The sequence below is a fragment of the Hippopotamus amphibius genome, chromosome X (genome assembly GCF_030028045.1).
Source record: "Hippopotamus amphibius kiboko isolate mHipAmp2 chromosome X, mHipAmp2.hap2, whole genome shotgun sequence".
NCBI lineage: Eukaryota > Metazoa > Chordata > Mammalia > Artiodactyla > Hippopotamidae > Hippopotamus > Hippopotamus amphibius.
In genome coordinates, this window is record NC_080203.1 from 32,614,894 (window position 1) to 32,862,383 (window position 247,490).

Here is a 247,490-nt window from a genome sequence, read left to right on the forward strand (position 1 = left end):
GCAGGGCAAACTCCTGTGATATTTGGCCACTGGTCCCATTTCCAGGGAAGAACACTGCTGCTGCCCAGTGCCATGCTGAAAACATAGACAAGGCAGAGGACTAGAAATGTCTTGGAAAGATTAGCTGGGTCCTAGCCACCTGCAGATGGTGTGGCTCCAAGCTAAAACAGGTCTGAATGTCCAGTCTGGAGACCACTGGAGAAAAGAGCCAGACCTAGTCCAGCTTAGGTTAGATAGAGCCAGCATGCACTCAGGTGCTCTCGCCCATTCTCTGCTTCGTAATCCCTTTCACCTGGACTAGATTACAGAGTATCATTTACCCTCTCCTCCCAGGCCACCGCATGAAACAGTGGCATACATTAATAGATTGTTTCTCCAGTGCCAGAGGAAGGAAGAGGCAAATTAATCTGTAGCTTATGCTTCACACTATGAGGAGCTTAAAAAACCTGGGAGGGACATGTACTTCCACCTACGATAGTTATAGATCTTTCTTTGCAGTCTTCAATTTTGTTTAACTGTCCATGTCAGAAAGCAATATGGACAAGCACCTGAACTAAGATGGTGTAGACATGGATGAAGAGGTGGGACAGATTCGGACAGCATTTAGGAAGTGAGCTCTGTTGGACTTGCCCGATTAGATGTGCGAAGGAAGGAGAGTGAGGATTCTAGAGCAACAAAATCCAGCCCACTTATTTGTGTACAACCCATGACCTAAGAATGGATTTTACATTTTTAAGTAGTTGGCAGAAATCAAAAGAAGACTATCTTGTAACATATGAACATTATGTGCACCTAACCGAAGAGTTATTGGAATGCAGTTCCACCCATTTGCTACATACTTGCTGTCTACGGCTGCTTCCATTCTGCAACTGCAGGCTTGAGTAGTTGGGAAAGAGAGACCATGATGGCCTGCAAAGCCTCAAATATTTCCTATTTGGTCCTTTATGGAAAAAGTACGCCAACCTAGATGATTTGTGGGTTTCTGGCCTGGGTCACTGGATGGGAGATATTGTCATCACTGAGAGGGGGAACACAGGAAGAGGAGAAGTTTTGCAGGGAAGAGGAGGAGGTCCTGTGGGGGCATGGTGATCCTGAGGTGCCCATGGGCCCCCAAGGGGAGAAGCCCAGCAAGCAACTGGGTATAAGGCTCTAGAACTTAGGAGAGAGGCCGGGACTGGACACTGAGCTGGTGAATATTGGCGCCCTTCACCTTCTCCAGGAGTAAATGCCCCAAATCCCATAGTCTCTTCCCACTATTTTGGTAGGGGCCTTAGTGTTCCAAGTTTTTCCTCAATTTCAGGATTTGCTTTAGCCATAAAGCTGTGATTTTTTTTAAAAACCCTAAAGATGTGGCATGGTGCAGGTGAAGACTAGAGGGCTTTTAAGAATTTATTTGAGAATTGGAATTATCTTCAGTTTAGTCTCCAGTCTTCCTCGGATGTAAGGCTTTTTCTTGTTTAAATTACAGCTAAATGGTGAGGGGAGGGGACATAAGTAGATCTTTTGATTGTGTTACTCTAGGTTGTGCTTTGACAGAGGGGAGAAAAACAAAACTAAAAGGCAGCATTTTTGTATTCCTGAATTCACATGGATTCCTTCTGAAAACAATCGTTTTTCACAATAGAAAAATAACATTAGAATATTACTCATCCATAAAAAAGAACAAAATGATGCCATTTGCAGTGACATAGATGGACCTAGAGATTATCACACTAAATGAAGTAAGTCAGACAGAAACAAATATCATATGATATCGCTTATGTGTGGAATCTAAAAAAATGATACAAATGCACTTATTTACAAAACAGAAATAGAGTCACAGATATAGAAACAAACTTATGGTTACGGGGGCGGGGGGGTGGGGGGTGGGATAAATTGGGAGATTGGGATTGAAATATATACATTACTATGCATAAAATAGATAACTAATAAGGACCTACTGTAGAGCACAGGGAACTCTACTCAATATTCTGTAATGACCTACGTGGGAAAAGAATCTAAAAAAGAGTGGATATATGTATATGTATAACTGATTCACTTTGATGTACACCTGAACTAACACAACATTGTAATCAAGTATACTCCAATAAACATTTTTTAAAAATGAAAAAAAATGGGGCTTCCCTGGTAGCATAGTGGTTGAGTCCGCCTGCCAATGCAGGGGACACGGGTTCGATCTCTGCTCCAGGAAGATCCCACATGCCGCGGAGCAGCTAAGCCCGTGCCCCACAACTACTGAGCCTGCGCTCTGCAGCCTGCTAGCCACAACTAATGAGCCCATGCTCTGCAACTACTGAAGCCCACATGCCTAGAGCCCTACTCCACAACAAGAGAAGCCACCACAATGAGAAGCCCATGCACCGCAATGAAGAGTAGCCCCTGCTCTCCACAACTACAGAAAGCCTGTGCGCAGCAACGAAGACCCAGCACAGCCAATAAATAAAAAATAAATAAATTCATTAAAAATAATAATAAAAAAATAAAATAAAAATAACACCGATTCCTCTGGACACCATTTATTTCATTGGTTTGAACTCTTGCCCAAATCAAATGAACTTAGGCAGCTTAGGTAATAGAGACAGAGGCGGGGGTTGCAAGGGCCTGGAGAAGGAGGCTGGGTACCATCTAGCAACCACCTTCCAGTGTCAAGAGACTGAGTCTTTCCTCCTCCTTCCTTCCTTCCTTCCTTCCCTCCTCATCTTTTTATGCTCCTGCCTCTCTCTTCTTTTTCCTTTGATTCATCTCAGTGTGGTGGCTCAGAGTGAGAATTTCGACACCAAATTCCCTGGGTTCAAACTCCAGCTCTGCCACTTATTGATTGTGTGATCTCAAACAACTTATCTAGCTTCACAGTGCCTCAGTTTCTCCAGTTGTAAGACGGTGGGTAATATTAGTAATTGCCTCCCAGAGTTGCAGTGAGCATGAAATGAGTTCATGTGTGCAAAGCACTAACAGTGCCAGGCACATATTTAAGTGCTGAGTTATTATTAATGTCATCATTCCCTTCCATATCCTTTTTTCTCCTTTCCTCATTGTTTACTGTCCTGCAATGATCTTATTTGGATTACTGCCCAGGCGCAAGTTTTTTTGTTTCTTTTTATGAGTCCTGCAGTTGTTGTGTTTTTCTAGGATGTGGACCCTCACAGAGGTGAGTCCTCACCTGAATCAGTCAATTCCAGGTGTCAGTCACCTTGCTAAGAGGCCTGTCTCTCAAATCAAAAACAAACAACCGACTTGAACTGGGCAGGAGAAACTTCTTTGGCAGCTCTCTTGGGACACTGACTCTCCATCTTCACCAAGAAGATGTCACAGTATCTAGGAGGGAGCTTCTGAGGTGAGAAGTAGGCTGTGGGTGGTGAGAAGCAGGGAGAAAAAGTGAGGACCTCAGGTTAAGGCGTCTCTGAAGTTGTGCTAGTCTTTTTTAAGGCTAGATGTCTCAGATGTTTACTTCCTTTTTGTTCCTTCTTAGAATTTAATAAAGATATCCCTTCCTCCTCCTTTGACTATCATTGTTTTAATTTACATTTCTTTAATAAGAAAGTTGAACATTTGTTCATATATTTATCAACCATTTGCATTTTCTCTCTGCAAATTGCCTATTCATGTTCTTTATCCACTTTCCTATTGGGAAATTCATCTTATTGATTTATAAGAATGCTTTTTACATTAAGGATATTTACCTATAACCTATCATTGAGCTACAAATATTTTACTCAGTTATTTTTCTTTTGATTTTACTTATAATGTTTTTAATTTAAAATTTTGGGAGGACTTCCCTGGCAGTCCAGTGGTTAAGACTCCTTGCTTCCACTGCACAGAACATGGATTTGATCTCTAATTGGGAAGCAAAGATCCTGCATACTGTGCAGTGCAGCCAAAAAAATAAAATGAAAAAATAAATAAATAAAATTTGGGGGATCAAATGTATTAGTTACTTATCCTTTTCAGCTTCTGAATTCTGAGTCTTCCTTGGGAAGACCTTCCCAACCTCAAGACTGTGCACCTAGTAATACATGTTCAATTCTAGCTCTTTAAGGGTCTTGTTTTTTTTGACATTTAAATCTATGATCAATTTGAAATTGATTTTTGTGTAAATAGTAAGGTAGAGATCCCTTACATTTTGTGCAGATTCTTAACTGAGTATTCCAATACTATTTATTGAAGAATCCCAACACCATTTATTGATTTATTTTTTGAAATTAAAGATTTGTCATATAGATTTTTACATATATTATTCTGTTACAGCCTTCTACCTGCCTATTTCCATATTAGTAAGTTCCCAGTTTTAAAAAAAATTATTAAGATTTTTTGGGGGGAGCAGTTTGAGGTTCACAGCAAAATTGAGAAGACACAGAGATTTCTCACAGACCCCTGTGCCCCCACACATGCGCAGCCTCGCCCGTTGTCAACATCCCCCACCAGAGTGGTACATTTGTTACAACTGATGAACCTACACTGACACATCATAGTCACCCAAAGTCCATAGCTTAGGGACTTCCCTGGTGTCACAGTGGTTAAGAATCTGCCTGCCAATGCAGGGGACACGGGTTTGATCCCTGGTCCGGGAAGATCCCACATGCCGTGGAGCAACTAAGCCTGTGCGCCACAACTATTGAGCTTGCGTGCCCCACCTACTGAAGCCTGCGTGCCTGGAGCCTGTGCTCCGCAACAAGGGAAGCTGCCACATTGAGAAGCCCGTGCACCACAACAAAGAGTCGCCCCTGATTGCCACAACTAGAGAAAGCCCCCACGCAGCAATGAAGACCCAATACAGCCAATAAATAAATAAACTAACTAACTAACTAAATAAATTTGTTTTAAAAAAGGTCCATAGCTTAGATTACAGTTCACTCTTGGTATTGTACATTCTATGGGTTTGGACAAATGTATCCATCATTATAATATCAGACAGAGTATTTTCTCTTCCCTAAAAATCCTCTGTGTTCTGCCTATTCATCTCCCTCCACCCACCTCCTGAACAACAACCACTGATGTTTTTATTTTCTTCATAGCTTTGCCTTTTCTAGAATGTCATATAGTTGGAGTCATACAGTATGTAGCGTTTTCAGATTGGCTTCTTTCACTTCGTAATATGCATTTATGGTTCCTCCATGTCTTTTTAGGGCTTGATAGCTCATTTCTTTTTAGGGCTGAATAATATTCCATTGTTTGGTTGTACCTCAGTTTATTTATCCACTCAGCTACCAAGAAGGACATCTTGGTGGGTTCCAAGTTTTGGCAATGATGAATAAGGCTGCCATACATGTTCCTGTGCAAGTTTTTGTGTGGACATAAAATTTCATTTCCTTTGGGTGAATTGCTGGATCATATGGTAAGAGTAAGTCCAGTTTGTAGAAATCTATCTTCCCAAGTGACTGTATCATTTTGCGTCCCCATTAGCAACGAATGGAATTCCTGCTGCTCCATACCCTTGCCAGAATTTGGTGTTGTCAGATTTTGGTCCAGTCTAATAGATGTGCAGTGATATCTCATTGTTTTAATGTGCCTTTTCTTGATGAGACAAAATGTGGAACATTTTTGTAAATACTTCTTTTTTTTTTGCAAATATGTTCTCCCAGTTTGTGGCTTGTCTTCTCATTCTCTTGACATTGTCCTTCACAGAGAAGTTTTTAATTTTAATGTAGTCCAGCTTATCGATTGGTTCTTTCACGGATCTGTCTTTGGTGTTTTATCTAAAAAGGCATCACTATACCCAAGGTCATCTAGGTTTTCTGCTATGTTATCTTCCGGGAGTTTTATAGTTTTGCATTTTACATTTAGATCTATGATCCATTTTCAGTTCATCTTTGTGGAGGATGTAAGGTCTGGGTCTAGATTTGCTTTTTTGCCTGTGGCTGTCCAGTTGTTCCAGCACCATGTGTTGAAAAGGCTACATTTGCTCCCTCATGTTGCCTTTGCTCCTTTGTCAGAGATCAATTGCCTATATTTATGAGGGTCTGTTTCTGGGGTCTCTCTTCCGTCCCATTGATCCTTTTGTCTATTCTTTCACTAATAGCACACTGTCTTGATTATTGTAGCTTCGTAGAAAGTCTGGAAGTCAGGTAGTTAGTCCTCCAACTTTGTTCTTCTGTAAACGCCCAGTTTTAGGTAGGTATATTATACATTTTAATGTCTGATAGGGCAAGCCTTTGTTTCTTATTCCTCTTTTTGGGGGTATTTTCTTAGCTATTTTTCTATCTTTATTCTCTCTGATAAACTTTAGAATCATTTTTTCTTTGTTTTTTAAATAAGCAATTGTCAGTATTTATTTATTTTTATAAATTTATTTTTATAAATTTACTTACTTTATTTATTTATTAGCTGCGTTGGGTCTTAGTTGCTGCACACGGGCTTTCTCTAGTTGCGGCGAGCAGGGGCTACTCTTCATTGTGGTGCCCGGGCTCTTCACTGTGGCTTCTCTTGTTGTGGAGCACAGGCTCTAGGCATTCAGGCTTCAGTAGTTGTGGCACACATGCTCAGTAATTGTGGCTCACAGGCTCTAGAGCGCAGGCTCAATAGTTGCGGCACACGGGCTTAGTTGCTCTGCAGCATGTGGGATCTTCCTGGAGCAGGGATGGAACCCGTGTCCCCTGCATTGGCAGGCAGATTCTTAACCACTGCACCACCAGGGAAGTCCGAGAATCATTTTTTCAAGTTAAAAAAATCCTTTTGGGGGAGGGGGCGGGGGGTGAAGGGGAAACTGAGACGAAGCGAGAGAGTAGCACAGACATATATATACTACCAACTGTAAAATAGTCCAGTGGGAAGTTGTTGTATAACAAAGGGAGTCCAACTCGAGGGTGGAAGGTGCCATAGAGGACTGGGGCAGGGAGGGTGGGGGGGACTCGAGGGGGGGGAGTCAAGGAAGGGAGGGAATACGGGGATATGTGTATAAAAACAGATGATTGAACCTGGTGTACCCCCCAAAAAAAAAATAAAAAATAAAATAAAAAATAAAATAAAAAAATAAAAAATAAAAAAATAAAAATAAAAATAAAAAAAAATCCTTTTGGGATTTTGATTAGGGTGGCATTGAACTTAATTATTTAGGAGAGAAGCCACATCTTTGTAATTTTGACAAGGTATGCATCTCCATTGATTCAGGACTTTATTTTTATGTCCTTCAGTAGATAGTCTTCTTGACCCAATGCTTTTTTCCTCCAGGGCTAATATCTTAGAAGCGTTGGGTTTTGTTTTATTAGAGGAATTAAACTGCTTTATAGGTGGCAGCAGCAATAGAATTGGAATCGTTTGGCCAAGTTGGCAAGTTGGAGTGCTGCTCGTAGTGAGAAAGACTTCACCAGAAAGTGGAAGGGACAGTTAGAGAGATGGTGTAGACCTTGAGCATCCTTAGGTTCTTGAGCATAGCCCACCTGCAGACCAAGTGCAGAGCCAGAAATGAAGGTCGGGCGGACCCCTCCTGCTCGTGGTATGCAGGTACACATGCTGGCAGATAGTTGCAGTTAAGGGTAAAAAACAGTCGTTAGTAGGAAAGAGAGATCTCCCAGTGGACTTCTTGGTAGGATGACCAGCAAAAGGGTCCTTGAGGACAAACCAGCTGGTGGAGTAGCCTTCAGGGAGTCCAGTGAGGCAGGCAATAGTGCAATTTCTGCACTCCTGACATTAGGGGCCGGTAGATTTTTGTTGTGGGGCTGCCTGTGCACAGTAGGATGTTAGCAGCATCCTTGGTCTCTACCCACTAGGTTCCAGTAGCCACCCCACTTCCCAAAGTGTCTCCACACGTTGCCAAATGTCTTCCGGGGGGGAGCGGCAGGGGGAATCACTCCCAATTAAGAACCACCATTCTAAGATCTAAGGGACCAGGGTGCAAAGGAATAAAGAAAGAAGTGAGCATGTGAGGTCAGTCGGCAGGGTGCTGGTGGTGAAGGTTAGGATCTAGGCAATTCAGTCTCAGCCAGCTGGCCTCCTGGAAAGGGGAATGCAAGATAACCATCCCCACTCTGCCACATCCTGGTAGAGGGGGTGGGATGGTAGGGTAGCTGACTTCCGAGGGATGTCCCAAAATCAGAGCCGTAGGAGGAAGCAGAGTAGGGGCAGGGATTGATTTGCTCACAGCCATTTGAAGGAAGAAATCCTTGCTGGGGACTACCTGGCAGGGAGGGAGACTGAGGGTAGAGAGGTAGCAATCTCCGAGAAAAACTTCAGATTTGGGGTGGAGAGAGGGAAATTATAGCCAGTTCTACCTCAAGACTTTTCCCTAGTGCAGGCTTGTCAGATCCTGACTAAATGTCAGTTTCTCCAAGTTGCAGCAACTGCAGAACCTTGCTGAAATGCCCTTAGGTGAGATGAGCTGGAGTTATGGGTCATGGTTGTGGAGATTGATTCATTCAGACCGTGAGCACTGAGAAGCTAGTGAGGAGAGCACACAGCATAAGAGTGTGGGGAGCTCTTGGAGACATGAAGGAGGAGGAGGACTGGGTCTAGGAGGGGATGGGGAGGGAGGGACCAGCGCTTCTCTGCAATGCGCAGAGACAGTAGACCTCAACCCCAAGCCCCATCACCTAAAGTGAGGATGAAATGTCTTTAAACAAGATTGGTTAGGCAAATTTTCCCCTAAAGGATTTCTATAGCTACAGAGAAATGGGTAGGAAATGGGGAAGGGAAACTCTGAAAACTTCTCTGATCTTTTTCAAGAGAGCTGGTTATCTGTGAATGTTGACAGCGGAAATCCAAATGAGAAATATAAATTAAACTCAACTGAAGGAGGCTGTGTATTTAGACACTCTCTATAGAGGGAATACTGAGGGAGTAAATCCCACCAGTCCAATCGCAACTCCCAAACCACTTCTGCATAATTCTGATAGTGGAAGGAAGCCAGAGGAGGCAAGCAGAGGGGCCCTAGAGTTCAGGGGCATAAGGGACAGCTTGTCAGTGCTCAGATGTGTATGGAAGCTATAAATAACTGGCTTCTGTTCAGGAAGATAGACACAGGGGCAGGGCTGATGTTCAGCCAGGATGCACCAGTATGGCAGTGTTCGTTGCTAACAGCCAGCATCTGTGTATATTTGTCAGTGCCCATACCACACAGGAAATAACACCCCTGCATGGGGGCACAGCTCTCCATCACATGGCGAGATCTAGTGACGCCAGCGCTGATCTGTGGAATACCAAGTGGTAAAAATGGCCTGATCTTGACCCACCCATTGTTCCTACCCCACTTCCACCTGGAATGGAGAGATGGGTCCAGAGACATAGAGGGTGTGGTGACTGGCAAAATTCTGCTATGCTTTGGGGTAAAGGTTACAGTTCTTAGCTAACACACATATAGGTGTAACAATCAAATAGATGTGCCAGCCATCGTTCTCTGTGCTTTATATACCTTACTTCATTCAAGTTTCACAATAATGTTACGAAGTAGGTAAAACTAATACCTCCATTTTACAGATGAGAAAATGAAGGCATAGAGGGATCAAGTAACATGCCCAAGGTCCCACAGCTTGGTAAATGACAGAGCTGGGATTCTGACCCAGCCAGTTGGGTTTCAGAGTCTGTGCATTTAACCACTCTATGCTATACAGAAGGAATGCCAAACCTCTGAAAATGAGAATAATCATTGGAGGGCAGACAAAACCCCTGGGTAGGCTGGGAGGACCCCTAACTGGTCCATCCCCTGCCAAAGTCTCATCTAGAAGCACAGGGTTATCATGAAACACCCCTGGAGGCCATCACAGTGGTGGCAGTTCAAAGAGAAAGCAGAAAAATCACAAGATGGTTAAACTAACAGGGATAGAGTTGGAATTTTCCCTCCTGAAGATTCTTTCCAGGGCTGGAAATTAAGTTTTGTTTCTGTAACGAGGAGGAGGTGGTGTTATTTTTCAAAAACAAAACATTCTGCGTAAATACCCCAAATTACTTCCCTGAACGTAATTTCTCTTGCATGTGACCTGAATTGTATTCAGCTGACCTTGTACCTACTTGGGGTTGCAGTGGCACAAAGTGCAGCCAAGTTTCCTTCCAGAAGTCTTTCATTTTCACTGCATTTGTTCTGATAGGGATAATTTTGTCAACCCAGCTCTTTCCCCTCACTCAACCTCTTTCATTTTGTGTGTGTTTGTGTCTAGATTTACTCTGGAATGTGGAGGGAGGGCACAGTACTATTATTATGATTTACGGTGGTTCTGGAAGCATCGCAAATCCTGACTATGGCAAGGAAGAATTCCGAAATAATTCACCGTGTGAGTACGGTAGGACCTGGTCAGCTTTGCACTGAACAGAACTCCACACCTATTTCAGCTTTGCTTTTGCTTCTCAACATTAAATGTTCAAATATATCAGTGCTAGGCACTATTATTTACATCCCTCCAAGAGACGTAAGATGTTTCTGTTCAGGGATACAGAATTCACAAGACCCAGTTCAGTTATTGACAGAAAAAGATTACCCTTGGAATAACTACTAGACTATTATTATAATCTCTCATCTGTATGTCTGCCCACTGAATACTGCCTTGATCATTCATATACCTGACTCTCAATGGGAGATCAAAAAATTGTGACAAATGGTCTACCATTCCCGGATTGCAGCCCTGAACTGCTCGTAAGAGAGCATCCATTGGTTTCCTGTCAGAGGCACACACTCAGCATGCAGGACGAGGAGTCCAGACCCTCAACCCTAGGAGATCTACCGAAGCAGTGATGATTACAAAGTGCTACAATACACAAAGAACAAGACTTGTTGGTCAGAACTTGACTGAGGTTGGCCGAGAAAGTTTTCTAACATGGGAATGAAGCAACTAGAGCATAAATTTTCTAGACAAAAAGAAAAAGCTGATTCACTCAGTCTGAATCTAAGACAAAAGGATAAGGGAATCAGAAAAACAAGATAGAGAATGTTACCTGATTTTATATGCACTCATTTTTATTCTTCCTATGCATGTCCCTTGTAATAGTGGTTGATTTTAATGATCAGAGTTCATATAATTAAAATAAAATTATTTTTTTAACTTCCTGTTAAAAACCCTGCCTAAGGTCCTTCCGTAACACACACATGCTAGTTCCTACCCATCCTTCAAGGCTGTGCTCCTCCACGAAGCCTTTTTTGTTATACATCTAGAAAAGCTCTGCCTATTCAAGCACTTGTCATTACCACTGATTTGCTATTATCAGACCTCTTCGTATCTTCTTGTGTGACTATGTCTTATCTGCCTCAACCACAATGTCTCTGAGGGCTGGGATATTGTCCACATTGCCTTGCCCATAATAAAAGCTGTAGAAGTATCTGCTTATCTAAACTGGCTTTATTTCCTTCAGACTACTCAAGTACTTGTTCTGTGGCAGGCACTTTTAGGTTTCAGGAAAACAAAGGTGAAAAATCAGACACAGACTCTACCCCTGTGGAGCTTACCTTCTTAGTAAAAAAGTGGAAGAGAGGAAAATTTTTTGGTCTCTGTAGAAAGTTGCAGGAAGTTGCAGCAGGAGACTATAGGAAATAGTATATAATAGTTGAAAACACTGTGGACTATGAGTTAGGATGCCTTGGTTTCATCTCTCATTTGATGTGTATGTTAAGTACATTTCTTAACCATTTCTCACCTATTTCCCTACATGTCATACGGGGATCATATGATTACTGGGGGAACCGAATCGGAAAACAGATGCAAATCATGTGGAGGGAACTTCCTCAACCTGATAGAAATCATCTATGAAAACCCCACAGCTAAAACCATACTTAAAGGTGAAAGAATGAAAGCTTTATCCCAAAGATCAGTAATTAGACAAGGATGTCTTGCTCTCACCACTGCTATTTAACATTCTACTGGAAGTTCTAGCCAAGTGCCAAGAAGAACATGAATTAAAAAGAATCAAGATTGGAAAGGAAGAAATAAAACTATCTGTATTTTCAGATGACATGATCTTTTATATAGAAAACGCTAAAGAATCCATAAAAAACTATTAAAGCTAATAATAAATGCATTCAGCAAAATTTCAGGATACAAGGTCAATATACAAAATTCAGTTGTATTTCTATAAACCAGCAATGAACGATCAGAAAATGAAATTAAAAAAAAAGAAACTCCCTTTACAATAGTATTAAAAAGAATAAAATACTAAGAAATAAATTTAACAAAAGAAGTGCAAGACTTCTACACTGAAAACCACAAAATACTTTTGAAGGAAATTAAAGACAACCGAAGCAAATAAAAAAACATCCTATTTTCATGGATGGGGACACTTATTATTGTTAAGGTGGCAATACTCCCCAAATTAAATTACAGATTCACAGCAAATTCTACCAAAATCCCAGCTACTTTTTTTTTTTTTGGCAAAAACTGACAATCCAAGTCTAAAATTCATGTGGAAATGCAAGGGACCCAGAACATCCAAAACAGTCTTGAAAAAGAATGAAGTTGGAGGACTCACACTTCCCAATTTAAAAACTTACTACAAAGCTACAGTAATCAAGACAATGTAGTACTGGCATAAGGACAGACATACAGATCAGTGGAACAGAACTGAGAGCCCAGAATAAACCCATACATTTATGGTCAATTGATTTTTGAAAAGGGTGCCAACACAATTCAATGGGGGAACATAGTCTTTTCAGCAAATGGTACAAAGACAAGTGGATATCCACATGCAAGAGAATGAATATGAACCCCTATCTCACACCATATAAAAAAACCAGCTTGAAATGGATCAAAGATCTAAAAGTAAGAGTTAAAACTCCAAAACTTGAAGAAAACGTAGGTATAAATCTCTATGACCTTGGAGTAGGTAATGTCTTCTTAGGTACAGTATCAAAGCACAAGTGACAAGAGAAAACACAGATAAATTGGACTTCATCAAAATTAAAAACTTTTGTTTCAAAGGACACCATTACAAAAGTGAAAAGGCAACTCACAGAAACATATGGAAATCATATATCTGATAAGGAACTTGCATCTAGAACATATAAAGAACTCTTGCAACTCAACAATAAAAAGACAAACCAATGTTTAAAAATGGGTAAAGAATCTGAATAGATATATCTCCAAATAACATATAAAAATAGTCAACAAACACATGGAAGAATGCCCAACTTCATTAGCCATTTGGGAAATGCAAACAAAAACCCCAACGAGATACCACTTCACAGCACTAGGGATGTGATAATCAAAGAGGGAGATAGTAACAAGTGTTGTTGAGAATATTGAGAAATTGGAATACATACTTACTGCTGCTGAGACTGTAAAATGGTGCAGCTGCTGTGGAAAACAGTCTGGCAGTTATTCAAAAGGTTAAACATAGAGTTACCATATAACCCAGTAATTCAACTCCTAGGTATATGCCCAAGACAAATGAAAACATATCCACAGAAAAACTTGTTACACGAGTGTTCATAGCAACATTATCAATAATAGCCAAAACCCCAAAATAACCCAAATGTCCATCAACTGATGAACAGGTAAAATGTGGTATATCCATACAGAAGGAATATTATCCAGCCATAAAAATGAGTGAAATTCTGATACATGCTACAACATGGATGAGCCTTGAAAACATGCTGAGTGAAAGAAGCTAGTCACAAAAGGCCACATACTGTGTGATTCCATTTATATGAAATGTCCAGAATACAAATCTATAGACACAGGAAGTTGATTACTGATTGTCAGGGGCTGGGGCTGGGTGGTGGGCAATGGGGAGTGACCTCTAATGTGTATGGGGTTTCCTTTTGGAGTGATGAAAATATTCTAAAATTAATTGTGGCGATGATTGCACAACTCTGAATATACTAAAAACCATTGACTTGTGCATTTCAAATGGGCAAATTGTATGGTGTGTGAATTGTAGATCAATAAAGTGGAAAACAGAAGAGAAAAAAGCATGTTGGAAAAAGTTTTAAGATGCCATACACAGAGGCAAAATCTTTGAAGAACTGAGTCACAACTTCAATCAGGAGTTGGATACACACACATATACGCTTTTCTCAGAGTAACCATTACGCGGTTAGGGACTAGGGAAAAAGCATTATTGTAACTGGAACCAGATGAACAAAGCACTCTTACCGGCCAGCTTCCCGGATAGGGGAATAGCCTTGTTATATAAACCCACTCCCCATCCCCAACCAACTTTTACTCTGCTCCTGTCCCTTGTGTTTTGATAGATGAAGTAGTGTACTGTTAGAGCAAGACTGAAGGCAGCCCACTGTTTTGTGGATCAGAAGCCTGAAATATGTATCTGATTATTAATATTTTCAAGAGTTTGGAAATTCCTATTATTCTAATATACTGCTCAGGTTCTGCATTTCAGATAAACGAGTATTTATAATCAAAGGCTTAGGTTTTTATTATGCTGACCTATTTAGCTTGTTGACTAACCAGTGAGTGATCTCTAGTTATATGGTACGTTGGTCAAGGTTCCAATGCTGTTGCTATGACCGCTGCTTTCTGTTTCATTTTTAAAAAGATTTTTACAGTACTTATATAGGCAGTCAAGTCATATAAATATGGTAACAATAACAATCCCATCTATAGACATGATACCATTGGTGCACTGGTTACTTGGAAAATCTGCATGGAATTGCTTACTTTCTGAGTTATCACTGTAGTGATAAACTAACACTACTAATAGTGACTTTACTCACATTTTACAATATGTCCAAAGACTATCAAAACAATAGTTTCCAGGGACTCAAGCTTAACTACAAAAATAATCAGTATAGCAGAAATGTATTCTTTGATGTGAATTAATCTGTAGAGGCCAAATCACTTCATGAAATCATTGAACTGTATAAACAGTAGTACTTAATACATGCAGTGTTTCAAAACACATTTAGCTGGCTTTGTCTAGTCTAGCCCACCTTGTTCTCTACATATAGCTTTCTCTCCTCAGTCTGAAAGCTGGTGAAAATAATCTAGGGAAATTGTGCCATGACTTGGAGAACTCATTGGCCACAGGACACAAGATTATCTTTACTTTTTATCTCCTTAGCCATCAGTAAGTCATGTAGTCTTTCCACATAGCATTTCTTATACTTGTCCTTTCTTCTCCATTCTTGTTCACATCTATGGGTTTATGGACTCATAACCAGATCACTGCAGTAACTGTTTCCCGTATGTCCATCTCTCTCTGCCTCAGGTGCATCTGGCAGTGATATAAAGGATTAAATTTCTAAAAGTAACATTTAATCAAGTTCTCTCTCTGTTCAAAAACCTTGACTGGCTCCCCCGTATTTACTGACTACAGTCCAAATACTATTAGCCTGGTATTCAAGGCCTTCCAAAATCTAGGTCTAAATTTTCTAATACTCCCTTGAACAAAACTGGTCTCCTCACCATCCCCTGAACTTCTGCAAATTCTTTTTGCACCTTCACTCACGATGGTCCCCCTGCCTAGAACACCCACTCATCTTTGAAAGCCTGTTCAAGGCTTACTTTTGTCCATGAAACCATCCCTGCACATTACAACTCACAGCGACCTCTCATTCCTTGAATGTGATATGAGTTATGGACAGTGTCCTTCATTTGGCAATGCTCATATACAACTTTTCTTGTCTTATATTGTTAATTCTTGTATTATTTAATTCTGTGTCTATCTTGCCTCCTCAACTAGATTGCAAGTTCCTTGGGGGCCGGGGTCACTTGTTACACGTTAAAAAATTATCCACAGGGCACGATACTGTGCTGGGGGACATGATAGGGACTAACCATTAACAAAAGAGCACTGACATTTCCCCAAGACGCCTCACTCTTTGAAGGCAGCACTCTCTCTAGGTGACGCTTCTTTACATATACATGCCAAATATAATCATTTTAAGGGTGAAACTAGCTCCACAGTTACTCCAAGATATTAAGGAATTACGAACTGCCTCTGAAATTTCTGAATCCCCTATTAAAATACAAAATTAACGTTTCATAAATAATTTCATGCTCCCCTGAAAGCTTAAAAATGACATGCAAAGAAAAATGGCCAAGCCAGGTGCATAATCTCGAAGATTTACTTGATCACAAAGTATTTAAAAGGCCAAGGCTCCATGCAATCTATTTATATATTTATATTCCAGTGCCTGTTTTTTTTTTTTTTTTTGTCTGTAAAATAGGCTAAACTACGTAAGAAAAATATGTCTAGGACTTAAAGTTTACATGAAAGGCAGCCAAAATTATATGAATAATTCAAGCTAAAAAAGTTCTTGGTTTCTCCTGAATTATTTAGGTAGTCTGAGGTTTCTTCATAGTTAGAGATGCAATCCTTAGCTAACAGTTGCTCAATCTGTGGTAGTTACGTATACTGACCCAAGAAACGCTGCAACCATCAAGTCCTATCAAAATGCTTGTTAACCTTGTAAACTGAAGAAAATAATCAGTACAAAGATCCTACCCTCAGACTCTGCTGCTAGAGCTTTGAAGTTGCATAGTATGTACTGACTGCAAATCTCATAGTTGCCTCAGCTGATGAAACTCTGGCAACAAATGCTGCTTGCTAGGCCAACCTATGCCACAAAGGAACCCCTCGTCTTGTATTGTCAGAGAGACCAACTGGAGTACCTAGCATCACTGCATCAAAACTTGAAGGGTCAGTAAGCCTGGTATTTCTATATATATCCTTTCTTTGTGAAATTTTCCTCTTTAAATAATGCTTTTGTTTCCTTTCGCCCAGTCTTGACCATCAGTAGGCAAGACTTCAAATTATCTCCCCAACTGGCGGTATCCATGTTTTATGGAAATGTTATCAATTTTTTTCTCCAAGGATTAGTATGATAATGAATTGAGCTTCCTATCAAGAAGAATGCTAAGTTCAAAGTATTATTTCCTTCACTTCTAATTACAAATAAGTTTTACCTTTTATTGTGTTCCATTATACAATTTTACACAGTACCGTTATTATTTTAAACAATTAAGCAAATCGAATTAATGTTTTTGAACTCTAATTCTCAGTATATAGATTTACCTAAAAAAGTACAAACCAAGCACAGTGGTGCAATTTTCCAGGCACTTTCAAGTTGCTTAAATATTTACAAATATGTAAGCACCCTGTTTGAAAGCATGAAAATTTTGGTGTCAGGAAGAAAACACTCCATGTATATCGAATCTTGAAATTTTAACATTTGCACAGCTCCAAATATTCCTGAGAAAGTTCAGTCTCGTTGTCACTTTACATCTGCATGTCCTCATATTTCAGCAGCGTATCTTGGGGAACCATAACCTCTGTCACTTGACGTACCGCTAATTGCACAAAATACATGTAATGTGTTGCTCATCCAAGGGGAATGCATTGTGTCTTCTTGTAATATCTAAAACGAAAGAAATCTGCATGTTTATCATGAAGCAAAATAGCCACTGCCAAAAAAGTATGTGTATATGAAATCACAGGCATATTTCAATTTATCACTGACACTTAGCTATTTAAAATAACATAAAGCAGAAAGAGCAAAGAAAAACATTACCGACTCAAGTCTTCAAAGCTGTATTACAAAGGCAGCATATTAAAAAAGCAGAAAAGATCTGGTTACTCATTAAGAAAAAACAAAAGGCTGTAAAATGCAAAATTCAATAGAAAGCGAGAGGTAATACAATCTTTAAAAAAATTTTTTTAACAGATGGTCATAACAAGAGCCCTAAACAGTGAACTCTTTGCTAAGAGTTTATAGATCATCTTCTAAGAGTGGTTGTCAGTATCACTGTGGGACTTTTCAAACATGCAGATACCCATGCTCTCCCTGGAGACTTGGGAAATAATATTAAGTGAAGAGAAAATAAGTGAACATTTCTAAACATAACTATAATTATATAAGCTAATTGATACAGAAGACTTTTCTTGGAAATAAACTTCATAAATATAAATTTTATATCCTATAAGCATATAAACACACATATTCATATTAGTATAGATGTTTTAAAAATTATCCATTTTGTGTGCTCAAAAGCAACAGAGATCTCATGCATGGATTAGATGGAAAAAAAGAAGAGCAAACACATCACATCCAACCTCTTTACTGTACAGTCCCAGTTTAGGTCTCAAGCTTTCAATACTGGGTTCTGAAGTTAGCTCTGAAACTTCAGTATTAAGCCTGTAAATTGGTTTATGGTGGCAGTAATGGGTCATAGCATTTGTGTTGTTATAACTCATGTCTTATATAAAGTCCGTAACAGAGAAATTTCCTCTTAAAAAATCGTAACTCATGACACTAATCTGAACGCATAGGAGAGGTCTGAGAGATGACTGACTATCCACACCTCTCAGATGTGACAAGACAATAGAGCATTCATCGTGAACAAAACAGACCAAACAGACACTACAATGGCCACCACCAACTCTACCTAATTAAGATCTGCAATTAATAGTTTTAAGATGAGATAAATCCCTTTTAAAAAGTCTAAAGCTTGAAGAAGTTCTTATTTTATTTTTACTTTTTTTTTTACAGGGCTTGCTATTTTATTTTTATTTATTTTTTAATTTTATTTGTTTTTGGCTGCGTTGGGGCTTCGTTGCTGCACACGGGCTTTCCTTAGTTGTGGCGAGCAGGGGCTACTCTTCATTGTGGTGCGCAGGCTTCTGAGTGCGGTGGCTTCTCCTGTTGCGGAGTATGGGCTCTAGGCACATGGGCTTCAGTAGTTGTGGCACATGGGCTCAGTAGTTGTGGCACATGGGCTTAGTTGCTCCTCAGTATGTGGAATCTTCCCGGACCAGGGCTCGAACCCGTGTCGCCTGCATTGGCAGGTGGATTCTTAACCACTGTGCTACCAGGGAAGTCCTAAAGCTTGAAGAAGTAAAGGACTTTATATTTTGGTACAGTGTAACAGATTACATTGAAAAGGGCCCAGGATATCCAGGCCATATCTCTTTTGTCAAGTAATCATTTATGGAGCTCAACAGATAATTCACATTTCAATGCACAGCTATATTTTACCTTATTTTGTATTATTACATTTTCCTTTGGGAAATATGTCTCAAAGTGTATGACTAAAAAAAGACCCTCTTTTATATGAAAATCTAATATGAAATATTGATTTACAAAAATTCCCTATAAAGTCAACATTTGTCCAAAGTAAGGCACACCTAAATATGATGCATTATGACATTACTGTATGTATAAATATAAACCAATAGAAACTAAGATTTTTCTTGGTTAGCTATCAATATATAGTATCAAAGGTCTAAAATACTGGTCTCTAGAACTAAATAAAATAGCCATGGTTTATGGAAATTAAATGAGACAGGTTGGAAATAGGACAGCAGATTTGTAAAAATCCATACTTGAGGATGTTAAAAAAGAGACAAGAGGCCCAATATGCAGTCACTGTGTTAAGCCCACATCACCTGAAACTTAATGCCTAACCTAATTGCAGTTTCAGCCTTTTTAGGCAGGTAATCTTTTTTCCCCTAGATCTTTATTGGAGTATAATTGCTTTACACTGTTGTGTTAGTTTCTGCTGTACAACAAAGTGAATCAGCTGTATTTATACATGTGTCCCCATCTCCCCTCCCTCTTGAGCCTCCCTCCCACCCTCCCTATCCCATCCCTCTAGGTCATCACCAATCATTGAGTTGATCTCCCTGTGCTATGCAGTTGCTTCCCACTAGCTATCTATTTTACATTTGGTAGTGTATATATGTCAATGCTACTCTCTCACTTTGTCCCAGTTTCTCCTTCCCCCACTCCCTGTGTCCTCAAGTCTGTTCTCTACATCTGTGTCTTTATTCTTCCCCTAGGCAGGTAATTTTTTTTTAATAAATTTATTTATTTATTTATTTATTTATTTATTTTTATTTATTGGCTGCATTGGGTCTTTGTTGCTGCACACGGGCTTTCTCTAGTTGCTGAGAGCGGGGGCTACTCTTCATTGTGGTGTGCAAGCTCCTCATTGTAGTGGCTTCTCTTGTTGTGGAGCACGGGCCCTAGGTGCGTGGGCTTCAATAGTTGTGGCACATGGGCTCAGTAGTTGTGGCTCACGGGCTCTAGAGCACAGGCTCAATAGTTGTGGCGCACGGGCTTAGCTGCTCCGTGGCATGTGGAATCTTCCCAGGGCAGGGCTCGAACCCGTGTCCCCTGCATTGGCAGGCGGATTCTTTACCACTGTGCCACCTAGGAAGTCCTAGGCAAGTAATCTTAACCAGTCAAAAAAGTACATTATTACTTTCAGTCTGGAATTACCTGGTCAGCACTAGTGAAGTACTCCACCTGACAGACCCTTGTTGTGCCCCGAATGAAGGTGACCTTGCCAGAAACAATCAGCTCCTTTCTAGAATACTTTCCTTGTCCTGCCTCTTTCTACATGTAAAAGTCTTCCATTTTGTAAAATTCTTTGGAGCTCCTTTCTATCTGCTAGATGGGATGCTGCCTGACTCATGAATCACTAAATAAGGTCAAGATCTTTAAAATGTACTCAGTTGAGCTTTGTTTTTTAACAACGGGAAAAAGAACTTTATAAAACAACTACTCTAAATATCTTGATCATAGTTAACAGCAGTAAATTGAATAATCTGCTTTCACTTTGAATAATTTAGAGTTCAAGGCTAGGTCATACAGTTGCATGCAAATTATATAACTGTAATATAATACACACTGGCTTAAAATGATGTAATTGTTTTATATCTTTTGTGAAGGAGGAGTTTTTGCTGGTTTTTTCTATGGACTATAAGAACAGAAACCCATAAACTGGACAGTGTCTAGGAATAAATTTTTAGTCTATTTGATTCAAGCATAGCCCAGAACAGTGATGGTGAAGAGAGCCCCCTCTGCACTCAGGGGCTGAGCTTGAGATACAGACAAAAAAGGAAGTGGAATGTTTCCCTATCTTCCTAGTCCTGATCACCTGGCTGCTTTGAGAAGGAGGCAAAAAGGGGCCTCTGAAAACTGAACAGCAAAGGTATGCCTTGGAACAGTTTGTACCCATTCCTAAGTGGGCTAACACAAGTAAAGATGCAGAAAGAAGAAGGACATCACTGATTCCAGACTCCTCAGGCCAATAAGATTCCCAGCCATGAAAACGGGAGAGTAGGAGGTTGCAGTGACTCATCTCATTGAACAGATGGGATGATGAAAGTCTGGCTGACTGGCTTCTCCATACTGAGAAAATGACCATGGTTAGAAAATCAGACTCCCAGTCACTCAGTGCAACCTCAGACTAATTGTAACTAAATTTCCCATAGTCCCTTCTAAGAGAAAGCATACATGATACATTCAGAGGTAGAGCCTGGAGTCAATTAGCTTTTGTTTTCCTTGAAATACCTCTTCTTTCCCCCATCATTACACTGCAGTTCTTTGGGTACTAACCACCGTAGGTCTATGTGAGTGATGGTCTCACACGGGGGGAGTGCCAAGCAATCAATGAAATGCAGATACCAGGACAGATGAGGTTCTCCTTTTTGGAATCAGTGTTAAGAATGCGTTCTCTAAAGTGTTGCAGTTATCCTTGTTTCTTTTTTTTTTTTAAGAACTTTTATTGAGATACAGTTAACATACAATAAACTGCATATATTTAGAGTGTACAATTTGGTATTCCAATCTCCCAATATCCTTGTTTCTTTTAAGGAGTCTTAATTTCTTAAAAAAAATTGAGACTTCGAAGAGCTTCTGAAGCAAATGTTTATCTTACTGGCTGTTTTCCTTGGTAAGGAAATTAAGGAGACTTTATGATAAGCGTCATAGGCTTAGGTACTGAGGGACCAGACCATCATGCTGTGACTTTTACAATTGTGTTGAAGATGTTAAAATACTTGAGTGACAATCCACGTACAGAGTGGTTGTAAATACAGATTTCAGGACCCCAATATAGGAAAGACATTTACCAGGATAATTCTGGAGTACTCTGGTTTTAAGTAAGTAGGTATATAAAAGTCATAACTACTTAATTATGACATAACTTGGCTGTAAGTGGTGAGCAGATCTTTGCTTCTATATTTTTCAGATTGTGTTTTACTAAGTTAGTTGTAATTGTCATTAATACTCAGTCATAAATTAAAGTGCTAGGTTTTATGAAAATAGAGTTTTGCAGGCTGTATGGGTATTAAGACAATTCCTGAACTTTGGAACTCACTCAGGATCTCACCTAAACAATAGTATAGTTGTCCCTTGGTATCCTCGGAGGATTAGTTCCAGGACCACTGCTCCCGCACCCTGCCCCCCCACCCAGATATTAAAATCTGAGGATGCTCAAGTCCCTTATATAAAATGGTGTAGTATTTGCAGATAATCTATGCACATCCTCCCCTATACCTTAAATCATTTCTAGATTATTTATAATACCTAATACAATGTAAATGCTATGTAAATAGTTGCCCACATGCAGCAAATTTAAGTTTTGCTTTTTGGAATTTTCTGGAATTATTTTTTCAAATATTTTCAATCTGCAGTTGGTTGAATCTGTGGATGTGGATCTGCAAATATGGAGGGCCAACTGTACCTAGTTTCTTACAGCTAAGACAGGGATATTCATTTAGGGATTTGGCTACTGAGCCAATCATTTCACTTCTCTAGGACCCTTCTTGAAAGACTCTTATCCATGTTCACAGCAGATCAACTCAGACTTGCTCAGCTACTTGCTTCTAATGGCTCTGGGGCACAAAGAACAAAACAGTTTATTACCTGAAACAACTGCAAAAGCAATTGTCAGTAATTGTTTCAAATTTTGTTTGTATTACATCATTTAAGTGATTAAAGAAAATAGGAGCAAATTTTAAAATAACAGACTGAGTAATTTCAAGGTAACACATTTCAAACTAATAGGTTTGTTAAGTAACACTTTAGAGACCCCAGATCACGTTTTTGTTTTCAATCACCCTAGTACTTGCCTGCTCATGAATAATGTCAGACAATTCTTTTACCATGTCTCTGAAATTTGACTTTAGCCCTTCATGGTACTCAATCTGATCCTCTTTAATTAGCCGCTCATTTAGTTCCAGTGCAATGCTGCACGCTTGGATGAATTTCCTGTGGATGAAGATCAAAGGTAAAATTTTTGTTATTTATTCCTCGAAAGTCTCAATGACAATTTAATACTTACTTTAACCATGGCTTGCGTAGAAGGAAGATTAGAATCCTATATTTTCTCACTGTGCTTTTGCTAATACCATCTCCTAAGTCTGAAATATCTTCTTTCTTTTCCATCTTTTTCTTCTGGTTTCTTACCTCCTTCAAAACCTGGCTCAAAACATATACCCTCTAGGAAGCCAACTTAATCATTTACTTGATATGATACCAGCTAAAGTTGTGCTAACATTAATTTACATCTGTAGATAATGTCATTCATTCAAAAATGATTTATTTGGTGCTGGCTATGCACCCAGTACAGTGCTGGGTGCTACAGGTATGAAGTATCTGCTCTGGGCTGGTAAGAGTGGGGACAGAGAGTTGATGACATATCATAAAGGCATTTCTCTGTCATTTCATGTGTTTATGTTTAATGTCCATAATTACAGTATAGGTCTTAGGGGACAAAGTACCTCACTGCCCATTTGTTTTGTATCCCTGTCATAGCAACTAGAAGAATCTTTTTGTACATGCCAGGCATTCATAAATATTGAATGAATGACTACTGGTTACTCTGTAACCTGAAACAGCTGATAACACAGAGATAAGAAAAGTAAATGAAATAAGTCGGGAGCAAATGCGTGGATAAGTCATCACCTTTCTCCTTTGTCTGTTTTACTCATCTGTCTCTTATTCTGAATGTTAATTCCTTTTATATACGAAACAGATTTTTTTTTCTAATGGTAGACCATTCAGACATGCCTTAGCTCAGAGGGGTGCTCAGCTCAGACAAGATATCACATACCTAGACTGGAAGGATCCAAGTGGAACTAAGGACATGGATAGAAGCAAGCCTATCCAACCCTTCTGACCCTAAATGGTTGAAAAGCTGTAACATGAGGTCAGTCAGGCAAAGGAGGAAATCACATAATGAATATAGGCTTGTGTTTGTCCAAAACAATAAAGTAAGGTGTCATACTTAATGTCTTAGGTCACCAGGATATTGTTTAAGTTCTGCAGCAAGAAAGAAATCACAAATTTCCTTACTACTTAAAGTACCATTAGAAGGTCACTTATACGGGGATATGTGTATAAAAACAGATGATTGAACCTGGTGTACCCCCCAAAAAAAATAAAAAAATAAAAAAATGAGCAAAAAAAAAAAAAAAAAAAAAGCAAGTGTAAGCAAATAACAAAAAAAAAAAAGAAGAAGAAGGTCACTTAAATTATGTTGTAAAAGAAAAAGAGAACAGATGCTGTCCTTTTTTGGAGGGAAATTATTTGGTGGAATATTTTGGTTTCTTTTAAGAAGCAAATGGAGTGAAAGAATAGAGGTCTAATCTGAAAACTACAAAGTACTTACCTAAACATGTCTTTCAACTCATTTACTTTCTTAGGTGGATACTTGCTAGCTTGACTGTCATTTAAGAAAGCCCTTGCATATGCTAATGGGCCTGCATTTACCTAAATTACAAAAGGAGAAAAATGAGTTGTTGGAACGTAATCAAAAAGTAACATTTGCATTTCTTTTTTTAAAAAAAACCCAATATATTAAAAATCCACATCTGAGACACATATTTACTATTCTTACTATAAATTTATTTCAAAATGATTAAAGCAAATCTGCAAAGATGATATTCTAATAAGTTAATGATTTCTGATATGTAAATATAGGGCTTGGCTACAGTCAGAGGAATTTATGTTAAAGTCCTCTGATATAACACAAAATGTATAGAATTGAACATAATTTCTTTATTAATCAAAAATAATGTACAGGTTTTTGCACTCAGTAAGAGTATAACAGACAATTACAATTAACGCTTGCTCTGTGCTCTTATGAAATCAAGAGGAACATCAAGAAACACTTAATACATGTTTAGCAACCAACATACCTGCACTGAAACACAGCCCTGCAATTTAAGTTGGAGCTGAATCATGTCCACGTCAGCAGAAGAGCAAAGCTTTTGCAGCTCTGCAGTTTTATCTTTTATTTCATCAGTAGCAACATCAATTGGCTTTAAATTAATCTGCTGTTCATAGCTTATAGGGATCCTCTTCTTCACATATGGAAACGAGTTTGAAGCTATTAAACGTTAAGATTGAACAAACGAGTTTTTAAGATTGTAAATCAAACAGCCAAATTAAGGAAAAAATCTATTGTGCTTAATTCTCCCCATGCTTTGTCTGGAAAATACCTTAGGGACCAAACAGGCGCCTTACTAATTCAGGATTGAGGGAGCAATTCTCCTTAGGAGATGGCTCAGAGCAATCATGAATTACATATGGGAAAGCACTGGTTTATAGCATAGCCATGTTTGTGCAAGCTAGTGACTGAACAGCAGAAGGATGAATGATTAAAATTTCAGTTACATTTTCCTGCTGGCCAGCTGCTGCTTGTGTGTATCGAAAAAGATCATGTCAAACAAAGAAGTTACACCAAGTCCTACTTACTAGTCAAGATCGTACGGCGTTTGCACTGTTCTTCTATACAACCTTGCTTTTTGCCTGATAATGTATAAGGAGCCTCAAAAACAAATCTGTTGATATTATGGTTTTTTTCAAACTCAGTTTTTCTTTCTGTAAGTTCTTTGTCATCAAAGTAGGGCTTCACATAAGTGACTTGGATATGAGCATATTTGGGATCAAGCTCTTTGACATTTACCTGAAAGGTAAGAAAGTTTTGTTTTTTATTCACTATAAGGGAAAAGGGGGTATAAGTAAGCTACTAACTCCTTTGAAATCAAGTGAGGAACACTGTCATTGAATACACTGTGAGTTGAATACACACCTGGAAGAGGTCTTTGTTCTTTTTTCAAGGACTGTTTCCTTCTGATTATTAAGAAGTTACAGAAATACTGGAGATTATAGAAATGTAGGAAGAAAAAAACTGTAATGCTACCACTCAGCAATGACCATTATTCACATTTTCATATATTTCCTTCCAATCTCTTCTATGTACATGTATTTACAAATATGAAATCATGCAGAACACTGTTTTATAATCTGATTTCCTAAAAACATATTAAAATGGCTAACTGCACATTTGAATTCCACCTCAACAAAATAGATATTGTAGCGAGTATTCTGAGAAGACGGCAGAGCACCAGAAATCTATCTTCCTACAGACACAACATTTACACCAGCAGAATCTATCTGATGTAACTATTTTGGAACTCTGGAGTCTGTTACAGGCTTGCAACTTCCAGGGGAAGACCTGGACAGAAAATTGCCTTAATTTTGACTGTGGTCAATTTTAGGTCTTCACACAATGGCAGCTACCCGTACTTCACCCCTCAAGTACCATGGCAGGCAGCTGTGCACATGTCCCTGGAACAGCTTGTGGGAACCAGGATGAATAAGAAGGATCCTGTCTTCCAAATCTGATTGCTGCTTCTGAATACAAGGGGGCAGTCAAAGAGGCTGTGGCCATTGTTGTAGCACCTCTTCCCAGTGTTGCAAAGCCCTCCCCCTCTGGCTCAAGTGACTTCCAGGGGATTTAAAAGATGGGCACTTTTTCTCCCCCCTTCATTTTCCTCTCTTTCCCCTCTTGGGAGTCAGACATTGAAGACGAGGGCATTCAAAAGCAACTGCATATATGAGGGAAACTAGAAAGTCCCTGGATGCTCAGGGGAAGGCACAGGCTCAGAAGAGACCTGAGAAGACATCAGGTTTACACCTCAGGCTGATCCTTGGCATAGAGACAGCTTACAACAAACAAAAACAAAAATAAAAACCAGCAAACTCTGGGACAGGGACAGAATCTGATTTCCAGAGTGATCATGCTATTAAAATCAAATGTCTTTAACATTTGAATTTTCAACAAAAAAGAATCACAAGGCATACAAAGAAACAGGAAAATATGGCCCATGCAAAGGAGAAAAATAAACCAATAGAATGTGTCCCTGAAAAAGACCTGGTAGCAGATCTCCCAGAAAAAGATTCAAAAAAAAATTTTTTTTTTGGCTGCGTTGGGTCTTCATTGCTGCACGCAGGCTTTCTCTGGTTGTGGCGAACGGGGGCTATTCTTCGTTGCTGTGTGCGGGCTTGTCATTGCAGTGGCTTCTCTTGTGGAGCACGGGCTCTAGGCACGTGGGCTTCAGTAGTTGTGGCACGCAAGGCTCTAAAGCGCAGGCTCAGTAGTTGTGGCACATGGGCTTAGTTGCTCCACAGCATGTGGGATCTTCCCAGACCAGGGCTGGAACCCGTGTCCCCTGCACTGGCAGGCAGATTCTCAACCACTACACCACCAGGGAAGTCCAGAAAAAAATTTTGAAACAACAGTCTTGATGCTCAAAGAACTAAAGTAAGTTATGGAAAAAGTCAAGAAAATGATGTATGAACAAAATGTCACTATCAATAAAGAGGTAGAAAATCTAAAAGGAAACCACAAATTTTCTTCAGAGTGGAAAAATACAATAACTGAAATGAAAATTCACAAGAGGGATTCAAAGGCAAATTTCAGCAGGCAGAAGTAATAGTCAGTCAACTTGAAGATAGGACAATGGAAATCATCAGAGGAACACAAAGGAAAAAAACTTGAAGAAGAGTGACAGAAGCCTTAAGGAACCCATGGAACAACATCCAGCAGATAAACATACACATTGTGGGAGTCCTTGAAGGAGAAAAGAGAGAGAAAAGGACAGAAAGAATATTTGAGGAAATAATGGGTGAAAACTTCCCAAATCTGATGAAAGACAGGAAGCTGACAAACTCCAAGTAGGGTAATCAAAGAGACCCACACTGAGACATATTAAAATCAAAACGTCAAAAGCCAGAGACAAAGAGAGAATTTTGAAAGAAGCAAGAGATAAATGAGTTGTCACATACAAGGGAGCCTCAATAAGATGATCAGATTTCTCAACAGAAACTTTGAAGGTCAGAAGGCAGTGGACTAATATATTCAAAGTGCTAAAGAAAAAAAAAATCTATCGGCCAAGAATCCTATATCTGGGCAAACTGTCCTTAAAAGTGAGGGGGAAATTAAGACATTCCTAGATAAAGAAAAGCTGAGGGAGTTTATCATCACTAGACCTGCCCTATATGAAATGCTAAAGGGAGTCTTCCTGGCTGCAATGAAAGGACACCAGACAGTAATTCAAAGCTGTATGAAGAAATAAGGATCTCAGTAAAGGTAAATACATGGGTAATTACAAAAATTAGTATTATCACAACAATGGTAACATAATTCTGCTTTTTGTTTTCTATATGATTTAAGAGACTAATACATTAAAAATTATTAGTCTAAAAGCTAGTATTATTCTAACTGGTTTGTAACTCCACATAATTTAAGAGACTAATACATTAAAAATTATTAGCTCTTGCTTTTGGATGCACAATGTATAGAGATGTAATTCTATGACATCAACAACTGAAAGGGTTAGAGATGGGACTGTTAAAGGAGCAGAATTTTTGTATGTTATTGAAATTAAACTGGTATAAATTCAAATTAGAGTGTTAAAACTTTAGGATGTTAAATATAATCCCCATGATAACCACAAAGAATATAGCTAAAGAATATACACAAAAGGAAATGGGAAACAAATTTAACCATTTCAAAACCACTAACAAAAAAATCAACTAAACACAAAAGAAGATAGTAATGCAGGAAATGAGAGACAAAAAAGGCTATAAGGCACATAGAAAACAAATAGCACAATGACAGAAATAAAGTCCCTCCTTATCAGTAATTAATTTAAATATAAATGGGTTAAATTCTATAAACAAAAGACAAAGATTGGGAGATTAAAAAAATTCTATAAACAAAAGACAAAGATTGGGAAATTAAAAAAAAACCAAACAAACATGATCCAACTATATGCTGTCTACAAGAGACTCACTTTAGCTCTAAAGACACACAAAGGCTGAACATGAAAGAATGGAAAAAGATATCCCATGCAAATAGTAACCAAAAGAGAGCAGGGGTAGAGATACTAATATTGGACAAAATAGACTTTAAATTTAAAAAGGTTACAAGAGACAAAGGATGACATTATATATTGATAAAAGGTTCAAAACAGCAAGAAGATAAAACAATTATAAATATCTACACACCTAATAACAGATCATCAAAATATATGAAGCAAAAATTGATAGAACTGAAGGGAGAAATAATAAATAGTTTTACAATAACAGTTGAAGACTTTAATACCTCACTCTTCATACTGGCTAGAACAATCACACAGAAGACAAGTAAGGAAATAGATGACTTGAATAACACAATAATCTACCTAGATCTAACAGACATATATAGAAAACTCTACCCAACAACAGAATACACGTTCTTCTCAAGTGCACATGGGACATTTTCCAGGACAGACTATATCATAGATATAGATAGATTTAAAAAGACAGACATCATACAAGGTATCTTCTCTGACCATAATGGGATGAAGTTAGAAATCAGTAACAGAAGTAAAATTGAAAACTTCACAAATTTGTGGAAATTAAACATATTCTTTAAAGAAATCAATGGATCAAAGAAGAAATCACAAGGGAATTTAGAAAATACTTAGATATTAATGAAAATGAAACCACACCATACCAAAACTTGTGGGACACAGCAAAAGCAGTGCTAAGGGGGGGGGGAGGGGATTTATAGCTATAAACATTGAACATTAAAAAACAGGGAAGATCTCAAATCAACAACTTAAGGAACTAGAAAGAGAAGAACAAACTAAACTCAAAGGTAGCAGAAGGAAGGAAATAATAAAGATTAGAGCACAAATAAATGAATAGAGAATAGAAAAATGACAGAGAAAATCGATAAAACCAAAAGTTGGCTTTGGAAAGATCAACAAGATTGACAACCCTTTAATTACATAGACTACCAAAAAAAAGAGAATACTCAAATTACTAAAATCAGACATGAAAATGAGGACATTACTACCAAACCTACAGAAATAAAAAGGATTATAAGAGTACTATGAGGAACTATATGCCAACAAATTAGATAACCTAGATGAAATGCGAAATGAACAAATTCTTAGAAACTCAAAGCCTACCAAGACTAAACCATGAAGAAATATGAAAATCTGAATAGATCTTGAACTAGTAAAGAAATTGAATCAGTAATAAAAAACTCTTGAAAGAGAGAAGCTCTGGACCTGATGTCTTCACTGGTGAAGTCTCCCAAACATTTAAAGGAGGACTAACACCAACTGTTCTCAAAAGTTAAGAGAAAGAAACACTCCCTAACTCATTCTATGAGGTCAGCATTACTCTGATTACCAAAGCCAGACAAAGACAACACAAGAAAACCACAGAATGATATCCCTTATGAACACTGATGCAAAAGTTCTCAACAGAATACTAGCAAACTGAATTTAGCAGCATATCAAAAAGATTATACACAATGACCAAGTGGAATTTATTCTTGTAATGCAAGGATGGTTCAACATATGAAAATTGATCAATGTAACATTGATACACCACATTAACAGAATGAAGGGGGAAAAACACATGATCATCTCAATCGATGAAGGAAAAGCATTTGACAAAATTCAACACCCTTTCATAATAAAAACGTTCAACAAACTAGGAATAGAAGGAAATATCTACAATTTGATCAAGGGCCACTGTGAAAAACACACAGCAAACATCACATTCAATGGTGAAAGGCTGAAAGCTTTTCCTCTAAGATCAGGAACAAGGGAAGGATGCCCAACTCTCACCACTTTACCCAACATGGTGTTGGAAGTACCACTGAATTGTACACTTAAAAATGGTTAACGTAATAAATGTTACGTTATGTGTATTTTACCAAAATAAAAAACATAGTTATCACAGTTCTATATTAGTCATTACCATGACTTTTAATGGATGCATATGGATAAACATGATTTATTAGATCAATCCCTCATTAATAGACTCTTAGGTTGTTCTCCAAAATTTTGCTCTTATAAATAATGCTCCAATGAACATCCTTGTATTGAAAACTGTGTATATTTTTTGTCTGATTTATTCTTTAGGATAAATTTTTAGACGAGAAGTTGCTTAGTTAAAAGATTTACATGGCCTTATGGATTTTGATACATACTACCCAATTACTCTACAGAAAAGCTTACAATTTGTACATCCACAAGCAGTATTTGATGTTGTAAGAGTGGGTACTCTTGATTGCATTAATCCAATTCTATGAGGAAGAGGACCACAGGAAAGCAGAATGGTCCTACTCCAGAGACATAAAATTATAGTAGTTATGGACCATTTCATAAAGAGTCTAAATTCCATGTTAAGAAGCTATGTTGCTGGAAACAAATCCCAGAACTATCTCTGTTGGAGTTTCAACCTGTGGGACCTAATACTCTCCCCTCCAGCAGCCTCTTCATTAACTCCAGATGATTCCCCAGGACCCTCTCAGTGTTCTCCCAACTAAATTTGACTTGTGCCTTGGGTGTTGGTAACTCTGTCAATATCCTTGCAATTTATGACAGTCAGGCCTTTTTGAGTTTAGTGTAGGAAACAAAAAATTAAACAAACCAAAAAAAACAACAAAAACCTCCTAAGAAACAGTCCCTACATCTTTTTTTTCCCTCCACATACACAGGAGCATAGACAAGGGACAGAAAGTTTCTTAGCATCTTTTAAAACTTCTCTGAACCCATTCTTGTTACTACATAAAAATCTAAAAGCCTATATCTAGAAATCCTTTCTTTTCTTTCCCATTAAAAAGCTGGATTTCTCCAGAGAAACCTCAGGAGATAGTTGAGGTTAATTATCTGGCTCAGACAAAACATAGAAGGAAAATAAAAAAGAGGTCAAGACTGATTTTAACCTTATAAAAGTAAACTATGCATATGGTAAACATTCAAACAGTATACAAGGGTATACATGAAAAGTGAAAAAATGTCTTTCTTCCCACATAAGACTCTAGTCTCTCTCCTCAGGGATAACCACGGTTAACAATCTTGTATGTATCATTCCAGAATTTCCTAAGCATACACAAGTGTGTATATGTGAATATCAGTTTTCACAAATGTAATCATCCTATCCAAAATGTCCTGTGCCTCATCTTTTTTCTCTCAAAAATATATCTTGATAGGTTCATATCAATACTTATAAATTTCTTAATGCTTAGGTTACTATATCCATTATATGGGTAGTACCACTTCCTTAACTATATGGATATTAGATTGTTTCCAGGTTTTTGTTATATAATCTTTGCAGCAATAAACACCTTTAAACATACATCTTTATGTGTGCATCTACAAGATAAAATCTTACATGTGAAACTGTCGGGTCCAAGGAAACATACATTTAAAATACTGGAAAATACTGCCCAACTGTTCTTTAAACTGTTTGTGCCCTTAAGCAGACTTTGTTCTTTGGCAGGTAAAAGAGTGTTTTTAATTTTTAATTTCACACATTAAGAAACAAAGAAGGATTTTAAAAGTAGCAACTGCTTATTATATCTGTTGCTCACAAAGAATGACAAATATTGTATACACAAATAACGTCAGGAGTCCAGCTGCCTGATGGTGCTTTGTCATTACTGCTCATTGGCCAGGTTTTCAGAGGCATGAAAACTACATGTTGTTCTGCAAGCCTGGATTTCTATTAACTTTCCATTTATAGTATCAGTAGTTGTGTCAGCAAGCCTAAAAGTTTCTGGCGGCAAGGAGATAAAATTTTATGTTTGTTGTCTTAACTCAATAAAACAACACAAAATAGTGAAACTGATAAGAAGTAGAGAGGTTTTGCCAAATAATGAACTTTGAACCTATCAGCATGTCTATTTTTAAAAGTCTATGGCATATGTTTAAGATAAAATCATCTCCATGAGATATAGGTAAGTTTACAAAGTGAAGAGAGAATTTTCACAGTAGAAAATGTAGTGTCTTTACTATTGCCACAGGATTTTCACTCTGGCAGTGCTGCCTGTTAGCTATTAAATGCTTTGCGTAGCACCATGCACATCACAGTCACTCAGTAAATATTTCTGGGGCATACAGATCTTGCACTGCATAGGTCCTTCCTACCTGAAAAATCAGCTCTCATCCTGGACATACCCATGGTAACTAATGACGGTCAGGCATTCCTATTGTGTTTTCCTGCAGTTCTGTCTATAGGGAACTGTGCATTTCTAGGAAAGAGCCTCTCTTGCTGGAACCTTTCTCATCCTTGCCTTGGCAGGGCCTAGTGGGATGGATAATCTTTAGATCAAGGCCCAAGGCATCTCTCCTAAACCTACATCACTGTGAATGTAACCACTGAACGAAGGATATCTTAGAGTAAAATGTGTGTCCTAAGATGATTTTAATCATGAAGTATGAAACTGACAACCAGGATGCACAACAGCATTCACAATAATAGCTAACCTTTATTGAGCGTGCTAGCTTCTATTAGTATTAGTGAACGCTCTTTTATATACCAGGAACTCTAATCATTTTCCATATATTAACTCATTTAATCCATACAACTCCATGAGGAAGGCACTATTATTAACTTCATTTTACTAATGAGAACGATGAGGCACAGAGAGGTTAAGTAACTTCCCCATGGTCACACAGCAAGCAAGTGGCGAAGAATGGAGATTTGAATCCTTCTTTCTGATTCCAAAGCCCCTGTCCTTTCTTTCACGAATCGGAAAGGCTCTATTTCTCATGCTTCTCCTCCACCAGCTAAAAAAGGAAAAAGTCAGAAGCAATGTAACCATTCCTGGAACTAATAAACAATGATTTCAAAACGCAGGGCACGTGTTACCTTGTCTGAATCCTGAATTATTTTGACGTTCTCTGTACCAAATTTTTCACCATAAAGTTTAACAAGTCTCAGGGAAATCTCCGAGAGGCCAGTGAGCTTTGGCTCCTTATAGATGTACTCCTTTCCATCCTCTTCTTCAAAAAAAGACTATTATAAAGTTAAACATACAAAAATTTATAAATAGTATGAGCAAACACAGAATTTAGAGAATATCTACTGAATAATTAGCAATAATGTATTTGAAATAGATTGTAAATAACAGTACTAAAAGCCACATGCATATATTTTAAATGAAATAAATGAGAATTTTCAAACTCACAGTCATATGAACATATTATTGGCCTGAAGATTTCCACACTTGATTTTTTCATTGCCTGCATGCTTACCTGATTTTTATTTCAAATCTTTCAGTACTAGATATTAAATATACATTTAAGAAGCTTAACAGAAAATGAAACTGAAGGAAAAATTCAAATCTTGTATGTTGTACTCTGACCTAGTGGATTTAGATATGGGAACCAAAGTGAACTTTACACTTACAAAAGAGGCTTCCTGCTGTTGTGACAGGTGCTCTATCTAGACAGAATCCTAGAACCAATAACTGCTGCTCTAGTAATCTAATAATTCAAAGGTGAATGTTTAAAAAGGAAAACAACTTGATGCAAAGTATACTTACTTGGCCATAAAAGGCAACTCTGAAGAAAGTGCCTAAAAGTCTTTTTTTTGTGTGCATAACCTCCAAAATTTTTGTGTAAGCTCCATGAAGAGTTCTATAAACTTGAGTAAGTTTCTGCAAAAATGAGAATAAACAAACTAGCTTTATCTTTTGGTTAGTTACTAAATGTCTAAGATAAAGACACAGAAAAAAAAAAGCAACACTATTTCCTTTTCAAAATGGTTTTGGTGGGGTCATTCACACTCCCCTCCCCCATGGTCACAATTAGACAAAACTCCTTAACTACTTTAGGTCATACGGTAGAGTTTAAAATGGTCAAATAACACTGTATTTCTAAATATCATGCTTCATTTCATTCGTATCTCAATGGTAGTGTATACTTTAAAAATTCTGTGTTATTGGCTACTTTTTTCTTTACGTCTGAATTATTTTAACTGAAAGATAAGAAAAATGCTTTGCTTGAGCTCCTAGGTGGAGAGATGAGAAAACACAATCCATGCAAACACTTTCGGAGAAGAAAATAAAATGCAGATGCAAAATGACTACATAAGCCTGAGTGAGGACTGCTTTTATACAAGTTTACAGACTTTTTCAAAGAATATACTCTTCTACACACCCGGAAAAAGGGAGTATACTGTGCAAAGAACATTAGCAAGAATGTGAAAAGACAACCTACAGAGCGGGAGAAAATATTTGTAAATCACAGATCTGATAAGTTTTCATATCCAGAAAATATAAAGAACTCTCACAATTGAACAACAAAATGACAAATAACCCAATTTAAAAGTGAGCAAAGGACTTGAATAGACATTTCTCCAAAGAATATATATAAACGGCCAACAAAGACATGAGATGTTCAAAATCACTGGTCATTAAGGAAATATAAATCAAAACCAAAATGTGACACCACTTCACATCCACTAGGATGGCTGTAATAAGAAACCAAAAACGAGTGTTGATCAGGATGTGGAATGTGTACACTGCTGATGGGAGTGTAAAAGGGGAAATAATTTGGTGGTTACCCAAAAGTTATATATAGAATTACCCTATGATCCAGCAATTCCTCTCTTAGGTATATATCCAAGGCAAATGAAAATGTACCCATATAGAAACTTATACATAACTGTTTACAACAGCACTATTCATAATAGCCAAAATGTGGAAACCACTCAAATGGATAAACAAATTGTGGTATATCCATACCATGAAATATCATTCAGCCATAAAAAGGAATGAAGTTCTGATATATGCTACAATTTGGATGAATCTTTAAATATTATGCTAAGTGAAAGAAGCCAGACCCAAAAGGTCACATCTTGTATTCATTTTTTTATGACACATCCAGGAAAGGCAAATCCATAGACAGAAAGCAGCTTAGTGGTTACCAGAGAGTGGGGCATTGGGTGGAGAGTGATTACTTAAAGGATACCGAGTTTTTTCCGTGGTGATAAAAATGTCTCTCTCTGCAACTAGAGAGAGGTGGTGGGAGCACAATTTAAAAAAAAAAAAAAAGAATGCACTAAATGCCACTGAATTGCACACTAGGAAGTGGTTAATTGTATGTGAGTGAATTTCACTTCAATAAAAAAAGGGGAGCACAGAAGCAGACGTTCTTTCTCTAAAACTCTTTCCATATTATTTTCTGCAGTTGAGCTCAATTGGAGGGAAGTTTTCCTTACCTTTCTGGCTGCTATCTGACACTTTTCAGCCCATCCCATAAAGATACATTGAAAAATTACTTCATCTCATGCAGAATGCTTGGGGATCTATACAGACCCTTGCACCCCTACAAGGAAATAGGAGTAGTTTCCCTACAGAACATATTGTTTCCTTTAATGTGTAGGGAAGATATATTTTTCTTTTTTCCCTATTAGTCAATTGAGTAGCAACATGTTCCCTGGGTTTCTAATAACCTGATCTTCAACCTAAGAGTAAGACAGTGGATATTTTGAAACTTTTACAAAGGTTCTTAGAATGTAATGCTTTGGTAGAAAGGGCAATGCCAATTCTTGTCTTGTCTCATAGGCTATTCTTTGTCATCTATACAACCTAGATTTAATTATTTAACTCTCAGTTTTTAATATAATCACTTGAACTCCAGTATGATTTTTCAGGGATGCCGCATATATACCAAAAGCATGGCAAACAGAGAAAGACCCAGAACCTCGGAAGAAAAAGTGAGTTTGATCAGAGTCAGTTTGGTACAGAGATTAGAACACTACACAGATGATATTAAATGCATGTTTTCACTCTTGGAAACTTCTTCAACAATGAAAGACTACTTGCTATATTTAAGGATAAACTGCTTTGCTTTAAAAAAAAAATGGCTTGGATCCTAAATCAGCCCTTCCCAGCAGAGTAGGGGTAGAAAATTATGATATGAACTTAGAGACGTGAATATAAAAAAAATTCCTGTTTCGTGTTGGTGGCAACAGCTGCTCATTATACTATTGCTCTTTATTACCTGCCCTTTATCGACAGTTTTATCTGGCAGGTTAAACTGCAAAAACTCCTCACAATAGGCTTATTACTAGTGACATTATCTCCCCCACTGTGATCTGCCAGCACCTTTAGTCTCACCATGAAATTGCAAAGAACAGAATCACACCTATGACTTTTCCCAGGCAACATGGAAATCCAATAGCTTTCTGTTGCTTTTTTTAAGACAAATAAACCAAATTTATTTTATTTTATTTTATTTTTATGATGCAATTTTTTTAATTTACAGTATTTTTGAAGCTCTTTATTGGAATATAATTGCTTTACACTCTTGTACCAGTTTTTGAGGTACAGCAAAGTCAATCAGCTGTATTTATACACATATCCCCATATTCCCTCCCTCCCTTGACTCCCCCCCACCCTCCCCGTTCCAGCTCTCTAACAGCAACTTCCCACAGGCTATCTATTTTACAGTTGGTAGCATATATATGTCTATGCTACTCTCTCACTTGGTCCCAGCTTCCCCTTCACCCCCCGCCCCCGCAACCTCGTGTCCTCCAGTCCATTCTCTGTATCTGCATCCTTATTCTTGCCTTGTCACTGGGTTCATCAGTACCATTTTTCTTTTTTTCTTTAGATTCCGTATATATGAGTTAGCATACAGTATTTGTTTTTCTCTTTCTGGCTTACTTCACTCTGTATGACAGACTCTAGGTCTATCCAACTCATTACATATAGCTCCATTTCATTCCTTTTTATAGCTGAGTAATATTCCATTGTATATATATGCCACATCTTCTGTATCCATTCATTTGTTGATGGGCATTTAGGTTGCTTCCATGTCCTGGCTATTGTAAATAGTGCTGCAATAAACATTATGGTACGTGTTTCTTTGGGGATTATGGTTTTCTTTGGGTATATGCCCAGAAGTGGGATTACTGGATCATATGGTAGTTCTATTTGTAGTTTTTTGAGGAACCTCCAAACTGTTTTCCACAGTGGCTGTACCAACTTACATTCCCACCAACAGTGCAGGAGAGTTCCCTTTTCTCCATACCCTCTCCAACATTTGTTGTTTCCAGATTTTGTGATGATGGCCATTCTGATCGGTGTGAGGTGATACCTCATTGTGGCTTTGACTTGCATTTCTCTGATGATTAGTGATGTTGAGCACCTTTTCATGTGTTTGTTGGCCATCTGTATGTCTTCTTTGGAGAAATGTCTATTTAGGTCTTCCGCCCATTTGTGGATTGGGTTATTTGCTTTTTTGGTATTAAGCTGAATGAGCTGCTTGTATATTTTGGAGATTAATCCTTTGTCCGTTGCTTCGTTGACAAGTATTTTCTCCCATTCTGAGGGTTGCTTTCTTGTCTTGTTTATGGTTTCTTTCGCTATGCAAAAGCTTTTAAGTTTCATTAGGTCCCATTTATTTATTCTTGATTTTATTTCCATTATTCTAGGAGGTGGGTCAAAAAGGATCTTGCTTTGATGTTTGCCAATAGCTTTCTTAAGTGAAGGTTTAATGAACACAACATCATTTGTTTTCTGCCATGAGCAGAGGAGGGAAGACTGCCAGATAAAAATGTTTTGCGAACCACTGGTATAATGTAAATTTCAATTTATATTTTAAATGTTTCGTCCTTAATTTCATTTGGAAAATTTATATGACTATAAGGTAGGATTCCAATTTTAGGACTTCCTAGCATTTTTTAAGGCAAGTAACTTAAGACCAAAATAAAATATATAGGCCAATGATGCAAATGTTTAAATTACCTACCTCGAATTCTCGACGTTTCTCATAAATTGGAATGATCAACTTGGAAATTTCAGAAATTACTTCATAACGTTCTGCTTTCCATAAGCCATCCACACATTGTTCTAGCAATTCCAGCAAAACTTCCTACATTGAGAGAAAAAGGCAGTCAGGAATGAGAGAGACTTTTAGAGCTCTGGGCAAATATATTTTGAACCATTTCAAGTTAATATAGAATGTACCAAATTTAATGAAATGCACATAAGGAATACAGTTGTGTGACTATATTTTGTAAACCACATACTTGAAATATTTGAAATTGAAATCATTCTTACAAGTATGAAATTAATACTGACAATAGTAAACTACTATTTACTTTAATTATCATGTAATGAAGATGTTAACTGTACTTACAAATGATAACATATTGAGAAGCACTATTTTTAAAAGGGGATAAATTGTTCCAAACTGAGGATGTTTAAATGTCTAACAGGGTAAATTCCACTAAGCCTATAAATGTCCATTATTTTTCCTTTATATTGAAATTATATTTATATATAATTAATAGAGTCAAGATAATTTGACAATTTTCAAGTGGTTGCATCAATGACATAGGTGTTTATTAAAATGATGTGATTTTGGTCAACAATGCTTCCTTCCTGACTGCTGGTTCTAAAAATAGTGAGAATGATAGAGATCTCAAGATAGAGATCTCTGACCTTGCTATAACGATAACAGCTGCTATAAAACAACACATCATATCATGTTCTCAACAATAAAAAGATGAAGCCAATTACTTGTGCTCTCCATAAGTCTTAACAGTTTGTTTCTATCTTAAAGAGATGCACTTCAGACCTATAAAACTGACTGCTAAAACTGCCCTTCCTGTATGTCCTCTAGACGATTTTGAATTCATCTCCTTCCTAAACTAGCTCTTTCACTTGTGTTTCCTACCTAGCCAGCGGTCATAGCCTATAAACTCTCAGCTAGAAAACGAAGAGCAGTTTTGACTTTACCCTTTGTTATGGGTTGGTGTCCTTCAAAATGGTAAGTTGAAGCCCTAACTCCCAGTACCTCAGAATGTGACCTTATTTGAAATAGGGTCATTGCAGATATGATTAGTGAAGGTGAAGTCATACTGGAGTAGGGTGAGCCCTTACTCCAATATGACAGAGATGTGCAGGGAGAATACCACGTGACTACACAGGCAGAGACTGGAGTAACATAGCTGTGAGCCAAGGAACGCCAAAGATGGAAAGCTCCCACCAGAAGCCAGGAAGAGGCAAGGACGCCTTCTACCCAGTCTCAGAGGGAACATGGCCCTGCTGATACCTTGGTTTCAGACTTCTGGGCTCTAGAACTGTGAGACAAGAAACGCTGTTGTTTTAAACCATCCAGTTTGTGTATGTTGCTACGGCAACCACAGGAAACGAACACACTCTTTCTTTACTCATCCTCTAATCAGTTCTGTAATCACCAAGTTCTGCCAGTTTTACTTCCTAAATACTTCTCAAATCTGACCCTTCCTCTCCATTTCTACTCTCATTGCTAAGGTTCAAGACCTCATTACTTTTTTCTAACTGATCTTCCTGCCTCCAGCCGTGGCACCTTCAAATCTATCTTCCACAAATCTGCCATAAGGTTCTGATGAAAACGCAAACCAGACCACGACCTTCTTCCCTTCTTAAAATCTCATGATGGCTCCCCACCACTCGCAGAACTAAGGACAAGCTCTTTCATTTGGCACACAAGGCTTGCAGTGATCTGGCTGAATGTTTTATAATATCATCATGCATCATTCTCAGCCTTGTACTTTATGCTCAAACAGCAGTGGACTGCTAGTAGTTTCTCTGAAGCACCACGGTTCTTAATTTTGTGCCTTTGTCCATTCTGTACCCACCCCCCGTCCTTTAATCCCTTTCACTTAGTTAACCCTTTAAGAAAGCTTAGGTATCACCTCTTCTAAGATTCTTCTCCTGATTAACACAGTAGCAAGACACAAGATACCTTTTTTTTCCTACTCTGATAATTCACTGGGTAGATATTTATCACTATACTTGCCCATTAAGCTATGTATCTGATTTTCCAAATAGGCTGTGACTCTTCAAGTGTAGGGACAATATATTATATTGGTTTCTTCAGTCACTAGTATGGTGGCAGTACATAGTAGATGTTCATTAAATGTTGCTACTTGAATAAATAATCTATATATTAACATTTAATAGCCAAATTATAATTTCTATCAACAGTGGGAAGGAGGAACTTTGGGGGAATTAAAAATCTATTACATGCCTATTATATGCCCACTATTGGGCATATACCCTGAGAAAACCATAATCCAAAAAGAAACATGTACCACAATGTTCATCGCAGCACCATTTACAATAGTCAGGACATGGAAGCCACCCAAATGCCCATCAACAGATGAATGGATAAAGAAGATGTGGCACATATATACAATGGAATATTACTCAGCCATAAAAAGGAATGAAATGGAGTTATTTGTAGTGAGGTGGATGGACCTAGAGTCTGTCATACAGAGTGAAGTGAGCCAGAAAGAGAAAAATAAATACCGTATGCTAACTCATATATATGGAATCTAAAAAAATGGTAGTGATGAACCCTGTGACAGGGCAAGAATAAAGATGCAGATGTAGCGAATGGACTTCATGACACTGGGTGGGGGGTGAAGGGGAAGCTGGGACAAAGTGGAAGAGTAGCACTGACATATATACAGCACCAAATGTAAAACAGATAGCTAGTGGGAAGCTGCTGCATAACACAGGGAGATCAACTTGATGATGGGTGATGACTTAGAGGGCTGGGATAGGGAGGGTGGGAGGGAGTCACGGGAGGGAAGGGATAGGGGGATATATGTATAAATACAGCCAATTCACTTTGTTGTCCAGCAAAAACTGGCACAACAGTGTAAAGCAATTCTATTTCAATAAAGAGCTTAAAAAAATCTATTACAAACTAGTAACGTTTGTCCCAGGAATGTAAAGTTGGTTTACAATTAGGAAAAAATCCAATGTAAACAGAATGAACCATGTAAACAGAATAAAAGAGAAAAATGTGATCTCCAGCAATAGATGCAGAAGAAGCATTTGAAAAAACTCAACATCCCTTCGTGATGTTAAAAAAGAATCCCCAGGAAACAGGGAATAGAAGAGACCTTTCTCAATCTGATAAGCAGCATCTGCATCTACTAAAACCCAAAAACCTATAGGATGAACACTCTTTTCCTAAATTTGGGAACAAGTCAAGAAGGTGTACTCTTACCACTTCTATTCAACATTATGCTGAAGGTCCTAGCCACTATAATAAGGCCAGAGAGAGAGAAAGACAGAGAGACAGAAAGAGGGAGGGAGGCAGGGGGAAAGGGGGAGAGAGGGAGAGAGAAGGCACAGAGATTGATCAATGTAAAACTGTCTTTCTCTGCAGATGACATGATTGTGTATGTAGAAAATCCTAAGGAATATACAAACTACTAAAACTAATAAGCAGATTTAGCAAGGTTGCAGATTACAAGATCAAGATACAAAATCACTGCATTTCTATATACTAGCAACAAGAAGTTGAAAAATAAGATTAAAAAACCAAACAATACTATTTCCAGTAGCATCAGAACATCCATTATCTAACAATACACCCAGGAAAAGACTTCTACTCTGAAAAATCACAAAATATTGCGGGGTGAAATTAAAGACAACCTAAATAAAGACTTGATTGAACGACTCGGTATTGTTAATCTCTCCATTCTTCATGTAGTGATATATAAATATAACAAAATCTCTACAAAGCTTCCAGCAGGCTATCTTGAGGAAACAGAAATAACAATTCGAAGTTTTACATGGAAATTCAAAGGATAGAGAATAGCCAAAATGACTCTGAAAAAGAAGAAAGTTGGAGGGCTAACACTACCTGATTCCAAGACTTATAAAGTTATAGTAGTCAAGACAGTGTGATATTGGTATCAAGATAGACAAACAGATCACTGGCACAAAACAGAGTCTAGAAATAGACCACAGACATATAAAGAACTGAAATTTGACTAAGGTGTCAGAGCAATTCAGTGGGGGGGGGGGGTGAAAGAAAAGTTTTATTTTTCCCGAAATGGTGTGTACCATGTAAATTATCTGTTTAGAAAAAAATGAACCTTGACCTCTACCTCATTCCATACCGAAAAATGAATTCCAGATAGATTACTGACCTAAACATAAAACTCAGAAACAAAGTTTAGAGAAGAAAATATAAGGCAATATCTTCACAGTCTTGAAGTCAGCAAAGATTTCTCAGACCAAACACACACACAGAAACAAAACATTAAAAAAATGGTAAATTGAACTTCATCAAAACCAAAACTTTCTGCTAAATAAAAGACTCAATTAAGGAAATAAGTAAATCAAAGACTGGTAAATAAATTTGCAGCACATATATCTGACAACGGACTCCTATCTGGAATATAGAAAGAACTCCCATAAATCAACAACGCCAAAGAAAGAATAATGCAATTTCTAAAAACGGGCAAAAGACTTGAGCAAACATTCCACGAAAGAAGATATAATGAAAGACAAAGGAGCCCGTGAAAAAGTGCTCAACACCACTAGTCATTAGGGAAATACAAATGAAAAACACAGTGAGATACCAAGTCATGTCTGAGAGAATAGTAAAAATATAAAAAGATTAGCAACATCAAATGTTGGTGAGGAAGTGGAGTAGCTAACTCTTATCCATTGCTGGTAGGAATATAAAATGGTCCAACTCTGGCAATTTTATTAAATATGTAACTTCCCTAGGATCCAGTCGTTTCACTCCTAGGTATTTACCCAAGAAAAATGAAAGCATATGTCCACGAAAGGTCATAGATGAGAATGTTTAAAGCAGCCTTACTCATAACAATCCCAAACAGAAAACAATAAAAAATCCATCAACAGGAGAATGGACTGAAAAACCTTATATCGATATAATGGAATATTTAGCAATGAAACAGAACTTTTGATATACTCGACAACGTGGATGTATTGCAAAAACATTATGTTAAACAAAAGAAGGCAGACACGGACGTGTACATTTTGAATAATGCCATTTTTATGACACTAAAATGCTGGCAGAACTAATCTATAATGACGGATATCAGATAGCGGGGGTGGGGAGACTGACTGAAAATGGGCACAACGGAACCTTCTCAGGAAATGGACATGTTCTGCTTCTTGTTTCTGGCAGCACTTTACATGGGTGGACACAACTGTCAAAATTCATCAAGCTGTCCACTTAAGATATGTGCATGTTGATTTTATCTTTAAAAACTATCGCAAACCACAAGTCAGAAATGCAGTTTTAAAGGCAAATTAAATTATTATTGGTTTAACTCACCTATTTAAACAAGGCACTAAATGAACAACAATTTGGATGCTTCATTTCGGTAAAACTTGTAAATCAGTGGCAGTTATTTTCCACTGGCTAGGCCATGAGGAAGAAGCCCTATTATATAAACTGAAACATAAAAGGGCACTATGGAGAACATGATTCTACCTGTATACATCAAATGAAAAGCATGTATAAATGGTTACTGTAGAACAAAAAAGAGTTCCAACAAAGTGTGTTTACATAGAAAACTGATTATAGTTCTTGACTAATAAATATTACCACTCTCCTTGAGAGTATAAAGAAGAGTCAGGCTCAAGGCCATTTTTATGACTAAGCTGAAGCTGCTGTTTGGAAAAAAGGACGTAACTTCAGTTCTGCTAAACCATTTATCTCCTACGAACTCCCCTGAATCTTTCTGCTGCCAGCCCACACAAACTGGAGGTCTTAGATGAAAATCATCTAAGTCCAACTAAAACCCAAAAAGTGAATTAACTTACCCAAGGCTTCACAGTCAAGCAATGAACTGAGATTAAAATTCAAGTATCTTGGGCTTCCCTGGTGGTGCAGTGGTTAAGAATCCACCTGCCAATGCAGGGGACACAGGTTCGGCCCCTGGTCCAGGAAGATTCCACATGCCATGGAGCAACTAAGCCCGTGTGCCACAACTTCTGAGCCTGTGCTCTAGAGCCCGTGAGCCACAACTAATGAGCCTATATGCCGCAACTATTGAAGCCCGTGCGCCTAGAGCCTGTGCTCTGCAACAAGAGAAGCCACCGCAATGAGAAGCCTGCACACCACATCAAAGAGTAGCCCCCGCTCTCCACAACTAGAGAAAGCCCACGCAGCAGCAACGCAGACCCAACACACAGCCAATAAATTAAAAAAAAGACTTATAAAAAAATTTCAAGTATCTTGATTCTGTTATGATTAATTCAGCAAACATGTTTTATTTATTCATTTATTTTTTTAAAAGACTCCTTAGGAGTCTTACTTTTATTATTATTTTTTAACATTTATTTATTTATTTATTTACTTATTGGCTACTTTGGGTCTTCGTTGCTGCACACAGGCTTTCTGCGGTTGCAGCGAGTGGTGGCTACTCTTCATTGTGGTGCATGGGCTTCTCATTGCGGTGGCTTCTCTTGTTGTGGAGCACGGGCTCTAGGCACGTGGGCTTCAGTAGTTGCGGCCCACAGGCTCAACAGTTGTGGCTCACGGGCTCTAGACCGCAGGCTCAATAGTTGTGGCACACAGGCTTAGCTGCTCTGCAGCATGTGGGATCTTCCTGGAGCAGGGATGGAACCCGTGTCCCCTATGCTGGCAGGCGGATTCTTAACCACTGTGCCACCAGGGAAGTCCCAACAAACATGTTTTAAATATCTACTTTTCTAGGTCCTGGGGGTAAAAGGAAGCATTACTATCATGTTGGTCAGTGATAAAGTCTGACATTTATGTAGCACCTAATGACTTAGAAATAGCATTCACATTTATTGTGAAGTGACCAGGATAGTATTATCGTCTTTATTTTACTGATGAGGAGAGAGACCCATATTGCTTATCCTTTAAAAAACACAATTCATAAAGTATAAAATGTGCCTCCGTCACTTTAACCTGGCCGCTTCTTGTGTTTCTTAATACAACCTCAAAAAAATTTGTTTCTCTGGGACTGACGACCCCTTAAATCTCTCTGCTTTTATAATTTTTCTTTCTTTCTTTTTTTGGTCTTTACGCTCCTTAATTGTGAACGTCAACGTGCTTCAGTCCTTGGTTCTCTGATCTTCACTTGCTATATTATCTCCCATTGTCAGGGTGCTTTGCTTCTCAAACAGCTATGACTTGCAGATGTGGCTCTCCAACCCTGAACTCTCTCCTTAGATTCAGTCCTGAATTTCTAATGGCCTGATGTTATTTCCATTTCAGTAACCTTCTACTGCAAATTCAACACCCATCAAAAACGGAGGTCATCATCTTCTCTGTAAAATCATCCACCCATCATTTTTCTATAATATCCAAACCTGCAATCTCAGCGCTGCCTTTGACTCCTCTCCTCCCACAGCCAGCAAGCCTTCCTCTTTTCTTCACAGTGTTCCCTGAACCTGTCACTATCTGGGTTTAGGCCTGGCTGCTTCACACCTGGACTTTCAGGGCAGCCCACACTCTAGCCTCTGCCTCCAGCCCCTATCCATCTACCTCCAATACATTTCCCACATTACCACCCGATTAACCTTTCCTCTTCCTTGCTTTCATCTTGTCACTATTGTGCTCAAAAACCTTTCACAGCAATTCAACATTCTAATCAATAAAGTCTAGACATTTGAAGTTTCTCAAAATCTGACCTCAACTGATACTCTTCTCAATGTGAACCCAATGGCTTAGCCGAAAGGATCCATTCGCTGTGCACCCAGACATGCCTTACGCTTTCCCACCTCCTACCTTTTGTCCGCGCTATTCTCCTCTGCTGCTGAAATGCCTTCAGGGTGTCCTCATTCTTCAAACCTCTCTCTAATCCTAACTGTCCTCTATTCTACCTCAGCTCAAAGGCGTCTCTCACCTTTGACTCTGCATGGAACATACTGTGTTATTCAAATGGCACTGTCTTGCTTTTTCTCCATTTCGTGTAGGTGTATTACGTCTTTAGGTAGACACTGGAGGTCAGGGGTCAGCCATATCTAATTATTTTATAGCTCCTATATCACCAAGTCCAAAGCCTTGTCCCTAAGTCAGTGCTCAACAAATATTTGTTGAGTGACTGACAACTGAAGCTGTTTGCTACCCATATGAAGCTTAGAGCGGGAATTTTCTATCTTTAAAATACTTGTAAGCATCCTCTCCTTAGGTGTTACATTGTTAAGTTATATTTTTTAGGGAGATTTTTCCAAAGTATGTTGACCATGATCTGGTTACTGGGAAGGTGATTTGAGGATGATACATGGTATATTATTTATTTATTTATTTACTTACTTACTTATTTATTTATTTATTTATTTATTTTATTGGCTGTGTTGGGTCTTTTTTGCTGTGCGTGGGCTTTCTTTTAGTTGCAGTGAGTGGGGGCTACTCTTCGTTGTGGTGTGCGGGCTCCTCATTGCCGTGGCTTCTCTTGTTGAGCAGCACGGGCTCTAGGCGCGTGGGCTTCAGTAGTTGCAGCACATGGGCTCAATAGTTGTGGCTCACAGGCTCTAAAGCACAGGTTCAATAGTTGTGGCGCAGGGTCTTAGTTGCTCTGCAGCATGTGGGATCTTCCAGGAGCAGGGATCGAACCCGTGTCCCCTGCACTGGCAGGCAGGTTCTTAACCACTGCGCCACCTAGGAAGCCCCCCATGGTATATTTCTAAAACCAGACAATAATAACAGTTCCAGAGATAGGTTTCCACATTCCAAACAGGGACATCTTTTCCCTGGGCAGTTTCATGCTTACTGTTCATCAACCTTTAGTTACCTTCCAAATTAAGTTAGCTGTAATAATTTTGTAATGTAAATAAATTTTAAGAAGTTAAATTTATATAACTGGCAATGCAGGCCCCGGAGTCTTACTTCACTATAATGGACATCCATCATTCCAGCATCTTCTTTCATTGCTCCTTCTTCATCTATATTGGGAGTAATTTTCTTGAAGGCTGAACATCCATTAGGGAATAGTTCTGTGTGAATAAAAACCAGTGAAATAAATTTATTTTTAAAAAGTGTTTTGTAAATAACAGATAGCTTTACAGGGATTAGTTACCCTTAAACACATATTTTTGTAAGGATCAGTCATAAATGCAATTTTCAGTTACAAAAAAACATTTTACAAATTATTTCTATCTACCGTACAGCCTACCAGTCTTTTTACCAAATGGTGAGCTCAAGTAACTTACAAATAAGTTTCATTCTCTATGCGTCATCTTCAATGGCTACTATAGTAAATGTTTTCCTAATGTGATCTAAAAGGTGTTATTAACACTTTGATCCTGTGTACATTTATGGTCTGTCACCTAAACAAAGAGGGCGTGTACTTTTCAGGTAAACGTTGAATGAGCTTTTGTAATCATCTCTAGTTCCTCATTGCATTGGAGAATTGGAAAAGTGGGTTGTTAGCCTAGCCTAAGACTTGTAAAGAGAGGCAGGATATAAAACAGATGACAGGGACGAAGCATCCTTAGAGAAACAGGATGGGGCACTGGAAGAACCAGAGCTGCTGGAGTTAGTTAGACCCAGCTCTATCATTAATTGTGTGATTTTAGACATGTTTATCTCTCTAGGACTGTAAAAAGTTTCATCATCTGTAAAACAGAAATAATAGCTACCTTATAAGAATTCAATGACACGTAAAGTGTTTAGAACAGAACCTAACATATAACAAGTGTTCAATTAATTATTATTACCAAACAAAGCTACCAATAAATAAACTCGCTTTCTCAAGATAAAATAAAATCACTGCTAGTAGCTGGTACAGTAAGTGACTCTGCAGCTGGACCCCTAGCAAGTAGGAAGTGAGCTCAAGCTGAGAACAGCTGCTGTAGGACTGTGGACCAAATTGTTACTATCAAGCAAGAGTCTGGGTAGAGAAGGCCACATGGTTGCCCTACAAATTCTGGATACAGGAACATGTCCAAACACTCCTGTTGTGGTTGCGTTTACCCCTATCTAACTGGGCTGCCATTTTAGAGTTCAGGACAATTCAACCTCCTTATAACAGAATCTGCTAGTCAGTGGAAAATGGCTGGTCACAGGGGGGACAAACAGCTTTTGCAATCTATTGTTCTACAACCTCTCTAATAGTGATGCTTGGAAATGATGACCCACTTACAACTAAATATTTGGTAAGCTTCCTGGTGTTAGAGGTTGGGGAAGGAAGAAGAAAGGTTTAAGAAAGCCAAACCTCACATTGAGGAGACTTCTCAGCATTCCAATGGAAAAAGGGTCATGTAGTGTGGCTTGGATTTTGCCAACTCTTCTTGTCTAAATGAAAGCTAACAAGACATATTTCTTCTGGTAAGATGCTTGATAGAACATGACTTATCAAGTAAATACCACACTTCTATGAGAGACATGGGATTCTGGTAAGGGAAGACGGGGTTATTCTGAAGCACTTTTTCAAAAATGGAGAAACATAGGGAGTAGTCAATGGATTTCTGTTAAGGAAAAAGGAGAGGCAGAAATTAAAATGAGATTTACTTTGACCCAGTGGACTTTACGGCCATTTTTTTCAAAGAAATTAGGTACTAAAAGGCACTGAAGATAGAGCATGGCACATTTCATTTCTGAAGATAAGCGTGCCTAAAATGGTCTGTTACAGACTTCTAGGGGAATTCTATTCAAAGTGCTGGACCACAACAAGATAAGGAACCGCACCAGAATGTAAATCAATTCATCACTTCCTTCTTCAACAAAGTCTTTCTACGAAAAAAAAAAAAAAAAAAAAAAAGTCAGCTGAACTAACCATCATGCCCAGTGACATAGCTAATTTACATTCAGGTTCATACTCCTTATCTTGCCCTGGACCAGGAACAAACAGTTCTCAGACTGGCAGCTGGTCTATGGGACACTTTGAGCAGTAGCTCCTTAGGAGAACTTTTTGAGATTCAGGAGAAAATGTCCCACTTGATTGCCTCTATGAAGTCAAGAGCTAGGCAATTAAGGAAGAGGGCTCCAAAACTTGAGCGAAGAGATGAAGCATGTAGTCCTTAACAGAAAAAAGGGTCAACCCCTCCCTCAGGCAGCTAGGTCCATGGCTGGGGGGAAAATCCTGTCTACTCTGAGGATATTATTATTTTAAGCGATTCCCAAATCTAGGGTTTCTCTAGTAGGCTGTGATTTAGGGGAGGACAAAAAGGGGCACACTCCTATGCCTGAGATCAGATGAGACGAAAGCATCTTGGGAAAGAGTCTTCCGGTGTGTATCTTAAGTAGAAGGAGGGTAAATTGTGGTTCTTCTCAGAAACAAACAGGTTAATACCTACTTTTGGGCTTTGTTGTCTGTATCATGTGGTGTTAAGACTACTATTATGGATTTTCAGCTTCAGAGTCCACTATTCTTGCTAAGTGTATCATCTTGATTCCTATGCCTGAGGATGCATCTCTAGCTAGAGAAGCCTATGTATTTCCCCTTGTTTGCTTAAGTTATCAACACCCACCAAACTATCCAATGATAAGAGGACTCTCCTCTTGGTTAGGGTCTTTAAAATGCTTGGGGAAAATTCTGTTTCCCTTTAGTCTTGTTTAGTTTGGTCTTGTTTCAGATGAAACAAGTTGCTGAATCGAGGCCAGTGTATATGTCCCAACAGAGGGAGGCATGTGTGTGAGGGCTCTCCCATAGCCCTATTATATACATGGTCTTGGAGGGTCTGTTTTGAATCTTTCTGCTCTGTGACCTGGATTCCTGATTTTGCCCCCCATAGCTGTAGCTTCTCTATTCCTGATGGCTGTCCTAGGGAAAGTAAGATGCAAACTGTCCCAGTAGAGACCCACTACCTTGAGCACAAATTATCCCATGAAAAAAAGTGGGGAGGAGTTTCGAGGATGGGAAAGCAGTTCAACCCTTGATAAAATAAGACTGCTGGTCAGAAGAGGGATAGGACATAAGCACCTTGAGCTGAGAGCAAAAAGGGAAAAAGCTGTGATTCGGAAGGAACTGGGGAAAGAAAAAGCTTTGCAGAACTTAAGCTATCTGATCCTGGGTATAAAGACTTGGGAAAGTGAACAACGTTACCCTATAAGGCATGAAAAGAACAGACTCTATGGGAAAGGACATTCCTTTTCCTGGGGTGATGGAGGAGTTCTACAGGCTCTGCTGAACCTCGGATGCTATGTGGTGGTGGAAGACTGCAAAAGCTTGATTCTTGTCTTCCCTGGGGGAAAACAGCTGTGCACTCTCTCAGGAAGAGAAGAGGAAGAGGTACAGAAGTCTAGTCTCCAGAGAATGAGAGCTAGAACATTTTGAAGTTTTCAGACAAAATAGAAATAAGGAAATTTAGATGTGTTTTTTAGTACATATTTTTGGGAGTGGGAATAACTAACAACCAGTATCACCACTTAGAGGTAACTTAGGAAAAGGGAAGAGGATGATGATCCTTAAGATCTCTGGTACAAAAAGCATGAGCTCTGGCTACCTGAAAGGAGTTTGAGGGTGGGGTGGGGCAGGGAGAATGCACATCTCCCTCCCCTTTCCCTTTCAGTTCAGGACCTGAAACATGAAAAAAAGGATGTAGAAATGGTCCCTCACTGGTGTTCTGTGGTCACCTCTGGAGGCCAGGGGCCCAAGTCCTTGCTCACTTAGGCAACCACTCAATGGGACAAACTATTTTTTTTTTCCTTAAAAACTCTAAACAGGAGAAAATCGGTCTCTAATGTGTCAGCTGTAGCATTTCATTCCATCTTGATTAAAAAGAAAGCTTTATAATGACTTCAAGAGAAATGGCGTAGGACTTTGAGAAAAACAGAAAGATTTTGGCAATTGATATGTCAGATTTTGTCTTCATTATCAAAGGACACTTGGTAGAAAAAGGGTTCTACAATTGCTCAATTATTTTTGTTAAATAAGTTTGTCTGAAGTATAAATAAGACTTTTTTTCAGTCCTGCACGCAAACATACTTTTATTTACTCTGTGAATATCCAGGTCTTATCTAGATCATGGATTTCTCAGACTGAATGACAGCTTAACAGATTAAGGTTTTAACTTGCGTTTTAACATTAGTGGTCTACCTTGGTATAACTATCATAGTTTATTCAGCTAATTGACAACATCAGGTGTTTTGGATCACTGGAATGATTGAAGCCAAGGGGAGAAAACCCTGAGGATTTTACTACTGCCACCATTTGAGAGTAAGATTTACTAGTTTGAGTAGAATTTTCCAGGCTTAAAAATAGATGGCACCTATAAATAAACATGTAAACTTCTCCTAAATTTAACATTATTTTTTGTTTAAAATGCAAAACATCATTTTTTTCCTACTCAGAGAAGGGCTCTTTGATTTCTATGAAGGATTAAACTCTAAAAAAAAAGCCTTGAAGGTATTAGGAAATAAATATTTAAATAACTAGTTAAAAGCACTGTCTCCACTTGTTGAGACATGTCACATTGTTTGGTGTTCAGGCTAGCTGCCTCAAACTAATGTCCAAAAAAAACCCACAGCAATATTTATATATTTTAGCTGCTATTTTCTCCAATTCTGTAGTTATAATTCTAAAGCTAAGAATTGATAATGGAGATAAATAATTCTTGATTTTTGCTCAGTTTTAAGGTCTTTGCACTTGAAAAAAATTCTAAGGAAATATTCTAATATATATAACTATTTTCAATATCTAAAGGATACAGGTTTATACTTAGTAGACATAACGCTTATTTCAGATTCCTATTAAATAAGAAGATAATATTAATCTGATATATCTGAAAGACACACCTAAAACTTTAGTTAGTACCGTGTTAGGGTTCTCATATTTGTTAGTTTATTTGGAACTGCAGGTGTGCAATTTCAATATTTGTTTTTACTGCAATTTCACAGGCATACCAACGATGTAGAAAAAAAAACCCTCAAACAAGGCCTTCTTTTAATAATTAATCCCATTCACCATTTTAAAACCACATATGCACTAAAAAGAAAATACTAGAGTATACCAATTTCAAACATGGATTGTTCAAAAGAAATTCAGAAAGTGTTGAATTTAAAATATAAGTAAAATGAATCCACATTTTAGCCATGCTATCTTGTTTGGGAAGAAAGATATATAGTTAACTGCAGGAATTCTGGAATTAAAAAACAAAAAACGTGGTTGTGTTCTCAGAGTCAAAACCATAGTGTTATGACTCCCACAAGATGGTTTCATTTTGCCCAAATGTTACTCTTTTGACTGCCTTCAAGGAAATAGCTTGGCAATTATGATAGATAGTGGGAGATTTCTTTGCAATATCCATTGCCAATCAAGTTTTAAACCTAACTCAACTGTTTTACTATTTAAGTAGTTGTTTCAATAGTCAACAGTACTAATTTTGGAAAGGGAAGCTTTCAGGCAGATTCCTGAATTAGACCTGCTAGATCTTGAGCCCTTCTCAAGACCATGAGTCCTTTTGGTGGCTGCCTTCCACCCCTGCCACCAGCCCCAGCTCTACTGAGACATAGTTGGTATCTCACACTGTGTAAGTTTAAGGTGTATGTGTTGATTTGATACATGTATATACTGTGAAATGATTACTCAGTAGTGTTAATCACCACACATAATTACCATTTTTGGGGGGAGTGAGAACATTTAAAATCTACACTCTAAGCAACTTTCAAGTATATAACACAATATTGTTAACTTTAATCACTATGTACATTCAATATCCAGAACTTATTCATCTTTTAAGTGGAAGTTGTACGCTTTGACCAAAATCATCCTATTTCCACCACCCCTGGCTACCACCATTCTACTTTGTTTCTACACATTTGACTTTTTAAGGTTCCATGTATAAGTGAGATCATACAGTATTTGACTTTCTCTGACTTATTTCACTTAGCATAATGCCCTCAAGGTCCGTCCATGTTGTCACAAACGGCAGGATTCCCTTCTTTCCATTGAATACATGTGCGATGTCTTCTTTATCCATTCATATGGATCCATTTCATATGTTTTCATGTTACTAATCGGCATCCTTTCATTTCAGCTTGAAGAACTTTTTTCAGCATTTCTCGGAAGACAGGTCTAATGGTGATGGACTCCCTCAGCTTTTGCCTGGGAAAGTCTTCATCTGTCCATTTCTGAAGGACAACTTTGCTGGATGGAGTTTTCTTGGTTGGCAGCTTTTTTTTTTCTTTCAGCACTTTGAAAATATCATCCCACTCTCTCCTGGCCTGTAAGGTTTCTGCTGATAATATCCCATAGATTACATAGGCTTTCTTCACTCTTTTTCATTTTTCTTTTTTCTCCTGTGCCTGGATAATTTCAAAGGTCTGGTCTTCTAATTCAGATTATTTCTTCTGCTCACTCCATTCTGTTGTCAGTACTCTCTATTGCAGTTTTCACCTCATTCATTGTATTCTTCAGGTCCAGAATATACTTGGTCCTTTTTTTGTTGTTGTTGTTGAGATTTCTCTCTCTGTTTTTCTCATTTTGTTAGTGTATTTTCCTGATGTTGTTGAATTTTCTGTTTTGTAGTAGCTCACTGAGCTTCCTTAGAACAGCTACTTCGAATTCTTTATTAGGGAAATTGCAGATCTCCATGTCTTGAGTTTGGTTACTACAAGATTGTTGTGATTCTTCGGTGGTGTCACGTTCCCTTCATTTTTCATGTTCCTTGAAGTCTCCCATTGCTATCTTCACATTTGAAATAGCAGTCACCTCCAACCAACTTTACTGACTGATCTCAGGAGAGAAAAACTTTCCATCTGTCCTGCTAGGGATTCTGCGGCTTTCACAGACTTTCTATGGATACACCTGCTCCACGATTCTTGCTCCCTCTTATGACAATTCTTAAGTGTGTATGTCTTTTCTCCATCATGCAACACACCAGGCCAGGTGCTAACAGCCTCACATTCGATTTCCCAAGGCTGGTGCTAAAGTTCAACCTGCAGTCTCTCCCTGGCCCAGCGATTCTGGTTGGCTTTCTGCACATGCTCACTAACCATCTGCCAAAGCTCGCTCTCACTGCCTTCAGGAGCATGCACAGAGATCCAGCTACAGGATGGGGGAGTATGTGGTTGAGGCACGTGGAGCACCTGGGGTGCTTGTGGGTCAGTTGGGGGGATCCACGGGTTAAATATCTCTAGCAATTTGCTGGTGGGCTTTTTGATGGAGTCTGCAACGTGGTTAGTAGGATGTGTGTCCCTGTAATACCCTCTAAGAGTCCTATCTGCTGCTCTCCTAGCCTCTTCTTGCCCCCCAGTCATTCACTTCGTGACTCAGTACTCTGGAAGGGGCAAGAGGGAAATGGGCCGCTTTGGCAGCATCCTGTACTACTGGGAAAGGCAGTACCCACTCACATGCTCTCACTTTTCCCTGCAGAAGAAATCATGGTGAGAAAGTCTCTCTTGTCACTGAACTGTACCACCTTGGGGAAAGGGTGACACGAGTAAAATCAAACTGCTCCTCTTACCCTCTCCAATGCATTCAAACACGTATAATTTTTGATCCAACAGCATGCTAGAACATCTCCAGTGGACTTCTGGACTTCCCCCAAGGCTCTCTTGTCTGGGATGATTATCTAAAGACAGTGTTCTCTAGGGGATCCTGGACTGCAGCTGAGAGAGGCTGGAGCCAGCTCATAGGCCACTGCAGGGTCCACAGACAGGACACAGATCTGTCTGCCTATTACGTGATGCGTAGGTGGGTAAAATTCCTCCCAGGTCCCTTGGCATGTGGTGCTGGATGCCACAGCTCCCACAAAGGCACTCTCGTCCATGTATGTATGCCAAATTGTTGTTGAGATGGGTATACAATCAAGGGACGTCTTATAGGGCCATCTTGCTGATGTGCCAACTCCCTTTTAATACCAAGATATTGTTGCACTAAAGTGGCTGCAGAGATATAATTCCTGAAGAGTTGTTGGGAAAGTTGAGGCAGATAGGGGAAAATAAGTGATGTGTATTATCCAGAGCTTCTCATAAGCCCTGAGAAGAATTTAATTTGTGGCAGTCTTCCAGGGAGACAGTCTTGGAAAATAAACATTGGGCATCAGGCCTGGCCCTGTACTATTTAACTTATTCTTGTACTCTTAATGAAAGCAGAAGGCAAATGAACAATCCATTTTTCTTTTATAAGAACTTCTGTTTAACAGTGACTGAGGTTAAAGGTGCACGTATTTTTCAGAGCTCAATCATATCACATTCACAGTTGTAAGCTACAAAGATAAAAATTCTTGTGCTAACTGAAGTTCTCCCCATCTCAAAGAACAGAAATATCTTACTTTTTCGATGAAGAAACTCTGCAACCAAAGCTGCTACATGGACATAACACATTGCTGCCTGAAAAAGGATGACAAAGAAAGAACTGTCAGATTGCGCTCTAGGGGTTTTGCAGGTCGTGTTTAGAACAAAGCTGTAAGTAGTCACCTCTGAAAAATCTCCATTTTTTATATGAATCTTGGCCATGCTATCAAGCCAGGTTTTCCTGAGCTCTGGGGTACTTGCATAGGACTTGGCTAAGCTATACTGGAGATCAATTAGCATTTCAGGGTCTTTCTCATGCTCCTTCATTTGAGCAGTGGCCATGAGAACAGTACGGATTCTCTTGGTCAAGTCTTTGACTTCTGTGGGAAAAGCCGTCGCCTAATATCAAAACAAACAAAAAGAACACGTTTATCAATATTATGGATGTGCTCTAAGCCTAGGCAACTTTTACCCCTTGTGAGAGATCTTGGTATTTGGTTCTTGGCATGTGGCATGCCTAAAGAGTTTTAAATTAATGTTTTAAAAAATATCCCACCAGCTCAGGCTTCAAAGGCACTGAGTCTGATGGCAGTATATTCATAATACATAAAAGCATGGACTCTGGAGCCAGACTACCTGGCTTTGAACCCCAGCTCCTCCACTGTGAATTCTATGGTCATGAGTGTAACCTATATTTTGCCTTTATTGTGTAATTTTAGTTACAACAGTAACTAAACATTGACAGCTTACTATGCACCAGGCAGTGGTCTAGGTGCTTTACACGTTTTAAATTTTATAACAACCTTATGAATGAAGTACTATTATAATTCATGTTACCAACGGGAAGAACTGAGGTACACAGCAGCTAAGTACTTCGGCCAAAGTCTTGCGGCTGGTAAGTGGTAGACACAGGATTTACACCCAGGCAGTTTGGCTCCAGAGCTAGTGATCTTAGTCACGCTTCCATACTGACAAGCATACTTATCCCATCTACAAACTACCATTTACACTAAGGTGAAAAGCATACTGCAGAAATTTCCACTTATGCCAATAAGAGTTTATGATCACAGAACACTCTAAAGAGTTTAAAGAGATCATGAACTTCTCTCAAAGTGTTGTTTTTGTCCCCCAAAACATGAAGTTGGAGTTTCCTCTTTATCCTGGGCACTATTAAGAACGTCCCATCGCTTCCTATGAACCCCACTGCAGTAATCACGATTTGTAGGATTCAAAGAAGATGAGTAAGGGACAGGTACAGGGTTTAGGGAGCCTTTCAATGTGAATATAACCAAATGTGGAGAAAATGATTTTTAAAAGTGCCTTCTCTAAACGTGACTTTTAAAAATAATTATATACGTAAAGTCTCTTCTTATACATTAACAGAGATTCCATTTACTGGGAGAAAGCTATACCTTATTGTAACAGAGTTTATGGGTAATGACTGCCTTCCCAGAATAAAATTAAGTCATTTCAGAAATGAGTCACGAAAACGATTTCCTATCAAGGAGGGCTGAAAGAGCCCGCATTTACTTTGAAAAAGTTGCCAATCCAACTTTTATAGAACATGGCATTAAGGATGGTAAAAAGTGGTAAAATAAACTCTTAGGGTATGAGTAAAAAATCCTAAATGACATCAGCTGTTTCTGTGCTCACGGGATTAGTTAGAGCATATACTGATCTCTTGAGGAACCAGTAGAACTGGCTGAAAAGCAAACTTTCCCAGCCTGAGGACGGCTGGCACTACTCAGTAGTTTTTCAGTCTTAGCAACATTCCTATGGGAATATTTTTTGGTACAAAGATTCGACACATCCCAAACATTAAGCGTGCTGTGACTGTGAGCTTTTTTTAATCCAGATTTTACACAGATTGTCAAATTATGCTGAAAGATGACTTTTCCCAAGAACGGGGATGATTCCTCTGGGAGGAAAAGTTCTCTACTGGCAAAGGGTTCTCCTTCCCTTGTACACACGCATCACTGAAGATCAGAACCTGCTCTCCTTGCAACAAAACACCAAATGAATTTTTACAATGTTATAGGTTTTAAGCATACAGGTCAGAAAGAGAAATGGTAGTCATTCAGGGTCTTGGGTTTGGCCTCAGCCAGCTAAGGCCTAAGAATGACAGCCTTGGACTTGGATTTGCCAATAAGTATCTCTGGCAAGCCTCAGTTAACAGATGATTCTTTAAACTCAAAATCATCAAATAATGAATCCCTTCTGCGCCATTCCTCATGTGCTGGCAAAGGATCAGGCAGCTGTTAGCTACCCTGTGAAGTCAGGTTTTGTGGAATTTCAAACTCAGTGCCTACCTAACCAATCTTATAAATGGTAACAGCTGTTAAGAAAGGACCCATTTCTTTTCTGAGCAAGTTTAAAAATCAACCCTGCAAAAAAATTCAAATCCTGTACACACAGTATAGTCATTCATCCATCCATTCAACTAATACTGAATATCCGCTGTGTACCAGGCAGTGTTCTAGGTGCTAGCGGTGCAGTGGTGTACAAGACAGAGCCTTGACTCGTGAAGCTCGCATTCTGTACACTATACTATATGAAAGTTGTGAGTCCAAGGCACAGTTGAACTCGAGAAGTGTACACTTCCCTGACAGTGAGCGCGGTTCTAACTTCCTCCTTGAAGTGAGAACATACCTTCATAGGTCTGTCACTATTTGCAAAATTATTTATAATGAATAAAGACTCCTGAAATCTTGATCCTCCGCTTAGTGCCACATCAGCTATCAGCTGGCTTACAGCAATTATTATCTGTGGGAAGAAGCAAACACCATTTTTCAAATGACTTTTGAACAAATGCTGCTTATTTTCATCATTGTACAAACCCATAAGCACTCATATGAAATGCTTCTTTTAGAGATTCTACATAGTTCCATCAAAATCTATTTTCTTCGTATATGAGGAGTTTAAATTCTTCTATTGAAATAGCAACCTCAGAAGTCCCTAATTACAAATCTTCTTGGGACTTTTCTTGGTTAAAGGTGGAAAACTTTCCATACTCATGGCACAGCTAGATCTAAAACTGTTTTCATAATTAGTGAACTAATACAATGGTGGTCAGGCCTCTACTTTCAACATGCTTGCTAGGTAGTAGCTACGGCTTCTCGTTTCTTTTCACTAGTCTATTTCAGCGTGCTGGACTTCCAACTCCAGTGCCTCAGCTCCCTTCTTTGTTTCTGACTAGGGCCTGTCTAGTTTAGACAGCAGTACATGGTACGGCATATACATTACATAATGATAGCAGTATAATGTAACATAAGGGAGCTTTTTCATCTCTCAGGCTCCTTTGGATGAGTGCCTAAATGATTCAGACTAAGGCGTTAGTGGCTGGAAGCTTTACCCCTGCTCTTGAGAAGCAGGATACCGGAGGAGCTGCGTGCAGGCTCTTGAGTCAGACTGCCCTAGATTCAAATCCTGACTTTATCAATTATTCACTGAGTGGCTTTGAGAAAGTTAACTAACCCTCCTGTGCCTCACTTTCCATATTTGCAATGTAGGGATGATAACAATACCCACTTTACAGAGCTGTTAGGAGGATTAAAGAGGTCAGAATCATACTACTACTACTTAACCACTTTATTGAGCACGTAGAACCTGGTTCTAAGTCTGCACATTTATTAATTCATTTACATCTGAATAAAGGACTTGAGAGAAACTGATGTTTTCCCCCGGGAGAATGGACCCTAATGGGGAATTTCAGATACACCAGCACACTAATTACAAAAATGTTTTGGGGGAAGGTGGTACTCACGGGACACCTCTATGAAAGCAAATATTAGACACCCTAACATATAATGCTGGCCCTAGTATTCAAAAGTAACTATACAGAAAAATTTTACAGGAAACATATAGTTCTATTGGATTTTAACATTACTGATGATGTTTCTAAAAAGCTGCTTATGGTTGTTTCCACATTTATAACCCAGTCTCTAATAAACAACTGCAACAGCACAGACCGTGGCAGTAAAGACAGAAATATGACAAAGCATTTCTCATATTACAAAGAGGGCTACTGAGCCAAGGAGTCCCAATTGTGGTTTAGTTCAGAGCTGTTTCATTAAATAAGCAAAAAAACAAAAACCAAACCAAAACAAAACAAACCATGGAGATGCTGAATAACAACTGCCATGTAGTAAGTGTCTATTATGTGCTAGGCATTTTGTGCCTGGCACCACACACACTTTATTTTTAGCCCTCACGATAACCCTGCAAGGTGAAACATACCTGGCCTCATTTTATAGATGAGGTGAATAGTTAAGACAAAACTGAGTACCTTGCCTAGGGTCACATAGTAAATAAGTAGCTGAGCTATGATTTGAGCCCAGGTAGGTCCAATTCCAAAGTCCATGCTTTCCACTAAACCTTGAGACTTCTCTCATTTTTTTAAATAACTGGGCATGCTGGAACGTGAAAAACACAAGTGCTTTGCTTGTTACTTAATCATCTCGTTTAATCCTCACCTCAACCGTATGAGGCAGGAAGGGATGTTTACCACTGTTTTGCATATAAAGCATCTGAGGCACCGAGAGACTAAAGAAGCCCTTGGCTAAGGTCACACAGTGTGTGATAGTCCTGGAATCTGGAATCTCTGCTCTTAATACCTATGCTCTAGAGGACTGCTGTTCAATAGAAATATGATATGAGTCACATGTATAATTTTAAATTGTCTAGTAGCCACATTAAAAAGTAAAAAGACACAAGTGAATTTTAATTTACTTAACCCAATATATCCAAAATATCATTTCAACATATAGTCAACATAAAACAATTGAGATATTTTACTTCTTTGTACTTAAGTCTTCAAAAGCCAATGTGTATTCTACACTTACAGGACATCTGAATCAGACTAGCCACATTTCAAGTGCTAAATGGCCACCTTTGGCTAACAGCTATTGTATCGGGTTGGGTAGCTCTAGATCTTGATGTAGAGGCTAAAGACTGAATAGAAGAAAGAAGAGGAGCTTTGGTTTTCACTGACCTGCAGATGTGTCCTCAAAAAGGTTTTCCTTTTGGTATACTCAAAGTTGTTTCTCATCAGAAGATACAGAAGTGCAGAGGCTTCATTCCTGGTTGAGCTAATCTTTGACGTACAGCACTTTAAAACCTCATAGCAAAATGCAGCACACATGTTTACCCTTCCTTTGAAAAAGGCCGAGGGAAACTAAAGAACAGGAAAAACATAAATATCTGAAAACCCAACCATAAAAATCAATCAACTATTAAGTGTCAACTGTATTCTCGCCTAAAACTATGCTGGGTACTTTGAAGATACAAAATCAACATAAGGTTAGGGCTCCGCTCTGGAGAACCCAAACTAGTTAAAAACATAAAGACCAGCATGTATTAATGACAAAACGATGCAAGTCAGTATACAAGTCTCTAACCAAATGTGAGTTATCTGACTATAAATGCTACGGATCTAAGAAAGGCTCACGATGGTCTGGAAAAGAAGATAAGTAGGTTCTCCATAATATGTATTAAATTAATGAATGACTGAAATGATGAATGATTGATGGGTCTCAATTTGGGCCTTAAAAATGGGAAGGACAATCTGTATTACTTACTTTTGCTTTATATCTAAACAGTTCCTTATACAAGAGTGAGTCAACAAGTATCTGCACTCTGGTTATAATAAAACTTCAGTTGGCCACACTGTCGTATCAGCACTTTTCGTTCAAGGCTACTGTCTCCCCAGTCACTGCTGTGCAGGTGTGAACGTGTTACACCAGTTCATTTGTAACTGCCGTGCGAGCACAAATGGATGCACCACTTGTGGTCTGCTCAAAAGAAGAGCGGCGTGCAGTGATTCGTTTTTTGTGGTCTGGGGGTGTACCTGGTGCCGTATTTATTGAAGACTTTGTGCGCAGTATGGAGAAAGCGTTTTGTCGCGAAGAAGTGTATATGAATGGACAGAAGAGTTCAAGGAAGGTCGCACAGTGTTAGCCATCCGGAAGGAGCCGCATTCACTTCTGATGAAGAAGTGAAGACAGCAGCGCATTCATGGCTTGCAGCTCAGCCTAAATCATTTTTTCATGAGGGAATATGAAAGCTTGTTGACAGATGGACAAAATGTATTGAAAAGCAAGGAGATTAGGTTGAAAAAGGATGTATTTGTCTTTTCTAAAAGTGAATTAAAATAAATTCTACAGCCAGAATGTGGATAATTTTTGACTCACCCTCGTATTATGAACTTCCAGATGCTGAGATAATTATACCAGGAAGCTATTTAGCACATACAGTTGATCTTTAAACAAAATGAGGTACAGATGAAGTGTACACACACAAACATAAACGTGTGCCCTCTATTCATCAACAGTACTGATTAAAATACATTTTGGCATAGAAAAAGAGTACAAAAGTGACGAATCCTCAAAACAGGCAAGTGGCTGCTACTTTGAGAATGTTTTCACTCTGTTTTGTGGAAAATATACATATAACATAGGCTTATTACAATCTTTCATGTTTACATGTCTAGGCAAACAAGTAGTAAGCTGCTCCAGGGTACACAATGGATGTTTCTCAGGGAGGGTGAAGCTAGAGGGCCACCCTTTGAAAATTATTTCTCGGGAACAATGAATTTAAACCCACATTCTAGGAATCTATCTTCTTTTTATCACCTTAACACCAAGTGCAATGCTAAGTGAATAATGAATGTTTAATGAACGTTTTCTAGTTGGCAATTGAGAGATCTCATCAATAGTCTCACCGGATTAAACCAAATCTTGTTGGGCAAGATCCTGCAGTATGAACATAAAGGAAGGGAAGGCACAGCTGTAGCGTACTTAATCCGCTATGCCTTCTACCTACATCACTTCCCTGAGCGGGCGATAACCAAAATCAACAATGATCTCGTAACTGCCAATTCCAATGGACTCCCTTTCCACCTTATTAGACCACCCTGTACTGCATAATGATGCTGAAACTCTTTTCTCCTTTGGCTTCCATAATATCCTTCTTTCCTGCCTTTCTTCCGACTTCTGTAACTGCTGCCTCTCATCTCTATGGATTCCTCTTCCAACCCCTTCTATGTTGTTTTTCTCCAACACACTGCTCCGGACATTTTTGTTGTTGTTCTTCCTCTACATACTCTCCAGGGAAAAGTAAACCACTCCCACGGTTTCAACTACCGCTGGTATGCGGATGATCTGTCTAGTTCCCTATGTTCCAGCTAAACCGGGCCTTTCAGTTCCCAGAATTTCAAGCTCTATCCCAACTCCAGGCCTTTGCACGTGCTTGTCCTTCTCCCTAGAAGGTTCTTCCTTGAACTTTTCAAACGGCTGGTCCCTTTTCATATTTCAGGTCTCTTTTTAAAAGTGACAAACCTATCTAAAGGATCTCCCACAAATCATTATTCTCTATCTCACCACCTTGGTTCCCTCCTAGAACTTGTTACAATGACTATTTTATTTACTTGTTCATTTTCTCTCCGTCCCTCCCACCCACTGAAAGCTTCAGGAAGGCAGAGACTATGCTTCCATTCTACTTTTTAAAGAGACTCCCCCCACTTGCAACAGTTTTCTTAACAAAAATCTAATTATGTTGCTTTCATGCTCCCTGATGCCTAAAAGATGAACTCTATAACTCATAAGATGAGGACACAATCATCTGCTCCCCATCATTTCCCCATCTGGTCCTCTTCATTTCCTCTTTTGCTGAGTCCATACTATATCCTAACTCCAGTGCTGCAGAGAAACTTTTCCTAAATCAGTGTTTCCCGTCCTTCTCTGGTTCACCCTCAGTTCTCTGTATAGACTTCTTTTATCCTAATGGTATTTGTGGATGTGCATCAATGTGTGGGTGTTTCCCTCTACTGGACAATGAGTCCTCAGACTGTATCTCTGACACAGTGTCTGACACCAGTAAGTACCTCCCAGTAACTTTGTTAAATGAATTATTTCTGAATCTCTTTCCCTTAGTTTCTTGTAACATGCTTGCACTGAATTCAGTTTTCCATTTATTTCTTTACTTACAAAATTGTATTAAAGTGAGAGAGTAGCACTGACATATATACACTACCAAATGTAAAATAGATAGCTAGTGGGAAGTTGCTGCATAATATAGGGAGATAAACTCGGTGATGGGTGATGACTTAGAAGGCCAGGACAGGGAGGGTGGGAAGGAGTCGTGGGAGGATGGGGATATGGGGATATATGTATAAATACAGCTGATTCGCTTTGGTGTACCTCAAAAACTGGCACAACAGTGTAAAGCAATTATATTCCAATAAAGAGCTTTAAGAAAAAACGAACAACAAAAAAAGAATGGCAATTTAAAAACAAACCTTCAAAATCACCTAATTTCTGTATCAATTAAAAACAGTAAACTGCCATACAATTAATGACAAAAAAGTTTTCCATGCTCAGCTATCCTATTACACAAATCAGTTAACTGAATCTGTCTTGTTGGAGTTACACATACCAGAATGGAGGTCTAGCCTGTGCCTTTCCATAATTTTAACTCCATCTTGGTTTCTGATGCTTTTAATTATGTTTAAAAGCTATCAAAACAGACCAGAAATAAATCTTTGCTATCTGTTTCAGTCGTATTTATTCCTAAAACCCTAGTCTGAAGCTTTAGTTTGGATGAGGTAAATGGCCTGAAAATTTAGAGCCCACAGATACAATCGGCACTGAAAGGAAGGATTCATTCATTTGAACGTGTACTGAGTGCCCACCATTTGCAAGATACCATACAAGACCCTCGGGTTATAAAACGGTCTCTGCTTTCAAAGTGCTTACACATGAGTGCACGCACAGCTTACATATCTTCAGCACGATAATACTTTAAAACGAAGCGGAAGAGAAGGAAAACTGGCCACTGAGGAGCCTGCTGAAAAAAGAAAGGAATGACAAGACAAAATACAAAGCATGTGCTGATTTGACGGAATTCCTGGTCAGGCTTTCTGTATTCTGCTGTTCTATATTAATATTTACAAAGGCAGGATTTAATGGCTTCATTATCTGAGGTTTGGAGAGATCATCACAATGATCCCTGTTCCCCTTCCCTTCTTGCCATGAAGCAAGGCCACTCACGGCCACAAAGCTTTGTTGTTCTTACCTTACTAATGAAAGCTCGCAGTGAGGCAAAGACATGCTTCAGCGACACTTCAGACTGCCCATTTTTAAGAAAAGCAAGATGAATATCAAATACTTTTTTCATTAATGGGTTGTGGCCATCATTGTTTAAAAGTTGGCTCTACAAAACATGAAAAAAAATTTGCAGAAATAGTTGATGCCGCTCCCCCTAGAATGAGAGAACAGGCTTTACCAATAACCTGTTTATCGAACCACTGCTTGAAAAATAACCATAAAAAGTGTAACATAATCGAAAATCATCTGTGCCATCTTTCAACTTGGAAATCTCTCAAAATACTATATAAACTACATCTATACTTAATTCCATAATTTTAAACAGATGAAAAAATTCTTTTTCCAGTATAACACAGCAAATACAGAACTAGTATGGGAATAGTATTTTCTGTTAACCTAACCATATTGCTTCTCAATTGAGAAATAAGTAAATTAAAAAATGGATACTTTGTCTCAGAGACAAAGTAATGTAAGAATTAAGGAAAACATCAATTCTATTTTAAAAGTATATTATCTAATCTGCTTTTAAATGTATGTCTGGTATATGTTTAGCCACTAGTAACAAATTAAACCCTCTATGAGTAGAGATAATAACAGGTAACACAACAGACTACGTAAATGCTTACATGTTCCTTGTAAATAGAGATATAAGGAAAACAACAAATTGTAGAGAAGATTTGTTGGTTTGTGAATCTTTAAAAAAAATGCATTGGTTAACACCTCCAGCCCTGCTCTCGTAGCCCTCAAAAAACTAATTACCAGGTTATAACTTGGCCAAAAATAGCACCAAAACACCAAAACAGTATGCAAACTTGTAACAGACTTAATGGTAACGCTGATAGCCAGAATCCCTGAATGGTGTTCAATCTTTCTGGCTCTTTCCTGAGTCTACTTCCAAGCATGGGGTAGTACTTAGAAGCATGGACTCTCGTGGTCACAGGCCTAGATCAGAATCCTGATTCTACTACTAAGCAGCTAGGTGACATTAACTTCCCTGTGAGCCCCAGTTTCCTCATTTTATTTTAGTTTTTTTATTTTTTATTTTTTTTTAATTTATTTATTATTTTTTTGGGGGTACACCAAGTTCAATCATCTGTTCTTCATTTTAATATGGGAAAAATAACAGTATCTATACCACAAAGCTAGTATGAGGATTAAAGGTGAGTTCATATTTATACTTTTAAGTTTATTGACATATAATTTGCATACCACAAAACTTACTTAAGTATATGATTTAATTATTTGTAGTATATTTACAGAGTTGTGCAACCATTACAAACCAATCATTCCCATCATCTTACAAAGATCCTTGGTGCCCATTTACAGTCCCCTTTTCCACCTCCAGCCCCACAATAAAAAAGTGAGTTAATATTTCTAAAGCACTTGGGATAGTGCCTGACATCTACCAAGAGATGTATGTTAAATAAATAAGAAGCATCTGAATAGGAGGAAGGAATAGAATGCAAACCTTGAGACCAAATGTCTTATTTACTGGCACAATAAAAAATGAATTGGGGCTGTATTTTAATCAGAACAAACAATACTTCATAAAGGGATTCTGCAGCCTATTTCTTATTAGTATCTAATTCAGTTTTCCCTGATAAGCCTCTCTGAAAAGCACAGGTCAGGTTTCCATAGTAAATCTGGAGGACTGAAGCAATTAACTGAATTACTTAGAGAAGGGGGGAAGAAAAGAAAAAAAAAATCTGTATAACTCAGATGAAAAGCCAGCAAGAGTTTTCACTTTTGAGTTCTCCCACTACTGTTACCCTACATTATAGCTACATAGTCTTTACTTTTCGAGGCACTCTCGCATCCATTATCTCATTTCACACCTTCGACAACCCTGCAAGATAACTGCCTTTAATTTCTTCTTCTTATTTTTTAAATCCTAGCAATGATGATTTGTACCAAGAGGCAAGCATCTGAGAAAAACCACTAGGCACTTGACAAGGGAAGCCAGCCAACCAGCCTGCCTGGACATCATCTAGCTTAACAAGACATCTCATCACAACGGGTGTTTGGATAAACTGACTCAATCATAATTTGAGCTAAAAATTACTGGATATTTTCATAAAAGTGTGAAAGAAAAGTGTTTTTAAACACAAAAATAAAAGAGAAGGGAAATCACGGGCAAATTAGTCCAATCTTCTCATTTTATGCATGCGACACATGAGTCTCAGTGATTCCCCAAGGTCACACAGGAGCCAAACTAGGTCTGCCATCCAAGTTTCCTGACTGCTCACTGGGGGCTTTTATACAATACTAAGCTTCATCTGACTAGTTAGTTTTTGCATAATATTTTCTTTGCAATGACACCGACTGAATTCTACCTTGAAGCACTGGGTGAAAAATGATATGGTATCTAGTACTGTCAGGGAAACTTCAGTAGCAGTATTGCCTTCAAGAAGTGCCTGATGGAAAATGTCTGCTTCAGTTGTTGCAGAACCTGGGATTTAAAAAAAGAAGGAAATTAAAATTGCCCAACACAGAGATTCACATAACAGTTTTTGAATGATTTTCTCTCCCAAAAACTCAGAGAGAGATAAGCAAAAAGAAAGCAGGCTCTCAATACCTGCAGACTTAATGAGTTTCACTGTATTTACTCCTTAATCAAATATGGTCTGGGTTAATCAAGTCCACTAATTTTTACTTCAGCTCTGTATCAACAGCTCCGCAACAAATAATTAGGTGCCCACTTCTCTGAAGACAAAATTTCCACGATGAACTATGGTGATGTAACTAGGAAATAACGCGGGAGGAATTTTAGGCTGTGCTGTTAATTATGTGTGCAAAAATGAGAAACTCATAGAAATGCAGCTACATTACATACAGTGGTGCCCTATGGCCAGGTGTTTTCAATGATGCCAATGATATGAGAGTTGTTTCTTAATCAGGAGGAAAACAAAACATCTGGGCCAACTGAAAGACAGGTTTATTAGACTGATATTTTTACAAGTGACAAAGAGCAAAGCGCAAGGCTCAGACTTGTATTTTTTTAAAGGTCTTGAGTCTATTAGCTCAGGATCCATCTGCTCAAGACATCTGTTTTTATTATTAGTCCTTATTGCAAAGCCAGTTCTGCTGCTTCCTTTAATGCAACCTCCAAAGGACTGCATGGAAATGAACATTTTCTCACTTTCTTTTTGTTAATACTTGCTTTTCAGAGGATAGCTTCCACTTACATAACCCTCTCTAGCTTCCTCCTTGTCCTATTCGACTTGTCAATACTTCAACCTGTGTGAAACACACCTTTGTCAAAATGGTATTTACAGTTCTTTGATTTCTTCGGTCAGCTCAGCATGGGTAATCCCTTAACATCACTGAATGAACAATAGTAACTCTAAACAAATATTATGCATACTATTATATTAAGATGCCATTATTTGCATTAAAGTAGGGATAAAGGATATTGAATGTAAAATAAGAACAATAATTCAATGGGAAAAATTAACTTCCTACATATTGAATGAAGAAAAAAACCCACCATTTCCTAAAATTACTGAAAAATCCAAGCATATTTTATCATATATTCACATATGATGAAATCACTGTTCATAAACAGATATGCAAATGTATCTATGTATGGGAAATTATTTCCAACTGTATTGGGGATTTATGCCAGTACCTCTTTAAGACTAAACAGTATTAATATCTGTTTCACATGGGTACCCTACCACATTTTTTCACTTACTGTGATTAAGTGTAAATGAACTTTCCAGGCTACTAAGATGCTGAAGCCGGGCCTGCATTATTCCTGATCTATTTCTCAGAGCTGGCATGGTTTGCGATTTTCGGTCTATTCCAAAGTGTTTTGACATCCAGGCATCATGCACCCTAAAATAAATGTTAAAGTTAGGAAATGGAGCACTCTCATAATATAACTCAATGTTAGATTTTTTAAACTAATAAATGACTAGGTTTCCACATAAACACTGTGCTATGTTCAATATTTACTTGGCTTAAATGAGGCATCACTGGACATTGTATGAAGCTTAATGCATATTTAAAATAGCTTATACTATAAGAATTCAAGTAAGGAGTTTAGAGAGAGTTTCTTACTTCCCTTCTTCTCCTCAAGAATGTCAGAATAAAGTGGACAACACTCCAATAAGATTCAGTCTTTTCTCAGGAGGTAAGGAAAGGCAAGAGTCAGAGAAAACAGTGAGAGGGATACTCAGAGTTGACATGAGGCAGGAGAATTCCTGGAGTTAGATGTTTAAGAATGAGTGCCTATCTAATGTTTCTGGACCTGAGTTAAACCTAGATCAGAAATTTTTACTCTATAAACATGTCTATTTGCACATTTTTCTTTGTTTTCCTTCAATTTTAAGGTTCCATTAAAAAATTACAAATGGGTAATACAGGAACTAAGGAAGAAAAAGAGTTTGTCTATCCTCTAGTAAACATAAAGGGTGGGTCGGCAGAATCTTACAGGTTAAGGTTCACGGTGGTAGTTACCATACCACTTCCAGACCAGTTCCCAGTGCTGGCAAGACAGTGGAAACGATCACCTGAATTATCAGGATGTTCCAGAGACTCAGCAATCAACCCCATCCGAGCTGCCTCTTTAGTTTTTGGAAGTGCCATGGAATTTACTTAAAAAAAGAATTCTATTTGAGTTCCTTTAATGACTAACTCTACCCCTGAAAATTCATTAATCTTTTCCTTAGGGTCCCTCAAACATTTTCTTAAGTATTTATTTCACCAAGACTTAAACAACAAAAAGAAGAAATAAATAATATGTAATGCATGTCCCAATCCCTGTTGGGGATTTCTATTTACATCTGTAACTGAGGTGAGTACTGACAGGTTGTAGATAAAAGTACAGACCTTACAGTTGTCCTCACTTTACAATTTCCTGCCTTCTCCTGGATCTAGCCCTTTCTCACATCCTTCAGAAGAGACAAACATCTGTTCTAGGATTAGAAACTCTGTATATCAGTCTAACCATTGCCCTTTGGAAAACTTAAAAAATGTATCAGTTCATATCAGATTAATTTCAACTTTGAGTTGAAACACATGAAATAAATCATGGGTATCAATGTTAACTCAAAATGAATCATTATACATGGCATGATTAAGACTGCCCTCTGTTGGAAGAGAAGAAAAAAAGTGGAAATTGCAGTGCTATGGGAATTACCTTGCTATGTTTCTTTTCCCCATGTACCTAAAGTGAAACAAACATACTCTAGAAAGAAAAACAATAGCATGTTAGTAAGATATTACCAGACTTTGCATTTTAACAATACTTCAAAATTCATGTGTTACAAAGAATGGCCCATTTCAAATCATATTACAATAATATGTTTTGATATATAGATATAAATATACAAATAACTTGCCATGTTATATCTTTCCACATTTACCTGCTACAATTACATCAGCACCAAAAAAGCCCCATGTCTTCATACACAATTCTAATAACAAAGTTTTAAAAAAACCTGTCAATGCAAATCATCCTTTGTGCTTTATAGTGTGTATCACAGCAAAGGTCTCTAGCACAGACATTAACACCTAAAAAGGTTCTTAAGCCCTAAAAATTGGGGCAATTGCTACATTTTTGGTAATGGCATTGACATACTTTCTAGTACGAAAATCTCAAACGCATACAAAAGTAGACAGGAGAGCAAACTAAACCCCACACAACCAGCACCCCACCAGCTTCAACAATTATCAACTCATGGCCATTCTTATTTAACTTCTACCCCAAACAAGTCCCCTGCTCTCCCTCCACACTCCTTACCGCCTTTATTTTTTTAAGTAAATCCCCAACATTTTCATCAGTAAACATTTCAATATAATTAGAGTAGTTTTTTTTTTAAATCTTAACTGTTTGCTGCCATTTTCTGCAAAATTTGGAAAGACAGTTTTTATGCACTGATTACCCTCTTTGTGTGTTTTGGTAGACACATGCACACAAAATCATATATGTGTACTATTTATTTTAAAATTTCTTACATTTCATTCTAATTTTTCTTTTAGCTTTCAATAATGATGTAAAAATAGCTCAGCATAAAATACAGGAACAACTTCCCACTTGCACCTAGGAAAAAAGGCTAGATTTTTTTCCCCTAAGTACCTTGCAATGAAGACACACACACACACACACACACACACACACATTTCTGAAGTGGGTAGAATTACTCAGCTCTACATAAGGGTACAAATTCTAAATTCCAACATTTAAGCTGCTCCATTAAGCCAGCAACTGCTCTAAATGAATGATTTAGGACAGCTGATGCCACTTCCAGTTTTCCAGATCACAGAAAGACTCCTGATGGTCTGCAAAGATGACCTATTATTAGCTAGAATTTTCTATAATATCACAAGTATTTCATCCCCATGTTTTTCCTCTATGTGCGAAGAACTTGTATGTCAGCCTCTAAACTATCAAAATAGTTTAACGTTTCCTACATTATTAACAAATATGTTGTTGAAAACATAAAATGGGTAATATTTTATTATGCATAAAAGCTCCCAAAAATAAGAGGAAATTTTATGAAAATAAGTTAATATAACTTACTCTAGAAGTATGAGAATGTTTATGAGCTCCTGGGGAGATACTTTATTCCAGTAAGTTAAGAGTGCATCTGAAAATGGAATGAATAAAGTATTAGATCTTGAAACAGCATAGGTCTTACAGCAAATAGCATAATGAGCTCCAAAGTACCAATAACTTAGTTTCAACAACCATTAATTCTCAGCCAACTGTCCCACCTATATCCTCCCCTCTTATCTCATCTCACTGCTCAATATCCACGCTGTATACTTTTGAATTAATTCCAAATACACCGTTTAATCTGTAATTATTTCAACTTCAACAATCATTTTTATTGATTTTATAAATGTTCTTTTGGATGGCTTATCATCCCTGAAGACAGAGGAAGGGAAGTAGACCTGGGGTTTGTTATAAGCTTCCTTAAATTTTATGCAAGATGGTGCGTTTATGTACATTTTTTCGAAGGCAGGGTCAAGCACCTTTGCCTGCTACTCCAAGGGCTCTGTGAACCAAAAAGTTTGAGAACTTTAAACTTTAGAGGAAGAGACGGATAACCGCCTTTTTTCCTTTGGATTATAAATCGTGAGGTCCTGGCAATATACAAACATACACACACATTAATAAAAATAGTTATTTCAGATATAAAAGTCCCTTAAACCTATCACACATACTTCTCTTTTGAGCCGTTCCTTTTTTTTAACTTCCAACACACTCAGACTTTTTAAAAAGGAAAAATATTGCCCTCACTTAACCTTCCATTCCTTTTTTATCCTATTCAGATATAGTTAACCCCCTCAGCACATCCACTTCTAAATTTAGAAAACTAGTAGGGATAGCAAAAGTAGGCAACAATGTAACTGCCAGCACAGCGAGAGCCTCTGAACAGAGAGATGGACCACTAGACAATGCTGGCTAAACGGAGGGATGACAGGTAGGGAAGAGTGTGCGGGTTTACTTTATTTCCAGTATACTCAAGACCATGAGTATTGACAGTTTTCAATGATTATAAAATACTGATTGTCAGGAATAAAGATGCTAAGATAGGGTCAAATTAGATTGGATTCAAAAAAAAAGCTAGCGCCGACTCCCGGTCCCACCCCGCCCCCGCCGCGCCGCCGCCCCCCCCCCCCCCCCCCCCGTAACGGTCAGCCGCGCCGCCCCCCCCTGTAACGGTCAGCCGCGCCGCGCCCCCCCCCCCCCCCCGTAACGGTCAGCGGGGTGGGGCTCTCCCAGAAGTCACTGCGTTTCCGGCGTTTCCGGCCTTTCCTGCCGCGGACGGCTCGAAGGCACCATCTTTTTTCTCCCGCTCACTGGCTTTTCCCCGCCAAAAGGAGGCCCAGGTCGCCTTTCGGCCCCCAAACCCAGCCCTTCCGTCCACCCTCAAGCCATCCTGATCCGTCCTCGCACCCGCCCTGTGCCCTGAAGGCTCTTCACAGGTCTGTAGAAGGGGTGAAGCTCTCGTCCCGTTCGCGGCCTTAGCTGTAGCCAGCAGCCCTTCCGCCCTTTTGTCGGCGGCGACTTGTCTCTACTGTTTCCCAGTCCCAGCCAGGGAGACGAGATGCAGGCAGGGAAGGCGGGTGGAGGAGACAAGGGGAGTGGTAAGAGATCTCCCTCAAGAGACGAAATGCAGGTTGGCGGGGGTGATACGTCTTCTGATGATTTCAAAAACACCTGGCTAACGCTCAAAGAGCTCCACGGCAGAGAGCTACAACACCTACACGGGGAACTGAACACTTTGAGGAAACGATTGTCAGATGTAAAGCAGAGGGGCTCCACAGCCAAAATTAAAGAGTTGAAAGAGCAACAGAAAGCCCTGCATGGCACTATCCGTGACCTGCAAGATCAGTTAAATGCGAAAACATGTGACCGCTGTTCAGCGAACGAAACATACAGGAATACGTTACAGCAAGAATTTTATGTTATCCAAGAAAACAGTTTGAAGTTTATTGCTGAGCTCACGGCAGAGAGGAATACATTAAGAGAAGAAAATAAAGAGCTTTTGGCAAGACTAAAAATGCGCCAGCAACAGTTTCGCCCTTCTCCTGATAGTGATGACGACTACGTTCCTGGCACTCAAAAGAGCATGCCAGTTGTTACAGTGAAGGAGCCTGCGCCCCGCTCTCAGGTGCCTCTGCCCATCAAAGTGGTAGAGCAATCAAACCCTGAACAGATGACATCTGGAGGGGAAAAGGAACAGCCAGGGAGTTCGAAGGCTCCAATTCCATTTTATAGTCAGGACCCCTCTGAGGTGGCAGAGGCCCCTCTGGAGAAGACTTCCTCTAAGAGCACTAAGCCTACCACAGGACGCAGTGCCAAGCGGAAGTCACCTGCAGGTTGTCCTTTAACATCTACACTTGGCACTCAAAGGGAGAATGAACTTGATGATGACTTTCAGGCTTCCTAAAACCAAGCGTGCCCGTCCACAAAAGACATCGACCAGCACACAAGAGACCGCCAAGAAGACGACCGCCAAGAAGACGACCTCCAAGAAGACGACCACCACCCAGAAGGCCTCCACCCAGAAGGCCTCCAAGAAGAAGACCTCCAACCCAGAAGACCTCCACCCCAAAGCATGCAGCTCTGATTGACCTCTCTTGGAGCCCTTCTAGTTTTTCTGCAGGAGAAAACCCACAGTATCTGAAACTTCAGAGGAAAATATGCCTAGTTGTAGTAAAAACATATTTAATCCTTTTATACAGAGAAAGGACACAGCCCCTAAAACTCCTTTCAACCCTACTTTAAGCTCTAGTAAGAAATTAGTGACTGGTGTTGCTCAGTGCAACGTTGGATTTTCGCAGAAACAGAGCTGCAGCCAGAAGCCTATCAATGAACAATCGACTGTGAGGAAGGATACTACTGAATCTACAGGTGCAGCAGTGCATGGTTCTGATGAGCCACAAGGTGAGACCAAGACTTTCATTTTGGAGTCTGCAATAAAGAGGAAGACTCAAGGTACAGTTAGAAAGAAGGAAGTAGCTTTCCTTCCTCCTCTCTCTTAAGGAGACTGCTTTTCTTTTCCAAGAGGACAGTCTTCCTGTCAATTCAGACTGTGTAACTAATAACCCCTGACTCTGATACACTTCTCAGAATATAGTATACAAAGTAATAAGACCTAAGTATAAATTGGGCAAATGACTAAGACTTTGAAACAGTGAATTATTGCCAGTTAAAAAAATTCAGGTACAAGCAGAGGAGGAAACTCATTCTTTAGAATCCCTCTACTTCCATATAAACGTGTAGAGGTCTACCATCTTTTTGTTGAAATTAAGTTACTACCGTTTGTGAGCCAATAAAAAGGCCCCCCCCCAAAAAAAGCCAAGAGAAGACCTAAAGGGTGTGGACTGTAAGAGTTCAACATTTAAATGCATATAGAGTAACAAAAGTGAAATATTTACCGGACTTGACTAACTAGAATACATTCATTGAGAAGGACCCAGAAGCAGATATTTTTCAGAATTAAATGAATATGACTTTACAGTTACCATATGACATGACTTTATATTTACAAAAGATAGAGATGTGACTGCATACTTGTTATTAAAAATTTGCTTTTAAAAATCAAAAAGCAAGAACAGAAGAAGGAAAAGCCTAATTAACAAAGATCAAATATTTAGCAAGCAAAGTCAACATTTACAAGAGGAGCAGGAACTATGAAGTTCTCAAGAAACCAAAGCATGGTTTCACCCATGACACACAAAAAAGCAGCCAGTGGCTTGTCACTGGTTATCACGATATGTGGTATGTGGATGTGTGTGTGTGCGCATGTGGATGTGTGTGTGCGCATGTGGATGTGTGTGTGTGTGCGCATGTGCGTGTTTGCACATGTGTACTGGGGTGGAGGAGGGGAGAACTAGTCAGCAATGCATCTCCCTCTCCTCCTTCCTTTCTTCTCTCTCTCCCCCTACCACCCTCATTCTTACTTTCCCTGGGCTGTGGTGGTATTCAGCTACTTTTTTCTTTCCAGTTTTTTTTTTTTTTTCATGTGCCTCTTGGGCCTTTAAAAAAAAAACAAATTTTTTGTGTGAATTCATGTGCCGTAAAACTCACCCATTTAAATAGTGCACAATTCAGTAGTTTATACTATGTTTAAAGAGTTGTAAAACCATCACCATGGTTTTAGAATATTTTCATCACCCTAAAAAAAAAAAAACCCCATACATATTAGCAGTCACTTTCTACATTCCCCTAACTTTTTGCCTTGTGGGGAGACAAAAACAGTGAGCTGTGGCTATAGTTATTAACTGATCCATTATCTCCTGGAATGAAATACCACCAGAGTCAAAAATGATCTCCCTTTACTGATTTCCTTCCCAAAACATGGAAGCTTATCACATAGCCTCAATAATCTTTGATTTTCACCCTAAATTATACATTCTTAGAACTTCAAGATTTTAGTTATTTTAAACTGTTTTATTAATGTACTTTAGAATTAACCATTCATATCTAGCTTTAGATTTGTTTCAGTGTCTCTAGTGAGTTAACTATCAACTTATGTTTTTATATGCTGCATTATTACAAAAAAGATTTAATATTGGGAATAAGATAACCTTCTGATTTTACTTCCAGAGGACATGCAGTTTATGAAAATCCTTTGGTTGTGTTCTATCATATAAGGTAAAGAGGAAATGGTAGTATTAAATAATACAATTATACACCCTGGAAAAAAGAACACAGCCTGGAAAAGAATCTGCCACCATACAAAACTGTGTAATGGTACTGCAACAATAACAGCATTGTGGGGAGACAAAAACAGTGAGCTGGGGCTGTAGTTGTTAACTGATCCATTATCTCCTGGAATGAAATACCACCAGGTTTGAAAATCATTTCCCTTTACTGATTTCTTTCCCAAAACATGGAGGCTTATCACATAGCCTCAATAATCTTTGATTTTTACTCTTAAATTATACATTCTCAGAACTTCAAGATTCTAGTTATTTTAAACTTTTATTAATATATTTTAGAATTGACTATACATATCTAGCTTTTGATTTGTTTCAGTGTCTAGCGAGTTAACTATCAACTTGTTTTATGTTTTAATAGGCTGCATTACAAAAAATTAATATTTACTAAAAACAAAAAATAGAAAATAAGTGAAATTTAACTATTGTAATATGATCAGAACCCAGGTGCTTTTATGTTCTTCATTCCTTCTTACTTTTTTTTTTTTTTTTTTTTTTTTTTTGGGGGGGCACATGGGCTTCGTTGCTCCGTGGCATGTGAGATCTTCCTGGAGCAGGGATCGAACCCATGTCCTCTGCATTGGCAGGTGGATTCTTAACCACCGCGCCACCTAGGAAGCCCCACATTTTTTTTTTTTTTTTGAGCAAAAATAGGAAAGGAAGAAAGGGGAGGAAACTGTGTAAACAAACGTGGTATTGGGAATAAGATAACCTTCTGATTTTACTTCCAGAAGACATGCCATTTATGAAAATTCTTTGGTTATATTCTATCATATAAGGTAAAGATGAAATGGTAATTCTAGTAAATAATACAGTTATACACCCTGGAAAAAAAGAACAGAGCCTGGAAACTGGAAAAGAACCTGACACCATACAAAACTATATAATGGTACTGTGAAGATAACAACAGTGTTCCTTACCCTCAAGAACCCTTCCTGTCTTTTTGTTTGCTTTTGGTTTTCCAAATCCTGGGTCAAATAAAAGCTAAAGTATTAAATATGCCTTCTGGTTATTGTTATTTTCTTCTGTTTACATTGGTCATTTAATGCATTATATGCTCTGCGTGAAAAAAATGTTTAGCATTTCTAAAACTATTGCCTCATGCTAGAAACTAATTTTTAAATTAAAAAAAAAGTTGTTTCAAAGAATCAAACCTGCATGACCAAAATGAGCCTATTTTAAGTTAAAATACAGGAACAGTCTAAGGTCAGAGTCTTCAAAGTTCTGTTTCTAATGTGCATGTGTTCTACATGCAGATGATGGTCAAATATTTGTTGCATGAACTTGTGAACCTGTTAGGATGGGGTACACTCCATGATTAATATGCTGGTAACTCACCTTCAGAAATCATTTTTACTATATACAGATAGCACATCAAGAGGCTTCTGATTTCATACTGATCCAATCGGTTATATTGGGATACACTACTCCTTGTAGAACTCTGCCGAGTCTGTAATACAAAGATAGGACTTCTGTGAAACAATATTGGTACTATAGCTTCCCATAGCCTTTAACTCAATAACTACTTTAATCATTAGTCCTGTTTGGGAAAATTCTAAGCAGAAACCCAAATTTTTATCACATTTGGAAGGTAAATGGGCTAAATCTCTGTTGCTACTATACCTAGCAATATCACTGGAAATTACCTTGCAGTCTTCACCAAGGTATAGCCATGAATATACTGTGTATGTTTCATTCCCATAAGTCCTGTGTTTTAGTAAGAAAACATTTGAAATATTCACATGTGGCTATTCCAGGAAAAATAGCTTTTACGTCAAGGAGAAACTTAACTAAGGTACATCAAAGCATAAGAAACATTTTAAACTCTAACTTGAATCTCTCCTTAGAGTTTATTAAAATCTAACCTCTAAATAATAGGTCAGAAAATCTACCTTAAAAGGGGGCTTAATGACATGACAAGATAATTTTACTAAGGAGGACCCAGTAATACTTCAAAATTAGAGCCTCTACAAAGTAGTGATGTTCCTATTACTTAGTGACTTTTGTTAAAATATCAGTTAAGCATGACAGGATCTGACTTATTTGGGGATTTTGTATGAATACAGTAATGACAATCTCCTAAGGAATTTACCCTTGTTAGAAACCAATATGTTCAGTTGAGCTAACCTGGGCTGCGGATATATATTTACTAATGTAGGATTTAGTAAGAACTTTTACTTGGAGCAAAACATCTAGGTTCTGAATGCTCGCTAGCTGCGCGACTACTAGCAAGTCATTTAACCTCTTTGTCCTTCATGTGCCTTACCTGTGACAGTATCTGTTTTCTTAATTCTAAATAGTGTGAAATAAGAACCCTTGTGATTAAATTACTAACTATACAGCGACTCAAAGGAGTATAGTCCAGTGGTTCTCAAGGGGTGGTTCCCAGGCAGCCCTGGCAGCATCACCTGGGAACTTAGAAATACAAATGAGCAGGCCCCCAAACTGACAGAAACAGATACTCTGAGGATGAGGCTCAGCTGTCTATTTTTGTAAAGTCCCCCAGATGACTGTGATGAACACTAAGAACGTCACGATCTAGGAGAAAAAATGCCGGAATTAGAAAACTTGGGTTCAGGCCTGGCCCTGCCAGTTTTGTGGTTGTCCTAAGTCACAATCCCAGTTTTAGTTTGTAAATTGAAAGTTGGAATTTATTATTTTTATGGACCCTTCTAACTCTAATTTTATATGATTCTATGATTTTACATAGCAGCATGACAAGGCTTTACTGGTCTAAAGTGAGGTTTCTCTGTCTCAAGGCAGACATATCCCAAACTTTAATGTTAGGCTTGAAACAATTTGATGGAAGAGTTAGAGAATATATTGTGAGTAAGTGAATCTGGGATGCTGAGATCATCAGTTTGGGGACCTAATTTTTTTTCTCCCATGTTAATGTTATTACTCTATGACAAAAGGATAAAAAGCTGAATTAATCCTGTTAGGGAGTGATTTAAGTGACAAGGTACATTAGGCATTTTAAACTTGAACCTACGGTCTCTAGAACAGGTTTACAGAGTGCTAGGGTTAAAGGAGGTATTCAAAGTTAGAACTCTTAAAGATGAATGCCTTATCCTCTATAAACGGTTTTAAGATATCCAAGTAGCAGCTGCCAGGATAGGAAGGAACTGCTACAACATCCAAGAATTATGGGATGCTTCTTACAGATCCAGTACAGACTACAGGAGAGTACAGAGCCCCTTCTTGACATAAAAAGAAAGGCTGTTGTAGCTTAACACATCACTAGGGTTATCCTATATATCTGGGTTCTTACGTTTTCACCAGTGCCGCCCTGATCTGGAAATCCTGTTGCTCCTTCTGGGATGAGGGAACCTCTCGAATCTTCCCTCTTAATCCCATGTCCATTTTGGAAAGACCCATAAGCTGGAAAAAAGCCAAGTCCTTGTTAGCAACAGGAGGAACTGTCAAAAATATTTTAAAAAATAAGTACTGGGTTAATTTCAGTAAACATGTTTTAGGAAATAGATGTTGGTCATCTAAAATGTGAAGTTTATATATTATATCAAAACACCATAAGAAGCCAAATAAAGGGTAAGCAATTTTTTCACCTTGAAACACTTCAACATGTATGAAACTACAACAAATTCCTTGGAAGTCATAAAATAAAGCCAAACAACTGGAGAATGTTATAGATAAGGAAACTTTGGCTCAGAAAAAGGAAGCGTCTTTTCCAAGATTAGAGACAGATGAGAGGATTGGAAACCACTGTTTTTCTCATTATCCTTTATTTTCTTAGAATACTAAGCTACATTTTATACAAGCTGAGACAGAAACTTAAGCAAAGAAATGTGGCTGCAAGTGTGAGTCAGATTTTAATTAAACTTTAGTAGAGATCCTGCTATGTTTAGTTTTTATTATGAAGTATTTCAGAAATACAGAGAAGTACAGGGTACATTTCTAAACAGCCATGCCACACGAATAATCTTTAAAGGACTTAATTACCAGTGTCTTTGTCAGTGCTCAGACTTCCTCTACTTGTAGGTGAAGTGAAGCCACATGCAAACTCATCCCTGGATGCCTGTAACACAATGTGATACCTTTATCACTTAAATAAATTTGTACACTAGGGTAAGAAATTGGAATTAACAGAATGAGATGGTACCCTAATTTTAAACAAAGCTCATTGTGAAAGTCTAAATCAGGTTATCAGTATTGGTATTTAGGTGACATCTCTTTTAAAAATTGATCCTAGTACACTGTTATAACCATGACCTCTGGCAAAGTGACACAACTCTAGGTGGCTGGTAAAAGCTGCAACTGGTGTGGTCTAAACATGGTTCCGTTCTCCTCCTTGAACCAAGGGCAATACTAGAAGGAGAGGTGTGACCAGAGGCCCTACATGAACTTGAGCTGCAAAAGAAACAGCAGATAAGTAAAATATTTCCAAATATCACTGTCGAATGTTGTAGAGTGAGCATGAGCATTAGTAACTGTGTTTGTGAAGAAAGGCTTGGTTGACACCCAGGCAGGTGATGCAGCATCCACATTTAGCTGATTCACAGAATTGGGAGCTACAGGCAATCAAGCCATCAGTAAGGCTTAAAAGCAGCTTTCTCAGGAACCCAGCGTAGGCTCGACAAATCTATGGACATTTATTGTGGGGAATTTCCAAGGGAAGCTGTAAAGGACACAGTTTCACCTGCCACCCAACAATGTGATTCAGCTACTGAACATCTTGGCTATGCAGAACATGGAGTGGGGGTGAGGCAGGAGTTATTAGTCCCACTGGGCAGACTATAAAGTATACACCACATTTTAAAATGGCGATTGATAAAAAGGAATGCAATTGAGTTATCTGTAGTGAGGTGGATGGATGGACCTAGAGTCAGTCATACAGAGCGAAGTAAGCCAGAAAGAGAAAAACAAATACTGTATGTTAACTCATACATACGGAATCTAAAAAAAATGGTACTGATGAACCCAGTGACAGGGCAAGAATAACGATGCAGACATAGAGAATGGACTTGAGGACACGGGGTCGGGGTGGGGCGGCGCAAAGGGGAAGCTGGGACAAAGTGAGAGAGCAGCATTGACCTATATACACTACCAAATGTACAAGAGATAGCTAGTGGGAAGCTGCTGCATAACACAGGGAGATCGACTCGATGATGGGTGATGACTTAGAGGTCTGGGATAGGGAGGGTGGGAGGGAGTCACGGGAGGGAGGGGAGATGGGGATATATGTATAAATACAGCTGATTCACTTTGTTGTCCAGCAAAAACTGGCACAACAGTGTAAAGCAATTATATTCCAATAAAGAGCTTAATAAAATAAAATAAAATAAAATAAAATAAAATAAAATAAAATAGCGATTGGTAAAATGGAGCATGTCCAGAAGACTGTAACCAAGAATGTAAAGGGTTTGAAACAACAAATGATGAAGTGGAGACATCTGGCCTGGAGAAAAATTTAGAAGGGACATGTGTGAAGGGGTATCATGTAGAGGTAGAAATGGATGTGTTCTATGTATCTTTAGAAGGCAGAACTAGGACCAGTGGATAGAAAGTCTTGAACAACAGTGAGTCAAAAATTATCCACACTCTGGCTGTAGAATTTACAGAAGTTTTAATATAAACGGAGCACAGATAATTTTTGACTCACCCTCATAGATCTAATGTGAGAAGGAAAGTTTTAATTACTACCATGGCAAAAGGTTGTTTTGCCAAGTGGGAGACTGATCACTTCCGAAGTTCCTTTCAACTCTAAGATTCTAAGGGGAGAAAAAAGCACAGACCAACTGTGATGAGTTAAAAGCCACTCACCAGGAAGTGCTCAAAGGAGGCTGTCAAAGGGAGGGAGAAGCAAAGGAATACAGTTTAATCCCTGGTGCCTAACGTTTTGGAAAATGAATGTTTTGTTCAGTTTTCTGGTTGACTAAATATATGAAGGCATATGACAGCAGCAAATCTTAAAAACAAAATACTGAGCACAAGGGATTCTTGGTGTTCTCTGGGACCTTGTCACTCAAAGTGTGGTCCTTAGATCAGAAAGAGCCAAAAGCCTGTTTGAAACGCATAATCTCAAGCTCTACCCCAGGGCTACTACATTAGAATCTCTGTCTTCATTCCCCAGGTGATCGATAAGCGCGTTAAGATTTGAGAAGCACTGCTCCAGGAAGAAGTATAAATTTAAAATGTTGTAAAAGGTGCACTATAGAGACCATACAGCATATGACCCTAATTCCAAACACAGTCAATAAAACAGGATAAAATGCCAACAGAAACACATCACTACTCACAGAATTAGGCATGGCTGCACAAGAATACAAGGTGTCTCGACCTGCTAATCGCTGTATATTTTCCAAAAGCAGTCCAACAAATGGGAGGTACAATTGTGCTATTTTGGCTTGTTGGTTCTGAAAAACAAGGATCAAAAGCTTAACAGATATATAATAAGTATATATTACAAATTAAGTTGGCTCCCTCTATCCATTTAAAGACTAAAAGCGAGCTAATATCCATAACAAATTAGTGAAGCATGAGTCTATTTATACTCATAGTCTCAAAACTAACTGCCACAGAACTTTGTTGGTATTTGGATTTATATACAATATAGAGTCAAATCGCATCCCTCAAACATCGCCACATAAAAAGCAAAAGTTTATTTTTTTAATAGCAGTTGACCTATGAAGCAGATCATATTAGTCCTGTTCTTTAACTCCAGCGAGGGTTGAGTTTGATGAGAGCAGGGATCATGTCTGTCTTGTTCACTGCTTCATCTCCAGTGCCTGGGCACAGAGGATATGGTCAATAAACATTAGCTGAATGAATGAACAGATGGAAGAAGTAAAAAAAGAACAGTGAATTACTGTATTCATTCAAGAAATATGTCTTTGAGTAAAGCTGCAATTAAAATAGTGTGATCTTGGCCCCCTAAATCAATTATACAACTTGGGAGATTGATATATTTGTAAATATGCATGTAAAGCTGGCCACTGGTCGTCTTAATTAATGTGATCCTCTTATACAAATTGATTTATTGCTTTTCTCAGCTATAGACATTCCTCACCAGATATGTACATACATTTAAATCAGCAGAGACAATGGTTGTGATGGCACAAGAGTTGCCCTCCATATTTTAGGACTTTGGGAGGTTTGTCTGTAGCCTTAGATAAGGCCTCTAGGGTACAATGGTTAACCTATAGAATACAGATCAATAGTATCTCAGAGTTGCTTTAATTTGCATTTATTCTTGAAACTGAACAATTTTTCACATGTTAATTGGCCAGTTGTACTTCTTCTTTTGTGAGTTTCACGAACTCTTAACAGACTTACTTCTAACATATAACCCTAATCAATAATAATCTCTATCACTAGGAGATGCTGGTTCAGTAGGTCTGGGCTGGGTCCCGGGAATCTGCCCCAGACAGTGCACTGAGGTTTGAGAACCACTGATCTAATTCAACTTCCTGCTCAAGGCAGGAACGCCTTTACCTGCATCCTTGACAGACGGTTGGTTTTTAAATTTCTTAAACACTCCAGCTCTTTCAGAGGTTCTGTTAGAAAAGCCCTTCAGCATTTGTAAGTCCTACCTGCTAGGTATAGTTCTGCCTTTTGGATCTACAAAGAGTAAGTGCACTTCCACTTCACATGGCAACCCTTTAAATATTTGGAGACAGTTACCACAACTTGTCTTAATTCACTCTTCATAAGGCTAAATAGCTGTTATTTCTTTTATTCTTCACATGGCTTTGATTTCAAAAGTTTCCACCATCATCATCACCCTTTTTTAGCAGTTCTCTAAGTTTCCAGTGTCCCCCTTAAGATTTGGAGGCAGTATAGTCTAGTGGTTAAGAGCACAGATTTTGAATTTTAGACACACATGAATTCCACCTCTCCTGTTACTAGTTACTTGATTGTGATCAAGTCACTTAACCAGTTCTCTCTTTAGTAAAACGGGGATAACAATAGTGATATTAATTCATGTGAGCTCATATTTAATACAGTGCCTGGCATATAATGAGTCCTCAATAAATTTTAGCTATTATTATTAACATTACAGCTTCTACATGTGAATTCATTTTAGTTCTGATAGTGAGTGATCACTAGGGAAGGAGAAACTACACCTTTCTCAGGTGAACAGGAACACAGGAAAACGTGCAGTCAGGGCAAATATATTAAGTTATGTCTGCACAAAAGACAGAAAACCATCTAAGAATCTATTAACAGAAGACAGGTTAGATAAATAAAATGAGGTATAGCCATATGATGGAATACTATGCAGATTTTTTAAAAATATAGATCTAATCTTCAGGATATATTGTTAAGTGAAAAAGGAAAAATGCATAATGGTTTCTATTATATATTTATACATATACACATACACAGCATAGTGGCTTGTGCATGTATAAAATAGAAGTTTATATAAGAAACTGATAACAGTAGTTGCTTCTGGAGGGATGAATTGAGGCATGGAGGTAAGGAATGGGAGAGAGGCCTTTTGATTTTTTTTACCATGTATGTAGATTACTGTAAAAAAGAAAAAAAGAAAGAAAAAATCATCTGCCCTCAGTCCAAGTAGAAATTGCAGTTCTTAGCTATCAACATCACTTGCAGTGGATACAGGGACTAATACAGACCCCAGAATAAATGTTACATGTTGGACATTCTTGTTCTGAGTAGGAAAGATGTTTCATGGTATTAGGAGAGCTCCCAAAGCAGTTTCTGAGTAGCACATAATAGGGACCAGTGACATCTCCATAATTTCATTAGAGGAGAGGCTGAGGAGTGACAACATGGTTGGAATTGGTGAGTGAGGTGGGCGGGGTGACTAGGAGATCTAGTCTCAAAGCAGCCTTTCCACAGGAAGCAGTTTTTTCTTGACTGTATTTTAATTTGGAGTCACTTTGAGGACCCAATGGAAGTTATGGGGGCTTAAAGCTCCCCTCTCTGCCCTCACCTTGGCGCCATCATTAGTGATGAACATGTTTAAAGTGAATTTCTCAATATTTGACAAATAACCTCTTACTCAGGCCTCCTGTGAACTCCTTGGACCAAACAGAGAAAGGGATTGAAGCTTTGGTTAAGCAGGTCCCTGAAGCAAAGTTTTATTGGAGAGAATCCTATACTCATTTAAAACCTGTCCGAAGATTTTCAACAAAGAAAGGGCTTTAGAAATCACTGAAAGGGTAATGAGGTTGGCATTTCAATATTTCCCATAGTCTAAAACCTCAAACACTCCAACAGGTATAGTGTTATTTACAGATAACAAAAGTGGTGTGTGTGCATGTGAGTACAGGTACTGCTCTCAGAATTTTAAAAAGTAAATAATGTGTAAATATGTGATATAAACTATTTAAACTTCTACCTCTAGGTAAGACACTAGTTGAAATCCCACTTTGCTTCACTTTCGTCTGAACAGGCAGGGGAAAAAATACAACTTCCTGTTTCAAGAACAGGAAGTTCATTTTGCACTTTCCCCACAAATTCTTTGAAATCATGGCTAAAGACATTTTCTTCCGCATTGCATAAGATCCTTTTCCCCATGACTACTAGGCACAGACAGAGCCCGGCGGTAACAGGCATTTTAAAAGGTTTGACAAGCTTGGTTGGAATGGATGACTTTAAGATATATTTTCATTTAGATATATTATACCGGTGAACTTATGTTAAGTCAATATCAACATTCACACACACAAAAAAGTGGCACATAATACAGCAAACCACACTAAATGGGAGCATGTTATTATAATTATAATGTAGAAAAAACAATGCAAACTGCAGAAAGTAATAACATCTTAAAGCTAAGAAATTTAAATCTACTTTAGGATAGAATTACATGAAGAAGGCTAGCAAAATTTGTAAGTAAAACAAATCTTTGTAATTAAAGAAATATAATTGGATTAGCTGGCAGGCATTTTCTGTTTTTTAAGGACAAATGGGAATACTGTAGAAAAAGGATAAAATCCATCTCCAAGTCAGCTTTCCAAAGTAATTACAATAATAAATGACATGATAATTTTATTTAAATTTGAATGTAAAAACAGAGGGACAAATTATTAATTATGAAACAATATGATGTTACCTCGAGCCATCTGATACCAGGTAAGTCAGGTTATTCTAAATCTATACAGTTATTCTAAATCTATACTTTTTGAAGCCCATAGGGTTTAATGTTAATAAGGTTTGAATATACCCTCCATCCCCATATATTAAGTTAAAGGCGCAGCAAAGAGCAACTATAGCTGTGGCCTTCACACATAGACAGTGTGTAAAATATACATTATAAGGCTTACAGCCACACCTACATTTTTTCACTGAGAAGAAAAACTTCATATTACATATTTTATATCTGACATGCTTAACATGTCATTATTAATCACTTAATAATAGCATTTATTTAGGGAGATATATTTAAAGATATATATTAAGGTGTGTATTTGAAAGAGTGCACACGGCTCTAATCGCACATGATTTTTTTTTAATAAATAAATTTATTTATTTATTTATTTATTTATTTATTTATTTATTTATTGGCTGTGCTGGGTCTTTTTTGCTGTGCGCAGGCTTTCTTTAGTTGCGGTGAGTGGGGGCTACTCTTCATTTTGGTGCACGGGCTCCTCATTGCCATGGCTTCTCTTGTTGCAGAGCACGGGCTCTAGGCGCGTGGGCTTCAGTAGTTGCAGCACATGGGCTCAATAGTTGTGGCTCACGGGCTCTAAAGAGCAGGCTCAATAGTTGTGGCGCACGGGCTCTAAAGAGCAGGCTCAATAGTTGTGGCGCAAGGGCTTAGTTGCTCCGCGGCATGTGGTATCTTCCTTGGAGCAGGGATCGAACCCGTGTCCCCTGCATTGGCAGGCGGATTCTTAACCACTGCACCACCTAGGAAGCCCCGTACGTGATTTTTTTTTTTAAAGATTCTAATTAGTTTATGTAACAAATCATGAAGCAGTTGAGTTGTTCTTTAGACATGATTTGAAAAACTCGAGGATGGAAGATGCCTTAGAGGACTGGGACGGGGAGGGTGGGGGGGACTCGAGGGAGGGAGGGGGGGACTCGAGGGAGGAAGGGAATACGGGGATATGTGTATAAAAACAGATGATTGAACTTGGTGTACACCCCCAAAAAAATAAATAAAATAAATTAAAAAAAAAAAAGAAAAACCAGTGTTTTTCTTCAACAGTTAACTGAACAGTATTTTTAAAACCTAATCATTTGAAATGGAAACAAAACGTATTTGTAAAAATAAATTCATCAATCCTCACGTTATGTTCCTTACTGAAAACTTCATCTTGAACGTAAAATCTTATTAGAAATGAACATGACACTGATGATGATATGAACATCCTTACCTTGTGCTGGTATCTAGTGTCAAATGCATGTTTTATCATAAGATTCTTTATGACAGAGATAGCTGTATATCTGATCTCATAATTGTCTTGAAGAGCAATGGAGGTTTCCCTCAGAAGTAGACCAACCAAGAAATGATGCTTGCAATACTCATCTGATAAACTGTATTCAAGATTTGAATCTGCAGTACAATGAAATTTAAAACCCATTTATAACAATGTTCAAAAATTACTTTAACATTAAAGCACTATATTTATTACTTAGTAATATGTGATCATGCTAGCAAGAGCTATATTTTTAACATTAACAAATATGAACAATTCTTTTATCATACAGAATAAGCATGCAAAATTTTACAAGATCCGAGCACTCATCATTGGGGCTGGATGATAGCCTTAAAATGATAATTTCAGTTGCTAAGATAGTCCCTAGAATTCTTTTTTTTTTTTTCTGAGATGCTTTTCAAATCTTAGAAATCTTAGGATAAAACCTAGAATGAAAGAATACTATATTTGGCAATGTTTAAACACATTTCTTCATATCTGAAGAGATTTAGTTACAACTACAAATTGGAATAATTCTATACAACAATGCTTGATTCACTTATGTGTTTATATTTGTAAAGTAGGAAAAGGAAGAGACACTAGACAACTGAATCACTGTAACAGTATTAACTATGGACTGTTTTAGTAAAGGTTACATATTGGCCCTGATACAATGGGGTATAAGAACAATAAGAAAAACAGCCTCACCTCACTCAAATTCATCACACAAATACAAATCTTTTATTTCATAAAATTACCACTTCCAAACTATTTCTTTCACTTCCTTTTAGATCCTCAGTCCACTTTAAATCCCAGCTGCTAATATCGTGGTTGGGATTTGCCTTATAACTACTCAGAAGGGATTGTGACCAAGTTTAGTAATTTCTACAGGAAATTTCTACTATCTTTATTTCCTCTCCCCTACTCTTTAATTTTAGTTAGGCCATCAAGCTGAAGGATATGTTTTCCATTTCTTTTCTGGCCTCTTCAGCACTTAATATAATGCTATATATTCAGTTAGGACTTAAATGCTAAATCAGATTTAATCCTAAATCCTCACCCCTTCCTTTCCCTGAATTCCTCAAGCTATCAATAAATACTGGGGGAAGTATCTGAGTGATACATGCTCAGAGCCTAATAAGGAAACAGTTGAATAGGGGTGCTTGGGTTTTTAAATATTTTTTTCTCCATTTCCACTGGCTGGCATTCAAGCACTAAAACCAGTGCTCAGCAGCTACTCCCTTAGCAACCAAGGCAGCTGACAGTCTTTCTGCCATTGGTCATGCTCTTTTGTGAATCCCAGTCACTTTCTGTGCACAAGGGCCAGTACAGACTAACCCACGTGGCCTTATCTGGGTCGACTTTACAATGGTAGTAAGGTTTTTCACTTCAGGGATTTGAATAAATCCAATCAGGTAGTTTCATCCACACCTTCAAAACTGTGGCCAAGTAGTCATTAAACAGGGTCAGAGAGAAGGCAGGCAAGCCTGGGAGAGATTGACACACACTTAAAGAACAGATACCCTCCAGCCCCCATGCTGACTTGAGCCAAAACTTGTTTTCTGAGGATGGTGTTTTAAAGTTGATTCTTCTAGCAATCAACACTCAAGCTGATCTGAAGAGTTAACAAATACACACCACCTCCTAGGTTTTCTGGGTGCATTAACTAAAGCCTCACCTTGGCTAGGGAGGATTTAAAAAGCAAACAAAGCCCCCATCCATCTTAGCCATTCATGAAATCAATTGTTTTTTAAAAAGACAGCAAACTACTTTAGAGTGAACCGAGTTAAACCTACCTACTGAAGTCAAACGGTCCACCGCAAATGAAAAAAAATCTAATTAATATATGAAAAGAAAAGGGACAAATAAAAAACATAGTAACATAAGAATAGCGCTACACAACAAAGCATTCAATAACACTAGCAATGGAGATTAACTGAAGGCATTTCATCAATTTAATATATACATATCGCTATTTTACTCTGCCTTTACACTTCTCTTTTGATGTTCCATTCAGCAGAAATGCATTTATATGCTATTTTCTTAATTCGGTCTCACGTAAGAGTCCAAACAGTACTAGAGAGAGCAATTTTATTAGTATCTGACATCTGTGTTTAAGCAGCACTCTATGTAACACACCTAATTTCTTCATACTATGAACACTACCACTGACACTACGAAGGAAATGCAGAGTACCATTAACAAACCTATCTTCAGATAGTAACAATTCTGAGGTTACCTTTCGATTCACTGGTTTAACCAGAGAACGTTATACTATACTAGCGCTAACCAAAAAAAGGAAAGCACAATTCCAAAATGATGGCAAACACAAATACACACCTTGAACTCGCTGAAGTTTAGGTTTTGCAAATACCATTGGCAAATTCAGAGGAATGAAATGCTCGTGATTGCAAACTGTCTGCAGAAATTCAAACTTGTATTCAGCCAGAACCTACACACAAAGAAATTATACACGAACTCCTATTGAGTAGGCACTTACTATTTTAATAATTAAATACAGAGCATTAATTTTCAAAACAGAAGTGTTTAGTATGTTTAGGCATACCTTAAAATGTGACCCGTGCAGTAAAGAGTTAACATAGCAGGTTCAAGACTCCTCTCCCTAAAAAGGCCTGCTTTTAAGGTTGGTCATTGGCTGGCACTTGGGAAATTGGATTTTTTAAAATTATGTATGTTTCAGGTATACAACATTATAATCTGACATCTGTATACACCACAGTGATCATCACCACAAATCTAGTTGCCATCCATCACCATACAGTTCACACCCCCTTCACCCTCCTGCCCATCCCCCAACCTCTTCCCCTCTGGTAATCACTAATCTGTTCTCTGTATCTATGAGTCTGTTTTGGGGGTGGGGGGGGTTGTTCATTTCTTTTTTAAGATTCCACACGTGAGTGAAATCATACAGTATTTGTCTCTCCGTCTGACTTATTTCACTTAGCATAATACCTTTAAGGTCTATCCACATTGTAAAATGGCAGAATTTCATTCTTTTTTAATGTCTGAGTAGTATTCCATTAAACACACACACACACACACACACACACACACACACACACACCCCATATCTTCTTTATCCATTCATCATTGATGGACATTTAGGTTATTCCCATATCTCGGCTACTGTAAATAATGCCATAGTGAACATAGGGGTGCATATCATTTTGAATTAGTGTTTTCATGCTCTTTGGATAAATACCTAGAAGTGGAAAGGTTGGGTCATATGGTAGTTCTATTCTTAATTTTTTGAGGAATCTCCATACTGTTTTCCATAGCAGCTACACCAATTTACAGTCCCACAAACAGTGTATGAGGGTTCCCTTTTCTCCACATCCTCTCCAACATTTATTTCTTGTCTTTTCAATAGTAGCCCTTCTAACAGATTATAAGGTGATATCGCAGTGTGGTTCTGATTTGCATTTCCCAATAATCAGTGATGCTGAACATCTTTCCGTGTGCTATTGGCCATCTGTATGCCTTCTTTAGAAAAACGTCTATTCAGATCCTCTGCCCATTTTTAAATCAGCTTGTTTTTGTTGTTGTCAAATTGTATTAGTTCATTATATACTGTGGATATTAACCCCTTGATGTGTATATGATTTGAAAATATCTCCCATTCAGTAGGCAGCTTTTCCATTTTGATAGTTTCCATCACTGTGTAAAAGCTTTTTAGTTTGATGTAGTTCCATTTGCTTATTTTTGCTTTTGTTTCCCTTGCTTTTGGAGTCAGATCCACAAAAACATCACTAAGATGGATGTCAGTAAGATTACTGCCTACATTTTCTTCTAGGAATTTTATGATTTCAGGTCTTACATTCAAGTCCTTATTCCATTTTGAGTTAATTGTTGTGTATGACGTATGATAGTTGTCTAGTTTGATTCTTCTGCATGTGGCTGTCCAGTTTTCCCAACACCATTTAGTGAAGAGACTGTCTTTTCTCTATTGTATGTGCTTTGCTCCTCTGTTGTAAATTAATTGTTCATATATGTATGCGTTTATTTCTGGGCTCTCAGTTTTGTTCTGCTGATCTGTGTATCTGTTTTTACGCCAGTCTCATACTGTTTTGATTACTGTAGCTTTGTAGTAGAGTTTGAAATCAGGGCGCATGATACCTCCAGTTTTGTTCTTTCTCAAATTGTCTTGGCTATTCAGGATCTTTTGTGGTTTCATACAAATTTTAAAATTATTTGTTCTAGTTCTGTGAAATATGCCATTGGAATTTTGATAGGGAATACATTGAATCTGCAGATTGCCATGGGTTGTATGAACATTTTAACAATATTAATTCTTCCAATCCACGAATACAGAATATTTCCATTTATTGTGGCTTCTTTGGTTTCTTTCATCAATGTCTTATAGTTTTCAGTGTACAGGTCTTTCACCTCTTTGGTTAAATTTATTCCTAGGTTTTTTATTCTTTTTGATGCAACTGTAAGTGGAATTGTTTTCTTAATTTCACTGATAGTTTGTTATTAGTATATAGAAAGGACACAGATTTGTGTATGTTGATTTTGTATCATACAACATTACTGAATTAATTTATTAGTTCTAACAGAGTTTTGGTCTAGTCTTTAGGGTTTTCTATATATAGTATCGTCATTTGCAAACAGTGACAGTTTTACTTCTTCCTTTCCAATTTGCATGCCTTTTATTTCTTTTTCTTGCCTAATTTCTGTGGCTAGAACTTCCAATACTATGTTGAATAAAAGTGGCAAGAGTGGGCATCCTTGTCTTGTTCCTGATCTTAGAGGAAAAGCTTCCAGTTTTTCACTGTTGAGTATGATGTTAGCTATGGGTTTGTCACATATGGACTTTATCATGTTAAAGTATGTTCCCTCTATACCCACTGTTAAGAGTTTTTATCATAAATGGATATTGAATTTTATCAAATGCTTTTTCTGCATCTATTGAGATGACCATATGATATTTATCCCTCATTTTATTAATGTGATGAATCAGGTTGATTGATTTGTAGATGTTGACCCATCCTTGTATCCCTGGAATAAATCCCGCTTGATCGTGTTTTATGATACTTTTAACGTATTGTTGAATTCAGTTTGCTAATATCCTGTTGAGGATTTTTGCATCTGTGTTTATCAAGGATATTGGCCTATGATTTTCTTTTTTGTGGTGTAGGAAAGTAGATCTTGAAACAAACATTTCCTACCTGATAAGGTTGTGCCTTCTGTGCCAGCCTGTTCAGCACTGTGCGAACAATGTGATTTATGGTGAACATCTGCTTTACCTGTCCTTTCCAAGGCTCTGGAATTTTGACCAGCCTCCAATATGTAACTAGCCCCCAACAAAAACGCTAAGCTCTGAGTCTCAAATGGGCTTCCCTAAAGAGAAATATTGCACACGTGTGGCTCAATTTTCACTGCTGGAGAGAGGATGTGCTGTGTGTGACCATTCACAGGAAGGCGGGCACTCAGGAAGCCTGCACGTAGATTGCCAAGGACTCCACTTGACGTCTTTTCCCCTTATTGATCCAACTGAGCATCCTTATTGTGTCACTGTAATGAATCTTAGCCATGAGTACAACTATATGCTGAGATCTGTGAGTCATTCCAGTGAACCACCAAACATGAGGTAGTCTTGGGGACCCCCAAAACACTATCCATTATTCCCTGTTTTGAGGTATAATTATACTCAAAGTACCTAAGTGAAAAAAGCAGTTCCAAATTCTCCAGAGGAGAATAAATGTCACCATTGTTCTCACACTCTAATGTCTGACACCCACTACAGTTGTGTCCTCATAACTTACCTTAGGATCTTTGGGGCTGAATCCAGATATATAGTCATTTATCAAATTGAAAACAAATCCTCTATCCATTAGTGTCAGACAGCGCTATAGAAACCAAATGAAAATGAACAGTTAGTAACATAATTCCAAAAGTCTATCAAATTTTTAAAACTCAAAACTTTTAAAATTTTTTCCACATTAAGGGGATGACATTCTCACTTTTATAGATAATAGAAAAACTTTCAGAGATTTAGGTGACCTTAAAAGAGATACAGGGCAAATGACATTGTTGGAATTGGGACTCAACTGTACAATTTTCAAAATAAAATATATACACACATATATATACACACAAATACATGTATACATATACAACACATATATGTATATAAACATATATAGGCATATATATTATATGTAATCTATTTAGCTATACTGCTTCATTTTGGTTAACTCTCAAAGCTCAAAGTGAACTGTAGGGTGGTCAGTTAGCCATTGAAAGTGGGGCTTGCCTATGTGAACATTTCAGGCCAAAAGGGAAGTTTTGCTTTGGGTCCTGTGAAGTCTTGGCCTACAAAACATTCTTCCTCTGTGAGAGCCCTCCTAGTTGTTCATATTTTCCTGCTGTCACTCTCCTAGTTAAGGCTTTCGTTACCTTGCAACTACACAATCGCAGTTATCCTTCAAACCTGTCTTGCTGCCACTAATCTTTCCATCCAACTGCTTCCAGATTAATCTCTAAGTCCTAGCCCTAATTATGTCACCCTTTTCCCCAAAAGCTTTCCATAGTTCCCTATTACCTCTAACATAATTTCAAACTCTGTAGCTTGGCATTCAAGGACACTCACGATCTTGTCCCAACCTACTTTTCCAGGTTTATCTCCTAATACAGCTCATCGGCTTATTATCCCCTCAAGATGCACTATGCATTCCCACCTCTGGGTCTCTGCTCATGCCAGGTCTAGCTAGCAATTCTATCATTACTTCTACATAATCCTGCCCATTCTTCAATGATGAAGCCCATCTTCATTAACCACCCTGGTCTACAGGGCCCTTTAAACACTTTATACTAGCTTGTATTTTACTTATTATTTTCCTGTTTTCACCTAGAGAGGACAATAGGAAGTCTTTTTCTTATGTTCTCCATCATACCTAGAGTATTCCTGTGAAATAGAAGGAACTCAATATTTGATTAATTGGGCTGTTTGCATCTCACTTCTCACCTTTCCTTTCAACTTCCACTGCCTCATCACCTCTCACCTGGATTAATGAGGTAGGCTTACATTTATCCATTCATCCAAAAACATTATGAGGATCTACTGTGTTTGAAACAATGTATTACATTCTAGAGAAATACAAAGGTGAATAAGACATGGTCTTTAGCCTTGTCCAATGGCAAAGACAAATAAACAAACAAATAATTAAAATACAACACAATAAAAAGCTACAGAAGTATGGAAAGGGAGGGTAAACAACAGAAGGGGTGATCAGCCTTGTGTGGGAAGCTTAGGGAAGAGCTGAGCCTAAAAGAGAAACGGAAAACGGACTCTGCCAGGCACACAAGGGGGAAGGACTGGTCTTCTAATTAGTTGCCTTGTCTCTGGTCTTTTCCTCACTTCTTCCAAAATCTTTGGTATATAGCTCCACGGCATTTGGCTCCAAATCGAAATCCCATAGCCTGACATTCGAGGCCTTTCATCATCTGGCATCAGATGGCCTTTCCAGCTCTACCTCCACACATCCTAAACTCTGCACAATCATTTTCTCGCTCATCCCTAAACGATTCTTGAATGCGCATATCTCACCTTTGCTCATGAACCCTCTACCTGAAACACCCTCAACCCTGTCTCGGGGAACTATTTTTCTAGTCTCTGTCCATAATACCTGGTCATAATCCCTCCCTTTCTTGGTTTCCTGTTGTATCTTGTTGTTTGTATTTTCAGTATAACAGCACACTTTATCTTGTATATATATTTGATATAATTACAGAGATAACCTCTCGCATCTTTGGATTCTCACATAGAAGACAGACAAAGGTTTGTTGACTTGAATGAGGTAAATACTGCTATTAAATCAACTATGTTCTATTCCCTTTATATAGCAAACTTCAAATTTAAACTCCATGGAAGAAACGGAGATTTTATATTTCAAATAGTCTCAACTTTACTTTAAAAAGATATGTGGATGTTTGGTTTTTAATACACAAAAGGGTTCATGTAATAGTGTTAAAACTTTAATTCTGGCAAAGAGAGGTCTTATATCAGAAAATCACGCTCTGGAGTCTAAAACCTAGTTGTGAATTTTTAATAAGAAAACAAGGGTGTGTTAGATATTAAAATGCCTTGGGTGGATTCTTGACTGTGAGGTTCTTAAAAATAAGGTTGAGACATGATGAAGGGCTGTGAGAAGATGAGGAGTTGAAAGAAGTAAAAACTAAGTGCATTACAAATCCAAGCTCCTTCTCTGCAACAAATCAAATATTATTATTACCCACATTCTAAAACAATCACATTCCAGCATTGCCACTTACATACTGAGAATAACAACATATAACAAGAAATGTGCCATCTTTCACAAATATAGGAGTTTCTAGTGTCTCTCAAATTAATCTCACTGATCAAAATGAACAATTTTCATTTACATGTATTAGCAACAAGTAGATGGTGATTATACTAGCAACGTGTAGACTGTGCTTTAGTTCAAGAGTTACAAACTCAAAGGCCAACAGGGTCAGAGAAGCTACTTAAATTTATAAAGAGTGTCAGGGGTATATTAAGGAGTGGTGGGGATTGTGGTAGCCTAGAAAGTACATGCCCCATCTAAAGGCATTCAAATTAATATACTTGAAAACACCATGTTAAACAAGCCATCTGTGTGGGACCTCTGGTTTAATTAATCAGCCATTGGGGGGTGGGGGATCAAACATGGCTGTTTAACTGAACTGATGGATTAATTCAGTCAAAAGTTTCTCTAGCAGCCTAAGTGAGTCTCTAGAAAGTGAGTAATTTTTATCTTTGGCTTTAAAGATCATATTGGTGAAGAATAATTCCTTACCATGTTCTGGCTGCCTTTAACTCACCTTCAGGAAGCTAGCCAAACTGTAATTGACATTTCTGGACTCATCAGGAATCTCTGCATAGCGAATCGTCACATGGGGAATTATTGCAAGAAGCAATGAATGTAAGACATGATGATATGCCTCAGAAAATCTCTGGCCTCTGGGAAGCTTAAATTAAATAGGCATAGAAAAAAAGAGGTGCAAAAGGTCTAAATCAGTTGCTGTTTTTATTTTCAAACACATTCTGTATATAAATGTGTGTTTTAACTGGAGTATAATTTTTCTCCCAACTTAAAAATGACATGGCTAGTTCAACGTATACTTTACATTATAGGAACTATCTGGACCTCTAATACCATAACTGACTAAAATCACGAACAAGAGTAGGTCATTTTGACCCAGCTTTGGAATCGTGTTCCTGAGATACAGACACATCCGTTTGTCATTCCATCTTTTTCCTGACACACAAAGTACACATGTATCCATGCATCTCAATTTCAGTAAACCTGTTCTGTGAAAAGTCTGATAAAAGCGATAAGTGTGAGGCGAAACTTTTTTTTACTTTACAAGTCTTAGCCTTCAATTTCTAGAGCTGAGAAAATTTCTTTGTACTTTTGAAAGAGTTTAAAAATATAACTAAATGTATACAGTACATTCCAGGAACACACGTATTACATAAAGTGTTTTTAACTTTGTACATGCCTTCTGCCTTTCTAAGAGAATGGTTCTTTCTTGTTTGGTACTTGTTCTTCTTCCAAATGTATGTTTCGACATAGACATTTTAAAACCACAAGACAAAGGGAAAGCTTCAAAGATAATGCATTTTAACATGGCAAATACCTCCTAGGAAATGATCTACGTGCAAGAGTCTCTGAAAGTTAGACTTTGAAAACATATGAACTGTCAGATTTTTACAATACATCAATTGCTTGGCTTTTGTTTTTTTTTTTTAAGCAAAATTTTAAAAGCTAAGGGCTAAGAACCTTAAAATATAAACGAGGATTTGCACATCATGGCTACCTGTGAATAAGATTAGCCTTCTTTGCCTATGTTAAATATTCTTCTTGAGCCTACTTACCTTAATTTTATTCTCTTCCAACAAGTATGTGGCCATAGACTTTGCAATAATTTCAAAGAAAAACCATGAGTACTAAAATAAACAAATAAAAACAAATCAATCTTTAATAATTACCCAAATCCTTGAAGCTTAGCAAAGGTTGACAAATCACTATGGATTTTGTCTCTGAACTTTAATAACATTTTAAAGTGATTGCAATTGTCTGAGTCCCACAGAATACCTTCAAATTGTATGGGGGGGAAAGGTAATAGTGTACCTCAGGGCCGGCTGGTGATACACAAAGGCTGTTTAGTGGGAATGTTTCACTCAGTGAGGAGGGCTCTTTTATCACTGATACTGCTTTGATTTGCCTACATGTGGTGATAAGAGCATATCAACGTTTAGCTTATTTTCTTATTGCTTTTAAATTCTCTACAGACAATAAATTTTCTATGGCCTGCATCCAGTAGGGGACCCAACCCTGCCCTTGGTACAACACTGGGGTTAGCCCAAGTAGCAGAGGTGTTCGTGGGAGTGTAATTTGAAGGGTAGAGAGAAGCCTCAAGCAGATACATCCTAAAATACCCGACATTGAAATTCTACCACTACTAATAGGAATAGTAAAACTCACGACAATAATAAGAGCCACCATCCGAATGCCTACTATGTGCTAGAAACAACATGTCAAATGCTTTCCTTATACTTTAGAAATGAGGAAGTGGAGGCTCCGAACTGCTAAATAACAGGCTCCAGGTCACAGAACTATTATGTGGTGAATAGAGGATTCTAGCTCAGGTCTATTTCCTCCAAATTTTTTTCTATTACACATTCGACTGTGGGTGGGGGGTGGGGGGGAGGGTGAAGGGAATGAAGGACGTTCTGTGGAGAACCTGGGGGACAAGGATGCATTGGCAAAGTGGTGGGGGAAAGGAGAGTCACGTGAGGAAATGATGAAAGACTAGATGTGAAATGGGAGGGTATCAAACAAGCATGCCTCTGGCTGCTTTCCTGGCCTGCTGCGTCCTGTGTCCTTACCTTTAGCAGTTTGTTTATCGATAAAAAGTCTGCAGACTGTTTCAATATCGCTATCATGGCAGTAGCCAGAGTTTCATGTATCAGCTGGGCCTGAGGAGCACTGGGTTTTTCAGGTCGGAAGCTATACTACAATCAAAGAAAATGAACGGTAAGACAAAATTCTCTCATAAGACAAATCGCTCAGAAAGAAAGTTTACTCCACAAACCTTTATGAAGGATCTTAAATAATTATCCAAGCCTTCTTCATGGCACTTTGATACAATATGTAAGAGAACCCTGAAACAACATTCACAAAAGGCGGCACGTCAGGCTACAATTCACCACTATAGTTTGATGGTTCGATAAAACCATCATGTCTGATTCTAAAAATACCTAATACTGCCTCAATAATTAAAGGTGAGCTGACTGTGTTAAATGTCATCTTAATTTGGGTCTAACAAAGATTTCAGCATCTAACATGCTCGGGGCCTTTAAAATATACTTCCTGGCTCAAAAGAAGGATATTTTATTTTGGCAACCCAGGTATTTCATCTCCTTTCTAAACCACATTTGAAGTATGGTCACAGCTACTGTATAGTAAACAAACAAAAACCTTCAGTAAGGTAAATACTGAAATCCCCTCTAGTGAGAATAAAAGGAAAAGAATAGAAAAAAATGTTAAGCATGTCAACAGATGGGGGAAAGGGAAGGGACAGACAGAGCAGGTATAATGATACGAACTAAAAGTGGAAGTAAATATAAGATTCAAAGAAAGTTTTAAAATGGTGAGACCAGCAGTGGTTCTTCAACTTTAGCGTGCATCAGAACTTACCCGTCTCCCAGAGTTTCTGATATTTTAGGTCTGGGGTGAAGTTCAATGATCAGCATTTTTAATAAGCTCCTAGGTGATATTGATGCTGCTGGTCTGGGAACCACACGTTGAGAACCACTGGACTAGAATAATGCTTCTTAAATTTACAACCAGACTATCCCCGAGAGCAGAGAAGAGCAAACAGTATGCAGGTGTGTGGAACTTGAGCCCTGGGGCTCCAGAGAGGCTGTGACAACAGCAGAAGCAGCAAAGCCAGAAACACCCAGCACTGAGCTCACAATTTTTTAGAAAACTCCTACTTTAATTTCAAAATTCAAGTGTATTTTGCATCCTACTCTACAATATATCTCTTTGTTTTCATATAAAAAGAACGCTCCATGATTCTTTCAAGTAAAATTTGATGGCCTAGGGCCACACTGTCCAATGTGAGAAGCCACTAGTCACCAAGTGGTGATGTAAATGAATTAAAATTAACTACGATTAAAAATTCAGTTCCTCAGTTACACTAGCCACATTTCAAGTGCTCAACAGTTAAATGTGGCTAATGGCTTACCATATTGGACAGCGCAGGTCTAGAACATTTCCATGACTGGAGAAAGTTCTATTGGACACTACTGGTCAAGGGCAATGGTTCTCAAACTCCATTGCATTAGGGAATCATCAGGGAAACTTAAAAAAAAAAATACCAATGCTGAGTTCCACTCTCAGAGATGCTGGTTTAATTGGTATGAAGTATGGTCTGGGAACAGACATTTTTCAAAGCTTCTAACACGCAGTTTTAGAACACCTGGTTGAGGAAAACACACTAAGTTTATCCTATGGTTTCTGGTATCATCTATGCCTGCGGATATGTCTCCCAGTCTGAGAAGTATGAAACTAGAGAAAACTGATATTAGATTTCTGACTTTGAGGTTCTCACTTGGAAGACAAATTTATATTTCAAGTGAAGAAATGCAAAAGGGAACAAAAGGTGCTTCTTCGTATTATAACACTGAAACTCACATGGTGCAGTTGATAGGCACGTCATCTTCATGGGTCATATTTGTGAGAACTCGGAAGAGTTGCATGAGAATTACAGGTAGAAACTGTATCATGACTTGGATCTCCATGGCATGCAAACACTAAAATAAGTCATTATTAGTTATGAAAATAAACCAAAATGTGATATAACTCGCAAAGGTGAAACAAAAAATTACGTAATGAGAAATACATTCACTAGAATATAAGCTTACTTGAAACACCAGCTTCAGGGGACAGGGGACTTTGTCAATTACTTTATCCACATCTCTATTTTGGTACTCAGATTTTATTGGTTCATTTAATATTAAATGCTCTATCGAAGATATCAAGTATAACTGGGATCAACAGGCTTTGGAATAAAGACAACAGACTCTTGGTAAACCAACACTCAATTGGGGCAAGGAGGAGGTGTGTTTGGAGGTAATGGAGACTGGCCTACGGGGCCCCCCCCCCCCACCATTTGTGTGTTTTACAGAGGAATGTGGGCCATCACGTTGTGGTGAGAAGTTACGTGGGATTCAGTAAAGTGTGTTTCTCTATATAATTGGCTTTACACTGGCACCATCTACAAACTGAGGCAGCTTTGCCTTCTAACAGCCTCACATTACATTTCCTCAAAGTGCTAGCTGACACCCTATCTCCACTGATCAGCATGGTGACATCAAAGAGAGGAAATATGTTTGTGTATATGCGGAAATGATACAAGCAGCTAACTGTAACATTTCTTCCTTCTTCCTTCCCTTCTCTCAGCATTCATTCATTCACTTATTCATTCGCTCACTCATTTAGTCAACTGGCCAACCAAAAAAAAACCTCACTGAGCACCATCTACACCAATTCAATATTCAGTGCCATGGGCGATACAGAGATGGGTACGACGGGTCTCTGTACTAAGGAACTCAATATTGATCTTTCACAGTCTCCCTTAATTTTGCTCTGTGTTTCCATCCTCACTCTCACCACCCCTTTCCAGGCCTCTCTCATCTATATCTGAATCATCTCAACATTGACCTCTTAGATTTTCGCGCAGCCTCTCTCCAACCAGATGTACAAGGCAAGAAACTGAGCTCAAGGAACCCATGGTCTATCCTTCAGGTTTCTCCTTCCTTTCGCCCTCTCTCTTCTATCCTTACAGGCATCGCCCCTTTTCAGGACTCTAACCTATAACCAAAAGAGTCTTAATAATTTTCTAGTAGCTCTATGCAGTTTCTCCTCATTCCCAATATGTCTCTCATTTCCACAAATTAATTCTCCTTAAATAGTGGTTACGTCAGGCCACCTTCTGCCACCATCAGGATTTTTTTGATGCTTCTCCATTACCTAGGGCACCGGTTCTCAACCGGAAACCACTTTGCCACTACCCCTGCCCACCCCGCCCCGGACATCCAGCAATGTCTGGAGACTCTGAATTGTCACCATCAGGGTGGTGCTCCCGACATCCAGTGCATACGGCAGAGATGCTTCTAAACACCCTCCAATGTACAGGACAGCCTTTACAACACAGACTTATCCTGCCCCAAATGTCAACAGCGCCAAGTCTGAGAAACTCTGATTCAGGTATTAAGTCTAAGTTACTTAAGACCCAACCTATACTTTTAGCCTTAACACTCATAATTCTTCACAAGGCCAAACTGGTGTCTCGACTGTTCCTTGAATATATCAAATGCATTCCTACCTTTGTTCACATTTTTTAGCCAAATCCTAGCCACGCTTTCCAGTCAAGTTCAAACCCCCACTTCAGTGAAGCCATTCATTCACTCATTCAACAAAGGCATACTGAAATGAGCTTTAAATTGCCAAGCACATCAAAAACACATGGTTCCTACCATCAAGCAGTTCACAGACTATGGAGGAGAAAACACACTGGAACTAAATCACTGCAATAGAAGCAGTACACAGTACAACAGTGGTATATACGAAACACACAGAGGAAGAAGCAACCAAGCCTGCAAGTGAGAAGGGAATGTCATGTGAGGCTTCAGAGAGGAGGCAAGTTCAAGGATAAGTAGGATCACGTCAGTCAGAAAAGAGAGATGGACCTTCCATGCAGAAGGGATATCCCTGCTGTTCCCCTAGAATTTATTCTCCACGCCACAGCCAGAGGGTTCCTTTTGAAAGGCAAATTCGACAATGCCGTTTCCCTCTGTTACAAACAAAACCAAACACCATGAAAAACAAGTTGTGAAGGGCTCCCCATCCCACAGGTACCCTGCCTATCGCCCCCCACTCATCTGAGGCCATCCTCCCACTTTGCTGCTCAATGTGCTCTAGCTATGCTGTCTTTGCTTTTTTTCCTGTGCTTCACACATCTGCCATCCTTTTACACAGCTTTATCACCTATGGCTGTCTTCCTCTCATTAGCTTCTTTTCAGCTTGAAATGGCATCATCTCCTGAGACAGGCCTTCCCTGACAACTCCATCTCGACTGCACTCCTGGTCACGTTAGAGCCCATTAACCTGTTCTGTTTTCCTCACAGTACTCATCCCTATGTCATGTAACTTATTTATAATCTCTCTACCCCAACTAGACCAGGTATGTTGTCTGAATTGTTCCCATTATAGTCCCAGCATCCAATATAACAATCTGGCCCATAGCAGGTGCTCAATAAATATTTGGGGGATGATTGAATAAATGAATAAAACAAAGAACCAAAGGGATAAAGATGGGAACCCTCTAGTCTCAGTGGTTCCTCAGTTTTGTGAACTCTCAGCATTTATAACCTGTATCACACATTTGACATTTAGCTACATATTGCTTTGGACTATCTTTTGTACTGCTGACTTATATTATCATTTGACTTAAGTGGATACCGTCTCTCTGACATTGTAAGATCCCTCTAGACAATGAACCTAAGTTTTCTTCTTTGCAAGCCCCATAGCATCTAGAAAAATACTTAACACATAATAAGAGCTCAACATGTAGATGGTTAAATGAAGTGATGAAACAACGTCATTTACAAGGACAACAGATAGCAAGGTTTGATAGAACACCGGACTATGGATGAGTCAAGAGACACTTCAAGAGACAGGCTCAGCTCAGCTCTACTAACCAGCTGAATGACCACAGGCAAATCACTCTCCTCAGGCCTCAGTTTCCTCATCTGTAAAAAAAAATCGCTAAAGATCCCTTTCAGTACTAACATTCCATACAGGAGTTTGCCTCCTTCTATAATCACATGGCATTTCATTCACTGCCACTAGAGGGTGAGCATAGGTCACATAAGTATCAGAAATTCCACACCCTAAAAAACACAATGTGAGTACTTTTTTTTTTTTCTCCATTCTAATACCAGTATAGGAAAACAGTGTTCTGTTCAATTCTGTTAAAACTTTTACAAAGTTTCCCCACTGGAAAAGCTGATGACCTCAACAGACAAAGCATTCATACATAGAGCACGAGCTCTAGCTACTACCCAAGAAAAGGATTTGAAGTTAGGTGATTACTATACTTCTTAATGATAATTAAGAATAGTAGCCACTGTGCTCACTTCAGCAGCACATATACTAAAATTGGAACGGTACAGAGAAGATTAGCATGGCCCCTGTGCAAGGATGACATGCAAACTCGTGAAGCGTTCCATATTAAAAAAAAGAAGCAAAAAAAAAGAAAAGATTAAAAAAAAAAGAATAGTGGCCACCATTTATCGGCTACCTCCCTGATTCTACCCTTCCAACAATATATTTTCTGTATGGCAGGCAGAATACTTTAAAACCAAAGTCACATCATGTCACTCCTCTGTTCAAGGCTTCCCATCTCATTCAGGGTAGAATTCCAACTCCTCATCATCGTTTATGCTGCCTTACCTGACCAGCAACCCAGCTACCTTTCCAATGTGACAGCCTATCATTCCATGTGCCAGCCACACTGGAACTCCTGCTGTTCCTTGAATGCACCAAGCAAGCTCCTCAGGGCCTTTGCACTTGCTGTTCCCAGCTCTCCCCCAGAATTCCACATAGCTGGCACCCTCCTTTCCTTTAGGTCTCTGTCAAATGTCACTTTATTGGAGAGCTCTTCTTTGACACTTTATCTAAAAGAGGGACTCCTTATCACTGCTATTCCCCTTCACTAAGTTTTGGTTTTCCTTATAGCACTTATTACCACCTGCTGCGACATATGCAGTGGGCCCTCTGTATCCACACGTTCCACGACTGTGGATACAGAGAGCTGACTGCAAGGGGCTTGAGCATCTTTGGACTTTGGTATCTATGGAGGGTTCTGAAACCAATCCCCCGAGAATACAGATGGACCACTGTGTATATACACATATATTCATTCCTGTTTATTGTCCATCTGTCCCCACAACAAAGTAAGCTCCTTGAAAATAGGGATATTGTTTGTTTTTTTTCACTTATCCTCCCAATGTTTAGAATGAAGCCTGGCCTGTAGGATGCACTCAAGAAAAAAGTGTGGAATGAATGAATACTGTACAGCAGACACCTTAGCTCACTAAGGCCTCACGACCACCCTACAAGTGCGTGTTGTTTCTATCTTTATGTGACAGAAGAAGAAACAGAGGCTTGGAGCAGTTAAATAACTTGGTCAAGGTCAATCACAGGACTAATAAGTGACAGACCTGGGACACGAACTCAGTTTGTGATTCCAGAACCCATACGTGTATTATCTCATGGCATACTACTTCTCTGAAAGAAATGAACATTTTCATTTCCTGAGAATATCATTCACTATTAACATATGTCTAAAGCAAAATCCTGTAGAGGCTTCATTTAAAATAAAAATCCCTCAGACTGGCCATGGCTGATCTACTGAAGGAGCAGCCAAAACAAAAGTCACTGTTAGCTGGGTCCCATGACGTGCGCCCTGTCCCACCACCTTAGGGAAAAGAGAGTCCTGGATTCTCATCTCAATACCTTTGATAAAATATGGTGCTATTTATGACTCTCTCCTATGCAACATGCAGAAATTAGGTTCTCTCTTTTTAGCTGCCCCTTTTGATAATCTTTTGCCTATGAACACAGGAATCATTTCACATTTTATTCCAAGCAAAAGTGACTCCGTTTCTCCTGGCCCCTTTCCCCATAGCATTCTCCACCTTTACCAGGCCGTCAGCAACATGAGAAAAGACCTGGAAAAATCAACTTATGGAACGGTAATAAACATTTTCATGAGATTTTCAGAAATATGTTGTCAAATTCTGGCGAAAACATTTTCTTCCTAAGGTAGCAATCCTGCTGTCTGCTTCTAAGCAGCCACTTGATGGAAAAGCACGTAATAGAAAGTGTTCTCTTGAGGATACATAGCCAGAAGTATTTTTAAAGTGTTCGTTTGAATTCTTTTCCCCCATCAAAATATGTGGCAACCGAAAGACATGAAAAACAAACCTTTCACAGAAAGCTGCTGTTCATTTACCTTTAAATACTTAATGAGCGCCCCTGGAACTTCTTTCGAGCCTGACTGAATCAGCTGGCAATGATGGAAGAATTTGTGCACATGTAGATCCTGAAAAACAGATGGACACAGCCATATGAAATGTGATTCATTACCTGCAAAACACAGGGCTCTCTACCTCCGTGTACCACCCTCCCACCGCAGAATCTTGCAAATCTGTTTCCCTGGGTCTTCTAATGGCCCAACTCGGCATATGCAGCTACCAACACGCATGTTCCTAAATGAGTCCCAGAGTCCTCTCAACCATCACACAAAGCAGACAAACCAAGCACACTCAGCGTGTACCTAAGCACACCAGGTAGGTCACCGTTTATGCCCAACTAATCGAACATTTGTTTAATTTCTTTTTTGGCTAGCGTAGTCTCTGAAGTTGGGCTGCTTCCATGTTTTAACAAGAGAAGCAGGAAGAGAGGTCTGAATTGACAGGTGAAGAAAAGACAGCAGCAGGGAGTCACCGGAATAACGGTCTCAGGCATTCAGTGCCCAATGTACCCTGGCCCTGCAACCGGCCAGCGTCCAGCTGTCCTATATGGAATCTACAGACATTGGATTTGTGGACAGCATGGACTGTATCAGGAACCGGAATCATGAAGTTCGGATTTTGACCTGCTTCCCCTAATTACTACCTGTGTGACCTCAGGTAAATCATCTAACCTCAGTTTCTTTTCCGATAAAATGATGAAGTGGGCAGGCGGAACTAAGAGGGACCTCGTAGGCCACACCGAAGAGTGCGGATTTCACCTTCTCCATCTGTTGACTTTTCCAACTGTGCTTGAGTTGTCTCAGAGATATCTGATTCTAATTTCATGGATGCTGCGGCTAAGAGCAAACTGTAGTAGCAAGCCATGATCCACCGACTGCGAATTTCTATGTTCAACTCCAGTCTAACCACGAGAAAAACATCAGACAAATCCCAACAGAGGGGCATCCTACAAGACAGCAGTAGTCCTGAAAACTGACAAGGTGACCAAAAACAATGAAAGTCTTGGAATTTATCACTGCCAAGAAGAGCCTAAGCAGATGTGACAACTAAATGTGACACGCTAACCTGGATAGATTCCTGAAACAGAAAAAGGCCATTAATAGGTAAAAGGATCTGGTAATTTGAGGAGAATTTTTAAATCTGAGCTATTATTAAGAATGCTGTTATTACTAATGAGAAAGTCTTTCAGGCCACAACTTCTCTAAAGCTGTCGAATCGAATATAGTCTATTTTAATCAAGAAATATAACTCAAGTATTAACGTTGACAAAATTCAGGTAATGCAACTTACTTGAGTGTAAATGGTAGACTCCAAGTGGCTCTTAATTTTCAACAAAGGCTTTGCACCATCTACCCACTTAATATCCACATTAGATTGCTGTGAACAGAAAACACACGTGAGTTTCTGTACCACTGCAATCAATAGATGAGCAACATATAATGAACGCCTTTATACGTTTCAACATTTTCTTTCAGAAACAAATAATGTGTTAGTTTCACACATAGGGAATTATTGGAAAAAATAACCCACCTTTAGAATAAATGTATCCTAAATCATTTTGAATTTCCAATCCTTTGCAGGCTGATACTTTTCCAAATGACAATAAAAATTACTAAATAAATGAATTCTTTTAATGATGCACAGAATCAAAGTCCCATTTTAAAAATCATTTAGAATCAACAGACATGAGGTTACTTTGTGAAACTACTATGCAAGCTTCTCAACACTCATTTTCGATACTCATCTTTGCTGTGGACCAGCACCAGCCCTCAAAGCACACTCTGAATAGCTATCAACCAGACCAAACTATCGACTACACCAATGGTATTCTACTTTTTAAACATTTCATCATCTACGTACACCTGAATCACTTTGCTGTACAGCAGAAATTAACACAGTGCTGGAAATCAACTATACTTCAATAAACTTTTTTAAAAAGAGGGGAAAAAACCATTTCCTCATGATTACTTCAACAAATACAGATATTTTCCTACCCTTCTGGATTCTGCATCATTCACGTTCAAGTAGCCTGGGGGAAGATTGGCGGAAACTGGCAGCTGCTGCTCAAATGTGATGATTCTACCATCCTTCAGCAAAGGTACCCAGGCAAAGCCAACTGCCAAGACAATAATCAACCATGAGAAATGAAATGGTGAATGCAATTAGCTACGCAAATGTCTGGTCGCTGGGGAGCAGGGTAGGTCTGTACGTGGGAGTCCAGGTGTTGGGCATCCGAGGGCTGGGGGAGGAACAATGAGTCTGGATCGCTTCCTAATCCTAGCCTGGCCACTAACAGGTTATTCACGCTACCTCCTTGACTATAACAGTGGGAACTACAACCCACAGCTCTTCTATCCAACAGAGTGATTGAGAGACCAAAGGGAGTTAATATGCCAAAACACTTGAAAACTTTTAAAGAGCATCAATTTCCTTATCATGACACATTGGGGGAGAATTTGGGGTAGACTTATTTTTTTTAAAGATTCAGATGTCTCTCGTCCATCCTTACAGAGTCTCATATCTGAGACTATAATCAGACAACAATCACCACGTTCCAAACTTTCTTCCAGCAACCCTAGGGTATGTAAGGGACTATGGAAAATTAAGGTCACAAGTCAAGGTTGCATTCCATATTTATACAAGGCAGTATTTAGCTGGGCAGTTTTCCTGATTACAGAAGGAAGAGGGGTTGGAGGAGAATGCAGCTAGGGCGCAGTGCTTACAACTGGAATCCACTGAGAAATTTTCCTCCCCAGTCTCTATATTTCTTAACAGTTCTACCCCAAAGAGCCTCTTGGCCTCCTATTAGAAAACTCATCATGTTCTAACTAAAAAAGCCAGAGCCATCTGTGTTGCTCAAGTCAAGTGGTGTCAGTAATTCCATTATAGAGATTACTCTGGGCTTCAAGTGTTTACAACTCAGCTGTAAAAAAGCTTGCTCTGGACTGAGTTCTGGCATATGAGAGAGGGTGTTGGCCGGAGAGTACTTTTGAATGCCATTGCTTTCTGATGCTTTAAAATTCTTTGCGTGAGTGTGGTGTGTGTGTCTGCATGTGCACACGCACGTGTTTACACTGTGCGCACAGAAGTCAACACAAATCTGGTTAGAATGTTTTCATTCACGTGTTTAATTTGGCAAATGCTTTAATTCTTCAAGAGACTAACATGTTGCGTTCTCGAAGTAGACTGAATGGCTTTCTCAGATGCTGAAACACGCCTGAAGGGCATCTTACTAGTACAACTTCAGAAATGCTTTACCCAGAGCTCTTCTTTTAGAAAAAGCAGAGGGAAGTAACATGAGCAGGAGAACTGTTCAAAAGGACTCTGTCAAAGTAGTTAAACTGAAAATTAGACAAATGACAAAAGCTTTCCAGTCCAGAAAGTAAGAAAAGGAAAATACATTTCTTCTTCTTAGGCAACAGTTTTTTCATTATAGAAATTTTTATTGAGATATTATTCAGACGCCATACAATTCATCTATTGAATATTTAAAGCATACAACTCAGTGGTTCCTAGCATATCCACAGAGCTGTGCAACTATTGCCACGATCTAATTCCAGAACTATTTCATCACCCCCAAAAGGAACTCCATACCCCTTAGAAGTCACACCCTGTTTCCCCTGATCTACTTTCAGTCTCTATGGAAGTGCTTGGGCAACATTTTTGCACTGTGAATCAATCAGAGCATGGCCAAAGGTGTCTCGCAGTCAAAACTCATCTAGCACACTTGGAAGCTATCAAGGTACAATGTCAAGCACAAGCCATCTGGCTCAAAGATATGAAGCCACTTAAAGGATGGACAGTTAAAAGTGATGAGTGGTGGGGAGGAGGGATAAATTAGGAGTTTGGGATTAAGAGATACACACTACTCTATATAAAATAGATAAACAACTAGGACCTACTGTATAGCACAGGGAACTATATTCAGTATCTTGTAATAGCCTATAATGGAAAAGAATCTGAAAAAGAATAGGTGTGTGCGTGTGTGTGTGTGTATACTGAATCACTGTGTGCTACACCTGAAACACTGTAAATCAACTGTACTTCAAAAACATTTTAAAATATATTCTTCTAAAGTGATGAGTGGCACAGAGAATAACTGTCTCACACTCCACTGAGCATCTCGCCTACTTTTATCTAGGATTTGGATAAGGAAAGAGCCATTTGTTTCTCAGGAGGTGCACTGTCATAGGTTCTTATCATTCTGCCAGATTCCTTCTCAACCTGCAAGGTCCCTACCCTGAATGAACTGCAATTTCTTTGGGGATCTAGAACAGCACCACACTATCCACACTATCACATTCAGTCCTGCCAGGCATCACTCAGATGTCTCACTAGCACCTCAAACTCAACACCAGTCAAAACCTACCATCCCCACCCACAGTTCTGCTACTTGCCAATACCTTCTTTCTAGTTTTGAAACTTCAGTGCTAACTTTGAATTACCTCTCTAGTAGCCAATCTCTTGCCGGGCCCAGTATATTCCTCTGTAATTCTCTTTCTCCATTCCTCCCTGTCCGTTATGGCCACAGTGTGGCCCCCTTTCTCTCTCGTTTCCTCCTTCCTTCCTTCTTCCTGCTCCAACTTACCCATTATATTGCTGCCTGATTGGATTTCCTGCAAAACAGCTCTTACTGGAGTTTACAACCCTCCAGTATTTCCTTATTGGTAACAGAATAAAATCTAACCCACTGCCTGGCATTCAGGGCTCTCTACCATCTGACTGATGCTTCCTTTCCAACCTGGCATCCTATGATTCCCTCCCCAGTACCCTGTGCTTCCATCCTATTGAACTACTCCCTGTCCAGACCCCTCAATACTCTGCCTCTATACCAGCTGTTCCTTCATCCTGGAATCCGCTACCTTCCTGCCATCACTGCGTTATCAAACTCTACCCTGCCCTTTAAGGCCTCACCCAAACACCATCTCCTCCTGGAAGACTTCCCTGATCCCCAGCCACCTGTCCCTCCACCAGCCAAAGTAATAACTCGCTCTTCTCTGCCATCACATAGCACTATTTTCTTGGTAATTACTACTTGCTATCTTGTGTTATAAATGTCTTCATAGGTCTCATTTCCCCTACTAGATCATGTGCTCGCTGATGATGAGATCTACGTTTGGTTCTCCACTGTATTCTCCCTAGTACTTCCTGCAATATCTTGTACATAATACATATGCGGACATATTTGCTGAGTGAATGAACAAATGAACAAATTTAGGATTGGTCCAGGCTAGCTTGGAGCTGAATCCCAGGGCATGCCGACATTGATACAGTGGGTGTGGCGCGGGCCATGTTCTTAGGGTTGTCTATGTTCTCCTAAGGATGCTTCCCATTGGTTTATCTAAAGTTTTGCTGAATGAGACCATGACTGGGGCTTTACTACCAACGCTTATTCAAGTCCTCCTCTCACGAGAACCCTAATTTCCCTCAGGTTCAAAAACACCCATGGCTCTGGGCTCACTTCCCTCTTCTCAGTGAGCAGAACTGGAAAATTCTGATTGCTGGGGCATTCTACATGAAAAAAATAACAAAAACACTGCATCACAATATGGGTTTCTCTCTGAGAAGGGCAATATTACTTTATGTTGCCTATGGTAGTCTAAGCACACCGGCAAGCATTTGGATGTGACATTGGGTAGAAATGAAGATAAAATGGACATATAATTCATCTTTTACCAATGAACTTTTTAACTCAGAAATGTACTTTTTGGTGAGGGGAAGCGGTCTGTAGCTCCACGAAAAGAGGTTATATCCAAGACAACTCCATTTCAAATAGCTCTAGAGAGAGACATTTAAAGAGCACACATACCTGGAGTTTCAACTGTATCCTGCTTTTTGGTTGTTCCCTTTATGTTAATTTCACAACTTACATGATAAAAAGTGAAAAGCAAATGATGTTTTTGATGCAGATGAATGGGAAGCTCAATTTTAATCTGAAATGAAAGCAAAATGACACACAACATTCTGTTTTGTTTTCACTGTCAAGCTGGACTGTCAGACCTTTAGCTCTGTTTCATCATACTTTTCCAATGACATATTTTTCTAAATCACAGGCCAAGTGGTCAAATAATAGATATCATTTAAATATATTCCAAATGCTTTTCTGGTCAGTTTCACTTTGACAACAATATTCTCTTGGGTTTTGACGGCTGATTTATTACTTTTGCTGGAGAGTCTAGTGGATTCTCTTGGATTCAACTTTGCAGCAGGATTTTCTGAAACACTGGATCAAAACCACATCCTTACAGCCCAGGCATACCCTGTAACTCAATCTGAGGCAGTGAATGCAATCCATCTACAATGTGCACTGAATTTGAAAGGCTGCTTTTTTCAAAATCACTGCCCTCCTCTGCATGAAAAAGAAATTAAACCTTTATAAATAAATGTGCAAGTCGTGCTACTATGCGATCCACAAATTACAGTTTATAGCAATTTCTTCAGAAGAAAAACACAACTTTAGTTTTGAATAAATAAAAAGTATCATCCTGACACACGAATTTAATACTAAAAATTAATACTTTAATACAAGCATCACAAATAATTTTCCAATCAGAACCCAACTGAATGTTTGTAATGCCTCCTGGGAAGTATGTGGGAGACAGATTACAGATTTAATTGATTTAACCCACATACCTGGACCTGCACAGGAACACATGCAAACACACACACACTCACACTCACTTTCCTGGTTAACATACAGTGAATGATTGAAAAGTCCACTTCTGGCTTCCTACAGATACTGTGGACTACTTACTACATGAACAAGTTTTCTCTAGTGACTGGCATAGGTTATTGATAGGGATGTATTAAACAGCTCGGTGATGGGACATCTGGCCTAATTATCATTCACACAAGGCACAGTTTTTGTGTTATAACTAATTTCTGTTGTAGGTATATTTCACCACAGAATGTGCCTATTCACAGCATCCAGACCATCTGGGTATCTAATGCTCTGCTGCACATAAATACGGACATCCTCCCTCCCTGGGTGGCAAAAATGCAAAGCCCCACTATCCTCCTCCCCATCCCCCGTGAAAGTAGGGGCACTGGACTGAGAAGCAATGAGCGAGCCTCGGGCTGGGGTTTAAGGCTTCCACACAACAGCAGCTGGGCCTGGGGAAATCGGGACAGCAGGGGGGATGCTTTCAAACCAAGCCAGGGATGGAGATGTGGAGCCTGAGAAGCAGAAACAGCAGAGCTTCTGGCCTGGGATGCACAGCCGGGTTCCATGGAGACAGGTAGCAATCAAAAGCAGTCTGCGGATTTGGATAAGCCGGCTACACACAGACTAGAAGAGGCTGTGACAGAGACACTAAGAGAGACGCTGGAAAGGACACAGAGACGTAGAGATAGAGGAGCGGGAAGAAGGAAAGAGAGGCAGACTGAGGAAGGGTGCTTAGAGGCTGGGAGACCACGCCAGCCTCCTCCGTCTACGTCCCACGGAAGAATTTAGTGCAGCCGATGGGATTCCGGGGGTTCAGCTGTGCTGCTGTATCTCTGAGAGCATTTCACTTACAAAGAGGCTGCCCCTTGCCACAACAGAACCCGGGAGGAAAGAGCAAGAAGGGCCTTCAGAAAATCCCTTCTAAGTTTCTTATTTTCAAGCTTTGGAAATGGAGGCTAAGAAACGGGAAGTGACTTGCTCAAGGTCCTGCAGCCAGCTGTTGTCAAAGCGAGTGCTAGAATCCCCGTTCCAGTCTGGTGTCTGTTTCCTACGTTATCTCACGCCAGAGACCCTTCAATTTGTGGGCCAATCTTCCACTGTCACCAAAGGGCACCAAGCAGGCAGTGGCCCCTCGTTTTGACGTGACATTTTCTGTTTTCATGGGACAAAACATTCAGGGATTGACAGTGCAGATACAATACTGGAAATGATTCAAAGAGAAAAAGAAAAACAACCACTGCATTTTGTAAACGTCAAAACAACATGTTTTACCTCATCATAGAACTCTGGATTCTGGTTGTGATGTGAGACAACAGCATAAGCGTTTGTGGTAAAAACAGACCCTGCAGGTTTTCCATAAATACACTGCAAAAGAAGGAAACAGAGTCACCACTCTCAATGCCACTCTTTAAACATGATGCTAGGGGAACTACAAACAGTTAGAGGCATCTGTGAGCCCAGGGTCACGGCCAAGCCCACCCGGCTCCTACCATGAGCCTGTAAATTCCAAATCATTTACAGTCCCTTCAGACACCACCCCAGACATCGCCTTACTTGGCTGCATGGATGCTTCTGGATTTCCAGCCATCAGAGGAATATAATTCCAACCTAGCTGACAGTAAGAAGCTGAACACTTCTAATCATTTGGAAGGGAAACACTCTCCAGCCAGGCCTGGAAAGCTTACTTCTCTCGTGCTATTGGCACTTTTTTTTATTATTTTTGTAATTAAATATCAATAATATTTATTGATAGTAATAGACTTATTTATGCTCAGAAAACACCAAAAGGTACTTTTATTTCAGATTAGTTAAACAAAATGTCACCTACTGAGGTAGAATGAATAAGTATTATATAATTTGAGAGTCAGTTATAATTAGCAATAAAAAGATACACAAAAATATGGAACGCTTCACGAATTTGCATGTCATCCTTGAGCAGGGGCCATGCTAATTTTCTCTGTATCGTTCCAACTTCAGTATATGTGCTGCTGAAGCGAGCACTGTACTTCATTTTTTTTTTCTTTAAGAACTTTTGACACACAATTGACATACAATAAACTGCATATATTTAAAGTGTACAATTTGATATTTTTTTCTTATCAGTAATGTACATATGGCGATCCCAATCTCCCAATTCATCCCCCCTCAACCACCGCCCCCCAATTTCTACAATTCTTAACATGAGAAGCTCCCCCTTGGTCGGTCAGCAACATTTGCTGAGTGCGCGTTGTGCAGTGGGCAAGGCAAGGACTTAACAAAACAGAACCAACAGCAGATCCATTCCTAGCCTCGAGGAATGAGAAACTGAATGTCCATTAAGCTACAGACCAGCTTACTGTTCTCACACCTTATGAGCCACAGTTTAAGAGTCACCGGCTTGCTGTTACACCAATAAAATTAATGGAAGGCTTTCTACGGTTCCGTGGAGAGATCCGATTTCATTTCTACTGTGAGGTTTTCACTTCCATAGGCCTAATAAGTTCAAGGATGAATATATAGAGTCAGCGTGCCAAGGTCCTAATTGCCTCACTCGGGTACTTCAGAGTCAGCCTCCAGGCCAGCTCAGAAATGAAACTGAGATTCCATGTGAGTGCATCGCCAACTCTCCTTAAATGTGGTTATGAAGGCAATTTGCAGGCACTGCGGAAAGGTAACCTAAGAATCTTTAAGTATACAAAAAGATACTGCATGGGGGCGAAGAAAAAGTTATTCTCCTCTCCACTGGAGAAAGAATCAGAGAACATACACCTAATGTGAGCCAGCTCATTCTTAATTTGACTTTGGTTTCTCTGTGAAAAAAACTCTCTTTTCAAAGGCAGGAGCTATTAAACATTCAATGACTTAATCGGGAATATTCCAGCCTCTTTCCTGACGTGGTTTAAATGGAAGATTCGCCATCCATCTGTCTGATTTAGGCTCAAGCTAGAGAAGTGGGAAGCCAGATAAACACTTTGTGATGGCCAGACATTCTGACTTCTCTCTCAGGCCTCTGATGAATGGGCTAAAAGGCCAAAAGTAAAGAGCTGCTATAAAGAGTGAAAATGTAAGGGCACTGTGAAGGGACAGGTATTAAAGGATTGCGGTATCAGATAATACTAAGATGCTTTTCATAGATCACTAATTCAAGTTTGGAGGCACCATTTGGCCAGCCACGGACTAGAAGTCATATCTCAGATCAAAGCAGTCATGCTGTGCTTCTGTCAGCTTGAAGCCTGTTCAGGTTTCAAGGAGAAAGGAGGTTCAACTCCCCTGATGGTACCGTTATAAGCTGTCAGGTCATAGGAGAAGACAACCTTATGATTGGGCATCGGAGCAATGCAAAATCAAAGTGGAGCAAAGGCAAAAATCTGCCATATGAAGCTTACCCATTTTTAAAGCTATATATGCTCCTAACTCATTTTGTGATTTCTTAATATGCAACTCATTCTTATAGTTAATGTGTAAGAGTAGAGAAGATGATATTACCTTTGTCACATTCATACATTTTCTTTGACATTTAGACACATTAAGCTCAGCATACAAAACTACTGGGTACCAAAATCTCTACCTCTACTAAAAATGCATGCTTATCAATATCACCAACAAACCTTTAGAGCGCTAGCCTCACTTTCATCCGAATCCCGGAATTCCACGCAGACCGCAATGTTCCTTGCCTAAAATGATTCATCATTCAAAATGAGTCACAAAACAATAAGATTATAAATAACACTTTACACCCCAAAATGGATAGTTTACACTGTTTACCTTGGCAAATGTTTTCTGGCTATCATATTTTAATTGCAAGGGGTATACATATAGATGGTTTTTGTAAATAGTAAATGGATAACAATATTTTGTCATTTCTGGAACAAACTCTTCAACTTCCACAGTAATATTTTGACAATTCTTTTCAAAAGGCTTCAGGGGCACATAGGAAGACGTAATACAATCTATAGCAGAAAAAAAAAACAGGCAAAGATATAACAATTATTAACACATTCCTGCATTTATAAAAATACACGTGGACTGTGTTCTCAAAGAGCGGTTTAAGAAACAGAATTCTCAGTGATTGACGAAAAGTCATACAACCCCTTTAAGAACCCAGAAGAACAAGTAGGAGTAAGTAGCCTGATGCTGATTTTAGATTTTAGTGAGACCCTTCAAACCAGACATGGATTGCTATTTCATTCTCAACGTAGAGTGACTTGCCAAATATAACACATCATAATTTTGACAAATTTAAACTCTGCAAAGAAATCCATTACATTTTTCCTCCTGTGACTGCAATTTAGCTTTCACTGCAAATTTTTATTGGTATCAGGGAAGTAACAGTAAATGTATGCCAATTAGCTCATAGCTAGTCACTCTTAAAAAGTTAACTTGGTGCAGGTGCAAATTTTCACTTAAGAAATAATGGCAGCCTTTTGAAACTACAGATCTTATGATGTGTTACCAATAATAAAGTCAATCCTCCCGAACGTGGAAAACAAAAAGCCTCAGAGAGGTGTAGTTGCACATGCTGAGGTAGCCCCTTGTCGTAAAGGTTATTCATACACTTAAGGGGCTCTGAAACTCTAGTCCTTGCTGCAGAGCGATACTGATGAAGGAGGAAGACCTGGGAGAGTCAGACCTGAGGACACAATATTTTTCATTGGGTTTGGTTTGCTATTAGAGCGTTACTTACAATAGACTATCTGGAGGTACAGAGTAAAGGCACACAGAAATAAGTGATCATTTCACTACCCACAGATCACTACTGCTAATATTTTGGCATATTTTCTTCTAGACTTCTTCCTATGCATGTTTTATGTAACAACACAAAAATCCCACTGTATACAGAACTTTATCCTGGTTTTTATTGGCATTTTATCTGATGTCTTACTTCATGAATTCTTTGTAAACATCATTTTTCATAGCTGCATAAAGTTTCATGGTATCAGGATACCATAACTGCCCTAACCGCACTGAGAGTGTTGCACTCTTTGGTTGTTTCCAATTCTCTGCCTCCCCCCCCCCCCATATAAACAACACTGCAAAGAACATCTTTATGCATAAACTCCTGTCTACACTTCAAATTATTTCTTTAGGAAAAAAAAATCCATTGTACTCTTAGATGTTTTAAAATGTCAATTGCCACTCTCCTACTTCAATCCTTTCGTGACTTCTCGTGGTACTTGGAATGAAATTCAGTCTTTTAAGGAGTTACAATGGTCTTTACAATTCTCTACATGATGTGATTCTTCCTACTTCATCTCCTATCTTTCTTGTTCCCGTCATATGCTACACTAGAGCCACATAGGCTGCGTTTCTGTTCATACAAACCAAGCTAGCTCCCACCTCAAGGTCTTTATATATGTGACACCCTCAGAGCAGAATGTACAGTCCCAGCCACCACATGCTGGCTGGGCCACATGGTGAGCCTTCCTTTTTAAAGCAGTCCACCCAATCACAGACTGAAATTATTCACTTATTTGTTTTCTTGTTTAATGTTTGTCATTCCTTCTAGACTGTAATCTCCATACTTTCAAAGCATATGCTAAGTATTCAATACAGTTTACTCAATAAATGCTTATTCGGTGAATAAATGGCTAGATAGACTCTCAAAAATGGAATGTCTTAGTTACAGACATTCGTGGATATCTGTTGCCAAACTGTACTCCTACTCGTGATGGGGGATGATGCCTGGTCAAAACTTAGCCAGCATTAGACAGTTCCACTTCATTTTTGTAAATCTGATAGATGAACAAAAATATCATAATGCTTAAATGTTTAACTTTGTGTTAGTGGCATAATTACTGAGACTGGACATGTTTTAAATATTTACCAGTCACCTTCTTTCCTGCAAATTGTCTTTTATGTCTTCTGTCCATTTTTTTCCTGGGATCATAGATCCTTGTCTTTAGACAAGAAAAGAGAGTCTCCTCCTTTTGGATCCCTTTGCTGATGAAACGTATCCAAGACAAAAGGAGCAGAAACTGACCGGAGCACACGCACAACATCGTATACTATACATGAAACAGCATCTGATAAAATCAACTTAATTCACTTCCTAATCTGGAACTATTCACCATGTGTCCTGGGTTGAACAGTGTCCCATCAAAATTCACATCCACTGGAAGCTCAGAATGTGACCTTATTTGGAAATAGGGTCTTGGCAGATGTAATTAGCTAAGATGAGATCGTAATGGATTAAGGTGGGCCCTAAATCCAATGACTGGTGCGCTTAGTAGAAGGCCATGCGAGGAGAGAGGCAGAGATTAGAGTGATGCAGCTACAAGCCAAAGGATGCCAAGGACAGTCAGCAGCCACTAGAAGCTAGGAAGAGGCGAGGAACGATTCTTCCTTAGAGCATTTAGAGGGAGCATGGCCCTGCTGACGCCTTGATTTTGACGTCTAGCCTCTAGAACCACAAGAGAATAAACTTGTCGTTTTAAGCCACCGAGTTTGTAATACTTTCTTACAGCAGCCCTAGGAAACTAATACACCATGTAAACCTCAAGAAAAATACTGGAAAGATAAAAACCTGAGATACAAACATAGCCCTGTAGGTTTATTTGCAATATGTAAGTTCTTACTTGATAAATCCACAGGAACACATTCTACTGTGATGTTTAGCTGCCCAGGAATAATCTGCAATTTGGTCTTCTCTGGCCTAGATGTAAAATAAGAATATTTTATACTTAAAAAATATGATTACGAAGTATTTTGGTTACCCTTTATCCAAACTTCCAAATGCTTCCAAATCCAAATTCTTCAAAGCATTTTATTTTTCCCATACATGACTCACATTCATCATTTGAAGAAATTATAATTCATCTATTATATTGATTTACTGCAGTAACTCCAAAACACTTACTTCTTGTATTCCGAGAGCAACTTGAGAATGTCTTCATTTGAAAGCTTGCTACTGTCCTGTTTATACAAAGGAGAAAATCTCCCATCCAGGTCCAGAGAGCCTTGAATATCTTTGAAAATGGGTCTAAAACAGCAAAAGAAGGGGTTTTTTAACTTGAAAGTATTGATAAATTAAGATAAAATGGTGGTGGTGGGAGTATAAAATGGTGAAACTCTTTTGGAACATAATTTGGCAGCTTCTCTTGAAGTTCAGCGTAACACCTACCCTCTGATCCTGTAGCTCCATTCATATTTATCTGTTATAGCCCCAAACTGGCAACCACCCAGATAGTCATCAACAAGTGAATGAATAAACAAATCATGGTATATTCTTACAATGGAATACTACTCAAAGGGAACAACTGATACAACATTATGGATGAAACTCAAAAACAGATTGAACACATGAAACCAAATGCAAGAGTACATACTGCATGGAATTTACCTAGTGGCGCAGTGGTTAAGAATCCACCTACCCATGCAGGGGACACGGGCTCGATCCCTGGTCCAGGAAGACCTCACATGCTGCGGAGCAACTAACCCTGTGTGCCACAACTACTGAAGCCAGCGTGCCTAGAGCCCGTGTCCTGCAACAAGAGAAGCCACGGCACTGAGCAGCCCACACACCACAACGAAGAGTAGCCCCAGCTCACCACAACTAGAGGAGAGCCCACGTGCAGCAACGAAGACCCAACGCAGCCAAAAAAATAAAAGAGCACATACTGCATGATTCCATTTATATTCTATTCCATTTATAGAATAGGTAAAAGTCATCTAAGGTCAGTGGTTGCCTGGGTGGGGGTGGGATGGCTGACTGGACCGGGGATGTGAGGAAACTCTTTGAAGTGATAGACATATTCTATATCTTCGATGGGGTGGTAGTTATATGACTGTATACATCTGTGAAAATTCATCAAGTTGGACATACAAAATGTGCACTTTAATCAAAGGTAAATTACATCTCAATAAAGGTGATAAAAATTGAATTAGATCTTTAAGATCAATTTATAGAGTTTACAATATATACGCAAAGTTTCCAATATGAATTGGAATTAGTCCCTTCCCTTGCCCTTCTTCCATTTTTCAAGCAGCTTTTTAAATAAATTTATTTATTTATTTATTTTATTTTTGGCTGAGTTGGGTCTTTGTTGCTGCATACGGGCTTTCTCTAGTTCCGGAGAGCTGGGGCTACTCTTTGATGCGGTGCGTGGGCTTCCTATTGCAGTGGCTTCTCTTGTTGCGGAACACGGGCTCTGGGTGCGCAGGCTTCAGTAGTTGTGGCATATGGGCTCAACAGTTGTGGCTCGCGGGCTTTAGAGTGCAGGCTCAGCAGTTGTGGCACACGGGTTTAGTTGCTCTGCAGCAGGTGCGATCTTTCCGGACCAGGGCTCAAACCTGTGTCCCCTGCGTTGGCAGGCGGATTCTTAACCACTGCCCCACCAGGGAAGCCCCTCAAGCAGCTATGTTACTGCTAAATCAGGAAGTAATGTACAAGCAACCCACACACTGGAAGCAGCTACAGCCAGAAGCACAATTCCCCCTGGCAGAACCTCTGAAAATGTGGTTATAAGCATTAACTATTGTTCCTACTTCTAAGCATACCTCCTTTATTTTCAGTAAACAGGGGTTTATCACACATCTTTTAAATACCCCAACCAAGCCTTTAGAGTGAGTTCCTGCTACTGCTGACAACCAAAATAATTCAGGAAGAAAAAAACAGTGTAATTCCACATTAGAACTGGGGATCAAAGCTTCTAACTTCGGAGATTTTAAAATTAATTTCCTACTGGCAAATCATCATCAAGCAGCTACTGCTATGGCCTGAAGTGGGGGTGGGGGGCAGCGTGCCACAGGGCTCTGGAGCGGGCTCTGAAGTCAGGTGCCGTGCGTTCTGAGTCCTGCTCACACACATGCCACGTGACCTTGGGCAAGGATTTTTTTTTTTTTACTCCTGTGACTCAATTTCGTCACCCCCAAGATGGGGGAGAATAGTACCTACCTACCTACCTACCCATTTATTTATCTATCTATTTATTTATTTAATTTATTCACTTAGCTGTGCCAGGTCTCAGTGGTGGCATGCGGGATTTTCATTGTGGCATTCTCCAAAAAAAGGTCCCACCCCCTGCTTTTTTTTTTTTTTTTTTTTAGTTGTGCCATGCGAGCTCTTAGTTGCGGCATGCAGGATCTAGTTCCCTGACCAGGGATAGAACCCGGGCCCCCTGCATTGGGAGCACCACCAGGGAAGGCCCAGTACCCACCTCTTAAGGACGTATACATTAAGCACTTAGACCTCTGCCTTGTACAGTTAGCACTTAATTAGTATAAACAATAGTAGCAGCAGCTGGAGCATCACTACGTATGCTTCTATTTACAGGCCACATTTCACCTTCTATAACACCCAAATATACCACCCTCTGCTATTCTTTGCCCTTGACCTATTCTTGGCTATCACTCTTACCAGCCTGTAAAATAAGGACAAGGTGCTTTTTCACCTACCAATATACAATGCATTTTGAGACCCTCCCCCAAATGAAATGACTATAGTGACAGAAGAGTTAATTAACTTAGAATCTCCTACCCTTACGCTACTCCCCCGCACCCACTGAACATAACTGATTGAATTATTCCAAACATGGTGCCCTTTCCCCAGAAGTTCCGGTGAGCTGTACAGGCTGTACTACAAACAAGCCAGGGAACTTGTACTTCAACGGGGGAATAAGCAAGAAACACATTTTAAGTCATCACTGTAGGTAGACTTGCAAGATTTGGAGAAAAATCATGTAACCCACCATCAGATATGTGGTATAGATAATACACTTCCTAATATACTACCCTTGAAGGGGTTGCCAAATTTGTCATCAGAAAGCAAGAAAACCTACTAAGTAATTACACATTTGCACTTAACAACTGCATTCTCCGCCGTCTAATTTTTAGCATGTTTTTCAGAATTTCTCTATGATGGCTTTTCAAAGCATAAACCCAGCCAACTCTGAAATAGTGGGCACACTGTACATAATTCACTACAATTTCTGGTTTTCTGGAAAAAAATTCCATCGCTTTAGCAAATAAGCTCTGCTTTAAAATGCAATAAAATTAAGTGGTGTCAGTCGGATGAGTAAGCCAAGCCAAAGAAAATTTGCCTGAAGCAAGAGATTTGAAAAAATGAAAGGGTCTTTGAGGCACAGCAAATTCTAAGAGAAAGAATTCTTCTATCCCCACCCCAGCCCCATGCCCCCAAAGTTCATTTGTGGAAATCTAATCCCCAAAGTGATGATATTCAGAGGTAGGGCCTTTGGGAGGTGATTTGGTCATGATGGAGACCTCATAAAGGGGATTAGTGCCCTTATAAGAGGCCAGAGAGTTAGCCCGCCCTCGTTCCGCCATGTGAGGATACGAGGAGACGTTGGTTATCTGAAACTTGGAAGAGAGTCCTCACCAGAACCCAACCAAGACGGCACGCTGATCTTGGACTTCTAACCTCTGGAAGTGTATGAAATAAATGTCTGTTGTTTAAGCCACCCAGCCTACAGTAATTCGTGACAGCAGTCTGAATGCAGTGAGACACATCCCAAGTGTCCCAAGATATAACTGGCTTGTCAGAAACAGACTTCCGAATGCTACTGGCAAGGACAACAGCCCTCAACTTCACCTATGAGCGTGAATAGATGGGTCAGGGTTATTTTTGTACAAACCTGGCAGCCCAAGCAAAGGGCATTCTGTATTGTCCAAGGCGGCTACACACTTGCTTTGCTGTCCTGTGCACCTTCTGGGCCGTCTAAGGTCAGAAATAAGGAGATAGGATCATATTTGTTCAAACTACCAGGGACTCACCCAGAAAAATAATTGCCCCAGCTTACCCATATAACATATCAAAATCTAGGAAAACAGTATATAGAAATAGCTACAAATAAAACAGAACACACATCAGCCACCCACTTTTCAAGATGAAAGTATTTGCTAAAGGTTCTGTGTCTTCTCATCAACAGAACCCTCATCAAGATATCAGAAGAGAGACCCAGTAGATATAGGGCATGTTTAGTACCAAAGACCACTACTGGGAAAAATTTAAGCAGTTTTAATGTCTATTTCCCTTCACACATGAGCAGACAGATGCTCATCATTCTTGGGAGAAGTTTGTTCTGGGTACCACTGACCTTTTACTCCCAAGATAAAAGCCAAATGACCAAGAATCAATGCAATTAGTGTATCGTGGGCAGGAGCTGCTGTTTGCACAGGCACTGGGAGATGACAAAGGAGATTAACTGCCTATAGAGTCTAAACAGGCTGTGAAAATGCTGGCTGTATGCTCACCCCTAGGGATACAGAATGCTAGAGGCTTTTATCTATATCGTTGAGACTTTTTATTCCCCCTCAAATTAGTCTTACGTCTCTTCAGCATCTCCCACTTAATAAACACTATTTGGATACACAACTAAATGCTACATACAACAGATTGACTCTTATAAATAGTCAGCAGCTGGAGTGCTGCTAAAGAACTGTGCCACGTATGCTTTCTCTCTCTGGGCCTCACTTTTCTCATTTATAAAATGAGAGGAGAGGATTAGATCAATAACTTCCCAAAGTTTGGAACTCATGATCCAGAAATTTGGATGGTTATACATGTCACCGACTTCTAAGGTTGCCATTTAAAGACATTTTCAGACAGTAAAAAAAAAAAAATCAGACGTCTGCCATTTCAGATGCCAGCATTTCAGGAAAGACGAACGGGTGTAATGTTTAAAAAATAGGAAGGGCAAAAATCCCAGAATAAGGGACAGCCCTTCGAATTGAATACACTGAGTTTCATGAATGGTTCACTCTCTTGTCTTTCTTTTCTCATTTCATCACAGACAGGAGTAAATTTCAGTACAGACTGGCATTTGGAAACTGCAGCACTGGGTCATTTTTGCCCTCCCAGCTCTGACGTTCTAGGCCTCTATGCAGGGCTGGGAGTAAAGAAACAGTAGTCATTGCCAAGGATACGTTATCAGTGAACAGATGTTGCCTAAAAGCCTTTAGCTCTTACTTTGATAAACAAGTGAAAAATCAGATCATCATGTAAAAAAGACACAAAGGAAAAGGGGAAAAAGTCATATTCAAGCTCTAGCATGCATACTCACATAGTGTACAATATTTTCAGAAGAGACTGCATGCTGAGAAACTTTTTTGTTTTGTTTTGTTTTTTGCTTTCTTTTTGGAGGAGTCATTGATAATACCATTTAAAATATCAATAAAAGGCAAATTCTACGTTAGCCTGAAATGCTCACATATGATCTTTATAAATACCTTTGCCGGGTCGGAATTTTTGATGTAGGGCTCTGCACAGTGCGTGATGTTCCCCTGGAGCACCTTTTCAATTCTCGCAACCAGGAACATTTCAGGATGTGGATTTGTCACTGAGAAAATTCCCTGGAAAAAAATTCCTTCCATTAGACTTTTCTTTACTGTAACCTCATATATACAGTTGTTTGGTTAGTGATTCCTAGGTGTGTGTTTAGCACAGAATGTTGATATTCAACATAGGATCATGTCCAGGGCCCTGGTAAGAGATAGCACTTCCTTTCATACAGTTTTCCGAGTTCCCCATGTTCCTTTCAAAATGGATCTTCTATTTTTTTTTTCACCAATTTCAAGTCTATTAGTCCCCAAAGCGCAGGTGTCACCCTGGCTGCTTAGCCTCTAGGTACGTCCTCAGGCCTCATCAATGCAACGTGTCTTGTTTGGCTTAAGTGGCATGTGCTAAAATCGCGTGCATTTCTGAAAAAGAACAGGATATTCATTTTTAAACGTAGCTGCATGTAACTCCAGGGCAATTCACTCACACTTAACTACTATCAATACTAATGGTAGCTAAGAAGGAAGAAAATACTGCTCTGCGTAACATAAAAACTAAATCATCTTATAGAAAACATTCTTTTGCTGCAGTTAAAGAGCGCTGGTGCTCTCAATGTAAAGGTAGAGGACAGAGGATCCAAAACTCCTTTTGTTCCCAAACACTTTATTGCAGGTACTAATGTAGATGCAACCCAAGTTCCATGAGTCTTCTGTGAAGGCATGTGGAACAACCATATCATCTCCTGTCCAGTTCGGCTCCTTCCAAATATAATGTCTTCCAAATAGCCTGTGAGTTGGTTATGTCTGTTGCTTAAAGGAGCACCACACAAATGAACTCAAGTGGAAAAATCCATCACTGGGACGCTACCAAGTTTTATTTTTCTGCTTGGTATATTACCAACTGTGTCAAGATAGTGTGTTCCAGTTTTCAAAGCATTTCAGACACATTAGCTCATCTGTTCCAGATAGAACCCTCGGAGGTAGACAGGAAAGAAGAGAAAACTGAGTGCAGGACACTAAGTAGTTCCCCCAAATCCAACGGCTTCTAAGGATCCCAGACAATGGCTGATTCAGTTTTGAATTCCCAAGCAGCAAGCATGGAAGAAAGTGGTTAAAAACTGTTTGGGGAGTCAAATTTCCTGGGTTTCTCAGATTTCCCATCTATGAAATGGGGGATGATGAAAGTAATAGCTATTCTGTAATCTTCTTGAGTGGATTAAATGAAGTAATGCAAATTAGGTACCTCATTATTACCAGAGTAACCCAGAGCATCTCAAGATCACAGAACTTGATTTTTGGTTCTGCCAGGAGGATGCTGCCTGGGCTATGAGATGCAGCTGGCCGACTGCTCGAGCGGCCCCCACACAAGGTATGCTGAGCAGTGCAGCCTGAATGTGCTCTCATGCTCTCCAATTGTCACATAACTGTGCTAGACAGTTTTCGTGCACCGTCTCCCTTAGTCTTCATAAAAACCCTTGAATGCAGGCACTACGATATACACATTTTACAGGTTAAGAAACTGAGGCTTAGAGAGGTTCATGCAGCAAGTGGGTGAAGATTGCAGCCAAGGCTCCCGGACAATACAGCCCAGGCTACACAGCCTCTCAGCCTCTCGACCCAGGCTTCCAACATCTCACGCGACAAAGCTGGACGAGAACACGAACACTGATCACTGCCACGGCTAACATTCACCGGCTAACATTCACCGAGCGTCTATCGTTTCCCATGCCCAGTACTCCAGCCGCTTCCCCACAATGATGCCAGCAGCCAATGTTACCATTTTAAAGGATTTGACAATTGATAAGAGGAAGCTGCTTTCACTTGTTTATCTATGATCACTGTTACTACTGCTCTTACTGGCAGCCACGTCTTACTGAGCAAAGGCAGGGGTCCTGGTACAGGGCCGAGTGCTTTCTGGACACAGCACAAGCTGTCTGAGCCTCACAGATGCCCCGGATGCAGGAACTATGGTTACCTTCAGTTTACAGATGAGGATGCTGAGGCACAGAGATGCTCATTGTTCGACTGACCAGAATTCCATCTAGGGGGATACCCTCTGGGGCTGCTTTGGCTTTTGTCCCATCAGCTTCTAGCTCTACCCCTGTCCCCAGAACACAGAAGGGTAACCAGAGAACACCCAGGAATCCTGTGTGGGCTGGGCGTTTGGCTCTTTAGGACGAGGCCTCTGGCCCTTCCCTCCTGTCCCACCAAGGAGGCGTGGATGTGCCTGTCCCCTCGAGGGTGACTCTCACCCACTTCACAGCCCCCTTTCTCTAAAGCAGCGGTCCCCAACCTTTTTGGCTGCAGGGACTGGTTTCGTGGAAGACAACTTTTTCACGGGGGTGGGGGATGGGTCAGGTGGTAATGTGAGCGATGGGGAGCAGCAGATGAAGCTTTGCTCGCTCGCTCGCTCACTGCTCACCTCTTGCTGTGTGGCCCAGTTCCCAACAGGCCGCCGACCAGCACCGGTACCCGTCTGCTGCCTGGGGGTTGGGGACCCCACCCCTGCTCCAAAGAACGGGTCAGGTCCCCCCATCCCAGTCCCCAGCACTGCGCCCCCAGGGCAAGGCAGGGCATGTGATGGCAGTGGCCGCCTTTCACTAGCCCAACACCCGCCGCCCTCCAGCAGGGAGCCCACAAGCCCCAGGGAGGCAGACTCCTAAGAGTCAGCAGCTCCCCCACAACCCCGACCCCATGTCAGCTTGGGGGCCATGGGGGACTGGACTCTGTCAGGGCATCTGGGAAGGAACTGCCAGGCAGCTGGGAGTGAAGTGTCTGGTCACAGGGGCTGTTTGGTGTCAGGAAGGCAAAACGACTCGGTGGACCCAGCTTCCTCCTTTTCCTGCGGTCACCTTGTTGCCCCTCAGGAAGCTATCGGAGAGAAAGACTCCAATGAGCAGATGGAGAGGACCTAGAGTGGTCCCCAAACCCCCACTGTCTGCCAAGCCCTGGGAGCGACATCTTCCTATAGATCATGTCGCCGCCTGATTAGCCTTGCTGGAGAGGATGGGGTTGCCAGACAGCGCTTTCCAGGAATGCTGGGGAACCAGGCTGTTCCCCTCTCTAGGGTGACAGGGAAGCAGTAGAGGACAGGGGGGAAAGCTGGGCTTTGGAGTCTGCTAGACCCAGGCTCAGGTCCTGTTCCTCATCTTAGTAGCTCTGTGCCTTGAATAAGCCACGTGACTCCTCTGTGCCTCAGTTCCCTCATCTCTAAAATGGGGATAGGAATAGGACTTACCTACTTTGCTGGGGGTGTTGTAAGAATTAAATGACTTTATACAGATAAAGTACCTAGAGAAATACTGAAAAAAATTGCTGAAAAAAAAAATCAATGAGCTGAGATTAGTGTTCAGATCTGCAAACACTCAGTCTCTCCCCACACAGTCCTGCATCCTAGTCCTAAATGGGAGAAAGATGAAGAAAAATGCTTCTTCAAAAGAAAGTGTTTGGGACTTCCCTGGTGGCACAGTGGTTAAGAATCCACCTGCCAATGCAGGGGACATGGGTTCAATCCCTGGTCCAGGAAGATCCCACATGCCACAGAGCAACTAAGCCCAAGTGCCATAACTACTAAGCATGCCCTCTAGAGCCCATGCTCCGCAACAAGAGAAGCCACCACAAAGAGAAGCCCACGCGCCGCAACGAAGAGTAATCCCTGCTTGCCGCAACTAGAGAAAGCCCGCGTGCAGCAACAAAGACCCAATGCTGCTAGTAAATTAATGAATTAATTATTTCAGAAAAAGAAAGAAAATGTTCAACTATTTGAAGCAAATGACCGCTTCCTGATATCTTTAGTTGATCTGGAAAAAAGGGTGCAAAAAGATAAAGCCATTTGAGGCCACTGCCAATCGTTCTCACCTCTCCACCTCTCATCTATTCCTCTGAAGTCTGTCTCACATCCCACATCTTCTGCGCGGTCTCCTAAGTCAAATCCTGACCCCTGACCCCTCCACACGTTCCAAACTCCTCCACTCCCATTGTGTTACACATATCTGCACTTAATTACATTCTGCATAATACTGTTGACTGAGGTCTTTCAAACAGACCTAGGTTCAAATTCCACCTTCACCGCTACTGGCTATGTCATGGTGGGCAGCTTACTTAGCCTCCCTGCTCTGCAGTTTCTTCATCTACAAAACAGCAATAATTATCCTATTTCACAAGACAACGGTGTTTCCATGAGACACCAACGGAAAATTCTGGCACACAAGAGAGATTCAAAAAATGTTGATTTTCCTCCTGACCTAGGTTACAAGCGGGATGACACCTGAAACCACAATTTAAACTTCTTGTATTGAACAGACAGCTGAGCACACTGAAGTCATGCTGCAAATACATCACTGACTTAGAAGGACTTATTTGACATTGTGTGGAAAATTTTAAACATATAATTCAATAGCAGGTTCCCAAATACTTGTAATACTGTCTTGCTCAATCCCTCTTTTAGAAGCACAGGCTGTCATGGTGGAATGTTCACATATGTGACAACCACAGTCTGAATAACAAAGTCAGGGGATATAAGTGAATGAGGCACAACATGGGAAAAAACGACCGCAGATTCACACAGCCCACAGACGGTAGTGACAACACATGTCATGTCCCCTAGCACTGGGCAATCTGTATTGATAAACATCATCTTTGACCCTGAAAACCCCAATGCTTGACATTTATTCTAAGGAGATAATTCAACAAGTGAGTTAAGATATAAGCACGCGGATGCAATAACACGGTGTTATTTATGGTATCCCCAAATTAGAAATATGCTAATGAGCTAAATCAATGGAATAACATATTAGCCTTTAATGAGAATGTGATGGATCAGACAGTGATATAGGATAATAAACATGATGGTGAATAAATACAGTAGGTATAAAACAGCATGACTGTGATACAGTGTGTATAAGAGTATACATAATGTATATGTGTTTATATATACACAACAGACATATCTAGGAAGATGTTCGCCAAAATGTTAATAGTTATTGTCTATGGGTGGTGATTTTTACTTTCTTCTTTATTACTTTTTGTATTGCTTGAATTTTCTACATAATAATGTATTTATATTTATAATCAGAAGAAAAAAGGAACAACATCTTGATTTGGGGTAAAATAAATCTCCTTAAAATGTGAGCTGCTTTGTTCTGCTTCTTCCCACTTTAATTCTCTGCCACACTCCAGTTTCCTTTCAGTTGCAAAAGTCTAGAAGGCAGACCATCAATTCTGCTCTGCCTAACCTCTTATGGCCTCCGGTCTGGCCAGAGGTCAAAATGCCAGGGAATTGTTACGCTGCTTCGAAAGGGAATTCTTTGCATCAGATAGGGCATTACAGCTGTGACACAAGAACTCCTTGTACAAAGAGTGTTTATGCGCCATTAAAACTACCTACTCAGAATGGGGATGGGAATTAGGAAGGGAAGGTTATTGTAGGATCAACTTTTTCTTCAAAGAACCGAGCCTTTCAGGTACTTATTGTCTTGCTCAAAAGTATGCGTGTGGGTACAGGGGTGTGTCTGTGTCATCTGCATTCCATCTCACAGAATACTTCCTTTGAGATTCACATCACTTCACCAGTGTATCATCAGCATACTTGCTGGTTTCCTTTTTTTCCCCTCCCACGTCAGTCACCAGAAAAACATCTATACACAGACCCTACAAAAGATGGAATGCCCATGAAAACATTGGCCGGAAACTGTGAAGGAACCCAAGGCTGTTTCTGTTTCTTATTCTGAATGCGCTACCCAAGGCTAAAAGACCATTCCTTACCTGCTTTATGTAGCGTAACTGAGATTCAGCAATTCCATGAATGAAAGATTCGGGTGAAGAGCCTCTTGGGTTTCCATCACTAGCCAGTTGGGCTGAAGGGCCCCACAGCATTTCACGGACAGATGGGGGATTCAGGTCTACGTGGAAGTCAGCTGAAATCTTACAATTGTTCTTCACATCAAATAAGGCAAGGTTGATAAAAAAGGGTTCAACCTGGGAATGAAAACCATTACATTTTTAAACTATGATGTTTATTTTAGGGGGGATGGGGGGAGGGACACAAATTACAAAATAATTTTTTTTTTTATTCCTCGAGTTTCTGTGATTACGGTTCCTTTCTAAGTTCAACATTTAGCTAAAATTGCATTATGGCTCATTTGCATATAAGAAAGAGCATTCTAAAGAACAGACTATCAAATTTTAACTTTTGTCAGCTATAAATAATTTCACAAGTTATAAATTTTAAAAAATGATGAGAAGAAATCAGAAGTCACATTTAAAGAACATCAATTGCTCTATGAATAAATTTTAATCCTCCATAGGCTTATTGAAATTACCTAAAAATAATGCCGATATTACAGAGTAGAAATAAATCTTCCCTTTTGCTATGGTGCAGCTTTTACTGGATTATACATTTAATAAAAGCTAATATCAGTCAACATCAAATTACTTGACAAAAGCTTTGCCCCATCAGCAGTTTTGGAAGACATGATTCCTCTCTACAGATGGCATTTGAAAGCTGGTCACAAAGAGAAATTCCGTGCCAGATGGCATAAAGATTAACCCTTTACACACCGAAAGTCTGCTAGTACATCTCAGCTACTTTGTAAAAGAATACATCATCCCTGTGGATATTTTTCAAAGACAAAGCAGAACCCCCCAAAAAGATGAACATAACATGCAGTCTCTTTGGTGATTTTACATTCATAGTTTCAAGTATTCCTAAGCAGCTCAAATGATCCGTGATAGCTAATAATTAGAATTTGCTGTGCAGAACACAATGCATTCACTCTATGAGGATCGTGAGTGAGGCGAGCTGACTGCACAGCATCTGTGCCCCTCCATGGCATTGGTGTTTCTTACTCATGGCTATGAGTCAATTTCACAGAAGTCATATTCTCTAGTAGAATTTACAAATTTGAGGATTTTCCAGGTTCTGGAGACATGTCCCTCTTGAATGTCAAGAGCCTACCTACTCTATCTGCTATTTGGAATAGGTAAGACTTTCAGGAATCCTCTCAAGATGAAAACATATTTGTATTCTGACAAAAGAAAGACATGTGTGAAATTCTTCCATGTCAAATTTATTGTAACATGTAGCAATGGAATCTTTATCCAGTAAATTAGTTCTCAGAACAAAATAAAAAACAAAAAATAAAAAAGGAAGAAGTTTCCTTAATGCACTGGTTTAAGGGAGGTAGAAGGAAAAGTCATACATACGTTTGTGGGCGGTCCTTTTGCACTGTCTCCAACTTGACCCAAGATATTAAACATTAAATCATGGCAATTTACCAGGAAACGTTTATTGCACTTTTCCTCAAATGGCTTTATATCAGGTTCAATTCCTGAAAAGTCCAACCTCTACAAAATAGGTAACATGAATCATTTCCCCCCCAAAACAGAATTCATATGAATATAGATTTATACGTAAAAATTGCAAAATCCAACAGTTCTCTTTCCATTTTTCATTTGAACTCTATTTGTTTTATTCAACAAGCCTTTGTAGAGCTCTTATACTAAGGTTCAAACACTGATAGAAAGAAATCCCAACCTTATCCCCCTCATCCCGCTCCTCTGACCTCATCTCCTACCACTCTATCCTCCCCTCCACCTCTGTTACAGCCTGATTGGTCTCCTTGGTTACTTCTCTAGCACACCAAGTATACCCCCACCTCAGGACATCTGCACTTGCTGTTCTGTCAGGAACTCTCTTCCCCCAAGATAGATGCATGGCTTACTCCATTTCATTCAAGTCTCCAATCAACTGGCACTTCCGCAGAGACCTCCCTTAACTCCCTATATAAAACTATATACTCTCTGAAAATCTACACTTCCTGTCTTTAATTTTGTTTTCTAACATGGTTTTTTCTAAACATTTTATTTATTTGTTTGTTTATTTATTTTTGGCTGCATTGGGTCTTCGTTACTGCGCACGGGCTTCCTCTAGTTGTGGTGAGCAGGGGCTACTTTTTGTTGCGGTGCACAGGCTTCTCAGTGTGGTGGCTTCTCTTGTTGCAGAGCACGGGCTCTAGGCATGTGGGCTTCAGTAGTTGTGGCACTCGGACTCAGGAGTTGTGGCACACAGGCTTAGTTGCTCCACAACATGTGGGATCTTCCCGGACCAGGGATTGAACCCATGTCCCCTGCATTGGCAGGCGGATTCTTAACCACTGAGCCACCAGGGAAGCCCCTCTAACATTATTTTTTAGTATTTATTTGGTTGTTTATGTTTCTCCTCCCCATAAAATATTATGTTCCACGATGGTAGTAATTTTGTTTCTTTTATGAGCTGTGCAGAGACAAATCTGACATGATTGGATATGGAAAGCAAGCATAACACAATGGCCTCTAACGTGGAAGAGTCAGTAGCTTGTGATGTTATAAACTTAGTTGTGAAATAAAGATGAATAGCAGATATGGGGGAAGGCGAGTAGAGATGAGTGCAGTTTGAGATCTGTTGAGTTTGAGGCGATGCAAATAAGTGGTTAGAAAAACAGGAGAGGTGTGGGTTGGAGATCTGGATTTGGGAATCAGTGGTAACTAGGGTGAGGAGGACAAGGCTGGAACCCTGGGGACCACCTACACTGAAATGATGAACAGAGAGGCAGAGGCATGTGCTTAGGAAACTGAAAATCACTGAGCTCAGCTTCTAACAGAGCTGGGGGATGAACCCTGGCTGCCACAGAGATATATTTTTAAAAATTATTGGTATTTCAAAATAAAGTTTAAAAAAAGATATTGGGAGTCAAAGAATTCCTCTCATAGAATCCTCCTCCTCAGCTCAGCCAGCTCAGGCAATCTGAGTTCATCTGTTCCTTCCGATGGTCTGAACAGACTCACATTCTGTTCACAAACGGGAGGAAAAGTATAGCCTGTGGGACAACCTACTATACTTTCGATAAGACCAGAGACAGGGTAGATAGGAATTGGTTGGATGAACCCGAGCATAATATACTGCCAGTATGGAAAACTCAAGCCAAGAAACACAAGAATTTTTCTCAACTGCCTGAGTATTTCAAGCCAAAACAGGTATTGGGCCTGAAGAGTCTTGGATAATTATAGCTGTTCTGACCTTGCCTGCATCACTGATAAAATATTCCTTAAAAGGGCCTAAAGTATAATATTCGTACCTGAAAGCACGATTTTTCCCCCAGAGTCTATTTATCTACAAATGTGTGGGACTAGACAGCTCCCTCTTGAACACTATCTGTGAAGCCGGCAGAGGCAAGTCATTGCCATGGAGATCAATTCTAATTTCCGCCCATTTATCTGCTGTCCTTGCTAGCTTACTCAGACAGTGGAATGTGAAGAGAAACTGGACTGAACCACCCCAGCCCCCAAATCCCTTTCCCTTCTGAGGCTTGTGAGTACAAATCTTGGGACATCAGGCCTTCCTCAGTAGTTCAGTCAGTGTTTCTTTACTTTCTTTCTTTTTTTTTTTTTTTTAATTTTATGTCTGCCTCTTCTTTGGGGGATGCCTATTAGGCGTGTATATTTTTTATTTTTTTGCCCACACCGTGAGGAATGTGAGATCTTGGTTCCCCAACCAGGGATCGAACCCACGCCCCCTGCATTGGAAGCGCAGAGTCTTAACCATTGGACCGCCAGGGAATTTCCCAGTGTTTTTTTATTCTCTAAGGTCAGTTGTAGAAAACACGTCTCTAAACGCTGAACTCCGGCCAAAAGGGACAGCCGATATTATAGGATGGTACTGTCTACCTAGAAAAGTACTCAACACACACAACCTGGATTTCTCTGGGGTGACATTGCCTTCCATAATCAACACTGAATTCAATTTTTTGTCATACTTTCATCGCAACTGTGAATTTTTCTCTCACTGTAGCTCACTGATAAACAACTCAAACATAAAATCAGTTCAGTTCCATGACCACAAAAACACTACACCACAAATTTTTTAAAGACACTGGATTGAGTTTCAACCACAGTCAATTGGCTTCTTTGTATGCCATCAAAGAGTCTGACATGACCAATTAGAGCCCAATCATGATGGGGGGGCAGGGGGAGGAATCAAAGGCTCAGACATGCTTGGAACAAGTAAATTTCTGAATGAGTATCTTAGAATTAACATTCCCAAGGCCTGTTGTACCCTTTTTTCAAAAAATCATACAACTTACACAAATAATATAATAGTGCTATGGAAAAAAAGGGAGATGAAACATTTAAAACAAATTTTCCCCAGATGATTTTATTTTCTCGTGTGGTATTTTTATTAAGGAAAAACTTCTGCATTATCTATAGAGTATGTACTTTTTCCATTTCAGACCAAAAACATTTTAGTTAGAAAACTGTATGAAGCAAAAAGAAACAAAAACAGAATCAATCTTCCCAAAATTATTTTATATTGTACGGATATATTTTCACTGAGGAAAAAACTATAATGCATACTTTTCTATTAAAAAAATTCCACAGATTTTAATTAGAAGTCTCACGCAGAAAAACTGAAAACTAAAAAATCCATCTTCCCTCAAATAATTTTATTTTCCTGTGAAATATTTTCCATTAGGAAAAGCACTTGTAATAACTTATACACTGTAGAATTTTTTTTTGTAGAATTTTTTCATTTAAAAAAATTGGCAATTTAATGAGAAAATATCATGGAATTACCTAAATGGGAAAAGAATATGAAAAAGAGTAGATACATGTATATGTATAACTGAATCACTTTGCTATACACCTGAAACTAACACAACATTGTTAATTGACCATACGCCAATATAAAATAAAAAAATTTTTTTAAGTTAAAAAAAAGAAAATATCATGGAATTAAATATTAACACCAAAGGGGCTTCCCTGGTGGTGCAGTGGTTAAGAATCCGCCTGCCAATGCAGGGGACACAGGTTCGATCCCTGCCCCAGGAAGGTATCACATGCCGCGGAGCAACTAAGCCCGTGTGCCACAACTATTGAGCCTGTGCTCTAGAGCCCGTGAACCACAACTATTGAGCGTCTAGAGCCCGTGCTCTGCAACAAGAGAGGCCGCCGCAATGAGAAGCCCACGCACCACAATGAAGAGTAGCCCCCGCTCGCCGCAACTAGAGAAAGCCCATGTGCAGCAACGAAGACCCAACACAGCCAATAAAATTAATTAATTAATTAATTAATTTAAAAAAAAAAGAATCCGCCTGCTAATGCAGGGGTCACAGGTTCGTGCCCTGGGGGGGAGAAGACCCCACATGCCACGGAGCAACTAAGCCTGTGCACCACAACTACTGAGCCTGTGCTCTAGAGACTGCACTCTAGAGCCTGCAAGCCACAACTACTGAGCCCACGCACTGCAACTACTGAAGCTGGCACGCATAGAACCCGTGCTCTGCAACAGAAGCCACAGCAATGAGAAGCCGACGCACTGCAACGAAGAGTAGCCCCTTCTCGCCACAACTAGAGAAAGCCCACGCGCAGCAACAAAGACCCAATGTAGCCAAAAGTAAAATAAATAAATAATAAAATAAATCTTTAAAAAAAATATTAACTACATATATATCTTAGCACAAAAAGTTCCTCACTCTCATGAAAGAGATTAAAATACACACATACACATAAATCTGCACTTCCCTGCACCACTTTCCTTTTAAAGTGAGATCCATGAAAATTATCCCAGTTCTACAGGCCTACATCAAAAGTGGAAAATAAACACGTCTCATATGACTTGGTGTTCCTTATACTGTAGATATTCACTGCTACTGGATCACAATTTTATTTAATGGGTTAAAAGCACAAAAACCATCGTTAAGGATTCTTTAATTTATCCATTTTGAGTAGTAAGATGAAGTGAAAAGAATATAAAGAACTGAGAGAAAAAAACACATACATATATATTCAGTCCCAAACTATTTGTATATATGCTAGTCCTCTTAGTGAAATCAGTTGTTAAGCTACATGTTCAAAGTAAGCAAGACAAATATAAAGCAATAGATATGCTCAGTAGTGCAAAAATCAGTGATTTCAACATTTCAGACACTGTTTATCTGAATAAGCAACAATTCTAGGATTATTTAAAGGAATAGATCATTAATACCTGAACTTCTGAATCAAAAGAAAAGAGATTCTGTCTTCCATCTCCTCTACTGAGTTTGTTTAGCTGTTCAGTTTCTCTTCCATACTAAAATTAAAACAAATATATATACACACATACATATTGAACATCACTTCATTTCCTTCAAAACAGTATTAAGTACCATTTAAATATCTAGTTTATGTGAAACTGGCAATCTGACACAGCTTCAAAAATATACTATTCTCCATTTCCAAGCATGTAAGGTGGATAAAGAACGCTTGGTGGGCAGAGAGTCACAGTCACCATGACCCATAATAAGCTACAGATCAGGTTCTTATTCTTTCTATATGCCTTTTATAACACCAAAAATATTGTTCAACCCATAGTACAAAAAAGAAACACAAGAGACTTTGGATGTAAAAGAGAATTGTTGAAAACACTATCTTTTATATATCCATGGCGCTAGCCATGGAATATTATATACAATTCTGATTCCATCACTTTAGGAAAAACATAATGGGCTCAATGGTCTGGAATGACAAAGACTCAGAGGGGATACATTAAAATCTACAGGGGATCATGAGTGTGTTCCTAAATGTTGGAAAATAGCTTTGAAGCTTAAGAGAACGGTAAATTTAAAACAGAAAAAGGTAACGTCTAAATCTGTCTAACTTAATAGTTCAGGAAGAGAAATAAAGTAATATAAATAGGTTTGGCAAGGATTTAAATGAAGAAATGGGTCATAACCTTATAATCTATTACAGTATAGAGTCCACAGAGTAAAATAAAGTAACCTACTAAGATAGGTATGATAATCACCGCTACACTTTCAAAACTGGCTCACTTCAAACACGAAAGAGCAGACTAATTAACACAAATGATGTCTGTTAACCAAAATCTTTATCTGATGAAATTATTCCTATGCATATACCTAGGCATTCACACACAGAAAAACTATGATTTTCATTTGGAATTAACATATACAAATCATTAGATTGAATATCATGTTCAATCTGCATCAATAGTCCCTTGAATGAAGAATAGTTAGTGTGTGAATGGCCTACAGCAATTCAACTGAATAAGTAGTAGCAGATAAAATTAATAACGTCACAAAATATAGAAGTACTCCTCGGCACCTAGGAAAAAAGATAACCTTTTCCAGACTGATAGTTGGCACTTACAGGTCCACCTTTAGGAGTGTAACTTTTCTTTTACAATCTCTACCTGCTTCACTCATTTGTTGTGGTTTTTAACTTAGAAATGACATTGCCAAATGGAATCCAGCATTAAAACTTTAATAGCTAATCCTGCATTGTCTCGGTTGAAGGCAAGTTGCCATAAGAAAGATGTACCTTCATCAGTTCCGGATGCATGCTCCTTTCCAAACTGGCCATGATGTTCTCGGCTTTTCCTTGGCTGCTAGTTTCATCATCTGCGAATTCATTAAAAGCAGATGTTCTAAACCAGGCAGACCATTACTAATCACCTAAGAGGAATATCCTATCTCTCTCTCCCACCCCAACCTCTCCTACTAAATTTATCGCAAAGAATTTTGATTATGAAAGCACAGGGAAGACTTTAATGGACTTTTGAAAATCTGCCATGAATTCCCTATCTGTTTCAGTCTGGTTATATTTCATATGTCAGAGCCCATGCAGCAACAACTCTTAAAAAAAAAAAAACAACTCTATCAACCTCCATAGTCACTTTCAATGAAGAAGTAGGTCAACCTTCAAGAGTAAGAGTTCTACACAAAGGGTATTCCCATGGATTAAAGACAAGGGCTTTACCTCAATAATGAATCATTTAAAAATTCTGACCTTGTGCTGTCTCTACCGTCTCCTTTTTCTCTTGCACTAAACTGTCGGTATTGATCTGAATAATCTTTTTCAAAGTTATCAACCATTCTTCCATTTCCTGCTCAGTTTCAGCAGCCAGATAATGGCTATACTTATCTAACATCTTGAGCTCGAAAGCATGACGGCGCATTTTGGGGCACTGGAGGGGAAAAAAAAAGGCAGGGGAAAAAAAAGGCACGTGTTCAGTTAGTTTAGTTGCCCTTTTAATATTAGATTTCATTAGCTTATTTATTTTTACCTCAGCTCAGCACACATGTACGTCAATACTTTCATTAAAGAATTGCTTCTTTCAACAAGGAATAGAAATTCCAAGACGATGAACAACCATGTCAAACATCTTTTTTATTCCCCTCAGTACTGAGCACGGCAGTACATGCACAAAGTTGGCATTAAAATACTACATGTTGAGCGAGTATTATCACTGAAGGCCTTCCGACATCCTCTACATTTAGATAATCAAACTACCACCATAAAAATAAGCAAATGTTTTACTATTTCCATCCTGCTTGAAGTTTTCCTGGCATATTTATAGATTTTCAAAATTGGCCTTTAAAAACAAGCTTAAATGTGACCTGAAATAAATCTGGTACTTGCTTTATAGCACACCATAAAATGCAATATTGCTATCTAATTCACTTTGCCATGCAGAAATATTAAATGCATCAGAGTAGCACAAAAGAAGACTGTAGTTGCTTTGTATTAGATCGTGGCTCTCAATAAAAATGATGGAAATGGCCTAGGCTGAATACTAGCACACAAGGAAAATAAAAGCCTCTTCCTTTCCTCAAACATGATGACACCTTCTTTTATATTACCACCTTCTCTGTCATGACAAAAGAAATGACACACTCTCCCCCCCTCCCGATACCTCAGCATTAACTTCAAGAAAGGCTTGTGAATCAATAATTTTCCACTGCGTGGTCATTATTAAAGAAGGAACCAAGAAAATTCCTCCTTCTCATCTTCAAAGTATAGTAAAGGATGAAATTAAACTGCTGTAGCAAGTCATAAAGATTTATATATTTGAAAATATTTGTGAGGAGAGAAGCATAAATAGAGGGGAAAGCAGAGCCTGGGAGCACCAGAAAGGAAGGTCAATCTGGACTAAAGCTAACTGAGAAAATCTGGGAACTGTATGTGCCTTCTTTCTTCTAGTAAGATAAGAAAGCTGTCATACACACTCTCTCTCTCACACACACACACACACACACACACACACACACACACACACACACACACACACGAAGGCAACTTCTATTCAACTTCTATTCAGATCTATACATAGATTTTCATATCTTTTATATTTTATATTTTAAAGTGTCTTTTCATTTGCTCCTCAGGACAATCTCATTTGATAAAGTTAGTAGATATTATTAATCCCACTTTACAGTTCTGAAAACTAAGATTCAGGTGGGTTGAGGGTGTTGATTCCCGCCTCCGAATCAACACAGTGCTCCTTCTGGTCGACCAGGCCACCCTGGCTCTGTAGTAATGGCTCCTATCACTTGATCAATCAACTTCCTACGAAACATCTCTCTGCCCTCTGCTTCCCACCCCATCCATGCTAACCCTAACATCCATGCCTCCTCAGTAACTTGAATCAGCAAACATTTGTTAAGCCCCTACTATACGTACAACTCTGCTGATTATTATAAGGGACCCAAACATGAATATGACATGGTCCCTGTAATCCAAAAGGGAATGTGCAGAACTAAGTACAGTGGAGGCACAGGGGAGGCAGAGCATAATTCCACTTAGTGGGCATGAGGGTGAAGAAGAAAACAAAACATGTTTCATGGCACAAGTCCCATTTGAGCCAAGTCTTAACAGATTCAAACAGGAACAGAAGGGGAAGTATATGCCAATCAGAGAAACAAATGTAAGAAAGGCACATAGGTGTGAAACTCGGTGGAGTGCTTAGCCTGGGGTGACTAGAGCACAGAATGTATTGAGTTGGCCAGAAAGTTCGTTTGGGGTTTTCCATATATTGGCCAATCCAATATATGAGGATGCTGAGGAGATGAAGCTAGTAAGTAGCATAAGGTCAAATCAATACGGGCCTGCAATGCCCTGGTGGGAGATTTAGAGCTCACTTTGCAAGACAATAAATCAAGAGCCAAAAGGTTTTGAATAGACACGCGAAGGACCCCATTTATGTCTTAGGAAGGTGGAGTGGAGCAGGACGACACATCAGAAGGCAGGAGGGCGAGACTCCAGGCAAGAGAGGATAAAAGGGAGAACAGAGGAAGACAGTGAGGATGGAAAGAAGGTAAGAGATTCAGAGGCACTCTGCAGCAGACTCCAGAGGACTGGGTAAACACCTGAATAGTGGCACAGAGGGAGAGTGGGAACTCTGAAGAGGGTTGTGAGTTTCTAGTATGAATGTTTTGGTGGATGGAGATGTCATTAACCAAGGCAGAAAAATACTGAGGTTCTTAATAGTTGATCAATAACCCACTTCAGGAAAGAGAAAGACAGATTACCTCCACAGCCCTACCTGAACAACATCAATGCAGGCATCCAAGTAGATACAACCTTTAGATTCTTTTGAATTTTTCTCATCTTTATAGGAATTGAGAATATACGAACCATCAGGAAGCTGAGTTAAGTAAAAATACCGCCTCTTGAACACCTATGGGGGAAAAACCAACAATGACACATTTGTAACGTATACATTACATTGGAACAAAAAACCTTGAAGGGCTTGCCACAGGCATTATATCAGGACAATTTTCAGACAATCTGGAGAAGTCATTAGGAATAACCATTATCTTCATTTTTTTTTAAGATGGAGAGCTTGAAGTCAAGTGGTTTACTCTCAGTCAAATATCTGGAGAAGTTTTATCACTTTAAAGTTTATAAAGCATTTTTGTATCCGAATCCCAATCGGTTTCACTATAGCCTTCTTTTTCTGTTTAATTGCGAACCATGACTGGATTCTCATAATTTTGTTCACATCACCACAAATCCAAGTGTGCATACACACACACACCACCCCCACCATATATTTACATCTCACCTGCATTCACCTATGCTGCTCCAGTGTCCCCTCGTGAGAGTCCAGCTTGTAACACACTCACAGGCAAACACTGAGAGTCATTAGTTGCCCCCAGTTGCTACTGAGTGTCTCTATGCCGAGATTTGAGTCAAAAGGCCCAATGGGATTGGGCATCCGTTTGAAATTAAGGATTCACAACAGTTGAGGAGTAGCCTGTTGCTGCAACTCACACTGAAACTCACTGGAATGGGGAAAAGGAGGAAGACAGCCTGATTCATTAATTCTGCCCCACTACTCTCCCTTAAAAGAATCTTGGGGGCTTCCGTGGTGGCGCAGTGATTAAGAATCTGCCTGCCAATGCAGGGGACATGGGTTCGAGCCCTGCTCTGGGAAGATTCCACATGCCATGGAGCAACTAGGCCCTTGCACCACAACTACTGAGACTGTCCTCTAGAGCCTGAGAGCCACAACTATTGAGCCCACGTGCCACAACTACTGAAGCCCACGCACCTAGAGCCCGTGCTCTGCAACAAGAGAAGCCACTGCAATGAGAAGCCCACACACCACAACAAAGAGTAGCCTCCACTCTCCGCAACTAGAAAAATCCCGTGCGCAGCAACGAAGACCCAACATAGCCAATAAATAAATAAATTAATTAATTAATTAAAATAAATAAATAAAATGGTTGCTGTTTGGGAAAAAAAAAGTCTTGGACCTGATGAAGGAGGTGGAAAAAGGGTTAAGGTTAGGATTCAGAGCTCTCTGATGAATCTATGCTTCTTCCAGTGAGCCACAGACTGCAAGCTGTGTTCGGCACTTGTTATAGTAAAATTCCCCAGATTAAGAGATCTAAAATCATTTCAGGGTGGGAATAGGAAGACAGACTAGCAAATAGCCTCCTGGTGATCATACTGAAGAAATGTATTCCTATGCATCTTGTCTTACTCACAGAAGTCAGCTTTAAGATTTAAGCCTGCGATTTTCAATCACCCATCTGATAATCCAGTCTGATCTCTATTTTAAGAACTTTAATTATGGAAAGAGTATTATTTGGCAAGATTATTCTTGAAAACTACTGAACTTCTGGCAAAGTATCTAAAATATCAACAATTTATTTTCGCATGGCATGAGTAAGCAAAATATAGAAATAGGTTAAGGGGCACTTCTTTTAAGGAACACCAGTAAAAATAAATAACACACTTGTATTTATTTTTGACTTGTTCAAATATCATCGATTTTGGAATGAGTGACAAAAATATACCAGTGTGGGGAGCAGCCTAACAGGTTAGACTGGTAAATGTTTACAGCTCCTATTTCAGGGAGGGGCCGTGTGGGCTATATGGTATCAACAGAAAGAAGGCCAAGAAGAAAATACCACTTTATTTTTCAATGCCAATCAAGTCAATATTACTGCATTAGTATACAAAGGTACAGAGAGTGTGTGTGTGCGTGTGTGTGATCTCATTTTATCCACATTTAAGTTTACTGCAACTGTAATTGAAGAACTCTAGATTCATATACAAGGAAAATGTTCATCATAATGATGATTATATATATATGTATATATATATATTTACACTTGCTTATTTTCATGACAGTGGTTTCATATGTTATTAAATTGATGGAACCAGAAGACCTAAAATGACATACTGAGCTAATTTCAAGTGAACAAAACACTACTTTTTAAAAGTTCTCACAGTAATTATGACAAAAATTAAAATACATTTTCCAGGCAAAATTAACATAAAAAAATTACAACCAGATTAGAATCTGAGCCACGATCAAATCTAAAACTCAAAGTTTATAGGTTCAGTGGCACAGTCTGTAGAATCCATTGGCAGAGTCCTTAGCCAGCAACAGAGGAAGGGAAAACACAGAGCAAGACATTTGTGGCACAGAGTCAAATTAGAGCCTGCAAATTTTTTTTCACGTACAGCTGCCTCGCCAAGCAAAGATGTTTTGTTGCAGCCGCCACTTCCAATATTAGCAAAGCGCGATCATTACAATAGAGATGGAAAGGGATCTGAAATTACAGTAAATCACTTCCTGTAACATTGCAATTATGTCTAAATGTGACACTGAGGTAGGTAGCTGGTGAATTTGGGGAGAGAGCAGATGCCTGAAAGTCATACAATCTTGAATCTCACCCAGCACTCCTGCTCCCCACTGTCCTCAAGACTTGGCTTCTCTCCGTTTCCTCACTTGTAAAATGATGCGATCAGATCAAATGATCTGTAAGATCCTTTTTTTTTCACGATCTACAAATAATTTTATTGAAAATGAACAAATAACACAGCAGCCTTCCCAGCTGGGGGCCATACTCCCCAAGCGATTTCCTACAGGCTTAAAGCATACAGTTTGCACAGTAAGAACATTTTTTAAAAAGTCATTTCTATAGACAGAAGACTCTGCCCCAACAACAGATCTGTAAGATCTCTAAGATCTCCTCTCATTCTAATATTCTATGATATATGTTGGGTTTCAACTTCTGGGAAGATTTAAGGTACTTTTCAAAGAAGAAAGGAGTATCATAAATCTCATGTGGAACCAAAAGGGAAGTCAGAAACATGACATTTTTTTATGCTGCTATTTAGGGCACAGGTCTACGTTGTTTTTTCCATTTCGAAAAGAAGACAGCTGTTAAAATAATGACTATGTAGAACAGCGGTAATTACTGTATATCATACCTTTCATCGGAAGGACTCAACTCCTTTGTAACCAACAGCTAATTCTTTGAATGTCACTTGCGGATAAGCATGATTATCCACATTTCACCTAACAGCAAACTGAGACCAAGACCTCATTCAACTTCACACAGGCAAGTCGATGGCAGAACTGGAATCGGAATCATAGGACAATGACAAAGAGACTCTTGCCCAAACCTTCCAGTGGCTTCCCATCAACGTTAGTGTAAGACCCAAAATCCTCCCCATAGCCTGGGATGATGTGTATGATCTGGCCTTGGATTATGTCTTGGACTTTATGTCTAATTATGCTGCTCCAGCTACACTGGCTTACCTGCTGCTCCTCAAATCAAAAAGCCTCCTTCGGGCTTTTGCACTTTACGTCCCCTTGGCCTGCAAGCCTCTTCCCCCACATATCCACAACTTCTTTCAGGTCTTCACTGGAATTTTACCTCCTCTGAGAGGCCTTCTATGACTACCTGCCCTCATGGCAGCACCTTATTTGATCTGTTTCATAGAATGATCACTATCCAAATATATCTTACTCATCTATCTATTTATTTGCTGTCTGTCTCTTTTAAACTGTTAAGGTCCATGTCTCATCCACTGCTGTAGCCCCAGTACCCGTCACAGCGCCTGGAATGCAATAAAATTTTGCAAAATGAATGAGGAATGAATGAATAATTCATTCTCCAGTGCAGATTCTCCAGCGGTTTCATCCAATAGAAGGGTGTTTCTCTGTAATGCCTGTATTCCTCTTCTTCCTTCCCACCTTTATTATTTTTCCTAGATGATGAACACAGCTGAACATGCTCCCCCGTACTCAGTGAGAAGCATGGATCCTGACCTACTCAGACCACCCAGAAGAATAAAATAGAGAGTTAGCCAAAGGAGGTAATTCTCTGAGATCAGGTCCTGCCAAGTCTCCTGAAGGCCCTGAGCTGTCTGGATGACAACCTTTTGAACATTTACCATACGACCCTTTCTGGAGCAAGAACAAAGGCCTTTTGTCACTCACTTGAATCAAAGATGGAAGGCCGGAAAGTTTGAGCACCTAGCATCCTCAAAATTAGGAGAGCCTTTTATCATTTTATATAACAAATCTCAAGGGTGTTCACCTGTGTGTGTTCCCTAAGGGGTAATTATTTACTGCTAAATTCTATGAACCAGGAGCCCTGAGAAACGATGGTCTGAAGGCTTTGGCAAAGTAGGTGGGCCAGAAGCAATGTAGAAATGGAGCGGGGGAAACTTACTTGACTCATGTCTCAGAACAGGAAAGAAGAGGCAGGAGAGCAGGAGACACACTGGGTCTCAGAGCTGTTCACAGCAAAGATGAAAGAAACAATGGGGAAGAAAACCCCACGACTTATCAGAAAATTGAGTTGCAGTTAATTATACCAGAATGTCAGGAACGTCATCCTGCTGAATAACCCCTACCAGTAGGTTGGCAACCTAATATATCATGGCTCTCCATCGTATCATTTTACAGTCCTACCAAGTTTTAATATACTACATAGGTCTACCCTCTGGGAAACTGGTTAAAAATCAAATGTTTTTTTAAAGATAATTCTATCATATCTGGGCACTGGAGATTTTTTAACTATTCAGTTTGAAGCAAGGTGTAAAAGGAGGGGTCTACAATCCACCGTTCTCATTAGAGGCGAAATTAATTTATCATGTTTCTTGTAGCACATCATGGCCCAGCTCAAATTTCCAATGACCCTCAGTTACCCACATGGTAAGGCTCCCGTGCCTGATCTGACATTCCAGGTGCTCTCACAACCCTACTAATAGTATAAAATAATAACAATCTGTGACATCTGTGGCGTGCCTGCTACGTTACAGTTTCTGGCGAAGCACTTTTCTCACATTATATCAGTGAATCCTTTTAACGACCATGTGTGGTAATTACTGTTATCGTCTCCATGTTACAGAGGAGAAACTGAGGCACGGGGTGATAGCAAAGAACCAAATCAACCCCATCTCCCATGACTACCCAACTTCACCTAACACACCTGCCCTGTACACACTGCCTGCCACGTTCACCTCCTCTCTGATTCCCTTCCTTGGAGGCCCCACACCTCCTTCAAGCCTTCTCTGACCCCAGATCACAGTGGATCTGGACTCTTATAGCACTGGGTCTCTGTACCACCTTTAAACAATACATTACTATTGTGTGTCTCATCTCCCCAAACAGGTTTTAAGCTCTACATGGTATGCCTCTCTCTCTCTACCCTCCACAGTGCCGACACCTTGTACTAATAAGGTGTTCAGTATATATTTGGTGATGATAAACTCATTGATCCCTAATAGTGTCTGGCACATAAGAAGCCCTAATAAATGGTTTTAAACAGTCACCAATGAATGAGGGGAAAGGACACATAAAAAAGCAAATTAGTGAGAAATCCCTTACCCATTAAAATGAGTGTAATCCGTTTGATAGCTGTGAGAGAGGGACTGGGAGCCTTGAGCATACAATGTATCCATATATCAAAAATAAAAGATTTCCTCTTCCCTTTGTTCCAATAAACATAGTGACCTTGGCCTCCCAGCAATTATTTTAATATCATATGCGCTTTCTTAGGTAAAATCCTCTTTTGATTTGTTGTTCTCCCACTGCAGAAGGCAAAAAACCCTCCCGTAGCAGTCAAAGAATAACTGAGAACTTTTAGACTCGGGATATGTAACAAATGGCTCTGTTTTGTGCAAAAAGAGAAAGAAAGGGCACCAGAAGTGAGTCATACATCAAGCAGCTGAACTTGCAACCCCGATAACATACCCAGACACTTCAATGTTTAATTGCTGAGAATGGGGAGGAGGGAGCTTGAGGAATGTGACCAAATTGAGCCAAGAGGATGCATAAAGGTGGGTGTCCCAAAGGGTTGGCCAAGAATCTACAGCAGATTTTTTTTTTTAAATGAAAAACCACCGTCAAGATCAGAGCCTTCCTTATTCCATATATCATTACATCCCTTAGGAAAAACAGTTCTAAATACCATGGGGAGGTCATGTCCAGTATCAGAGCTATCTAGTCCACACTAAATTCCTTCACTGATATGGACAGAAGTTGAAAAAAGCAGATGTCTCTAGCAGCTACTTGGGGAAAAGAACATGGAGGTTTCTGTTAGGACTGGAGTCTCTGCCTGAGGGATCGTTTATTCTCTATGCTCTTAAACTTCTCTCCAAAACTTTCCCAGGAACTGCAGAGTGGCAATGGGGTGTGTTCTCATTATCTAGAAGGTACAAATTGAGGAAATTAATCACCTATGACAAGGCTTGTCTTGTTTCAACACGAACACCAAGAACAAAGCAATTATTAGCTGAGTAAAGTGGTCACTGTGCCCAGAAAACCAACAGAGCTTCTGCGAGAGCTGCAGGCGGCCAGCATCCGCCTCCGTGAAAGGACCCACTCGGGCACTGAGAACTGTGACTTGGGGAGTGACACACATCATTAGCAGCTCTCCTGCAGCCTGGCTTCCTCGGGGCTAGTTCTCAGCCAATAACGGGGAAGCTCAGCAAGCACTTCCGGGAAAATAATGACAATTGCAGAAAACGGTACAGACTATATATTAACTGACCTAGCTGGCGGAAAGGTGTATACTGGGGAAAATACAAAGGTTCATTCCATAAATATGGGGTCTTCCAATCTTCCAATATGAAGAACTCAGCTTAGTTCCGTCACCAGCCCCTTCTCCCTAGAGGCCATCACCATTGACTTGAATGTTCTTGCAAAATTGTCTGGCAGCTGGCTAGAGAGGTTGAACTTTCTAAAGCAGCCCATATACAAATTACTTTGGCTACATTATTCATACTGCATTACAGATCATGTGGTTGCTTTCTCAAAACACCTTATAAAGTAGGAGTCTTCTGATTCTCTTTTATCTACCAGATGCGGCGGAGTCTTTTCTAACCCTCTTTCATCCATTTTTTTCTTTCTACCTTCTCTCATGATTCTATCTCTTCCTTCCTGGCCATTCCTAGATTGTCTTATTTCTGAGAGTCAAAATGGCCAGGAAAAGGACTCAGACTTGTTGATAAAAAACAGTTTAAAGTGGTCATGCATGATTTCAAACTTTGTAAAGGACTGGTTCTACATAGTTTTTAAAATCCAGAAATTTCTAAGTGAATAAAGATCTGCAAACTTACACCTCACTCTAAAAGACACCAAGCTGCCCTGCTTTAATCCTGGCATCCCCAGAAGGATCTGCAGGCCAGTGTCAAGCCACACCGCATCAAAGAAGTGCAGATAAAATAGGAGGGAAGACGCATGGCTCCTGTAGGCTGTTATTTGCCAATGAGTCGTGATTAATACCCAGATCCCTCTGCTGTAGCTTCCTGGTTAGTCTGCTGTGAATTTGCAGGGGCTGTCAACACTTGAATTTTCTAATAGAAAAGGTTCTTTGCTCTCAACTCTGCGAGCCCTAGCCCTGTGGTGTTCACTGCCGAAGCCACCGAAGCTTGTTATCAGCATGGGCTGGAGTTCCTAGCAGGCATGGGACTCTGGATGCACCAAAGGTAAAACTGCCACCAGGATTGGGAAAATGACTCAGCCAACAGCATACCTGAATCATCTTCCCATTTACTTAGAAGAGGCAGGAATATTCTTTTTTTTAAAAGCCCTTTAAAATCTTCTTCAAGGATTTACATGGTAGAAACAAATATGTAGAATTTTTCCTTTCAGAATGTCTCATAAACTCTGCAGTGCCTTGCCTCAGTTCTTCTGTCCTATGCCTGAGCCAATCCAGGCCTGAAGCAGGAAGTGTGTGTATGATTCCCCACCCTGTACAGGGCACCCAGGGCTACAAGCCTACGGCCTCCAGTGCACCTCAGTTCATCAGCCTGGACTCTTCTGCTTTGGCCCTCACTCCAACTTCCAGCCTGATGACTACGAAACCGCTACTCACACCGTGTCCTCCACCCCCCGCCCCGCCCCCAGCCTGTTCCACAGACTCACATGCCCTCTGTTTATATGGGAGAGAGAGCACAGTAAACACTGCAAGTTTCCACTAATTTCAACGATGCTAAACTAAATAAGAGTTAAAATACAATTCTTATAGGAAAAAAATATCTTGGTGAAATCCCTCAGACACCTTTAATGGAGTCTGGCTGGACCTTCCTCTCATGCCCACTCTAGCCGTGATAAAATCTGGAAATTCACTACTACTGCTATGGTTTAGGAGGTAAAACCAGAACAACATAGGGTGTGTATTCAGCCCCCAGAAATCCAAAATGGAGAGCCAGAACCCATAATAAAGAATAACTGGTGTTGTATAACAAAGGGAGTCCAACTCGAGGATGGATGATGCCTTAGAGGACTGGGGCGGGGAGGGTGGGGGGGACTCGAGGCAGGGGGGAGTCAAGGAAGGGAGGGAATACGGGGATATGTGTATAAAAACAGATGATTGAACCTGGTGTACCCCCAAAAAAATAAAAAAAAAATAAAAAAATAAAAAAACAAAGGAGAAATTAAGAGTTTCCTACAAAAAAAAAAAAAAAAAGAATCACTGGGATAAATGAAATTCATAACCAGAGACAATCCCCAAAGCTCATTAATGGTCTTTATATTTCAAATTATTTGTCACTCATTTTTCTTAAAGAACTGCATAGCGCACAGATCACCAAATTGGTTTATTCTTCTTTTCCTTCCTCTGCCTACTGTTTGGTAGAGGTTTTAATAGAAATAAGTGTTTTTATGTTATGTGAATTATATCTCACTAAAAAAAAACAAAAGAAAGAAGTGGCCAAAATATGAACAGCTGGGGATAAAAAAGAGGAAAAGCAAAGAGCCTAGCTCAGCAGCAGCAGCTGTCCCCTTCAGCCAGGCCACGTGGTCACCAGGTTGCCTCAGACCCACCACCCATTTCATGAATTTATGGTTCCTGCCTGGCCTCTGTAAGTAGCACAGTTTGCAACCTCGGGGGTAGACAATACAAAGGCTAAACAATCAATCTCTGACTAACTGATTAAATTGCTTTTCTATTTCTGTTGTAACAAATTACCACAAATACTTAGTGGCTGAAAACAACATAAACGTATTATCTCACAGTTCTGGAGGTTAGAAGTCCAACCTGGGTCTCACTAGGCTAAAATCAAGGTTAGAGCAGAGCTGTGTTTCTTTCTAGAGGCTCTAGGGGAGAATCCACTTCCTTGCCTTTTCCAACTTCCAGAGGCTGCCCACATTTCTTGGCCCTTGCTCCATCTTCAAAGCCAGTTACATAGCATCTCTCTCTGACCCTGCTTCTGCCCTCACATCTCTTTCCCTAACTCTCCTCTTCTGCTTCCGTCTTCCAGTGACCCTTATGGTTACGTTGGATAATCCAGGCTAATCTCCCTATCAGCTGATTAGTGATTTTTAACTCCCCTTTGCCATATAAGGGAACATTTACAGATTCCGGGGATTAGGAATGGATATCTTTGGGGGGGGGGTGCTTTATTCTGCCTACTACACTAACCAATCTGTAGTTCACAAATTATGAAAGAAAATTTAAAGCATGCACTTTTTTACAGATAACTGTATTTTGATTTATAATATATGAGCTCCTAAAAAAGTTATATATAATGCGGAATCTAGAAAAATGGCACAGGTCAACCAGTTTACAAGGCAGAAATAGAGACACAGATGTAGAGAACAAACATGGACACCAAGGGGGAAAGCAGGGGAGGGGGGCAGGGTTTGGGGTGGGATGAATTGGGAGATTGGGATTGCCATATATACATAAGAAAAAAAATACCACAAATTGTATGCTTTAAATATATGCAGTTTATTGTATGTCAATTATATCTCAATAAAAGTTCTTAATAAAAAAAGTTATATGTAAAGCAAATTATAATTTAGAGTTGCCTTTTTCATTAGAGTAACTCACTATTGAAAGGAATCCTGTGGTGAATTGTTTTGTAAAGATATTAACTCCCGGGGCTTCCTAGGTGGCGCAGTGGTTGAGAATCCGCCTGCCAATGCAGGGGACACAGGTTCCATCCCTGCTCCAGGAAGATCCCACATGCCGCGGAGCAACTAAGTCCGTGAACCACAACTATTGAGCCCATGTGCTGCAACTACTGAAGCCCACGAGCCTAGAGCCTGTGCTCCACAACAAGAGAAGCCACGGCAGCCACGGCAATGAGGAGCTCGCACACCACAACGAAGAGTAGCCCCCACTCACTGCAACTAAAAAAGAAAGCCCGCGCAGAGCAAAAAAAAAAAAGACCCAACACAGCCAATAAAATAAATAAATAAATTTATAAAAAAAAAAAGATATTAACTCCCTAATGTCTTGTTTAAGGAATCCAGATTTCCATACATTATATTTACTTAATGTTGGACTAAAGGTTAAGTATGGGTAAAGCATTTGAATATTTTGAGAAGGTTAGGGGAAGGGGGTGGAGTCAAAAACCACAGAACCATTTTCTAACAAACTGCCCAGGATCATCACCTTCACACATGCATTTCGGAACCTGCTAACTCTGACAGGAAATACAATAAACACTAGAGTCTCATTCACTCAGCTAGGGAGCACCGTGTGCTGATTAAGATCATAGCCTCAGGGACTTCCCTGGTGGCGCAGTGGTTAAGAATCCATTTGCCAATGCAGGGGACACGGGTTTGATCCCTGGGCCAGGAAGATCCCACATGCCATGGAGCAACTAAGCCCGTGCACCACAACTACTGAGCCTGCGTGCCACAACTACTGAAGCCCACACACCTAGAGCCCGTGCTCTGCAACAAGAGAAGCCACTGCAGTGAGAAGCCCAAGCACCACAACAAAGCCCATGCACAGCAACAAAGACCCAACGCAGCCCAAATTAATTAATTAATTGATTGATTAATTTAAAAAATAAAATAAAATCTATCTTAAAAAAAAAAAAAGATCATAAGCTCCGGCATCAGCCTTCCTAGATTCAAATCCCACCTCTGAAAACTCGAAGCTATATGACCTTGGGTCAATCACTGAATTTCTTTGTGCCTCACTTTCCACATTTGTCAACCAAGAATAATAAGAATGCCTGTTATCTTAGGGCTGCCATAATGATTAAAAGAGATACAGAATATGAAACATTCAGTATGGTGCCTGGCACATGTTAAGTCGTCAATAAATGGTTTTTTTTTTATCCTCATCACGTGCCAAGGCCCAGGCTTAGGTGCAGGAGACATATAGAAGCATCCTGCAACTTGGATTCGTTATTTTCAGGGCTTGAAAATGAAAGTGAGAACAGGACATGACCACTAAATGGAAAGCAGCAGGCAAAATATTAAATTAAGATAAAATTTGAGTCTTTCCTTGGTAGACACCCATGGTTTCTGCTTGCAGCCTGTGTGAAAGATAGAATGACCTTTAATACTTAATGGAAGTGTGAATCACCCGCGGCAAACCACATGATGTTATATTGAATATCTGAAAGGACAGTTATATTTGGTATCAGAGAATAATTTGTTTTTCTGCTCAGAATCTTCAAGTAGCTTGTTAGTTTTACCTTTGGATTTCCATGGCTCTCCACAGCCTCCCGAACAAAAGCCAACCTCACATCCAAGGCATTCAAGACCCTGAACAAAGCCCGTACGCAAACTCGCTTTTCTGGCCAAACTACAAAACTCTCTAGTTCTGACAGCACTAAGGTACTGCTTGGTATAGCAGTTAATTTGGTATGTTTCTTATACTAGTCTGGAGGCTTTTGGAGGCCAGGGACCCCATCTTAGATATCCATATGTTCTCCCACGGTGACCGGCATACAAGAAAGCACCTAATTAATATTTGCTAAAGAAATAGAGTACGCTCTTCTTCTACTCCTTTACCTTCATTTCCACACAGGAACCTTTGATGTCTTTTTTGTTTCAAAGCTATTTTCTTCATTCAGCTGACAGCCTCCTTTTTAAACATCCTGATTCAGAAGATAATAATTACATTTCTTTAAAAAGGTGCCCTTCTAAATTTATCCTGAGGTTTCAGAGTTCTTAAATTCCATACATCTGTGAGAATCCTCTCACTAAAAATTTTTTTGCTACGGCTCCTTGTAAAAAATTTTGAAAAAGAAATATCGTTTCCAGATAGGCTAGTCATGGCAATATCTTTCAAATGATTAAATAATAACTGCTTCTTACCTTCATGGTAACCGTGATGGTGCTGTTTACATTGGCTTTATGCAACCAGCCTTGTTTGATCACACCACCCTTCTGAGAACATAAAGATGATGAATCCTGAAATCGAGCGAAAATCATCAGTGAAACAGCAGCTAACCCACCATCTAATCAAACAACTGGGGGGCATGAATTAGGCCCTACCCCACTTTCCAATGCAGAAACTTCCCCTCCCCGCCGCCGTGAAGATGCCTGATTTAACTTGAAACTGTTTACTACAGGATGAAAGGCTCTGTGCCGTGCACAGAGTAGGCACTCAATATTTACTAGATTGTATGGGCTGTCTTCTGGGAAAGTTGTCTGCATTACATAAACAGTCAAACGGCACCTCAAAATGTCACAGACATCTGGGCCATCTGTCCCAAGAGGGATCTATCAGGCAGGAGAGTCCAGATGGAATTACCACGCCACATGCCCAATGCGGGACAAGCAACTCCACAAGCATGTCCCACAGGTGGAAAAACATGTTTATACACACATCACAGCCCATTTCACTTGATTTTTCCTAAACTCCACTTGGAAATGCAACGATTTTTAAAAAAAGTTTTAAAAACACTCATCACCTTGAAAGCTGGCCCCCGACCACTGAAAAACAATGCTTTCCCTCATCTTTTCTCAGGGAAATCTCTCAGCAGAAGTGACTTTGAAGAAACTAGTGAGGTTGCCCCCATCTTTACCTCATCCTTGTCACAGTCCTCATCAATCTCAAATACATGATTGGGAATCTTTTCTGGTCGCAGAGATTTGCTGAAAATACAAGAGAGTTGTCTTAGACACTGAACAGTATAGACAAAAAAAAAAAAAAGCAAGATGAGTAGACTTCTTTCTTTCACCACCAAGAAAATGCCAAGACATAAGAAGGAGAAATTCTTTTCTCCTTTCCAGTCAGTTTCTCCCCTCTGACTAAGCTTGCATTACCTTTTGTGAAAGGACTCCCACGTGTGCAGCCAGCAGCAAAGACCTAACCAAGCCCAAACGCTCAGGGAGGGCAGCAATTGCAAGGAATGTGTGCCAGAGCTGTCAGTGGTGGTGGGACCTTATCTTTCCCAGGCCAAAAAGCAACATCATGTTATTCTGGCTCTTCCGCCTGTTTGCTGTATGACCTTGGACTGATCCCCTTTGCACTCAGCTTTACAGAACATCTTTAAGACTCAGTTTTCTCCTCTGGGAAAGTGCCTTGAAAACTACAAATGGCTACACCAAGGCCTATTTCTCCAAAACATCTCCCATATGATATCCTGTGAGGTTAATAGTATTATTGATGAGAAAGGGGAGAAAAGTGAGAGCTCAAGCGACTGAGTGACTAGCCCAAGGTCATCCAGCTAGAAAGTGGTAGAAATAAGATTTGAACCCTGACAGTCTGGCTCTTGGGCCAGAGTGCTCACGGCTGTCCTTCAACGCAACTCAAAGACATGTATTTTTATCAAGATATGTCTGGGGCCATCAACCTGAACCAAATGTCTTCTAGCTTTTTCATTAACCGCACTAGAAAATGGTCACTCCATTATCCAGAATCAAAGAAAGATGATTTTATGGTCAATATAGATGTACCAAAGCCAAAGAGTGAACTCGTCCATTTTGGAAAAAATTTCAATGAGCAAAGCTAAAACAAACCAACAAAGTTAAACCCAAAATACATTTACCAAATATACTGGTTGTCTGAGGTTTTGCTTTATTATATGTTATAACTGAGAAGCTTCACAAATGGTTTGGAAAAAGGTAGAATGTTTAATAACTCTCCCCTTGAAAGCTTCCCTTAAATCCTAAACTTACCATGGCAACATTCGAAAGTCCCCAGAGAAGTCTTCATACTTGTAGTTTACCACATGCCAATCTGTGCTATAGGTTTTAATACACTGAAAGAAAATAAGAATCTTTAATTTGAAATGTAGGAAAAGTACACGTACATCCACTTTTTTTTTTATGTCTGGTAAGAGGCTGCAGACTTTTTGTTTTTTACTTTTATGTTTTTATTAATTAATTAATTAATTTTATTGGCTGTGTTGGGTCTTTGTTGCTGCACATGGACTTTCTCTAGTTGCAGCGAGCTGGAACTACTCTTTGTTGTGGTGCACAAGCTCCTCATTGTGGTGGCCTCTCTTGTTGCAGAGCACAGGCTCTAGGCGCATGGGCTTCAGTAGTTGCGGCACACAGGCTCAATAGTTGTGGCGCTCGGGCTTAGCTGCTCTGCGGCATGTAGGATCTTCCTGGGGCAGGAATCGAACCCATGTCCCCTGCATTGGCAGGTGGATTCTTACCCACTGCACCACCTAGGAAGTCCCAATACTTTTTTATTTTTTAAATTTTGCAGTAGTTTTCAATACTTTTTCATGTAGCTTTTATCAGTTCTTTCTGAATCCAAGAGATAGATACAAGCCATTAGATGTTTTTTCATCATCTGATTGGCTGACGAGGCTGACAGGCTTTTAAAAATCATTTGGGGAATGTTGGTACTGGGATCTTCCTTTGGGGATTAACTGTGTCTTCCTAAACCAGTTGGTGGCAATAAATCCCAATTCACAAGTTCTCTTGGACACTCTGACTCCAAGTCCAAAAAGTATTCAAATAAAAAAAAAAAAAGGCTAAGAGGACTTCCCTGGTGTCCCAGCAGTTAAGACACCATGCTCCCAATGCAGGGGGCCTGGGTTCTATACCTGGTCAAGGAACTAGATCCCACATGCCGCAACTAAGAGTCCGCGTGCCACAAATAAAGAGTCCACATCCTGCAACTAAAAGATCCCACATGCAGCAACAAAGATCCCGTCTGCCAGCAACTAAGACCCAGCGCAGCTAAAGAAATAAAGAAATAAATAAATGTTAACAATGTCCTTTGCCTTCTAAAAAAAAAAAAAAAAGACTAAGAATACAAGGTACTTGTGAAAGTATTTAAGCCGTATCCTCTACATCACATCACATAGACTTATTATGTAGGTCGGTTAAGTTCTACTAATTTTATTTTCCATTTACACTAAAGAAAGAGTATTTTAAATATAGTATATTTAAAAATGAATGAATGAATGATGAATTTTCTTCTACAGCGTTTGAGACTCTTACCTCTTTGACAAACAAACTCTGGGCCCTCTTCTCACCATCTTCTGGTACAGTGGACTGCACAGTTCTGCGTTGACGACTGATCACCGAGATCTAGAAGACAAAGAAAATTCTTGCTCTGCAAACCAGCTTGAAAAATGCAGTTTTGTTCTTTAAAGAAGTGCTTGTGAACTCACAGATATATCTTCCATTGGAAACATAAGCAGGTCTCGGAGGGGGTCACTGTAAATCTGGGTTTTTCTTTGGGTGATAACATTCTCATAGTCCAAGGGCTCAACAACTTTGGTCTTTTCCTTAATAAGAGATGAAAAGAAAGTTAATACCGTCAAACTCATGAGACAGAAGTTCCTCATGTATCAAAGACACATTATTTCACCAAAGAAGGGACTATCGATAATCAGCAATTACAGGAGACACTTTTATGAGAATTATTCTCCATAATTAGACACGCACACCAAATACATACATAGACACACAGATCTCTGGGCTAAAGACCAGAGTTCAGGAGAGACAGCCCTGTACTCTGTTTATCTGTACTCTGCCTCCCAACAATTTATTGAATTTAAGTCCAAACCAAAAGTGGCATATTTGGAAGTTTGTCGGTTGATATTTACTGAGTATGCACTGTTTACTGGGTAACTAAAGGGGAGAAAGTATCAACATTCCTGTGCCTACTTGGTACCAGGCACGCTGTCCAAAGGATGTCTCAAGTTCTTGAACAGCTGGGGCAGGTGTTGGTATTGGAGATGCTTGATCCAATGAGCAGGGCATGAAAGGATGAAATTCCAGGTGGCAAAGTCAGGGGATCCCTGTGGGACTTCCAGGTGACCCGGTCTTGATAGCAGGGCCCCAGCCCGAGGCCAAGGTTACAAAGCTCAGAGTTAGTGATTCTGAGAAATCCAAGATGTGACTGATTTAGTAAGAGCAATAACAGTATTTACTGAGCCCTTTATAGATGCCAGGCACCATGCCAAGTGCTTTCTCTACATTTTTTCACATAAGACTCATAATAATCTATGGGCCTTATAGATGAAATAGGTTGAATCTTTGTCCCCATTTTACAGATAAGGAAATCCTGGACTCAGATCAGGTTAAGTCACTTGCCCACCTTCACAGCTGGAATTCAAACCGGAGCCTGTGACTTCAAAACTCTGTTCTTTCTATCTCATGCAGCCTTTCCACCCCTGAGAAATACACAAAGATACTAAAACTCAAGGTACTGAACTTGGAATAGGATCCTATCACCTAACATCCTATCATCTATTCCTTCACTGAATTTACCCTGATCAGATACACCATCTATCTTACCTTTCTGCCTGTTTAAGGGCAGGGATTTCCCTTCATCTGTTCACCGCTATAACCGTAGCACCCAGAAAAGTACCTGGCACTCAGTAGACATCCAATCATCAGTGTTGAATGAACTTGGAGATATTCAGATTCTACCAGGGCCATGTCTCAACACACTATTGTAAACCAAGGTGGGTATATATTAGTGATTTCTAGTAATAACGTTTTACTTAAGTTATTTGTCTTGATAATTTTATAATAAAAACTGCATAAAGAAAACTTGAATTTAAGATATATTAAATCGTAATAGCATAATGGAATAGGGGCTATGTTTGTATTTGTGTACATAGTATTTGAGGCAGTCTCCAGCATACTGTATCCAAACAACCCCTTGAGAATCGTTTTTATACATGGTCCACATTAGGTCACAGCTATATCGCAGTTCCACATCTGAAGGGCATCGCAGTTTCATCTGTAAGATTACTTGGATTAGAGTAAACCACTCTAACGAATGAGAATCAGTGTTCAACAAGTCTAAAAGATCCTAACAAATACTGTATAGAGGCACCTCAAGAAATTAAAAATAGAACTACCCTATGATCCAGCAATCCCACTTCTGGGTATATATCTGAAGGAAAAAAAATCATTATCTCAAAGAGATATCTGCACTCCCATGCTCACTGCAGCATTATTTACAATAGCCAAAACATGGAAACAATCTCGGTATCCATCAAGAGAGGAGTGGATTTTAAATACGTGACATATATATATAATGTAATATTGTTCAGTCATAGAAAAGAAGGAATTCTGCTGCTTGCGACAACATGAATAAATCTTGAAGGCATTATGTTAAGTGAAGTTAGCCAGACAAAGACAAATACTGTATGGTATCACTTATATGTAAAATCTAAAAAAAGTAGAATGGTGGTTGCCAAGGGCAGAGGGATGAGGGAAAACGGGGAGATGTTGGTCAAAGGGTACAAACTTTCAGTTATAAGTTGAGTAAGTTCTGAGGATCTGATGTACAGCCTGGTGACTATAGCTAACAATACTGTATTATATACTTGAAATTTGCTAAGAGGGTAGATCTTAAGCATTCTCACACATACACACAAAAGGTAACCATGTGAGGTGCTGGATGTGCTCATTAACTTGATTATGGTAATGATTTCCCAATGTATTACACATTGTAAATCATCACATTGCACATTCTAAATATACACTTATATTTTTCAATGATGCCTCAATAAATCCAGGGGGAAAAAAATCCTAACAAAGATACACTTCATTTCAAGTCTTAAATTTGGATTTATCGACCCATGAGATCAAATCAAGCAGATCATGCCTCTCATGTCTACGGATACTGGTGCAAAATGAGTTGAAATAAAAGAAAAAACTCCTATTTTGTGAACTTGGAGATTTTTCTGGTAGGAACATTTGACCCCTTGTCCCATATCTACCATGTTTCATGGACCCAAGTGAAAGGACAGTATTAGGGCTTCCAGCCCTAATACTCAGAGTCTGTGGTCAATTTCTCAGAGAAGTGAATAAAGTCCCATCTAGAAGGCAAGCCTTAGAGATGGAAAATAATGTCAAAGTCTTGCCTTTGGTGCCAACTCTCTTCCCAACACAGATTGCTAAAACAGTCCTCCAGTTTCACTCTTTAACCTGTTGAATTAGCATCTGTTAATCTTCTCTGCACAATAATTTCACAAGTACCTGCTCCAAGTAACTTTGAAAAAGAAAAAAAAAAAAAAGAAAATCTTCCTTCAGCTTTCTAACGTAGTCAACAAATTAATATGCTAAAGGATACGTCAAAATGAATCACTTGTTTAAATGTACAGTATATGCCTTCTAAAAATGAAACTTTCAGCTCTCCATGTGTTTTAAAGGCCACCTACTCATGTTACAGAAAACAAGGTTTCACTTTTCATAAAAAACTGATTAAACCAAGCATTCTGGGTCTTCAGTCCTACTCCTTGGTCAGGGATAGCTCGACTGCAGAAAAAGGTGGGGTGGCTATTCTGGGTCCCACAAGTCTTCCCCTAAAAGAAGATCTAGGCCTGTGAACCGGGCTTCATTTTTATAAGAAGAATAAGAGAAGGATTAAGGGCCCCTCTCATCCCCCAGCTGCCTCCAATCCCCATTTTTTTTCTCCAGCCCTCTCCCAGGCATTAAAAAGCACAATTCAAACTGTCAGTGGAAGAGAGAGGCTAGAGTAGAAGTCAGCCCCCACAGAACCGCACGCTGCGTTGCCCTTACAGTAGGCTTCAGCTGTAACTCTGTTGGCATCAGAGCCGAGGAAAACCTTTGACTTTTAGAATCATGATTGAATGGCAGCTCTGCCCAGCCGTCTAGAACATAACCCTTATCTAAAACTTTCCTATTCAGCTTTATCATTTGATTGTCAGACTCACAAGGTTACCCGAAATAAAGCTTCTATCACACACAAAAAGGGTCTTTCTCTCAGGTTTGGGCACTGCCTTCCTGCCAGTTTGTGCACTGACTGGCCTGAAAAGGTGCTTTTTCATAACGCAAGAAAACTGTGTTATGATCATCAGGACTTTATAAACACCCGAATAATAGCAAGGTCCCACTGCGTACTTCTGTAAGTTCTGTAGCAGCGTTAAGTAAAAGGCAAAAGCATTTATATAATCTGGAAAGAAGCAAGCATATGTTTCAGTCTTCTCTTCCTAAGTAGTGACAGCAAAACCGTCAGCCTAAATTTGGAACCTACTCAGTTTTCACCAAGCAGGGAGAAAAAAAAAAGAAAAAAAAAAGATTTGCCTTTGAAAGTTCTCATTCACTGATTCCTGAGCTCTCTTGAAATAACTTGCTGCTCATATTATTAGGGGTTTTGGTTGTTGTTTCACTCCAAGATGACTTTGCAGTCTTAAGAAAACACTTTCAATATATATTCTACCTGTTTCTTAACCAAAACCTGTCAAATAGACAAGGAAAATACTATCATTTCAACTTTGTACATAAAGAAACTGGCTCGGAGGCCTGAGGTCAGCTGTCTACATCTAGTGGTAGAATCAGGATTCAAATACAAGTCTTTCAACTACTGATCCTTTTTCTGTTATTAGCAGTGTCTCCCAAACTTGACTTATTCACGTACAATCTTCAAGATTTTTGCCACAACTTCTGCACTATCATATACTTCATATTTTTCTTCAAATCAGTTTTTCATTGAAATGCATTTATTGAAACAGTAAGCTTTATATTAGCCCCCCAAAGGAAAATAAGTCAGTATTTTCCTAATCGCTAGAAAAATAAAATTTGAAATGTCAATCTTTGTATCATGGTTTGGGACACAGTATACTCTTCAGACTTAGGCCACTAGGAACAAATCTAAATAGACTTCCATGTGTAAATCCTCAAACTGTGAAGAAATGCACACTTCCACAAACTGAGATAACTTTCTGATTTCTACCACAGAGTGAAAGGACAGACTGAAAAAGGGAACTCATCAGTACAGATTTGGTTACAGTCTGCTTCTTGGTAAAAAGAAAAGAATCAATGGATTCTCTTGGTACAAAGAGAAGAATCAATGGAGTCACTAACAGCATCAAACACTTAAGACTTTATGATTTTGTAGTGGTCCCAGTACATCCACTGTACAGGATGACTGATCTTTCATCATCTTAACTGTATATGTATAAAGGTAAAACCAAGCTTGCAATCCTAAAATAATATGTAACTATGTATACACAGGTATATATTCAACCCTCCAACCACTTAAGTATTTAAAAGCATACATTACTAGCAAACCAGTTTATGCTATCATTAGAAACTTAGCCATAACATTTCAATCTCATTTTTAAAAAGCAAGCATAATCGTGTAATATTTCCATGTCAACAATGCAAAATCAGCCTGGGTTACTTCTGCTTAGTTGTTACACCAAAGGTCATTCGTTCGCTGGTAAACTTTTGACTTTAGAAACTAGTTCTCCTTAAGCATTCTAAGAATGTCTCTTCTGCAAGTCTGAAGTGAACACTGGCTTCACCGAATCCCTTCTGTAACACGCTGGGAGGGAGAGCAGAGCAGGCAGAAGGCTTAGCAGTGGGGCACGGGGCCACTTCGAAAATCTCCCACTGCCACCCCCTTTTCCACGTTAAGTTTTGGTGCCAGAAAGAGCACGGCAACGACTGGTTTCGGAAGGAGAATGATTTAGCCCAAAAGTTAGAAGCGGATTTTCACAGTATCACGATCAGACTGCTGTTTCAATGGCATCTGAACATAATCTTATTGAAAAGAACAGCCATGTTAGAAACGAAGGAACAGACTCAAAAAGAGGGTTACTCCGTGAGCCTCTCCTTCCCATCCTTCCCCCATCTCCCTCCCTCGGGAATGTCTCCAGAATCCCTAAGGGATTTTAGCTTCCCTTTTGTTTCAGACATTTAGAGCAGGGTTTAGAGTGCTTTCTCCACAGAGATCTCAAAATAACACTTTGCGCTCAAAATGGCCACTGGGGACACGCTGCTTCCGGCAACGCAGAAAAGAAAGTGGGTTTGCTGGTAGAGCACACTTTATCAAGTCCCTGCTAAGGTCCAGGCTGTGTGCTAGCCCTTGAGAAGCTCATGGTCTAGAGGGGAAGGCGGATAAACCCAAGACGATTAAGCTGATCACAGAAGCTGTTACAACTTGAAATCCCACTCGGCCTCCATGCATCCGTCAGACCCTCTGATACCACATCTTCTACCAACGAAGCGACTGCACAAGTGTTCTTGCACATGAAAGCGTGCGAGCTCATCTATTCACACTTGCATCAATCAGAAGAATTTCCCTGCATGGGTATATGTGGTCTCGGATCATCTCATCTTGTCTTCTACTTTAGTTGATAAATTCGGTAAGATCGGAGACTTACAACTGTCAAGAGTGGTGTGTGACAATGAGAAGCAGCAAAATCTGAGCTGTGACTATAGCAGAAATGAGAAACGTCACCACCGCAGACTAGAGATTTCCAGAGGGGGACCCTACACAGCATGGCAACAAAGGAACCATAAGTGTAAGGAACTTTTTCATAAGGTTCAAGTCAAGAGTATTTGACTTTGTTATGACCTTGTATTTTCTCAGTCATATGATTACCTTTCACCAGTTCTTTCCTTTCCCTCTTGCCCAAAAGGAACTCAAGTACCGAAGAAGCTTGCAATTAATATAATCCGATGATGATGCTAGGGGAGGGAAGGCCATCTTTTCAGTTAGTACAACCGATTTGGCAAAATAGACATGAACATATTTTAATAAAGATTGTTTTTCAGGACAAATGTTGGCACAAAAACCCACATACGAATCACATTCAAGACACTGACCTTTCTTAAAGCTAAAAGCTAAAGGGAAAAGCATACTTTTCATGAGACCACTGGGTCATGCTTATTCCTAATTTACACCTTGGCTCTCACATTATTCCTGTGACAGCCCAACCTCCAACCCCTCTCACCCACAGCCCTTAATGTCTTTCCCAACCACTGTGGCATTTTCTCACATATAGCTGTAATCGCACTGTGGGTACCTTGCATATTAGTCTCCTTAGTGGGATTGTAAACACCTGGAGGGGGAAACAGTGCCTTGTACATTCGCTATCCCTTACATTGAGCATGAATATACACCAAGCTAAGCATTTCCTATCTATTATCTCACTTAATTCCTTCAAAAACCCTGCAAGGGAGGTTCTTTTATTATGCCCATCTTACAGACTAGGAAACTGAGGCTCAGGCAGGTCCAATGTCACACACTAGTGGAGCTGGGATTCAAATCTGTATCTGATGGGCTCCAAAGGCAGTACTCCTAACCATAATACACATAAAGAAAAACAAAACATTTCCCCACCTTCGCTCCTACCAGGTTTAATTTCCTTGGACAAACTTGACATTTTAGGATTTGCTAGAGCTTATTCAAACTACACTATCATTTTTACCAAAGTGAGATCTCGCCTTCTCATCGCCCTGATGATGCTGAGCACGACTGGCTTACAGAGCTTGTAATGTAATTGGATGAGGAGTTTTACATTTCTTAGCTGTTGCTTCCAATTTAGCATTTGCCATCAATGAGCAGGGATTAGCACCTTAGGTCTTTTACTTTGGGGAAAGGAGTTGGCAGATTCAACTTCAAGTGGGTAAGAATCAGATTACAAACAAACAACGGTAAGATATTGTCAAGGGACCGTGTCTAATTCACCTCGGTATCCTCCACAGAACCTAGAAGACAGCCATGAGAACTACAAAGCCAGGAGCTTTTGTGGTTCATGAGGGATAACCAATCATACAAAGAGATTGACGGTACACGTCTGCCTTCCAAGCCAAAATGGCAGCACACAAGGAGAGAGGGACAAGTCACTGACTGCTAAGGCTTTCAGAATTCATTTTCAGATCCCAGCTTTAATTTAATTTCTGATTCCAAGAAATCAGCAAAATAGGTTCTAAAGGATTTTAAAGCTAACAGGAAAAATAAAACTTTTTTGGCTCTTTAGAGTTTTTGCATAGGGAAGAATTCTTTTTAAATGCCAAATTACTTCCCTTTTCTAAGCCTCTTTGGCTGTTTATATAAACTCAAGAACTGTTTTTAAAAACCTACAAAGAATTTATATTTGTTAAATCACAAAATAAACAAGTCTGATATATACTATATGATTAAATCTAACTTGGATAACAAGTGTTTTTCATTACAGCCAACTCAAATATTATGCAAATAATCTAGATTATCTACAAATGAATAAACAGAATTTCGATGAACTCTATACCCTGAAACTTCATTTTAACCGATAATTATAAGTTTATTCAATATGCTGGCTGACAGGTAGGAAAACTGATTTGAATTCAATCACTCCTTACTTTTGGTGTTCACTTTGTGCTAATAAGTATTTAAATGACTCAAAGATAAGACAAAATGAAAAGAAAGGCTTGAATAAATTGAGAGAATGGCAAAGTAGCTTTTTAAAACTAGAACTGTTTCTATTCTTTAGCAAACCATTATTGACAAAAAGAAAAAAAATGAACCTTGGTTACACATAATGGCTTTCTAACAAATCAAAGAATTTAACGAGTTCACATAGACATACAAAATCACTGCAGATAATTCATTCAAGAAAGGAGAAATTAGACTGTATGCCCATCAACTAATTTATAACCTGCCTTGGATCTTGGTGCCCACTCCAGTATTGACAAAAAAAGACATCTTGTTGACTCTTTCCTGAGTTTGACAAACAGAACCATAACATATGTTGCGTTCTTAAGCAGAACAAAACGTAAAGTGCACTGATGTTCTATATGTATGTGGATTTAGCCAGCTAGGTTACTGACATTCTGTGAAAACATAAAAACCCAAAGGTCCTGTTTGTGTCATTTGAACACAGCAGGACAAGCCTATTTCATTACAAAAGCTCAGTAATCTACAAATCAGCCACACATCATTTTCCACACTGGATCCAACCACTGGTCTTCCCATCCCACTAATTTGCTCCTGACAATGGAGTAAAGAAAATTGGTGACCCCCATTTTGAAAACCCATCTTGACAGGGGTAAAAATGCACTTTTCTACAAACACTTTCATTTTCCATAATCAAGTCATATTGGATCTATCCATTCAGCGTTTTTACACACCCTCCTCTTAAAAAAAATGCCAATCTATAATCTTTGTTTCCTTCTTTAAGCCAATTCCCTATGACAAATCCCCTATCATGAGAGATACCATTTGATAGAAGAGTCTTAGGGGTTGACCCCATGAAAGGTTTCTTTGAAGGTCTTACATTAATAACTTTGAAGTGATGAAAATGTTATAAAATTGATGTGATGGTCGCACGTTTCTGTGAATATATTAAAAACCACAGACATATACAATTTAAATGGGTGAGTTGTATGGTATGTGAATTACATCTCAACAAAGCTATTAAGAAAGCTAGGAAAAACATAACCTACCCAGTTTCACTTCCTTATACCTAAAAAACTCCTCCACTATTTAGGAAGAGGGTTCCCAGTACAGCAACCACGGGGCCCCTCCCTAGAATGGTTAGGTGTCAATGTGTGAGGATCCTACACTGGAGCCAGAGATTCCACTGATAGGCCTGGGACAAAAGTGAGGCTTGCTGCCATGTCGCTCCCTGAGGGCTCTCCCGGAGCTCTAACACACAGAAACACAGAACAGCTTAGTAATGACAGTCACTGAGCATCAACCATGTGCCAGGCAGTGGGCCACAAAGCTGAGAAAACAAAGTTGGGCAAGATGTGGGTGCTGCCCTTCAGGACCTCATGAGTCAAAGGAAAGACAGACACCCTCAACAGAGAGTTAAAATACAATGGGAGTAATCCCACTCCTGGGCATATACCCAAAGAAAACCATAATCCCAAAAGAAACTTGTACCATAATGTTTATTGCAGCACTATTTACAATAGCCAGGACATGGAAGCAACCGAAATGCCCATCAACAAATGAATGGATAAAGAAGATGTGGCATATATACACAATGGAATATTACTCAGCTATAAAAAGGGATGAGATGGAGCTATATGTAATGAGGTGGATAGAACTACAATCTGTCACACATAGTGAAGTAAGTCAGAAAGAGAAGGACAAATATTGTATGCTAACTCACATATATGGAATCTAAAAATGGTACTGATGAACTCAGTGACAAGAACAAGGACGCAGATACAGCGAATGGACTGGAGAACTCGAGGTATGGGAGGGGGCGGGGGGTGAAGGGGAAACTGAGACGAAGCGAGAGAGTAGCACAGACATATATATACTACCAACTGTAAAATAGATAGTCAGTGGGAAGTTGTTGTATAACAAAGGGAGTCCAACTCGAGGATGGAAGATGCCTTAGAGGACTGGGGCGGGGAGGGTGGGGGGGACTCCGGGGGGGGGGGGGAGTCAAGGAAGGGAGGGAATACGGGGATATGTGTATAAAAACAGATGACTGAACTTGGTGTACCCCCAAAAAAATAAAAAAAAATAAAAAATAAAAACTACAATGGGATAGGGACTTCCCTGGTGGCCCAGTGGTTAAGACTCCGTGTTGCCAATGCAGGGGGCGCGGGTTCGATCCCTGGTCGGGGATCTAAGATCTCACGTGCCACATGGTGCGGCCAAAAAAAAAAAAATACAATGGGACAAGGGCTGGGACAGGGGACACAGAGAGCGCTGCGGGGATGCAGTTTTATTCCACGGGTGAAGGAGGCTCAGCGAGGAGGTAGCCTGTGCGCTGAGACTTGAAGGACTGCATAAAAACGCCCATGGCAGGCAAGGTGAAGAAAGGCATTGCAGGCAAAGACGAGAGCGGAAGTAATAGAGGAGGATAAAATAAAGCATGTGTTCAAGGAGTCCGGGGATGCACAGAATAAGGAGACATGGCCAGGATGAGCTGGAAAGGCACGTTTACGGAGGACCACAGATGCCAAGGCCATGAGATTGGACTGTTTCCTAGTGTAGGCGATGGGCAGCCAGCAGAGGTTTTTAAGCAGGGGAATGACATGAACAGATGTTTTACTCATATTTATGCACTGCAAGCCAGAAGGTCAGCGCTAATGGAAATTAATCCATAAAATGACAGCATAGGCTGAAAATTTGCCCCATTGTCTACATTTTCCAGGAGAAATACACTGAATTATGGAAAACTACTCGTTAGAGTTGCATACAAAACTATTGAGGAAGATAAAGGGAGGGCTCTGTTTCTGTGACGAGCTTTTTTTTTTTTAACAGAGAAATAGAAATACTTGCTTGCATCTTCCTTGTGTGACAGAGATTAAATTCACGTGAACATTTTATTTTGAAAAGCTCAACTGCCAATCTGCACTTAATTTGTTTCGAACACCTTTTCAATGGCTAATTTGATTCAAAATGGTTAAATTTTCGATGAACCCTAAGCTGGATGACAGTATTTCTTTGTTTAACCTAACCCTTTAATGGTTCAACATAGCCTACAAAGTTGGTGATTTGTGAAGCAGAGAAAAAAGTTGGGGTAAAAATGGGAAGGTCACTACGTTCTCCTTGAGAAATGCATAATATACTAATATAATTAGTAATAAATTTTCTTAATTAAAAAAAAACAGAGTCTGCAGATAAAAGCTTGAACCATTGAGCAAGGCTTATAAGATCTGGCCTCCACCCCCAGGCTCCATGCCAGGCCCTCCAACCTGGAGCAGATCTCCTAATGGGCCCTGTTACCCCACGTTTGCTTCTCCTCTGCCAGTTCTTCCCGGAGCCCCACTGCAAGACTCCATGAAGCTGCCAATCTTCCTAGGTACAAATGGCCACTCCCTCCTACCCAGTGCTACCCACCTCTTCAAACCCAGAGCTAGTACCTGAACTTCCTTCCCCATCCAAGTCCCATGATGAAGTGCTGAGGTGCCCATTTCCTTTTCTGCCTCTCCCCTCACTAGAATGAAAGCTCTGTGATTCAAGTCTTTGTCTTATTCACGGCTTTATCCCCAGCACCTCCAAATTTTGTCTTGAATGATTGAATGAGCAAACTATGAATCCACTGTCATTATCTTTCTAACCCTCAACATTAAGATTTTTTGCCTCTTCCAATTTTTCAAAATGATCACCATCTACAGAATGCTCACTGAAAGACACACATTTGTGTAGCGGTCTAAAGGAGTTGGGCTACTGAACACTTTAATAACATGAATCATCACTCATTCATTTCTCTTTTGGCAAATTCACATCACATATGAAGTTTTCATAGAACCAGGCACACATACACGAAGAAATGTGAAGTGTCAGGAGGTAGGAAATCATGTTGGTTGGGGATTTGAATTCAACTTGAGGGAAAGGTGATGACTCCAGCAAAACTCATTTTGTGCTGGTAACAGTTCTCCCATTGCCAAACTTCCTCCTGAACAACCTCTCTCTCCCCATCCCTCCCCTCCCTTGAGCTCACATTTACTCTGTGTGCTGAAGGTGCCTACAGGTATGTGTTCTGGCTTCCTTCCCTAAAAGTAATCCAAAATGCATCCCGCCATACTTGAGCAGAAGCACCAGCAAGAAACACTCCCCACACCTGTATCTAAGCATCCCCGTTTTGCAACGCTCCTCATCTGGTGCAATGCCACGTCGAGACCTCAGACTTAAAACAACCCTGCCCCTACAAGCCTCTACTTATATTATGTGGCTGAACCACTGTCATAATGACAAAACTATGTCTTTCCTAGAAAAGAATCTCCACACCTTCTCCCCAGGACAATCTCCAGCTAGGCTAACATCACCTTGCCCATTCTTTCCATATGACAGCGCATTCCTATCTTGTGTTCATTTTCATTCCAACCTGGACCCCATGGCCAATAAGCCCCCTCACTAGTTCCTTGTCATTCGGAACCACGTCCATGGCCACTCCCCAGCCCTAAATTAAACCCCCTGCTTGCCTGTCTTTGCTGCTGCAGGAGAAAATCCTGACTAGGTGCTCAGGGCCTTCATTTACGGGGATACAAATCCTAGGCTCAGCTGGGCTCTCAGTCCCACCCTCAAGGCTTTCACTCACTCCTTGTCAGCCCCCATGACCTAAAAGTGAACAGGACACTTGAGGTTTCACGAATGGAAATTCCCCTCTCTCTTACAATGGCGCCCTGGTTGATTTGCATAGCTTGGCTGTTCTACTGAATCCAATGTCCCCACATTGACATTAACAAATTTCATATAACCCTGTATCCTTCCACATTTATTTGGCACTCAACTCCTTTCTGGGTGCGACTTTCTCCATTCCTAATTTGGTTCCTAATCTGGTTCCTAAGTGATCCTTGGATGGGCTATGTGGGATCTGTGAAAGTCTGAAATTATATGGAAAATGCTGTATGTGCACCTTTATAGGCAGAGGATCCAGAGCTTTCCAGAACCTCCAATGTGTGTGTGACCCAAGAAAGACTAACATTTACTGCCTTGATAACTTCATATAAACAGATTGCATTATTTTCATATACGACTTATTGGTTTTGTATAATTAGGAAGCAACACATATTCACTGAAGAATCTTTAATCTAAAAATGTAAAGAAGAAAATGAAAGTTCCTTAGAATCCCAGCATCCACAGAGGACCACTGTTAGTGACCATTTGGATGTTTCTCCATCTCTATTCTATTTTTGTCTTGTTCTAAATTGGATTCCTACTGTTGATTTCTGACAGTTACAGTGTCCCAAATAATATAAGAGAAACTTCAGAGGACAAAGAATTTGGGACTAGTGTTCAAAAATCCCTTTGATTTCCAAGCGTATCTACTAACAAATATTCCTTGAGCACCTGCTATGTGTATGACGTACCACTCCAAAAGTCAAGAGGTAAATCCTTATCCAAGTTCTCACTCAAGGTGTTTAAAAATTCTAGGGATTTCAATAGGCTATGTGAAGCTCCAGCCTAACAAAGAGAACATTTTAGCTTAAAATGACTGCACCTACATCAACCAGAAAAAAAAAGGAGGGGGTGGTTAGGCGACAACAATGATGTCATTACAGACTTGGAGGAACGCAATTAAAGCACTGAAGTCAGGTTTTTTTTAAATGACGGTTCTCCTTTATTACCAAAATGTGGACTCTCACCTAATGATTAAAAAAAAAAATAGGTGATTAAAAAAATACATGAGATGGGACTATATAGTAAAGGCCCAGGTCATCTCACATGACTCATAAACTCTTTCTGCGGGAAATTCCCTGTGTTGTGAGCAATGACATTAGCGAATAATTGTGTGGCCTCCTATGGTGGTGACTGTTCAAAGGACAGCACTTGTTTGCTTGTGGAATTCCGCTGTGTTTAAGGAGGACGACCAGCGTAATTATTTCACTGCCAGTGTTTACATATGTCACAACCAAGACAATTCTGGAAAAACAGGATTATTGCTTCTTTGCTTTAAATATATATAAGCAGAGGATGAGCCAACGGAATGATTTATCATTTCAAGTCCACTCCCTCCACTGCAACTTTCATCCTGTATTTAAACACTGTCCCATTTGCAAGCAGGAAAGCAGATAAGTCTCTTGCCAAAACTCAAGGCCGGGCCCAGTGAAATGCTTCAGAGCTTTCTCTATCAGTCATTGCATCCCTTGCTAAACCGTTGAGCCTTTTCCTCCTTCCTCTGACCACTGGAGGCCTCTTGGAGGAAGCGATCCAAGTGTGACCCTGCAAGAGTTTCCCGGAACATACTGGCATCGACTGGAAAAGCCGCAGCCTCTGGCCAGGTCAAAGGCTTGGCCCTGCTTTCTTGTCAACACCGCACCCTGACAGCAGCCGCTTGCTTGCAGGCTGTAAGGGAGGTGGTCATCAGGTGAGCAGGCACAGGCAGCCCCTTGTAGCACCTCAGCATCTTTCTCTCCCTCAGGGAACTGTGGCCAGAGCAGGCAGCCAGTGGACAGGATGGCTGAGAATGGGAGGGAGAGTTCAGAGCCTTCACCTTCTCTTAAAGCAAGAGCCACACTCAGTATAAGGGGGACTTGAATCCGTGGCTAAATGTGATGCTGCTCCAGGGCTCAGTGCATAGCATGAGAAAGACCAAAGACTGTAGAGCGCTTTTATTTTATTTTATTTTATTTTATTTTTATTTATTTATTTTTTTAAGAACTTTTATTGAGGGACTTCCCTGGTAGCTCAGTGGTTGTTAAGAATCCACCTGCCAATGCAGGGGACACAGGTTCGATCCCTTGTCCAGGAAGATCCCACATGCCGAGGAGCAACTGAGCCCATGCGCCACAACTGCTGAGCCCATGTGCTGCAACTACTGAAGCCCACGGGCCTAGAGCCTGTGCTCCTCAATAAGAGAAGCCAAGGCAGTGAGAAGTCCGTGCACCACAACGAAGAATAGCCCCTGCTGGCTGCAACTAGACAAAGCCTGTGTGTAGCAACAAAGACCCAACACAGCCAATAAGTAAATACATAAATAAATAAGTAAATTAATTAATTAATTAAAAAAAAAAGAATCCGCTTGCCAATGCAGGGGACTCGAGTTCGAGCCCTGGTCCGAGAACATCCCACATGCCATGGAGCAACTAAACCCGTGTGCCACAACTACTGAGCCCATGTGCCGCAACTACTGAAGCCCATGCACCTAGAGCCCGTGCTCCACAACAAGAGAAGCCACCGCACTGAGAAGCCTGTGGACCACAACGAAGAGTCGCCCATGCTCGCCACAACTAGAGAAAGCCCGCGTGCAGTAATGAAGACCCAACGCAGCCAAAATAAATAAATTAAAAAAAAATTTATAAAAAGAACTTTTACTGAGATATAATTGACATACAATGAACTATGTATATTTAAAGTGCATAATTTGATATATTTTTTCTTATTAGTAATGTATATATGGCAATCTCTATCTCCCTTTTATACACTTTTCATAGAACTGTCTCTGGAAGCCAGACCTGCTGACCCTGTAAGTCCCCACGATGTGCTCAACAGCTTTCAGACACGACACCTGCCACGGCGGCTCCTTCTTTCACTACTGTTTCTTTTCTGTTTGAGGATTGTCTAAGGCACCAAAATGTCACAGGGGAATAAGTAGGTGCTATTGTACCACCTATAGAGGAAGTGGTAGAAAGTGACCGTCATTTTACTGACAAGGGGAGAGCAGTTAAAAGTAAATACAGTCAAATGAAAACAGTAAAGATTTCTGTATTCTGAGTGATGGGATTATGGGTGATTTTTTTTCTTCTTTTTCTGCTTTGCCCCCAATTCTTCTAGCACAAACATGTATTGCTATTATAATCCAAAAACATAAAATCAATTTATTACATTTTTTTTATTATGGTAAAACATACACAACATAAAATTTACCATTTTGACAGGTTTTAAGTGTGCACTTCAGTGGCATTAAGTATCTTTATATTGTTTTGCAACCACCACCATTACCCATGTCCAAATTCTTTCATCATCCCAAACAGAAACTCTATACTCATTAAACACGAACTCCCCCTTCTCCCCAACCCCCAGGAATCGCTAACCTACTTCCTATCTCTATGAATTTGCCTATTTTAGGTACCTCATATAACTAGAATCATACAATAATTGTCTTTTTGTGTCTGGCTGATTTCACTTGGCATGATATTTTCAAGGTTCATCCATGTTGCAGCATGTGTCAGAATTTCATTGCTTTTAAAGGCTGAATATGATTTCATTGTACATATGTACCATGTTTTGTTTATCTGTTGATGAACATGTGGGTTCTTTCCACCTTTTGACTATTGTGAATAATACGATACGAACACTTATAATAGGATGTGTTGATAGGTACACTGGTGTACAAGTATCTGTATGAGCCCCTGCTTTCAGTTCTTTTGGGTTTATAACCTAGAAGTGGGATTGCTGGATTGTATGGTGATGCTGCTATATTTAGCTTTTTGAGGAACTGCCAAGCAGTTTTCCACAGTGGCCGCACCATTTTCCATTCCCACCAGTACTGCACAAGCGTTCCAATTTCTCTTCATCTTCTACAACATTTGTTATTTTCCACTTTTTTGATAACAGCCATCCTAATAGGTGTGAAGAGGTATCTTTGTGGTTTTGATTTGCATTTCCCTAAAGATTAATGATGTTGAGCATCTTTTCATGTGCTTATTGGCCATTTGTTTATCTTCTTTGGAGAAATGTCTACTCAAGTTCTTGGCCCATTTTTAAATCAAGTTGTTTTTTCGTTGTTGAGTTATAGGAGTTTTTCATGTATTCTGGTTATTAATCCTTTATCAGGTATACGCTTTGCAAATACCTTCTCCCGTTCTGTGGGTTGCGCTTTCATTCTCTTGATAAGTGTCCTCTGATGCACAAAAGCTCTTAGTCAATTTTATTTTTTAAAGAAAGTACAGGTAAAATTTTTAGAAGGTGAGCAGACAGCCTAAGGTATAGACGGGGAAAGGAATCCTCATACCTCTTTTTAGACTTCCTTTTCACGGGAAAAGGAACAAGAACTGAGGTCTTCTCTATGAGGTAACAATTCATAACTCCTCCACCAACTTGGCTCCTCCCCAGGGCAGCTAGTGCTGTAGGACACTTTGTTAGCGAGAGTCCCAGAAAGGGAACTCATGCTGGGTGTGGTACGTGAGCCCAGTAGGGAAAGGCAGGATGGTGGGGACATGGGATCCTGTAAGACTTTTAAGGTTCCCCAGCTCCACCAGGCAGACGTTTCACACTAATCCTTTCTCTGGCTGGTTCGTGACTATTTACACTCAAACTTCCAAACTTCTCACATGGAAGATAAACACAACTGTTTAAGTCGTTACTCTGAAACGTGACACCCAAGTTCAGTTCCCTCTTGAAGAATCAAACTCTCAGGAAGTGACTCTCTCTGTTTGTAAATTGCAGGCATTGCCTTGTGTGTGTCTCCAGCCGTGGTTTCTTTTCTCCTCCCTCCTCCCTCTCTGTCTCCCTACTCCTATTGGCAAAAACGGGGCTTTCTAAACAACTTTTTGTCATGTGGGAATTTATTTTCCAAGTATTTTTGAAGTCTAATCAATTTCTACAGGCAATCAGAAGAAGCACCACATACTCATTTTCTTCTAGGGATGACCCTGGAACTACACTCAAATCCCCTGAAATGTGAATAAATTAAGTCTAAATTTCAGGACTATTGTGAGGCTAAACTGTTGAATACCTCTAAGACTAGAGATTAGAAACCCCCTGCAGGTCCTGTAAACTGATATTTCCTGCTCTACAAAGTAAGCATTTGTTATCAAAGGTATTCTCAATTATAGATCACCGATCCACCAAACCATTTTTTCATAAGAAGACTAATATCTGAAACTTTTCCCTTAACTAGGAAACATACCTCATACCCCAGGGTATGAATTCAGTACTGTACACACATTCACTTAGCAAAGAATCAAATTAGAAGGATATCTGTAGGAAGGCCTCCACCTAGATATTCCAAAACAACTCGCTTAGAAATTTCACCTTTATTCTTAGGAAATCCTTCTTTGTACTTAAATCGTTAGGGGAAAAAAAAAAACCCTCAATTCCTTTAGCCTATGTTCACATGCTCTACCTTCGAAGCCATCACATTATGGGATGGCTGGGGGGAAAGAAAAGGTAAGAGGGGAGGAAGAAAAGTAGCTCTTCTCTACTGCGATTCTAACATTTATTGAAAGCTTGCCAAGTACCAGGTGCTGTGCTAAATGCATTACATGTGTTATTTCATTCTCGCAATTATCCTGTGAGAGAGAAAATACTATCGTTGCTCACACTTTATCAATAGCTAAACTGAGACTAAGGAGGTTGGGCAGGGATGGTAGGCAGAATTCTACGATGCCCCCTAAGATGTCTGCCCCCAGTCTACCCACCCTGTATAATTCCCTCCCCTTTATTGTAAGCAAGACCTGTGAATATTATGAGATATCACTGCCCTGATTAGGTTAGTAATAAACTGACTCTGAGGTCATCAAAAGGGAGATTATCCTGGGTGGGCCTGGCCTAATCAGGTGAACCCTGGGAGAGGAACTGGACCCTTCCTGGAGAGGCAGATTCACCCACTGGCCTTAAAGAAGCAGAGAGAAGTGTCATGAGAGGTCCATGGGGCCAGACCTAAGGCTGTCCTCTAGGAACTGACAGCCACCCCCTGCTGCCAGCCAGCAAGAAGATGGATCCAGTCAGTCCTACAACCACAAGGAACTGAACTGTGCCAACTTGAAGGAACTTGGAAAACATCCCGGGCTTCCAGATGAGAACACAGTCCTGCCAACACCTGTGAAGCCCTGAGCAGAGACTCCAGCTGCGCCCTGCCCATGCTTCTGACCCAGAGAAACCGAAATAAGTGTGTGTTATTTTAAGCTGCTGAGTTTGTGGTCATTTGCTATGCAGCAATAGAAAAGTCATTCATTCAGGATTCAAAGCCAGGGCTGTTTAACTCTGGCATGAAGGCTCTTAACCACGACAGTGGTTTCGGTGGCAGTTTCACAAATTCCTAACCATGTTTAATTCTTCAAAAAAGAGGAGAGAGATATGAGGAAAACATCTGAACAGTCTGATTGTCTCTGAAGACTGATAAGAAGAAAAAAAAAAAAAAGAGGAGAGACATCAATTTCTACCAAACAGTAATGGGTATGATCTTTTCCTCTTATGCAGTTTTCAAGTTTTAAAAAAGTTCTGATCACATTCTAGTACAGAAACACACATATTGATTTGAGATCTGGGGAAAGAATACACATTCAACAGAAAGCTGCTCGAATGCAACATGGTAACAGGTAAGTTGTGAAAAAATAAGTAGGCTGGAAATCATAAGATTTTATTCACCAACGGCACCTTGTTGAAGCAGGCTTGACTTCTGCAAGGGCTCCAGGCTGTGCTACTTATGCATACTTCCCTCTGACCATTGTGTGATCTGCAGGATCTGTCATCCTGTCCCTCCGAGGAGATGACAGCCCATTACCTCTTCTCAGACAGCCCAACTCAAAATTCACTGACTAGGAGAGGCCAGCAAATTCTCTGCTGGAGTGAGATCAAGTTAAAGAGAAGCTCACAAAATCATACACTGGCGTTGCTTCTTGGAGGGCATTTCAGTCAACAACTCATGTTTCATGTTCTTTCACACACGAACACACCCAAACTACACAAGGGGGCAAAGCCAATGAATAATAATAGCTAACACTTATGTAGCCGACGCCAAGCGTTTATCATGAATTATGTCATTGAGGCCTCACGCTTACCTCATGAAGTAGGTATTATGATCACTGCCACTCCCATTTTATAGACCGAGAAACTGAGACTTATTTAGAAAGTTAAGTAACTTCCTCAACACTCTCCAACCAGAGTTTCAACTCAGACGCTGACACCAGAGCTCACCTTCTCAGTCGCTTCGCTGTATCACCCATACTTCTACTGCTCTTCAACTAGATACTTCTTCCCCCCTTCACAGGACCTAGCAACGAGCCTTCCCATGGGAATGCTCTATAGATGTTTGCTGATAACGATGAAGAATGAGGCTCGCGCCAGAGGGACTAGGTAAGGTTTCCAGACCACTCATCATTGAGAGAAGATGGGAGATGGGATGACAGAAGTTGATATGGGAGAAGGAGGCAGGGCTGAAGGCAGCCCCCCACTTACATGGGTGCCAGTCTCACAGTCAGTGAACAGGAGCATACTACTTAGAACTTCAAATATATGTTGACTAACCCTATATGGGAAGATTTGATTCTGGCGCTAAGAGCATAAAAAGCAAAAAGAAAACGAACTCAGTTTTCCAGAGTTTATTTCTCCCTTTTGGAAAAGTTTCTGCGACACATCTGGAAGTGATTTTCTAACACACGAGTTCCAATGAGTCATCTACGATATTAAGCAATGATTCCATAGGGTGAACCCGGATCATATTTTTCCATTAAGTGGCATCCACTGGGGTCAGTGAAAGGCAACGGGTGACCTCGACTTGGACAACCTCACCTTCCACAGCCCCATGCTATATTGTCAAGAACATGGGTTTTAAGAGGTGCAGGAGTGCAATCGATCTCCCAGCACTAACACAAGACTTGTTCTAATACACTTAGCTTCCTTTCACTGGTCATGTGCAGAAGATGGATCCAAAGGCTGCTTGAGGGGGAAGTAACCCAAGTAAAGCTGGCAGAAGAAACGTTACAGAGCCATGTGTAAACACGCAGCAGTCGGAAACGCAGCGGGTCAGGGTGGGCTCAATTCAACCGGACCGCAAGACTCAATGCCACCAGCAAGAATTTCCCAAGGAATATTCTAGACGGGACTGCCAATCCACCCCTTGCCCTTTCAGCCACATCCTAATATAGTGGCTCCAACCATCAACTTGTAACCCACATCATATTGGCTTCCTAATACTGAAAACCTCTAGCATCAATGTTTAGAAGTATAACAAGTCCATTTCCCAGTGTCTTCTGACACTTGGATTTCTTTCAGGTTACAATGAAGAAATGAGTCATGTTCTTTCAGAGACTAAAGAGCCATTTACAAAGGCTATTTTAAATCTCTCAGGTGACAAGGGTATAATTTAATTCCCAGAAACAATAATTGACTAAATGACTTCTCCTCAGGGCTGAAGGAGTTAATGCAACTTCCCAGAGCAATTCTTCTCTCCCAGGCACCGAAACAATGTGCTTTTAAATGGCACAGGAATTGTATAAACAAAGTATTCAATCCTACCTTACAAAAGATATAAATTAGTGGGTGGCTATTTGCATCACAAAAGGATTCTTTGCCAAAGGATTCCAATCAAATTTATTCAAAGATCAGATTCCCCTAATGTATGCTAAACGATTTGATTTGCACAAGGGCGTCACTGAACAAACACAGCTGTACCAAAGCCTAAATTTAATTACAGGTACCTCTTCACCATGACTTCGGTGGTTCTCAAACCCATTGCATTGCCTCCAAGGTCATACAGTGAGATCTGACCTTACAATTTCTAACTCATAATTCCCGCATTCTAACAATAAAACTGTTTTGCTTTTTACCTAGCACTTTTCATCCAAAGCCTTCAAAGTATTCAGTCCACATTTGTTAGTCTTCATATCATGCCAAACAAGTTGGCAAGACAGCTGGGAATGCAACCTTCCAAACTGCCAGGGATGGGGGAAAAAAAGTCAGGACTGTTAACAGGCAAAAAAAAAAAAAGAAAGAAAGAAAAGAAAAATTAAAGGTGCACATAAGCACAAAAGAACTATGTTTAAGTTTCTTTTTTCCAAAAATAACATATTTCATGCATGGTATTTTTTTAAATAGACTTTTTCAAGCAGTTTTAGGTTCACAGGGTACATTTGTTCCAATCAATGAACCATCACTGACGCATCTTAATCACCCAAAGCCCACAGCTTACACTAGGGTTCATTCTTGGTGTTGTACCTTCTATAGGTTTGGACAAATATATAATAGCATGTATCTTCCATTAGAGTATCATATAGAATGGTTTCACTGCTTTAAAATTCCTCTGTGCTCACCCTATCCATGCCTCCCTCCACACTATTTTTTAAGTTATGAAGAGAATATATTCAAAACTCAGTTTAAATACAACAAATCCATTTTTTTCAGCATTTTATAGATTTTTTTTAATTTTTTTTAAATTTTATTTATTTATTTATTATTTTGGGGGGTACACCAAGTTCAATCATCTGTTTTTATACGCATATCCCCGTATTCCCTCCCTTCCTTGACTCCCCCCCCTCGAGTCCCCCCCACCCTCCCCGCCCCAGTCCTCTGTATCAGTTTTATATCATGCTCAGAGTGGATGCTGGAAAGAAAACAGAGTGAGAAATGGGGTGGGGAAAAGACAGACAGAAGGACAAAAGCAAGGAAAAAGAAATGAACTCAAGGATGCACATACTGATAGGGGGAAAAGGGCACACAGTACAGAGGGAAAGAGAGACCCTGCTTACCAAGATCTGCAGCATAATCTAATTATCTGAAATGTCAGAGGCAAGACCTTCCATTTCAAAGCTCCTAACTCAGCTGTAATTCTCCCATCCATTTGTTTTAAATCCACAAGAAATCTAAGATTATTTTAAATAAAAGAACAAAGATACAGCATGTTCAAACTCAGGAAAATGGCAACCAGAAATCCTTGGAATATCAATGCATATCGCCTATTAATTAGCTTTACTTGAAATTTAAGTCCCTCTAGTGAGATTGATTATACTAATGGCAGCAAAGGATGACTACAGTATCGACAACCTAAGACACAGGTCACATGCAAGAAAGATGAGAGCAATTTTCATTTACATTTCAGAAAATTCAGGGTAGGCATTTCTGCCTTTCAAAAACTGTGAATATGAAACATTACATAGATGCAGACATACAGGCTTATATATCATGTGTGAGTGTATATACATACACATACACCCTCTGAAAGTTCACTTTATAGAGAACCCATTATGATCAAAATTGGGGGAATGCTTAAGCAGATAGGAATGAACAGCAAATGGGAATTGAAGTCTCTAATTTCTAGACCATCCTAATTTTACTGATTCAACACACAGAATGTGAGAGGTGCAAAGCAATGGGCAAGGAGCTGCAGGATTATAGGAGAAGTTATTTTAATAATAACAACACCATGCTAATTACTATATAGATACTATATGTCACGTACATAGGCATTTATATACGTCAGAGAAATATAGCAAGTCTGAAAAGTATGGAACTTTTCTTGAATTGTACTTTTTCTGATTATAGAAATAATACATTTTAAAAACAGAAAATGTAAAAGCAAGAATAAAATTTACTCATAATCCCACCACCCAGAGGTACGCACTGTAATATTCTATATGCTCACATGTATTATAAACACAGGCATTCCCTTTGAGAATGTTTTCTCTGAATACAACAATAATACTAACAGCTAACATTTATTCAGCAATTCCTATGTTCCAGGTGTTATTCTAAGTGTTTTATTATATTATTTCACTCAGTCCTTACAACAACCCTGTGAAGTCAGTGCTATCTATCATCTCCATTTCACAGATGGGAAAACTGAGGCACAGAGTGGTTAAGCGACTAAAGTCACGTATAGCACATATGCATTATTCTACAAAAATATGATCATACTTTGCATGCTGTTTTATAACCTAAACTTTTTCCCATGTCAATAATAAATATAGACACCATTTTAATGACTGCACGGTTTTCTGGTGTATGGATGTACATTTTGCCCAATCCCTTACTTTTGAACATTCAGGTTGTTTAAGCTTGGGCTGGGGGGGGGGGTTGTTTTGCTATTATAAACAACTTAGCAAGGCCCATCGAGGTTAATATCTCCATTTTACAAATGAGCACAAGGAGGTTCCACAAAGTTAAATAGCCTGTCCAAGGTAACGGAGACGGGCAGTTAAAAGTAAATACAGTCAAATGAAAACAGTAAAGATTTCTGTATTCTGAGTGATGGGATTATGGGTGATTTTTTTTCTTCTTTTTCTGCTTTGCCCCCAATTTTTCTAGCACAAACATGTATTGCTATTATAATCCAAAAACATAAAATCAATTTTATTAGCTTTTTTTATTATGGTAAAACATACATAACATAAAATTTACCATTTTGACAGGTTTTAAGTGTACACTTCAGTGGCATTAAGTACCTTTATATTGTTTTGCAACCACCACCATTACCCATGTCCAAATTCTTTCATCATCCCAAACAGAAACTCTATACTCATTAAACACTAACTCCCCCTTCTCCCCAACCCCCAGGAATCGCTAATCTACTTCCTGTCTCTATGAATTTGCGGCTGACTACTGCATTAGCCCCTTCTACTCTCCTGCCCACTCCTTAAGGCATTTACATGTTAATGGATGAGAGAAGTTGTCAACCATGGTAATGAGGCAGAATGAAATCAACCCTCTCTAAAACGGGAGAACTGGAGTGGTAGGCCGAAAAATGACCCCCCTCCCCCCCCCAAGATATGCCCCCATCCTAATCCCTGGAAACTGCAAATGATACCTTATGGCAAAAGGGTCTTGAATATGTGATTGAGTTCACAAGGGTCTCAAGATGAAGAGATCATCCTGCATTATCAAGGTGGGCCCTAAATGCTATCACAAATGTTCTTATAAGAAAAAGGCAGATATGATCCAGTAATCCCACTCCTGGGCATATACCCAAAGAAAACCATAATCCCAAAAGAAACTTGTACCATCATGTTTATTGCAGCACTATTTACAATAGCCAGGACATGGAAGCAACCGAAATGCCCATCAACAAATGAATGGATAAAGAAGATGTGGCATATATATACAATGGAATATTACTCCGCTATAAAAAGGGATGAGATGGAGCTATATGTAATGAGGTGGATAGAACTACAATCTGTCATACATAGTGAAGTAAGTCAGAAAGAGAAGGACAAATATTGTATGCTAACTCACATATACGGAATCTAAAAATGGTACTGATGAACTCAGTGACAAGAATAAGGATGCAGATACAGAGAATGGACTGGAGAACTCGAGGTATGGGAGGGGGCGGGGGGTGAAGGGGAAACTGAGACGAAGCGAGAGAGTAGCACAGACATATATATACTACCAACTGTAAAATAGTCAGTGGGAAGTTGTTGTATAACAAAGGGAGTCCAGCTCGAGGATGGAAGATGCCTTGGAGGACTGGGGCAGGGAGGGTGGGGGGGACTCGAGGGGGGGGGTCAGGGAAGGGAGGGAGTACGGGGATGTGTGTATGGAAACAGATGATTGAACTTGGTGTACCCCCCAAAAAATAAAAAAAATAATAATAAAAAAAAAAGAAAGAAAAAGGCAGGGACTTCCCTGGTGGTGCAGTGGGTAAGAATCCACCTGCCAATGCAGGGGACACGGGTTCAATCCCTGGTCCGCAAAGATCCTACATGACGTGAAGCAACTAAGCCCATGCGCCATAATTACTAGAGCCTGTGGGCCACAACTAATGAGCCTGCATGCCACAACTATGAAGCCCATGCACTGAAGAGCCCACATGCCACAACTACTGAGCCCGTGTGCTGCAACTACTGAAGCCCACGAGCCTAGAGCCCGTGCTCTGCAAACATGAGAAGCCACAGCAACGAGAAGCCTGTGCACCACCCGCTCACCACAACTAGAAAGCCCGCAAGCAGCAATGAAGACACAACGCAGGCCCCCCCCCCCCAAAGAAAAGAAAAGAAAAGGGCAAAGCGAGATGTGACACTACCAAAGTTTAGGCAATGTGACCCACAGAAGCAGAGACTAGAGTGATGCAGCCACAAGCCAGGGAATGCTGGCAGCTACCAGAGCTGGGAGAGGCAAGGAACAGAACCTGCCCTAAATTCTCCAGAGGGAGTGTGGCCCACTAATACTGATTTTGGACTTCTGGCCTCCAGAACTGTAAGAGAATTGTTGTTTCTAAGCCACCGAGTTGGTGGTAATTTCTTACAGCAGTCACAGTAAATACAAGTAGCAGCAGGCCATGGGCCTATAGAAGGAGCAACTCGCTCCAAATGTGGGGGGTGAGGGATGGCCATTTGACCTAAGCCCTGCAGGACAGACAGGATTCCCTATAGCAGGAAAGGGGCTGGAAGGGCATTCTAGGAAGAGGAGTCAGCATGTGTGAAGGCATGGAGAGGAGAAAGTTTAGAGTGTGTTTAGGGAGCAGTGATGGTCCAGCGCAGCTAGAGTAGAGGCGACAGGAAGGGATGTGGTGGGAGAAGAGAATTCAACAGTGGGATGGGCCTTCCTGGTGGACAGGAAGGCCTGCTAGGAAATCTGGGTGCTCATTTCCAGTAATGCGGAGCCAGTGCAGCTAGAACTGGTATTTTTATGCTTTTGGGGATTTTCCCTCATCCTTTGCTGAGAGGCAGCAGAATGGTGGGTCGGTTTCTAGCTATTTCAAGATAATAACTGCTTTGCTTACTATCCAGAGGGTCCACTCTGATATGTCAAACCCCTAGGGACATGCGGACAAGACCGTGCTTAAATGACTTCTGCTCCCAGGAGGGGGACCGGTTCCATTCCACCTGGTGTCAACTGGGAGGACGCTTGTGCCCCCCAGGAGACACTCTGAAATGTCCCTGGTTGCTCTGAAATGTGCACGGCCTCTGCCAACTCATCACCCCAAGAAAGCAAAATCCTCCATTAAATTGAGCCACAGGAAGTTCATTCGTCTCATGCGAAGGTTTCACTTTTGAAAGGTCTACTAAGCCAGAGGCCACTCTTTCCCAAGGAAATCCAGCAAACACACACACACACACACACACCCAAAGTGACATAAACTGGGCTCTTGAGGTGTAATTATATCATCTCTTAAACTCTTCATTCTTATTCCATACATCCGCAGACAGAACCTCCACATCTTTTAGTTGGAATTAAATCCAGAGCCAGGACATTTTAGGGGACAACCTTGCCAGATGTGTAGCTCCACAACATTCCCTTAGCATCCAGGCCATTGGATTTCCAGAAAAGGCACCCAGCCATCACTAGCTCAGGCCTTTGGAATTTTCCATCCTTGGCTAAAGAAAAGGTTAAAAAAAATAAACACAGTGATGGCCCTGTCCCACAGAGGACACTTTATGGCCAAACACGGAGGAGAGAGGGAAGGAAGAGGTGAGAAAAAGATGAGAAGGGGTGAGTGAGAGCGTGCCCACAGTGGAAGGAAGTTTCCAGAGGTGACACCGGAGCCAGATACACAGAAGCTTTGCCTGGAAGCTCACAGTGCAGAGAGGTGAGTGCCGCCGGGAGCAGCAGTTGAGGAAAATCAGAATGAGGGGAGAACAGTCAGGGGTCAGTGGAAGGTGGCAAGAGAAAGAAAAAAATCTGGTAGGGAGAGCACGAGGTCAGCTAAAGGAACCCAGCCCCAGTGGGTGCCGCGCTCAGAGCAAGTCTCAAGGCTTCAGAGGGACAGCCTCCACAACCCCCACGCCTGTCCAGCAGGGTTTGCTGCCTTGAGAAATACAGATCTGGAATACGTGTGAACGGCTGCCCTTCTTCTACCAGAAGATGGAGGAAATGAGAACCAGCCAACCCTTAACTCCCAAAAGAAATCTGGCCTCTACAGATTTCTGGTGGTCACACGTCTTAAATCCCCGACTTGGAGAATTGGGTTCCAGCTATCATATACAGCAGAGAACTGCATACAAGTGTCCTCCATGTTCCTTAACTAATTAATTTGGGGTCTCGAATTATGCAAGTCGACAGGGTGTACTGCCACCATCCCCTGAATAAATGTCTACCCACCCCCACTCTGGTCCCACACAAAACCGTTCCATTTACCTAGTACAGTTTCTACAGGGGTGGATTTCTTCCTGTCTGAATCTAAAAATATACTGCTACCCTCATTAAATATTGTTAATATTTTAATCTCTGGTCTCTTGGTCTATTAGAATGAGGGGGGGATCCCTTCCTTCCATCGTAACTTATTTTTATCTTTTAGTTTCCTCAGATTAAGTCCTTGTCTTCCCTTCCCCCACCACACCTCCAACCTTGCCCAAAGTAGATTTAACCTATTAAAAAGAAATCAGTAGAAATAGATTCTCTGCTTCAATTCAAGCAACAGTTCTAAAAGCATTTCCCTTGGGATTTCAGCATGACCCGAAGGAGAGTATCTATCTTTTCCTTCAGCTAAGGAAGCTCACTATCTCCCATAACTCAGCACGCCTGCCTCTCTCTCTGCCTCTCTCTCTCTCTCTCTCCTCCCAGCTCACGCTCAAACAAATCATTTGCTTTCTAGTTTCTTCTGCTATATACCACACTCCCAGATGTTCCAGAGTCCTGAGGCATCAACTCTGTCACGAAGTTCATTGATCCAATGCCTACTACCCATAAGCCATGAAGTTCAGATGAGGGCCAGTAAAAAAGGAAAAACCGCAAACCGGAGAGGAGTAAGTCAGTAAAATAATATGAAATAAACTGTAACCAAATAAGCCAGGTTGAAGCCCAAGAGCCTGTAACATAAAGAAAATACACATCAGTTTCTAAAGAAGATTTAAATAGGATTACAGTTAACACCCTTTCCCATTCTAGAGATTAGTAGCATAGAAACACATTAGAAAAAATTTTAAGATAATTCCACCGAAAACATCTGAGTTTTTTAACTGAGATGGCTTATAAGGAGCATTGGGACTGTTTTCCTATTGAGGAGAAAAGAGAGGAAAAATGGAACAGGAGAAGGTGAATTATAGGTGGTTAATGTATATTTTGTCAGTACAGATGTTTAAACAAAATCTGGAGGGTTTCCCAACCTTTTAAATAATGTTTTTCAGTACATTTCAGCCAGTTAGCCAAGGGTCTGGAGAAAGATAGGCCAGGCCTCTGAGAAATATAGCCATGGCCAATTAGAACTGATGTAAAAATAGAAAATACAATCCACATGGATGATAGAGTGCTTCTTCAGGGCAGTAAGGCTCTGCGCCATCAGCTCACCGCGGATATTGTCATGGCCAGTGTGACGAGGGCTGGTACAAATGTCATCAGATCAGCCAGCAAGCTTTCGTGGTGTGTGTCTCTAAGATGGCAGTGACTGGACTTGGTGAATGAGAGAGGAAGTTTCAATTTCTCTCTCAGCTGAAATCATCACACAGCCAGAAAGCATCTGAGAGATTTTCCAGTCCTTCTCTCTGCTTCTCGAATCATGTGTTTTAGAAACCCATTTCTGGGAAAGGGTCTGTCAATTACCTCAAAAATGCAGGAGGGCCATGCCCAGTCTAACTTGACCTTCAGGATGGGTGAACTGTCTCTCACACAGGACACATGAGAGGTGTCCTGGGGCTTGTCAGCCAAACAGTTATTCTCTCTGATGTGAAACCATCCTTTTCTCTTTTAAGAACACCCACCCACCCCCCTACCTCTTTACTCTTTAGCTGAGGCTGGAAAATTCCATAGGCCTGAACTGGCTAAGTGCCTGCTAAGTGTCTGGCCAGCTTGTATCTTGAAACACCTCAGGTCTGAAAGCAGTGCCCACTTACAAGAACTCCAGACTGAGGGACTTTTGTGTGGGAAAATTTTTTTTTAATTATGAATAATTTAAGAAAACATCTAAATTGAAATTGCAGACTGCAAACCTATATTGCTTTCTTTCAGCCAAAATTCTCCAAAGGGATTGTGTCTTCTCATTCTAATCCTGTGAAGACCTTTGCACCTGGCTCACGGTTTGCCAGTCTATCACACCCCTATTCCGCCTCCACCATAAGGTCAGTAACCATGTTGGAAACCCATGTGACCCTGGGATTCCACCATTCCTCAACCTCCCGCAATGCCTGAGCACTAGGCAGAATAATGGTTTCCCGAAGATGTCCACTTCTTCCCTGGAATTCGTTATATCACATGGCAAAGGGATTTGGCAGATGTAATTAAGTTAAGGATTTTGAGATGGGGAGATTATCCTGACTAATTATCCTGGCAGGACCAACGTAATCATAAGAGTCCTTCTAAGTGAGGGCAGGAGGAAGGTAGGCAGGAGAGTCAGAATCAGAGAAGGAGATATGATGACAGAAGCAGTGTCAGTATGACTTGATGTGAGAAAGACGTGACCAGACATTGCTGGCATGAAGATGGAGGAAGGGGCCACAAGCCAAGGAATGCAGGCAGCCTCTAGAAGCTGGGAAAGGCACGGGAACAGATTCTCCCCCAGAGCTTCTGGGAGGGAGGACTGACTTACAGGCACTTTGGTGTCAGCCCAGTGAAATCCGTTCCAGGCTTTCCAACCTCCAGAACTGTGAGTTTAGTACATCTGCGTTGTGCTGAGACACTAAGGTTGTGGCAATGTGTTATAGTGGCCATAGGAAACTAACAGGCCATGCGGCTAGTGCAACTCTCAGCACAGCCGCTGTGGAACTCCTCATCTCAAGTACTCTGCCTTTTCTGAGTTCTCTAAGCAGACACCCAACCGTGCTGAGCTCAAGCTGTTGTGCAGTCACGGTGAGTGCAGGGCAGTCCTCCCCAGGACCAGCAACAAGACGAGAAGTCTCCTAGAGGAACTGGGCAAGTGGCCGGCAAACCAAGGCAGAGAGTTAGATATGGGGTAGGGGGTCAAGACAAGGACACAGGGACTGGGACAGTGACACAAGGGGACAAGGAGGAAGATAAAACCCAGTGACCGGAAATAGATTTTACACACAGGGCAGAACCAGTAGCCTAGAGGACTTAAGACCCAGACCTGGAGCTCTGAATACAAGAGTCTTCTGATGTCCCCTGCTTAGGCCCAGACTGATCTCTGGGCCTGGGACGGTGCCGGGCCAGCAGTGGACATCCGAGTTGCTCCAGCTCCACGCAGAGGAGGCAGGGAGGCAGGGAGGGGGAGCTGGGCCTCAATCACAGAACTGAAGGGAGAAAGCCCTGCGGAATTCGCTGGTTCTCCCGGTGAGAATTCTGCCAGACCGTTTCATTTTGTTCAGAAGGGGAAGACAGAGGCGAAGCTCCTCTGTAAGCAGTCACGCAGGTCACTAGCAGTGCAGGAGCGATTCTCCCCTGGGGTCAGGTTAGCAGGGAGAAGCTTCTTTGCTCCACAAGCAATAGAGCATGATCTAAACACTCTGCTGGCCAGAAGGAGAGCTGCTGGCTCCCGAGAGCTGTCAAATAACGATTTCGTTCAATGTTTACAACAGTTGATTGAGAGCCCTCCTGGATTTAAGTTCGTTCTTGGTGGTAAGTTACGCAACTCAGAAGGTGGTAGACCCTCCTTCAGGTCTCTAGGAAACCATCTAATGGACCGAAGCCTTCAGAACTTGTTAACCTATGAAAATAAACTGGTTTTGCCAACAACCCTGTTCCACTCACGCCATGAACATCGACAGCGGGTCGTGTAAGGCATAAAGCTGGCAGTTTCTCAAGTGGGAAAACTACACTGCTAATATAAAAGGCATGGAGAGAAATATATATGTTGTTATTTTTGGACAGCACTAACTCGCTTGAAAAAAATCATAAAAACAGTTCCCTGAAAATGATTCCAGGTACCTCGGCAGAGCCAGGGCTCTGGAGACATTTTCCCCATATAGCTATTCAAATAGCAAAGAAAGGAAGAATGGCCAATTGCAAACAGTTCTCCAAATCCTCAGGCTGCATTTGGCAAGGAAAAATCTATACTGATCTTGCCCACATTTCTCAATAACAACCCCACCCCCTCTTTTTTTTCCCTGTCCTCACCTCCTACTTTCCCACTAAAGAGACCTGAGCTTGTTCAGAAATAAACACTGTTTCCCAATAGAAGGAGATCATCACCAAAACCACACAAAGAGAGCTTCCTCCACCCGATCTATTGTGGAATCTGGCCCAGAAGCTAGTGCTTCTTTACCTAATTATGCCGAAGAAACTGAGACACCTGGAGTTTATTACCTGTTCTGTCATTTAGCAAACATGGGTGGCCTACAGCCTGCCTCACTTGAAACCATGCCTCTGTTTCCCCACTGATGGGAGAGAGGTGACGACAATGTGGTATGCGTTTCATAGTGACCTGGAAGAACATATGAGGTCAGAGGCATAATAGCGCTTTTAACTCTTCATAAGATCAGGGCTATATAAATACAAGGTCTTGTCATTGTCCAACCACCATTTCATACAAAGACATTCCTCAGCCTCCTCACACACTTTGCTGAAGCACTTCAAATAAAGATGTTCTGTCTCAATGGCCAACAAACACATGAAAAGATGCTCAACATCACTAATCATCTGAGAAATGCAAGTCAAAGCCACAACGAGGTATCACCTCACACTGGTCAGAATGGACATTATCAAAAAATCTAGAAACAATAAGTATTGGAGAGGGTGTGGAGAAAAGGGAACTCTCCTGCACTGTTGGTACAGTCACTATGGAACACAGTTTGGAGGTTCCTTAAAAAACTACAAATAGAACTACCATACGATCCAGTAATCCCACTACTGGGCATATACCCAGAGAAAACCATAATCCAAAAAGAAACATGCACCATAATGTTCATTGCAGCACTATTTACAAAATAGCCAGGACATGAGAGCAACCTAAATGTCCATCGACAGATGAATGGATCAAGAAGATGTGGCACATATATACAATGGAATATTACTCAGACATAAAAAGGAATGAAATCGAGCTATATGTAATGAGGTGGATAGACCTAGAGTCTGTCATACAGAGTGAAGTAAGCCAGAAAGAGAAAAACAAATACTGTATGCTAAGTCACATATACGGAGTCTAAAAAAAAAAACGGTACTGATGAACCCAGTGACAGGGCAAGAATAAGGATGCAGATGCAGAGAATGGACTGGCGGATAGGGGGCTGGGGGGGGGGGGCGCAGGGGGCGAAGGGGAAGCTGGGACGAAGTGAGAGAGTAGCATAGACATATATACACTACCAACTGTAAAACAGATAGCTAGTGGGAAGTTGCTGTATAACAAAGGGAGATCAACTCGATGATGGGTGAGGCCTTAGAGGGCCAGGACAGGGAGGGTGGGATGGAGTCGCGGGAGGGAGGGGATATGGGGATATATGTATAAATACAGCTGATTCACTTTGGTGTACCTCAAAAGCTGGTACAAGAGTGTAAAGCAATTATATTCCAATAAAGAGCTTAAAAAAAATACATGGAAAAAAAAAAAAAGATGTTCTGTCTCAGAGGCTTAGAAGAACACTTGACTTCTTAGTTAAATCTCACCCAGTTAAATCTTTTAGTCATTAGAGAAAGCAACAGAAGGGGAAAGCTGAAGTATCAGAATACCTTCAAACATTTCTCTGCAGCTTGAAACGTATACAGTCCAACATAAGCTGTCGAGAAAGGCCAAAATACAACTTCCTGTCAATGATAAACTTGACAGGCAATAAAAATAAGGTGGTAAAGAATGTCAGGAAATTATTAATAGCAAATTTTGGTGTGACTGTGTGAGGCTGTGCGTAGATACTATGTCAACCTCATGTCCCTGGAACAGTTGGCCTATTTTCCACAGTATTGACTGTGCTGGAAACCCGTGAACACTACTCCTAATAGAACTTATCCTGCTACCACAAAACCAGGATTGCCAGATAGAAAACTACATTAACTTCTTAGAAGACCTTTAAGCTTATAAATGTTCCCACTAAAATACAAATTCCAAAATACATCTTTGAAAAGGCATTTAATGTCAGTATTCAATCTGATTCTTTTCAAAGTAAGGGTTAACGAGTGAAAGGGATGTTGATAAAGTTTTGAGAAGGAAAGAGCGCTCAAGTTCTATTCTTCCACACAGAGCCCAATGTTGCTCTATCCGCATTTTTGCAGAAACTGTGCTAAACTGACTGTCATAGACAAACTTTGCAGACCAGAGGACCTTTCCCCAGACACAGGACAGGGTGTTCCTCCCCACTAGACGACTAGCCTTCCCACTCACTCCTCTGACTAGTCTGAAGGCAAGAACTGCCAAAGCCCCAGAGCCCTAGCTCACATCCACTGGGCTCCTTGATATGACCCAGTCCGCCTGGGAATGGCTGTTTCCCTGGACCTCACGAGCAGACAGCTTATTCTGCCAAGAAGGGTATGATTCTTGGCTCAGCCACGTATGTAACTCACCCTTTGGGGCATGATCTGGAGCAACGCAAGAAAAAAGCCAGGGTACCTGCTTCCCTTCTACCCGTCTACTTTTGTCTGTTGAGTCGTCATGCGTACACAGAAGACTTCTGCACACCATCAAGCCCAGGAATGATAATGGGAGCCAACAGTCGTCCAGTGCCTTCCACGTGCCAAGCCCTGGGGAGCAACTTGTTGAGGCCATTCCACAAACCCACGAGAGGGTTATCGAGGCACAGAAGGTTAAATAACTGGCCCAAGGTCACCCGGTTAGTAAGCAGCTGAGCTGGACTTTGAACCTGGGCAGTGAGCTTCCAGAGCCCAGTGTGCTCTAGAAAGCACGCGTCACAGGCAACGGAGCTTGAATGAGACTGTCCCTTTGCCCCAGTTACTGCTCCGGGAGCCTCCAGGGTGCGGCCCTGCGAGAATCAGAAAGGCATCTGGCTCTGGGTTGATATAAGCGACAGGCCAACGTTACCCATGAACCCCTCTGCACTCCTGACAAAAGCTAAAGGAAACTAAGAGATCTAAATCCCAAACAGAGATATATCATAAAACTACCGTTAGGACTTACAGAAAAGGGGAAACAGCTCTTGTGCTTTCTCCCGCCTGCGGTTTCTGGCCTTTCTTCTGAGTTTAAAAAAGAAGAAGAAAAAAAAAAAACCTAATAATTTTGCAACATGCCTACTGATGATTTTATGTCTCAGAAGAAAGCAAAACCAGGGAGGTGAATGGCTCCTCGGAAGAGAACTCCGATAAGCAAGCAAGGGGGGCCCTGGGGGTCTGGGAGGGTAGCAAGCACTCAGCAGCCCACAGAGATCGGGTCAGGGGATGCCGAAGCCACTTACACATGTACACTGTATACGAATTTCTCAGGGTATCAGACACCGCCATTTACTTTCCCTATTCCCGTTCAAAAAAAAAAAGACCTGCGGAGTCTAGTACATGAGGGAAATGCCAAGATGAACACTTCGGTAGCAAAGGCCTCATTTAACACTGTTGAACCCAGAAAGGACCAACCTCTTGAAAAACATTAATGATCACAAAAAATGCTGTAACTAACAGAAATGCTGTAACTAACTGAAGACAGAAGCGGCACCAATCACTGGCCTCCTGCCGGGCTTCCATCTTCTCTATTTCACAGTCATTTGCATATATCTCATCTCCCTTCCAGGCTCGTGAGTCCCTCAAGGGCAGGAAACAGCCATCCAGCCTCTTCAGGCACCTGGGGGAGGAAGGCGGGTCAGGCTGGGCCCTGGCAGGGGCCGCTGCCCAGGCGGCCACCTAACTTCCCATGGAGCCTGGAGAGGCCGCTCCTCCCCGCCCTGCCTGCCACTTCCCTGATCACCCCCAAAGGAGCAAACCTCTTCAATCAGCTAATCTTGCCTACAGTCTCACCTCACCTCAGCCCTGGCTCTTCCTCCCCTTCCTTATCCCATCTGGAACACTTTCTTCTCTGCCCTCAAGAACCCTAGTCTTTTGCCAAAACACAACAGTACACGTTCAGCCTTACCCTAGAATGTTCTCTCCACCGCCTTGCTTAACTGCAGCTCGGCTTTGCCCTGACAACCCTGTCTAGCAGGGGCTGCTCATTTGCGGCCTTCCCCTTCCCCTTCCCTTCCCTTCCCTTCCCCTCCCGTGGAACACACTGACCCTCCCGGTCACCCGGCACCCGGCACCCGGGCTGACAACCCTCAGTCATCTTGACTCCACCTCCCCCCTCTCTCGCTTCCTCCCACTTCTTCCTTCCCCCCTCTGCTCCCCCTTCAAGAAACACTAAATCCTGTTGATTTTATCATCGCCTTATTTCCATTGTGGCTGCCTCCGTTAAGCAGTTGTCCTTCCTCTCCAGGACCATAGAACTATATTGTAACCAGTTACCTGGCCTCCAGGCACCCAACAGGGGTCCACCCTACATATTGTTTCCAGTGTATTTCCCTGAGTCCCTACTGCATTGCAGGTGCTGTGAGAGATACTGTGAATAGAGAGGAACACACAGCCCCCTGACTTCTTGGCTCATATCCAGAACGGGTATGAAACATTGCCCCCTTCTTCACTGTAACCTGTGATAGACCCTTCTAGAATACTTTTTTTTACTAGATCTCTTTCTAACCTTTAAGAATCACATATACATCAGACACTTTCCAAATATTACCTTCTTTGACCCCACAAGAGCTCCACAAGGTCAGTACAACCATTTATGCCCATTTCACAGATGAGGAAAATGAGATCTGCTTACCTGCCCCGGTTGACAATGCAAGCCGGTGAGAGGGCAGATCCAAGCTCAGGTCTGACTCTTGAGCCTGGGCTCTGCCTCCCACATTTTAAGGAGGACACTGAAACCTTGGGAGAGAGCCCAAAGAAGATGATCATGATGGTAAAGAATCTTGAAACCAAGTCACATGAGGAAGGAAGGAAGGAAGGAGAGAAATGAAGGCTCTTTGGCTTTGAGAAGAGTGAATTTTAAAATGCCATGGTGGCTGTCTCCAAATATTTGATGGGTTGTCATGTGAAAGAGGAAGCAAACATATTCTGTGTGGTTCTCAATGGCAGAGCTAGGCCTAGCCTGGTGGTGGAACTTACAGAGAACAAATTTCAGTGCAAGAGCCGTTTCTAACCCAGCCCTCTAACCAGGCGGAGAGCGTTTAAGGAGAAGCTAGTCATTGTTTGTCAGCGGCGGTGCAAGGGACAGTCCTGCCTTGCGTAGGCAAATGGTCTAGATCTGCATTTCTGTGCACATCAAAATCACCTTGGGTTGTTTTTAAAAATATAGATGCCGGGCCCCACCCCAGACTTATCGAAACAGAATCTTAGGGGCAGAGACCATTAGTGCAAGAATTACAAACCAGGAAATAAGTCTGTAAGAAGGTTCACTCAAATCCTCAAAAGAAGAAATGCAAATGGCTCATCAACACATGCCAACCTGTTCAGCTTCCAGCCTAATCAAAGGAATGCATACGAGACCTGTCACATGCCATTTATCGTCTATCAGATTACGAACGTTAAAAAGTATTCATCAGTGGCGTTGGCGTGTGAGGCGGCGGGGTGGGCGGGGACACGCACACTCTCCCGGGATGAAAGAGCAAATGGCACTCACTTTCTGCACAGCAATTTAACAGCAGGTTTCAGAAGAACTGTTCATGCTAAAAATGTGTCTCGCGTTTGAGCGAGCGATTCCAATGCTAGGAATTTATCCTAGAGGGACGAGCTAGCAAGTTTGAAAGTGCCTGCTCAAAGATGTTCATTCAAATTCATGTTTATACCAGAGCTGTCCAAAAGAACTTTCTGCAGTGATGCAAATGTTCGCTCTGTGCTGTCCTACATGCCAGCCACCAGGCACACGTGGCTCTTGAGCACCTGAAACTGTGGCAAGTGCAGCTGTGGGAGCTGATTTTTTTAATTTTTTAATTAACTTTAATTTTTTAATTAACGCAAATGTACGTAGCCACGGGTGGCTTACTAGCTCCTGCACTGGAGAGCTCATGTTTGTAACACCACAAAACTAGAACTTCTCAAGATATCAAACAATAAATGATGATAACCTATGGGGCACCCACAGTGGAATTTTTGGCAGTCGTTAAACATGACTATGTAGATTTGTATTACTGACGTGAAGAAATGTTCATCAGATACGGGTAAGTGAAATAATTATTTAAAAGTTTGTATGATAGATTTAACATGTTCGGCTTAGAAAATAAATTCTGTTCAATACTACTTGGTGCTTCAAAGAGGTGTTGAGAGAGGAGGCCTCTCTGGCTTCACAGCAACCTCTGCACGGGGCTTGCTGACCGATTCTTCCTTCTCCAAACCTGGAGGAGCCAACAGGAGCAGCGAGACTATTGCATGTTTACTCGCCAACACTCCGGGTCCCTTCATTCAGAGCCCAGCTAAGTCTCTGAACTGGAGACTCGCCGTCAAAGCCCATTGCAACTGGCTTTATTCTACCGTGTAAGTAGTTCTGTCCTCAATTAAGTACTTTCCACAAATTCCCCTGGGAAGAGGGAGCAGGGGAGCTGATTCATTTTCAGGCCTTCCCTAAATGTGAACCTAAGGAACACTCTTTGCAAAGGTAGGTGTGTGTGTGTGTGTGTGTGTGTGTGTGTGTGTGTGTGTGTGTGTGTGTGTGTGTGTGTGTGGGGCGAGGGGGTGGGGTGTCAACAGCTGCAGCCCCTGTTCGGCCACTCTCAGCTCTTGGAGAGCTTTTCTCTACAGGCCTTATTATCTGCCATCTGGCTGGGTGCCAGCCAGGGGACCATGCATGCCTTGCCCTGCCTCAAGAGGCTACAACCCGTAACATCTAGCAACTCTTTCCTGATCCTTTGGTGCACAAGGAATGGAGGGTAAATTCAGCAGCAACAAGCAAACGGTATTTAAACACCTACTAGGCGACCTTCCCAGGCTGACACAAGGACTCCTCCCAAGGGTAGCCAGAACACAACAGGTTTATCAAATGCCTTTGTTCCCCCAGAGGCACCAAAGAGCTACATCCTGAATTATAACAAAAACAGCGGTGAAACTCTGCATTTTAAAATGTGTATATATGTAAACACTTCTCAGTGAATCACATACACTCTCAGGTTATAATATTCCTCCCCGAGTCTCTCTCGAGAAATCTCTGCCAGTGGTTAATTCTGTAATTATCCCTTTGCCTGGGTTAAAACTGTCTTTCATAAAAATGCCGAACTTACAGAAAAATGCAGCGACAAAACGGTCTCTCTTTCTCTGTCTGCTTCATTATATAGTTAATAGATGCGAGGAAGTACTGATAACTGAATGAAGGTCTGAATACACAACTACATGCTATATATAGCCCAGGCCTTCTGAATTTTTCAAACAGTGAACAAAAAACTGAATGATGTTAGCAACATGCCAAAAAGGGTATAATTGTTTAAAAAAAAAAAGGAAGAAAAGAAAACCACCTAAACAGGAAATTCTGTATATTTGTTCAGCTTGGTGGGTTTTCCAAGTTCTAGTGAAAGATATGCCACAGGAAAGCTTGATCTGCGGCAGGAACGACTCCATATTGAAACCTAATGAAAATGTGACTCCATATTGAAGCCCTGACTTGAGTGTCGTGGGTTTATAGCAGCAAGTGTAAATCCTACCTCAGCTGTCCCTAATAAACATTTTGGGTCTTAAATCAGAAAAGAATCAGACATTACGATGGCAGCTGCAATACGGTCCACTCCCTCTCTGGCCACCCATGGCTTTGCTAGCTTTGGTTAAGGAGCTCTTGGTGTCAGAAAAGCAGGGGCCAAGAAAGAGCCATTTAGGAGAGTACACTCCATTTAAGACTGTTTCCTTATTCCTTAATTGACTGAACTGCTTCAAAATAGCATTCACTAAGGTGCTATGAATAATCTAAAATTAATTTATGTACATAATCTGGGTGTCCTCTTGACACACACATACACACAGACCCAACCCAGGTTGGAGCTAATGAAAACAAATGAAGATAAAGTCATCCACATTCACTCATAATTTTAGGGCATCTAGAATTGTGTCTTGCTCGTAGTAGGGGCTCAACAGGTATAGATTTAGATTCCTAGAATCATTTCTCCCCACCTCCCAAATTCTCAGTGTGGATCACATACCAAAGTAGTAAATAAATATCGTTCCTGTGCCTGGCCTGGCAAAAAATCTGTGGCCTTGGTCCCAGTAAGCTAGCTTGGCAGCATCTCTCAGAAGAGTCTCCTCCCGCTAACAGTTTTCCCAGCTTTGCCAAAGAGTCAGTGGTTAGGAAGGCACCTGTGTTACCCCCAATTCTTTTTCAAACCCCAAAACCTGGGCAAGAATGCTACTGTTAACTTATGCTGCTGAGGGTGGCAGGTCAAATGCTGGTCAAATCTCAGTGGAGGTTTGCTGAGTCCCATTTATTCTCTTGAGGCCATCTGTCCACTTCACAGGCTCCCTCCCTTCACACGATGTGGTAGAGGGCTAGTCACCCCTGCTTAAGTGAGGTTTTCTTTCTTCCTGAATTTAGGAAAGCGTTTCCTGTGCTAGGGAGATTGAATCACTTGTTAACAATCACCCAAGATGAGAGCCCTGGTATAAATTCCCTACACACAGCTTGCCTTCCTCTCTTAACTGCCTGTGATGACAATCGAGGTTCCAATCTGACCCCAACAGGACCTCGTTCTAAAATCAGTGAGACACACAATAAGCCAAGTCCATTAAAACAACATTAAAGGTCTGGGTTTTCAGCTCTGCTAACAGCAAGATTAAACTTTCAAGGGTCCAGCTACGATAGAGAGATTTCTTTAAAGTCACTTGGCTTTGCACAGTTGTAGCTACTAGGGATCAGATCTTTATCTCAAAGGTACATATTTTATCTTTGATCCTCCTCCAGAACTCCCACTAATGTCAACTTTCTCCACTGTTGGGATCAGGCCCCTGGCCTCCCTTTAATGTTAGTTTTATCGCAGATTCTACAAGATCAACAGAAAAATTACAAGGAAAAGCTGTGAAGTTCCCTTCCGATGATAAGTTGTTTTCACAAAAAGAGCTCACTCTTAATGGTGAAATTTAAACACAGCAGATGACTCGCTGTAAGGTAAAGGGCCTGGAGAGAGACAAAAACAAACAAAAAACCCAACAAAAACCCAAAGCACCAAAACAAACACTAATTAACCAGTCTGATTGCTTATTTAGGTTTTGATTGCTGGTCCGGGAAATTGGCAACGTGTCTCGAAAACAGGAGAAGGGGGAGAAGGGGCAAGTGCCCGCTAGTACCCGTCCGCACCGTTCCGGAGTCAGACAATCCGGATGAGGCTGAGGGTGCGAAGGGAGCGCTCCCAGGGGGTCAGCGCGCTTTCCAGTCCCCATCCCCCAGCCCTGAGCGGCGGGGCTCTGAGCCCAGGTCCTCCATCCCCGGACCGGCGCACACCATCTTTCCCCCAAACCCCCATGGCCCCCTCTCTTTGCCTCCGGAGCGGCTCCCGGGTTCCAGCGGACACCCTCGCCTTGCGGCTGCCGACCCCGCGCCCGCTCGCCCAGGAACCCCGTTGTCCCCAATCCCCTCCCTCCGCCGCAGCACCAGCAGCACCCCTTCTACACCCATCACCACCCTCTCCCCAGTAGCAGGAGGAAGTCGCTGTGCTTCCTCTGTTCTCACCGCCCGCCGGAGCTAGGGCGCCCGGGGCTTTTTGGGTGGGGTTCTTTTTTGTGTACACGGTGTGTGTGTGCGCGCGCGACTGTGTGTGTGTGTGTGTGTGTGTGTGTGCGCGCGCGTGCAAAACGCTCATCGCATCCTTCCGCCCAGGCTGCCTCAGGTGCGGGCAGGAGGGAATCGGGATCTCGTCGCGCCCGGGTCGCCGGCTCTTTGTGCCGGGTCTAGGGCAGCGCGGGGTCCGCTCTCGAGCTCACACCCCCGACCCGGGCCCCGGTTCCGAGCCCCCGAGGGCCCGTCGGCGTCCAGCCGGGCGCACGCCTCCGCCGTGCGGGGCAGCCGGGCGGCCGCGGCGCTGTCAGTGGGCGCCTGGGACTCGGACCCCGGCAAGCGGCGGCCGGGGCGAAAACTTACTGAAGCGGAGAAAGAGCGCGGAGCGCACCGGGCGGCCGCCGCCGGCCCCGGCCCCGGCCCGGCCCCGCGCGCGCGGGAAGCCGCCCAGTCGCTCTCGCCCGGAGCGCGTCCCCCGGGACGCCCCGTCCCCCCGGTCACTCACCAGCACCACGGAGCCCCGCACGGCCTCCGACACGCTCTGCCGGAGCTCGGCCGCCGTGCCGGGCTTGCTGAGCCGCTTGGTGAATTTGCGCACTTCGGCCATGGCAGCGGCGGGCAGGTCTCGGCGGGCGTGCTCACTGCCCCGGGCCGGGGCGGCCGCGGCCGCTGCTGCTTCCCGTGTTTACACGCCGGCCGGCCGGCCACATCGCCGCTCGGCGGCGGCGCGGCTCCCCCTGCTCCTCCCGCCCGCCCTCCGCTGCCCCTCCCTCCTTCCCTCCCTCGCCGGCTCGCCCCCTCGCGGTCCTGCCCCACGGCGGCGGCCGCTCCCTCCCCCAGAGAGCGCGAGCTCGGCGCGCGAGCAGCCGGAGGAGGAGGGTGTGTCTGGCGAGGAAGGGTGTGCGGAGGGGGAGGGAGCACTGGAGGGGGGGCGAGGGTCACGAGGGACGAGGGGGGAAGTGGCAACCGCTCGGGCTCCGCCCGCAGCTGATGTTGCTGGTGCAGCCGCATCCGGGAGGGGAGATCTGGCTGCTTCATTTTTCTTGTGTGTGTATTTGGGCGGGGGGCACGAAACGTCTCCACATGCGCGGCGCGCTCTACCCCACGCTCCTTTCCCGCCCCAGAGGCTGCAATACCCGCAGGAGGGCTGGGGAACTCTCGCGTCCCCCTAGCCCCCAAAGCCCCCAGGGCCGGGGCGGCGAGGGGCCGGGGAACGACGTGGAGCGGCCGCCTATTGTGTGCTCCGCCCGGGAGGGGTCGCGCCGGTGTCGTTGTCGAGGGAGGGAGAGCGGTTTTCTGGCCTGAGCGACTCGCCTGGGTCCTCTCCTGCCCGCACCGTTTTCTTACCCGTCGGTCCTCCTCACGTGGGAGGGGGCGGGGGGGGGGCAACCCCAGGAGGGAGCAGGCTTCGGGGACTGGAAACTTGCTGTGGCAGAACCCACTCCCCCACCCCCAGCAGGGCAGAGGAGAGCAGGGTGGGGGGGCCTGAGCCTGTGGCAGGTTGTCTGGTTCGGCAGAGACTGTGCGTGGGGTGGAGTTGGGGTGGTGTGGGGCGGTATTGGGAAGGCGGATACCTGGAGTCTGGAGGATTTACCGGTCTTCTAGAAGCTTTTACACATCCTGCTATCACCTCTCCAGTTCCTACTCCTTTCCTCATCCTCTTCACCTTCCAAGAAATTGTTACCCAAGAATCAAACATCTTCTAACTAGATGTAAAATAAACATGCTTAAGACAGAAATAAGGATGTGAATCTTGAAGTACTAGCGACCCTGTAAAACCTCCCCAAGTGCAAAGTGAGAGCCTCTGCTAATCACGGGAATTTTCTGTCTCGTTACTTAATGTGTTAAGTTTGAAAATGGCCAATAATTTCTGGGGAGCCATGCAGCCCTTCTAAGTGGGTTCCTACCACTGCCAGAATGGCACTTTGCCCACTTTTCCCATCTTCAAAGACTAAGCAGTCACACCTATATATAGGACTTTGTTATGAAAACAAGGTCATGGTTGATGGTTTCTGTGAATCCAGAAAAGGCCAAATCTCTTAGCAGCATGTCTGTTTCAGCAGCCATCACATTAGTCCCAATAAAGCACAGACAAAGGCTCCAGAGGGCTTGGGACCTGGAAGTCTTGTAAAGGCAGAAGCCTTGTATCACCAATCTTGACTTTGCGCAGTGCGTGTGTATATAAAATGTGTTAATTGTGAATGTAGGTGGATCAGCCCGAATTCACGCCTCGGTTCTGTGAGTGCCTGTGGGGCCCACATTGTTGCTTAACTCCACAACAGCCATAAAGCTTTTTCCTTGCTAAGGGAGCCCAGATTTGCTTCTGGTGTGGAGCAGAGCCACAGGGCTTAGGGAAGGCAGACCCAGCTCCAGGTGATGAATTATGACTGGTTAAAAAGAAAATATGATAACCTCACTCTCCTTTACTAGAGGAATGGTCTTAACTCCCATTCAGTGTGGGCCAATGGAATATAAAAGAGAAGAGTGGGAGGAGAGCGCCTCAGTTTTTCCACCTTTTTAAAAAGAGCTGTGCAGAGAGACCTCTGCTCCCCTTTCTCCCTGAGAGGGGTCTTTTCTGGTGATGCATCTGCCCTTGGCAGCCATTTTGCAACCACAAGGGAAGTCCAAAACCATCGCAGAGGAGCCCATCCAGAATGCGGACAGCATTGAACCGTTGAACCAACCCTACCTAGTAATGCCTACCTCTAAGAAAAGTAAACCCTTATGGTTTATGCAACTCTTAGTTGAATATTCTGTTTCTTTCAGCCAAAAGCATCCTTACTAGCACAGACTCTACTGTAGCCATTAAAAGCACACGGGGTTGGGGCTTCCTAGGTTGGCGCAGTGGTTAAGAATCCGCCTGCCAATGCAGGGGACACAGGTTCGATCCCTGCTCCAGGAAGATCCCACATGCCACGGAGCAACTAAGCCCGTGTGCCAAAAAAACAAACAAAACAAAAAAAAGTACACGGGGTTGAACAGGACAGGCAAGGTCCTTCTTACGGCAGAGCTTACCTTCTAGTGCAAGCAAATGAACATGTTAATTTCAGAAAGCAAGACATACTATGTGGAGGAGGATTAAGTTAAGGTGATAGGATAGAGAATACTGGAGTTAGAGACCTAATTTAGAATAGATGGTCAAGGAAGTCTTCTTGGAGAGGTGAAAATTGAGTGAGTCTTGAAAGAAAAGAAGCAGCCAGCAGAGATCAGGAGGTAGAGCACTCCAGGTAGAAGGAATGACGGGTACAAAGGCGGGGAGATGGGGCCAGACTTAGTGCGTTCAAAGCCAGGAAAAAGAAAAAAAGGCCAGCGTGGTTGGAGCATAGAAGGAAGAGGAGTAGTAAGAGATGGAATCGGAGAAGTAGGCAATTTCTACAGAGCCTTGTGAGCCATCGGAAGCATATGTCCCACGGATGGTATGCAAACACCATCTGGTCATTATGTAGGCTCCACGCTTATTCTTGAGACTGTAGATTTCATTTTTTTTGCTTTAGGGCTTCTGTTACATTACATAAACATTGAGCATTGTACTATGCATTGAGGGAAGATGGATGAATTGAATGCACTGTCCATTCCCTTCAGGGAAAAAAAAAGAGTCTTGTAGAGAATATATTTATGATGCAAGGAAGTATATAATAAGGGCCATACTTGAGGTAAAGAGGGAGATTACAAGATCATATCCGATCAGGGCCTATTGAAGGCTTCCTGTAGGAGGGGGCCTTTGAGTTGGACCTTGAAGATGAGCAGGATTTGGACATGACTGCACTCACATAGTGAAGGGAAACTGTAGAGGCAATCCTACAACTTCCAACAGAGCATTTTGTTGGGTGATTTCCACATTTGTTAAGTATGTTTGATTTCATCACAAATTTACCTAGCCTAATGTTGAATTTAATTTAATTTAATGTTAACCCTATCCTAATTGAACTTGAGATTCAAGTATTAGAATGCCATTGAGCCCTTTGACCTAGAAATTCCACTTCTGTGAGTCAATGCCAAATGAAAGCTCTCACGTGTGAACTGAGATAGGTGCATAAAGATACTTATTGTATCAATGTTTATAACAGCAAACTATTAGAAACAACCTAAACAGCCATGCATAAGGGACTACTTTATCCTCAATCCCTAGATCAGTGCCTGGCACAGATCCATAGTAGGTGCTCAAAAAATATTTGTTGAGTGAATGAATGAGTACATGGACATAACATGATTCATTCATACGAAGGAATTCTCTACAGCTGTTAAAAAAGAATGAGGTATATATGTATGTACTTACATGGAAAAGGCTCCAAAAGATATTGATAAAAAGCAAGTTGCAGGACTTCCCAGGTGGCACAGTGGTTTAGAATCCGCCTGCCAGTGCAGGGGACATGGGTTTGATCCTTGGTCCAGGAAGATTCCGCATGCCACGGAGCAACTAAGCCCGTGCGCCACAACTACTAATGCCTGTGAGCCTAGAAAGCCCATTCGCAGCAAGGAAGACCCAACGCAGCCAAAAATAAATAAATAAATAAATTATTTTAAAGCAAGTTGCAGAACAATTCTACTTGTGGAAAAAAATTAATATTTGTGTATGTGTATCTATATCCCTGTACATGTGCTAACGGGGCGCCTTGTGGGTGGGTCATGGGAGTGGAGAGCAAGAGGACTTTCACATTTCATCATCTAAATGGTGCAGACTCTCAAATGTATATTTCCAGCTTCAACCACCAATTCCTCATCCCTACGTGGAGGTCTAATAGATACCTCAAATTAAGCATGCCCCAAACCTAACCCCTATTCTTTCTCCACAAATCTCCTCCTTCTATAATTTCCTCTATCTCAGTATATGACATTTCTTTTCTAGTTGCTCAGGCCAAAAACCTTAAGAGTCCTCTCTTATTTCTCACACACCCTGCATCTAATCTAACAGCGAATCCTGTTGACTCTGCCTTCAAAACACATTCAAGAGGGAATTCCCTGGCAGTCCAGTGGTTAGGGCTCTGGGCACGGGTTCAATCCCTGGTCGGAGAACTGAAATCCCGCATGCCAGTGCCGCGCGGCCAAAAAAAAAAAAAAATACATTCAAGATCCAAACATTTCTCACCATCTCTACCAATGCCACCCTAATCCCAGCCACCAGCATCTCTTGCCTAGATTGTTTCAGTGGCCTCTCAACTGACCCCTGCCCCTGCTTTCCCCCTTGCCCTGCTACAGTCTATTTGTGACATACCAACCAGTGATTCTAATTAGTAGCCCCTGCCCAGTTTGTACTTAGAGTGACCTACAAGATCCAATGTATTAGGTAGCTCTTGTATTAGTTAGCTCTTGCCATACAACAAATTACCTCCAAATTTAGCAGCTTAAAAGAGCACATTTATAATCTCACAGTTTCTGTGGATCAGGAATCTGAGCATGGCTTAGCTGGGTCTCGCAGATGAGGATCTCTCACTTGGCTGTGATCAGGGCGTTGGTTGAGGCCTCATTCATCTCAAGGTTCAGCTGGGGCAGGATCTCCTGCTAAGCTCGCTCAGTGGTTATTGGCAGGATCTGGATCCTCTCAAGTTACTTGACTGGAGTCCTCAGTTCCTTGCTGGCAGTTGGCCATAGACTGCCTTCAGCTCCTTGGCACATGGGCTTCTCCATAGGGTGTTTATAACATGGCAGCTGGCTTCATTAAAGTGAGCCAACAAGAGAACGAGAGACTACCAGCAAGTGGAAGCCACAGTCTTTAAGAACCTAATCTTGGGGACTTCCCTAGTGGTCCAGTGGTGAAGAATCCGCCTTCCAATGCAGAGGACGCGGGTGGGATTCCTGGTTGGGGAACTAAGATCGCACGTGCCACGGGGCAGCTAAGCCCCGTGAGCTGCAACTACTGAGCTCGCGCGCCTCAACTGGAGAAGCCCGAGTGCTGTATGCTACAGAGCCCACACGCCCTGGAGCCTGCGTGCCACAACTAGAGAGAGAAAACCTGCACGCCACAACTAGACAGAAGCCCGCACGCCGCAATGAAAGATCCCGCATGCCTCAATGAAGATCCCACATGCTGCAACTATGACCTAATGCAGCCAAAAAATAAAAAAATAAAAAGGAAGAAAGAAAAAAAAGAGAGAGAGAACCTAATTTTGGAAGGGACACCCCTTCAGTTTTGCAGGCTTCTATTCATTAGATCCAGCCCACAATCAAAGGAAAGGATTACACAAGGCCTCAGCACCAGGTGGTGGGGACCACTGGGGGCCATGTCAGAAGCTGCCTGTCACAGTTTAGACCACCTGTGCTACTACATCTCCTTTCCCATAACTCTCTGATCTCATCTCCTGTTAATCCTCCCCATCGGCTCTATGCTGGAGCCACACAGGCCTCCTTGTGGTTTCTTGAAATGGCAGGCATCGTCCTTCATCAGAGCCTCGTCACTTACTATCCCCTCTACCTGGAAGGCTCCTCCCCACATAGCTTCATTACTTACTCCCTCAGCTCCTTTGGATGTGTCCAGTGTCAGCTTCTCCTTGACCTCCCTGTTTAAAATGGTAACCCTCCCTGCTATCTAACTTACCCTTCTTTATTTTTCTCCAAAGCACTTATCACCTTTTGATGTGCTATACATGTATTTACATAGTTATTTTGTTCATTGTCTGTCTTCCACACTAAAATTTAAGTTCCATGGGGGCAGGACATTTTGTCTGCTTTGTTCGCTGTTCTGTCTTCAATGCTCAGGGCAGCACTGTCCAATAGAAATATAATGCAAGCCACATATGTAATTTTAAATTTACTAGCAGCCACATTAAAATTCAGTAAAAAGAACGTGGTGAAATTCATTTTAATAGTGTATTTTCTTTGATCCAATATGTCCAAAATGCTGTCATTTCAACATGAAATCAATATAAAGCAGACCTCGTTTTACTGTGCTTTGCAGATACTGCATTTTTTCTTATCAGTTGAAGGTTTGCGTCAAACGAATCTGCTGGCGCCATTTTTCCAACAACATTTGCTCACTTCACATCTCTGTGTCACATTTTGGTAATTCTCACGATATTTCAAACTTTTTCAATTTGTTTTGATGAACTGTGATCAGTGATCTTTGATGTTACTATTGCAAGAAGATTACAACTTGCTGAAGGCTCAGTTGATGGTTGGCATCTTTTGACAATAAAGTACTTTTAATCGATATGTACATTTTAAAAAATATTAATAATTAATTAATTAATTAATTAATTTGGCTGTGCCGGGTCTTAGCTGTGGTACGTGGGATCGTCATTGCCTAGTTTGGGATCTTTGTTGCAGCGTTAGATATAATGTTACTGCACACTTAACAGACTGCAGTATAGTATAAACATGACTTTTATATGCATTGGAAAACCGAAAAATTCATGTGAGTCGCTTTATTGCGATATTTGCTTTATTGTGGTGGTCTGGAACCAAACCGACAATATCTCTGAGGTATGCCTGTAAAAATTAGTGATGAGATTCTGTTTTACTATTTTTTCATGGTAAGTCATCAAAATCCAAGCTTCACCCTTACATTGTTCAGATGCCAAATTTTTGTCAGAAATCCATGATCTGTATTTAGATTCATAGTATTAGTTGAAAGAGTAGACTCACACATCCAACTTATTTAAAAGTTTTCCAATAACTGTATTGCATATCAGTTTTTATATTTCAATGTACATTCATTAAGATTACATAAAATTACCAATTCAGTTCTTCAGTCACACAATCCCCATTTCGCGTACTCAATAGCCACGTGTGGCTAGTGGCTACTAGGTCGGACAAGGCAGGCCTAGAACAGTGTCCAGCACATCAGGGTCACTCAATAATGAATTAAAATATGCAAATTTTGTGTGTAAGGCTTTTCCAAAGAGAAGATACTCGTGGTTAGTCAGATAAGACAAACAAAGCAAAACGAAAGCAATCATGATGCCACGCCCACTTCTCTGTGTTGTTGAGGCCTTTGCAACAAGCAAAGTGTAATTACAGAGAGCTGTAGAGACTCCAAAGCACATTTATATCCATTAGCTCTTGCAATCCTCAACACAATCTTGAGAGGTAGGTAGAACCCCTTTTTCCCATTTTACAGATGAAGAAACTGAGAAAGCTAAGTTACACGTTATTTGGCAGAACTGGAAACAGAACCCAGGTCTTCTAGTTCTCTTTGCATTACATCATATAGTGTCAAGTAACGTGAATGGCCCTGAGAGGAACTCCATCTTACGTTATCTCATTATGGATCCATAATCCATGAATTTATAATGATGGTGTCCAATTAGATACAATAATTTATGCAATATATGAGTATCTGAAAAAGTTGAGTGCTGTTACAAGTATAAGACATTTTAAATTATATAAACCTTATTGTGTGCACATTAACAGCCTATTACACCATTTGGAATAAGGGAAGTGTTCTTATACCCCAGACAAAGCCACAAACCTCACCCTCTTTTGTTACTTTTCCTGAATCCACCTCCTTCAAAGACTAATAAAAATCCTCTACCCATAAATTGTTTGTGGATTTAAGGATAACCCTTTCGCCTCCTGGAGGCTAATGATATGTCTCTGAAAATGCAAATGTAGGGGTCTTGAGTATTTCAAATGTTGTAGAAAGTACTAGGTGTTACTTTGTACTATATATGCATGTTCCTGAATGGGAAGCTCATAAAGAGACCCAACGGTCCAGGCTGGGGCGGGAAGATGAGAACTTGGCGCTGGGCGAGTTGAGTGGAAGCCGTCTCTGAGGCAGAGTTGAAAAGAGCAGAGGAGGACTTTCAGCGGCCTTTAGGGGCAGGTAGGTTGTATCCAGAAAACTGCAGGGACGAGGATCAGAGCAGGAACAAGGAAAGGGAGGGCAGACACTTAGAGCTGGAGCAGACTTTAGAAATCACCTGGTGACTAGATTCTAGTTGAAACTGCTTTGTTGTATAGGAGGTAAGATGGGGTTTAACTCAGACACAGGAAAAGAGAACAGTTAGGAGAAGGGGCCATGTCACAGACCAAGAGAAAGCACCTGGCCTGACACCTAGTAGGTATGCAATCAACATCTAATAAACAAAAAGGACGTTACTTCTACTGATGCCAAAAAAGGGCCTCATGGTAATAAATGCCACCAAGCCTGGAGGGCCCACTAGGGGAAAGGAGAGGAGTGAATGTTTACTGAGCTCCTACTATGTGCCAGGTGCCATGGTGACTTCTGTGATCTGACCACCCTGGAGAATTAACAGGAGTACACCAACCCAAATGGTCAGGGCCTATGAGAAGGTTTATAACCAATATGAGCAGAATAGCATAGTGGGTGCCCACTAGGGCACAAGAGTCTAGTTGAACTGGATTCAAATCCTGGTTTCCCACTCTCTAGCAAAGTAAGCATGAGCAGGTCATTTTCCCCATCGGCAAAACAGGACTAACAATTAGTACCTGGGGGCTTCCCTGGTGGCGCAGGGGTTAAGAATCTGCCTGCCAATGCAGGGGACACGGGTTCAGGCCCTGGTTCGGGAAGATCCCACATACTGCGGAGCAACTAAGCCCGTGCACCACAACTACTCAGCCTGTGCTCAAGAGCCCTCGAGCTGCAACTACTGAGCCCACGTGCCGCAACTACTGAAGCCTGGGCACCTAGAGCCTGTGCTCCACAACAAGAGAAGCCACCGCAATAAGAAGCCCTTGCACTGCAATGAAGAGTAGCCCCAGGCTCTCCGCAACTACAGAAAGCCCACGCGCAGCAACGAACACCCAATGCAGCCAAAAAATATAAATAAATAAATAAATAATTCTTTTTAAAAAACCCAAACAATCAGTACCTGGCTTACATGTTTATGGAAATTTAATGAAATAAAATGTCTGGCACACAGTCAGCTATCAAATAAGCATTAGTTGTCTGTGGCAGATGTTGTGTTTCCCAAAGATGCTACAGCGGGATCTCCCATCCCACATACTCTTTTTACAACATGACTTTGATGCTTCTGCCTTCAAGACAAGAGCAGCTACATAATTCTCTGGGCTCGGTGTGAAGTACAAATGCAGGGCCCCTTGCTTGAAATGTATTCAGAATTTTATATTTACATTTCCAACAACAGGAGAACATTAAACCAAGCGTGAGGTCCTTCTGAGGGTGGGGCCCTGTGTGACTGTACAAGTTGCACACCCATGAGGCCAGGGCTCTGTATTGCCTCTCTGGGAATCCAGGTGGGTTTGTGAACATGGCTGGATGACACAATGTGACTTCTGAGGTAAGATCATAAAAAGTGATATATTGTCTATGTGGTTTTTTTTTTTTGATCCCTGTTTGGAGCCCCAAGGTGCCATTATAAGCAGTCTGTCTCCAGGCCACCATGCATGGAGGAAGCCCAGACTGGCCCCCGTGGAGAGTCCACATGGAGAGCCCCTCAAGCTACATGAAGTGAAAAGAATGCCTGAGCAGTCTCCTGCTGCTCTGGCATCCCTGCAACTTCAGCTTCAATCACCATCTGACCACAATCACCTGTGAGGCTGTGAGCCAGAACCATCCAGCTAAGCCCTTCCTGAAATTCCTGACCCACAGAAACCATGAACAATAATAAAATAAGTGTTGTTCTTCTAAGCCACTAAGTTTTGGGGTGATCTGTTATATAGCAATTGATAACTGGAACACTATCATTAAAACAAAGAATTGAAACAGTCAGTACCAAGAGCGGAAGTGATATATCAGAATGAAAAGAACCGTGTCTGAATGTGTGAAACTTGTTTGGATCCTGTTTCAATCAAACTAGCTTTAAGAGAATTTTGAGACAAAAGGAAATATTTGAATATGGATTGGGTATTAAGTGATATTAAGGAATAATTGTTAATTTTGTTAGATATGACCATAGCATGATGATTGTTTTAGAAAATGCAGTCTGTATAGATTTGAGATGCATACAGAAGTATTTACAAATGAAATGACATGACCTGGGATTTGCTTAAAAATGCTTCTGAAAGCACCAAGACCATTCAATGGGGAAAATATAGTTTCTTAAGCAAACGGTGCTGGGACAATCTGATTTCCACATGCAGAAGAATGAAGTTGGACCCCTACCTCACTCCATATATGAAAATTAACTCAAAAATGGACCAATAATCTAATTATAAGCACCAACACTGTAAAACAGAAGAAAACATAGGGGTATATTTTTATGACCTCAGACTTGGCAATGGATTCTTAGATTTAACACCAAAACCACAAGAACCAAAAGAAAAAGATAGATAAATGGGACTTTCATCAAAATTAAGAGCTTCTGTGCATCCAAGTACATTATCAAGAAGGTAAAGAGTGGGAAAAATATTTGAAAATCATATATCCAATAAAAGTTTAGTATCCAGTATGTATAAAGAATTCTTATAACTCAATAAGAAAAAGAAAACAACCCAATTAAAAAGTGGGCAAAGGACTTGACATTCCTCCAAAGACAGACAAATGGCCAAGCAACACATGAAAAGATGCTCAACATCATTGGTCATTAAAGATATGCAAATTAAAACCACAATAAGATACCATTTCCCACCCACTAGGATGACTGTAATCAAAATAATAATAATAATAAGAGCTGCTGAATCGACTAGCCCTGCACCTTGGACCTCTGGTTATTCAAGACCATATGTGTTCTCATTGTTTAAGCCACTTTTTTTTCCAAATGCTATCACCATCAGATTTTTTAATTCTTCTTTAAAATTAATTAATTAATTAATTAATTGGCTGTGTTGGGTCTGTTGCTGCATACAGGCTTTCTCTAGTTGCGGCGAGTGGGGGCTACTCTTCATTGTGGTGCGTGGGCTCCTCATTGTGGTGGCTTCTCTTGTTGCAGAGCATGGCCTCTAGGCTCGCGGGCTTCAGTAGTTGTGGCACACGATAGTTGTGGGTCACAGGCTCTAGAGCACAGGCTCAATAGTTGTAGCACATGGGCTTAGTTGCTCTGCAGCATATGGGATCTTCCTGGGGCAGGGACCAAACCCATGTCCCCTGCATCGACAGGCGGATTCTTGACCACCGTGCCACCTAGGAAGTCCCTTAAGCCACTTTTAAGAAGGCACTCTTTGCTTGCAGCTGAAAGCATCCTGACTGATGAGTCATTAAACTGGTCTCTCCAGTCAGATAGGCAGGAATAAATAAATAAATAAATAAACAAACAAACAAATAAATAAATAAATGGAAGGGAGGGAGAGAGAAAGAGGGGGAAGAAGAAGAAGAAGGAGAAGGAGCAGAAGAAGAAAATAGCAAGCGTTGGCCAGTATGTGCAGGAATTGGACTCCTCATACATTGCTGGTGGGAATGTAAAATGGTGCAGCTGCTGCAGAAAAACATTTTGGCGATTCTTCAGAAAGTTAAACATGAAATTACCATATGATCAAGCAATTCCAATCCTAGGTATATATCCAAGAGAAATGAAAGCATATGTCCATACAGAAACTTTACATGAATGTTTATAGCAGCATTATTCATAATAGCTAAAAGGTGGAAACAGCCCAAATGTCCATCAGTAGATGAATGGACAAAGAAATTATGGTCTAGTATATAATGAAATATCTTCAGCCATAAAAAGGCATGAAGTACTGATACATGTTACAACTTGGATGAACCTTGAAAACATTATGCTAAGTGAAAGAAGCCAGACACAAAAAGTCACATATTGTATGATTCTGTTTACATGAAATAACCAGAAAATGCAAATCCACAGAGACAGAAAGCAGATTCGTGGTTGCCAGGGGCTGGGGGAGGGGGGAATGGGGAGTAATTACTTAATGGATATACAGTGTTCTTCTAGGGTGATGAAAAATGTTTTGAAACTACAGAGAGGTGGTAGTTGCACAGCATTTTGAATGCACTAAATGCCAATGAATTGTACATTTTTTAAATGATTAACTATAGAATATTATTCAACTTTTAAAAAGAAGAAAATCCTGTCACAGGCTACAACATGGCTGAACCTTGAGGACGTTATGCTAACTGAAATAAGCCAGCCACAAAAGGCCAAATACTGTATGATTCCACTTACGTGAGTTATCTAGAGTGGTCAAAATTATGGGAACAGAAATAGAGCAGTGGTTGCCAGGGCCTGGGGAGAGGAGGAAATGGGGAGCTGTTCAATGTGTATAGAGTTTCAGTTTTGGTAGATGAAAAAGTTCTAGACATCTGTTACACAACAATGTGAATATAGTTTACACTACTAAGTACACTTTAAAATGATTGAGAGTAAATTTTATATCATGTGGTTTTTATCACAAGTAATTTTTTAATAAAAAAAGGGTTAACTGTATGTTATATGAATTTAAGCTCAATAAAAAAATACTACAGCAAAAAAAAAAAAATGGTGGGAGTGGTGGTAGATGAAACAAGATTAGCAAAAAGCCAATAATTGTTGAAGTAGCTTAGGGGTACGTGAGGATTCATTATACTGGTCTTTCTGCTTTTGCGTATGATGTATATAAAATTTTCCATAATGAAAAGTCAAGAGAGAAGCTGTGCTTTTAAAATTATCTATATAATACATGTTGTCTGTTTTCAGGAATTGCCTTACTCTAAAAGTCTAAAGTTAATCATGCCCTGATAAACTGCTTGTGTCTGCTGGTTTGGCATGAATAAAGGTGGCAAAAAAAAAAAAAAAGAAAGAAAAAAGACTGCCAAGGAAGACAGAAAGCCTTGGGAATGATGATGCCTAAGGGAACACACTCATATAATTGTTATTATTATGTGATAATCTGCCTTTTTAAATGGTGTACCATGCCCAGCAACTACTAAAAGTCCATGAAAGATCAGTAGAGAAGGAAAACACGATAGTCAGTGGATTAATGCATAGGCAGCATTTAGCAACTAAACATCACACTAAAACAGACGGTCCTCCCCTGAGCCTGCAGTTTCAGTGACACTCAGAATTACGTTTTAAATAAATGCACCACCAGGGCTGCCACACTGAACAATTCTAGAGAACAGCAGCCACCTCCTAGACTGTGTGAGTGGCACCCCCTGGGGACGTGGAGGGACAATCTGTTCAGTCGCTTGCAAGTGGCCCCAACTCATTCTCTGCACTCCCCCGGGATGTTTACTTGGGAAAAAAGTTATAAATAAAAGAAACAAAACCCAGAGTCTTGTAATCTTGAGTCTTAATCTAACAAAGTTAGAATTTCTCATTACAAGTGAATATAAACAAACAGAGCCTTTGATTTCTAAAAACTCAGGAGCTGAGTTATCTAGAATGAAGGAATGATTTCTGAAATAGCTGAGTGAAAGCGTGCCTAAATATGGTAAAATGGCATTCGTGTCCCTCCCTTTGTTCCAGTGAATTTATTCCAAATGATTTCTTCATATTAAGATGCAATGAAAACAAAATACAGTTGATCCTTGAACAACATGGATTTGGACTATGTGGGTCTACTTATATGCAAATTTTGTCAATAAATACATACTACAGTACTACACGATCCAAGGTTGGTTGACCTGAGGATGCAGAACTTAGGATACGGAGGAACTACAGATAAGGAGGGCCTACTGTGAAGTTATACTCAGATTTTCAATTGTGTGTGGGGTTCAGCGCCCCTAAACCCTGAGTTGTTCAAGGGTCAACTATATAATGAGGTGGTGGTTACATGGATATACAGACAGACACATAGCTCTCTCTATATATACTTTTACAATTACAGCTCAGTAAAGTTGAATGTGTGTTTTATATATATATAAATATATAAATATGTACTTATATACTATATGTATATTTATATAATATACACACATACCTAGATATCTATATATATCGATATATAAATATACAAACACACATTCATTCTATATAGATGTATATAGAGCACTTTATTATTTACAATTATAGCTCAATAAAGTTGAATGTGTTTGTATATATATAAATATATAAATACGTACTTATATACAATATGTATGTATTTATATAAATATAATATTTACATATCTATTTACATGTGTGTGTGTGTCAATGTTGGCATGCCTGAAGGCTCAATCCTCGAAATATTTATTTATTTGACTATGGTGGGTCTTAGTAGCGGCATGCGGGATCTAGTTTCCTGACCAGGGATGGAACCCAGGCCCCCTGTATTGGGAGCGTGGAGTCTTAACCACTGGACCGCCAGGGAAGTCCCAAGGCTCAATCTTTGGATCTCTTCTCTGGCTACTCCTCTTGCTCCCTTGCTGATCTTATCCAGTGTTCATGGCTTTTTATATACCTTCTGTACCAGTGCTGTCCACTAGAAATATAATGTGAGCCACATATATCGTTTTAAATCTTCCAGTAGCCACATGAAAAGAAACAGGTGAAATTCATTTTAATATATTTTCTTTAATCCAATACAGCTGAAATATTATAATTTCAACATGTGATCGATATGAAATAAATATTAATGAGGTATCTCACTTCCTTTTTTCTGTACTAAGTCTTTGAAATCCTGTGACTATTCTACACTTAGAGCACATCTCCATCCAGACTAGCCACATTTGGAGCGCTCAGTAGCCACACGTATTAGGCAGCCCACATCCAGATTTACTTCTCCAGCTCAGACCTCTCTCCTGATCCACAGACTTGTACATCTAAGTATCTACTCAACCAACATTACCTGAATTTAGTACAGGCATGTCAAAATTAATCTGCCCAAAATAAAGCTTCTCATCTCCCCTGAGAATTATTCCAGAGGCTTACACATCTGAGTGAATGGCAACTCCATTTTTTCAGTTGTTCAGGCCCAAAAGCTTGGAGCCAACCTAGACGCTTCTCTTTCTCTCACACCCTACATCCAGTCCATCAGCATATTCTGCTGGCTCTACCTGCAAAATATAAGATCGTTTCTCACCGCCTCCGCTGCCAATACTCTGGTCCAAAGGGCCATCATCTCTTACTTAGGTGATACATCAACTTCCTAAGGTCTCATCAGGTCTCCTTGCTCACAGCCTCGGCCCCTTCAGTTTGTTCACAACACGGCAGCCAGCGTGATGCTGTTCAAAGTGAAAGTCAGATCACAGCAGTCTGCTCAAAACTCCAGTGACCCCTCATTTCACTCAGCAGAAGCCAAAGTCCCGACAGGGGTTCATGCCCTCCAGTGACCTCTCTGCACTCCTCGCTATTCTGCCCCTGGTTCCCTCACACCAGACCTACCGGCTCCCCTGCTGTTTCTCAAACAAGCCAGGCAGGCTCCAGCCTCCAGGCATTTGCCCTTGCTGTCCCTTCTGTCTGGAATGCTGTTACCCCAGACATCTCCGGGGCTCCCTCCCTCCCCACTTCCAACCTTTGCTCAAATGTCACCTTCCCAGTGAGGCTTTCCCTAAACACCTTATCCAAAATTGCAGCCCAGCTCTAACCCCAGACTCCCTATTTTTTTCTCTTCCCTGTTTTATGTATTTCCCAAAGCACTTATTACCGATATATTTTCTTCAGTGTTGATCTCTCCCCAGCTCTGTGTGAGAAGAGCTTTTTGTCTGTTTTGTTCATCGCTTATATCCACAGCACCTAGAACAGTGCTTGGCGCGTAACAGGTGCTCAATAAATATTTGTTGAATGACTGAATGATGTAAAACTCCTATTCAGCACAATTGTTCATCACATGAAGAAAGTGTGTGATAAAAAGACACAAAAGCACCGTTCTCATCTTTAAACATTGCTTTTTATATGTCACATTTTATAACAAAACTTGAAAACACAAGATATTGGAGCTTAGTATATTTTGTTCTTAATAAAATAAAAATAACTTAATCTTCTAAATGTGTTATGATAGGTATTATGTCTTATAAAATGTATAAATCCTGTGAATCAAATTGTAACCGTCCCTTGTAGCAATTAATTTGCCAGTAAAACTTTTTTGTTGTTTGGTTGCCTACTTTAATTCAAATGAGCATTACATCTTGAGCTCCTGGTGGAGTTCCAGCCACACATGATAATTTTAATTTTGCTCAAATACACATGGGAAATGCTGCTTAGTCTATTATCTTGAGTGAAACTACTCCAACTCCTTGGTCCTTTACCTGATTTTCTGGACTGCCTCCAGCTTGGTGACTTCATATGGTTGCTGGCTCTTCTGATTTGTGAATATAAGAGCCTGAATCTCTCCACATCAAGTGCTTTGCCATTGTATTTGCTTTGCCTCTAGAAGTTAGAGAGCAATTTTTCCCTCTCAGAGAATTTATTTTTTGTATCTAATCCTTAATGGCTACTGACTTTAGTTTCATATTTCTCTTGAAATGGCTGGAAATGTCTAGAGTTAGTATAGTTTTGACTTCTTGTTCTCCTCGCAGTACTCCATGTGAAAAGTTTTCTGAGATTTTCCTTTTCTGCAGTTATGACTGGTAGTCCATTTGAAACTTTGGGTCTGGGATCATGCTAAATATCAAATTCTTTCTTCATTTACACTCTTTGTTTAAAAATTTGAACAAATATATAATATAGATACATAGAATTATGTATATATCACATTTGTAAATGTATTTACATATTTGTTCATCATAACAGATTTTGAATAGTCTGTTAATTAGTAAATGATTAAAATATATTCCATGTGTATATATATATAAATATATATATATTTATACACACACACGCACACAGCACCATGGTCTGAATGTTTGTATCTTCCAAAGTTCCTATGTTGAAATCCTAATGTGATTATTATTAGAAGATGAGGCCTTTGGGAGGTGATTAGGTCATGAGGGTAGAGCCCTCATGAATGGGATTAGTGCCCTTATAAAGTGACCTCACAGATCTCCCTCCCTGCTTCCACCACATAAGGATGCAATGAGAAGTCTGTAACCCAGAGAAAGATCCTTACCTGATCATGCTGGCACACTGACCTCAGACTTCTGGCTTCCAGAACTGTAAGAAATAAATTTCTATTGTTTATAAGCTACCCAGTCTGTGGTATTTTCTTATAGCAGCTCAAACAGACTACGACACATATATACAAATATATGTATATGTATGTATATACACATATGTTTGTAGGTATATATACATAATATACACACATTCATATACATGTGTATATGTGTGAACATGTATGCATGTTCATACATAAAGTTGTGTATATACATCCCAGGCGTATTTTTCTACTTTTGCTATATATATATCAATAAACAGTATATAGTATCTCCCCTCCCTATCATTGCCCATTTCCTAAAATAAATAGTTTCCACCACTTCTTCTTCCTTTGTCTCTTAGTTACCTGCCACCTCATCTCTGTGTGACACAATCTTTTCACCTGAAAGTCATCACCATATTCAATAATCTTTCCTCAGCCCTGGTGACCTGACTCCACTTTGTTCCTCACCCCCTCCCTCTTGAATCTCTTCTCCATTAAATGCTCTTATGGCCTGGAGTCTGTGACATGATGAAAAGGTAGGGCTCGGGGAAAATGTCCTGCTTTGCCACTCCCTCTTTGCAAGTTAGTTTCCTGTCCCAGCCTCTGGCTTCACGCATCCTAAATACATTTCTAGCTGGATGTTCTGCTGCTTCTTTAAGCCAGACATGTCTGAAATATATAGCTTCTTATCTTCCACTCAGCCTGCTTCTCTAGCTTCTCTCTTTCTGTCAATGACAGCATCACCAGACACGAAACCTGAGTCATCTCTGACTCCTTTCTTGACTTCACATCCACACTCTATCAATCATCCAACCTTGTTGATTCTTTTTTTTAAAAAAAAAGTTTTGAATTTATGAAATCTTTCAAACAATAGAAAGGAGTATAGAATAAACACCTATTTAACTACTGCTCAGACATGACAGATCTTAATATTTCGCAATATGGGCTTCAGAGGTTTTCTTTTTTCTTTCTTTCTTTTAGTCTTTATTGGAGTATAATTGCTTTACAGTATTGTGTCAGTTTCTGCTGTACAACAAAGTGAATCAGCCACATGTATACATGTATCCCCATATCCCCTCCCTCTTGAGCCTCCCTCCCAACTTCCCTATCCCACCGCTTCAGGTCTTCACAAAACATTGAGCTGATCTCCCCGTACTCTGTAGTAGCTTCCCACTAGCCATCTATTTTACATTTGGTAGTGTATATATGTCAATGCTACTCTCTTATTATGTCCCAGCTTCCCCTCCCCCAGGTGTCCTCAAGTCCATTCTCTACGTCTGCATCTCTATTCCTACCCTGCCACTAGGTTCATCAGTACCATTTTTCTAGATTCCGTATATATGTGCGTTAGCATACGGTATTTGTTTTTCTCTTTCTGTCTAACTTTGCTCTGTATGACAGACTCTAGGTCCATCCACCTCACTACGAATAGCTCGATTTCATTCCTTTTTATGTCTGAGTAATATTCCATTGTATATATGGGCCACATCTTCTTGATCCATTCATCTGTCGATGGACACTTAGGTTGCTTCCATGTCCTGGCTATTGTAAATAAAGCTGCAATGAACATTGTGGTACATGTATCTTTTTGAATTATGGTTTTCTCTGGGTATATGCCCAGGAGTGGGATTGCTGGGTCATATGGTGACTCTATTTTTAGTTTTTTGAGGACCCTCCATACTGTTTTCCATAGAGGCTGTATCAATTTACATTCCCACCAACAGTGCAGGAAGGTTGCACTGTTGCAATCTTTTCTCCACATCCTCTCCAGCATTTATTGTTTCTAGATTTTTTGATGATGGCCATTCTGACTGGTGTGAGGTGATACCTCATTGTGGTTTTGATTTGCATTTCTCTAATAATTAGTGATGTTGAGCATCTTTTCATGTGTCTGTTGGCCATCTGTATGTCTTCCTTGGAGAAATGTCTATTTAGGTCTTCCGCCCATTTGTGGGTTGAGTTGTTTGTTTTTTTGATATTGAGCTGCATGATCTGCTTGTGTATTTTGGAGATTAATCCTTTGTCAGTTGCTTCATTTACAAATATTTTCTCCCATTCTGAGGGCTGTCTTTTTGTCTTGTTTATGGTTTCCTTTGCTATTCAAAAGCTTTTAAGTTTCATTAGGTCCCATTTGTTTATTTTTGTTTTTATTTCCATTATTATGGGAGGTAGGTCAAGAAGGGTCTTGCTATGTTTTATGTCATAGAGTGTTCTGCCTATATTTTCCTCTAAGAGTTTTATATTTAGGTCTTTAGTCCATTTTGAGTTTATTTTTGTGTTTATTTTATGTATTGATTTGTAGGTTATTTCTGATTTTTCAGTATCACGAATGATACTGAATGAACATTCTTGTACATGTTTCCTTGTGCACCTATGTAACAGTTTCTCTGGAGTTTGTAGAGCCAGGACTATCCTCATCTTTTCCATAAACTAGCACATTGTTCTTCCAAGTCTTGCTATAGTCTTGCACAAGCAATTCATGAAAATTCCCCTTTCTTCTCATCCTCATGATTGTTTGATATCATCAGACTATCTTCTTAAAGCACTGACATTCTGTTTTCATATTTAAGTGTTTAATTAGCCTAGGATTTAATTTCATGCATGGTGTGTGATAGGGATCTAATATTATCAGTCTCTTTAAATTTGGACAACTAATTTGGTTCTAGCACCATTTAGTGAACTGTGCATCCTCCCTCCTCTTATTTGTTGTCACTTCTGTCATATACCGTTTCCATATATGGGTGAATCTGTTCTGGTTTGTCTGTTCCAATCCATCGAACATCTTATCTATCCCTGTGCCAATACCACAATGTCTTCATTGCTATATCTTTATAATGTCATCATATTTCATAAGGAAAATCCTCTCATATTCTTCTACTTCAAAATGTGTTGGTTATTGGCACTTTCCTATTCCATATGATAGGTTGGAGGATCAACCTATCAAATTTTACATAAGCACAAAAACCTCTCGGGATTTTTATTGAAACTGTATTGAATTTATAGATCAATTTGGGGAAAATTGATCTCTTTAGGATATTGAGTCTTTCCATCACTGAACATGGTACACTTCTCTCTTTAGTAATGTCATCTTATAATTTTTGCCAGAAAAGTTTTACCTAGCATTTGTTAAATTTACTTAACAAAGGAGCTATTCAATAGTTTTTGTCCTTTTGTGAGTGATCCTTTTTTTTTCTATTTTATTTTTTGATTAGTAATTTTTAGCATATAGAGCCCTATTGGATTTTTAACATTGATCTTGTATCCAGCAATCTTGCTGAATTCTCATATGGGATCTAATGTTTTGTGGATTATCTTAGATTTTCAATAACTAGACAATGATCTGCAAGTAAGAATAGCTTTGTTTCTTCCTTCCCAATTCTTATACTTCTTTTGTTTCTTTTCTGTTGCATTGGCTACACTGTCCAGTACAATACTGGATAGCAGGCATAATTTCTATATGAATAAGAATGCTTTTAAAGCATTATGAACATTAAGGATGATATATGCTATAAGATTTTTGGTGGATACACTTTATCAATTTAAGAATGTTTCCTTCTAGACTTCCTAGGTGGCGCAGTGGTAAAGAATCCGCCTGCCAATGCAGGGGACACGGATTCGAGCCCTGCTCTGGGAAGATTCCACATACCACGGAGCAACTAAGCCTGTGCGCCACAATTATTGAGCCTGTGCTCTAGAGCCTGTCAGCCACAACTATTGAGCCCATGTGCCGCAACTATTGAAGCCCACGCGCCTAGAGCCCGTGCTCCACAAGAGAAGCCACTACAATGAGGAGCCACAATGAAGAGTAGCGCCCGCTCGCAGCAAATAGGGACAGCCCATCTGCAGCAACGAAGACCTAACGCAGCCAATAAATAAATTAAGTAAATAAATAAATAAATTTATATATAAAAAAAGAATGTTTCCTTCTATTTCAAGCTCCCTGAAGCTTTTGTCATGAATGAGTGATGAATTTTATCAGATGCTTCCTCCCCATTGATGTGATCACATATTTTGTTCACCTTAACCCATTAAGTGGTGATCACTAAACTATAAAAGGATGATTTACATTAAGTGATTTTCCAATGCTGGAACGATTCTTGCACCCCTGGAATAATTTGATTCTTTCTACAAAATTTACAGTATCCTTCCTTTCTTTCCGTTCCCATGGTCAGCACTCTATAGTCATTGCTATCAACAGGAGACTGCACATTGCCATTGTTACATCTTTTCCAAAGACTGTTTTTATCATGTCTTTCAGCTTGAGAACTCTCATAGGTTCCCCATTATCTAGAGAATAAGGTCAAAATGCCTTTACCTGACTCCCAAATATCTTTCAAATCATTTACATCTTTTTCTAACTCCTTTCCAGCTGGGCTGATTTTACTCAGTATCCCCCAAACATGCCTTTATTTCTCCCACATCTATGCTTTGCCTCACCGCGAGCACATTTTTGATCCAGAGGAGACACTGTAGATTTCTTAATACAATCCCTTCATTTTTCTAAAGACAATGGAAAACCATTGAAGAATTTTAAGCCAAAGAGTAATATAACCCACCTTAATGTTTTTCCAAGATTACTATGGCTACTTTGTGCAGAATGGATTGTAGGCACCAAGATGGAAGCAAGAAGGTCAGTTAGGAGACAATTACAGTAGCTCAGGTGAGAGATGATGGTAGCTTGAACTAGAGTCGTAACGCTAAAGATGAAAATATGCAGAGAAGTTTGAGATGTATAAGTATATATCTCAAATAAATACATATCTTTATATCTCAATAAATATATATTGTTATATATCTCAAATATACATATTATACATATATATCAAATCAAAAATATATCAATAATATGTATTTGAATGTAGCACTCACAGGACCTGTTGAAGAATGGATGTCAGGCCTGGGATGTCAGGACAAGAAAGAACCAAGGATGACTCCCAGATTTGGGGCTTTAAAAATTGGCTGGGGAATTCCCTGGCAATCCAGTGGTTAGGACTCCGTGCTTCCATTGCAGGGGGCACGGGTTCCATCCCTGGTCAGGGAACAAAGATCCTGCATGCCGCAAGGAGTGGCCAGAAAAATATTGGCTGAATGGTTATGCCATTTATTGATATGGGAAAGACTAGTAGGGATTGCAGAAGACTTTGGAGAGGGGATCAGAGTTAAATTTTGGATATGTTGAGTTTGAGATGTTTGTGAGAAAGCTAAGTGAAATCCTCCAACCTGGCCTGTGGACTCCATGTATTGGCCTTGCTACACGGAATTACCATAGAGTACCCAATGACTGGAAAAGGAAGGTTCTCTTTCCTTCTATCAGATATGTAAATCTCAGCATTTTCTATGCCTACTGTTCTCATCTATTCCTATAACCCCCTGCTGAAGCAAGTGATCTGAGGCTGTTCCTTAATGGTAGCCACTGATTGGACCAGAGATGGGCACTTATCCAATTACTTCAATCCATATACTGGCTGGCAACATCTGAGTTCGCTTGTTGTAATAGTCTCTGCCCACTAGTGGTGTTAGTAGTTAGTTTGGTCAGAGTCTCTCCTTCAGAAATCAAATACTTTCCTATTAGAGGAAAGGAGAAAACACACAAAGAGGAGGTAGCATCAGAGTCCTGTTGACAGTGCTAAACTGAAGATCTACAATTCTTTTAGCTGAAAGAGTGGCAACAATCCCTACATCTTCCATCACGGAAGAAAAGGACATAGGGCAGAAACTCCTTTACAGTGAGAAGATATTTTTAAACCTCTGTAAAAATTTAAGCAGTAGTTACAAATTTGGCTTATACAAAAATTACTCTATATGTATTTGGGAAAAAAACTTTTATGTTTGATTTTTAAAACTTTTTAAAAATCAAAATCACATATTAATTTTTCAAAAAAAACTTTCTTTAAAAATTTAAACATTGTTGCTTCATAAGAACTGATATACAAATATTTCTATCACAACACTATTTATAAAACTTTTGTAGAATGACATCTAGAAAAATTGGAAATAAACTGGAATATAAGTATTCAATCAATCATAGTAAGCTATTTAAAAATTCTATTTTCTTTAATGATTTGAAAAAATGCCAATATTAATTTTTAAGTGAGATTTGAACAACTGTAGGTATAGTATTATCTACTGTTAGTAGATAATAAAAAGTGTACTATCCTAACTGTGTGTGTACGCGTATATACTCCTTTTGGCCACAGCCCCTAAAAGGTGCTAGTGGTAGCATGCCAGGCATTGTTGCCCTATCCCCCAGGGCATAGCTTCCTTCTCTTCTAAGCAAAAAGGCTCCTTTCAGGGCTTCCCTGGTAGCACAGTAGTTAAGAATCTGCCTGCCAATGCAGGGGACACGGGTTCGAGCCCTGGTCTGGGAAGATGCCACATGCCGTGGAGCAGCTAAGCCCGTGCACCACAACTACTAAGCCTGCGCTCTAGAGCCTGCAAGTCACAACTAATGAGCCCACATGTCATAACTACGGAAACCTGCATGCCTAGAGCCTGTGCTCTGAAGCAAGAGAAGCCACCACAATGAAAAGCCCGCACACTGCAACAAAGGGTAGCCCCCGCTCGCCACAACTAAAGAAAGCCCGTGCGTAGCAATCAAGACCCAATGCAGCCAATAAATAAAAATAAATTAATAAATACATTTATTTTTTGAAAAAAGGCTCCTTTTAACTAGAACCTCTGAAAACGCGACGCTTATTTCTACTTCAGGGCCTTTGTACTGCTTCTTCTTGCTTCCTGGAATGCTCTCTCACTTTATTTTATTTCTTAAAATTTACCTCTTTTTAAAACATGATTTATTTTTATTGAGATCTAATTGACATATAACATTGTGTGACTTTGAGAAGTACAGGGTGTTGATTTGACACATTGATATATTACAATATGATTACCACCATAATGTCAGTTAACACTATCATGTCACATAAATATCATTTCTTTTTTGTGGTGAGAAGAGTAGGGATAATACAATACTGTGTGATAAACCAGAATTGCTAAGAAACTTTGAAGTTTGCAATACAGTGTTGTTGCCTATAGTCACTATGCCATGCATTAGTTCTCCAGGACTTATTTATCTACTGGTTTCAACTTTGCCCCCATAGACAACATCTCCTCAATTCCTGCCCCTCCCTCAGCTCCTGGTAACTACCATTGTATTCTGTTTGTGTGAGTTTGACTTTTTTAGATTCCGCGTATAAGTGAGATCCTACCCTTTGCGACAACTTGGGTGGATCTTGGCATCATGCTAAGTGAGATAAGTCAAACGGAAAAAGACAAATATTGTATGATCTCACTTATATGGGGAATCTAAAAAACAAAAAAACCCGGGGAATTTCCTGGCCGCCCAGTGGTTAGGACCCTGTGCTTCCACTGCAGGGGGCACGGGTTCAATTCCTGGTCAGGGAACTACGATCCCACATGCCATGCAGCATGGCCTAAATAAAGTTAAGTGAAATAAAATAAACCAAACTTATAGAAACAGAGATGAGATTTGTGGTTGCCAGAGGTGGGGGATAGGGGATGAGGCAACTGGGTGAAGGTAGTCAAAAGCTATAAAGGTCCAGTTGTTAGATAAATAAGTCCTGGGCATGTAATGTACAGCATGGTGACTATAGTTAACACTATGTATTACATATTTGAAAGGTGCTAAGAGAGTAGATTTTAAAAGTTCTCATCACAAGGAAATAAAAGATCTTAATTATGTGAGGTGATGGATGTTATCTAAATAACATGCATCTTGCGGTAATCATTTCACATATATACATCATTATACATATATACATATATGTTTATATAAACTTACACAATGGTATATGTCAATTATATCTCAATAAAATCGGAAAAAATAGCAACAAAATTTTAGTTTTTCTTAAACTTTGATTTACCCATGGACAATCTATTGCCAATAAATCTGAACTTCTTATAATAAATTCAAAAATTTGTTACAAAGGTATACTTTTCACTGATTGGTTGTCAATATTTTACATGCTGTAGACATGCCTCTTATCAGTAGCGAGTCGAGTAATGCTAGCTGTTAAGTTTCATATGGTATTACGCCATATTCTGAAGACAATATTGCCACCTGCATTGGACATGTATACACATACATAACAGCGAAGAACACTGAGAGATGACTAAAATGTATATTTTCCTAGGTTACTTATTTGGGTGTCCAAAAGGGACATTCTAGACGTTAGCCTCTCAGTAGAGATTAATACATTAAATTATGATTAGAAGTTGATCTGAGTTCTGTGCTACGTAATACTTATAATATAATAAACTAGGATACAAGGAAGGGGATGGTTTTGTCTACCAGTTTCATCCAAACTTTATGGGTTGTTGCTCTTCCACTGTTCCATTTGGTTGTGAATTCTAATCACTTATGTGATTGAGTAACTAACATCTCAAATTGAGTAGTGCCACTCACTTTTCTAAGTGATTTACAACTATTAACAAATTTAATTAAAAAAATTTTGAATACGGGGATATGTGTATAAAAACAGATGATTGAACTTGGTGTACCCCCCAAAAAATAATAAATAAATTAAAAAAAAAAAAAGAAAGAAAAAAAAATTTTTTTTGGCTGTGCTGCTTGTGGGATCTTAGTTCCCGGACCAGGGATTGAACCTGTCCCTGCTTGCAGTGGAAGCGCAGAATCCTAACCACTGGACCGCCAGGGAGGTCCCAACAAATTTAATTTTCATAACAACTCTATAGCATAGATATCATTATTACGGTAATTTTACAGATAAGTAAGCTGAGACATGGAGCTTAGTAGATAAAGGAGGCAGAATTCGAAGTCAGGCAGCCTTAGCTCCAGAGTTTGTAGGCGCAAACATCATACTGCCTGAATTGAACAAAAATCAGATGGAGATATAATCTGATCTCTTCAAAACTAAGAAACAGACTTAAAGGGAATTTGGGAGGACTCCAAAAATAAATAGCCTTCAGTGTATGAGGCAAATTGAGATTTTACATCAATCTGTGTTTTAAATGGCCGCATAAGGGGATTTAGTGAACAAAATTTTTCCCTGATTGGAAAAATCCAGGCACAGAAAAGCAGAGTCTGTACACAGTGGTAATACAACAGTGATCTTTTTTTTTTTCTGTTTTAGGCCATAGAAGGGAAAATTTACAGAGAGTTGATAGGGTACAGAAAAAAAAAAGCAAACTAGTGTTTTCTGAGATTGGTAAAAACTATTAGAGATAAGTTTCTTGGTGGGACTTCCTAGGTGGCGCAGTGGTTAAGAATCTGCCTGCCAACGCAGGGGACATGCGTTCAATCCCTGCTCCAGGAAGATCCTAACTAAGCCCGTGCGCCACAACTATTGAGCCTGCACTCTAGAGCCCGCAAGCCACAACTGTTGAGCCCAAGTGCCACAACTACTGAAGCCTGTGCACCTAGAGCCCATGCTCTGCAATGAGAGTAGCCACCACAATGACGAGCCCGCGCACCACAATGAAGAGTAGCCCCCACTCACCGAAACTAGAGAAAGCCCATGTGTAGCAACAAAGACCCAACCCAGCCAATAAATAAATAAATAAATTAATTAATTAATTAATTTAACAAAAAAAAAGATTCTTGGTGAACAGCACCCTAAGCATCATGAGTGAAAAGAAGAGGGAATGGAAAGGTGATGATACTGATGATATTTGAGGATTAATGAAAATGATAGTACTTAGGTGTTGTGTTTCTTTAAATCTTGCTATAAATTGTGTATTGCCTCTTTCTAAAGAGAGATTAAATCACTTTTAACAACATTTTACTGTAATGGAGAGTTTATTTTAGAGACAGACCAAAATTATGGGAGAAACTATTCATATTCTCTGACCCAGCTGTCTACATCTACTTAGAGGCAGGCCATTTGGATCCCAAAGACATAACCCCATTGTCACTGGAATTACCTGAATGTCACATGTAGTTCTTAGGAGTAAAGAGAGAGCTTTTGAAAGTCTTTACTTATGAATCCAAATGTATAGAATGAGCAAAGAGTCCAAATGAGATTCCTGTCATTATTGATATGTGTTGGTTTTAAGTCACAGGGATAAGCTGAAAGGAAGGTGTTGAAAGGGCTCAGTGCTGTCAAGTAATGGAAGAGAGAAACTGACTACACTGACAAGTGATTTGAAAAAGAAACCCCTTGTATTCAAAAATCCTACTAGGATAATTGGTTAAATGTTTAGAAAAAAGTCTATAATCACCCCACTCCACACACATTTAGAAGGTAAAAAAAATCAAACCATAAAAAACTAGAAGAAAATATAAGTAAATATCTGATGTCTAGATAGGAGAAATTGTTCTATGTATGGGGCAGAAAGCAAGAGACCTGATTATGTAAGACCTCTGTAAATAAAAGGATCATGACTTACAAGGTCAGCAATAAACTAGGCACAGGGATAATATATTTATTGTATGAAGAGCCGATGCTCTCTTTGGTAAGGAACACAGGAAGAACAGCACGAGACTGATCTGTTCACAAAGTGGGAGATAAAAATAATGGAGGATTGAAAACTCATTCAACCTCACTAAAAATCAAAGAAAGGCAAATCAAAACAATCATTAAATATCATTTCTTTTTTTATAAATTTATTTATTTATTTATTGGCCATGTTGGGTCTTCGTTGCTGCACGCGGCCTTTCTCCAGTTGCGGTGAGCGGGGGTTACTCTTCATTGTGGTGCACAGGCTTCTCACTGCAGTGGCTTCTCTTGTTGTGGAGCACAGGCTCTAGGCACGTGGACTTCAGTAGTTGTGGTGCACGGGCTTAGTTGCTTCATGCCCTGTGGGATCATCCTGGAGCAGGGATCGAATCCGTGTCCCCTGCATTGGCAGGCGGATTCTTAACCACTGCGCCACCTAGGAAGTCCCTAAATATCATTTCTTGCCTATCAAATTAGCAAACTTTTTTTGAAGTGAGACTATTGGTGAGTTAGAAATTCCTGTTCACTGTCGGTGCTTCTGTTTGTTAAGCAACATGCTAGTGTGGTGAGTGTTAGAAATATTCACTCATGGCTGCCCATTATCTTTTTTTTTCCTTTTAAAAAGGGTTTTATTGAGATATAATTGACATACAATAAACTGCATATATTTAAAGTGTACGATTTTATACTTTTTTCTTATTAGTCACCTATTTTATACATATTAATGTATATATGTTGCCCATCATCTTTTGAACAGCATTTCTATTAGGGTTGCCAAATTTAGCAAATAAAAATATAGGACGCCTGGTTAAGTTCGAATTTCAGATAAACAACAAACAATTTTTAATATAAGTATATCCCAAACATTTATGGGATACACTTGTACTTAAAAACTATTTGTTGGCACTTCCCTGGTGGCGCAGTGGTTAAGAATCCGCCTGCCAATGCAGGGGACACGGATTCGAGCCCTGCTCTGGGATGATCTCACATGGCATGGAGCAACTAAGCCCCTGTGCCACGACTACTGAGCCTGTGCTCTAGGGCCCGTGAGCCACAACTATTGAGCCCACGTGCTGCAACTACTGAAGCCCATGCACCACAACAAAAGAAGCCACCGCAATGAGAAGCCCACACACCACAATGAAGAGTAGACCCTGCTGGCCATAACTAGAGAAAGCCCACATGTAGCAGTGAAGACCCAAAAAAATTAAATTAAAAAAATTTTTCTTTAATTAAAAAAAATTATTTGTTGTTTATCTGAAACTTGAACTTAACCAGGCATCCTGTATGTTATCTGGCAACCTTAACTTTCTATGCTTGTGGAAATTCCAGGTTTATAAAGCCCGTCTCAGATTCTCAGTGTCCCTTGCAGCTAGCCTGCAAGCATGTGACCTCAGCTTCGCTTTCAGGAGACTTAGACTTCACAGCAAGAATGATAATTAAATCGAGCTCTGCATGGAGCTTCCATTTTTTTCTGACATTGGTGATGAAAAGCAGGATTCTGCTTTTTTTTTTTTTTTTTTTGGTGCTGCCAAGAGTGCAGGGCAGTGGGGTATTTTTTATACTGAGGTTCAAGGCCATCTCATATGTACAACTCTAAGAAGTGCTGTTTACTTAGATTATTATATCTTTTTTTTATTTTTTTAGATTATGATATCTATTTCCTCAAGCTTGTTCTGTGACCTAGTTTGGGGCATCATTTCTGGCAGTTTGGCCTTGATTATCCAGTCCTCCCAACAATTCTGTGAAATACTCCATATCATTTAATAAAGTCATTTTCTGCTTAACCTTCCAGAGTCAGCTTCTGTTGCTTGCAACTAAGAAACCTGACTGACAGACAATATGTATTAAGAGCCTTAAAAATGTGCATATCCCTGAGTGAAATAAGCCAATCACAAAAGGACAAATACTATATAGGAAGGTGAGTTAAAAATTATCCGGACTCTGGTTGTAGAATTTGCTTTCATTAACTTTTAGAAAAGACAAATACATCATTTTTCGATATAATCTCCTTGCTTTTCAATACATTTCTGTCCATCTGTCAACAAGCTTTCGTATTCCCTCATGAAAACATGTTTTAGGCTGAGCTGCGAGCCACAAATGCACCGCTGTCTTCATGTCTTCACGTGGACCGGCAACCGGCTCCTTCTGGATGGCTAACACTGTGTGACCTTCCTTGAACTTCTCTATCCATTCATACACACTTCTTCACAACAAAACACTTTCTCCACACTGCGCACAAAGTTTTCGATAAATAACGGCACCAGGTACACCCTCAGACCACAAAAAAACGAATTGCTGCATGCTGCTCTTCTTTCATGCAGATCACAAATGGGGCATCCATTTTTGCTCGCACCGCAGTTACAAATGAACTGATGTAACACGTTCACACCTGCACCGCAGTGACTGGGGAGAGAGCAGCCTTGAACGGAAAGTGCTGATATGACAGTGCGGCCAACAGAAGTTTTAAAATAACCGGAGTGCAGATAATTTTTGACTCACCCTTGTAAGTCCACTTATATGAGGTTCCTAGAGGAAGCAGATTCAGAGACAGAAAGTAGAAGGGTGCTTGCCAGGGGTTGGAGGGAGGGGGGAGTAGAGACAGTATTTAATAGGGACAGAGTTTCAGTCTGGCAAGATGAAAAATCCTGGAGCTGGATGGTGGTGATGGCTGCACAACAACGTGTATCACAATGCCACTGAACTGTACCCTTAAAAATGGGTAAAATGCTGCATTTTATGTTATGTATATTTTACCAATATAAGGAAACAACTCTACAATAACCTCAGCCACTATTAATATATACAATATATATCTAATATATCTAAATATATACAAAGTATATAAAAACTCACATTCCTGCAGGGAAAAAATGTGCATATCCTTTGAGTCCCCATTCTAAGACTTTTACTTAAGTGCAGTGTATATTGTGAAAAAAATTTGTGCACAAAAGTGTTTATCCAAGTGTTATTTAAGAAAACTACGAAATTGGAGACAATCTAAACCTCTAACATTGAGAATGATTGAGTAAATGATGGCACATTTAGGTATCAAGACACTGTGCGATCATTAAACAGAATCATTTGAGGAATATTTAAGGCCATGGGAAAATGCTACAATATTAAGTGACAAAAATCAAGGTAAAAATATACAGCTATGGTACGATCTCTACTGTGTTTTTGAAAAAAGGCAGGAAAAAAAGCTGGAGGAAAGTATGCCCAAAGGGAACAATAGTGCAGCCTTGAGGCAGAGTCCTGGTTCCCTCTCAAGGGACATACATAACAATATCTTTGAGCTGTTTCGCAGATACTGACACCCCCACCAGGTGGGAGAAGTGAACTGTATGCTGCCCACCAGCACGTAGACCCCAGACTGGTTGGAACCAGGAGATTGGTGATGCTGACTCCCGATTGCCTCACCACCAACCGATCAGAAGAATGTCCACGAGCTGATCATGCCTTCTTTGAACCATTACAAAACTCCTCACTACTCCCTCCAGGTCGGGACACACAGTTTTCAGGGCATTAAACTGCTGTGGCCCCCTTTGCCTGGCAAAGCAATAAATCTGTCCTTTTAGAAAGAAAGAAAGGAAGGAAGGAAGGAAAGAAGGAAGGAAGGAAGAAGAAAGAAAGAAAGAAAAAGAAAGAAAGAAAGAAAGAAAGAAAGAAAGAAAGAAAGAAAGAAAGAAAAAGAAAGAAAGAAAGAAAGAAAGAAAGAAAGAAAGAAAGAAAGAAAGAAAGAAAGAAAGAAAGAAAGAAAGAAAAAGAAAGAGAAAGAAAGAAAAAGAGAGAGAGAGGGAGGGAGGGAGGAAGGAAGGAAGAAAATACGCCAAAATGGGGTTGGTCTGGGTCATCAGCTTATTTTTTCCTACTTTTTAAATACTTTTCCATTTGTTACACAATGAATAAGAATTACTCTTGTAGTCATAAAAAGAAACCTCTTCTCTAAACCTATTGGACAACCTATACCCCACCAGGCAGACTCCTGTCCGTTGTGCAAACATACTGGGTGGTTTCTGTGGGGGTGGGGATTTTGGAGGCATGGGATCTTAAAGTGACATCTCAAAGCAGGCCACGGGGACGAAACTGCAAAAGCACTCACTGCTTCTTTCAAAACCATTCATAACAGAGCTCCTGGAAAAATACCTCAAGCCCTTTGGAATAATAGCTCAGTTTTGTTGATTCCGATTGTTTGGTTTTCACATGCTTAGGATTCCCTTCTGGCATTTCTTTTGGGAATGCCTTCTGTATAAGGTGACAAAGTCCAACCAGTGAGATCTAAATATTGTAACCTGGTTCACAGCTTCAGCACAAGGATAAAAAGCCCTGTTTCTCAAACGGAGATAGGTGAGCTTAGGGAAGAGTGGGGCAGGGTGGAGAAGGGGTTGAATGCCAAGCAACAAGGCGCATCTTCCCTGAGTGTCCCTTTGAGTAGCCAATGAGTCATTTCAAATAGTATTTTTATATGACAACAAATGGATGTATTATGGAGGAAGAAGCAAAAATTGCATGGATTTTTAAACTCAAACCCAAGATTTCAGTGAAATTTTATGCTCACAGCATGTACATGCCTCTGCCCAGAACATCTGTCTGTGCACGGAGCCCTCAGGTGGGGTTTAACTGAGAATAAGGCCCATTTTATTTCACAACTCCAGATTTATTCAGTGTGACTCAGTAAATGGGTGGCAATGCTTTCTTGTTTCCCCTCCAAGCTTGTGTAAGGAGTTTTTCTCCTTCGCCTACTTGGTTTATGTCCTGGAGTTTTTGTGCAAGACTGGCTAATGTGTCCTTTCTGTTCAACTTTGTTTGATATGTGTCAGAAATCGTGTCCTCAGAGGGACATTCCTTATCAAGGCTTTCCCGGTACATTCTGTGATTGCAGAGCCAGCCCTAGAGTCCAGCCTGTAGGTTTCACTGCTACAATTTTCTTAAACAAATCTTTGTCCTTTTGTAATATTTTCTTCCAGGTCTTAACAGTGACCTCTGTTCTCTGAAGTGACTGCAGGGCATTTCGGACTGAATTGTGAAACACTCTGATAGTCTAGAAACAGAAATGGGTCATGTAAAAACTCCGTACTAGGCACTGTTCTAGATGCTGGGCTTTCAATAATGAGCCAAACTCGACACCATCCCGGCCCTCAAGGAGCTCTTGTCCAGTGCAAGAGATACATCTTAATTAAATAAGCACAAATGCTTGGAGAATTATCATAAGAATAAATAAACAGGCCTTTACAGCCACCTCAACTCTGCTCTGGTGCGTGGACAACAATGTCTAGAATACTGGCTGATTATTTTCATCTCTTCCTCCTCCCTATAATAGAATTATACATCTGCACCCTTTGCCTTGCAATTTTGCAATACATCCCACCCAGTAGAATAGGTGGAGTATATTTCTTCATTCTATCTACTTTGGGTTTGACCACGTGACCTACTTTGACCAAGGGTTCCATTTGGTCTATATTCGTGGGCCAAAGTCATAGTGTATTAGTTCTGAGCAGAGGCTTTAAGAGGCATTTTGTATTTTTGCTTCCGTCTTATACTCCTGCCATCCACCAAAAGATGACCATATATAGCTAGCTGCTCCTCCTTGGCATAGGTCCTGAATGGACAAGCAGACCTGAATGCAAGCCTAAGAGGCCAGGCTAGCCAATCCCAGTAGACCCACAGCCAGCCCAGAGGACCACGAGCAAGAGATTGTTGTATCTGAGATTTGAGGGGTTGTTACTGCAGCAAAACCTGACGATTCATTACCTTATAGTTGTTTACTTGAGTACCTACTATTTGCTAGGCCCTGGGCTAGGGGTTGGGGTTAAGTGGTTAACGAACCCAGACACTGTTCTCATGAAAATCACAGACTGCCTTTTTTGTTTGGCTGACATATTTTTTTCTCATTATTTTTTATTTCCTCCTTAAAGTGGGGCCAGCAAAATACACTAAAAATATGCCTGAAACCTCAATGTTATTTGTTCTGGTCTTGAGTTTCTACCTTCTGCCAACCCTCCTACATTTTTTAGCTTTTCTTGGGCTCCTAGAATGGAGATGCTACCATCACATTTTCATATTCAATGACGTGGAAAACCTGTCTCCCTTGGGAAAAGAAGGGTTTCCTTGGCAGTGACCAGGAGTTGGAAAAGATTGGAAACTACTCATATTTTAAAATTCTGTCTTAAGTAATGAAAAACTTTCCAGTAATTTAGTGCCTTTAAGGTGTTTCGTAGATGTAAGCAGAGTGCGCCTTACGGCCTGGCTGTTTTCTATCCACAAGCATGCAAGGTAGAGGCCTCCCTACCTTAGCTCTGTGGGGAGAGATTTGTCAATCACAAAGCTTTGATAGAACTGATAGGGCCCCTGCTCAAAAGCGACAAACTCATTTAAAACTTACAGCAAAGAGGGGATTCCCTGGTGGTCCAGTGGTTAAGACTCCGTGGTTCCACTGCAGGGGTCATGGGTTCGATTCCTGGTTGGGGAACTAAGATCCTGCAAGCAAAGAATGCCAAACGTGTTATTTACAGCATCCTATTTAACCCTGCCAACACTCATAAGGCTTAAGTCTTCATTGAAAGCATTACTGAGCACCAGATGCTTGTGGACATAATTAAACAAAATAGACAATGATCCCTGCCCTTGTGGGTAGTGGGGGAAGACAGGAAAGAAACTATTATGATTGAAATAAATTAATTAAATTATGTTTTAGAATATCATAATTACTATGTAAAAAGAAAACAATATGACTAAGTACTATTATCTTCTTTGCAAATGGGGTATTAATATCAGACCTGTGTTCAAATCTTAGCCCTACCACTTAATAACCGGGTGATCTTGGGCAAGTTACTTAACTTCTCTGAGCCTCAGCTTCTCTAACTATACAAGCAGGGTAAAACCTCCCCTGAAGTATTGTTTGAGGACTGAGATGATGCAGGTACAATGCTTCGCACACTGACCCATGGTAAGCGTCAGTGATTGGTAGCTGCCTCTGCTGGGAAGTCATACCTATCGCCTGTGCTGCCAGAAATCTAAGGGGCATGATCAGAATTTGCAACCACATTTTTTAAGCTTGTAAGCTTAAAAATAATGTCAAAATTACAGAAAAATTGAAAGAAAAAGCATGATACAGAGAATACCTCTGATTACTGTTATAGTACATGCACGCGTTCTCTCTCTGAATACGTATTCATTTTTTCTGAACCATTTGAGTATAAGTTACATAATTTATGACTCACTACTCTTAAATATTTCAGTGTGCATTTCATAAGAATAGGGATATTCTTTTACATGACCACAGTACAGTTATCAACTTCAGTAAATTTAATATTGACAATTTTATGTGATCTACCATCATATTCCAACTTTGTCAATTGATGCAATAATGTCCTTTATAGCATGATCCTTCCTTCCATACAGGATCCAGTCTAGGATCAGGCATATATTTCACTGTTGTGTCTCTTTAATCTGGAGATATTTCCATAGACTTTATCTTTTATGGCATTATGGCAATACAGTCCTCACCCCTACTCTTTATTTTTTCAATAGAACATTCCTTATTTGAGGTTTGTTTGACATTCAGATGATGCATTCTCAGCTGAAATGCTACAGAGGCGATGCTGGGTCCTTCTCAGGGTCTTACATCTGGAGGCACACACTGTCCATTTGTGCCTCCCTGGTGATGTTAATTCGATCGCTTGGTCAAGATATTATCCAATTTCTTCATTGTTTACTTATTTTTTTTACTATGCAATTAACAAGCAATCTGTGAGGTAATACTTTAAGACGATGCAAATATCCTACTCCTAATCAAGAGCCATTGATGATGCTTGTCTGACCAATATTTAACACAATGTTGATTTTCCAAGTCAAGTACTTCCTTTGCCTTCACGAGTCACACTCTACAGTAAACAAGATCCCTCCCTTTTCCTCCATTTATGTGTGTATGTATGTATGTGTTTGTATCTATCTATTATTGGTATGGACTCATGGCTTTCTATTTTTTCAGTGTTTCATATTTCATTACTGTACTTAATTATTTTGGTTCTCAATTTGTCACAGATTTCGCCTATGGCCCTTTCAAACTGGTTCCTGTTCTTGTGACATAGCTCCATCATTTATTTTGAGCACTTCCTTAATTTATGGCATAAGAAAATGTTCCAGGATCATCTTGTGCCTACCTTGTCTAGCCCTGAAATCAGCCATTTCTCCAAGGAGTTCTGTGCAATAAGACCTTTTGAGTCCAGCTTGGGGCTCTTTTTGTCACACCACAGCGAGTTCAGCCCTGCAAAGACCAAGGCTGTATTTGGGGGATTTTTAGGGAAAGCTGCACCTCTGGGGTACACGATAATTTCTGGGGAGTGATGGGAAACAAAGCTTATTAGAAAGTTGTCCAGAGTATAGAAATTTTTTGTGGTAAACAAATGCAAATCAATGAAGTTTCCTAATCAAAATTCTAGATTGGAAATCCCAGTAGAAAGAATGGGAAAGAGGTGGGCTTGAAGATTGACTCAGTAGAGATTGAATTTCTTAGTTGGGGATAGACAGCATGTACAAGGCAAGTATATACTTGATTCTCTTATATTGAATAAAAAGAAAATTATATAAAACACCTCTCATAATTTCTTTGTGTAATATAGGAGCACAATTGCTACGAGAAATGAAATCAGCAGAAATCACAATTTCACTTTTGTCCATATAACATCAATTTCTTCTGCCAAATTTTTTGGGGTTAGGGGGTGGTGTCCAGACTGACTGCAAAGAATACAACTGTTTTGAGCTTCATCTCCTTTCTCTGGCTACCCTCTAGTGGAGGTGAATTGAAATTACATAATGGCCTAAAAACAGATAGCTAAAGGGAAAATAAACATCAACTAGGTGAAATAGGTGAGATCACCAGTTAGAGCAGGAAGGACTTGAAATATCTTTGTATTCAATCCCTTATTTTGCAGATAGGGATAATGAAGCCCAGGGAAGCGTGGAAGCTACTTGCCCAAAGCCATAATGCTAATGACAGAGCCAGGACACACGCTGCTCTTGGACGCACCATCATTTCAAAGAAATCCTTGACAACTTTTCTATTAAAAACAGCCCACTTGAAAAAAAAAACAGCCCATTTGAATGCAGAAGAGTTTACTTAAATTTTATAGTACTTTGCCATCCAATATATATTCTTCAGAACTTCATTTTTAGGAATGGAGGTGTATCAGTAGTTATTCTATAATATCATACACCCCACCCCATTCCCAATTTTCTCCTTTTTTTTTTTTTTTTTTTTTGGCACACGGGCTTAGCTGCTCCGTGGCATGCGGGATCTTCCTGGAGCTGGGATCGAACCCGTGACCTCTGTATTGGCAGGCGGATTCTCAACCACTGCGCCACCTAGGAAGCCCCCTCCTTTTTTTTTTTTTAAATAACAGTTTTTTAAAGATATACTTTATATACTGTAAGATTCATACCATAACAATTTGACAGCTACCATCATTCCTTTCAAAACCATATAGGCAGGGACTTGCGTGGCGGTCCAGTGGGTAAGACTCTGCACTCCGAATGCAGGGGGCCCAGGTTCGACCCCTGGTCGGGGAACTGGATCCCACATGCATGCCGCAACTAAGAGTTGGCATGCCACAACTAAGAGCCCGCATATGCCGCAACAAAGATCCCATGGGCTGCAACCTGGTGCAGCCAAATAAATAAATAAATATATATATTAAAAACCATATAGGCAAGCTCCTCTTTAACAGTGGAAAACTATCTATTATTCTCTTTTCTCCTTGAACATATAGTTCCATTCCTCTTCTCCCAGATTTTTACCCTAATATAATGTATTTTCATTCTTGAAAATGTTTATATTTATCATCTTGTCATACTTCTTTGCAGCAAATATAGATACACAAGTTAAACTTGTATTTTTCATTTCCTGTGACCATAGTGCTCTGAATGTTAACACTTTTCTTCTGAATCGAGTTAGCCTTACAGTTATATTGCTGTAAGTCTCGATCAAAATAAATGTAACAATTTTAACCAATTATTAAACACGACGAGCACATTTTTATTGGAAATACAGCTCTAAACGAGATGTGTGGGGCCGCTTTCAATTAGTTCATATTTCTGTGGCTGACTAGTTCTTACTGCTAAAAGGACACAGGGTTCAGCTTCAATTTTATTCCTGTTTTCCTGTCCATTTATAGACATAAGCATTGAGGAAACTTATTCACAAATTTAAGTAGATGATAGTTTTGTTATAGCAATGCCACTCAGTTCTTTGAACCCTTTCCAAGTATATATAAGAAAATAGCAATGATCTATTACCAAAGTTATTTTTTAATGGTTAGTTGACAATTAGGTACTCATTCAATTTTGTTGAAAGCAAAGAATTGGAAACCACTTAACTGGCAAGAAGATACGCTACCCCATTGTTGTAGTGACACATGTTCTCAGCCCCAACACCAGTATTTTGAATTGTCCCTCTGTTTGTCCCTATGGAGGTTTTTACACCCTGGGGCCATTCCCCAGAGTTTTAGGATGGATGAGAAGTATGATTTTCTTTTTTTGGTCTGTCAAGGGAGATACAGGTGATCATGAAAGGGAAGCAGGAAAGGAGATTTTTCTAGGTTGCCTCTTTTCTCAGGCAGATGGATTTTAGGAACTCTGAGGACATGTGAAAATGGAGGATCTGGAAATTGATACCTTTAAAATGATCTGTGCCTATATATGCTTTGGAAAATCTTCATGTATCCTCAGGGGTATGCGTACTTATCTTTTTTTTTTTTTTTTTTTTTGGCCTTGCTAAGCGGCTTGCAGGATCTTAGTTCCCTGACCAGGGATTGAACCTGCGCCACCTGCGGTGGAAGTATGGAATCCTAACCACTGGACTGCCGGGGAACTCCCTATGCATACTTATCTTCAACAACAGCTGCTCCAACCCAGGGCTTCTAAAATGTTAAGTGATGATCAGAATTGCTTGGTGAGTTTGTAGATTTGCAAATTCCAGTGCCTGGCTCCCTTTGATCCTGATTCAGGAAGTTTGGGGTGCCCTGGACTCTGCATTCTAACCACACCTCCTCCCCTTCCCTCATCTGATGCAGGTGTCTGTGCCCGAAGCTCAAGAAGTCCTGGGCTAGAATATAAGATGCAGAGGTCAGTTTTTGCTTGAATTCTGCAGCATATACACATACCCTTATTTTCTTAGTTCAGGCTCTAGGGCAGGCCTCTGAATGAGGTTAAAATAACTACCTCATGGGTTCTGTGTGGGCACAGAAGCCCCAGAGGAGTGAACAAACCAATAGCAATTCATGGATGTTGTTTACTGGGAAAATTTGTCTCTTAGCAGCCCTATTCCCTCCCCTCCCCCCACCTTGCTCCTTCCTCACTGGGCAGATGGCAGGTTTTCTTGCGATTGCTCGTGTGCCATGATTAGTCCACAGGCCAAAGAAGGGTTGCATGTCTTTTAGGAATAGTTTCAGGCAGTGCTGTGCGGGTGCCAGCTTATAATACCTATGAGAGCTGATCATTACATTTGCAAGCCGTTTATTAGACAGTCATACTTAAAATTTAAATCACAAGATGAGGGACTTCCCTGATTGTGCAGTGGTTAAGAATCTGCCTGCCAATGCAGGGGACACGGGTTCGGTCCCTGGTCCAGGAAGATCCCACATGCCGCGGAGCAACTAAGCCCGTACGCCACAATTACTGAGCCTGTGCTCTAGAGCCCACGAGCCACAACTACTGAGCCCACATGCCACAACTACTGAAGCCCGCACGCCTAGAGCCCGTACTCTGCAGCAAGAGAAGCCACCACATGAGAAGCCCGCACACCATAATGAAGAGTAGCCCTCATTTGCCACAACTAGAGAAAGCCTGTGCACAGCAACAAAGACCCAGTGCAGCCAATAAATAAATAAATAAATAAATAAAATAAATTACAAGGTAAATTATAATAAAGACAAAGGAAATAAATACCCCCAAACTTATCACTTCCTAATAAATTTCCTTTTTACTATAACTTTTGATCTTGAGATTATTTACGTCTATTATAGCTATGTGGTGGGAGTACTATATAAAAGTGTACTACTGTGCATCCCTTCTCAAGTCCACATCAGGTGATGTCACACTGGTAGCTTGAAAATGGCTATGGTGAGAGTATTGACACGATGGAAATGGCAAATGCTACAAATTGAGGCTTTCTTTCGGAGAGCTGACTGTTCAAACATTTACCAGCACACCCACCGCTGGTTGTTGGCCTTGGGCAAATCCATGGCCGTACTTGACTGCCTCTTGGCCTTGCCGAAGTGAGTTAGCTGCTTGAACATCTATTCCTAGCTCAAGGACTTTTAAACTTGAGGGTGCAAAACAGTCTCCTGCAAAGTTGTGAAAAATAGATTCCTGCCTCCCTCCCCCAAGTGAGTCTGGTTCAGTGTGACCCAGGAGTCTGCATGTTTAACTAGCTCACAGGTGCTTCTGAGGAAGTTGGACCAGCCAGATATCCCACAGTTTGAGAAGTGCTGCCCCACCAGACTGAAGGGAGAGGGCCTTGAAAAAGGAGAAACAAAATGTTCTGTTCTTGACATTAGTGGATGACAGTGAAAAATGCTTTCATGTAATTGCTTGTATTTGCGAGCTTAAAATAAATCCTTTCCCTAATGGAGATGCACAAAAGCTTGGCTGACTGAATCCAGCCTCTAATGGTTTGTTCCTTTGATTTAGCAAATGCCCACGTCAGAGCAAAAATAGAGCCAATGAAGTCACACATAATTCCCAATCTCTCTTCTGCTACTCTAGCCATTTTCACATTGTACTCTGCACGGCAGCAGACTCAATTCAGATTGAACATTTGTTGAGCACCTCATACTTGCAAGGCCCTGTGATCAACTTTTATATACATTCTATGGGTCAGTTCATAATAATCGATCATGAAGTGGAATCATTCTCTTCTGTCTTCTGTATCTGTTTCAACTTGATTCTCAGGAGGTTTTAAGGCTTTCCATCACCTTCCATTCCCATTGCCACGGGTGTCTGTTCCAGCCTTTGCTGCCCCTGCAGTCTGTCTGCACTCCTCCCACCTCGTACTTACGGGTTTGCTCTTGCCACACACAGAGCTTCATGAAGATCTTTCTTTTGTGCCTCATCCCAAACTCACCTTTTAGAAGACGCTCCTGATTACGGACTGTGACTTACCGAAGCAATATTTGATTTAAGTTCTCTTTGGCCATTATATTAATGGTTACGTTTTACCCATACTCAAAGTTTTTAGCAAATAGGTTCAGTTCTGCTTTGCCCTGCTTTACCAAACACTTTGTTTGGTAAATAACTTAGGTTAGTTGCATGGTTCACTAAAATATAGGTGAAATTTGTTTGGGGGTTCAGCAGATTGATACAGTTCATTCTTGCCTTTTGGTTCCCTCCGTTTGGTCTGGTCCCAGGAGAGGCAAAATACTGCCACCTGCCATCTGCTCCAACATTCCTCCTCACCCTCCCCAGCTAGGTAGAGTGAAGAACCTAAGGCCTTTTGTTCTCCTAGCAATTTTAAGTTATGCTTTTGGTCTTCTCAACCAGATAATGAATACTATGCACTGCAATATTTTAAATGTTGAGTACCAGCTAGAGGAGACAATATGTACTGATCCAGCTATTGAATGTGTTTGGGGAAAAAACATTAGGGAAAATGCTTCTCAGTATACTGATTTGGGGCATGGTGAGTTGTAATTACAAATTCTAGGTGTAGAACTCAGTCAGACTGTTCCCTTCTGGTGCCACAGGTCAGACGTTAACATCACCAGGAACATAAAGATGTTAAAAACACGAAGCCTGACCTGTTCTGGCAGCTGGGTGAGACAGGTGATGGGCTTGGCTTTATTGGGGTTCCTAGTTGCCATGCGCCCATTACAGCCAGTTCCAGGAGCAGCTGAATTTACTGCAATGGAGCGCTCAGGGATGTTCTGACTTGGGACCACTAGTGCCCCCTCTGCTAGTTTTGGTTATTGTTGGGACTGGGCTGTGAGCCATTATTTATTGTCATTAACCTGGTCTAACATTCCATACACCAGAGGCAAGTAACCTTGGTATGGCCTCTAACAGTGATGTAGCCTTAGACAAGAATGTGAGACCCATAGAGTTTGCTTTGGAGTCTTATCTCCCATACGTTTCCCTTTCTTCCTTCCTGGTACCTTGCAACATTTTTCCAGTGCCCTATTTTTCTTTATACTCAAGTTTATGCCAACTGATAAGGAAACTAAACTGATATCAGCTTAACTAGTTATTCCTTCCCGGGATGAAATACCTTCAAGACCCAAACAAATGAAGCTATGGAAGTATAATAAAGGCAGAGTCGATATCCCCGGATGTGGTGGCTGGCCTTGTAGACATGTGGGGAGAGGCGAGCCAATTCTGTTACCCACCCTCTTTTCTCCTGCCAGTCAATTCTATCACCGGGAATTCCATCTTGGAAGTGAGCTCCCCAAGTTGACTTCCACAGACTTCACATGGCTATGACTTTTTGCAGGCAACATAAACTGAGTGCCTTGACTATCCCAGGTCCTCTAGATACCTGCTGAGCAAACAAGAAAGTGAGTAAATTCTTAGCTACGCTGCCTCTGAAGGAATGCTCACCAGGCACATGGACTACTAGAGCTAGCCTTCTTCATCTTAATCTAAATACCTCATTTTGTTAGGCTCTCAGAGAATTCCTTAACTTTCCTGAAGTCACAAGGCCACCAGAACCAGGACTACAAACCGAGGCTCCCAATTCCTGTGCAGAAGATTTTTACTATCTATGATACTGCTTACCCTTTGGAGTTCACGCTTTATACTTTCATTTTAAGGATTTATCATCTTAAGTCAGTAATTAGAAATTGCGACAAAGATATTTGCCATCTTCCATTGTTATTCATAGTAATAAAATACAGGGACACCCTCAGTATTCCACAGATTGCTTGAAGTGTGGTCCATATGATGGACTATTTATGCACCATGTAAAAACATGGAAACTGCCCATGATGTATAGTATGAGTATTATTCAAATTATCTTGTATAATTATATAAGCTCTTAAAAATATATATGCAGGAAAATAAAGTTAAAATTCTAAAATATTAATATCAGTTATTTCTGAATTACAGTATTATGGGTGATTATTTCTTATACTTTTCGGTATAAGTCAAATTTCCTACCATGAGTAAGTATTAAAGTAACAGAAATAATATTTTAAATTAGAAAAAGGATTTATTATGAATTTGTGTCAGCTTATAGATCAGGTATGCAGCAATCGAATCCTGTCCTCCACCTAAGCCTTGCTGCTAGTCCCAGCCAGCAATCAGTGTATATAACCCAACTCTGCTCCCACAAATGCTTCGCTGAGGGTAGTGTTTTGCATGTAAATAATCCTTCAGTCATGGTTTCTCTATAGCTTTTGGCCAAATCCTCCTAAGATTTCGGTTTCCCACAAAACTGGAAGTTGAATAGGTGTGTAACAGATCCTCCTGTTATTTATGCCCTTGTACTCATCTGAAGAGGCTTTATTAACAAGTTCTAATAGTGGAAAAAGATTTCTATTAATGAAGGGTGTTCTGACTGTGACCTTTGAAGGAAAAGGCCATACCTTACTTTTCTTTACAGTACCTCATAGAGTAGGAACTCAGAAAATATGCAATAGAATGATTGAAATCATAATTGTAACTCCTTCATGAATTTCTGAGACCCAAAGCATATTACAAATGGTTCAAGGCAATGCAGGTGATTATCTGAAAAGCATTTGCTTTGAATTTTTTCCTGTGTTGTTTAGCCTCAACCAGCTGCTTCAAACTTGGTTCTCGCAGACTTTTCAAATTCTGATGAGCTCTTCAGCCGTACATCAAAATATTTTTTTACCAGAGAAATTAGGGTTAACTTTCCCATTAAATTCCAACAGTTTTGCAGAAATTGACAAGCTGATCCTAAAATTCATATGGAAGTGCAAGCGACCAGAGCAGCTAAAACAATTCTGAAAAGAAAGAACAAGGATGGAGGACTCACAGTTCCCAATTTCAAAAGTTATCACACAGGTGCAGTAATTAAGACAATTTGGTACTGGTATATGGATAGGCATATAGAGCAATGGAATAGAAATGAGAATCCAGAAATAAATCCAGAAATAAACCCTTACATTATGGTCAAGTGATTTTTGATAAGGATGCCAAGACAATTCAATGGAGAAAGAATAATCTTTTCAAGAAACCATGCTGGAAAAACTGGATAGCCACATGCAAAAGAATAAAGTTGGACCCCTTCCTTATACCATATATAAAAATTAACTCAAAATGGATCATAGACCTAAATGTAAGAGCTAAAACTATTAAGACTCTTAGAAAAATATTTGTGCTTCAAAGGACACATCAAGAATATGAAAAGACAACATACAGAACTGGAGAAAATATTTGCAAATCATGTATCTGATAAATCATATATCAGGTATATCGTACATGTTATTTGTATCCAGAAAAAGCACTAAGCACTAATACACTCAATGACAAGAAGAAAAATAACTCAATTAAAAAATGGGCAAATACCCTTATACAGAAGAGAGCCCTGGCTCTGTCTGGAGAAGAAAGAAGGAAAGAGAGAGGTGTGGTCAGAGAAGGGAGAGAGGATATGAATAAAGGCACAGCCAATTTTAGGAGGAAATAAAGAAAGCCAAGGCAACACATTCTTAATCCAGTGGTTCCGAGTTTCTTGTTACTCAAATGACTGCAGTCCTTTGGGGTTGATGATGAAGAATCTCTGTTATCAACCTTGTAATTTGCACACATAAATATACTGTAGTTGCTGGTTTTCAAGTTTATTAAAATGTTGTATTGGGACTGGTGGTTGTTTCCAAATAAAAAAGCTGGTTTTGTGGGGTTTTGCAGCTTAGGAAAGTTTTGGACAGTTTCAGCCATTTTACCTTAAACCGAAATTTAAAGACTGAAAAAAAAAATGGGCAAAAGATCTGAATAGGCATTGCTCCAAGAAGACATAAATGGCAGGCAAGCACATGAAAAGATGCTCAACATCATTTGTCATTAGGGAAGTGCAAATCAAAACCACAATGATAATGGACTTTACATAACTAGGATGGACAATAACAAGTGTTGATGAGGATGTGGAGAAATTGGAACTCTCAAACATTGCTCGTGGAAAGGCAAAATGGTACAGCCACTGGAGAAAAGTTTGGTGGTTCCTCAAAAAATTAAAAAGAGTTACCACATAACCCAGCACTTCTATTCCTAGGCATATACTTAAGAGAAATGAAAGCAAATGCCCCCACAAAATATTGTGCATCAGTTTTAAGAACATCATCATTCATAATAGTCAAAGACAGGAAACAACACAAATGTCCATCAACTGATGAATGGATAAACAAAATGTACAATGGAATATTATTTAGAAATGTAATGAAGTACTGATATATGATACAACTTGGATGAATCTTGAAACCATTAAGCTAAGTGAAAGAAGCCAGAGACAAAAGGGCACATACTGTATGATTCTATTTATACGAAATGTCCAGACAAAAAGTATATTAGTGGGGCTGGGACTGGATGAAGGGAAGTGGGAAGTGATCGCTAATGGGTACAGGTGCCGAGACCAGCTCGGCGACTCGAGGTGAGTGACGGGTGCCGCAAGCTTGAAGAAAACACAGACACAGACTCAAGAGAAAGATGGGGGGGGGGGGGGCTCAAGACCTCTAGGATCAAGAGCCTTGCTGACTCATCCCACGTTGCTTTTATTGGTTTCTCGGCTAACACTCCCAGGTTAATCCCATAAACAATCAAAGGCCTCACATGACTGGGGCAATTATCTTTGTTTGCCTCCTGGGTCCGAGTTGAGCAGGTGTGGATCTGAGCTGGGCGTGGAGAGCAAAACAGCCCTGGGGGCAGGAGACCTCTCTCAGATATTAGGGGTCTGTGCCCCACCCCTGTTGGCCCCTCTGCGACTGTGCCTGTCTTAGGTTGTTCCTCCCTTGAGGAATCTTACCTGTCTCTGGCTAACCAGCCATCCTCCAGGGCCAAACAGGGTGATATAAGGAAGGCTCTATGCACCACCCCTGTTGGCCCCTCTGCGGCTGTGCCTGTCTTAGGTTGTTCCTCCTCTGAGGAATCTTACCCGTCTTTGGCTAACCAGCCATCCTTCAGGGCCAAACAGGGTGATATGAGGTGTGCAGTGAGAAAGGGGCTGCGCCCCTAGAGACGGCCAACCCTCTGCCTATGCCCCCATGGTCTCCACGCCCCGCACCCTCAGCTCCTCCACTGCTCAAGCAGGACATTCTGAATCCCATCGCTCGGCCCACATACTTGAACATTTTCAAGGTTTCAGAAAGGCTCCTGAATGTCTTCCCACATACAGGGTTTCTTCTTGAGGTGATGAAAATGTTCTAAACTTGGTGGTGGTGGTTGTTTAACGCCATTGAACTTTAAATGGGTGAATTTGATGGCGTGTGAATTATATCTCAATAAACATGTTTAAAAGGTTTTATGTGGTACGTGTGAAGGAATGAGTTTCGATTTTAGGCATTTATTTAAGTATGTTTGCCTAAACATTTTATACACACACACACACACACACACACACACACACACGAGCCCTGTCTACACAGTCCATTCTATGCTGCCGATTTGCCTCATCTTTGAGCTTGTCTGGTTTAGATGCATTTCACGTATAACCTTAAATGCAGGGCCTGAAAAAACGTAGCCACAGGCTGAGTAGTTGATTTTAGTATTTCCAGTTTCTCTGTTCCCTGCTGTTACTACAGTTTTACCAGTTTTTAGACTTATTTTAAATAAAACGACTGTTGGGGGCAGTGTTAATGGACTGAATTGTGTTGCCCCCAAATTCATATGTTGAAGCCCTAACCTCCTGGTACCTCAGAATGTGGCACTATTTGGAGATGAGGCCTTTAAAGAGGCAATTAAGTGAAAATGAGGCCTTAAGGTGGGACTTAATCCAATCTGACTGGTGTCCTTATGAAAAGAGGAGATTAGTTCATAGACACCAGGGCACATGTGCCCAGAGGGACAACCCCATGAAGAGGCAGCAAGACGGTGGCCACCTTCAAAGCCTCGAAGAGAGTCCTGAGAAGAAATCAAACCTGCCAGCCTCTTAATTTTGGACTTCCAGCCTCCAGAACTGTAAGAAAATAAATTTCCGTTGTTTAAGTCACTCAGTCTAGGGTATTTTCTTATGGCAGCCCCAGCAAACTAACACAGGCAGACTCATTGCAACCAAGTTATGGGGCTGTCGCGCTAGCTTCTATCAAGATCCACAGCATGAATCCAAATGACCAATGTACTCAACTTTTAGAGCATCCATCAGAATGGCTCTACCTCCGTGTCTTTTCATCAGGTGAGAGAGTTAAGGTATTCATAACTAAATTAGAAATGTCTTTTCTTTGGGTGGGACTTCATATATTCTAATGAATTACTAATTCCTTAAGAGATCACCAAATTTTGTATTTTCTGGGATGTTTGCTTTTTGACAACTGAGAGTAGTGCTTATACTTATAAGCAGTACTGATATAAGCATAAGCTTATATAAGGAAGGGGGAATCAATACCTGCTTGCATGGTAAATCAGAGAACTGGGTTTCGACTTAACCCAACATCATATATATATATATGTATACACACACACACATATATATATATTTCAGTAAATGGCTTAGCATTGAGAAGTAAGAAAATCAGAGAAGATGACCCTCTTAATCATGCTAAAGCAGAGTCTGGATGAAATCATCATTCTTGTCTGCTTCTCCTGTTAGACTCCCTCAATGTCTTGACACAGACTAAGCACTTGATGTTTGCTGAATGAATGCAACCCCAGGGCAGCAACAGGACGGACTATAAAACTGCTTTAGGATAACACTCAGCATCTGAAAGCAAGGCAGGAAGTTGTCTACAAAAGAATGCCACTGCTTACTTACTAAATAAGTTATGCTATGTACATCATCAAATCTCAATAGATTTTATTAGAAGAAAAGATAATGTAAGTGAATCTAATATTTAAAAAGGTGATGTGAGTGGAGAAAAAAGGCACTGACCTAAGTAACTTTGGAACAGTGTTGTGACCAGAAATTATGACATAAAAGACAAAGGACTGTGTGTGAAAACTGTATTCTAGTTGGTAAAGGTGTTTCTCATGGAGGTATGGGTTAGCAATTCTGAAACTGCTGAATATGTTATGCTGTGATTGAACAAATAAGGAAATGGGTAGTAAATGGTGGAAACCAGCTGTCTCACTGTTGGAGAAGGTTATTCATAAGCAAAAGGAGGAAACGAAAATAATTCATGTGTTAATGGATTACTCAGAGACATCAGCAAGGATTTACATATAGTTTAATATAGAGATGGTTACATAGAAATTTTTATAGATGTGTGTATATACAGAGATTAGTACACATGCATATATTTCTTTGCTCTGTCAGCTGAGAGGGCCTAAGAGAAACATTGCCCCAGTAGCAGTGAGCACACCTATCACCCAGATCTTAGTTTCTAATATCAGCCTCCAATAAAAGGAACTTGCATAAATGGTTGATTATAGGGCTGCAGCAGGAAATACATAAAGTGAACGTGGAGCATGTTGGGTGTGACAGAAAGTAAGGAAGTGCTCAAAAAAAAAAAAAGTCAAAGGGACACAGAAGCCAGCTTGAAAGAATTCTCAGTAGCTAAGGCTGGAACAAGCTGAACAGCAAAATAATGCAGTTTGGGACTATAACTCAAAGTATAAAATAAATACCCGTTAAGTCCATGCTGATATAAACAAATGGTTGAAAAAATAAATAAGGGAGAAGAGACCTATCTCTTGTACTGAGCAATTCCAAATTAAGTTATACAGATACTTGCTCCTCAAGGAGGTGGACCTTAGCTCTTCCCCACCCCCCTGAGTTCGGGCTGTACTTAGTGATTCACTTCCAAAAAGATTTATGGAAAGTGAGAAATAAGTAAATTTATAATAGAGAAAACTGACAAATTCCTCAGCCAGGTGATGAGTCATGCTGGTAGTCTATATCCTTGGTGTGATGTAATGAAAAGAGCAATTCACCTCTGTGGTCTTCCTCCTCAAAGTTCCTACCTAGCCTGTTGAATCATGAGAAAAATACCAGACAAACCCAAACTGAGGGATGTTCAACAGAATGGTTAACCAGTACTCCTCAAATCTGTTGAGGTCATCAAAAGCATGGAAAGCATGAGAAAACGTCATGGCTAAGAAGAGCCTAAGGAGACCTGATGACCACATGTAATGTCACATTCTTGATGGGAATCCAGAACAGAAAAAGGACATTAGGTAAAGACTAGTGAAATCTGAATAACATATGGAGTTTAGTTAACAGTAATGTACCAGTGTTGGTTCCTTAATGTGAAAAATGTGCCACTGTAATGTAAGATGTTAACAACAGGGAAAATTGACACAAGGGATATGTGAACTCTTTGCAACCTTTTCTGAAAAATCTACAACTATTCTAAAATAGGTAATTTAAATTAAGAAAGCACAGTATGCCTAAATGCAATAAGATATTTTGGACTGGATCTTGGAACTGAGAAGGGACACTAGTGGAAAACGGGTGCAATGTGAATAAAGTCTGGAGTTTACTTAATAGTATTGTACCAGTGTGCGTTTTAGTTTCGATAACTGTGCCATGGTAACTTAAGATATTAAGGGAAACTGAGTAAGGAGTATATGGAAACTCTGTATTTTCTTTTTCTCTTTTTTAAAATTTATTTATTTTTATTTATTTATTGGCTGTGTTGGGTCTTCGTTGCTGCACACAGGCTTTGTCTAGTTGCGGTGAGTGGGGGCTACTCTTCGTTGCGCTGCGCGGGCTCCTCATGGCCGTGGCTTCTCTTGTTGCGGAGTACGGGCTCCAGGCGTGTGGGCTTCAGTAGTTGCAGCACGTGGGCTCAACAGTTGTGGCTCACGGGCTCTAAAACACAGGCTCAACAGTTGTGGCGCACGGGCTTCGTTGCTCCACGG

General features: G+C 40.3%; 1 protein-coding gene and 3 non-coding genes across 6 annotated transcripts; 2 read left to right on the top strand and 2 right to left on the bottom strand.

Annotated features, from left to right (window-relative positions):
• Nucleotides 1–16,758: 16,758 nt before the first annotated feature.
• Nucleotides 16,759–198,072, bottom strand: DOCK11 (dedicator of cytokinesis 11). 3 transcript variants are annotated; one of them, XM_057719161.1, is made up of 54 exons: nt 197,837–198,072; nt 156,211–156,327; nt 156,038–156,127; nt 154,757–154,839; nt 153,661–153,730; nt 152,948–153,043; nt 140,669–140,803; nt 138,133–138,310; nt 137,665–137,744; nt 136,334–136,417; nt 131,518–131,658; nt 130,078–130,290; nt 124,267–124,389; nt 122,673–122,755; nt 118,940–119,062; nt 118,659–118,735; nt 115,849–116,033; nt 115,692–115,757; nt 113,377–113,469; nt 111,250–111,373; nt 107,435–107,556; nt 106,731–106,817; nt 105,419–105,508; nt 100,033–100,151; nt 98,426–98,495; nt 98,220–98,345; nt 97,206–97,277; nt 96,149–96,295; nt 93,091–93,174; nt 89,642–89,753; nt 89,098–89,136; nt 87,260–87,438; nt 82,208–82,324; nt 79,911–79,986; nt 79,222–79,331; nt 77,289–77,400; nt 71,296–71,362; nt 69,913–69,960; nt 68,464–68,606; nt 67,103–67,218; nt 64,738–64,875; nt 60,659–60,841; nt 58,318–58,431; nt 55,852–56,067; nt 55,707–55,764; nt 47,380–47,486; nt 38,500–38,622; nt 34,284–34,397; nt 33,608–33,754; nt 25,358–25,568; nt 24,799–24,989; nt 24,270–24,370; nt 22,729–22,867; nt 16,759–17,227 (listed from the first exon to the last, which is right to left on the bottom strand). In XM_057719161.1, exons 1-54 carry the CDS (start codon nt 197,936–197,938, stop codon nt 17,105–17,107), a joined length of 6,264 nt encoding a protein of 2,087 aa, XP_057575144.1. In that variant the 5' UTR covers nt 197,939–198,072; the 3' UTR covers nt 16,759–17,104. The 3 variants fall into 3 exon arrangements, with proteins under 3 accessions (XP_057575144.1, XP_057575145.1, XP_057575146.1); XM_057719162.1 differs by lacking the exon at nt 89,098–89,136; XM_057719163.1 differs by lacking the exons at nt 16,759–17,227; nt 22,729–22,867; nt 24,270–24,370; nt 24,799–24,989; nt 25,358–25,568 and adding an exon at nt 32,822–33,525.
• Nucleotides 103,531–103,637, top strand: LOC130842839 (U6 spliceosomal RNA). The gene has a single exon (XR_009050611.1). It is a non-coding gene; the product is annotated as a U6 spliceosomal RNA (small nuclear RNA).
• LOC130842831 (U6 spliceosomal RNA) lies at nt 113,999–114,105 on the bottom strand. The gene has a single exon (XR_009050604.1). It is a non-coding gene; the product is annotated as a U6 spliceosomal RNA (small nuclear RNA).
• LOC130842773 (small nucleolar RNA SNORD19) lies at nt 175,223–175,284 on the top strand. The gene has a single exon (XR_009050566.1). It is a non-coding gene; the product is annotated as a small nucleolar RNA SNORD19 (small nucleolar RNA).
• Nucleotides 198,073–247,490: the final 49,418 nt, after the last annotated feature.

Excerpts from the sequence above, each read along its gene's own strand:
- DOCK11 (XM_057719161.1), bottom strand. The coding sequence starts at position 197,938 with ATGGCCGAAGTGCGCAAATTCACCAAGCGGCTCAGCAAGCCCGGCACG. Across the intron at positions 154,840-156,037 it reads AGAGTTTGTTTGTCAAAGAG|TGTATTAAAACCTATAGCAC; the intron begins GTAAGAGTCTCA and ends ATTTTCTTTCAG. Across the intron at positions 71,363-77,288 it reads AGTAAAAATGATTTCTGAAG|ATGCACTCTTAACTTACTGG; the intron begins GTGAGTTACCAG and ends TTCCATTTTCAG.